Source organism: Dunckerocampus dactyliophorus, chromosome 2, assembly GCF_027744805.1.
Source record: "Dunckerocampus dactyliophorus isolate RoL2022-P2 chromosome 2, RoL_Ddac_1.1, whole genome shotgun sequence".
NCBI classification, from domain to species: Eukaryota; Metazoa; Chordata; class Actinopteri; order Syngnathiformes; family Syngnathidae; genus Dunckerocampus; species Dunckerocampus dactyliophorus.
Window position 1 is genome coordinate 47,436,952 of NC_072820.1, and position 288,358 is coordinate 47,725,309.

Here is a 288,358-nt window from a genome sequence, read left to right on the forward strand (position 1 = left end):
TCTAATTAAGTATTTCTCAATCAGAGAGGAGAAATATGATCTTAGAGGAAAATTAAACCTAAAACATTTATATGCGAGAACAACGCTGAAAACCCACAGCATTTCCGTGTGTGGAATTAAATTATGGAACGGATTGAGTAAAGAACTCAAACAATGTACAGAGATGAGCAAATTCAAAAAACAATACAAGCAGTTGATGTTTGCTAAATACAAGGCAGAAGAGTCCTGATTGTTCTATCAGGTTTGTTATTTTATTTTATTTTTTAATTTTTTTATTTTTTATTTTATTTTTTTTTTATTTAATTAAATTTTATTTTTTATTTATTTATTTTTATTTTTTTTTTTATAATTTTCTTTGTTGTGTTTAAAAAAAAAAGGAAAGGAAAAAAAGAAAGGAAAAAAAAAAGAAAAAAAAAAAGAAAAAGCTTTGTTCTTATTTATTTATTTATTTAGTATTGTCATCATTATTATCATTATTATGAATGTTCTTTCTTTTTTTGGGGGGAGGGCTATCTCACCGTTATCTATTATGTGTTATCCTGACTATCACTGAAAACATGACATGGAATCCAGGAAGTGAACTACATGTACTGTACTAGATGTAGAATGGATGGGGGCTAGGATTAAATAAGCTTTGCTTCTTCCTACTCCTTTTGGACATGTGGAACTGTCAAAGAATGATTCACGAGATGTATTCCATTGTAACCTTCATGTTCAAATAAACTAAACCAAACCAAACCAAACCAATTAATATTAGAGCTCGCCCGCCGGTATTACATGGCGGCAGTGCTGTAATGCCACATTCAGCGCTTATACTACAAATCCCATGATGCTCTGCTATTGTTTTGGCGCGTCAAAACAACGCGACAGAGGCAGACACGCCCCCTCCTCGGTGTCAGTAGCGTCTAAGGTAGCGGTCGTGGATGTATTAAGAAGGTAGTGATCCGTCTCCGTGCACACTCCTTCGGCAAAAACCCCCGGTGGACTCCGTATCCCCGTTCCTCTCAACCAGACCACACTGCGACCTCAAACTACAGCTGTCACTGTGTTACCCTACCAAGAAATGGCAAAAAGAAGGGCAGAAAATAGAACTTTTTTGGACAGATGGGCGACGGAATATCTGTTTACATATGGAAAAGACAAACCTTTTTGTCTTGTTTGTGGAGCCAACGTGTCAGTAACCAAGGAGTACAATATTAGACGACACTATGAAACAAAACACCAGGACAAATACAGTCAAACTTGTCTACAGCGGCCACTAGAGGGAGTCTGCAAAAGTGGCCGCTATAGACAGGTGGCCTCTATAGACAGGTTGGCGTCCAGTTTGAATGTTGACCAGTAGAGGGAAAAAAAAGAAAAAAAGGGGGAAAAAAATAATAATGTTGACCAGTAGAGGGCACTGCGGACTGCGAATAAAAGTTGTACAACACTACTAGGCTTGTTATTATCATGGTTCATGGTTTATGGTTTTAATCCTGAACATGCATGAGTCAAACAGTAGCACATCACATAGTACAATTCACAATTTTGCATGTCCAAAAAGGAGTAGGAAGAAGCAAAGCTTATTTAATCCTACCCCTCATCAGTTTCACATCAGTTGCAATACATTTATTTACCTCTTGTTCTTCCAAGTGTACTTTGTTGGTCTACATGACAATGTAGTGCAATCATAGCCAAGGTTTTTACTTACTAAAAGGAAGCTAGAGGCTTAATAATAACTGATAGAATATATCCACCACCCACAGAACCAAGCTGTGCTCGTAATGTCTTACGCTTGTTTTTTATATTTTACTTTTTATACGGCAGTGTCATTACAGCTTTCGTTCATAAAGTGCATCGGCGACGTGAGTCTTTCCTTCCCCACAACAAGCGGCATTACAGTATTGACCAGTGCACACCAGGAAATAAACGGTGTCATTTCTTACAGGCATTGGCTGGACAGCTATGTAGTGGGGCTTGTTTAACCTTTGCCTTGTGGGCAAGCAGGAAGGAGAGACGATGTTGAGAGATGTGTGTGTGTTCTGAGCTGCTGTCTGGTGGCCGCGTTCAATAAATAAAGTTGGCAGAAGCAACAGGAGAAGTTTCCTTCTTTGCTTCGGAGCTGAATAACACTGACAAGTTAACAGACTAGTAGCGAACGGAAAAGAAGACGGCTTTGTTTGTGTCGAATACAGAAGATGAGGACTTTGATGGATTTGTGGATGAGGATTGATCAAAAATAACTTGAGTACATTCTAAAATACTTCAATTAAGTACAACCAAACTCAGTTTTGCTCCCGCTGCCGCATGCATGCTAGCGTATGTTTTTTTTTTTGTTGTAGCGTTGCTGGGAGCACGTCCTGTTCCCAGCCTACTTTGCGGAAATGTTTTGGTGCAAATGCTCTTAAAGTTACGTTTGACCAGGAAATGGCAAGCTCAAAAGTAGACGGCTTTTTTATGTGGAAAAACTGACAGTTTGTGTGGATCTTGTGAATGATTGTGACTGAGCTAGGACTCAGTAATTAAAGTCTACACATAACGGCTTCTACTTGAGTTGGTAATTTGGCCGCTATATGCAGTCAGATATTGACCAAGGTAGACAAAATGGGTGGCCGCTGGCCGCGTTGGACAGGTGACTGCTATACACAGGGTCTGTAACATGTAAATTTGCTGCGGGGGATTTTTCAGTGGCTGCTATAGGCAGGTGGCCGCTAAGACAGGTTTGACTGTATAAGGACATGGACACGACTGAAAGGAGCCAGAAGGTAAAGGAAATGAAAAGAGCTTTGTTTTCACGGCAGAAAATGTTCACAAAAGCCACAACACAAAGTGAGGCTGCTGTAAAGGCAAGTTATATCGTGGCACAAGAAATCGCCAAATCAGCCCGACCCTTTAATGAGGGAGAGTTTGTAAAAAAAATGCATGATGAAGGTTTGTGACCAAGTGTGCCCAGAGAAGAAGCAAGCCTTTGCAAACGTAAGCCTGAGCATAAACACAATAGCTGAGCGCACATGCGAGCTTGCCACCAATCTACATGTCCAGTTGATGGAGAAGGGAAAAGATTTTGTTTATTTTTCCCTTGCTGTGGATGAGAGCACTGACGTATCTGATACTGCGCAGCTGTGAGCTTTTGGGATTTAAATCCATGCATGGCACAACCACAGGGAAAGAAATCTTTGAGGAGGTATGCAAATGTGTCAGTGAGATAAACCTGCCGTGGGATAAACTTGTGGGATTAACCGCTGATGGTGCGCCAGCGATGAGTGGTAAAAAGAATGGACTGGTGGGCAGGATTCGTGAAAAGATGCTTGAAGAGAACTGTGCGGGTGAACTGTCTGTTTATCACTGCATTTTACATCAGGAATCCTTGTGTGGTAAAGCGCTAAAGATGGAGGATGTTGTGAGCAAAGTAACACAAGTTGTTAACTTCATTAGAGCCAAAGGTCTCAATCATAGGCAGTTTAAGTGTTTTCTGGAAGAGTGTGGTTCAGAACACACAGATGTGCCGTATCACACAGAGGTGAGATAGTTAAGCCGCGAAAAAGTGCTGAACAGATTTTTCGAACTGCGTGAAGAAGTATGTCAAAGCAAACATGACACAGCAGAGCTCCGGGAGCAAAAGCTTCTGTGTGAGCTCGCCTTTCTGTGTGACATCTCAAGCCACCTCGATGCGCTGAACCTACAGCTGCAGGGGCGGGGACGCATCATCACATATGTATTCATCAGTGAGAGCTTTTAAAACTAAGATGAGCCTGTGGGAGAAGCAGATGCTACAAGCGCACTTTGGCCATTTCCCCTGCTGCCAAACCATAAAAACGCAGATCTCTACCGCCGTGTGTGCACAATTTTCTGAAAAGCTCAGTGTGCTCGGCGCTGAGTTTAGCCGGCGATTTGGCAACTTTGATGTCCAGAAACTTAGATTTTAACTGCTTAGTAATCCCTTCGCAGTTGATGTGGAAAAAGCACCAACCAGGCTCCAAATGGACCTGATTGAACTCCAGTGTAATGCAACGCTGAAGTCAAAGTTTGATGCTGTCGGGGCCGCACAGTTTCCACAGTTCTTCCCTGACACGATGCCTCAGCTCCGCACCGAAGTTGCTCAATTGCTCTCCATGTTTGGTAGCACTTACTTATGTGAGCAACTTTTCTCCTCGATGAAGATGACGAAAACGTCTCACAGGAGACGTCTGACTGACGAACACCTTTGTTCGATAATGAAGGTTTCCTCAGCTCAAACCCTGAGCCCCGACATTGATGAACTGGCATCCAAGAAAAGATGCCAGGTGTCTGGCTTGGGCACATCAGAGTAGTGTGTCGCAAAATGAGCAGTAAATACATTTTCTATGCACTTTTTCTTGCTACTCCAAGGCCTGAATGGTTGATTTAGTCATAGTTATGTTTTTTTATTTTCAAATGTATTAGCCTGTGTAAGAAGCTAATTTTGACATTTATCTCAGAAGGTTGCAAACAGAAAGGAGGCATTCAATTTTTATTTAAATTTTATTTAATATGCCATTTATGTTTTTTATATTATTATTATTACTACTATTGTTATTAGTAGTAATATTATTAGCAACTCGATTTTGCACGCTTGTACTTTTAAGTTATATAAGCCTTGCTTGTTCAATATTCATTGTTAAATCAAAACTTGTTTGGTTCCATATTAAAAGGTTCATTTGTTCAACCTTGGCCCGCGGCTTTGTTCAATTAAAAATTTTGGCCCACTGTGAATTTGAGTTTGACACCCCTGCTCTAGAATGTGTTGATGAGTGTCTGTCCACACAATTGGTTTATGTGATGGCACTCCTCTTCTTTTTCCTATAGCTGGTCGTATCTTGTGTGTCTTTCGTGTCGCATTGTCATCATCAGTCGTATCTTTCAATAAGTCATAAAGTGGTCCTGCGATACGGGAAAAATTCGGAATGTACTGCCTGTAGTAGCTCAGTAAGCCCATAACAGTGCGCAACTCTCCTACATTACTTGGCTTCTTGTCTTTCAAAGCTCTGACAGCAATGGTATCAGCCGGATCAATTTTGCTACCTTCAGCTGAAACAATCCTTCCCAAATAGCAAATCTCCCGTTTGAACGCAGCATGTCCTGCACCATTTGCCTTTCGGGTCCACTCAGATGGCTCAAATTGATTGGAGGATCCCTTGGAATACCATCAACATGGTCACTCTGTGCATTAACATGGCTCACTGACACCGGAGTGCAGGTAGGTTTACCTAAAACAGTAGCTGGACCTGTTGAAGGGTGCCCACAAAAGTTTTTCCTGACAGGTCAACATCATGATCAGTGGGGTTTTGCACATCAAGAATGATGTAAGGAAGGACACCACTTTTGAGCTTCACCACCGTCACACAGAACTCAAGACCCTCAGGCCATTGGGGATTTACGTCAGGCTCAAATAGGAGTGTCGTGCCTGTTTTTAATGGCTCCGTCTGCACCTTACAGTCAATCTGGACAGAGGTGTGTTTTGGTATGGTGACACGCTCTTTAGTAGTTTTCACAACATAATCAGTTGACTGCACAGTTGCTACAAGATTGATGAAAGCTGGGACATACTTTTCTGAAACATACATGACTTGTGGCAGGGGGATGGCGTTGTGGGGCAAATCTTTGCTGATACTGGACTGCATCATCCCTTTGTCTTAGCCTTGGGGGAGGCCAGGAGCTTGGTGTGGAGTACTGCAATTGAGGTGGGGGGGTGCCCTCTTGAGATCCCGGATAGGACATAAACTGGACGTGTGCTGAGCTAGGCTGTCGAATAGACTCTGATTTGTGCAACTTCAGTACCAACATTTTTCAATACTGCCATGTCAGAGCGTATTTCTTTAGGTTCACTCAGTACGTCAGGCTGTACTGCGGTAACACTGTCTGGGCTTTGATTTCTTTCTTTTTTGTATGTGGGCACTTCATTAGGCTGAACTGCGTGTACAGTAGCTGATCGTTGGTGGGTAAGCAATTTCTTTTTGTTGTGTCTCTCTGCTTCGTTTGCACAGGCAATGTTTAGTTTCTCAAGAAGCAGCTCATCACTTGTTGTCGTTTGTTGCAAGTACGGTTGCAAATCACTCCGAATGTTGTCATTCTGCAAGCCTGTCAAGACAGTATGGAGGAACATGCTCTGAACAAGTACAGGATGATATTTTAGACCGGATTCAGCTTCCTGCGAGGCAAACAGAATTTTTTGTCTCAAATCTAAGGCACGAATCAAGAATGCCTGTGGGGTTTCCTTTGCACTTTGAACCTCTGAAGTGAGCTGTTTATACAGTTTAGTTGCGCCCTTTTCTTGGTAGTGGGACCTCAAAATCCTCCGTAAGGTAGGAAGAGTGAGGTTAATTTTGCCTTCAAGATAACTGCGCAGTTGTAGGCCTGGTGATATTGCCCTAATCACGGCATTCACTATCTCTATCTCAGGGAAGCCCTGACTGATACCTTGTGCGATCTGGTGTGCTAGGCTTGAAAAAGTCCATTTGTCTTTTTGTCCCGGCTCACCTATCTGGCCTGATATTTTAAATTCTCTGCCCCACTGCACTGACAGACGGGGTGCAGAGTTTGGTTGTGAATAGGGAAAATCTAGTTCAACAACGTTGACATTCTGACCCACTATGTTTTTGGACCCATTGTTTTGTTTTGTGTTTTTCTTGCATTTCTTGCATTAATGTTACTTGCTGTAATCTTTCAATCTCTTTTTTAGCTGTTCTTCTTCTGAATGAATTTCCTGCTCATGCACACTTTCAGCCTGTATTGCACCTGAGTTAGCATGTTCTGGTGCACTGATCTCAGCAAGATGTTGCAATTTTGTACCTCAGACATTCCCTGATCTTCAAGTTCACTTTAACGTCCCTCTCTCTAAATGTCTGGTAATGTGCGAAATAAGAAAAGGTCGGCTTTTACCCGACACCCCCTCAGACCAGCAATAATTAGGAAGTCACAGATTTCAACTAAGGCGTCTCTGTCCAATGTGTACAGTGCACCACCAACTTCTAACTTCAAGTCCTCCAGCTGTGAAGACTCCATCGTAGTTCCTGACCTGTGGACGATGTGATGTGGAATGCTCTCCGCGTACAATCGACAATGCAGCTCTCCTGGCACTGCTGGTTGACCTCAGATGGCGTGCAAGTCTTCTTCTGTGATGACGAACCACCACACGTTATTGTCCACCTGGCTGAAGATGTATTGGGGGGGTTGAATGACCAACGTGGACGTCTATCTGGGACAGCTGGCCCTCGTTTCATTCATCCCAGGGGTCCCTCCAAAATGTAACAACCCTGAAAAGGGGAAAGATATGAATGAGGATGGCCGGACACGATGTCTCCCTCTGGCAGCCTCATCCAGAATGTTATTTCACAAAAACACATGTGTATATCAGGCACACAGTAATTATTTTGTTTTCACAGGTGAACTTATACAGCAAATCAAACAAAATAATAAAACAACAAATGGTGTCCCTTTTTACATGAATGTACTTAAATGACAAAACATTCTTTTGAAGTACACAATTTCAATACAAAGTACTTGGATGTTATTTTTAACATATTACCATACTGGTAATACAGGTCTTAAAGAGCATATACATGTCTACATGAACAAACAAACAAAAAGAAAACTACACAAGTTCGTGCTAAACTCCTCCCGAGCGCCATTTCTGCTCCTACTGACGGCAGCCTGCTAGCTTACATTGCTATGTAGCACCCAAAACGTGGTTCTAAACTCCGTTTTAAAAGTTCCTTAAATGCACCAAACATGCTCAAGATGTTCACATATTGCAGCACTGTATCTAATACATCTAACTGCCCATGACATACCTGAAAAGGGAAAAGATATGAATGAGGATGGCCGGACACGATGTCTCCCTCTGGCAGCCTCCTCCAGAATGGAACAGCGCAGCCAAGAGCTCCCCCTTTTTGCCCTTGCAGACGTAACTAATCAATCCCAGATGAACTGATTACAAGTACATTTTTAACCATGTTAACACATTTTACACATTTTAAATTGTTATTAACCTTTTACAATGTTTATGCAACTTTCATACATTAATATTAGAACAAGGCTGACCTATTATTTAATGAATTAATTATTCACTTTTTAAACCAGCACTTTTCAATACAAACAATCCATCACACTCTGACCATTTTTTGTGGCATTATATAGACAAATGCCAAAAATGGTCCTATCTCACAATGTCAAAGATCCGGATCACCACCAAAATTTTATCAGTTCTCCCATATCCCATTTCCGACACATCCTGAAAATGTAATCCAAATCCATTCAGAACTTTTCAAGTTATTATGGACACAATCAGACAAACAAACAAACAAATAAACAGATAAATGCCAGCGAAAACAACAATAACATTCACTGATACTGTGTGGTGACAACTATGATACAACAACCAAACAAAAAATGTCCACAAGTATGTTTTTTTGACTGTCAGTAAGCACAGGAATGTTTGCCAATTGGAAATAAATGCAGTCTAAGAGCTGGAGAGTGTGGGACATTCATGGGAATTGATGGTGATTTCATTTCATTTGGTTTACAACGATGGTATCCAAGCTTTTTCCACCATACAGAAAATTGGAAACATGGAAGGATGGAGAGAATTTAAGTTCAATGTATGCTAAGCTATACTGTATGAACAAAACTTTGAGGCTTTATGTTTACCCATCCCATTGTCCCATGAATCTCGTACTAAGCTCAGACAGAACAAATGAAGAGCTTCTCATAAGCACTCATTGATTTCTCAGACTTAGATCAATGTTTTGGTTGTTTGCATCTTGCATGTTGACTTTATTGTAACTTTATTGTTTTTTTATTGTTAAGTATTGTTACATTCCAGACATGGTTTGGACCCCAGATGCAGAGACGGACAGCTTGGAGTACAATTTGAGTCTTTTAATGGTATAGCGAAAAAATCCAAGAACAAAAAGCGATGGTGTAGAGCACAAAGTAGAACTGAGAGAGACACCATGAAAAAACGTAACCTAACAAGGACGAGCTGGAGAACAGGGAAAAGGCTGGGCTGAAGCTAAGACAAAATAACACGAGTAGAAAAAGGCAGTCCAAAAGGTAGAGTACAAGTCCACATGCACGTAGCGAGTAGCGAGCAGCGAGCAGCGAGCAGCGAGCAGCGAGCAGCGAGTAGCGAGTAGGAGCTTAGACAGAGAACCAGCGTCCTCCAGCTGTAGGCAGTCAGCTAAAGTAGAGGAAGTAATTAGCCACAGGTGTGCCCAGCCTTCCCGTCTCCAGCCTGCTCCTGGGTAACTGCAAAAACACAGAAAACAGGCCATTAGAAGGCAGGGGCAGCAAACAACATGTGTAGGCCACGAAGGCCTACGAAGTATTACTGTATGCAGAATGAATTCATTGAACATTTGTGCTTGTTGGCTGCAAAGATCCTCTGTTTTATATGAATTACATGTTCTATGAATAATTAAAGTATTCCACTACATGTAATTCAGTTATTTTTTCATGAACTAAATAAAACACACTGTAAAATAAAAACAGCAATTTATTGGTAACTTGAGAGCAATAAAGTTACTATTTCAACAAAATGCAATACCAGAATAAAGCCCTGTTTATTTGTCACTTAAAAATACTACTACTAATAGCGAACACATTTGTAAATAAAATAACTATCAAAACAATAAACAGAGTGCCACACTTTTGACATTTGCATTTCGCAAGTTTAATTTTACAAACGGCCAACAAAACCATTTTAACATCTGTTTCACTGGACATCTCAAGTCCAGTGAAACAGATTAAAGCGACATGTATATGGAACATGCAGTTATCTTTCAAGTTCATAAAACTATATCAGCATTCACAATTTGGCCTTTAAGACCAAGAAAATACATTTGACTGTATCAACGTTTAAATGACAAAAACTCAGACCATTAGTGCAAGGTGTCAATGTAGTATATTCACATGAATTGAGCTCCTAAGGGACCTTTTTGTGTGACAATATATTTGCTCATGCAAAACTGTAGGTAGGTTTGGATTTTTTTCATCTTTAATACAGTTTGTGTTCAGTTGTGTTGTGATTGAGTAATATCTCAATTAGTTTGATGATCTGAAACATTTAAGTGTGACAAACATGCAAAAAAATGTGTATTATTGCCGTGCCATGTTTAGTAAGGAGGTTTTTTAGCTTGATTGCATTATCGCCAGCATGCAATAATAATAGTTACTTGCTAGCGAGATTCGCTGTTAAAACGTATTCATTTTGTTATATATACTAGCACTTGTAATAGTACACAAGCGTCGTTGTAATAAGCAGCACGGTAGCAGTTCATTTATTTATAATGGTGAACCAAGAAAGCTAGCTGTATTGAGCTGTAGCTAGCTGCATGGTGACTGGAATGGAGCCTAAAGGTAAGGTAAGTAGCTACTGTATATTAGGTAGATACTTTATTCATCTCCAAGAGTAACATATTCACTGTCCTGAAAGTCACAAGAAGTCGCCAAATGCCTAATTTGCATTATTGCGTGTAATGGACACAGATGAGAAAGTAGTAACGTCAAAATGTAATGTAAAAAAGTGAGTTTAAAAAATGCTAAATATCAACAATCATGTCTTCATTGAAGGTAAAAGTAACTTTAAATGTTCATGTATCCTTTCATTCATCATTAAATATTAATGTATTTAAATGCATTTCCAATTGCTTTCTGCATGTCAGACTATAAAAACATGTTTTGTGTTTACATTTTTGGCTTTCTGGAACAGACTAATTGTATTTACATTATTACTTATGGGAAAATCTGATTTGATTTAGAGTCCGTTTTGGCGAGAGTCTGACCATCTGAAATGGATTAACGCTAACCAAGGTTCTAGCGTAGTACTAGTTTCAGTACATCCCATGTGGTCGTGTTTCCACCTAAGTGCATAACCTCAGCTGATGATGTGTAAGTCAATGCTTCTGATTTTGAAATGATACAGAATAAAGATGCTGTATCAAAAGCATTGGCTGTGTTGTTGTTACGAGCAGTCAGATGAAGATCCCAATATTCAGAGCCAGACACAATCCAGGTCAAAAATACTATCTTTAATTAGTATTTAAATACAGTACGAGTGGGTGGAATTACTGTATTTAAGGCCTAGGCTACCAGCACTTATTAGTTCGCTGACGAAGCTCTTCGGATGAGGAGCGAAACGTCCAACACCACCTTCACAGAAGTACAGATGACGTCTCAAGAAGCCTTTCCCTCGATGGACAACTCCTGTACGACTGAGAGCCTACACAGACGTATCTTTAATTTAGTTGAGCAGGAACCAAGTAACAAAGGAATTGCAAAAAGCCCAGAGTCCAAACTGAGGTAGAACGGTGCAACTAAGGTAGTAAAACAAAAAGGCACCGTGGAAAAAGGCGAAAACTCACTGACGAGCAGACGGCGTCACAGGAGGCAAGGAGCACGTGGAACAGACTTTGAAATAAACACAGCAATCTGAAGGCCAAGAGCACAGGAGCTAACAAACTGGTGTTTCACAGGCAGCATGCAAACTAGTAGTACAATCCCACATCCTCTTCCTGCAGCCATGTGGCTTAAGAGCCCTTGATGACCAAGTGGCTACAGGTGTGCCTCGTGGCGCCGCCCACTTAGAGAGTGAAGGGATCTACAAGGAAGCACACAGGTCAAAAGGTGACAACACCAAAATGAAACAGAACCCTAACAGTTGTGTTTTTAACAAATGAGAATCTCCCCTGAGCTGCAGAAGAGCAAGCTTTGAGCAGGAACATTTTCCTCTGGCTCCCTTGTTAAAAGATAGTTCGGATTGTTTGACATCCCCATCAGCATTGTAGTGCATTAGCAGTGACTAACCCCCCCCCACTTGGTTCCGTGAGTCCAGTTTTGGTGTGATTTCCGTGACGAGGAACGTCGTTCCACTTAGTCGCTGGGGCCGCTAAAGTAATGAATTTGACTTCTCAAAACAATATGCGTTCAAAAGAGTAATACACAAAAAAATCAGACCTCACAGTCGCTCGGCATTATATTTATCTCCGTATCTCTGCGCTCTGTCGCCTATCCATTCTGTGTATGTGATGAAGATGGCTGCCACGCTCGTAGCTGCTTCCGCAACACAGGCAACACAAGTAAAGAAGATGGTCACGGCGCTTCGCCGCGGAAGAAGATGCGAGCGTCTTCGTCACACAAGAATGACAGGCGACAACAGTGCGCAGGGATACAGCAGGTGTTCTAATTAAATGTTCATTTTAGTATGTTCTAATAAAGTGGTTAAACATTCTAGAAACGTTCTGAATATATATACACACACACACACACAGACCCTTTCCAAAAAATTTGAATGTCATGAAAAAGTTGTTTAATTCCCATAATTCCATTCAAAAAGTTAAACTTTCATAGATTATAGATTCAGGGCCCACAATTTAAACGATTTCAAGTGTTTGTTTATTTTTACGTAATTTGGGCTTCCAGCTCATAAAACACATGAAAACAGGAATTCAAAAAATTAGAATACTGTGAAGAAATCACCATTTACTTCTCAGTTTTTGCAGAAAAAAAAGAAAGAAATTAGAATCACATCAAATCAATCAAGATATGGTACTTTCAAAACAATATGTCAATCTTCAATACTTGGTTGGGAATCCCTTTGCCTTAATCATTGCCTCGATGCGACGTGGCATTGAAGCAATCAGCCTGTGGCATTGAAGCAATCAGCCTGTGGCATTGCCTGGGAGTTATGGAAGCCCAGATTTCCTTGATGCTTGCTGTCAGCTCTTCTTTGTTGTTGGGTCTGGTGCCCCTCATTTTCCTCTTGAGAATACCCCATAGATTCTCAATGGGGTTTAGGTCCGGTGAGTTGGCTGGCCAGTCAAGCACTGTGATGGCATGGGCATCAAACCAGGTTTTGGTGCTTCTGGCGGTATGGGCAGGGGCCAGGTCCTGCTGGAAGATGAAATCTGCATCTCCATACAGATCCTCAGCAGAAGGAATCATGAAGTCCTCTAAAACATTCTGGTAGACTGTTGCGGTGACCTTGGATTTAAGAAAGCAGAGTTTACCAACACCTGCACCGGACATTGCACCCCAAATCATGACGGACTGTGGATATTTCACACTGGACCTCAGGCAGCTTGGGTTCTGTTCCTCACCCGTCTTCCTCCAAATCCTTGGACCTTGATTCCCAAATGAAAGGCACACTTTACTTTCATCGGAAAAGAGGACCTTGGACCACTGGCCAACAGTCCAGTCCTTCTTCTCCTTGGCCCAGTGGAGATGCTTCCTACGTTGGCTCAGGTTCACAAGCGGCTTGACCCGAGGAACCCGACAGTTGTAGCCCATCTCCCGGATGCGTCTGAATGTGGTGGTTTTTGAAGCTGTGACTCCCGCCTCATTCCACTCTTTCTGGATCTCTGCCAGATTCTTGAATCTTCCCTGTTTGATTATCCGCTGAAGCCCACGGTCATCTCTTTTGCTGGTGCATCTTCTCCTGCCACATTTTGCCCTTCCTCTAGACTTTCCATTGATATGCTTGGACACAGCACTCTGTGAACAACCAGCCTCCTTAGCTATGAACTTTTGTGGCTTACCCATCCTATGCAGGGTATCAATGATGGTCTTCTGGCCAGTTGTCATGTCTGCAGTCTTCCCCATATTGAACCCAACTGAGACAATTGAACCAAACTGAAGCAATTTAATGACACCTGGGGAAGCCTGTGCAGGTGATTTGACTTTAGTAGATGATTAGTGTGTGACACTCAGTTTAAAACATTCATGCCCTGCAAAATTTGGGCTGATTTCTTCACAGCATTCTAATTTTTTGAATTCCTGTTTTCGTGGGTTTTATGAGCTGGAAGCCCAAATTACGTAAAAATAAAGAAATAAACACTTCAAATCGTTTAAACTGTGGGCCCTGAATCTATAATCTATGAAAGTTTAACTTTTTGATGGAATTATGGAAATTAAACAACTTTTCCATGACATTCCAATTTTTTGGAAAGGGTCTGTATATATATATATATATATATATATATATATATATATATATATATATATATATATATATATACATATATAATAGAACTCTAAACTCCACATTTACAAACATTCCCAACGAACATTTTGGAAATATGGTCAGAATGTTCAAATAACATTCTTACAAAGTTCATTTGCTGCCTGGGAACCAAGGATCATTTCCAGGGCGCACAGTAGGATGTGTCGTCATCATCTGAGAAATCTTTTAAACCACAAATGAAAAGAAATTGATTTTTGATTTGCACCGAACAAACAACAAGAACAAGATGAAAAGAATGAGACCATTTTGTGTTCATGAGAATGTGGGCTGGAGATGATGTCATCATGTGATTATGTATTCACGTTCATTTCAACTGCACAAAACAGCACTAACGTAGCACTAATAAAATGAGACTATTTTGGTTTCATTCCGAGCATGTCGGGGGCTGGGTGAACTTTGTTGACCTATAAAATAAGCTGTAATAACTCAAAAAAGAAAGCAGCACAAACATTCATTTTAATTGCACCAAACAGCACAAACGCAGCACTAAGAAATAAGACTATTTGACTGGAGCTTTGCGTGGAGTGGGGGGGCCAACTTCAGTCACCAATGTTGCAAGCCAGCACTGTGGTTGGTGGCATATGAAACTACTTGTATCCATATTGGTGCCTTTTATACGTATAACTTCTCCGGGTGAGGCGCCAGGGATGGAGCTGCACAGTTGTTGCTGTATTTAACCACCAGAGTGTGCTGTTACTCTGCCTTGAGCTCATTGCAGCGTTCTTATATCACTGTACACTTTCTATGCTGCTTATTCTCATTAGGGTCGCAGGGTATGCTGGAGCCTATGCCAGCTGAGTTTGGGTGAGAGGCGGGGTACACCCTGGACTGGTGGCCAGCCAATGGCAGGGCACATATAGACAAACAAGCATTCACACTCACATTCATACCTACCTAGAGTCTCCAATGAAGCTAACATGCATGTTTTTGGAATGTGGGAGGAAACCGGAGTACCCGGAGAAAACCCACACACACACGGGGAGAACATGCAAACTCCACACAGGAATGCCAAAACGGAGATTCAAACCCACCGACGGTGTGGCTAACATGCTGACCACTCGGCCACCATTGAACATCTTATCACAAATGTTATTTTCTCTTTATTTAGATACCACACCCACACCAAAGCTTCATGCACGCTACTCCGCACTAACCAGCAAGAGTAAAGACAGTCTGAAGGGACAAGCTGGAGTCCTTCTTCATTGGAGTCGTTGCAAGGTGAGGGACATCTTTTAGCTGTAGCACTAACTGCACACCTTGTTGCCAACATGTGCTGAAAGTTAAATTAAAACACACAAAACTGTATGCAAATTAGCACTATTTATTTTGAATGTTACGAACCCTAGGGTCCTCTTGGGGGTGCTGGTCCCGCCCAGTCTGCAGTTGGCTGATTGGGTTACCTGAAACACCTGTGGCACCCAGGACTTCAGAGGCAATTTGAAGTCCCAGTCTCACCTTGTCCTTCTCTTTGCAGACCGAGGTCATCTTGCTGGTCCTCCTCTCCATTTTGACTTGGTATGGTTGCTTTTGTTTTACACCCTTCTACATACACACTTACATGTATATTGGCACCAGTTTCACACCCTTCTACATACACACTTACATGTATATTGGCACCAGTTTCACACCCTTCTACATACACACTTACATGTATATTGGCACCAGTTTCACACCCTTCTACATACACACTTACATGTATATTGGCACCAGTTTCACACCCTTCTACATACACATTTACATGTATATTGGCACCAGTTTCACACCCTTCTACATACACACATGTATATTGGCACCAGTTTCACACCCTTCTACATACACACTTACATGTATATTGGCACCAGTTTCACACCCTTCTACATACACACTTACATGTATATTGGCACCAGTTTCACACCCTTCTACATACACACATGTATATTGGCACCAGTTTCACACCCTTCTACATACACACTTACATGTATATTGGCACCAGTTCACACTCATTCTACTGATGTTCACTCCCATTCTATTTAGTTAGTATCTCATTTGGTTTTAATTGGTCACATTGGATCTTATTTGGAAAAACCTGAAAGAAAAAAAATATCCCAATCCCAATGATAAGTCATCATTTTATGAGATAAAAAGTCTAAATTATAAGATTAAAAATCATGATTATGAGATTAAAGTTGAAATTATGAGATAAAAAGTCACAATTCTGAAATAAATTAAAAGATTAAAAATCATGATCATTAGATAAAAAGTCAAAATTATGAGATAAAAGTGATAATTATGAGACAAAAAGTCAAAATTTGAGATAAAAAGTCATAATTATGACATAAAGTCATAATTATAAGAAGTCATATTCATGAGATAAAAAAGTCATAGTTATGAGATTAAAAATCAGAGCAATGAGAAGTCCAAATTGTGAGATAAAATTCATAATTATGAAATAAAAATCATAATTATGAGATAGGAAAGTCATGAGATAAGTCATAATTATGAGATAAGTCATAACTATGAGATCAAAAGTCATTTATGAGATAAAAAGTGGAAATTCTGAGATACTGTACAAACTGCACATGTGCCACCTTCACTGCAGCTTTCGTCACATGGCACGCAGCACATGCCGTTCATAATTTGGACTTTTTATCTCATAATTATGACTTATGATATATTTGTTTCTTCCAGTGGTTGAAACGGGCTTCCCTATGTTTGGTTTAGTGTACCTGAATAGAATATGGTTCACTTTCCAGCACTTTTTTAAATTCTCAAGACATTTGCATCCATTTTTTATTTGATCATTATTGGGTGTTGGTGTGTGTTTCGGGGGGGGAAGGAATGTATTCTATTTTGCTGTAGCATAAAATATGTGGAAAAAGTGAAACCCTGTGAATACTTTGAGGATTCACTTTGGGGTTCAAACTCCTTCACTCTAGTTAATAGATTTTCGAGGTTGACTACGGCCTGTTATGAATCCAAAATATTGAAAGACAAGTCAAATGTAGTTTCATGGTCACTCGGTGTCCGTCTTGTTACATTGATGAGACGTCAGCTTATATTATGTTACCGTAACTTGCACTGCACGGAGTCGGCCATGGATGCGTGTGAAGTGGTACCTTCTTACTTTGTCCTTCTTCTCCACTCGGTTTCAAAGCCTTTCTTAAGTCTGGAATAAACAAACTGGAGGCTAACTAGTTAGCTGGGTAGCATGTTATGCTGAAAGCAGCAGCATCGTGTCCGTGCAGAGATCCTGCAGCTGCACAAGGTGGTGTAAACAAAGCTGTCAGTGGAGCAGCAGCGTCCATCATGTTACATGAACGTGTACGTGTGCCAGATGCATGTCAGACTGGTCCAGTACATCAGTCAAGTGACAAACGTCCTCGTGAGGATGGATGATAGGCTGACGTCCATCTTTTTTTTGCATTTGAGATACTGTCATGGCGGGTCTAGCTTTTTTGAAAAGGGGGGTGTGGCCGAGGGGCTGGAAATGGAGCGGAGGGTTGGGGGGCCAGAAAATCTTTAAAATTAGACCTCATTTCCTGCAATCTGGTGAGATCTGAGGCCAATTTTATGTCCTTAATTTCAAGAGTTGTTATTTTTATCCTTGGAATATATCGTTTAAGCCAAAACATTCTGTTTATAAAATGAGCGGTACTAGGAGAAACCCATTTTAGCTCAATTTCCTGAAATATGTTCCAATTTGAAGCAGCTGTAAATTCCGAGGATTTGAGTATAATTTGATGTCACTGGGGATCGCTTTTCTGGTTCATTTAATTGAGTAGACAACAGTGTTCCTTATAGTCATGATGCCAGAACCTTTATTTTGCACCTCCACCTGAATAGCCACGTACAGCACACGTTCAATGTCCAACGTCAATGATCAGCCTGACAGTGGCTCCAGGAATAGCATGCGTCTCGGTTGCATCCTGGCATATGCGTCCACCACGCGCCCAGAATTTAGAACATGTACCTTCACTGGGACTGGGTGACTGGAATCCAGGATGGTTTATCATTTTACTAGCTTTTATTGTGGCAAAAAAAATAAATCGTGGGTGCCTCAAAACGGCCCCTCTAAATCCGCGCCTGACTGCAACAAGGAGCTTTCCCAGTGCTAACATGTGAATTATGTCTTACTATCACTTATGTCTCCTATATCAGGTAATACAAGTGAAAAGGTGACTATAGGGCGGTTATTTCATGTGTGCAGGGCTCTACTAACATTAAAACCATATTGACAAAGTCATAAAAGGTTTTTAACTACCTAAATATTCAATTTATTAATATTGTTAATTTACTTATCACAAGGTGGACCTGCCTTAAACGAGGGACGGCTACTGCGCTTGTGAAATGTGAGGTGTGATGTGACTTTTGTGAGGGGAGATTCTGGCCAAGCTCTTTGAAAACCCCTGCTGGACACAACAGGCCTTCTTCTAAAAGACGGAACCAGACAAACTGTGGGGAAGAGTTGGTGTCATTCGGCTTTTTATTCATGGAAAAGGCAAACATGACCAAATTCACCAGAAAAAACTTTCACGGCCATGCAGAAATTGTAAACAATATAATGATCCACACATTATACTTTATTGAACAACTATCAAAACACAAACGTATCAAACCAGAGAACTAATATGACACATACAAACTTTGAATAATGTACCTCTTGTTTTAGGTTTTATATGCACATTTGTATCCAAAATAATTTTCAACTTACATTATCTTCAAAGAGTGATCCCAATACATGTATCATTTTTATCAAATATATAGCACCATAATAGAAGGTTTCAACCTAACTGAGGGAACAACCACATAAAAAGACCCGTGTTAGTATCCAAGAAGAGATTAATAGTTTGTACATACAAGAATTAAGACATGCATCACTGGGTCAATCCATATGCACACCAGGAAACAAAGACAATGATCAATGGTGGAAATGGACAGCCTCACGTCCTCAATGCAAAGTAGAACAAAGAAGAATTCATAATGCAGTACAGTAGGGGTGTCCAAACTTCTCCCACCGAGGTCCACGTCCAGAAAATGTCATACATTTTATACATTAAAGATGCTAAAACTAATCCAATGTAGGTCCATTTACACTTCTGGTCAAAATGTTAAGACCACAATTTACATTTTGCACTGTTGGATCTTAAGGAGGTTGAAAGAAGGAGAAGAAACATTTTTAGTAAGCAATTTATTGCAAACAAACATTAAAGTGAAATAGGCTGGGGGGGTGGTACCAGAAAGCCCCGTAAAATAGAAATAAAATGTTAAAAAAGGAGTAGCTGCTCCATTCTTGATCATCAGCTGAAAAATTGGTTTGGGCCTGCTTGATGCCAGTGTTTCCAGGAGGCTAGTGGGAATGTTGCTCCAGGTGGTGAAGATGGCTTCATGGAGGACATCCACAGTCTGGAACTTATGTCCATTTTTGTAAACTTCCCTTGCCATCCATCCATCCATCCATCCCCAAATGTTCTCAGTTGGATTTAGATCAGGGGAACACGTAGGATGGTCCAAAAGAGTGAGCTAATTCCTCTGGCAGAAGTCCTTTGTCAGGCGGTCATTGCGAAGTGCAGCGTTGTCTTATTCAAAAAGCCAGTCATTACCACACAGACGAGGGCCTTCTGTCATGAGGGACACCCCCTGCAACATCTCCACATAGCCAGCTGCTGTTTGACGCCCCTGCACAACCTGAAGCTCCATTGTTCCATTGAAGGATCATGATGATGGGCCCCTCCACTGTGCCATGTGGAAAACATCTCAGGTGGGATCTCCTTGTCATGCCAGTAACGTTGGAAGTCATCAGGACCTTCAAGATCATTTTTTCTCATCAGAAAAAAAAAACAACTTTCTTCCACCTTTCAATGTCCCGTGTTTGGTTCTCTCCTGCAAATTACAAATGGGCAATTTTGTGGCCTTGATGAAGGAGACGAGGCCTTTGAAGACGTTTCTTAAAAGCCTTCTCTGGCAGAATGTGTCTGATGGTTATTGGACTGCACTCGGCACCAGTACCAGCCTTCATTTGGGCCGAGGATGGTCCCGTGTCTTGACGGACAGCCAATGGGATCCTCCAGCTCAGGACTGACATTTTTTGGGTCTACCACTTGACTTGTTGTTCCATAAGCCTCAGGATCTCTGAGGAAGTCTCACATGACCGTCTTACTGCGTCCAACCTCAGCAGCGCCGTGAGAGGCCTCGCTGATGCAGCTCAACAATCCCACCGTGTTCAAAGAGAGAAAGCTTTTGTGCCTTTGCCGTTAAGAGATCACCTGACCATCACGTTCAATCCGCATTTTTGCCAAGAGTTTGCCTTTTCAAGGCTGTGCTCTTAAACTTTTGATCATCTGAAAGCCTATTTCTCTTTAATGCTTTTTGCAATACTTTGCTTACTCCAACCCTTTCTTTTCTCTCACTGAAGCTCGACGTACAACCTCCTGAAGATCCAACAGTGCAAAATGTAAATTCTTGCAGTTTTCCAACTGGTCTTAACATTTTGATCAGCAGCGTATGCTAAGCTATCTGAGATGAGTGTCATCTCATTAACACTCAGTTGATTTTATTTTTACATGACAAAGGCCAATAAAAAAAAACAAGATGTGCGCCAAAAATAGCCACACTTCGGACACCCCCGGTTTACAACTTTTTTTCCTTTGAGATGATCAGGCACCCAAGGTCAAACCACTTGATTGCTACAGAGCCCTTTAACCTCTTTTGATGTAATCCAAGGCTAATGAAACACACACAAGTGACGGAAGGTAGGACAGCAAGCATTGCTTGTGCATTACTTAGTGTTTACCTTGGGGGGGGGGGGTAGCAGCAGGTAACAGTCATTTGTTTACCTCTCGTAGTAACAACTTTGTACTTCATGAAGAAATGATGCTTTTCTGATCTGATTGAGTTGTTTCTGGGAGTGAATGATAATATTGGCAAAAACCCTCCAATATAAACCAGAATGGTGCTCAGCAGCGCAAAAGCGCCGCCAAGGTTGAACCGTTAAAAAGCGTAATCAAGCGGCGTAGCTATTTTTATTTGTTAGCAGGTCACTTCTCAGTTTAAAGAGAACACAAGACAGGGGTGTCCAAAGTCTGGACTGCAGGCTTTTTTTTGTTCGCACGTTTATTTAAAAAAAAAAAAAGTCTGTATGCATCAGAACGTTACCAAGGATGATTAGGGATTGAAAACTGGTAAGAAAATAATTCAAAACTTATGAGTTTGACTTTAGGTACACGGTATCTATGGGCTAGCGTTAGCATTTTAGCATCACGTTGACATGTAGCACCTTAGCAAGTGTCCACTGTAGCAAGAGATGTTCACGTCGTCACAATGTAGCTGGCATGCTAGCTGTTAGCATTGTTAGCATTTCCGTTTCAGTCAGCCTAAAAATAGTTTCAAAGCAAAATCCACCAAGTGGCTATGAAAGGCCGAGCTAACGAGCTGGGTTTGCAACAATTTTGAGATAACATTAAAAACAGCCTGCATGAACATAAAAAATATTTTTCAAAATGTGCCTGCATCTGAATATTCAAGAATAAATCGAATAAAATCGTAAATAGCATCATTAGAATTCTAATTGCCTATCACAACAATAAAAATCACATTAGCCAGGAATTCCTTGGTAAGTTTTATTTTTCTTTTCACTGTAGATTAGAAAAACTCTTATTTTGACGTGGTATTCACACCCCTTGGATATTTGTGTGACCATGACCCCCCATTTTATAAAAGCAAGGGAGGGTGGGGGGGAGAGGGGTGAATCGTTTTTATAGGTGCTTGGCTTGAGTGTGATGCCCCCCCCCCCTTTCTGTACAGTTTGGACACCCCTGACGTAAGATATCATGAGCCCACCAAAGACCAGCTAATGCCATCAATTCCTCTCCAAAAAGGACGAAATGGGCAGCTGATGACGTACAGTTCATACAGAGTGACGTCATCTCTAATCATGATTGAAATTGCAACGAGAGAGATTCCACATTTCTAACTGCATGAAAACGTACTTGGACCTCCCGGACACACGCATGCCGCACTCCCGCCAATTTTGTTGCAAATAGGTTGTGTCGCTTTTGCATAATCCTGCAATAAAGCACACCGAGCACCAACGTGCCGCTTCCCACGCCTGTCACATGGGACCATGCACAAAAACAACCCTTTGCTGTCACTTGTAAAATGCCGTCTTTGCCGACCACACTGAAGTGTAAAAAACATAGAAAAATGTTCACAGCAAATATTAAATATCATTCTGGTAAATATCTCTACGTAATCTCAAATTTATACTTTGAATCATGTCAGAAGTACGATACATTTTCTTCATCATTAGAACTTTTTAATAAGCCATTATTTTTGCATATAATGTGCTAAAATGCCTTTGTTTGCATATCGTCACAGGGGTGTTGTTTCAGCTGCACTAGGAGGTAGCAGTTACACACCAATTCTGTTAAATATCAACAATAGATTTGTTATGTTATTCTATAGGTGAGTGCTGTTTTCGTTGGGTAAAAAGCAGCACATGGTATTAAATTGCATCACATGGAACACCTGCTGACACACAGTACGCAATCCCACATGCTGCAAATACTTCGACACTAAAGAAACGACACTTTGATACAATGTGGAGTAGTCAGTGTACAGCTTGTAGCATTCATGTCTAAACAGCTGGCAACACAAGTCAGTATGATGTACAAATTGGGCCCAATTTGCCATTTTTTCTCCCGGGATCATGTGACTCAGGAGCTATCCACATGGAAACAGTGTTGCGTCCACACTATTTTTAGAAACGGCTTCCAGAGTGGCGCTGCTTTATGAAAACAATGACACCACTGACCCGTTGCCGTCACATGACCAGAAGTGAGCTTTGACGACAAGCCAACGTAATATCTGACTCACCCCACTCGTCATTCGCAGAAGTAATTCCCCTGCGTCGTACTTATGTGCATATGTTCTTTCTTCTTCTATGGTTTGGTGTGTCACGTGGTTCCGTCTGCGTGTCTGTTCACAGAGCAGACGGAAGAGCAGGTGTGTTAAATTTGGTGTCATGGTGTCATGACACTCCCACTGGCCACTAGAAGTTCAACATGGCACCTCATGGCTAATAACTCGCTGAGGATCTGTAAAGAATTGTCGCACTACATAAAGATGTCGCAGGGTCAACGTGTCTCGAGTGGGCCTCTAGTGGGCCTCTAGTGTAGGCCTGCCACGGTGATGGTACTCAAGTGTAGTGTACAGGCTAGCCGTGTGAGACATTAGCCTGACACACAAGTTGCATGTATGCTTTAGCAATGTCGGCATTGCTACGCTGCACTGGTTTGTTTATATTTGCAGACCAAACACCTCAATAAGCGTCGACTGTCAGGACGAAGGCTCCGCTGCCCGAGGCACCTACATAGGTAGTTTTTTTTCCCCCAGTTGAGAAAACTGTCCGTCGGCCGTCGGCGTTCATCCACTCACTGTGTTCATTCTGTTTTAAACGGAAATGTTCCCACGCTGCGGCTGTGGCGTTCGCCTCAGAAACCATTGCTTCTGTGCCTTCTTCATGTTAGCTTTGTGAGGCAACATACGCTAACTGCTAAGTCCTCTAAACCCCCCTCACTAGTCGCCCCACCTCCACAAAGAGGCTGAATGACATGAGGGCCCACTCTCTCCGTTCATTCCACTGTAGAAGCAATGCAGAGCGAACCATCTTGTCATGCAGCTTGAGTGGCACAGAGACGAGCAGATGAAACACGCAGACCAGATTTCAATTTAATGATCCACCTGATTTTTTTTTATTATTTTTAATCAGACGATTTATCAATCGTGACAGACCCACTCAATGTGAATGTTTAGTGTGAATATCAGGATTTTCCAACACCGTCTTGACTCCGTTGGGTGTGGCGTCACAGGCTTTTCAGGCCTCCATGAGGACATCATGGACACCTTGCACTCAGTGCCCCACGGATGCTCGATAGGGTTTAGCACCATCACCTTTACCATCTGCTTCTTTCTTGGTGGTGTGTTGGGGGTTGTTATCAGGTCCCATTACCGTGACACTCTCACCGCCATGCAAGACACACCAGTCTGTGTCCTCCTCACCTGGTTGCCACCACGCACGCGTGACGCTACCTGAAGCAAGCGTTCCACTAATCCACGTCGTTGGTCTGCTTTTTTGTGCATCATCTTTACAAGAGGTTTCCTTCTGGACGACGGCCGCCTGTGGTCTCAGCACTGACCACTTCTTTCGTGGAGCATGGCGAGGCATGTCCCGCTTTCAAGCCAAGCTGTTGGCAATCTTCTTTGAGCCTACGATGTAGAACAACGACTCTTTCCACATCCTCAGCAAGTTCTTTGCAATAAGGTGCCATGTTGAACTTGCAGTGATGAGCGAGTGTGAGAGTGATGGCATCAAATTTAACACGCTGGCTCCCCATTCACACCTTGTAACACTGACTCACATGACCCAGGAGATTTGAACAAATGGCAAATTGGCCCCAATTTGTACATCAAACATTTGTTTGCCAGCAATTTAGACATCAATGGCGGTTTGTCAAGTGACTTGGAGGGGACGGCTAATGAACACAGTCATCCAAGCTGTACACTGACTACTTTACTTGCTTGTCCCATGAAAAGACAATCAAATATCTGTTATTTTACTTACTTTTGTGACATACTGTACAGTGCTGTGCAAAAGCCACCATTTTTAAGTTCCAAACTTGTCTTTGTAAAACTATAATTACTTTATAAATAAAACGTGTTTTGTGTTAGGCTTCGTGGCTGTCTGGAACGTATTCATTGGATTGACCTTTTTTTGGGGGGGTTTTCATCGGACAGATGAAAACCGAGGTTCCACTGTAATTTAGTCGATTATTTTTTTCAATGTATTTTTTGTATGATATGCAATATATATATCGTATTACCATTTTGAAATTTTCAAAATGATTACATTTGAATGTTTTTTTCATAATCATTTAAATTCTTATGAATGATGACAAACGTATTTTTTTGTGTCACGTTGTATATTATAAGTCCACACGTTCACAGCACCGAAACAGCGGCCCTTCATCGTCATGCACCCAAAACCTGCCGATCCCCCCCGCATCACGCCCCCAGCCAGCCTTTCCAGAGACGGACCCCACCAAAAAAATGTTCACACAATACTTTTTAAAAATAGTTTTACATACAGAAAACCATTTAAATGTAGATGAAAGGGTTAAATTAACATGTTACATCTGGTGACGTTTACCTCGATTGAGGACTTGACTGGTGACCAAGGTGGCGATGAGACAGCGAGTTACAGTATTTCTTCAATTCAATTGAGTTTCTCACCTTCTTTTCACTTGGGACTTTCTTTGGCTCCACTTTGGCTTGTTTTGCAGCTGTGATCAATAAGAAAAGCAGACCCGGCTGACGTAACTGTGTTAGTTAGAACGACCGAATCAACCCCTCATCACCACCAGACGGGCGATGGAGCCGGCAGACAATGACTTCCGGTTCCGGTTTCCATGCCAAGAGGAAGGTTTTGTGATAAAAATGCGTAAAGACGTGGAATATTGCACGCAAACGGGCAACATTTTGGCCTACATTTTTCACGTCAAGGGAAAAATGCTCGGACCAAGGTTCCACTGTGTTTACCAAGACGATCGCTGGGAAAAAGCTCCTGAAAAGAATAAATGAGACTTTTGCACAGTACTGCATGTCGTTACGCGGCTGAGGTGATTCATAAAGGAGCATCTAAACTTAACGCTGAAACACCAATTTGGAGATATTTATATATTGCTTTTAGAGAGGTTTACACACACAAACAACAAATCTACGGCTGCTCCTCTGACACACACCATGATAGACAGTTCTTATTGATAAAGCTGCTTGGGTGGGTTCCAGCTTGATCAAATGCTCATTCCATATCCCCCCCCCCACACACACACACACACACACACACACGCAGGCCATATCCTGTCCCAAGCCCTGTAAATGTGAGGCCTGCATCAAGAAGGGTATTTGGTCCGAAATACTGAGCCAGATAAAAGATGATGCACGATGACGGACCCTGATGGGGGAAGTGTTTGAAAAGCTTGGTGAAGTAATGATGAGATATCCAGTATGGTGGAATCAGGGCTTATGAACTCATTTCCCAACATTAACGATGGCCTACTTGAATGCATAAGCGCCAGCTACCCACAAACATGAACAACATACAGCTGAGGTCAACACTTCCTCAAATCTAATACAAATATCTTTTCAACAATCTTATAATCAAACTATTTCTACTTTGTTTGATCAAGTTAGTACAAGCCTCGCTAAGGATGATGTAGCCCATTTTTCCAAGCCAGATGCTTCAAGATCTTTCCAACTGGAACCTAACCTTGAGCTCCCTCAATCGGACTGAGATCTGCGAGGACCAATCCAGAACCTTCAAAACGTTTTGGAGCAAGTGATGCATCTTTTGGGTCTGAGTTTTAACCAAGAATGGAGAAAAGTCCAGTTCCGTTTGCAACCACGCCCAGACTTCCTCTGGCAGAATGTCTTTCTTGCAGCACAGAACGTCTACAAACAATGAAATGCGGTCCAGACAGAAGATAGTGGATGACCATTTCCAAGCATTTCATTGTTTGTAGAACGCCTGTGCTTTTGATGATGATGATGATGATGATGATGATGATGATGATGATGATGATGATGTCGCTGCTTATGAGGATTTTGGAGCAACTCTTTTAATCAAGTGGTCGGTGACACCAAGCCTGTTTCTTGGAGTCACTTAAAGGAAAACTGTACTTTTTTTTTTTTTTATTCTAAGAATGCACCATTACGTGCATTCTTAGATGCCCTTTTTATATTTTTAGAATGCACAGAAAAGAGAGAAGTGTGTTCATGTCTCACATAAGGATTTGATGGGCAAAATTCCCAAAATGTTTTCCTTTTTAGTGCCAACTAATTTTTTGGTTTTGACCACAATTTTTACATTTAAAAAAATGTTTACATTTAAAAGTTTGCCCAAATGGGGCAACTTATACACCAACAGATATTCTATTGTATGAATATTGTAAACACTCGGCAGTATCTGAGCTTAGGGAAATGTTCAACAGTTTCAAGGGGGGGGGGGATCATTTTTACTGTTAATTTATGGTACAGCAAATGAACGGATCAGAGCATTTACTTGCTGGTAAACAATGGACATTTCTAACACCAGGAATACAATGCACCCTGCTGCTGTGTGGGTTGATATGAAGATTGTGAGAATATTGCTGACTACAAAAGTGTGGACACACAGCACAGGACTGCAATCTATTTGTGGTGGTGGGTTGGCGTGCTGATGCAAGATGACGCCATGGTCTAATTTGCATAACTGGCCATGACACGTGTACATGTCGTTGTAATGGACGCTGACGGAGGGACAAAACGGGAGTAAAAAAAAAACACACAAATGCATTTCAAAATTAGGGCTGTCAAATTATAAACAATTTTAGTCAGGTTAATCACAGTTTCCAAATTAATCATGATTAAATCACCATTTGCAACTATGTCTGAAATATGCCCATTTTGACTATTTTATTAACAGAACGATAAATGACAGGACAGGATTATATATGTTTTAAGTATATTATAATGTATTTCTAAGCGCCACATCAACTGAAAATGTAAATCAAGCTAAAAGATCTCTGAAAATAAAGTTGCCGAACTGCTTGAAAATGCAAAAAGAAAGAATGGGAGTGAGATTTAATAAAAAAAAAAAATTTTAAAAAGGGTTCGCAATTTATTGCAGACAAGCAAAGTGAACTAGGCTGTTCATCAGCTGATCAAATGTTTAAGAGCACAGCCTTTAATAGGCAAAAATGTAGATTGAATGTGACTTAGTGTTCACACTGTCCTGATCTCTTGATGGCAAAGGCAAAAAAAGCTTCCTCTCTTAACGCGGTGGGATTGCTGGGCTGCATAAGCAAGGCCTCTCACAGCGCGCCATTGCTGCTGAGGTGGGACACAGTATGACAGTCATTTCACATCCTGAGGGTTATGGAACAACAAAGTCAAATGGCAGACCCGGTCCTGAGCCGGAGGATCCCATTGGCTTGTTACTGATGCCAAGTGCAGTCCATTAACCGTCCGACGGCATTTGCGAGAAAAGGTTTTTAAGAAGGAAAAAATGTCATCAAAGGCCTCGCCTCCTTCGCCTCCTTCCGTTTGGAATTTGCAGGAGAGCACCAAACATGGGACATTGAAAGATGGAAGACAGTTTTATTCTCTGATGAGGAAAACAATTTAACCTTAAGGGTCCTGATGGCTTTCAATGGAACAATGGAGCTTCAGGTTGTGCAGGGGCGTCGAACGGCAGCTGGCTGTGTGGAGATGTTGCCTTCATGACAGAAGGCCCTCGTCTGTGCGGTAATGACTGGCTTTTTCAACAGGACAACACTGCCCGCCTGACAAAGGACTAATTCCAGAGGAATTAGCTCACTCTTTTGGACCATCCTGCGTGTTCCCCTGATCTAAACCCAATTTAGAACATTTGGGGATGGATGGCGAGGGAAGTTGGCATGGGAAATGGACATGAGTTCCAGACAGGGATGCCCTCCATGAAGCCATCTCCACCACCTGGAGCAACATTCCTACGAGCCCCCTGGAAACACTGGCATCAAGCATAACCAAACCCATTCTTCAGTTGATTAACAAGAATGGCCTTAGCTTTTTAAGCTATGGTCTTAAACTTTTGATCAGTTGATCAGCCTATTTCACTTTAATGCTTGTTTGCAATAATTTGGTTACTCAAAAAATGTGTTTTGTCTCACTCCCATTTATTCTTTTTGTATTTTGAAGCTGTACTTAGAACCTCAAGATCCAGCAGTGCAAAATGTAAATTCTTGCCATTTTGTCAACTGGTCTTCGAATCTGCATGAGTGTATGTAATATATCTCTGGAAGTCATGGGTGAGGGGTGAGGCATGACATGGAGTAAGTTTGAATGCAGAGCAGGTCAGGTTCCTGTATTTGAGAGACAGGAACGCCCCATCTAATGATGTATGATGATGTGCCATCAGATCAAGTGTGGTCTGAAAATGACTCCCATTCCTGGGTGACCACAGTTCGTCACTGACACCGTGCCGTAATTGGAGGGCTCCAGCGCATAACTGGTGATGTCAATAACAAGGGCGGACCGTACCCTTGGCTGCTTAAACGTTTCCAGAAGCGGGAACGAGTCAAGATTCCCAACTCTTTTGGCCACATGTCAAACTGACCAGGTGGACATCTTGAAAAGACCAATCAGGCTGGAAAAAAACAAGGGACCACCATTGAGCTACGTACTACAGCCCAGTCAAAGCAATCCTCCATAGAAGGCAGACTCACGCGGTCCACATTTACTACACTTCACAGCTGGCCACCAATCTACTGACGTGTCCATGTCAGCATAAAGACATGGCAGGTTGTGGTATCTACAGTATGTCACGCAAGACCAATAACTGGCCATTGGTTCCCATGGGTACAAACATACCAGGTGAGTCAGGAGACATGTTTGATGAACACACCACTTGTGCTTAATGGCTGAATGAAAAAATAAATGTTGGTCTGGAAAACACATGTTTACCGGAAGAAACATTCCATGACAATTCTGATGAATTCTATGCAGCGTTGTACTTGAACAAGTGTATTACCACCAAGATCCTTAACACCTACACCCTGCACTCGTAGTTTAATAGTTATTCACATCCTATATAAATATAACCACTTTCATGTACAATGTTTTCACCACACAGCCACCAAAAGCAAATGTAAAACCTACATTAAGACAAAACCCTACCCAAAAATCAACATAAAAAAACCTAAAAATAATTCAAGTACTATTTCAAATATGTCCTCTGTGAATTCAGAATAAAAAGTAAATATATATAATTGTTCCTATTTGTGCCAGCTTGTATAATCAGACAAATGGTTACAATGAATGTATGTGTTCAGTGGCTAACCTACCTGAAAACAAATCAACACAAAGACCCCGCTCACCCACACAGTCATCACAGTTTATACAGGTCTAAGGTGGCATGGAGTACAAAGGAGCTCCACTTACACGCAAAACGGCAAAAAATTGTTTCACCATTGGTTTTAATGCTCAGACCCTCGATGTGAGAAAGAAGATAAAAGGAAAACGGCCAAACGTTTGTGACCAAGCCTTGGGTGCTTTTCTTGGAAACGACTTCTGAGAATATCTTTTTTCTCCACTGGAAATTTGCGCTTCCGAGTGTCATTTCAGCTTGGAAACAGAACTGTCATTTCCCTGTTTGTCCCGCTCTGACCTTAGGGCTCCTGTTTGATGTAGTAGGTGCCTGAGCCATTGCTCTCCTGGTCAGAGGTGCCCTGTGAAAAGTTGAACTCATCCGCCTCCATCGTTTCCTCCTTCATTCGCAGGAGGGAGTCTACAGACACAAGGAGACAAAGGCAGAAATCACAACAGGTCATGCTGTAATATTCACGTTTCACATGAGAAAATATGCCTTATGATGTGTGGGGGTGTAACGGTACATGTATTGGGAATAAACTTATTGCGGTACGGTACATTGGGTTCCATAGCAGTTTCCCACATGAAGTGAGTGACAGGAAGTGTTTATCACATCACACGCCCACTTAAGGTCCTATGAAATCCGTTTCATTTTTTCCTAAATTCCTTTTTTTTTCCCTTCAAATTGAAATTTTTCCGTTTTAATTTTTTTGAATTCAGTTTTTTTTACCTCTAACACTTATTTTTACCAGCATTGTGTGCGTGCTTTTTTGGTTAGTGACCAAATCACGCAATACGGTGGAGCCTCGGTTAATAACCTCCACGGTTAACATCCCAAATTTTGGTTAAAATTTAGCTTGCGTTCACCAGCTTGTTAAGCGTCCATTTTTTTACGTCGGCATCTTAGATCACGCACCAAAGACAAAATCTCGAGATACTCGCACGTGATCACGCAATGCATTGTGGGCCGCAGGCACCGTTTTAGGACTGCGTTTGTGAAAAAGTGTTTGCCCCCTTCCTGACTTCTTTTTTTTTTTTTTTGCACGTTTGTCACACTTAAATGTTTCAGCTCAAACAAACGTAAATATCAGTCAATGACAACACAGCTCAACACAAAATGCAGTTTTTAAATGAAATCTTTTTTATTTTTATTAACTCATTCACTCCCAGCCACTTTTTCAAAATGTATCCCCTCAGTACCTGCCATTTTAGACAATTTTGACTAATTTTTCAAGGCACACAGAACATTGTGTTCTATGGCTATATAAACACTGAACCAACCAAAAAGTCTAATCTTTGACTTTCATGAGGAAAATAAAGGTTTGCTTCTACCTTTTTCGGTTCTTTAGTAATCAGCAGCAGCACGTGGGTAAGTTTCAAGAAAATATCACTTCTCAACAAAAAAAAGGGCCAAAACCAGCTTTTTTTGTGAAAATATGCACTTCAAGCGCAACCTTCACTACAACACCATTTTTTCCCGTTTGTGACAGCTCAAATACGGTATACACTAAACAACTGCACCACAACACAAACACAAAAAAAAGTTGTTTTACATCAAAATAACAATTTATTTACAAATACAACACCATGCGCTATTTACAATTTTCACATGCGCGTGTGCATGCGTTGCATTTGTTTACAATGCGTAACCTTCTGCACACTACAATCCTCCACGCTCTCTCACTTCCTCCTTGCTGTCAAGCACGTTAACGCATGAAAAGATGCAAGCCGAGCTCTTACCAAATGCACTTCTGCCACGTGGCTGTTTTTACGGCTTTAAACCGCATGAAACGTCACCTCTTTTATTGTGCATCTGCGTCATCACCTCTTTTTGCCCCTTGCACAAAAATTGTTATTTGGTATTGAATGAGTTAAGGGAGAAAAAAAAAAAAATCCAAACCTACATAGCCCTGTGTGAAAAAGCCCCAGACCAAAACAAAAAAAAAAAACAGACCATCACACTACCACCACCATATTTTACTGTTGCTATGATGTTTTTATTCTGAAATGCAGCGTTACTTTTACGGCAGATGTAATGGGACACCCAGCCTCCAAATAGTGCAACGTTTGCTTCGTCAGACCACAAAGTATTTTACCAAAGGTCTTGGGGATCACCAAGATGTTTTCTGCCAAAATTCAGACAAGCCTTAATGTTCTTTTTGTTCAGGAGCGGTTTTTGTCAATCACTTTTTCACACAGCACCATGTAGGTTTGGATTTTTTTCCTCTCTCTCTAAATATTAAAATGTTTCATTTAAAAACTGCATTTTTTGTCCAGTTGTGTTGTCATTGACTAATATTTACATTTCTTTCATGATCTGAAACATTTAAGTGTGACAAACAGCTGCCAGCCTTTTTTTTCTTTTTCATTTTCTATATTAAACCATAAGGTACATGTTTATTGGTTCTAGAATGTTGACATTTAGTTTGATGTATATTTTTTTTTATTTTTGCAAATTGTGGTTGGAGCAGAATAATGTTTATTTTGTGTTATTTGGTTAATTGATGGTTTTGTGGGTATTTTTCCACCCAACAAAACTAGTTCAAAGTGATGTTAAATGTCCAGTTCTCAATTCATTTGTAATTACTTTTGCATCATTTTCTGCATATAAAGCGATAATTATTGTCTATAACATGTGTTTTGTGTTAACATTTTTGGTGTCTGGAACGAATTGGATTATTTTCAATGGGAAAATTTGCTTTGGTTAGAGTCTGTTTTGGTTTGAGTCGGACCTTCTGGAATGGATTAAGTACGTTAACCAAGGCACCGCTGTACATCATTGGCCAATTTGACCCAGTATTTCAGAAATGGATGGAGCCTGGCTAAACCTTCAACAAGCTGTAATGCCCGTGCTTGTGATTAAGGAACATGTAGTCACTGATGCAATTCCAATGGCGTTATCGTAAGACAATGTTTTTTTTTAATTATTATACTATTTTGGCCAACTTTTGCCGGTGTTTTAGGCCACCGTTTTCAACATGTATAGTTCGGGAGTGGGCGGGTTAGTGTTTGGGATGAGATTCCGCCACGATTGAGCAGTCTGCCAGGGAAATGACATAAATTCATTCACATTCGGTAACCGTCCAAGAGATTCCGCGTTTAACAGCAAATTTTGTTTTTATTGGCCAATTTCACGAGTCCGTCCACGATTTTGTTAATGTGGAAATCATTGGGCCCCTACGTACTTGCTATGCAAAGTGCAGCCCAGCCTTTGGCCAGCAGTAGTCAACAGCTAGTAGTGCCAAGCACAATGTGTCACCATTGTTTGGAAAGATGAGGACTGGGTTAAGCTGGAACTACCAATGCTACACTTCATGTCATCCATCCATTCATTTTCTATGGTTCAGGCTCATGGAGAGATAGAAATAGAAATAAGAGTTTATCCCAGCTGACTTTGGGTGAAAGACATGTTACACCCTGGACTGGTCGCCAGTCAAGTGCAGGACACGTTGACAGGCAACCATTCACACTCACATTCACACGCTCGCTGAGTTGGGACTGTAACTGTAACACTGCCTGCAACTCAGCCACAATCAGTGACACTTGAACTTTATACTTACTACAAATTGTTACTGTGGGACTTCCCTGGACTTGGGCCTGTCACGATAACACATTTTTATGGTCAATAATTGTGCTACAAATTACCGTCGATATTGAATATTATTTTTCCATTCATCGTAGTCATGAGAGGTGTCATTCCCATTTGAACCACTAGATGGTACTAGTATAGTGTACGCCGGTGTACCTGTGTGAGCCACATTAGCTTGACACAGAAGTTGCCTGTATGAATGTTTTTGTAATGCAGCGCAACACTGTCTACTCTGTGGGCACGCACCATTTTGAACTGGTTTGTTATATTTGCCGACCCAAAGCCTCAGTATGCGTTGACTGTCGGGACGAAGGCTCCGCTGCCTGAGCACCTCCATCAGTGTTTTTTTCCCCCAGTACGAAAACTGTCCATGTCGGTCGTCTGTGTTAATGTGCTCAGCGTGTTCATTCTGTTTAAAACCGAAATATTCCCACACTGTGGCTGTGGCATTCGCTTTTGTGCTGTCATTCATGTTAGCGTATGCTGGCTCAAGGAGCTAACTGCAGCTAGGGTAATAGGCATATGCCATAGGTAGTAGCGAGCATAGAGTAGCTAGTAGCAAGTAGCCCCGCCTGCACAAAGAGGCTGAATGAGATGAGAGCCCACTCTCTCCATTCATTTCACTATAAAACCAATGCGCACATTCACATGCAGCGTGAACCCTCTTGTCATCAGCCTGTGTGTCACAGATAGACGAGCAGACACGCATACATGCACATGTCAATTTATCCAGGGCGTCCTAATTATCAAACTGTTTTTTTATCATTCGATTAATCAATTTATCGATTATTGTGACGGGCCTAGTTGGACTTGTCCGTATCGTCGTACTTTCATATAAAGAAACCTTGCATGGTACGGTTTATTTGCTAATAAGCTAGACTTGGAATAATACGAGGTTAATATTCGCACAATACAACACGTCCCAACAGGAGTAGGAAGAGCAGGGGTGTCCAAACGTTTTTCCAGCGAGGGCCACATAGTGAAAAATGCCACTTTGCCACTTTGATATTTTGTAAAGCCCCACATGTAGATATGCTAACAAGTTATATACTGTATTTTCCGGTGTATAAGATTCACCCCTGTTTAAGCCGCACTGACTTAATTTATCGAGAAAAACTGATTTATATTCTGCTCCGGAATATAGGATGCACATGTCCACGTCATAAAATTGCCATTTTAGTGACGTGAATGAGTCCGTGAGGACCAGGCAGTTCTTTATTTGACAGGAGCCAACCATGAGCTATGAGAAAGCTCACATGCTTGTCAACCCATTGGACACCACAGGTCATTACTCAGTATAACAGTCCGACCCACGACAGTCCGACCCACGGAGTCATCTTACAAAGAAGGCTCAAATGATCACACTGAACACTCAAAAGCTAGTTAAGAAATATACAAGGCAAGTACCAATACGAGTTTAAAGTAAAAACAACAGCCATTTCAACTTCATCCCATCATGCATTTCGTCCCAGCAAAGCATTTCATTGTTTATTGCTGCTGGGGCGCTGCAATGATGTCAGCCTCCCTCTGGGCTCATCTGGCTCCCTCTGGTGGACAGAAGCAGATATAGTATATGGAACTGCAATATTGCGAGGGACGACTGTGTATTGCAATCTACTCATTTAATTTCTACGACGTTACACTCTTCTGCACACAGCGAGTATGCTACCAGCCCTACCAGCTACCAGAGACTGTATGACTGACAAAAGGGCTCACTCCGTTCATGCAGTTGTTCTATGGCACAAACGTGCCAAGGTGCTGCAACCAATGCACAGAGTGACCCCTTCGTGCCTTTTTGGAGGCTGGAGACGAGGAAAAGAGACACGCATGCACATTGAGGCTGGAAAAATGATCAAGTTCATTGTTTTATTGTGTGATTAATTATTGATTAATTATTTTATCATCCCAGTTGTAGCGCCCATGAGACAGTTTTTTACAGAATGAGAAATCTTGTCACAGTTAAATGTTGCGAGATCTTCTAACACCCCTATTATTATTTTTTATTTGAGTATTGTATTTATTTAAGAATTACCTGCCAGCAGTTTGCATTTTTCAATGTTTCTTTTTAAAAATTATTAAAGGCGTTTACACAAAGCCTAAGCATTTTGTTCCTATACTGTACCCAAAATGAACCGAGCCGTGACCTTCAAACCGAGGTACCTACCGAACCGTCATAATGTCATACCGTTACACCCCAATTATGATTTGCTTCAGATTGGACAAGTCACAGACGCACGAGTCTTGCAATAGACACGAGCTACTTTTACTTGCCAGCCAACACAGAACACAGAAAATATTATGTGAGGAGAGTCAAAAATAAACAGGTCAGTGGTCACACATGCAGCGTATGCTAAAACCAGTCCCAAAGAAACGCCATTTGACCAACAAACGGATGACTAGCTCCTGCAGCGGACATGCCTCAGAGGGCCCATCTCCGTGAACAGTGTGATGTTACCTGAATTGTGGGTTTGGTGGGCGTGGGTTCGGAGTTGGGGCTGAGCTGGCCCCTTGACATAAGGAGGTGGACTCTGCTCTTCATCCCCTGAGAAGCTCCTCCTCCTGCCTGCCTGACTGAAGGGCCGTCGACCGACTGGAATCTTCCTTTCTAAACATCAAGCCAAACTCTGGTCAGCTACCAGGGGCTTATATTATACACAGGATATCAAGGCAACTAACATGTCTCAGGGCTTATTTTCTGTATCATAGGAGACAAAGTGCAAAACATTACATTGTAATCACACGGTCGCCGCCTATTTGAATAAGCCCCTGGTAATCTGGAACCAAGCTGCCAGACCCTAGTCAGCACTACGAGGAACTTAGTCTTGCACAACTACACAATTTGCAAATGTTGTACTTTAGCTCATAATCGCTACCAGATAAGTTAGAGTGAAATCATTAATAAGCAAGGCATTCCCCAAAGGTTTCCCAACCAGTCATAATGCTATTAAACACACAACTTGGCTTAGTAAAAATGTGGCTGCTAGAAAAGTTTAAAATTGACAGACGGAAGCATTGCTCCCCTCCAATGATGGAATTACCAAAGAAAATGGAGTTTCAGTGAAGTTATGTTTAAACGGGGGGGGGCAATCACTTCACAGGGCCATGTAGGTTTGGATTTTCTTCCCTCCTTTAATAATAAAAAGTTTCATTTAAAAACTGCATTTGGTGTTCAGTTGTGTTGTCATTGACTAATTAAGTCTGTTTGATGATCTGAAACATTTAAGTGTGACAAACATGCAAAAAAATACACCATTGTAGTTCTAAATGGGGATTAATCATGATTAATTCATTTTGGCAATTGAGAGATTATCACATCCCTGCCAATGTAAACAAGGAAGTGAGGGCATAGGTGGTCAAGGCAGGGACACATTTACCTGCTTAGAAAGTTGTGTGTGTTTGATCGCTATTCGGGGACAAACTCCATTGACAAAAACTATGCTTATTGGCCAAAATGTGCAGAGAAGTTGTGGGGATTGGACAAAGTTGCGAGGCTGCGCATAATTCGTGAGGTTGGATTGGTTGAATATACATGAATTGACATTGCGTCTGGCAAGTGAGCGCCCCGCAAAGAAGACAAAGGAGACAAACACAGGGAGGTGATCTTTCTTGCAAAAACAAAACACGCAACTGCCGGAAAACCCACACACGCACAGGGAGAACATGCTAACTACACTGGAGCCTCGAACCCACATCTTCCAGATCTCCTGACTGTGTGGCCACAGTTTCATTCAAATCTTGTAGTGTTTTTCATGTCCTTCATGTGTTCTCTGCACAGCAGGGGTGCAACTGCACGGCACCCTCACGCTTCGGTATGGGCCTCAGTATTCTGGTCACGCTTCTCTACAGTAAGGGAACAAAATGCAAAACATAAAACTGCTTAGCTTTTGTCCATACATCCATTTTCTATGCCGCTTATCCTTACTAGGGTCGCGGTCCTATACTGGAGCCTATCCCAGCTGACTTCGGGCGAGGGGCGGGGTACACCCGAAACTGGTCGCCAGCCAATCGCAAAGACATCAATCATGCACCCTCACATTCATACCTATGGACAATTTAGAGTCACCAATTAACATGCATGTTTTTAAATGGGGGAGTAAACCGGAGTACCCAGAGAAGGTGCAAACTCCACACAGAGATGCCCAAGCGAAGAATCGAACCCAGGTCTTCCCTATCTCCTGACTGTGTGGCCAACATGCTAACCACTCGGCCACCGTGCAGCCACGTAGCTTTTGTGTTAAATTATTTTTTAAAATGAAGCATGGAAATGCAAATGCAATCTACTGGCAGGTAATTCTCCAATTATTAAAAATTCTCAAAAAATAAAATGTTGGCGTATAGCATATATAGCATTATAGTATATAGCATTGAAGGCCAATTTGATGTGATGCTAAAAGCAGTGTCGGTCAGTACGCTGTACTAAAAGCTATAGTAAGCTTGTGTTGCGGTGACAAAGCAAATGAGTGTAACACCCAATAATATATCTAATTGTTTTTATCTTTAGAACAAGCCGCGAGCCAATAAAGAACAAGCACTCGGGACACCCCTGGTTTTCAGTGTTTAGGAAGGTGTAAGTTTAAGTTGCTTATTACCTGAAGTGCAGCATCATTCTTATCGCTACTGAACAATGGCGGCACGCTGCTTTCATCTCATGCACTCATCTTTGTCCGTTTATGAAGGTGAAGTATTCAAAAACAGGTGCACTGCACCTCAAGGTCATAACCAGGAGGCAGGGGTGATGACGGTACCCTAGCTGTCCAGAGCCGCCTACGCGCGGGGCACCTCTACTGATGTGCACATAGCCAGGCACCTGTAGTCACCTGGCTCTTCACTTTCACGCCAAATGTCTTGGCTTTTTGTCCACTTTTAGGATAGATTTGACTGTCTCTTGCTAAAATATGTAAACTGTGGGAAATGGGACATTACGCCTCTGGGAGGGCTTTTCACACGCACGCACAGAGAGGATAAACTTCTTCTCTGACATTGCAGCTGGTAAAAATAGCTCTTAAAACACAAACCCAGTACGCATGTGCCACGCAGCAGATGAAGAACTTGCACAACAATGGACTAACACACTGCGTCTCACACACACACACAATAATGACAACGTTTCAATGTACACAACATTGCAGTTAAGGTTGATATTGTCTTGAAAGGAAAACTCCACTTTTTAAAAATGTTGCCTATTATCCACAATTCTTATGCAAACATGAACACACGGTTTCCCTTTTCTGTCCGTTCTAAAGAGAGAAAACCAGTTAGCATTAGGGAGCTAACAAAGTCAGTGCACCAGCATGACTTGGTGGTGTAAATGTGGCGCTTCCCAAGCCATGTTGACAGAAATGGAGTGTTTCTGCTGCACTGAGTGGCATACAGTGTTACCATTGATGGAAAGGCTTCCTGTGTATGGTGAGGAAGACACTGCTCCAAGAGACTGCATCACAAGGATTGTTAGCACTAACAAACCCCACAGGGATAGAAACTTGTTTCAACCTAAACTCAACTAGAAAAGACCAGGTGGACCAGATCTGGTCTCCATCCAGTAAGTCACCATGATATTGGATACATGGAGCACATAGCACATGATATCCTAACACAGTCCATTGAGCCGTGTATAAACAAAACATGGAATGTGGGCTAATACTTACAGATAATTTGGTTGTCTATTTGTAGTTGTTCATATGCTTGTTCTTGTTTCCCAGTCAGCACAGATGAATGTCCTATCGCATTGTTTTGGAGTGGGCGTGTTACCTCTCTGTAGTGGCATGAGGCACTGCATCACTACGCCAGAAAAATAGTTCTTCGTGTTAGCTGCTACAATAACAGTGTTGCTGTATCGTGGTTTACATACAGGTCAGTTGTTGGCATTTTTTGGAGTTTTTTTAGGGCTTTATAGTCAAAATAAGTGTGTCCTGTGTTGGAGATAAAATTCTCCGCAACCTAATAGAGGTCTCATGGACCACTCTGTCAAATAAATTTCACATCCCCGTACGTGTTCACCAATTTATGAGAAGGAATAAGAGTCCCACTCCAATTGACAAGCTTTAGAGCAGTGGTTCTTAACCTTGTTGGAGGTACCGAGCCCCACCAATTACATATGTCCATTCACCGAACCCTTCTTTAGTGGAAAAATAAAATATAATTGTTTTTCAAATTCAAGACATAGGTATATAATTGTTTACTGGTGCACAAAATGACGGAGACAGGACGCTGACTCCCATCATGGTTCGTGATACATGTGAATCCATGCTGTACATATTCGTCCCACCACTTTGTTTTTTTGCGCGACATAGTTAGTATGGATTAAAATATTAAGAACGAAATCACACAACGTGCTACCACATCAGTCACACGTTGACGACTTGATGGTGCGTTTCATTTGTACTCGGAACTGGGAAGTCTGAGTGAGAGTGGCGTGATCTCCAAGTTAAAAGCGTTCCAGTTGCCAAGTCAGAAAAACTTTACACTATATCAATATTTTTTATAAATTATTTACTGATTATTTACCGTTTACATGCAAGGCAGCCATCATTGATTGGTTTTTTTTGTTTTTTTTACCCCTGTCCTGTCCAGCCTTTAAAGCAGATAGAATTGTATACCTAAATGCCGTCAAGTGCTCAACAGATTTACTCTGCCAGAGAGAAGTGTGATATACACTTCCCCTGTCATACAAAATTTATTCGACCTTGATGCTTGTTATAAAGCAAATTTGGAGCGACCGGACCGGAGCAGGAGGGGACAGAGAAGAAGAGAAAAGGAAACGGGGGGGCGGGGGAGAGACAAGAGACAAGGACAACAGCAGCTACAACAACAATTGTGACAGAACAACAGAAACATACAGAACGACATCAGCAAATAAATGTCCGTGACAACTATAAAGACGAACAAGGATAAAGGACAAATCAATATCAACAACCACAATGACAAAGCTGTCAATGACAATCAGACATAATAGCAGTCATGAAATGATGAACTATGACAGTGATCACAATGACAATACTGCATTGAAACAGTCGCACACAATAGCAGTCATGAAATGATGAATTATGATAGTGATCACCATGATAATACCGCATTGAAACAGTCACACATAACTGTAGTAATGAAATGATTATCCATGATAGTGAATAGAATCAAAGTTACTGTAATGCACATCATTGTAAAAAAAAAAAAAATTATACATATACACATACATATACATACATATACATACATACACATACATACACATATATACATACACATATATATATATATATATATATATATATATATATATATATATATATATATATATATATATATACACATACACACATACATATATATAGTCATACTGCTGATATCACCGTCGCTGTAATAAAACCAACAACATAATAACACCCTGGCTAACTCAGTGAGTAATGTGGGGAAGTACGTATGTACTGTGAGTGTGCATATGTACAGGTATCTCTGTATGTGAGGAAGACTTCATATATATATATAAAGGTGCAGGAATGTGTGGGCGTGTGATTGTCACTGAGAGTGCATGAAAGGAAAGGGGCCGCCTTCCACCTCCCAGAGAGCCCCGCCCCAAATAGCAAGGCCGGGCCCCGGCCGCCAGAAGGCCACCAGGCCCATAGGGGCAGGCAGCACAAAGATCAGTGCCCCAAGAGCCAGCCCAGAGAGCCCCCCCCCCCCCCCCCCCCCGCCCCCGGGAAGACCAGTAAGGGGCCGAAGAGAGGTAATCCCAGCCAAGGACAGGGCGCCAGCGGGCCGGAGGACTGCCAACCCCTGAGACCAGCGAGAGATCACACCCCACAAAGGCAGACGGGTACCGGGGGCCACAAACCGGCAGGCCCAGAGACGCCTCCACAGCCGGAAAGAAGCCCGCCCGCGCCGGAAGCGCCAATTCCCGCCCACCGCCACCCCCACCCCCAGGGAGCGGAGCCCGGCCCGCCCCGGGCCAACCCCCGCCCGACCCCCGACACAGGGCCGCCCCGCCAAGGGATGCAGGAGGCACACCCTCCACCCACCCGGCGGAGGCACGGGCGGCAGAGATGTATCGCCCAGCACCTGACCCCACGGAGCAAACCCCTGTATGCCCCCCCCCCCCCCCCCCCAAAATAAATAACTAAAATAAATAAATAAATAAAAGTACACACACGCACGCACATACACACTCCTACGCACCCACACACACGCACATCATTGATTGTTAACTCAGAGGTGGTGTGGATGCTCTGACTTCCAAGTTGAACATTCCGACTTCGGGGGGTGTTTCAGTCGGGCGTTCCCACTAGGAACTCGGAAATTCCGACTTCCAAGTACAAATGGAACGCACCATGAGCGCGCTAAATTCTTTGCAGCACTGATTGTCCAAGGCAAGCAATGTAATGTAACGTGATTATCTGCAGCCTGTGATGGCTAAGCGGCGGCGAGTCATCACGAACTGACACGATGGGTTCGGTGTCTCTTAACCTCTGTGGCAGAGGCTCTGCCGAACCCCTGGGACCGACTCACCGAAACCCTAGGGTTCGATCGAACCCAGGTTAAGAACCACTGCTTTAGAGAATGTATTGAAAATATGTCAGACAATAGTTTCACATTCTTCGAATATCTGGGCTAACTGTCTCTCCTAATGTGGCCTGTGGCTTCCTGGCCTCTGCCTTTTGTAGTTGTCTTCCTCAGACTATCTGCGCCCCAGTAGACAAACATATCTTATCCCTCGCACTCTTCAGTGATGTGTGTGATGACATCAGCTGAGAACTGCATCTTAGCTGACATGGTAGGACTCTCATCAGCATCTTTTTCTCTACAACTTTGTCTTGGGACTTTGTCAGCTGGAGTGAGCTTAACCAGCTGCAGCTCAACACCAGCAAGACAAAGGAGATGATCATTAACTTCCAGAGGAAAACATCTCACTTCACACCGGTGAACATCCAGGGAGCGGACATAGAGTTGGTAGACAGCTACAAATTCCTGGGTGATCACCTTAACAACAAACTGGACTGGTCCGTCAACACCCACGCCCTCTACAAGAAGGACCAGAGTCGCCTCCACCTGCTGAGGAGACTGAGGTCCTTTGGTGTGTGCAGGACTCTTTTACGGACCTTTTATGACTCTGTGGTGGCCTCAGCCATCTTCTATGCTGTGGGCTGCTGGAGAGGGGGCAGCACGGACAGGGACAGGAGCAGGATAAATAGACTGATCAGGCGAGCTAGCTCTGTCCTGGACGGTCCTCTGGACTCCGTGGAGGAAGTGGGGGAGAGAAGGATGTTGGCTAAGCTGACATCCATCATGAACAACACCTCTCACCCGCTACATGACACTGTTGTTTCCCTGAGCAGCTCCTTCAGCACCAGACTGTTACACCCACTGTGTAAGAAGGAGAGGTTCCGCAGGTCCTTCATACCGACCGCTGTCAGGCTCTACAACACCTGCACCACCTGAACCATGTTGTAGACACTATGCTTTCTTTACACTGTTCTCTTTACTTGTCTTGCTGCTGTAACAAGTAAATTTCCCCGCTGTGGGATAAATAAAGTACATACAAAATAGCACATGCACTCCCCGCATAGTAAGTGCTGACTGTGATTACGTGACTGCACTTTATCTTTATGTGCTTCTATAACCTATTTAAATAGATGTTCATCCATTTAGTTAGCAAATTAGTAAAACAGTATTTCTATAATCTACTTGTAATAAACATTTACTCACTCAGCTAAGAAGTTAATAAAACAATACACCTGTTATATGCATTGTTAGCTCACACACGCTATGTTTTTTTTTTTTTAACCTGTTTTCCTATCTTTAGAATGCACAGAAAAGAGAAAGCCATGTCAGGTCATGTTTCATGTAAGGATTGTGGATAAAAAAAAGTGCAGTTTTCCTTTCAGATCTGATATATTTGCATCCACAAGCAATAAGAAAATGCCTAATATTGTTGGTAATAATGCCATGACATCAAAACAAAACCACAGTATTGTTTTTTTCCCACCAAAGACAAAATGCTTGCTTTGATAGTTGAAAACTGAACAGATGAATCGACTGGTCATTACGGATTGCAAAAACAATTGCTCTTATTTAATCCTCAGTGATTACATTTAATAATGTTTTTTCGACTAGTGTTAATACTGACACATTCCTTCATTCCAAAAATATACATTGTGTATTTAACATGGCTGCTTGGTGGACTCATTGCAGTACAATTTATTCTATTTCTTCATACTCCTGTGCTCCTCTTTGGACCACAACTGTTAATGGAAAAAAGGAAAATTTTCAGGTTTTGGGATCTTTGAAAAGGAAATGTCCTAACATTCATAATACATTTGAAGCTCGTTTTTTGTAGGATTGTGTTTTGGTCACAAATATGTCTCGGTTATCGTAATAAACTAGTCGAGTGCCCAAACTAAGCAGCCCCACATTGGTGCCTCAGTTGCTGTGAAGAATTGATGGTTCTTTTACATTAGAGTTGGGACACTATAGACAGATTCCAGTCATAAAGTCCTTTAACTATCCCTTTATGGATATTTGGGTGGTTTATTTGTTCATAGAACGCAGAATGAAAGATAAGCAAATCTGTATCTAACGCCTCCTTTTAAGCACTGAGCTGATTAGGCGTTCAAGCGCACTGTAAATTGATAAATGTTCAAGGAATCTGCAGTTTTTAAAAATGCATTTAGGACGGCTGCAAAAAAGTTGCAGGTGCCAGAACTTTGAAGGTGAGAAATACTATTCAATTCAAGACCTAAATCGTAGCAAAGTAGGAATGTAATGTCTGTTCCAATAGGATTGTAATGTGCAGGTTGATAGTTAAGACAGGTTGTAGGAGGGATGAGAGACACATTAGAAATAGTGAGGCAGGCCAGTGTGTGTAACAATGACTGTACCTGTGGCTGAAGTGTATAATAACCGCCCACTCTTTAAAGTTAAGAGTCGGCCCTTCTGGAACGTATGAATGACGCTAACCAAGGTTCCTGTATAGTACAGTATTTACATCAGCAGAGTTCTCATGTGGTCCCTGCACATGGTAAAGAAAGCTCATCTAAGACCGTTCTTCTTGAGGAGGCTGAATGGTGCTGGTCTGCACTCCCAAATCCTGGTGAACTTCTACAGGTGCACAATAGAGAGCATCCTGTGTGTCAAAGTGTGGTACGCCAGCTGCACAGCACACACCAGGAAACAGTTGCCTCATGTGGCCAAAAGAGCGGAAAATCACAGGCGTTACCCTGCCAGACCTGCATGCTGTGTACACAGAGCGTCTCAAAACATAAGCAGACACGCAACACACCCAGGTCACAACTTGTTCACACCACCATTAAAACCCAGACCGATTTAAACAGCTCCCCAGGGCTGCGGCCTGCGCTGTAGGCTCGACGACGACTGCCAACACCCTGAAAGTGAGCTGCAGCACGGTGGCCAATACCAGACAACGCTTTTACGTCATGCTCCACCAAGGAAGTTGAGTGCACATGCTCAGCGTCATATCCAGAAGTATTTTATTTTTGTTTAATTTACTTTGCTGCCGATATTGATCCGATAACGCGAATCATACATACAGTCATCCCTCGTTTATGGCAGTTAATTGGTTCCAGGCCTGATCGCAATAAGTCCATTTCTGAAAAGTAGGATTCAGTATTAATGAATATTTTGGCAGTCGCTTTTAACATTACTAGAGCTCTCTAGAAATGAAGTAACACCTCTGTGGTCACCTGTACCCTCGTATTACCTAATATAGCGTACATGATAGGCGATAGTAAGACATAATTAAAGCCCGGCCGATTATGACGTACCATTGATTAATCAACATCCTTGCACAAGTTTTAGAAAGCATATTACAGTGTTTTATACAGTGTTTTTTTAGCTGTTATCCAAGCTTTACACTAACTACATTCTATCCAATAGTTTTTTCTTTCGTGTTGTCCTATGAAAAGATATAACGTATTTTCAGAAATGCACTTTTCAGACATGGCAAGCTGAGCCTGATGTAATACAGCTAGCTAATAGTGTTCCAAACGACAATCAGCCGAGGCAGATATGGTAAATCATCGTACAAGACACTAATCAGTACGGTCAGGAATAAATGCTGCATTGTTTAGGTAGACGTTGGTGGACATTTGTTGGAAAAGGGGGCTTTTGTCATGGCTTAGAAAGAGCACTGCTCAAAAAAAAATAGAGGAACACTTCAAAAACACATCTAAACTGGGGGAAAAATGATCTTATATCTTTATCAGGAAAATATCTTTCCTGATAATAAGTGGGTGATGTATTAGTAACAAAATGATGCCACATAGTTTGATAGAAATGAAAATGATCACCCTATAGAGGGGGCAAATCAAAGACACCCCAAAAATGAAAGTGAAAAAATGATGCAGCACACTGGTCCATTTGGTTAAAATGTCATTGTAGCAAAACAAAATGATTCTCAGTAGTTTGTGTGGTCCCCACGTGCTTGTACGCATGCCTGACTACGTCGGGGCATGCTCCTAATGAGACTACGGATGGTGTCCTGGGGGATCTCCTCCCAGATCTGGACCAGGGCATCACTGCGGTACCTGGACCCATGGAGGAGATTCCAGGAGACAGGTAGTTACTCCAGGAGAGCTGGACAGGGCCGTAGAAGGTCCTTCAACCCTCAGCAGGATCGGTATCTGCTCCTTTGTGCAAGGAGGAACAGGATGAGCACTGCCAGAGCCCTACAAAATGACCTCCAGCAGGCCACTGGTGTGAATGTTTCTGACCAAACAATCAGAAACAGGCTCCATGAGGGTGGCCTGAGAGCCCGACGTCCTGTAGTGGGCCCTGTGCTCACTGCCCAGCACCGTAGAGCTCGATTGGCATTTGCCATAGACCACCAGAATTGGCAAATACACCACTGGTGCCCTGTGCTCTTCCCTGATGAGAGCAAGTTCAACCTGAGCACATGCGACAGACGTGAAAGGGTCTGGAGATGCCGTGGAGAACGTTATGCTGCCTGCAACATCATTCAGCATGACCGGTTTGGTGGTGGGTCAGTGATGGTCTGGGGAGGCATATCCCTGGAAGGACGCACAGACCTCTACAGGTTAGATAATGGCACCCTGACTGCTATTAGGTATCGGGATGAAATCCTTGGACCCATTGTCAGAACCTACGCTGGTGCAGTGGGACCTGGGTTCCTCCTGGTCCACGACAATGCCCGACCTCATGTGGCTAGTGTATGCAGGTAGTTCCTGGAGGATGAAGGAATTGATACCATTGACTGGCCCCCACGTTCACCTGACCTAAACCCAATAGAACACCTCTGGGACATTATGTTTAGGTCCATCCGGCGCCGCCAGGTTGCTCCTCAGACTGTCCAGGAGCTCATTGATGCCCTGGTCCAGATCTGGGAGGAGATCCCCCAGGACACCACCTGTAGTCTCATTAGGAGCATGCCCCGACGTTGTCAGGCATGCGTACAAGCACGTGGGGGCCACACAAACTACTGAGAATCATTTTGAGTTGCTACAATGACATTTTAGCTAAATGGACCAGTCTGCTGCATCATTTTTTCACTTTCATTTTTGGGGTGTCTTTGATTTCCCCCCTCATTTCTATCAAATTATGTGGCATCATTTTGTTACTAATACATCACCCACTTATTATCAGGAAAGATATTCAACATCATTTTTCCCCCAGTTTAGATCTGATGTGTTTTCCAAGTGTTCCTCTAATTTTTTTTAGCAGTATATAATATAATACAAAAAACGATTATGGACAAATTGCCCAATTCAATCTGCACTGTGCAAATCATAGGACACTGCCTGAGCACATCATCAACGACAAGCAGGTGAGCAACAGAAGAGGTGTATGACACCCAATCATACGTTAAGGCAGACACCTGATGAAAAGTATGCAAAGTCAGACATTAGATGGCTCTTGTTCAAGAAGATTACTCACTTTTCTTCTGGCCTTTATACTGTTGGGACTTTTTCTTCTGCTTGGGTAGTGACTGAGACATTTCTCTATTACCTGAAAAAACATCATTTATAATATTAGTACTATTGCTACAATACTGTAGATAGTAGTATAATCGTCACTCATAAAACATGACAAACATCACTTTGACAGCTGCAAAAATGCAAAGTTACTGTAAAGTAGTGAACTACATGACTAATGTGATGAAACAAAAAGGAACACATTTTGAGTAATGATTTCAAGGCAATTTAATGATTCATTTGGACTCCAAAATCCTGATGTTGCAAACCCTTATGCAGAAGTCTGCACTCAAGTTCATTTCTACTGCTATTATTTCTATTATAAGTACAATATTCTTTACAGTGTAACAAAAAAATTATTTTTTTAAAAGTACAATGAAAAATATGATTTGCCAATCTTTATTTAACCGCGTCACAAAACAATGCAGGTGCGTTTTGAAATGTCTATTGTCCCACAAACTGACGCTAAACGATACTGTTTCAACATTTTTTGAGACCAACCAAATCACTAGCGTTATGATAATACACTCCTGATCAAAACTTAAGACTAGTTGAAAAATTGCTAGAATTTGCATTTTGCACATTTGGATCTTAATCAGGTTTTAAGTAGAGCTACAATATGCAAAAGCAAGAAGGGGGAATGAGACAAAAAGCATTTTGAAAAAGTAATTTATTGAAAACAACAATTAAACTGAAATAGGCTGTTTATCAGCTGATCAAAAGTTTAAAACCATCGCTCAAAAAATAACAAAAAACTCTTCAAACCAGAACAAAAAATGTTCTCAGTAGGACTCAGCAATGAGTAGCTCCACCGTTCTTGTTCATCACTTCAAAAATGGCTTTGGGCATGCTTGATGCGAGTGTTTCCAGGAGGCTAGTGGGAACATTGCTCCAAGTGGTGAAGATGGCTTCACCAAGGGCATCAACTGTCTGGAACTGATGGCCATTTTTATAAACTTCCCTTGCCATCCATCCCCAAATGTTCTCTATGGGATTTAAATGAGGGGAACATGCAGGATGGTCCAAAAGAGTGATGTTATTCTCCCTGAAGAAGTCCTTGGTCAAGCCAGCATTGTGAACTGCAGCGTTGTCCTGTTGAAGAACCCAGCTGGTACCACACAGACGAGGGCCCTCAGTCATGAGGGATGCCCGCTGCAACACCTGCACGTAAGCGTCCGCCGTTTGACGACCCCGCACCACCTGAAGCTCCAGTGTTCCACTGAATGAAAAATCACCCCAGACCATGATGGACCCCCCCTCCACTGTGCCGGGTAGAAAACATCTCAGGTGGGATCTCCTTGTCATGCCAGTAACGTTGGAAGCCATCTGGACCGTCAAGGTTACATTTTTTCTCATCAGAGAATAAAACTTTGTTCCACCTTTCAATGTCCCATGTTTGATGCTCCGTGGCAACGTCTAAACGGGCACTTTTGTGGCGTTGAAGGAGACGAGGTCTTTGAACTCATTCTTTATTTTTTAAAGCCTTTCCCCGCAGATGGCGTCTGATGGTTATTGCACTGCAGTCGGCACCAGTAAGGGTCTTAATGTGGGAGGAAGACCGCCCTGTGTCTTGATGGGCAGCCAATCGGATCCTCTGGCTCAGTGCAGGTGTGATTTTTTTGGGTCTACCACTTGACTTTTTTGTTCCATAATGCTCAGGATCTTTCAAAAATTGTAGAATGACTGATTTACTGCACCCAACCTCAGCAGCCATGGCACGCTGCAAGAGGCCTTGCTTATGCAGCTCCACAATCCCACCACGTTGAAAAAGAGAAAGCTTCTTAGCTTTACCATCAGGAGGGCATGACAGTGGGAATGCCTGACAGAAAATGAACATTTTGAGCAGATTTTGGCTTTTTGTGGTCTTAAACTTTTGATCAGGTGATAAACAACCTATTTCAGTTTTTTTTTTGTTTAAATTACAAGTTCCAAATGTTTTTTGTCTCACTCCCCCTTCTTGCTTTTGCATATTGTAGCTCTACTTAAAACCTCATTAAGATCCAAATGTGCAAAATGCAAATTCTAGCAATTTCTCAACTGGTCTTAAGATTTTGATCAGGTCTGTGTCTCATAATAATGCAATATTCCCTTTCTTTCTTTCTTTCTTTCACTCTGTCAATTTGTGTAATGGGCGTTTGTGACATGTATTTTCCTCACAGGCCATTCGTACTGCCTGTCAAATGTTTGCAGCACTTCTTGAAATGCTGGCTTTTTAACTGTATTAAAGAGCAGCACTTATTTTGCCATGACTTTCTGTGAATGCACACCATTTTGCGCTGTTCTGTTTGTATTAACTTTGCCGATCAAAGGTCTCAAGTGAGTGTTGACTGTCGATTTGTAGTTATTTTTTCCCAGATAGGAAAACTGGGTCAGGTGGATATGTTTCAGGTGGAAAAGTTCATTTTGTTGCTACAACATCCGTACCACATACTGGCTCGTTCGTGTTGATGGGCTCACCTTTCTCATTACCACACGGGGGCCGTGGCATTTGGCTTTGCAAGCATCTTTACCCCCCCTCGTAACTTCTATTTTACCTTGCATTGCTCCTTACGGGGCTACACTCTTTTGATGTGTGTGCATGCTAGCGGCCCCGACTCTCCCCCCTCACAGACAAAGCGACTGTATGGCTAACAAGAGGTCTCACTCTGTTTACCTTTGTTCTATGAAGCATGTATGTGTGAACCAAAGCACAGAGTGAAATGTCAAGAGACGAGGAAAACAGACACACATGGCAATATATGGAGGCCAGCAAAATGATCTAGTTCATTTTCGTTTGTTATTAATTAATTATTTTATTTATTGTCGCAAGACAGTTTTTTTTTATCACATTTTGATCTTGCGATAACACATACTGTATATGTATACTGTATGTATAATATAATATTTTATATGTGGACGTGACATGCACACCCAGTATTGTGGTATCTGTTGTGAGGCTCATATCGCAGTATGGATTTTAGGCCATATCGCCCCTTCCGAGTTCAGAGTACAGTAGAGTGTATGCAATACGTGCACAGTGACTTAATGAGGGATGCTCCGATCAGGTTTTATGATACTGATCATCCAGGACTGAATTCAGTCAATACCGATCACATGGCTTAACTATACATTTATTTATATGCGTGCTATTGGCCAGGGGTGCCATATAAAGGGGAAAAGTCAGGACAATTCCAAGGCCCCTTGACTGCCACGGGGCCCAAAAAATGTAATGGGTAATTACTAATAAAATTAGTTACCCCCGCAAGATAGGTTTTCGTGGCATGAGTTGGCAAGTAAGTTCCATGTGGCAGACACGATTGTTTTTGTTTTGGCAAGCCTGCGCGCTGTGAAGGAAAGTGGAAGCAGCACGCTCCCCAAGACATTAGTTAGGGCCAAACACTACACAGCACGCAGGCTGGCTGCGTGCTGCAATAGTCCTAGCCACACAATTCGGCTTTTGTCATCTGCGTTGAAAGGCCTTTATAGGCATATGCCGATCACATACGTTTTCACGGTGTCGGTGTCCGATCGATTGGAGCATCCCTGCTTGATACGAGTCCTTTGGGAATCTCTTAAGTTTATGAGACACAGGTTCATAGTAGTTCTTATTTGAAAAATAGAGTTGAAATTGAAATCAAACTCTTACTCTGGGAGGCAGGGGGCTGGAGCTGATAGCCTGTCAGCTGACACCAGCCCACAGGGTAAAGATCAGGTGACTCGCAGTCAACCCACTGGTCATACTCATCCTCCCAGCCATCAAAGTGGATCCGTAGTAGGCGATGTACAATTCTTGTCACTGTAGCGACACACACCAGTCGTGGCTCCATCAGGTCAACAGCCTCCAGCTTCATGCCTTGTCGGAATCCATGGTTAGGAACTTCCTGTCAAGGCCAGAAGAACAGCAAAAGTGAATATCTGTAACAGCTACATGCGTACTGACTTGAGATGACTTTGCATTGTGCAACCAAATATGGACTGCTGTGGCCGCTATGTCCCCTTGCTCAAGAAGACACAAAATGACTATTAACTTGGGAGATTGTAATATGGTCACATGAGACCAAAATTGACCTCTTTGGCATCAAGTGGACATGATGTGTTTGGACACAGAGAAATGGTAAATATGAGTCCAACAACACCGTTCTTACTATCAAGCATGGAGTTGAAAACATTCTGCTCTGGGGCTTCTCTGACCAAAATCCCTCCTGAGATGTTTCTCCAACAAGTACTAAGTCACGTTTTCTCATGGCATTGAATCGATCACAACTGGACTGTTCAGGTTGTCTTAGAGACAATGCGCCTCTCATCTGAACAGGCTTCATCAGTTCATGCTCAATGACTAGGTGGGACACAGGAGAACGCATATAGAACCCACTACTATAAATACCATGGCTGTTATCTGTCTGGATAGAAGACGACCTGTCTTTTTTATTGTTTTCTAGGGAAAAAAATATGGTCTTCTATTGGGATTAATACATCAATACAGTATCTTAACAGACTTACACCTACCTTGTTAAATAGCTTAACAGGAGCAGCTGCTGAACCGGTTTCTCTGAGGTAGTCAAACCATTTAAATGGTAGCTTTGTGTACCCTGGAGGAAACAAGAATATGAAACATTTGCAACCACAATGAAATCATGGTCACAAATCAGAGGTTCTCACTTCTCTTCAACAAACAGTGATAAATGAATCAAAGTGGTAAATACTGCATGACTTTACAGTACCTCGAGGGGGTGTCACATCAATGTTGTTGATTTCACAGAAGCCAACAGGGAAGATGGAGGGCGAGGTGCCATGGTAGCAGAACCAGTCTGATCCATCGACCGCCTCAGAACCATCAATTCCAATCATGAGATACCCATCTGCCAACACCTGAATAGCAAATGGCCAGCGTTATTCAAACCCCTGCAGGATCGGGCCAATTTTCACAAATTCAAACAATTATGCAAGGCCTTGCAACTTTGTCCAATCCCTGCACATGTTGGCCCATCATCATTATTTTCGCCCATTGAGTAGCGCTTAAACATGCACGAGAACGATCCAAACAAGCAAATGTGGCCCTGTGCCGCCCACCCATTGAACGGCCTCACTTCCTTATTTACACTGACAGAGATGAGGACGTGTGATGATCAACAAAAACAGGGGTAAAGTAAGTGCATCGTCTTGGATCATAAAACCTGCTTTCCAACTGCAGAACATACACATAGAACGTCCGTAACAGACAGCGGACAATTAGGGAGCCTTTGGTGGTCTTTGTTTTGCAAACTATGCATGCATTTGTGTCAACTGGTCACATGTGAGAATGGCACCAGATGGAACACAGTCGGTAGCTGTTGGTTAATAGATGCAGGTAAATATTGAATATGACCTTGAGAGGCACATTAGGAGTGTTTTTTACTTCCGATACAAATACTGCTATTGCAGCCTTGAGTGTCAGCCGATACCGGTGTCAATCCGATCCAATATCATCACAAATCATACATATTTTATGACTTAGTAGTGTGGAACGTGTGGAATGTTTAGAAGGCTTGATCAAGTGATATTACTCAAACAGAGAACAATAGTAGGTATGAGGAAAACACACGCTCATGCTTTGCAGGTGTTTCGTATTGCATTGGTTAGTTGGTTGGTTGGGGCGGAGGTTTGTTTTTGGCCTCCACGGTCTTGCTCATGCTATTATTTGTGGTGCTGCTTGGTCCCGAGGTGGACTCGTGCATGTCGGACGGTACTATACTACAGTATTTCACCCCTCAGCTGCTTTTATTAAAGCACAGTAATCCCTTGTTCGTGAGATTAATTGGTTCCAGACTCAACCATGTTTTTTTAACATTAGAGTCATGAAATAACACTCATATAGTCACCTTTACATTGGTATTACCTAATGTAGTAGATACGGTAAGAGATACGGGAGCACAATCGATGGCGGGGTTCAGAGTTGCGTTTTAGCTTGTTGCTATTATTATTATTATTACATAATTTAAAAGGATACACTGCATTTTTGGGGGGGAATTTTGCTCAATGTGAGACATGAACACACGTCTTTCTCATTTCTATGTGTTCTAGGGATATAAAAACAGTTAAAAATCGAATTAATAAACATAATGGGACACACCTATTTCACCTACAAAGTCCGCTATTAAAACACCTCCAAAAAAGTTTTATGGTTTTATATCCATGCTGTAACAGGTACATTCATGATAACATATACTACTTACACTATTTTGCAGTATTTTGGCCATTTTAAACATTACTGGAAGCAGCAGTGACGGCAGCTCCATGATGTAGCAGTACCTTTTGGTAGGGGCCTGAGGCATCGTGAGCACGGCGGTGATGCGCTGCGGGCGAGTGTGTGGTGAAGCTAGTCGCTAGCCGGCTAGCAGCTAGCCAGTGTGGTGTGGCGAGGTGTCACTGTGCCAGCAACGTAGTTCTTCGGTGTAACAATGTTAATAATAATAATAATAACATCTACAATAACAACAACAACATAGAGTGAGAGAGAATACTAGAAATGAAGCTTGGACACACTTTATAGAGTAGTCAGTGTACAGCTGGTATAGAAAGTGTCATGTCTATAGTAATGTCCTTGAGTGTACTTACTGCAATGTTTAGTTAGCTTCAGCATAACTGATTTTTAACTGAGAAAACATTTTTAGTCTTTTGCTTATAGGAATACAGGTGCACATTGTTGGCTGAATGAAGCCTATTTTGCACATTTTCTCTGCCACGTTGGTAAGATGCTTTTCTCTGTCTTTGTTTGTTAAATTTGGACATGAATTACTTATTCTCCAACAAATGTCCCTATTCTAATTTACACAGAGTAAACATCACAGCTATTTATTGCAACTTTCACTTTTTCACACAATTTTATTGCAACACAAAGTGAAAAAAAAACACTGCACTTCCACTGCAATTTTTGGGAAAAACTCCTGCAAACTCAGGCATCTCAAAAAAGGCTCACAAGATCCTGGGGGAGACTGATATTGTGTGTTTCAAAACGTGCTCAGAACTAAAGTCTATTACGCTAATAAAGCATATTTTGCTCTATTTGTTAAAGTCCTGTGCCTTTTGGGGTTAAGGCTACAAAGATTGCTTAAAAGGCGGACATTTTCATAATTAAAAAAAACCCCAAAAAAACACAAAGGTTATTGTGGTGCAGTATTTAAACACATAGTTTTATTAAGCTAAAGTACCTTAAATAGCAAAAACACACTTACCTTTCTTACAGTGGCTACACATATAGCTGAGAGGTTGAGGGGATCAATAGCTTCCAACTTCATGCCATCTTTGAACCAATCCCCACTTTGGTCTACATCTCTAACCTGATGATGATGACACAGGAAGTCCCGCTGTTTAGGTTTACTCTTTAAAACAGCCATCAATCAATCTATAACCATGGTATATTCACATAATGATAATAATAGCACAGTCACTGACATTCAACACAAGAATGGCTTCACCAGAAGAACAGCAAAGTAACTACTATCAATCAATGCGAAGCAAAAACATGTTTTTGGATGTTACCCTTTGAAAGAGCTGTGGCGGAGCATCAACCTGACCTTCAATTTTCTTTGTTACGTCTGAAAAAGAAAGGAATGGAAACAAGTTAGGACTATATGATGCCCACATTTTTTTATTTTTTAATAATTACCTATTTGCCTATTACAGTACCTATTACCAAATATTTCCTATATACCTAACCCCTCCCCCTTTTTATTAATTATTCATTTTTATTAGTAATTACCTATTCTTTGGGCCCCATGGCTGTCAGCGGACCTTGGAATTGTCCTGACCGGGCCAACAGCACTCATCATATAAATTGAAAAATCTACAATTAACCCGTGTGATCGGTATCAGTATTAGCCAGTTTCATTAGTGGATGATCGATATCATAAAACCCTGATTGGAGCATCCCTAGAATGTAGTATTCTACGTTGCCCACTTGGTGTCTGTGTTTGGTGAGACAAAGGGCCAGACGTGATGGCCACAAAAGGCATTTACTGTATTGCAAGTTGAAATGATCTGTATTGCACAATAATAACAAATGATAATCCTAATAACAACACAGGCTACTGTTGGCTAAATAACCTATGACAAGCAAAGACTCAACTCTGAATCTCCGATGTCACTTGCTGTCCTCTACACATCTGTCCACCCGCCATTAAGGTCCGCCATGGAACACATTTACTGTGACACACACGAGCAGGATTTTATTTATGTCTTATTTACCCGTATAATGTCTACTATATCGGGTAATACGACTGGAAAGCCATTTAAAGCCGCCATTACAATACATTGATGAAACAATAGCCATCGCGGGAAATACGCTGTCGGGAATAAAACAAGGCACTGCTAACGTGTGAGCCTGTTATCTTATTTAATGTCTTATAATCTCTGATTATAGCTACTGTATTGGTTAATACAAATGTAAAGGGGTGTAACGTATATGGGTGTTGTTTCATGCCTCGATGGCTCTACTAATGTAGAAGATCGTAAACAGGTTTTCTATGCCATAATTAAAAAATATTTCATTCATTAATATTCAATCCTCCTTCGCAGAAATTCACAAGAGAGTCTGGAAGAATTAACCGCGATAAACGGGGGAAGACTATGCTCTGCTTAATTCCATGCCCAAGAGGGATTGATAACAATGGTGCTCACGCTAAATATTCTCACTTCGAGCACAATTTGGACGTTTATGTTGCTCACTTAGGGGCGTACTCACTCACAATAAATCTATACTCATTCTCTCCAAGTTCTGTTTCTATAGTATTGCCCTTTGAGAATTTACCATAAAACGGTTGCTGAAATGTGAGAGGTACCTCATCATCATGTCTCTCTTCAAACATTCTGTTGCACCTAAAATACCAAAAATAACCTACCAGATCTTTTAAAGCGGTGTCCGATGCTGCGCGACCATCCAATATTATGAATGAGAGGGCTGTACATGTGGCACCAGAAGTCGTCTGATCCATCCTGGCTCTCTTCATAGACTAGCCTGAGGCGACCTCCAATCACTTGTTCCACCAACGCCACACGTGTCCGACAGAGATAGTTTTTATCCACGACCTCCACCCGCATCAGCTTCTTAAAGGGGAACTGTGTGTTCTCATGAACCTACAGTGCAAACGTGGCGGATGGGGAGAAAAATGAAGCATGATCACAACACTCATATGATTGTTTTTTTACACTACTGACAAAAAGATTTTCGACTTTGGGGTTTCAGAATAAGACTAAAATACACTACAGCCATCCCTCGCTACATCGCGGTTTGAACATCCCTCAATCTATAGCGGTTTTTCAAAAATAATTAATAAATGATCAAAGTTGCGTAGTTAAATTTGTATATTTAAGTAAATTGGACGCATTTTTTGCCCAAATTGAAGTATTTTCAAGCATAAAATGGCTAGGTGAACTAAAACATAAATATAAACCTTTCAAATTGTGAATGTAGTGTTCTACATTGGACACTAGGTGTTAGAATTGTTCAGTGAGACAAACACCAGACTTAATCGCCAGGAAAACAGGCTTTTATTGCAAGTTGCAGTGCACAAAAGCTAAAACTCAACTTTGAACCTCCAATGTCACTTCCTGTCTGCCACCTATTCTGCTCCCCTACAAGGTAAACCGTCTAAAAAGTCTTATTTTCTCTTAATTAGATCTACTATATAGTGTTATAGGAGTGTAAAGGTGACTACAGGGTGTTATTTCATATCTAGAGCACTGTTCAAATGCTAAAAAGCATATTTAGAAGGTTGTAAACAGGTTTTCTGCGCTCTGACTACAAAAATATTCCATTTATAAATAAGGACTCCTTACTTTACACTTATCCCGGTCTGGTCAAGAATGCCATTTATCACCATAAACGAGGGATTAGAGTGTCAATTTTAGAGACTGACCTTCTCTCAAATTTTGAACGCACATGTCCAGCTGTTCAGTGTTTCAGTACTTTTTGCCCAACTTGCTGTTGGAAAAGAAGGCGCTAAATGGCACAATTCACAAAAGGTAAGGTATGTAGTCCATTCATCCACCAATACATTTCCTGGTTCAATTAGAAGTGCAATTGTTTAACAATCCTCTTCATCACGCTGTTCACGTTTTGACATCATGAGACTAAGATGACACTGAACAACTGATCAACAGTACCTCACCATTGTGAGGCTCCAGTAGGAAAAGTAGTTGGTGGAGTAAAAAATACATGGAATATTTTTGGTGCAGAATGCTCTTCGGCATTCACACAATTAAATTCTTTTTGTGTGTGTTACTGTCCAAACATTACCGGGTGTAATGTGGGGGTCAAACTAATTCGAGTGTTAAGACTGTCGTTAAGTACAACAGACATGAGGGACTTGCGTGGCAAGTGTTCGTGTGTCTTACCTTGGCATTAAAGTCAGGTGGCAGTGTTTTAGCTCCAGTAAGACGCTTCACAAGGAAAGCTTTCCAGTTGGAATACTTGTGCTGTATGCCTGCAAAAGATATTACATAAATACTCCATCGTACTTCCACCAGCCTGGCAAAAATAACAAAGATGACAAAGGTTTTCATGTAGGGCTGACTTTTTGGAGGTACAAGAGGTTTTCCACTAGAAGCGCACCAGCCCACTGGATGAACCTCAGGGATGCAGAGATTACACCAGAAGTCCTTACTGCTGTCCATGTCAAAACCCTCATAACGCAGGAGAGCCTTGAACCCTACGGAAGGAAAACGCAAATGCCAACAAGCAACATTCAATGTTTGGATTAACATTTTCTTCTTTATTCATTTGAAAATATTATTTACATTTTTAGCTTTTTTTCATTAAATATGATTTTCTAAAAACAAACTGCTTGTTCTGACTGGGGCCACCGCGAGTTGGAGCCAATCTCAGCTGACTCGGTCGCCAGCCAATCACAGGGCGCATATTGACAAACAAACCATTCACACTCACATTCACATCTATTGACAATTTAATTAACCTCACGTGAATGTTTTTGGAGAACATGCAAACTCTACACTGAGATGCCCAAATGGAGATCGAACCTCGACTCCAACATGCAAACCACCAGGCCAACGTACGGCCCTATTGCTGGGTTTCATAGGCTCAAAGAGATGGGGGGCAAATAAGCGTACTCGTAACTAGAAGTCATGTAAAATCAGAGTGAAAATGCCGCATACATGCGCTGTTCTCACAAGTGGTAATTGTTCAAAAATGGATTTCAGAAAACTTAAATGCGAAGACCGTCCATCATAAAAAGGGACAAAAGTTCAAGGAACAACAAGCGAACACATAGAAGGGCGTCTCACCAAAACCAAAATTTAAATATTATTGGAACTTGAAAATGCTTATGTATATATGAAATGCATAAATAATAAATAATTACCTCACAACACCAAAATATAGATTGGTCATTTCCTCATACCGCTTCATCGAAACACCATAAATATATCACCTAGGTTACAAAGCCCGCTCTGTTAAGCACATTAGGGAGACAAATCGTTGTTGACACAAAATCTTCAACAAACTGTAATGACTGTGCTTGCAGCTGTGCTAACTGTGCTTAAGGTACAAGTAGCCACCGATGCAATTCCAATAGTGTTATTATTCATTTTCCATGCCGCTTAATCCTCACTATGGTACTGGGGGTATGCGAGGGGCCTATCCCAGCTGACTCTAGCCAAGAGACGGGGTACACCCTGGACTGATCGCCAGTCAATCGTAGGGCACAAATAGACAACCATTCACATGCACTCCCATGTACGCACGGGGAGAACATGCGAACTCCAAACTCCACACAGAGATGCCCAACGGAGATTCGAACCCAGATCTTCTAGATCTCCTGACGGTGTGGCCAACGTGCTAACCACTTGGCCACCATTGTGTTAGACTCGTCTCTGCTATTCGCAGATGATGTGGTCCTGACGGCCTCACTGGGCTGTGACCTTCAGCATTTACTGGGGAGGTTCACAGCTGAGTGTGAAACTTCTGGGATGAGACTCAGCACCTTCAAAGTCGAGGACGTGGTTCTCAGTCGGAAAAGGGTGGATTGCACCCTCCATGTTGGGAGTGAGGTCCTGCCCCAGGTGGAGGAGTTCAAGTATCTCGGGTTCTTTCTCACGCGTGAGGGAAGGTTGGAGCGTGAGGTTGATGGGCAGATCGGCGCAGCATTTGCAGTAATGTGGTCGCTGCACCGGACCATCGTGGTGAAGAGACAGCTGAGCAGGAAGGCAAAGCTCTCATTTTACCGGTTGGACGTCACCTATGGTCATGAGCTTTGGGTCGTGAGCGAAAGAAAGAGATTGCGGATACAAGCGGCTAAAATTAGTTTCCTGTGTAGGGTGGCTGGTCTCACCCTAAGAGAGGAGCCAGTTGAAGTGGCTCGGGCATCTAGTCCAGATGCCTCCCAGACGCCTCCCTGGTGAGGTGTTCCGGGCATGCCCAACCGGGAGGAGGCCCCGGGGCAGATTTAAAACACGCTGGAGGGATTATGTCTCACAACTGGCCTGGGAACGCCTTGGTGTCCTCCCGGTGGAACTGGAAGAAGTGGCCGGGGACCGGGAAGTCTGGACTTTGCTACTGAGACTGCTGGCCCCGCTACCTGGAGCCGGTTAAGCGGAAGGAAATGGATGGATGGAATTAGATGGAACAGATGTGGCAAATATCCATCATTTTGAAGGCCGGAAGCGTGTTGCGTGTGTTGAGAATGTCCGTAGACGGTTAAGACGAGCTGGGAGCAGGAATAAACGTACCTTGTCTTATTTCACTCAGAACCTGCATGACATCAGCGGGCATCGTAAAACACTTGATTACATTAAAGTGGCAAAACACAACATGATGTAAACACTCATCCAGCCTGAGTCGAGCACACACTCATACTAGCATGCTCTGCTAAAATAAGCTAAGCCTGCTAGCTTTTTTCGCCAACTTTTGCCGGTATTTTAGGTCGCCGTTTCAACATGACATGACACAGAGTTGACATGACACAGGAGGGGCCAGGTTAGTGTTTGTGATGAGATTCCGCCACGATTGAGGGGTCTGCCGGGGAAATACTTCCCCACACGAACGTTCCTTCTCCTTGTGATGATGTAATTTCATTTGCATTATGTCACTTTATGAGAGATTCTGTGTTCAACAGTAAATTCTGTTTTTTTATTGGGCAATTCCACGATTCTATTGACGCGGAAATCATAGGGCCCTGCTAAAACAGCGAGGTGTTCCTCCTCAAAGCATGCCCAGCGACGCTCCGTGGAGTGTGGGGAAATAGTGCTCAGAGATAGTGTGTGAAATCCGGCTAAAAGGGCGAGTGGATACCATCACCCTGAAAGCCAAGGGGGTTAGCTATGGAGCTCACAGGGCAGCAAAATGATGACGGACACATACAAAAATGCATTCATGCAGACTCATTTGGTGTAGGTGTGCATGTTGTAACATGGGATATATAGTATACAGAAAGATTTTTTAAACTTTTAATTAAATTCATGTTTTTTTCTTCAAACAGTGTGTGTAACATGACTAGTTAAACAGTAGCCTACCAGAAAATTAATTAATTGCTGTCGTCCTCCTGTGAACAATTCCCTCGCCACAGCGGACCGATATGATGGTTTTGTTGTCTTGAGTTAATTGCTGTTCATGAGATCCTTGTACTTTGCTTTTAAAATAAGCTGCCTACTGTACTACTTGTTACAATCAGACTGAAATAAACACACGTGTAAATATGTAGCAGTAGTCTTACCTGCTAGCTTAATGATTTCTGCTATCCAGTACACCTTAGTAGAGTGGTTGGTGTCAGAGTTGAGCACTTCAATCCTCACACCCTCCTCTATACCTCCCCAGCATGTCCCCATGGGGGCCTGAAGCACATGGTATTTTTGGACAATTAATGATAGTTGATACATTTTGTACAATTTGGACTCTACAATGAGGTATGGTTCATACTTACATGCTTGAAACAGCTGACTGGAGCACCAGATGTGTTATTGCCACATATATACTGACCCCAGTCAAAGCTTTCAGCAGTAACCACTGAAACAAAACAAAAATGACAGGTTGAAGCTGAAAACATTCAAAATAAGAGCGTGAACCTTGGACGTGTCATGACTGAGCTTACATACCAGCTTTTGATTTGGTCTGGTTCTGTTGACTTGCTTGGTACTGAGCATAAGCTGCCAACTTTGCCATAAGAGGTTGTTTCTGTAAGACTTTAGCCTTTTTTGTTGGTGGTTTGCCCTAGGAAAATCAAACACACATAGGGGTTTGTTTCTTTATGTCTCTATATGTCTATAGTATGTACATGTAGTCGTAATCTGACTTTTTCAGTACTTTAGCCTTGTTTACGCTTGCACGCACTTTGTCCCCGCAGTTGTTGTTAGCAGGTGTGAAGTATGTGTAATCTGTCCGGTGCTGCGTGCCAGCACGCAAAGAACATTTTGAAATATTCAAGCTTTATGGCACGCATGATGTCCGTGAACTAGTCGTGATTGCACTGTGCACGCACCGCCACCAATGTGCAAACAATGCGGACGGTGCCTATCAAAGCATGCCTCTGCGTGTCTCATTCACATGAATGGGTTAACTTTTCCACCACCTCTACGGGGGGAATTCTCAAGTAATTTCTGTAGCATCTTGGATCTTTGTTGTGATTTTCTGTTAATAACTAATCATAATGCCCAAAGCGATGTCTTCTAGTCAGCAATTCCCTCTCCCACACTGTCAGTGTCTCTTTTTTTTCTAGTTTATTGCCTCCTTCCTGCTCTTTGCATATTCCCTACCTGCAGCTGTGAGAAAATATGTATTTTTTTATTGCATGAGCTTCTTCTTTGGAGTTCAACATCTTGTACGTCCTTTGCAAAGAGAGGAATTAATGTAGCTGTTGGGGTGATGCCTGCTGTTGCATTGCGTCACGCGGGACTAAATAATCAAATCAAATCAAATCAAAGTTTATTTGCACAGCACCTTACAACATCCCAATGGTGCCCAGGGTGCTTCACAAGAGTAAAAAACAGCTTATAGCAAATAAGAACAGGTTAAGATAAAATAAGATAATAAGAATAAAAACAACTAAAACAAAATTTAAAAAAATACAGGCACAGAATCACAATTAAAGTACATATAATCATCATGTGTCATAAGCCAATCTGAATAAATGAGATTTTAAAAGATATTTAAAAACTGACAACTCTGTAGTAGATCGTAGTGCGGGTGGAAGGGAGTTCCAAAGTGGGGGGGCAAATGCAGCAAAAGCGCGATCCCCCCATTTTTTGTATTTCATCCTTGCCCTGGAGTGGTGACAGACAGTTAAAAGCCAGTGCACCGGAGGAAAACAGCTATTGCAAACCAAAGCCCTCAGAAGCAGTTAGAAATTCCTCCCTATTTTCATATTTCCTTCTATTATAACCCCCATCTCTCCTCCCCTTGGGTATTTTTTGTCAGCCTCCTCAGGCAAAGATAGCAACACCTGTCCTCGCCTACAAGTTTGAGTGGGAGATCCTTCGATTTGACTGTGTGTGTGTTCAGTATAAATGGATGTGATATATTGTATCTTCTTTCCTGAGGAGGAAGAGCGCACACCTGTACAGATATAACACACTACCCTATTCAGGTGGAAAAATATTTCCTCTAACAAAGACGTGATTCTTGACGTGACTGTACTCAAAGACACAACACATTTGATAAAGAAGTTAGGAAACACTACTGAAATCAATAAATTACTCATGTCAAGACAGTAAGGTGGTGCTGATTGATCTCGTTGTCACATCGTGTCTTTGGGAACAGTCACGTCTTCAGTGAAGGTAAAAGTAGCCATAAATGTTCATTTATCCCTTTCATTCATCATTTATGTGCATTTAGAATTGTTTTATGCATGTAAAACTATAAAACATTTTTAAGCGTCAACTGCTGATGACATCATTGATGGGCAACGCAGCTGATATCCATCAACAGCGTAACCTTTCAAATGCATGTAACAATTTCAAATGCATGTAAGTGATGAATGAAAATAAATGATAAATGAACATTTAATGTCATGTGATGTGATTCATGACGTGATTGTTACCAAAGACACAATGTGGCAGCGGGATCAACCATCACCACCTTCATGTTTTGCCATGAGTTGTTTCTGGAATTTAATAGTGTTTCTCACCTCAATAACCCAAAATGGAGCCAAAGAAAGTTGCACGTGGCAGGATTTTGACAAAGAAGGTGAGAAACATTATTGAATTCAAGAAATAACTCATGACAAAACAGGAAGGTGGTGTCTGCGTGGTGGCTTGCTGCAACATTGTCACATTGTGCCGCTGCAGTGAAGGTAAAAGTAACCTTACATGTTCATTTGTCCCTTTCATTCATCATTTATATGCATTCAAAATTGTTTTATATGTGTTGTGTTTACATTTTTGAGAGTCAACCGCTGATGACATCATAGACGGGGGTGATGTAGCTAACTTCCGGTTGCCTGTTGCCATTTTGATAAGCTAGCTAAAAGATGCTAACAAAGAAGGACTGTCACTACGCAGTCAGTCCCGGAAACGCAATCAGTTCTGCACATGCACGACACCTATGTCACTTCCTCCTTTAGCAAATTTTTATGACATCGGGGTGGACGCTAGCCGAGGTTCCACATCGTTGCAATTTACACAACAGAAACCTTTTAAAAATCAGGAGAGTTAGGGTTGCACTTGTCTGCATCCTTGAATTTTACTCAAAGAAACCTTGGAAACTCATATTATTTCACATTTATTATTTTTATTTATTTTATTGGAGGATGACCTGCCAGTAGTTGTATGTTTCATTTTAAAAATCATGAAATCTGTTTTACAATTTGTTCCCGTGACCTTAAAAGTAGGGGTGCATGATAATTATCGGGCCAATTTGACGCTCCAATGAGGCAAAATTAGCTGTACTGTGCGGGTAAGCAAATCAAGTGCTGCTTTTTTCCCCCTCCTACCTGTGACGTTCGCGGCCTGTCGTAACTTCCCCTGAGCTCACTTGTAAACAAACATTCACTTTCAGAAGAAGACATTTCGCGTGCTAGTTGTACCAAATGCTCTATGATGAGAAGAAAAAAAAACATAGAACACACAAAAAACCTTATCAGCCACCTGAAACACCAGTACTGGCATTTCAAAAGTGCAAAAGGTTTGCCAGAGCCCTCTGTGGCGTCACACCGGCTGCTTTGGAGCATGTGCCCGAATATAGTGCACCTTGCTGGGCCACGCCAGGTGGCTTCTCCCGCTCTATACTCCGGTACTCCTGACCTCCACAGCGGCACACAGTCTGCTCGGAGCATATGTCTGAATATAGTGCACCTTGCTGGGCCACAGCAGGTGGCTTCCCCCGCTCCATACTGTGGTTCACCTGACAGTAGTGATGTGGTAGTCGTAATGTCATGATATTTGGCTAGGACAAATCAACAGGTAGAGTTAGTCAAATCCAAATTTGTTCGAGTCCTTCTTACCTCTAAGCGTGCACAAACTACACTTAAATCTAAATATAAAAAGTACATTTAAAAAAAAGTTATTAGTTCGGTACCAATCAGTCTCGAGAAGTTATTAATATCGGTTTGAAAATAAAGATACTGCGTATCTCTAACTTATTCAATACCAATGACGTATTTATACATTTTTATAAACTCGAAGGCCTGATTCCAAGGATGTATTTATACGTCTTACGTTTTTTTGCGCAAGAGGCAAAAAGGGGTGATGATGCAGTTGCACACTAAAAGATGTTACTTTTAGAACAGAGTAAGCCATAAAAAGGGCCACAAGGTGGCAGAAGTGCATTTGATAAGAGCTCAGCAGGGATCTTTTGCATGTAAAAATGCACTGGACAGCAAAGAGGAAGTGGAAGAGCAGGGAAGAGTGTAGTGTGCAGAAGGTTACGTATTGTAGGGAAATTTTAATGCATGCACGCGTGCACGCACGCACGCTTGCGTGCACACACACATTTTAGCTCCAAATGTGAAAACTGTAAATAGTTCACGGTGTTATATTATATCACGGGGGGGACACATTATATACAGTCGGCCCTCGCTACATTGCGGTTCAAACATCGTTCCCCTCACTCTATCACGGTTTTTCAAACATGAATTAATGAATGATTTTGTGGTTGATTACGGCCTATTATTAGGAAATAAGCATATTTAAGCAAGTTGTGTGTATATTTTTTGCCCAAATTTTCATTTTCAGGCATAACATTGAACTTGAATTGAACTAAAATAGAAATACAGAACTAGAGAAGCACTTTGAGAGCGCAGACCTCCGAAAAGCACCAAAGTTCCACCACATTGTGATTCACACCACAATAATAATCCTACATTTTCTGGATCAGTCGTTGATATTTTGTAGAACCTGTTGGAAACTTGTCATGTTCCCCCCCCCCCAAGTGCGTTGACTATTTTTTGTGGAGTTATATGCACAAATGCCAAAAATGGTCTTATCTCGCAATGTTAAAGTATCCTGTGAAAAGATTCCCGGACCCAGACGGTGCTCATTCCTGAAAATTTCATCCAAATCCATTCTGAACATTTCAAGTTATTTTGAACACAAACAAACAGATAAACGCCGGCAAAGACATAACGCGCTTGCGCTTGGTGGAGGTAATCACTGCAGTTTCTGCTTGGACATCAATAAGTAGCAAGCAGCTGAAAAAACATCCACACGTCACTCGCTGATGCTGGGAACACTGAGGTAGGTTAGATTGTACCTAAAGCACTTACAATAATGCCTTGCACACTACCTCTTCCATATTAGCAATGCCATAGTTGACAGTCTGATTGGCTTCTTGCGATATATTTCTCCAAACGAGAAATCTCATCAGGTTTTAACCTCACGAGATCCCCTAATAATAATAATAATAATAATGACATCATAATCATCTGTTGCGTTCATCATCTTCTTCTTTTCCTTTGGGCTTTTCCCTTCAGGGGTCGCCACAGCAAATCAATTGCCTCCATCTAACCCTGTCTTCTGCATCCTCTTCTCTCATACCAACTACCTTCATGTCCTCTTTCACTACATTGGTCCTCTTTCACTACGTCCATCTGTTGCGTTCATAGCCCACAACAAGACAAAACTCAACTCCAAACCCACTGAACACTGATTTTCACGTTAACAGAATCGCGGACGGAATCGTGAAATTGGCCAATAAAAACGGAATTTACTGTTCAACGCGGAATCTTGCGTGAATGAATGTGAATGAAATGCTGTCATCATGAGAAGGAACGTTTGTGCTCAGTCGTGGCGGAATCTCATCACAAACACTAACCCGCCTGCTCCCGAACTAAACAAAATGGCAACCTGAAATGCCGGCGAAAGTTTGCGTAAACTCCTCTTGCGGAACGTGAATGGAAGCTAGAGAGGTTAGCTGAGTTTAGCAGAGCATGCAAGTGTGTCTGTGTGTGTGTACGCGACTCAGGCTGGATGAGTGTGTTTCACCGTGTTGTGTTTTACCGCTTTCATGTAAGCGAGCGTTTTACAATGCCCGCGGACGATGTGCAGGTTCTGAGTGAAAAAACGACAAGAGGCAAGTTTATTGTTGCACAAAGCTTCAAAATAAGAGCACTGTTTGCCACACCTTGTCCAATTGTGTAAACTGGACAAGACACATCAGTACATCATATTGGCCAATGGTGTACTGCATTGGATTTTTGCATTTATGAATGGAAATTGCATTCACTAACCCAAAAAGCACACGCTTTATGCAGGTGAAATAAGTGTGAAAGGTAAAAACGGAATTCTAAAAAATGTAAAAACGGAAAAAATGGAATGTGGGAAAAACTAAAATTGATTTCATGGGGCCCTACGTATCATATTGTTAGATACCCTGAGATTCCCAGCCCTAATTCACTCTCTTGGGAAACTGGGCCACACGGCAGTACTCTAACTCAATAAGGAGCCCAAACACACCTCCAAGACGACCACTGTCTTGCTAAAGAAGCTGCGAGTACAGGTGATGCACTGGCCGAGCGTGTCTCCAGACCTAAACCCTATTGAGTATCTGTGGAGCATGATGGCGTATAACTTATTTTAAGAGGACTGCACTTTAAATAACTTGAACGTATTCAATGTCATGTCAAGAAAAGGTACAACTAAATATTTGCAGAAATGTGAGGGGCGTACTCACTTTTGTGAGGTGGTGTGTAGGATGAAATGAAACGAACACACAGTAGGAAGCACCTACCTGGAGTCTTGCCAATATGCTTGCTTTTTTGGAATTTGAAGAATAGCTCCTGGAACAAGAAACACTGCAGAAACGCTTTGTTTTGGAATAAAAAGCGTCCCGAACTCCAATCATTCCACACATCTCGCAGGTGGCTGTGAAATAAAAGCACAAGTTGTGTGTTTTGTTTTTTAAACAGTAGCCAGTTGAGTCACGATTTTATCCTCCAACTAACGATTTCACTTGTTGAATAAAACTCTTCTTTTTCCACTTACAATCGTTTTTCTGTTTTGGTTCTCTTCACCTTCTGCTAATCTTAATGTGACTTCATTACTGCAACCATTTTTTAAAATTTTATTTCAGGGGTGTCCAAAGTATGGCATGGGGGCCATTTGCCACATAGCAAGAAAATAATTTGTTTTGTTTTTTTAAACACAGCAAGAAAAAAGAAAGAAAAAAAGGCAAAATATTAACAGAAAAAAGTTATAATCTAACTAGAATAATGTTAATCATTTTAGTAGCATAAAGTTGAAATAAAGAAAAATGTTTTTTTTTATATTTTGAGAACCACACAAGACAAAAGAATAATAATTTTTGTAAGATTTATTTGCAGAAAAAGTCATGATTACAAGAAGAACCTTTACAACAAACAAGTTGAAAGAGTTAGACTTAAAAAAAAAACATTAAAATGGAAATTTTATGTAATTTTATGAGAATAATGTCAAAATATTAAAATAGCAAAAAAGTTGCTGTTTTACAAGAATAATTGAACTTTTTTCTTGAAATATATATATATATATATATATATATATATATATATATATATATATATAGATAGATAGAGCATAGAAAATATAATTATACTAACAAGATATATATATATTTTTTATTAATAATTTTTTTTTCAAGAAAAAAAAAAGCATCTCAGCTTTGTGATATACGCAAGTGAAAAAGGCTATTATTAGTATAAAAAAACTTTGACTCCCCCCCTTTTGGAATATTATGACTGTATTCCCATAATTTTTTGACTTTATTCCCATACTATACGTATTTCCCCAACCGTTTGTTAATGTTAAAACTTTTTAAAAAAGTCTTTTCTCTTTAATATTTCAACTTTATGCTACTCAAATTACATTATTCATCCTCATAATCTTACAACATTCTTCTTGTAAGAATATGACTTTTTTCTCGTGAGAATACACCCGTTTCTGTCTTAATATTTTTTTATGTTATTCTGATAAAATTATAGCTGTTTTTATTTTAATTTCTGCTGTTTTTTTATGTTCCAACCATCGCAACTTCCTTCTTGTAATTATGGCTTTATTACCATAATATTTTGAGTTTTGAGATGCAGTATGTTCTTGAAATACAGATAACTTCTTTGCATAGTGGTACTTGACAAAATATTAAAATGGCCCTGGAATCCTTTCATTTTTCAGTGTGTGGCCCTCGCTGTACAAGGTTTGGACACTCCTGATTGATTGTTGAGTATTTCCTGTGTTTGCCTGTGAATATTCTCAGTCATCCAGGTCATTGTATTCTCAGTTGATTCAATGCCCTGAGAATATTTGCTGTGTATTTCTGTAAGACCAGCTGAGTCTTTCAGTTTAACCTCTTAAAGCTAGTGCTTGAGAGGCTTGCTTCGATTTTTCTGTGTGTGCACAAGATCTACATGGATGCTCTTGGTGTCAAAGTAAAGAGGAAGTGATAATCTTTGCTACCGGCTATGAGTAAACGAAGCTTCTTGTTTAGTGAATGCTTCAAATGGTTCTATTCAGCTCACCTCCCATACATGAAATGGTATTTCTAGGAAGAAAACACAAAAGGAATCACTTGACATTTGATCTTTGTGGTTCAAATCCACTGCGATGGTGCGCAGCGACAAAATGACTTTGAATAATACTTTACAAATAGTTTCAACGATTTGAAAACATGTCGGAATGTACTTTAAGCTCACATAATTCTGCAAAATCAAGGAGTACAAACCCATTCCAGCCTTTCCGTCGGGGTAAGTATAGACCTGGCCATTGTTCTTGATGATGGGAAGACTGGCAGGGATGGACGGCACCACTTCATCCTCACTCTCCTCGGAGCTGGAGCTGCTGGTTGACTCCTCGCTGCAACTATCGTAGCCATCGAACATTCCAAACGAATCTCTCCGCTTACGTTCTGAACGTGGGGTGCGCTCAGCCTTTACAAGAAAAAATTTAAATAAAAAGAATAAGGATAATGTTAACAAAAAATGACCACATTACATGATGACCCGGAAAACGATCTTTTGAGAGAAGGTATTAGTCAACGACAACACAAATGCAGTTTTTAAATCAAACATTGGATTATTAAAAGGGAGAACCTACATGGCCCTGTGTGAAAAAGTGATGCCTGCCCCCCCCCAAAAAACATAACAGAGATTAATTGCGATCTATCAGTCTGGAAAAGGTTATACTGTACAGCTGTGGAAAACATGGAACAGTGGTGAACCTCCCCAGGAGTGGCGGCCAACCAAAATTACGCCAAGGGCGCAGCGACAACTCCAAGAGGTCACAAAAGACCCCACAACAACATCCTAAGAACTGCAGACTTCACTTGCCTCAGTTAAGGTCAGTGTTCATGACTCCACCATAAGAAAGACACTGGGCAAAAATGGCCTGCATGGCAATGGTAATGGTTGAATTTCTTTTTAACATGCTGTGAGAAAGGGTGATGGGTTTGTGTTGTTCTGAACATTCATTTCCCAGGATACGAATGTGAGAAAGGGTGATGGGTTTGGGAAGTATCTTGTTATTGTTATCTGCTGACCTTGCCTACCAGGTGCTTGTTATGTACTGAGGAAGACAGGACACTCATATAACCAAACTAGGTTGCCTGGCGCCTGTTTTGTTAAAAACAGTAACTCTGTGTGCGAATGCCTGAGTTTCGGGGCAGGCCACCCCGTTCTCACGCTCGCACGAACAGACTGGCATAAAGAGGGGTGAGCGAAAACACCTAGACGCAGTCTGCTGCGGGTTGTGATCGAACGCCCAGCCGATTGATGCGAACTCTTCCACGGGTGTTGGCTCTCCACTCTGTTGGCGTAGGTAAGAGGCTTTTTCGCTGCAATCATATATCTTGTGTGTTGATGCTTAAATAAATACGCCCTTCTTTAGGCTAAAATACCTTGATGTGTCTGTGTCATTCTGTGTGCCGACTGAACACGATCCTCTAAAAATATTCTAAAACATTTTTGGCGTTGTCGGCAGGATCCACGTTCAGCTGCATGCAGAATGGCTTTGTGCTGTATAAGAAAAGTGAAAAATACAGATGTCCTCACCATGGAGGAAGTGTTGTCAAGGTGGGTAGCCCCTGACGAGGTGAAAGGGATAGGCGCCATCTTACGACAACGCGGGGGACGCCCTGGGCCGTGGGCTGGCGATATCCCGGTAGCAAGCGCTGAGGTGCTGTTACGAATGTTGAACAAGGTTGAATATAACGAGGAGGCACCCTTGAGGGGAACACAGGAGAGTTTGTGGATCTGTGCAGAGGCATGGAAGGAGCGTAATCTAGCGGTGGCGAAGGCCAACGCTCAGACGGCGCAACAGACCAAGCAGCTGCAGGATAAGGAAAAAGAGTTAAGGCGAATGCAGTGCATAATGGATAAGACAGTTATGTGCCTGTCGCAATTGATTCGTGCCGCCCGAAATCGTTCATCCCGTAAAGTTGATGCGAAGCAAGTTCGCTCCTTTGTGGCCGGGATGAGTGAAGGTTGGGATCCCGAGGGGTGGGATGGGGACATATGGGGAGATGACCCAGACGAGAGGCTGGGACCTCTCACCGATCCGCCCCCGGTTCGAAGTATTTATCCATCATTAAAGCAATTTAAGAAAATGCAACCTGTTACACGACGACATCAGGTGCAAGGCATAGCAGATATGAGGCAGATGGTGGACGCACAGGGGCAGCCTGTGATAGGAGCAAACGGGCGGCCTGTGATGGAGCCTGTGCTTGAGATGCAGGAACAACGGTTGATTAAGGAGGACTTTACACAAGATGAGGTGACTCTGATTTTGTCGAGATATAAACAAAGACCAGGAGAGGCGTTGGACACGTGGCTGCTGCGTCTGGCTGACGATGGGGCCGATGCTATAGCTGTGGATTCGGGAGATTGTGTCAGGTTTTCTGGAATGTCGTCCGACCCGTCGGTCAATACAGAATACAGGATAGTGGGACGGCTGATAGGGGATGGAGAAAGTTTGCCACTGTGTTTATTGTATGCTATGGCCGCCCATGAAGTGTACCCCACGCCTGGGGACTGGCCGCTGTTGACTGGTACCTGGCATACCTTGCGGGATGCAGCGCAGCAGATGGCGCGGCTATGTTTGAGGGAGTCAGTGTCACGGGATTCAGACCCTTTTATTAATGACAAGGAAGTGTCTAAGCGGGTTCGGGACGCTATCATACGTGATTCGCCACCGCAATATAGATCCGCGGTGTTAACAGTGTTGCTAGGAGCACAAGACTTGACGTGTGCTGCTGTGCGAATGAGGTTGATGGAGTTAGCAGGACTTGGGGATTGGGGTATGACGGCTTCTGAGCCAAGTAAGCTCCCCCAAACCCGAGAAGAGCGTAAGCCTTTCGTGAAGAAGAGTGGTAGCGGAGCGACCAGGACTGAGATGTGGAAGGCTTTGATTAAAGCGGGAGTACCAGCAGAGGAAATAGATGGCATCCCAACGAATGCGTTAATGGAGAAGTGTAGGCAGAAGGGCATACAAGTGAGGTGTAATATGGCTCCTAGGGTGGATCTGGGTGTGGCAGACTTGGTCGCTATGCTGAAGGAAGTGGTCAGGCCATCTCCTACGGCGCCACCCCGTTCAAGAGTGGAAGATCAGTCTGATGATGATTCCTCAGATTCGGGAGAGGAAGAAAGGTATGTTGCTGCCGTGAGCAGAAAGCAGACCAAGAAGCAGAGGAAGAAGGAGAAAAGAGATAGGCGAAGGCGTGACAGGGAGGATGTCACGGCAAGCCCAAGTCCTTAAGACTACCTGGTCCGCCACGGATATACGGCCTCATGTAGAATTAGAAATTTATTGGAAGAAATCTGTACAAAAGGTAACAGCGTTGGTGGAAACAGGGGTTGAGGCCTCGTTGATTAGTGGAAATCCGGACAAAATTGAAGGAAAAATCGTGCCCCTAACGGGAATTGGGGGACAAGTAGTGTACGGGAAAAGTATAACACTACCACCAAAAATCGGACAAACGCCCATTAAAAAGTATACCGTTGTAGTCACTCCCATAAAGGAGTGGATAGTGGGAATGGACATTTTGACAGGAATGACTTTGCATTTAAGACACGGGAAGTTTATGTTTGGGGATCTTAGGAAAATAAAGTCTGTTTTGGTGGGAAAAGTGCACATGGCACCATTCCCCATACCTGAAGCGACGACGTTAATCTCCATGAAACAATATAGAATCCGTGGGGGTCAGGAGGAGATTACTAAAACAATAAAAGATAAGGAGAAATTGGGGTAATTTGTAGATTATGGGGGGAACAACCCGTGGTTGTACAAAAAGATGACAAAATTGCACAGTTAATAATTAAACCATGCAATATGACCTCAGTACAGGAGATTACTCCACCTGAGGTTGTTACTTTTAGAAGTACTAGAGGTTTTGGTTCAACAGATAAGGTGGGAGCTAAAGTGTGGGTGAAGCAGCGGGATGGTCCTCCACAACCTGCTGAAATTATAGCACAGGGAAATGATGCTACCGTGAGTGTCATGTATTCAGGACAGGAGAAATGGGTCAATGTACCTGTGTCAAAATGTTACTTAAGGGAAGATTAGAAAGTGTAGGATGCTATGTCCAACTGTGCTTCTTTGTGCAGGTAAATGATCAACTGGAAACGCTTTACTGGAGTGCCAAGGAGGGCTCGACATCGACAAGATGGCTGGGGACCGCGGACCTGGTGGTGCCGGCTCTTTGGTCACGCGCCTCCTTGCTCTTGGTGTCATGGTGGCCCACTATTGGGGAACAACCCAAGAAACGACCCGGAACGAGTGCAGGACCACGTGAGCTGTCCGGCAGGTCAAGCATGTCTGATGGCCAACATCACCAGTGACTGTAACATCTACGTCTGTTACACATGCCTGGCACAAACTCTTCACGTCCGAATGGCCCAAGCTACTCAGAGGACTGTGGTGTCATGGACAATAAAGTTTCCAAATCTCCCAACATGTCATCGACGACGTCGAGAGTGGTATGACACGCTGCTTGGAGGGACTGGAACGGTGTTGGGGGTGTCCAACACCATCGACGGGGAGGTCATGCGTACAGTGCTGTCGACCACTGGACAGTATACATCACGGGCGTTACACCAAGTTGGGGAGTGGTTACCTAACGGGATAGGTACACAATTGAGTAATGTCAATTTATGGACGCATCAGTACAATTGGCAATTGACTATGTTTAACGAAACTTATCGCTCCTTAATGAATCTGACCCAAATTGCCAATTGGACTGCTTGTAATATGCAAATGTTACATGCACACATTCAGAAGGAAAGGTTTATAACTGGAGTTTATACAGGGAATTATCATCAGTGGAGAAATACTTGGAATATTAGTCAAAAACTATGGCTCCAACTATTTCCGGAACAAACTGTTTGCAATAACACCCAATGCAAAGGTTATTGGTATCAATACAATGTAACTCAAGTGAAAACTGTATGCCGATATGAAGTATTTCCGGTAATATCAATACATGGATATCATTATCTGCATGTGAGTGGAGAGTGGTTTGAAGCCGCAACAAATACGACTTATAACACTGATTTATGTGATAAAACTGATCAAGGGATGGTATGTACTTTACAGATGGGTCACGCTATTCCATGTTTAAGTGATAGCCAGGTAACATTATGTGATTGGAGTGTTGAGACACCACGAGACATGCTATGGCAGGTAGGGCCACATTACCTATGCGTAGCTACCATGAGACAACACCCACAGTTACCTTCAGCTCCATTCGTTGGCTGTCTTAATGATGTACACCTGTGGCATTGGAATAATCAAACGTATTATCTCACCAATTACTCCCAGGAGTCCAGATTGTCAGCGATGCAGTGAGAGGTTTTGCGCCACCCCTGGACTGTGTCTCTGGACCGGTTCAAATGCGCATTGGACCGGTCCACAGAATTGAAGGATCTGATACAAAGACATAGGTACAATGTCACGCGGTTGTGGGTGTCCACATTAATAGCCGGGGATGAAGTGAAACATGTAGCGAGGCTAGTGCAGCAGAGTTCCGCCCATCATTGGTGGGATATTTTATCTGGAATGTCTGTAACTGCCAGGAAAACCATACTGCCACCCTTGTTTATTTTGGCGGGATGCTTAATTATATTAACCTTATGTAACGTATTCACTTGCTTGTATGTTAGACGAGCTAAAAGACAGCTTGAGAGAATAATTTTTAATCAGTGGTAGTATTATGCGAATTGCTGTGTGTGAAAGCGATGCCCCTTTTGGGCTTACCAAAATTGAGGTAATTGTGGAAAGCGGGGGACCGGATATTTGTGTTTGGAATTTTCATGTTGCGGGGAATATGATGTGGGGTGAATTTGTCTGTGACACACGGGCGGATTTACTTGAGAGGGTGCAACACGATCTGGTTAATTGGAATAACTGGGAGGGGAACATGATGAATGATGCTATGTTATGGACGGTGGAAGATTTTATGAATTGAGGAAAATGATGTTCAGATCATCAAGAGTGGAATGTGAGAAAGGGTGATGGGTTTGTGTTGTTCTGAACATTCATTTCCCAGGATACGAATGTGAGAAAGGGTGATGGGTTTGGAAAGTATCTTGTTATTGTTATCTGCTGACCTTGCCTACCAGGTGCTTGTTATGTACTGAGGAAGACAGGACACTCATATAACCACACTAGGTTGCCTGGCGCCTGTTTTGTTAAAAACAGTAACTCTGTGTGCGAATGCCTGAGTTTCGGGGCAGGCCACCCCGTTCTCACGCTCGCACGAACAGACTGGCATAAAGAGGGGTGAGCGAAAACACCTAGACGGAGTCTGCTGCGGGTTGTGATCGAACGCCCAGTCGATTGATGCGAACTCTTCCACGGGTGTTGGCTCTCCACCCTGTTGGCGTAGGTAAGAGGCTTTTTCGCTGCAATCATATATCTTGTGTGATGATGCTTAAATAAATACGCCCTTGTTTAGGCTAAAATACCTTGATGTGTCTGTGTCATTCTGTGTGCCGACTGAACACGATCCTCTAAAAATATTCTAAAACACATGCATACAAGTTACATTTGAATACATCACATATTACAGTTCACAGTTCCACATGTCCAAAAGGGAGTAGTAAGAAGCAAAGCTTATTTAATCCTACCCCACATCCGTTTCACATCAATTACAATACATTTGTTCACTTCCTGCATTTTAAATGTACTCTTTGCCAATTTTAAATACATAGGAAGATGATAAGGCAGAATAACTCTGCTTGGCAGAGTTCCAAGACCAAAACCACTGCGGAACAAAAAGAACATGAAGGCTCGTCTCAATTTTGCCAGAAAACATCTTGATGATCCCCAACACCAAGGTTCACCAGTAGCTCTGGTCAATCTTTGGGACTTCGCTGGTCGATCATGAGAATATTGGACAAATAAAAAGTGTTATTACAACAGTGCCCTCCCCTGCCGGAGAACGACCAACAGGCATGCATTTTGACCACTCAACATACCCGTACGCCTCGCCGCCCTACAGGCACACAACCCGACCAGAGGTATCAGCGCACGTACACCAGACCACCTCGCCGCGAGGTTAAGCATGAGAGAGAATGAGTGACACCGCAGCGATACAACAGTAGTTATTGCAAGTTAATATGGCTCCAAATCTGCCTTTGCTACCTCGAAATTAAGGCACAAATATAACTCCATTGACATGCACCACTAAAAAAAACCTTCGAGCTGCGGCTCGTTAGAGTTGTGTTGACCAGTTTCTCTCTCCTCACCATCCCCCGCCCACGACACTGAGCCAAAAAGCCGAGGTGTTGTTTGCTCATAGAGCCCACGCCACAAGCCCGACCCAGACGAATATCCACAAAAGTAGGGGTGGCCAAAGTGCAGCTCGGGGGCCATCCGCAGCCCGTGGCTTATTTGTCATTGCATTACCACAGAGACTAAATAAAATGTAAAACACAGAAAAATTGTAAAAACTATAGCAAAAGCCACAATGAGAGAAAGCTGAAATGTTGACGCCAAGAACCAATAATAACACAAAGCTTTGTATTTAAAAAGGCAAAGCTTTAAATATGCATGACTTTTTAATAAATAAATAGATGTACACACACACTACAGTGTATAAACACACACGCACACATTCATATACACACACACACACACACACACATGTACATACACTCCTGATCAAAATCTTAAGACCAGTTGAAAAATTGCTAGAATTTGAATTTTGCACATTTGGATCTTAATGAGGTTTTAAGTAGAGCTACAATATGCAAAAACAAGAAGGGGGAGTGAGACAAAAACAACAACAACAACTAAACTGAAATAGGCTGTTTATCAGCTGATCAAAAGTTTAAGACCATCACTCAAAAAATAACAAAAAACTCTCCAAACCAGAACAAAAACTGTTCTGAGTAGGACTCAGTAATGAGGAGCTCCACCGTTCTTATTCATCACTTCAAAAATGGCTTTGGGCATGCTTGATGCAAGTGTTTCCAGGAGGCTAGTGGGAACATTGCTCCAAGTGGTGAAGATGGCTTCACCAAGGGCATCAACTGTCTGGAACTGATGGCCATTTTTATAAACTTCCCTTGCCATCCATCCCCAAATGTTCTCTATGGGATTTAAATGAGGGGAACATGCAGGATGGTCCAAAAGAGTGATGTTATTCTCCCTGAAGAAGTCCTTGGTCAAGCCAGCATTGTGAACTGCAGCGTTGTCCTGTTGAAGAACCCAGCTGTTACCACACAGACGAGGGCCCTCAGTCATGAGGGATGCCCGCTGCAACACCTGCACGTAAGCGTCCGCCGTTTGATGACCCCGCACCACCTGAAGCTCCAGTGTTCCACTGAATGAAAAAGCACCCCAGACCATGATGGACCCCCCCTCCACTGTGCCGGGTAGAAAACATCTCAGGTGGGATCTCCTTGTCATGCCAGTAACGTTGGAAGCCATCTGGACCGTCAAGGTTACATTTTTTCTCATCAAAGAATAAAACTTTGTTCCACCTTTCAATGTCCCATGTTTGATGCTCCCTGGCAACGTCTAAACGGGCACTTTTGTGGCGTTGAAGGAGACGAGGTCTTTGAATTTGTTTTTTTAAAGCCTTTTCCCGCAGATGCCGTCTGATGGTTATTGCACTGCAGTCAACACCAGTAAGGGTCTTAATGTGGGTGGAAGACCGCCCTGTGTCTTGATGGACAGCCAATCGGATCCTCCGGCTCAGCGCAGGTGTGATTTTTTTGGGTCTACCACTTGACTTTTTTGTTCCATAATGCTCATCTTTCCAAAAATGTAGAATGACTGATTTCCTGCTCCCAACCTCAGCAGCCATGGCACGCTGTGAGAGGCCTTGCTTATGCAGCTCCACAATCCCACCACGTTGAAAAAGAGAAAGCTTCTTAGCTTTACCATCAGGAGGGCATGACAGTGGGAATGCCTGACAGAAAATGACCATTTTGAGCAGATTTTGGCTTTTTGTGGTCTTAAACTTTTGATCAGCTGATAAACAACCTATTTCAGTTTTTTTTTGTTGTTTTTTGTTTAAATTACAAGTTCCAAATGTTTTTTGTCTCACTCCCCCTTCTTGCTTTTGCATATTGTAGCTCTACTTAAAACTTCATTAAGATCCAAATGTGCAAAATGCAAATTCTAGTAATTTTTCAACTGGTCCTAAGATTTGGATCAGGTCTGTATATGAGAATGGCTTCATAAAGACTACATAAGGACTCATAATAAGTCAAGTTTGACATTAAACCCAAAGAATAGTTATATATGTTCCAGTTGTGGCAGTGGTGTAACTATCTATGCATGTCTGCATAATACGGATAATAAAGATAATACATACTGTACAAAGACGATAAGTAGCATTAGCGTAGTTTGCTAGCAAAAGCATTTAGATAAAATTGAGATTCAGTCGTTTCAGTATTAAAAAAACAAGTTGAGCCAAGTGTGACTGTGTGGTTATTATTACTAGAGCTTTAAAATGGTAAATGCTAGCTTATCGTAGTAATTTGTGGTATATGATGGTCTAGCCGCTAGCTCTCCTAAACAGACAACAACAAAGGATTGTGTAAAGTAAAGCCAACGTAGTCGAAGGCTTGCGGCCTTGAATTTTGCTATTTTACTCACCAGATCCCGTGTGTCTTCCATTAGCCCTTCATATAGATAACGTTGACGTTAGCGGTGCTTTGGAATAAAACAAAAAGTAGCCTTAAACTGTTGAACAAATGAAAACAGCAAAGACGAGAATACTAGCAAACAGGATATCAACAAATTACTCGCTTGTGCGCATGTGCCACTTTAACCTACTTTCGTCTGATTGGTCAATCTTGGACATGTCGTCACTCAACGGAAACACAAACATGTCCTACTCCATTGCTGAACAGGATGTGCCTGCTCAAGATTTTCTCAAGCAAAAACTTAATTTTATGATTGCCAGTTGTACTTTGTGTTATGGTTTTATTCTTGGAATGTGACCTAGTGCGTTTATTTTGGGAAGGTGCTATCCTCGTTGACTGTTACATATATGAAGTTTGGCATACTGTATTTGTAAAGACAGAAATCTAGAAATGTTCATGTTCTTTTTTTGTTAGGTAAATTGTTCATTCGTAAGAGTGGATTCTTCAAAGTAAACACTCACTTCTGTCATTCTGTCATTGGACTAATGATTTAAAACTATTTAAAATTGAACATTTCAAAAGATAAAGTCCTTAAGTAATAGATTTGATTTAGTTTAGACAAACCCGGTTGATGATTCTTTTTAAATGTTATTGTATTTATTGGTCTTTTCATTTTTCTAACTGTATATATATATACTGTAAAAAATAAATTACTGTAAAAAATAATGCATTAACCGTGGTAAGTTGGTTATCCATTAATTGTGTTCCTTTTTTTTATGTAATAAAAGAATGCGCGCATCACGGCAAGGCACGCGGCAGATGGAGGTACAGTGTAGCATCCCCGCTGAGTCTGCTTTAATAACTTCATTCTGACCTGAACACATCAACAGCAGTGCAATTCCAACACCATCCATGTATCTCCAAGTCGCAAACACGTCTGTAGTCCGTTCTAGTATGTTGCATTTAAGTGTGCTCCGACATCCCAGAAAATATACTCAAAACACGTGAATTCAATTTAAATGATGAGGTGTCTTTTACGGCAACCCTTCATTGCTCATATCACCTTTCAAGTGTGATTCAAATGTTCTGCATTTGGTAAATAGATTTTCAAACATGTGCTATCTTTCAGCTTGATTCAAATGTTTACTTCATTTGGAGCTGTTAATACATACAAATATACATAATCCTGTACTGCCATTTATCTTTCTCTTCATACAACACAGTAAAATGGGCATATTTCAGAAATAGTTGCAAATGGTTATTAATCATGATTAATTAGTTTGAAAACCGAAAAAAATCGGAATTATTTTTTTCAACTGTGATGTCCCTTAAATATATATCTTATATACTAGGGATGGCACAAGACCTTGAGATTAAAACGTGACAAGATTTCTCAGAAAAATAAAAAACTGTCTTGCGATAACTAAAACTGTGCATGCGTGTTCCGACAGTCAACACTCACTGATTAAATACAAACGGAACAGCACAAAATGGTGTGTTCACAGAAGTCATGGCAAAAGAAATGCTGCTCTTTAATACCGTTGAAAAGCCAGCATTTCAAGAAATGCTGCAAATGTTTAACATTACCAATCGCCTGTGCGGAAATACGTCACAAACACCAATTCTGCAACTTTACAGAGTGAAATATGGCATATTTAAAAAAATATTGCCTTATTATATATTATTTATAACAGTGGTTTATTTGGTCTCAAAAAAATGTTGACAATGTAGTTGTAGCGTCTTTTGTTGGACAATAAATATTTCAAAACACACCTGCAATGTTTGTGCGGTCTTATTTTTTTCCATTGTAATTTTCTTAAAATTGTTAAAATATCATCTCGTCCTCATGTATCTCATGCATCGTCTCATCTCAAGAGTTGGGTGTCCTGTGACATGCCTATTACACACACAGAGTACAGTATGTCACATAAAACACACAACATTGGTGCACATAAGAACATGAATCCCAGTTATCTAGTGGCGGTCCACTTAGCCTTTTTTTTGTCAAACTTTTGTCATGGACATTTTCCATTGTGCTTCACTTTTGTAATTGTGTTTGTGCTGTTGCCACCGTACAAGAGAGCCCCCTTTTTGGCCACAGGACACATAATAGACTTTGGAGTTATGGTCTTTATTTGCAAAGTGATTTTTGACAGCACAGGCAGTGCAACTTCGCTTATTCATATGTGATATTCTCAAAAAAGAGCTTTAACAGTACACATAATTACACACTGTTCCAGAAAACCCGTTCAAAAGAGGCTTTCTTTAAAAGTAATCTAATGTTTCCCCTTTAAATACACGTGTCACAATTAGCAAAAGTGTCATTGTCATTTCAGTAGGGTTGATTATCATAATATCTACAATCAGTTGACATCCTCTGCTAAAAATGTGTGCTATAAATAAAGTTTTGGAATGGATACAAGGGCAAGTGACAACAAGTAAGTGATCACACAGTGTCATGTTCTCTTCCACCATAAAACATCTTTAAAAAGTCATTAAAATCATCATCAATCATCTTTCACGTTTGATGTCACAATACAGTCTTCATGTGCTGAGTAAAATCATGCAGAGTCAGCAAGAAAAGAGACCCCAGCTTAGACATTTGTAATAAAACCAAGAAAAAGGAGACTTGTTGGCATCCGTTGCTGCTGATGTTTGTGGTGCCAGTCAGTGCTAAGTTGAGTTGTTATGCTGGCCTTCTTCGGCTGCTGGCAGATATTACTTGGACACTGGTAGTTCACCGACGTCGTCAGAATGGAGAGTTCATTCCGAGCTTTGTTTCAAACTGCAGCTTCTGTCTCTTTTGGTAGCGAACTCGCACCCTGAAATGGACAATCATGACAAAAGTCAACATCATATAAAGCAACGCTGCTGCTTTCATAATTTAAGATCATCATTTTGTCCATTATTATTCTTTATTTACAATGCAGTAAACACAAAATAGTGTGGGACGATTGTTACTTTTCATTGTCAATCATTTTCCATTCTGCTTGTCCTCACTAGGGGGTATGCTGGAGCCTATCCCAGCTTACTTCGGCGAGAGGTGGGGTACATCCTGGAGTGGCACATATAGACAAACAACCATTCACACTCACACCCATGGACAATTTAGAGTCGCCACTTAACCTAACATTCATATTTTTTGCAATGTCGGAGGAAAAAGAGAACATGCAAACGCCACACAGACATGGCCAAACGGAGATATGAACCCACATCTTCCAGATTAGCCAACATGCTAGCCACTAGGCCGCCGTGTGTGGCCCAATCGGTCAGTTTACGTTGCGGTCCCTTGTCAAATGAACCCCAGGTGACACATATTCTGCCAAAAACTTCAAAGCTGTGCCAATACACAAGCATGCTTGTCCAGAAGCTCTACAAATGCCAGCACCCCCTCCACACCCAGAGCAGGAAGAGGAGAGGTCAGTGTTTATAAATTTCAACCAAAACAACTGCAAGCAACTGCTGTCAAATCTCTGAATGTGGAATCTGGATTATCTGCAACCAAAGAACCTGTTGTAAAACTCTGCAAAGAATACCGCTGCGAGATCCTCAGCCTGGAGCGCAACACCCTTATCCTCGTGTGGAAGGTATGACCACCCTAGTGAGGATAAGTGGCATAGAAAATAGATGGATGGATGGAAGTCACAGAAAGACCACATGACAAATATAGAAGCCAGATTAGCAAAACATGAACAAGTGAGTGAGTTTCTAAGTGTCCCGAAGAGTCATCAACAACATCAAAGTTGTGACTGTTGTGCTGCAACGAGTGTCACTTCAGTCCACAAAGCACCCCCTCCATTAGAGACGCCTTAGATCAGGGGTCCCCAAACACCGGGCCACGGCCCAGTATCAGACCGTGGGTGGGGCCAAACCGGGCTGCGGGAAATGTTCAGTTGCAATGATAAAAAAAAAATCCTTGAAAAAAAAAAAAAATCATAAATAACTACCGTAAATTCTGGTGTATAAGCCACATCCACTAAATTTAGAGGAAAAAACTAATTTGTTCTTTTATAAGCCACATCGGTGTATAAGCTGCATGTGTCCACGTCATAAAATGGCATATTGTGGTGTGCACGAGCCCGAGGACCAATCAGCTCTTTATTTGACAGCAGCCAATCATGAGTTATGAATAAACTCACTACAATCTTGTCAACCCTTATTTGACAGCAGCCAATCATGAGTTATGAATAAACTCACTACAATCTTGTCAACCCATTGGAAATTGCAGGAAGTCATTCACGGTCTGACTCACGGTTTCAACAACAACATTAAATTGATCACACAGCAACTACCACTCAAACCTTATACCTCAGAAATATAGAAACATGTATCAATACAAGTTTTATATGAAAAAACCCAACATTTTAAAGGGTTACCATAATGCATTTGCATGTGAGAAAACCATTTCATTGGAGGAAAGCATACTTGTAGAAAATGGCTACAATGCTGCTTCTGCCCACCAGTGGGAGCCAGAGGACCAAAAGACAGGGAAAAGGTGTGACAGAGGATGTCTCAGACGTAATGCATTATGTAAAACCTTTAAAATGTTGGATTTTTCTTTATTTCAAAGTCATACTGGGACATGTTTGTATATTTGTATATACGCCTTTCGAGTAAGAAGTTGCTGTGTTGCTGAATTTAGTGCTGTAAGTAAAGTGTTCTTTGAACGATGACACAGTGAGTCAGACTGTTATACTGACCTCCGGTCTTTCACTTGTATAGTGCTTTTCCACCTCCAAGGCACTCAAAGCGCTTTGACACTGTTAGCACATTTACCTACTGATTACGCAGCATCAGGAGCAACTATGGGTTCAGTATCTTGCCCAAGGACACTTCAACACGATCACAGGTGGACAGAGGATCGAATAGACATCCACTCTACCACCTGAGCCATGCCGCCCCTATCAGTAGTAGAAGTAGTTCTGTCGTAAAGGAGATGTCACGAGATCAGAATTGAGCCACACCACTGTATAAACCGCAGAGTTCAAAGTAAAAAAAAAAAAAAGTAGCGGCTTATACACCAGAATTTACGGTACATCAAATTTTATGTAAATAGTAGGGGTGCCACGAGACAACACACAAGATTGAGTCAACAAGAACGAGACAAGATTTTAACTTTACTTTTAAGAAAAGTAAAATGCAAAAAAAAATATGGCAATATATTGCAATCTACCAATCATTCCTGCTATGTTACACTCTTCTGCACTCTGTGTGTATGCTACCGACCCCGCCTCTGCCCACTGTTCACACCGTTGTTGTATGGAACAAACGCGCCAAGGTACTGAAACCAATGCACAGAGTGAACTTTCTTCCTCTCTGTTTGGAGGCGGGAGATGAGGAAAACAGACACGTATGCACATGGCAATATATTAAGGCAAGCAAAATGATCAAGTTCATTTTCATTTATTGTGTGATTACTTAATTTATTCATATCGTCCTAGGCCAGGTGCCCACAAGACAGTTTTTTTTCACAACAACAAATCTTGTTTGTTTTAATCTTGTGAGATCTTGCGATACTCCTGGTAAATAGATATCAATTTTGGAAATATGGGCCATTATTTGATTAAAAAAATAATATACAGTTAGAAATCAAATTTTTTGTATGTTTATGTTTTGCGTCTCAAAACAATATGTGTTCAAAACAGTAATGGTCTTTCACTTGTATAGCGCTTTTCCACCTCCAAGGCACTCAAAGCACTTTACACACAAAAACATCACAAAACCGTTGCCCACAAAAAAAGTCAACCCTCTCAATCGCTCTGTATTTTTCTCTCCGTTCGAATCGAATCGAGTGTTTACATGCGTGGATGAAGACCGCTGTGATGCGAGAGAGTTTGCATCGCAGCTGTCTTCATCCACTCGAGCTGCCCTATCTCGTCTTTGAGCATGAACTGATGAATGACAATGTTAAAAAGCTTGTTTTCTCGTGTGGCAAAGGATTATTTAGTTGTTTGCAAATAACTCAAACAAATAATATTGGTGCCTTTAAAAAAAGTTTCTGAAAAATGTCTAGGACTACAAAGACTTCAATCTAAAATAAAAAATAAATAATCTAAAAAGTTTTCCGTTATCAGTAATGGTCTTGAGAAGCATGAATTTACCAGTGTCTGGAGAAAATATATATATATACTGTATATATATATATATATATATATAGGTCAGTCGTACCATACATGGGCCTACTTCAGACCAACAGCGCGGCACATTCAACTGGTGTGAAATGCTAGCTCTGGCACACGCATATGCAAGGACGCAACGTGGCAAGTCATAGAATGACGGTAATGCAATCATCCCTCAACTAATGGTAACCCAATCAATTCAAATACAAAGACTCAAAGTGAACCCAAAACCACCTGGGACTACATTCACGTTTGTAATAAACACATTTCATTCATGCGATTGCCCCTCGCAACCAATTAATGGTCTTCGAGTGTGATTACCACCTTACATAAGATTTATTGTGTTTCCAAGTGAGCTATGTTATTCTGTGGAAATGACAGAACGTGATAAAAGTATGATCAGGCCATCAGAAACACCTCAGCTCCGTTGCACACATCCCTAGTGACATGACATACACAATGTGCCACGGTTCATACCTTATCTCATGCAGCTTGACTGCCTCATTGACCACCACTACCAGCAGAGGAGACAGACACACCAGCAGCCATCCAAGCAGAGGTATGTCACCCAGTCCAAAGTTCAGGAGGCTGTCCCGGTCACGCCACAACTGGTAATCCACTGTGGCCTGGACTACCTGGCTGAGCAGACTGGAGGAGAGTTAGTTACATCATACAATTAGCACTTTTTTTGTTTTACCCCAAAGATAAAAAAAAAAAAAAACACCATGAAACTATGCAAGCTAATTGTGTCAAACCTGAAAAGAAAAAAAATCTTGCATTTATCATTCTGATTCTGACAGAATATGTCTGAGAGCCCACATACTTAAGAGTGCTCCAATCAATCAACCACCAAGTAATATCGTCCAATTTCCATTAAAAAAACCCGATCAGCGTGCGGTGGCAAACCCTATACACGTGCTTTGGCACGTAGGGTTGCCAACACCCGCATTAGCTGACAAGGGACGCACTTTGTCCTGTATTGCCACGAGAATCAACACTAGTCTGTAAAACCTTAATGGCTTTAGTCTGAAAGCTTGACAGGCTACACCAATCCATGCCAGCGTGTTTCATCACTCCCTTATCAAACCTATTGCTGGTCAACTTTTCTTGCATCTTTCTTTACACCAGTTGCCTAGCTGTTCACTGGCGGAGCTATACACCTAGCTCCTCGTCTTCAGACTCCAAATGCGACTTTTACCACAGTGACATTTTGCTTTTAAAACAAAGCAATGTGGTTAGTTTAGAGGTCGTTTTTGTCCCACGGGGGAAGTGGATGTCACGTGTCACTGAACAACTTTGCTCTCTTGTTGTCCATCCATCCATCCATTTTCTATACCGCTTCTCCTCATTAGGGTCGCAGGGGCATGCTGGAGCCTATCCCAGCTGACTTCGGGCGACAGGCGGGGTACACCCTGGACTAGTCGCCAGCCAATCGCAGGGTATCATGATACTAATTATGTCTTTTCCTCAAAATACTATTTGTGTGTGGTTTAATGAACATAAACACATAGTGTGTCCAGCCTTACTGTATGATGGTGATCCTATCACAGGGGTCTCCTAGTTCACTAGATGATTTTGAGTAGCTCACCAAAGGGTCAAAGAAGGCTTCAACTCTTGGTAGTTTTTTATGATAACTGTTGAATTCAGACTTTATGCCTTTATATATTGACAAATGAGCACAAAATAGCATAAAGATGATGGCCACACTGTTTGAGTGGAGATGTGCTTGGTAAATAAAGTAGTGTATAACTGAAAGGTTGCCAGTCATAAATAAAAAAAACACAAATAGTTGACAGCTCTAATAGTGATGAAAGTTGGACACCTCTGCAACCTGGACACTCAATTTATTCTCTTAAGTTAAGCAGGACAGATTTAGTTAATTTTGTCATCTTGAGCCAAAAAATTTATTACTGGGCTGTTTTCGTATTATGTATTCGTATTAACATGCAAAACATGCATCCAATTAAATTCAGATTTGTGTCAAATCATACAAAAATCGGTTCACAAAAATAAAAGGCAAAAAAACCCAAACATAATAATAATAATAATAATTTTAATAATTCCCTATTTGCCAGCGGCCCTTGGAATTGTCTAACAGCGGCCCTGTCCAATAGCACTCATAAATAAACTGAAAAATGTACAGTTAATCCATGTGATCGGTATCGGAATTGGCAGGGTAAAACCCTGATCGGAGCATCCTAAGAGTGTGTGTATTGACTTGTGAGTCATTTCTATATTCATCACATTCAGGCTACCTACACAACAAAAATATAAACGCAACACTTTTGTTTTTGCTCCCACTGTTGATGAGCTGAACTCAAAGATGTCAAACTTTTCCTATGTACATAAAAGGCCTACTTCTCGCAAATATTGTTCACAAATGTGTCTAAATCCATGTTAGTCAGCATTCACAATTCATGCACCTCACGTCTGGCATATCAAGATGCTGATTAGACAGCATGATTATTGCAAATGTATGTTTGTTCCTCAGAAGAAGAAGGCTCCAACTTACACCACAGGTACAGTGAGACACCACCAGGTGTTGCTGAAAGGACTCTTTCGCCACAAAGGCTGAGAGCGGTGGACGTAGCTTAGAGAGATCACCACTGAAAAAAAAAAAAGGACAATATAAAACCAATCATTGTTATACTGACGATGTACCGCTCAGTGCAATTACCTGTATGTAAGACCAGGAAACCCGTCATGACCTTCTGAGTTAACAGCAGACCATTGGACAGTTCACAAAACCAACGAGGAGCATGGTCTGAAGAGCTAAAGGAACCAGTTCATTCATTAGATACATTTATTATTAAGAAAACTTGAAATGAGCACATTTTCTTTTTGGCCATGTCCACATCAACTGCGGATATTTTCAAAAACACACATTGTCTCCACTCTGGTGTTCCAAAGAAAACACTAGTGGCATTAGATCAGGGGTGTCCAAACGTTTTCCAGCGATGGCCATAGAGTGAAAAATGAACCTTTGCTATAGTGGATATCAACTTTGTTCTTTTCTTTTTCACCCATTTTGCTGGGGGGGGGGGGGGGTCATTTTGTAAATATTTTAACTTTATTCCCATATGACTTCTTCCCCAACCTAAAGTTTTTCGTGGGCCATTTTTGGACTTTGGACACTCCTGCATTAGACATACAATGCTGTGTACATTATCTTTAAAATCATTTACACAGAGCCCTGGAAACAACATGCATTTTTTCCCCATGTCCCGTGCATGTTATGTATAAGTCAATGTCAATATTGCTGTTCTGTTCTGTTGTTAATTAGGTTTAAATGCATGAAATGATGTCACACATTTCTAATGACAATAAGCACAGTTTACCTGTCCGTACACAGACGCTGAAACTGCAATTCAAAATGGCCCGAGTTTTCCAAAAGCTGCTTTTTAAACAAAATCCTACGTTTGTGTGTGGACGAAAGGACACAAGGCAAAGAAATTGTTTTGAAATCCCCGTGCTGGTGTGGACATAGCCTTGGTGTCACTCCTTCACACATTGATAATGATATCATTCATATGTCCATTTCCATGCTGATGACATGGACTCAGGAGGAATTGAGGTTTTAGTTTCGTGCTTTACGATGCCACCACTGGCACCATGGTCCAGTGGTGCCACTGTTAGGTTTGAATTGGTCTGTCCAGGTATACTTTTTTTCCTGTAGTTGTGTTTGTAGTTTTAGGTTTTTCCAACGACGACACTGAATTGGTAGCGGCGTCATAAGCTTGCCTCAGCGCCAAATTGCTCTGGATTTGAATCTCGGCCTGGAGCTCTCTGTGTGGAGTCTGCATGAATGTTGTGTTAATTATAGAGCACGTTGGGAGTAACGGTGTTACTATTTTCTATTCAATTCTATTTTACTATTTTTTGGCACATTTGCAAAAGTGAAACCTTCGCGTTATACAGCTTCATTACACCAGTGAAATATTGAAAGCCTTTATCTTGTGCAGTTTTGATGATTATGGCTTACAGATATGCAAAAAAAAAGAATATTACATAAGATCAATAAAAAAAAAGTATATTTTGAAGAGAATATCACGCTGTCCAGTGTAGTGAGGAATGCACCCATGTTTATATTGGGGAGCAGTCGGCTACAGCATACGCCTGTGACCCTAGTGAGGATAAGCGGCATAGAAAATGGAAGGATGGAAACCAAGCATCCACTGAGCCTCCACATGGCTCAACACAGACGGGGCTAACACTTTTGAGGACAAAAATATACAGATTCTAAAAAGAGAAGACAGATGGTTTGAAAGGGGAGAGAGGAAGGCCATCTACATTAAAGTTGAGAAACCATCTCTGAACACAGGGGGGGTCTATGACAGCATCTCTCAACCACTTACAATGCTGTCCTTTCATCCCTTCCTAAAAGATTCCATCCTCGTTTCAGGCTTGTGCATCACTAACCTTACATCTGAATGGAATGCTAATGAGGGTGATACCACCCAAACAACTGTCGTCGTCCATTTTATCTTAACGACTGTCATTTGACACACAAAAGAGCAAAAACATTTTTGAGGCTTCAGATTAATTCTACCTGCTAGGTGGAGAAAATGGTTTGGTTAATAAACAGGGAATGACAACTCCCAAGTTCTTACCTGGCTGTGAGTATATGCAGGCAAATTCCAGCTGTGTTCTCCAACATGGTTACGTTTGTGCTTCTGAGACAGATCTCTTGTAGTGTGAAGCCAAAGGCCAACAAATAAGCACATACCGTCAGGCCAAACTTCAAAACAAAACAGCCAAGGAAGTAGTTTTGAGTCTGGCCAAAAAGAAGAAAAACCAGCAGCCAATGTGAATTTTTGATCATTACATGTATACTGAAATACAGACACAGTTACAGTTAGAACAGCTCTGTAATGTCGTCATGAAGGAGTGTAAAGGATTCCAGAGGCAACCTGTGAAGCTCTAGTGAACTCCGTGCCCAAAGTAGCAGATGCTGATAAAAAAAAGTTAAAAAAAGGTATCCACTGGGGATGTCCCGATCAATCGGCCACCGTTTAGTATTGGCCGATTTCCGTCAAAAACATGTGATCGGCGTATGCCGATAAATGCCTTTCAAAGCCGTTCTCAAAAACTGAACTGTGCGGCAGCAAATCCTACATGTGTTCTGTGTCACGTAGGGTTGCCAACACCGGCACTGAACTGACAAGAGACGCACTTTGTCCCGTATTGCTGCGTAAATCAAAACCTGTCTGCGGCAGCGACAGTGAGGCAGGCCGAGGTATGTGGATCCCCCAGTTGATGCAGGCATGTGTCAACAACACGCTTCACAAATTCCAAAACATGTTCCAAACGTTCCCCCTCTTTCATGTTACTTTTCCGTTTCGTTTTCACAGCGTTTATTGATTATTGACTAAAAGTCCACTTACATAGATAGAACATCTTCAGGGGTGTCAAACTCGTGCCATGGAGGGCCGAGACACTGCAGGTTTTCTTTCCAGCCAGTCACTAAAGCAGGTGATTTTAATGATCAACACCTTCAGTTTGAGGGAAATAGCTCATCAATTAAATCACCTGCTGAAGAAACTGGTTGGAGAGAAAACCTGCAGCGTCTCGGCCCTCCAGGGCACGAGTTTGACACATGTGATCTAGATGAAGTAGTATGAGGGAATTACAAATCTATAGTATTCTGTTACGAGGCAATTCTTTCTGCAGTTTACATTTTCGAGTTCCAACAATGTTTTAATGTGGCTTCTCAGAGTTTTTTGGTTATTTCCTAAACTTTTTCCCCATTGTGATGGACTCTTAGTAATAGAGTTTCCCGAAATACATATTTCAACAATTTCGACATGCGAAAACGATGCATGTGTGCAGCATTTTTGCTCTTTTCCGCTTATTTGCACCCACCATCTCCTTGAGGCGGGGCCGACAACAACCGGATGTCACATCACGTGAAACGCAGCAATTTAATCCACTTGAGAAAATGCAGAATGTACTTTGAGATCCTACCTTTTTTGGAATGGCATCGAGGTTCTTCCCAGTGGCAACTGTCATGACTGAACTGTCTGGTGGCTTTCCCAGAAGTGACATGCTGTCAAAAACAATATGAAGTGCTGAGTACTAACATAAAAAAAAATACATATATATTGACTGTATTGAAGTACTCTGTGGTTGCACCTTAGCAGTGGGCAGCTGAAACAAGAGAGCCAGAGGATGTCAGTGGTGTTCATGGGAGGAGGGAGCTGAGCTAAACAGGCTAAAAACTGCAGAAACAAGAGATACTTGTTATTTGACTGTACATGAAAAAGGCACTATTGTATAATGTCAACAAGAATTTAATTTTCTCTAATGGAGATTTGATCTTAAATCAGATAGCTAATAATGCATGAGCAAGCTAAATCAGTACGTTAAGTCTCTCCGTCTAACCTGTATGATGACCAGACTGAGCTGACACTGCAGCAAAAACAGGAAGCACTTTCGAATGCCGTACGTTGTGTGTCGTGCCTGCAACAGAGTCACACCCCAACCAATTAAAGAAAAGAACGTAATGCAGTCCCCTAACTTGACTGAGCACGTGTGTGTGTTGAACCTGCTCTATGAGCTTGATCATGCTGACGCTCTCTCCTTGGTGAAAGGTGACAGAGCAGCCAAGACTGTTGAGTTGCCCTGAGAGTCTCAGAGGAGACAGACCTTCTGTGTTACTGTTGAAAGGACTCCAGGTGGCATAACCAAACGTCTCCCGTGAGCACTGAGACGGGTAAATCGGATCCAGAGCAATACTAGGGAGGAAGAGGCCACATTATCCAGTGAAATGTAGACATAAGCTTAAATCCATGCTCTTATAGGACTTGAACATAACTTATAAAGCGTGCACTGTCAAGCTAAATGCTAAGTTCTTCACACACTACCGCTTACTACCAGCTTTATTGAATATTTTGTGATGCAAAAAATAAGGAGCAAGGCTCGTGTGTCCATACTACCTGAGGTCACTTTGTAGAAACAGGCGGCTGTTCCGGAAATTAGCGGCGCTTCCCAAACAGCATGTAACCTCCCTGTTCTCTTGCATGATCTTTATCATCTCACACATGGCTGGAAAAAAAAGTGCTTACTTTTATAATCACAAATGTAAAGTCACCAGTCCGTTTTTAATCAACACAAGCAATTAAATCATTCACACAAACCTGAGTGCAACTCTACCATTTAGTATTTCTATTTATATTAGGGCTAACAAAATTAAAGAGGAAATGGACTTTACGGCACCATTTTTTGACGCACGATTAACGTTCGCACGTCCTGTTTGACCCTTGGCACACACCGTAGCTTGAGGACATGCAGCAGTGTGGCAGTGGATGTGGAGCCACAGGTGGGAACAAATATTGAGCAGAAATGGAGAAAGAAAAGGGTATTTTAAATTGTAAGTTCAGCTTCAAAGCCCTGGCAGATGGCTCTCTCAACAAGACCAAAGTTATTTGGATCTACTGTCGCTGTGAGTTGATGTGTCACAAAGTACATTGAATGCCGGAGAGAAGTGAGAAAGTACTGGAGCAATGCAGGTATGTTCTTATTGTCATTTATACAGTGGTACATTGGCATCCCAACTAACAAGTGTTTTTTTTTTTAGATGTGAGCAGTCTCCCAGCTGATTTTTTTTTTTTGTTGCTTTGAACTGCAAGCTACAATTTGGGTTACGAGCTGCTAGTTACCAGAAAGTATAGCCAAGGACAGCTATTTGGTGCACTGTAAAATCCATTAGTTAACCGTACTTTAAAAGAACATGCAAACCGATTGAAAAAAACCAATTAAATGGAACTTAACAGTTGACCACAATAGATGTTTACAGTTTATTTGGTAAACTCAAGTGAGATGAACTTTAAAAAAAAAAATAAGTGTGTTCTACTTATTTATCTGAGTTGAGAGTGCTACTGGATTTTACAGTGTGGCTTGTGTCAATGTGACAAAGTCAGAAGTGAGCGAGCACACACACAGCACACAATGAGATGGCAGTAAAAGCTCTCATTCATTAGCTTTATTATTTATTTGCTTTATTATTTATTAGCGATTCATGAGCATTTTTGTTTGAACTGCTGCGTTTGTCAAAGGTAGCAGAATAAAAGTTGCATGTTGCAAGACCCGCGGTGTCATACTTCCACGTCGCTGAAGTCGCCAGACTAAGAAAAGTGTGATAAAATGTGTGTAAAAGAGTGTGTGTGTGTGTGTTTTGTAAAAAGGGTGTTTGGAAGTGAATTCTAAGCTATTGCCTGACTTACAGCATGCTTGGGGATGTGATGTGCTCATTTACACATTTGAAAATACTGTAAGAATGCCATTTTTATAGAATTGGCTTCTTTATTTTATAATGTAAGATTAATGTCTCCATAAACAAATGTAACAGTAGAATTGTACTGCATCGAATGGTATTGTTTGTATCTTTGTATCAATGTTTTAATAATGTATCGTTTTTGAATCGCATGGTAACCAGTTTCTAGAGATTTATATCCCTAAACACATCTGATCTGATCATTTGCACATAAACAGACGTTCACGATGTGGTTTGATCAACACGCGCCAGAAGTGTGAACAAAGACCATATATGGATGCTTCTAGTAAACATTCATGAGATATGTGCTGTTTGAGCTTCCTAAACTCAAGCTGAATACAAGAAGGATATGCAAAAACTGTCTTCACAATGTGAACATTGCCTTACTTTGAAAATCTTTAAGAGTAGTGCAATAATTCAATACGGTTTAGAAGACTTACTGTCAGGGGTGCAGTCAGTGAAAAGTGGCACCAACAGAGGCACATTATCAATGTTCTTCAAGTGAGGTCGAACCTGGTGAATGCCACGAGGAAGCTTTGCCTGAAGACATAAAGCAAGAATAACAAATACACTCCTGATAAAAATTTAAAGACCTGTTGAAAAATTGCAACAGTTTACATTTTTTGCACCGTTGGATCTTAAGAAGGTTCTAAGCAGAGCTTCAAAATACAAACAGAAGAAATGGGAGTGAGACAAAAAATGGTTTGGGTAAAATAGAAATGTTAAAAATAAGGTGTCAGTGATGAGCAGCTCCACCGTTCTTGATCATCAGCTGAAAAATGGGTTTGGGCCTGCTTGATGCCAGTGTTTCCAGGAGGCTAGTGGGAATGTTGCTCCAGGTGGTGAAGATGGCTTCATGGAGGACATCCACAGTCTGCAACTTATGTCCATTTTTGTAAACTTCCCTTGCCATCCATTCATCCATCCATCCATCCCCAAATGTTCTCAGTTGGATTTAGATCAGGGGAACACTTAGGATGGTCCAAAAGAGTGAGCTAATTCCTCTGGCAGAAGTCCTTTGTCAGGCGGTCATTGTGAAGTGCAGCGTTGTCTTATTCAAAAAGCCAGTCATTACCACACAGACGAGGGCCTTCTGTCATGAGGGACACCCCCTGCAACATCTCCACATAGCCAGCTGCTGTTTGACGCCCCTGCACAACCTGAAGCTCCATTGTTCCATTGAAGGATCATGATGATGGGCCCCTCCACTGTGCAGTGTGGAAAACATCTCAGGTGGGATCTCCTTGTAATGCCAGTAACGTTGGAAGTCATCAGGACTGTCAAGGTTACATTTTTTTTCTCATCCGAGAATAAAACTTTCTTCCACCTTTAAATGTCCCGTGTTTGGTTCTCTCCTGCAAATTACAAATGGGCAATTTTGTGGTGTTGAAGGCGACGAGGCCTTTGAAGATGTTCTTTGGCAGATGGTGTTTGATGGTTATTGGACTACACTCTGCACCAGTAACAACCTTCATTTGGGCTGAGGATGGTCCTGTGTCTTGATGGACATCCAACAGGATCCCCCGGCTCAGGACCGAAGGATTTTTTTGGGGGTCTACCACTTGACTTTTTTGTTCCATAACATCAGGATATTTAAAGAAGTTTCAAATGACTGTCTTACTGCATCCAACCTCAGCTGCAATGGCGCTGCTTGAGTTCTCGATTATGTGGCTCAACAATCCCACTGTGTTCAAAAACAGAAAGCTTTTTTTGCCTTTACAATCAAGAGATCATGACAGTGTAAATAATTCAATCCACATTTTTCCCCAAGACTTTGCTTTTAAAAGGCTATGCTCTTAAACTTTTGATCAGCTGATGAACAGCCTATTTCACTTTAATGCTTGTGTTTTTGTCTCACTCCCATTTCTTCTTTTTGCATTTTGAAGTTCGACTTAGAATCTCCTTAAGATCCAACAGTGCAAAATGTAATTCCCTCAACTGGTCTTAACATTTTTGATAAGAAGTGTACACAGACTCACACACACACGCACACGCACACCCACACACAGTTGTTACCCTGTTGCAGTCTTCAAGAAAGCTGGGCACATCACTATCTGTTGGCTGAAAGCTGGCCAGATCAGAGTGTGCTTCCTCCTCTGGCAGCAGTGGTCCATCTGCTTCATCTCGTGAATCTATGTCATATTTAATTAGTCGGTTGATAACAGCTAGAAACACACTTTTTGAAGACATGTAGAACAAACAACCTCTGGGGGCCAGCGGGTCGGTGCCTTGTTAATGGGCACCTCTACAGTAGTCTGGAAGCAGACCTAGCATCTGTCCAGTTTTTCTCCACAGTGGTGTGGTTTTGATCAAATTTCACGTGAGCAGTGACAACAGATAAGTAATAATCCTTCACTTTTTTTCCCTCCCAGTCTGATGACACAATCCTTCTGTTTGGACAAGTCAAATTTCACCTTCACCTTTTTGCCCACTCACGACGTGATCCCTAGGAATTAAGTATGCATATAAACTTGATACCAAATTGAAGGGGAAAGTTAAACAAACATGATAAACCGGTATCCAAAGTATTACAAATACACATTGTACACCCAACGATGAAGCTTCATTTTTGAGGGAATCTCCAGTACTCCCGAACACACAGTGACAGGTTTTCAGTGCTGTGCAGTGTGGGGATTGTAACATACCTACAGTAGAAATATGCTTCCAAAACCTTGGCATTTAACTGTGTCAGTATGCTGTTGAGTGTTATTTGCTAAGAACAACCCAGATGACAAAACATTGGTGAACACATGAACAGTACAATACCTTGGTTCAAGTCATCATGAAGAGAACCATGACCTGGGCTGGAAGGAACTGCTTCACAGGGACCATCTCCAATTGAAGTCAGTGAGATATGACAGTTCCAGCCTGTCTCTAAACCCATCTTCTCTGCAAAAACCTGTACAAACAAAACATGGACGTACGTATATAGTATTTGACTAACATGAGAACAGTCGTCCCTTGCTACATTGCGGTTCAAACATCGCTCCCAAACTCTATAAATGATCAGTGTTTCATGGTTGACAATGGCCTATTATTCGTCAAAAAATATTGAAAGTCTACTGCCCGTTTGCAGTAGACAATGAAAAGAGACACGCATGCACGTGGCAATACAGTGAGGTTGGCAAAATGATGCAGTTCATTTTCATTTATTGTGTGATTAATTAATTTATCATCATCATCATCCCAGGCCTAATGCCCACAAGTTTTTTCTTGTGACACCCCTATTGTGTATGTTTTCAACGTTCTGCCCCTGCCCTCACACAGTCCTTCCATGTACAAATTCATCCACCAGAGGGCCTGCTCAAAAACAAATTTCAACAAATACAAAAAGGAAGAGTAGCATTTTTTAAAACAAACATGAATACGAATATTATTGTTATAATTATGGTTATGGCCCTAAAATGTAAGTTTGTCTTGTAGAAAAAAGTAACATTAAAAACATACTTACAACTGACAAAAGGAACAAAAAAAAGGTGCCTTTTGTTTCGTGGAAACAGTTAAATTGAAGCTATAAGAAGCCAGAGCCATTTATGACATTGTTATGTTCAGTTAAGGCAGTGTGCATTTGTTTTCTTATTTCATTTACTTCCACTTTTTTCAGATCTATTCAGGGATGATGATGACGGGACGCACCTGTAGACAATTATTTTCAATCCTTTTCTTTCAGTTGTGGGTTCCTTTTCTAAGCTGAGGCCTTATGCCTTTTTACTCTTGACTCTTTCTGCTAGCCCAGGGATGTCCAAAGTGCAGCCTGGGGCCATTTGTGGTCAACAGTTAGTTTTTTTTATTGGCCTGTAGCACATTGTAGAAATAAAGTTTAAAAAAAAATCAGCAAAAATGAGAAAAATAGAGCAAAAAGGCAAAATGCAAAGAGAAAAAGCTGGAATGTTGATACTGATAACTAAATAAAAGAAAGCTTTGTCTTTACATATATCTATAAGTTTTTTTTTAGCCTTTTTACAAAATAAAAAAATACATAAAAGTATCAAAGTGGCACCGCATCCTTTAATTTTCTGCACGCGGCACTCTGTGGAAAAAGTTTGGACACCCCTGTCCTAGTCCAAGCGACTTCTGGAGGCAAGGTGGGTTAGGTGCCTTGCCCAAGGACAGAACAAGTGACTGGGATGTAGGTAGCTGGGATCCAACCACTATCCTACGGCTTCTGGACAACCTGCTCTGCCTCCTGAACCACTGCCACCCCACCGTATAGGGCCCATTTTAGCACATTTCATGTGTTATGGCTTCTTATGTGTTAAACATACAGTATGTGTAAGTTTTTACTATAAGTAGGATTTGTGAAGCGAGAACAATACAAGAGTGTCATCACCTTACTACGGAGTTCATCCTCCATGGAAAAGTAAACAAAACGAATGCATGCAGTGATCAAGGCATCAATGAGCCTGACGGTATCCAGCCGAGCCTGGAACTGGGATGATACCATTCCCATGAATATCTGTCCGCTCAGGGCTTGAACACAATCTTCACGTTCCACTCCTTCACCAATTCCTTCTGTTGGAAAAAAGGAAAAGTTGTTTCATAACACAAATAATACTTACTTTGTCGATGCTGTTTTTGCAACTAACATGATCTTAAGAGCTTGGCATTCCACCATCATATGGAACACGTTTTTTGGTTTTTTTTTCCAAACAGAGACCGATACCGACAACTTTATGCTTCTCAAGACTGATATTGTACCGATAACTATTCTTAGATCTACTTTTTTCATTTAGATTTAACTAGTTTGTGCACAGCTGGAGGTAAGAAGAACAAATTAGGATTTGACCAACTGTACCTATTGATTTGTCCTAATCAAATATCATGACATTACTACATGTCTGATTACTACGACCACATCACTACTATGAGGGAGCCACCTGCTGTGGCACAGCAATGTGCACTATATTCGGGCACATGCTCCAAGAAGCCAGTGTGCAACTACTGAGGTCAGGAAATCCAGAGTAAAGAGCGGGAGCAAGGTGCACTGTACTCAGGCACACACTCCGAGCAGCCGGTGTGACACCACGGAGGTCTCTGGCAAACCTTTTGCATTTTTCAAATGCTACGGCACTAGCGTTTCAGCTGGGTGATCAGGTTTTTTTCCCCCCCCCTCATCACAGAGCATTTGGTACAACGAGCATGTGAAATGTCTTCCTCGGAAAGTGAATGTTTGTTTACAAGTGATCATCAGAGGAAGTTACGAGAGGCCGTTAACGTTACAGGCAGAAGAAAAAAGGAGCGCTTGATTTGCTCCATTCTCATTGGAGCGCTTTTTTAAAATTATCGGTTATCAGAGCTATTTTTAATGTTATTGGATTTATTGGTATGGCATCATAAATCTCTCATATCGAGCTGATAATTATCGTGCACCCCTAATTTTTTGTCATTTTTCATGGTGCAAAACACGTATTCTGGCTGGGCCCACAAAAAAAAAAAAACACATTTGGCCCATGCTGTTGTCACCACATCTCAAGGACCTACCTGACCCATAAAAAGCTATTTGTATACTATTTGACTCCACGGGAACAAGCTGTTCAAGTGCAAAATAACTCATAACCTAAAAAAAGGTTGCAATATTGTGCTACAACTTCTAAAGGCGCTTGACCAACATTTGGATGTGTTGCATCCGTTCTACATACCATCTGAGCTCCAACTGTTCCTGCAGGAATTGTATTTGATGGGAGTGGTGAAGGAGAGCTCCAGCCCCGAGAATAGACAGGGTCCAGGGGCCAGCTCCACACACTTCCCATTCAATTGGCTGGACAATGAAACTTGCATGGGTTTATAGGCAAAGGCTGAGCAATAACCGGACAGACAGGCACGTTGGTAGAAGTCCAGAATCTTTTTTCTAAAGAAAGAGAGGGGGGGCATATATCAATGTACTTAAACACTTAATAAGGCTCCATGTAAAATGTTGCTTTATGCTGGCTAACTATAAGTCAACCAGTGTACCATTTATCAATTTATTTTGACCTCAGCCACCATATATTATGTGTTACGTGGTCATCATTCAGACATACTGTCAATGTTTATCACCCAAGTAACTGCAAACTACGACTGGTGCAAATGTCAATTCCCACTCACCATAATGTTTAAATATTACTACCAACACACGTTGTACATATACTGTACGTATATATGAATGTGCATGTGCGCGCGCACACAGCAAATTCATGTTGAAAAACACAAAAAAGATTTTCGCACCGGTCAGAGCCTAAGAGTGGATAAATATCAGCTCCATCCCAAAAGTCAGTGCAGGCCTCCAAGATCAAGTCGGCTGTACCATGGGACAGCATCTGGACATTATCTGGGGTGAGAGAGAGGAAAACATGTACTGTACATATGAAAAGATTCAACACAGTAAGCAGTCTTAGTACTAAATGGAAAAATACATGAGAAGAAAGTGGATGAAACAGTCACCGTGGAAATAGCCATGCATATTTTCTGTTTCATTTGCATCCAAATGCGTTACTGTATTTCATTGAAATGAACGTGTTTAATCACACTTTATCTCTAAAATCCAGGCGTCACAATTTTTTGAGTGAGGTGAGCGCTCTCGTTTCTGTGCATTGTAAAGATATAAAAACAGCTAAAAAAGACGCAGCTAATTACTCCACATAATGGGGAAAAAAGTGCAGTTTCCTTTGCATTGAGTACAACGCTCACATTAGCATCGACAGCTCTAGAACGAGCAAGCAGTCAGTACGTTTACAGCAGGAGTGTCCAAAGTATGGCTCAAGAGGCATGTGCGTCCACGGCTGTTTTTTGTAATTGTATGACAACATTAAACAGTTTTTCATATTTTTTTCCATAAAGAAGTCTTCAAGCATGTTTTCAAGCATGAAGGACCCCCTTAAAATTTGCCTCCAAAGCAAAGAGGGGCACAGTGGATGCTGTGGCCTGCCTGCTGCACCTCCTCCTCCTCCAGCACCTGGACTCCCCAGGATCCTTTTTGTGGACTTCAGTTCTGCCTTCAACTACAGAAACACCTGCCGATCCAGAAGCTACACCATCTCAAACCCCCACAAACCCCACGACCCCCACCCACACACATACACAGCATCAGCATTTGGGAACAAGGATGAGGTGAAATAAGAAAGGGAATAATACATCTATCTGTGGCAGTGTCACAGTTCCACTTTTTCATTTCGCAGGACATTAATGTGGTGCGTTCAACAACCATCGAGTAAAGTGTGAAATCCTAACTGTTGATGAAAGACACAATCAAAAAGACAAAGATTTAAACATTGCTGGCTTTCTGATCATCTATTGTGCCACCTACTGTTCTTCCGGGTCAAGCATCACAAAGAGTTTAAACAAGTTTTTAACTGTCCAGGACAAATATGACTGTTTAATATTTTCCATAACGTTGAGCAACAATGATCAGTGAGCAGCACAACAGAAAAAAGTGAAAACAAAAAGGAGGCAAGTTGGGTGGTAACTCACTCGAGGAAGAGTCTCGTACAAAGAGGGAGATCAGGTGGGATAGAGGTGGCTGACGCTTTGTGAAGTAATGCAGACGTCTCGAAGGCAGATCTTTCGCATTTTCTCCAGTTGGCAGCTGATAAAGAGCCAGGTGGCTCTCCTGTTTAAACAGCTCCCTTGCACCGGGAGTGAACCCTGACACACACAGCATAGTGTATAACACACTCATCACACTTTCATGACCCGAACTCAAGAGCTTGGTTAAGAGGGATGAATGAAAAAACTCAACACTGCAGACTCAATTCTTACCTATGAGCCTTGAGAGCTCACAGAGCCCCCAAGGAACGCAAACCGGCTGCACACAGCCATGGCTCTCTTGCACTGCCAGATTGGATAAATGATCAGAGAAGCGGCAAAGCTGCTGGGTAACGCTGGTGTTGCAGAGGTTAAGCATGATGTTGAGGCCCAGTGGCTTGAGTGAAGGCAAGTGACACTGCCATGACAGATCATCAAACTGAATGCTAGCAGGGTTGTGCTGATCTTGAGACAGACTCAACATTTCTAGGTGGTAGTCGCACACAAAATCATCTGCTTCCGTTTCTTGGCAGCCAATTCCAAATTCCTGGAAAGATGGGATAAAAGAAACAAATGATGTTGAGATGTTGACAGAGTAATCCATCTTTACATTACACATTTGTGGCCAATTGCTTTCAATTGTTACCTGAGATTGGTCTTCACCTCCCTCTGTGTCACGACTGTAGCTCACATTGGATCCAGAGTTGTGTTTGGTGCGAGTGTTTCCAGGTTGGCAGGAGCGCTGAAGCCTTAGTGTGTCTGTTGCACGAGTCGTCTCACTGGGGTCAGGTATTTCCCCAAGCTGGGTGGTGAGTTCTGCAGGTTGACATAGAAGAGCTTCCACCTCCAGGGCCTGTTCAGCAGTAACACCGGGGTGGATTAAACAGTTTCACCCTACTTCTCACTGCAAACCTTCTTGTGTGGCAGCAGTGAACTACTTGAACATTCTGAAAATACTAACCTCATCCCTGTCTTCATAGGTCTCCATTCTGCAGTAGGAGTTGACTGACAGGCCATCTATGAGATCTTCCTGGCTGTTGTGTGGTGGTTCCACTCGTCCACTGAAGAACAGCACCGTCTCAGGGCTAGGGTTAGGCCACGACAGGATACCCTGTTTGTCCACACAGCACAAGACCTGCACACAAACAGGTGACAGTGAGTTCTTTTTTCTGTGAGTTCGAAAGATAAAAACAGCTAAAAAGAGGCAGCTCATTAATGCACGTATCGGACACACCTATTTACCTAGAAAGCCTTCTGAAAAAAACTCCAAAAACTGCCAACACCACCACCTCGGCACGCTTTTCCACGGCGGAACATCTTCTGAGTTTTGGACTTTTTGTTTACAGTTATCCCTTGCCACTTTGCGCTTTGAATTTCACGGCTTCTCTCTATCACGTTTTTTCCAAAATATATTAAATCACGCTGTTTTGTGGTTTAATACGTACTATTAGAAAAAATAATGTGCGTATTTAGGCAAATTTGACCTATTTTTGCTTAAGTTGAGCATTTTTAACCATAAAAATGGCTAAATGAAGTAAAATACAAATATTCAAAAAACGCTTTCAAAGAAGTTGTGATGATATGTAGTTTTCTACACCGGGCACGAGGTGTCAGTAATGTCACTTTAATGTTAATGTTTAATGTCAACGACTTTAGCGCCAAAACAACAGGTTTTTATTGCAGGTTTGAATGATCTCACAACACGCACAATAATCCCCAACACGAGCTACTGTTGCAGTCGTAAGAAACTGCAAGCTAAAACTCAACTACGAACCGCGGACGTCCTCCCCTCTCCACAACAGCAAAAAATGCATGCAAAATGCAAGCAAAAAATGTGCCACAACAATATGTAAAGAATGTATTCTATGCGTAGGCTTCAGGGGGGAGGGTTCTCGAGGTAATGTGACTTCCTCTTTCTTCTCCAGTCTCCGGATATAGACTAGTTTTAGTGACAAAAGGGTGCAAAAAAGGGTAAATATGTCAACATTTTAGCAGACATCTAACACACAACTTATGCCTTTCAATGTTATTTTTCACAGCGTAAATAACATTAATATGTGTTTTCGTAACATGAGCACTTTAATGTTTTGGGTTTTTTTCTGTCTCCGTGCTAAAATAAACCTACCATAAAACTGTTCATATCGTTGTAAGGGGGCAAAGGGGATCAAAACATTCCTACTGTAATGTATAACCAGAAAAGAAAAAAAAGACAGTCAAATAGTACTTACAGTGACAGATCCAAGAGTGTGTAAAAGGCTGGATGTGTAGCAAAGAGTCTGAGATGCTCCCTTCAGCACACCAACAAGATGTCTCCACACACAAAGCATCATCTCCTGCACACAGCAACACACAAGCAAACTATTCCCTAAATATCGGATGATACAGATGATAAATATTAACACAATAATGAATAGGGTTGTCATGAAGTCTCAGAAGATTAAAGCGTGATGATATTCCTCCTTTAGAGAAAAGCTGTATTGCGGGAAGAGGGCAGCCAGAAGTCTGTAAACCAGGGGTCACCAACGTTTTTTCTTGCGAGAGTCACTTTTAGAAAATGAAAATGGCCACGTGCTACTCATTTTTGTAGAAATGATTTTCATACCTTATTTCAACCCAAACAGATCAAATATGCTTGTTTTACCAAAACATTCACAAAATGCTGGTATCCACAACTCAGATTTTATGTTTCAGAATACTTTTCTTTCTAGTGTTCTCACATTATTAACTGAAAACCTGAATGAAAAGCAGGCTTGCGGGCACCTCATGCGGTCGTGGGGGCTACCTGGTGCCCGGGGGCACCACATTGGTGACCCCTGCACTATGGCATCACTACTGTGAATGATAATACACGTAATATGGAAGTGGCAGGGTGTGACGCAGGATTGGAAGCGCACATTAAGTGCTTCATGCACACTATAAACCTTGCAATCCTACCTGCACTCGGTGTCAACCGTGTCACTCGCTGATGCTGTGTGTTAAGGTTAGCAATCAAGTTTAAAAAGACTCATGCTTAGTAATGGAATGCTTAATTGAGTGACAATCTACATAAATGTCAAAACAGTGAAAACAGCTTGTGCCACGTGAATTTTAAAAAAGGAACCAAGCACTGCTATCCAAACCCAATTAAGGGACAGTGAGCACATGAAGAATAAGGGAAGTTTTCTCAAGAGGAAGTAGGCCAGGGCAAGCCTAGTGAGTGTAATGAAGACATGTACTGTATTTTGCAGCAAAAAGACAGGAAGAGTTCATACCTGGGAGGAAACCACTTCAGTGTAGCTGCTTAGAGTGTCCTCAGAAAACTTTGCAAGCTAGGAAAAAAGAAAAAAGTCTACTTAAAAGGCAGGGGATAGCGCAATATACAAAAAATAATAATAATATTATGAGAGTTCATTAAAAAACGAAACAAGGTGGTGGCGTTAGGCAAGATCCCATCCAACATCCAAGTGCCTTTGTGTTTTTGTGGTTTATTCCTCACCAGTCCTGCTGGAGATACACGGCTGAACTCGGCAAGGACCCTGGCCTCTCCAAAGGCATTCACCAGTACCCACATGATGGGGAATAGCAGCGGTAAGACAGGCAGCACACCCATCAACTGAAAATAAAATGCTTTACACATTTATGATGTTCACAACACAAATTAATACATTTGTTTTCTAATTACTTCATTATTTTTACATTCTGACTAAGGGTGTAACGGTATTTGTAAATCACATTTTTCGATACAGAACACTCCATTTTGCAAAGAGATGTACCAATTTCCCACACAGTACACAGTAAAAGTAAAAAACAGGAAGTGTTTATGGCGTCCGGTGTCTACTCGGTCAACAAATACAATGCAGCCCAGCCTTTAGCTAGCAGGAGTCATGGCTAGCAATAGTGCCAAGGAGAAGGCAGAACCTGAAAACCCTATTCTGTCGTTAAAGTCTTCTGTTTGGGAGCACTTGGCCTTGCTGGTGAAATTCGTAAACGGACAAAGACAAGACAAGTAGACAAGACTAAAGCAGCCATTGTTTACTAGAGATGGAGAATGGGGCTACAAGCTCAAACTACTGCATTTATGCTGCACTTCAGCCAACAAGAAACTTCGATTTACAAAAAAAAACAAAAAAACAAAACAAAAAAAAAACATATCAGTCACACTGTTGAAATTGGTACCGTTTCATACTTGTCTGCATCACTGAATAAATATTATTTCATGGTATTATATTCTATTTTATGCTTGACAATTTAATTTATTGGAGAATTACCTGCTGGCCTCCTCTTTTGAGCAACCACCTTACCGTGGTGGAGGAATTTACGTGTCCCAATGATCCAAGTTGAGCTAAGTTGTTGGGGCTTTATGACTCTCATAGGGTCATCCATGACAAACAGGTCTTAGGGGAGGGCCTGGGGGTGTGGCTCGATAAGAGCGCCTGGTGGCTGGGCCTACAACCATGGGGCCTAGTCAGGCACAGCCAGAAGAGGTGACATGGGTCCCCGCCCCTCCAATAAGCTCAATCTGAAGAAAGAGTCATATTGGACCTTTTTGGCCAATGGGACTCTAAAAGGCAGTTGAAGGGTGGGCAGAGGTTGCCAAGGTGGTCAATAAGCTCCTCAGTGACGAGGCACCAGGGGTCGACGAGATCCGCCCTTAAGGCTCTGGATGATGTGGTGCTGTCCTGGTTGACATGACTCTACAGCATCGCATGAACATCAGGGCGGTGCCTCTGGATTGGCAGACTAGGGTGGTGGCCCCCCTTTTGAAGAAGGGGGACCAGAGTGTGTGCTCCAACAATTGTGGGATCAAACTCCTCAGCCTTCCTGGTAAGGTTCATTCGGGGGGTACTGGAAGGAGGCTACATCGGATAGATGAATCTCTGATTCAGGTGGAGCAGTGTGATTTTCGTCCTGGTCATGGAACTGTGGATCAGCTATATACTCTCGGCAGGGGCCTTGAGGGTGCATGGGACTTTGCCCAAACCAGTGCACATGTGTTTCGGACTTGGAGAAGGCATCTGACCAGGTACCTTAATGAATCCTAAGGAGGGTACCTCTGGGAGTATGGGGTGCCTTCTGTTACCGTTTCTGTTCATTACTTTTATGGATGGAATTTGTAGGCGCAGTTAGGCCGTTGAGGGGATTCGGTTTGGTGGCTGCAGGATTGGGTCTTTGCTTTTTGCAGATGATGTGGTCCTGCTGGCTTCATCGGGCCATGATCTTCAACTCTCACTGGATCGGCTCACAGTCAAGTGTGAAGGCTCATCTCCGGGTCAAAGATGAGATTCTGCCCCAGGTAGAGGAGTTAAAGTACCTCAGGGTCTTCTTCATGAGTGAGGGAAGGAATGAACGCACGGCCGACAGGCAGATTGGTGCGCCGTCTGCGGTGATGAGGACTCTTCCTGGTGAAAAGGGAACCGAGCCGAAAGGCAAAGCTCTCAATTTACCGGTTGAGCTACGTCCTTACACTCACCTTTGGTCATAAGCTTTGGGTAGTGGCCGAAAGATTGCAGGTACCAGGGGCTGAAATGAGTTTTCACTGTAGGGTGGCAGGGCTCTCCCTTAGAGAGAGAAGCACTGTCATCAGGGAGAAACCCTGCATTGAGAGGAGCCAGATGAGATGGCTTACATAGCTGGTCAGGATGCCTCTCAGGTGACGTGTTCAGGGCTCATCCGACTGAAAGGAGGTCTCAAGGAAGACCCAGAACACGTGGCCCGGGAACGCCTCGGGTTCCTCCGAGAGGAGCTGGACACAGCAGCCGGGGAGAAGGAAGTCTGTGCTTTTCTGTTAGGCTGCTGCACCCGTGACTCAATCCCAGTTAAGCAGAAGAAGATCGATGGATGGATAGATGGATGAATTACCTATTGGCAGTTTGCAGTTTTTTATGTTTCATTTAAAAAATCATTAAAGCTGGTTTACAAAAAAGCTTGGCGGCTTTAGGTTTTGCATTTTGTTGCCTTACTGTCCCCAAAATGAACCAAACAGTGATCTTAAACCCGAGGTACAAACCGTGGCGTACCGTTACACCCCTAATTCTGAGGGACATGACAGAATGAGGAAGTTTGGTGGTTGGAGCACAACTCACATTGCTCCAGAAGCAAGCAAGCTACTTCAACCTGTCACATTTTTCCTTTGCCCAATTATCAATGGAACCAGACAGAAAATTTCTATGCTGGCTTAAAACTTTTTAGCAGTTTTTAACAAAATGATAAAATAAAAAAATACCTGAAGCTGCAAGAAGTTGTAGCTGGTGGGGGTGAGGTTGGGTGCGTCACAAAAGTATCGTACGGAGTTTACCAGCAGAAAGGCCACCTATGTAAACAGATCAATAAGCTTGGCAACAGATATGAAAGATGGGTATGAAACAACAGATGTTTTTTTTTTTTTTTTTTTTTAAAAAGACAAAACCATTCTGTCGATTGAACTCACCAGCACCACAGGACAGACCAGCTTGGTGATGACGGACTGCACTGTAAAACGCTCATTGTCTAGGACTGTGATTGGCCGAGATCCTGCCAACTCCAAACAACTCCTGTGATAATGCAGAAAATATTTGAAAGCAAAGCCCTACTCGCTTTAAATTTACTAACTAACTAACTAACTAACTAACTAACTAAATAAATAAATAAATAGCACGAGTAAGGCTACACCAATTAAATTTTAGATTCCCACTGTGGATTTTAATCCAAGAAATGAGGCTGCAAACAGAGTTTCAGAAATTTGTTTTTCAAGTCGTGTTGTTTCTATTTGAAAGATAATTTGAAAGCTTGACAGAACATTTGTATTGTGATACCACCACAGAAGGGTACCATTTATAGCATCGTGCCTCCATTGGTGGTCTCCCGTCGGACCCAGACAAGACTCTTCTCACCAGTGCCATGATCTCAATCTGCATGGCTTTAATACAGCGTCAAGATTGCAGTTGCCACTAGATGGCAGACACCTTCACCTTCAGAGCTCATCTAAAGCTTGCTTTATGATTCTATATCCAAACGACAAAGTTCATTCTGTTACAATGAAACTACCACAAAAATGATGGCCTGTTCATATCTTTTGTAAAGGGGTAAACTTTCTCTTTAAATTTAGTGGATGTGGCTTAAAATACCTGTGCGTTCTATAGTCCGGAAATAACGGTAACTCTTATCTTGTAGATTTATATGGGATGTGTGTTTTATGTATAGAATGTGGGAGACTGCAAATTGTCTAATAAATGATCTCATCATTGCAACATCATTTATGAATGATCACAAATGTTGAAATAATGACCGTGAGTGTAGTTGAATGTGATAATGTGGAGTATGCAGTGGAATAATTATTGTTTTCTGTTTATGTAGACTGCTGACTGAGATAAGGGATGAGATTAAATACATCCTGGACCTCAGCCTGTTCTAAAGCAGGCCAACTCCACAGAATAAATCTCCATGGTAACTTATGTCAGAACTTATGACACTTTTGTGCAACCGGGTCATGGATAAGTTCAGCCAGGATAACAAAGATATCCCGGTTTAATCCCTTATCCTAGTTTTGTGCAACAGGCCCCAGGTTTTAAAATGATGTCAGCTCACAACACACTGCTCGATGTCTTTCAACAAAACTGAAGCAATACTATTGTTGGTCTAAATACACGACATTTGAATGTGATGCAAACATAACTGTGTTGTGCACATAAGAAAAGAGAGGACACAATTAAGAATGAAGAAATGTGCTGTACACACTAAAGCGCAGGTTTCCTACCTAACGGTGTCTAGAACTGGAGTCCTGACAACTCTGAAGAGACGATGTTGCTGTGGGCTATGGGGTCCTCTTTTCTCATTGGCTAGTGCAGAAGGAGTCGGAGAGGATGGGGGGAACAAATCTCCAGGCTCCAATACAATGTGTTCATCATCCTAAGACAGAAGAAGACTTAAAAGGCTCAAGTATTCAGATTTTCATGGAGTTGTGACGTAACATTCCAGCTCAGACACGTTTCTCTGCCCCTTGACGTGCAAGCTCCCTGAGCGAAGAGCCGCCATTGTTTTTATTTTTATTTGTGATGGAAATGTACACATGGTCATCTGTAATGTGATCGCTCCTCTACAGTTTAATTTTTTGGGGATGTAGGGAATTGGGCTGATAAAGACCAACATGTGACATGTGACCATGTAGAGACAGAAATGACATGCTTTTATGAAAATTACATGAATATATTTAGTTTACAATGACCTGTTCAATGTGAAAAGAGAAAGACGTGTCTCACAAGGATTGTGGATGATGGGCAAATGTTTTTTTTTTTAAAAAGTGCAGTTTTCCTTTAAATGTCTTATTAAATGGCATGCAAATGTCATTTAATATGGCAATACACATCAGCGTATAGGGGGTCAGTTCTAACTATATGCTTTAGCAAAAAAGGTGGGTTTTGAGCTTACTTTTAAAAAGAGGGAGAGTGTCTGCTCTCTGGATTGAGTCGGGGACATGGTTCCATAACAAAAGAGCCTGATAACTAAAGGCTCTAACGCCCCATTGTACTTCTAAAATCTTCTAGAAGTGGTAAATAAGAGTAAATTCTGGGAGCGCAGTGTTCTACTGGGTTGATAGTTACTGTACAATCATTTCACAAGTTAATGTCTTCATTAAAATCATTTTGAAAATGTTCCAAGTAATGTATTTAGTTGTCTTTTTATACACACTGTGTTCCAAATTATTCTGCAAATGATATTTTTCTGTGATTTTGCTGAATGGTCAATATAAATTACAGTCATCATAATTTAAGTCATCAACCTTTAGAGTTGATGAATTACGATGCACATTACTATATGCACAACAGAGCATTTCACTGGTTGTTAACAACCGAAAACGGTCATTTGTTCAGTTTGCTGCATAAGAAGGTCGTCTTTACTGAAAGCAAAAGCTATTTCAATCACTAAGATTTTAACAGGCCAAGTTACATGTTATCATAAGATCCCTTCTTTGATGTAAGAACCTTCACAATTCTTACATTGAACTTGTGAGTTTTTGGAGCGTTTCTGCAAGGTATCAGAATAGCCTCCCACAGCTGCTGTTTTGCTGTGATCTGTCTCCCACCCTCATAGATTTTTTGCTTGACGATGCTCCATAGGTTCTCAATTGGGTTGAGGTCAGGGGAAAAAAGGGGGCTAAACCATGAGTTTCTCTCCTTTTCTGCCCATAACAGCCAATGACAGAGAGGTAGGTATACTTTGCATCATGAGATGGTGCATTGTCATGCATGAAGCTCATTTTGCTACAAAAGGTACAGTTCTTCATTTTGTACCATGGAAGAACGTGGTCAGTCAGAAACTCTACATACTTTTGCTGAGGTCATTTTCACACCTTCAATCACCATAAGGGGCCTACCAGCTCTCTTCCAATGATTCCAAAACATGACTCAGCCACCTCCTTGCTGACATCACAGCCTTGTTAGAAATGCTGGTCATACTCTACTTCATCCAACCGGACCACCCAAGGTTGCACAGCCCTCATCAGTAAACAGGATTGTTTGAAAATTAATCTTCTTGTATTTGTTGGCCAACTGCAACCATTTCTGTTTGCGAGTATTGGTTATGCATGCAAGCCTCTGGAGGATCCGACACCGCCAGGTTCATGGGACTTCAGAGGCACCAGCAATTTAAAATGCCCATTTGCTGCTTGGCAATGGCTTTTTAGCAGGTGCTCTCTTGATTCCATACATTGGCAGAAGCCTTTCTCATTATGTCTTTATCAGCAAAATCCCGGCTATCATCTGAATTAGCCACAAATTTCTTCACCGTCCAAAAGTTGTTGTGAGTTATTAAATGCTTTCATGCCTTGTCCGAGGCATTGCAATATTTGACTATTTTTTTGTCAGCAGAGAGATTTTTTTTTCCCCCTATATTGCTTGAAATCTTTGGCATGCTTAATAATGTGGAACATCATTTTTAAGTACGTCTGTGTAGGCTCTCAGTCGTACAGGAGTTGTCCATCAAGGAAAAGGCTTCTTGAGACGTCATCTGTACTTCTGTGAAGAAGGTGTCGAACGTTTCGCTCCTCATCCAAAGAGCTTCGTCAGCGAACTAATAAGTGCTGGTAGCCTAGGCCTTAAATACAGTAACAGTGGGCGGAATTGGTGTGCCAACACCCTCCTCCTATTGGTTCCTTACACTAAGCCTGGGCGGAGTTGTGGTCTAATCCTCTCCTGCTATTAGCACCTCGATCATTTTTAAGTAGTTTTCTTTTAATTGGGCTCACCTGGCAAACTAATTATGACAGTTGTCCGAGATTGATATCATTAATTCAAAGAGCACCAAAACAATGCCATTAATTAATTTCATTGAAAAACAAAATATTTTATATTTATGATACTAAAATCCTATTTACATAATCATTTGGAACACAGTGTATTGCATATTTTGCAAGCAGCTATGTTGTTACATAAAATGTAGTTTAGTCTAGTAACCAGATGCATGTTTTGATTATTTCTTATTTTGTTTGTAGTAATTTTTTTTTCTCCACTTTTTAATGTTTAATTCAGCATTTGTTTTTGAGCTGTTTGCAAATACTCAGCGGCTGCAGACGGAACTTTTCAGTAGCTACTAAATATGACTAATTGATATTGGTACGATGTTTATGTGAAGAACCCTTTTATAAACACAAAAACACAAAAAAAGTTCCTTATTTTAAATTTAGTAAACTTCTGCTTATTTTGTGTTGAATCGTATTTTGGGTATAATAAGAATGTATGTTCATGTACAGTGCATATCAATGCTCTTATTTCACAGCTCTAATATCGGCCAATATATCGGATATCGCCTTTTTTCAGCTCCCATATCGGCATCCGCGTCCGCTCCAAAAAAAAAACATATCGGTCTGGCTCTGTTAGCTTCCTGATCCTGATCAAGGCTTTTTGAAAAATCTACTATAAAACCGTCTTCCCTGGCTGTGTTTTCTGTTTGGTTTTGTTTCAAGTTCACACGTTTGAGAAATGTACCATGGTCCTAGCTTCTTTTACAACTGCCCATTAAATACTGGCGATGAGGCTGATTTGGCTAACAATCGAGCCTTTGGTCCACGGTCTAGTGAGTGAAAACATAGTTGCTGAAATAACACACGCTAATGATTCTTCAACACTAACCTTTATTCCTCGGAGAGAGGCAAATGCTTCTTGCCCGGGTCTCAGAGCAATGATATCTCCTTCCACCAGCAGACTGACAGGCAGATTGACCAACTGGGAGTCACGGTATGTCCAATGAAGAGACCACGATGGCGACGAGGGTGTGTATAGATCAGGGTAAAGAGATACAGGCCACCGCACTTCACCCACCCAACCGGAAAGATAATCTGCCACAAAAGAATGCAAAGATGAAGGGAAGAGAACTGTCAGTTTTTTCTTTCAGTTCTAGGTAGGGGTGTAACCATTCATTCACTACATGGATGCATCGATTTATATTCCTACGATTCAACTACATTGATCTGGGTTCTCAAGTTTCCATTCACGACGACATATATACATACAGTTTAAAAAGGTAATCAATCGATTGAATCAATACCAGGAAATGAAGCATTGGAGTTAAGCACGGCAGGTTTTATATGGATGTGGTTTTTTTTAGCACTTTTAATGACAAAGACGTTAAACGTTAGTCTGTCAGTGACATCATCGTTTTCCGGGTATGTGGTGGTCATGGGAGTTGTAGTGGACCTGTGAAATACAGTTGTTTCGCCTTTTTTCTTTTTTGGTCAGCTAATTCACTTCATTCAGTACTCATATTTAACTTATCTGTCCTTATTTGAAACTCCTTTTAAGTGACATTTATGGGGACAATATGCAAAGTAAGGACATTTTGTACACCTCTGGACGGTAGTCTACGGTCCAGTAGCAGTGACACTTAGTCCATCCGGCACCGCCAGGTTGCTCCTCACACTGTCCAGGAGCTCATTGATGCCCTGGTCCAGATCTGGGAGGAGATCCCCCAGGACACCATCCGTAGTCTCATTAGGAGCATGCCCCGACGTTGTCAGGCATGCGTACAAGCACGTGGGGGCCACACAAACTACTGAGAATCATTTTGAGTTGCTACAATGACATTTTAACCAAATGGACCAGTGTGCTGCATCATTTTTTCACTTTCATTTTTGGGGTGTCTTTGATTTGCCCCCTCTATAGGGTGATCATTTTCATTTCTATCAAATTATGTGGCATCAATTTGTTACTAATACATCACCCACTTATTATCAGGAAAGATATTCTAGCTCATTTTTCCCCCAGTTTAGATCTGATGTGTTTTCCAAGTGTTCCTCTAATTTTTTTGAGCAGTGTATATATATATATATATATATATATATATATATATATATATGTATATATACACATACATACATACATACATATACATACATACACATATATATATATATACACACACACATACATACATATATATATGTATACATATATATATATATATATATGTATACATACACATATATATATATATATATATATATATGTATACATACATATATATATATATATATATATATATATGTATACATACACATATATATATATATATATATATATATATATATATATACACACATACATACAATTTTTTTTGTCTTCCTACTGTTATTTATTATTACACTGAATATTATATAAGATATGAGATGGAATGCAGGAAGTGAACAATATGTACTGTACTACATGTGGAATAGATGTGGGGTAGGATTAAATAAGCTTTGCTTCTTCCTACTCCTTTTGGACATGTGGAACTGTGAAAGGATGATTCTTGAGATGTATTCCATTGTAACCTTCATGTTCAAATCAACTAAACCAAACCAAACATAAAGAATTTATGTAAAGTTTTTTCATCGTATTACGGAAGAAATTCCATATAACGTGAAGCGTCAAATCGGTGCAAGTTCAGAAATTCGATTTGTTTAGCGCTTGGTGACGCCTTCTGACGCTTCACGCTCTCATTGGCTGATTATCGGGGTACCGCCTCCACTCTCATCTCATTGGCTGACTTATCCAGCGCGTCATGTGAGACATGCTGCTCCCTTCAACCTCTCTTCCTCATCATAGTCGCCCTTAAACTAGTTTGCACGCATTGAAATCTCTTCTTAATGTTTTTACTTTTCTTTGTGTTAAAATGACCGTAGTCATGGGCCCTAAACCAAATGTAAGTGAGAAGAAAAAAAGGGAAAAGTTGTCGATAGAAACCAAACAGGAAATGATCCAGAAATTCTGACGCTTGACGCTCTCATTGGCTGATTATCGGGCACCGCCTACGCTCTCATCTCATTGGCTGACTCATACAGCGCATACGTGAGTTTGTGTGAGAGACAGGCTTGTCCCTTCAACTTCCTTTCCTCTTCGTAGTCGCTCTTAAACCAACTTAAACAATTAAGTTAAGTTACAAATTAAAATTTTGCACACAGCATCATCGTGTAGTGCGTGTGCGTTCGTCTGTGAGACCAGCTGACTCTTAGACTCTTTGAGTCGCGTTTCGACTCAGGCTAGTCCTCCTCCTCCTTCCTGCCTCCACTTGCGCTCCTGATCAAGACATCTCGTGAACAGTGAGATTGTTTTTGTTTTTCAGTTTTATTCGTTTACAGTAATCTCATTTATTACCTTATTTTATATTGGAATGTTACTCTACTATGTTTATGCTAACGTTTTCTTACATTTTCCCACCATATTTGGTGGACTTTGAATATTTTGAAGTGCCAAAGGGGTTAGTTTGGGAAGATCTTGGAACGGATTAGGCTATTTACATGTATTTTACGCTTTGTATAACATAAAAACCCTATAACATAAAGGTTCTCAGAACGGATTATTTACGTTGTAGGGGCGTCTACTGTACCTTACCACAGTTATTTGCTGAGGAATTTGCATAATGTCCCTCACCTTTAGGTGCAAAGTGCAGTTTGGATTACACTATTTAAAGTAAATCGTTAATCATGGCAAGCTATATATACCACCCTCCGTTCATCCTGATTTTGTATCAGAAATATTTTTATTAAATTTTGACAAAGTAAAAAACAAATGCACACAATGTTTGCTGGTAGTTTAGACAGAGAACGAGAGAGAGAGAAAACAACAACAACAACAACAACAAAAAACCCAACACACACACACACACACACACACACACACACACACAAAAAAAAAAAACACCCACAAATTAAGCCACACACAGCCCAAAGAGACAGAGGTCCAAGTTTGGTAGGACAATTAAATGTAAAACAATCAAAGCAAATGCATAAGTGAATTAAGCAATAGATGACAGTAAATAGGCCAGAGAGGGAAAGTTAAAGTTGTGGAAATATACTAAGAAAGGTCCCCATACATTTTGGAATTTTTCTTTGGCGTTACAAATTGAGTAATGAATTTTCTCCAAATTTAGACAACACATGACGTCTCTCAGCCACTGAGCGTGGGTGGGCGGAGCGGCATCCTTCCACCTTAACAGAATTGCCCGTCTGGCCAAGAGGGACGCAAAGGACAAACTTCGTTGTCATGTGGGGGGGTCAAACGCAAGCCGGGTTCACCTGTGATGCCAAACAGTGCTATTAAAGGGTTGGGTTGCAAAGGTAAATTGACAATTACAGAAAGTGTCTGAGAGACTTCCCTCCAATACTTCTCCAGACTAGGACAAGACCAGAACATGTGAATAAGTGTGGCATCCTGCCTCTTACACTTATCACAACGAGGCTCCACCTCTGGATATACTTGTATATGGGCTAGTTTGGATTTTGACATATGGGTCCTGTGTACAACTTTAAATTGTAGCAAGTGATAGCGGGCACAAATAGAGGTTGTATTGATCATTTTAAAGATTGTATGCCACATGTCTTGTATCGCATTTTTAACTTATTTTTTCGACTCACTGATCATTTATTCTTAAGTATGTCAGCGTTATTAATTTTTACCTGATTCCCTTACAAAAAACAACAGGAAACTTCATCTGCACTGTCCAGTATCCAGGTATTTATTTCACAGCCACACAGGTTGAATTTTTGGCTAAAAAGTTATTGAACAGATTTTTTTTTTCAAATTCAAATTCTTTATTTTTTAAAAAAAAGGGACAGTGTACTTTAATCAACATTTCTTTGCAGAAAGTAAATTTACCCGAGTTAGCCGAAAGGCTAATTTTCATCGGCAGTCGTTTGCCAGATGGTAATAGACCCAACAAAACAAAACAACAAAAAAGAAACCATACACAACAGACATGGAAAGAAATACAGTCGGCATTACATATCACCACAGTCCAAGTTATATAATAAAAATAATAAAAAAAAACAAAATGAAAATTAAAATGAAATATGATTTAAAAAGTTACTGAATCGTTTCGGATCGAAGCATTCTAAATGAACAAATATCGTCCTTGAATCATATTGGCAACCACGAATCGTGATACGAATCAAATAGTTATTAAAATGAATCGTTACACCCCTGGTTCTCGGTTTTACAAAACAGTCATACTCCTTAAAATGATTTCATTACAATCTCAATTCATCATTATGATGTCCAAGCAGTTATTTATCAGGATGGAAACACAGTAAATGGGACAAATCTGCATATCACACTTTTTCCACCAATGTGATTTGTGATTTGCGATATACAGTCAAACCTGTCTTAGTGGCCACCTTTATAGAACGGCCACCTGCCTATAGCAGCCACTGAAAAATCTCCCGCAGCAAATTTACATGTTATAGACCCTGTGTATAGCAGTCACCTGTCCAACGCGGCCAGCGGCCACCCATTTTGTCTCCCTTGGTCAATATCTGACTACATATAGCGGCCAAATTACCAACTCAAGTAGAAGCTTCATGCACGAAAAAGTTTCGTTTTTCAATCAATGAAGCCGTCGTGTGTAGACTTTAATTACTGAGTCCTAGCTCAGTCACAATCATTCACAAGATCCACACAAACTGTCAGTTGTTCCACATAAAAAAGCCGTCTACTTCTGAGCTTGCTATTTCCTGGTCAAACATGTAACTTTAAGAGCGTTTGCACCAAAACATTACCGCAAAGTAGGCTGGGAACAGGACGTGCTCCCAGCGACGCTACGATAAAATTAAAAAAAAACATACGCTAGCATGCATGCGGCAGCAGGAGCAAAACTGAGTTTGGTTGTACTTAATTGAAGTATTTTAGAATGTACTCACGTTATTTTTGATCAATCCTCATCCACAAATCCATCAAAGTCCTCATCTTCTGTATTCGACACAAACAAAGCCGTCTTCTTTTCCGTTCGCTACTAGTCTGTTAACTTGTCAGTGTTATTCAGCTCCGAAGCAAAGAAGGAAACTTCTCCTGTTGCTTCTGCCAACTTGATTTATTGAACGCGGCCACCAGACAGCAGCTCAGAACACACACACATCTCTCAGCATCGTCTCTCCTTCCTGCTTGCCCACAAGGCAAAGGTTAAACAAGCCCCACTACATAGCTGTCCCGGCAATGCCTGTAAGAAATGACACCGTTTATTTCCTGGTGTGCACTGGTCAATATTGTAATGCCGCTTGTTGTGGGGAAGAAGAGACTCACGTCGCCGATGCACTTTACGAACGAAAGGAATGACACTGCCGTATAAAAAGTAAAATATAAAAAACAAGCGTAAGACATTACTAGCACAGCTTGGTTCTGTGGGTCGTGGATATATTCTATCAGTTATTATTAAGCCTCTAGCTTCCTTTTAGTAAGTAAAAACCTTGGCTATGATTGCACTACATTGTCATGTAGACCTACAAAGTACACTTGGAAGAACAAGAGGTGAATAAATGTATTGCAACTGATGTGAAACTGATGAGGGGTAGGATTAAATAAGCTTTGCTTCTTCCTACTCCTTTTTCGACATGCAAAATTGTGAATTGTACTATGTGATGTGCTACTGTTTGACTCATGCATGTTCAGGATTAAAACCATGAACCATGATAATAACCTGAACCATGATTTATCCGCAGTGCCCTCTACTGGTCAATATTATTATTATTCCCCCCCCCCTTTATTTCTCTTTTTTTTCCTTTACTGGTCAACATTCAAACTGGATGCCAACCTGTCTATAGAGGCCACCTGTCTATAGCGACCACTTTTGCAGACTCCCTCTAGTGGCCGCTATAGACAAGTTTGACTGTATATATATATTTATCTTTTAAACTTGGTGGGAAAATGGCCGTAGATGTATGCAGACTGAAGAAGTGCCATACTCATATTTCGGCCTTTATTTTTGCAGCTTTCGTAATTTAAAGTAGTAACAAAAGTGTCGTAGACACAACAGGAGCAGTCAGCGATTTCTTACCACATGAGGAAAACAGACCAAGAGGATTATTGATATAACCAAGTCTTTGAAACAGATTTGTGATGCCAAACATTCTCTAAGGTACAAAGCCGTACTGATTTTGTACACGGTACACACTGTTGTATCACATGTCTACTTGGTCAACAAATCCAGTACAACCCAGCTAGCTTTGGCTAGCAGGAGTCATGGCTCAGCGATTGTGCAAAGGAGAAGGCAGTTGGGGAACATAAGGTATAATCCACGTCACAAACGTCTCTTTGTAGATGTCATGACATCAGTCAGTTGACATTAAGGTCCCTTCCTAATTCTCTGTTGCTCCTCCGCTGCAAAGATGAGCGGCACACGGAAGTGCAACTTTCACCTTCATGCTAGATTCCCGGTGTGACGCCAGTGCAAACCTTTTGCACTTTTCAAACGCCGCACCTCATCGCTGAGCATTTGGTACAACGAGCACGCAAAATGTCTTGCTCGGAATGAAAAGTCTGTTTACAAGTGAGCTCAAGCGAAGTTACAATAATTATCAATGTGATATTTAACGTGCACGCCGAATTATATTATTATTAGCCTCACAGCTCATACTCTTGCTGCATTCACACTTGTGGTCCGGATCAAAAGAGGAAAAAAGTCCTTTGGTGTGCATTTTGGTAAATTGTTATTGCTTTCTTGTCATGGGTCAAAAGGCTGCGCAGTAAGAACATGTGCATAAAGTAAAGACATGATTGGGATTTATTACATAATATTATTTATTACAAATATTGTCTTCCGGGTTGAAACAGCTGGTGATTTTTATATTGTGCTAGTCACAATTTTTACCACCTACCAGTCCACAAAGCACTTCGCAGTGAAAACTACATGGACCAAAGACACGGACCAGCGCTAAAATTACAGCACACAGAAATGGTAAATATGCAAGAGCATTAGTAGAGCCCTCTAGACACGAAATAGCACCCCTATATTCAATTTTACACTCCTATTACCTAATATACTAAACATAATAGAAAATATGGCCCCTAAAGCAGGACTTGCATCCCGGCGTACATGCTCCTATGTGCAAAAAGGAGGGAAAAGAGACACGCACATTGCCCGCACGGATTTTCAAACCTGCAGACAGCACGCAAAAAGCCAGTAGGAAGAAAATTGGGATGCAAATTATTTTCTGTGTGCACACAAGAAAACCTTGCACGCAGCCTGGTCGCAAGAGCAAGGCAGAGGAGTAGTGCGTGTGCTGTAAATTTAAAAGTACATTGTGTACATTGCCCGGCCATGCCAGCGGCTCCTCCCGTTGCGGGGGATTCCTCCAACTGTACACTCTGGTTCTCACGGTCACGATAGCCATAGGTGGCGTAGGAAGCCAGTATGCCCATCTTGCAATCAAAGTTAGTGAGTGAAACGTACGACAGCCTTACATGAAGCACGCATGAGTCACACGCCGCATTCACTATCTAAAAAGCTACCAATGGAGGGTGAGTGGCAAGCACGTGGGTGTCACGAATCACTTGCTCCATCAGTACGACACACTTACAACCCCTCTGATAGCCTACTTCCTCAACGTGCTGGCCAACAAATTTCCCAGAAATTGCGGAGCCCATGCATGTGGAAGCACGTACGTCGGGATGCATGTCCCGCTTTAGACATAAATAAGACGTAACTTAAGCCTCGTTTACACTTGCACGCATTTGGGTGGTACGCAATTTTATGTGGCAGTTAGTAAATTGGTGGTAAACAGGTGTGAAGTATGTGTAAACCGTGCAAGGCTGCTTGCCAGTGTGCACTCACACTCACACTCTCCACAATGCTAACTAAATCTTTGCTGCAAACACAGTCAGACGTCACACACGTCACACCCCAAGCCTTGCTCCGGAAAGGCGCACAACAAGTCATAGATATTACACAACATACCATGTCTTCTGAATGCCTTGTATTTGTCTTTTCCTGCATTTATTTTTTTTCCTTGGTTTAGTTTATTTGAACATGAAGGTTCCAATGGAATACATCTCATGAATCATCCTTTCACAGTCCCACATGTCCAAAAGGAGTAGGAAGAAGATAAGCTTATTTAAACCTACCCCCATCCATTCCACATCTAGTACAGTACATATTGTTCACTTCCTGCTTTCCATATCATATTTTTATATAATAATCAGTGTAATAATAAATAACAATTAAAAAAAAGCATGACAGAACAATCATTGTGATAATCAAGACTCTTCTGCCTTGTATTTAGCAAACATCAACTGCTTGTATTGTTTTTTGAATGTGCTCATCTCTGTACATTGTTTGAGTTCCTTACTCAATCCGTTCCATAATTTAATTCCACACATGGAAATGCTGTGGGTTTTCAGCGTAGTTCTCGCATATAAATGTTTTAATTTAATTTTCCATTCCTCAGGCATCTTTTCATGATCCAAGATCCTGTTGAACAACCCAGTCAGAAACTCTACTGCCACCTCTCCTAGACACTTCCAAACCTCTGCAGGTATATCATCAGGACCGACGGCCTTTCCACTCTTCATCCTCTTCAATGCCCTCCTCACTTCATCCTGACTAATCTTTGCTACTTCCTTGTCCACAAAAGTCACCTCTTCTAGTCTTTGTTCTCTCTCATTTTCCACGTTCATCAGCTCTTCAAAGTACTCTTTCCATCACACTACTGGCACTTGTCAATATACTTCCATCCCTATCCTTAATCACCCTAACCTGCTGCACGTCCTTCCCATCTCCGTTTCTCTGTCTTGCCAACCTGTATAGATCAGTCTCTCCCTCCTCACTATCCAACCTAGCATACAAGTCATCATAAGCCCCTTGTTTGGCGTTTGCTACCTCTACTTTCACCGTACGCTGCATCTCCCTGTCCTCCTGTCTACTCTCCTCAGTCAGTCAGACTGGAAGATGATCACTGATGTCACTAATTAACAGGCCACTACTAGTATCATTATCAAAGTCATTGGTAAATATATTATGGATAAGGGTGGCACAGTGGTCTGTTATTCTACTTGGTCTAATGATTTTAGCATATAAACTCAAGCTATAAATTGTGTCTGTGAAGTCATCCATTTCCTTGTGCTTATGTGGATTCAAAAGATCAATATTAAAGTCTCCACATATAAAAATAGTTTTTTGACCTATGTCTGTAAACGTTGTCTTAATCCAATCCTCAAACATTCCAATCTTTGACTTAGGAGTTCTACATACACACAACTTATTAGCACATTTTTGCTTTTTTCTTTACAGATTTCAATGGTTATACATTCTAGATGTTATCAATAACAAATGACATATTCTTTACCATTTTGTAGTTCAGATGTTTGTCCACGTACACAGCCACACCTCCATTTGATTTGTTCCGAATTGTACATATCATTTCATATCCTTCCAGCTCAAAGTCCATTCCTTTGTTGGCATTCGTCCAGGTTTCTGAGATTGCAATTACTTTGAAGGGTTCCTTGAATTGGTTCAAATATTGTTTGATGTTATTGAAGTTTGCATACATGCTTCTGCTGTTTATGTGGATAATGGACAACTTATTGCCGTTATTGAAATTGTTGTTATTTTGCTCCTCCCTATAATAACAACAGTCATTCGTAATGTGAGAAAAAAAAATTGGAATCCGGATCAATGTCTTTTTCCAAATCGTTTTCCAAATTGTTTGTGATCTGTAAAACAAAAAGTGTCCAGTTGTAGATCTTCTTGTGGCACATTAAAGCCGTTTTCCTCCATTTTGGGAGACTTCAATATTTTTCTAGGTCCTTGATGTCTTTGACAACAAGAACTCTGGTCTCTGGTCCTCCATTTACTTTGATGACGATTTAGCAATTTTTTATGCTTAAAATTGCTTGATTTAGGCCTATAATACGTACTATTTGCTTAAATATGCATGTTTTTTATTTTTTTAAATTAATAATTGGCCCGATTCAACCACGGAACAGCGATCATTCATTAAATAATATTTGAAAACTCACAACAGAGTGAGGGCACAATGTAGCAAAGGACGATGGTATTGAACTCCTTCGCAAGCTCAATTTAATAAATTATTGTGTCCACTAGATGCTGTCAAATATCAATTAACAGCCATAAAACACCCCGCACCATATTAAAAGGCAGCACACACGTTATACATGTGCTGACCCAAACAGAACACATAGTAAAAGTTTGGAGGCCACGAATAGGTGGTGGCCGCCTATTGAGGGGTCCTGGGCTACAGTACACATAAGAAGGGAGATCATCTTCATAGCAGATAGAAATAGATTCATTATTTGTATTTTGTATGTGTTTTGAGAGAGAAGTGAACAGGCCTGACTCACCGCTGAGCTGCGTTACGATGCCTTTGAGACGACGGACCATCTCACTCCTTTTGAGCATCTCTTGTCGTCTGACCAGCAGCAGATTCACCAGCAAAAGGATGACGAGAGCAGCAGCATTCACCACTTCACTACCAGAACTGCAAGGATGAAAAAGCATTTGCAGGGAAGCAATTGTATCTGTAAAAACTATGATGTGTAACAGCCTGTATTGCAAGTCATATTTAAGTAAGTTGTATTTATTCTTGACCTAAATTACACATTTGCAAGCATACAAATAGCTAAATGAACCAACTACATGAATGAAATACAAATAAAGGCAGAAGAAGCATTCTAATTGTGAATGTAGTATTCAACATTGGCCATTTGGCATTCATTGTTCGGTGAAACAAGTACCAGAACAGGCATTGTTGCAGGTTTAAATTAATTTCACAACAGTCACAATAATAAAAAAATATTAAATTTAGTAATACTGAATCCTACTTTGCGGAAATTCACTTATCATGGTTGGGTCTGGAACCAATTAACCACGATAAACGAGGGACAACCTTAAACTGATATGAATGACAGCTTAAAAACTGTAATAATTCAATTATGTCAATTGAGCTGTATACTGTATAATAGAGGAAAGAGAAAAGAAAAGGAAAACTTCACTTTTTCGGAATTTTGCCCACCATCCACGTCCTTATGTGAGACAAGAACATGTTTTTCCCTTTTCTGTGCGTTCTAGTTAGCTGCCTCGGGCTGGCAGTTTTTCGCTAACAATGCAGGTAATAGGGATTCACCTATTTCACCGACAAAGCCCTAGTCGTTGTTGACTCTTGTGAAGTCTGCCATGATTAGTGGTAGCAAACACAGAATGCGCTCTCTATGCTGTTGTTGTTGGAAGTAGCGTTAGTTGCTATGTGCTCTGTGAAATCAATGTGCCCAGGAAAACAAAATCTGCCTGTTACTACACCGTTATAGCATGTTACAGCAAATATATAAGGGAATCCCATTACCTGCATTGTTAGTGAAAAACTGCCAGCATGAGGCGGCTATCTAGAATGCACAGTAAAGGGAAAGACAAATGTTCGTGTCTCACAAGAACATTGTGGATGATAGGAAAAATTCCCCTCAAAAGGTGCCTTTTTCTTTTAATAGGGCAATACAAATCTTTTAATTACTGTAAATGGAAAATAAAGCCTTACTTTAGGACCACTGAAATGTGAGGAACCCACCTGCCTTTTGGCTGACTGCCATAGCAACACAAGAGTCCCAGTGCCACCAAAATAGTGAGAGCAGCTCCCGGCCAGTGGAGACAGGAGTGGCGGTTGCCATGGTAAAGGAAGCTACTCACCCAGTGTTCCTGACAACATAAAAGAGCGATACTGGATGTATTGCTGGCTCTGGACTAGCACTGGAACCAGCTTGATGGAAATGTGATATCAGTGGCAATCTAGTTATCTTTAAGATCAATAAGTTCTTGGAGGATGAATAATTTTACTTTGAAAGTTTACCTGTGCAGAGACCCGTTTGCTAGTAGTCTTCTGGTACTGGTCCAACAGGTCGCCAAGCTGATCCCTGAGTCTTCCCAGGGCTTGATGAGTCAACAAGCCCAAAGTAACAGGATCTTCCTCCTACAACACGGCACATGGCTTGAAACTAATCAATCACTGCACATTGATGTTGTCACCACAACATGGTAGAATTATTACACCAGAAGAGTTGGTATCCCAGGGAGCAGTGACTATACTGCAAGTTTCCAAGACCTCCCTGGGTAATCGTTCTTTGACCAATAGTCCAAAAACATTCACTACCCTTCAAAGGTTTGACAACACCCTTAACAAAAGCAAATACCAAAGCCTTGTTAAGTGCTGTTTGCCCTTTGGCATGCACTTGGCTGATCAGGGGTTCAACCAGCAGCACTGACTCAAAACAGAGTACTTCACAAAAAGGGAGTACAGCCCTCAAATTTCGACAAATATATTTATATATATTTTACATCTTTTCAAGGGACAACTCTGAAGGAATGACACTTTGAAACGATGTAAAGTAGTGTACAGCTTGTATGACAGTGTAAATATACTCTCCTCAATATATGCTGGCGTGAAAAAGTGTTTGCTCCCTTCCTGATTTCTAATTGTTTTGCATGTTTGTCACACTTACATGTTTCAGATCAAACAAATTTAAATATCAGTCAATGACAACACAACTGAAAAAATGCAGTTTTTAAATGAAATGTTTTATTATTAAGGGGGAAAAAAATCCAAAGCTACATGGCCCTGTGTGAAAAAGTGCCCCCTAAACCTAATAACTGGTTGGGCCCCCCTTAGCAGCAACACCTGCAATCAAGCGTTTGTGATAACTTGCAATGAGTCTCTTACAGCGCTGTGGAGGAATTGTGGCCCACTCATCTTTGCAGAATTGTTGTCATTCAGACACATTGGAGGGTTTTCCAGCATGAAGCGCCTTTTTAAGGTCATGCCACAGCATCTCAATAGGATTCAGGTCAGGACTTGGACTAGGCCACTCCAAAGTCTCAAAAGTCTTCAACAGATGGCCAGACATTCTCCTTCAGGATTTTTTGATAGACAGCAGAATTCATGGTTCCATTTATCACAGCAAGTCTTCCAAGTCCTGAAGCAGCCCCCCCAGACCATTACACTACCACCACCACATTTCCTGTTGGTATGATTGGTTGATGTTTTTTTTTTTTCTGAAATGTGCTGTTACTTTTACGCCAGATGTAATGGGACACACACCTTCCAGAAAGTTCAACTTTTGTCTAGTCAACCACAGAGTATTTTCCCAAAGGCTTTGGGGATCATCAAGATGTTTTCTGGCAAAATTGAGACGAGCCTTAATGTTCTTTTTGTTCAGCAGTGGTTTTGGTCTTGGAACTCTGCCATGCAGGCTGTTTTTGTCCAGTGTCTTTCTTATGGTGGAATCATGAACACTGACCTTACCTGAGGCAAGTGAAGCCTGCAGTTCTTTGGATGTTATTGTGGGATCTTTTTTGACCTCTTGGATGAGTTGTCGCTGCACTCTTGGGGTCATTTTGGTTGGCCGGCCACTCCTCGGAAGGTTCACCACTGTTCCATTTTTTCGCCACTTGTGGATAATGGCTCTCACTTTGGTTTGCTTGAGTCCCAAAGCTTTTTGTTTTGGGGGTGCGGGAGGGGGTCACTTTTTCACACAAGGCCACTTAGGTTTGCTCCCTTAATAATACATATGTTGTGTTGTCATTGACTAATATTTAAATCTGTTTGATGATCTGAAACATTTAAGTGTTACAAACTTGCAAAAATAAAAATAAAAAGAATCAGGAAGGTGGCAAACACTTTTTCACACTACTCTAACTCAACACACAACCACTAAAGTCTTCCACTATACTTGTCAAACTATAAAAACCTGTTCACATTTTTGGTTAATTGGAATTACATCATTTTTTTAATGGGAAAAATTGATTCAGTTTGCGTCTGTTTCAGTTAGAGCCGAAGGTTCCACCGTATAGTTTGCTTCTTTGCGGCTCTGATGGCAGTACTGTAAGAAGAGTGAGGATGTGACCATTTGACACAACCAGGAAGTGTTCCAAAGGCTAAACCATCCCAATTCAGAGTGCTCATGAAGGACCCAGCCTCCGTGAACCGCACAAACTGGGTCCTTCGGAGGATGCAGACCCTGAATTGAGACACAGCTAAAGTGGCATTTCTTCAGTGTTGTCCCATAAAAAGCTATAATAAAATGTAAAGGGTTTATTCACTTTTGTGCCAGAAGTACCATAGTTTTCCGGAAAAGCTCACCTGCTGCTTATCCTTTGACTCCATAGTAACAGAAGCCACTCCACATGCTCTGTTCCTCAACCAGCCAACACCACCTGTCAGTGCCTGTGAGGTACAAATGTGGACCTGGACCTTTTAGCCTTCAGCGTGTGGATGCTTGACACATTCGGAGGCAGATGGATGGTGCAGCCTTGGTGTCACGCCTGGCGACACCTCCTGTCCCGTCTCCTCTGCCAGTGTGACAGGAAGCACATCCACACCTACATGGGCCAATAAAAAGAGGTCCGCAAAACTGTGATCCACCTATTTTTGGCTCTTTGGTGCTTAATTGTTGCTCCTGTGCTGCATCTGGGTGCACTGCTTAATGTACTGTACACAAAGCGGCCTGTGGAAAAATGACAAATGACACAAATCACAAAACAGAATTGAAATGACATGCACTGTAGCCATGCGAGGTATTGTGGAAATGAGGTAAATATTAAATAGATGATGATTTTTCATGCACACAATATTCCTGTACTAAGCAGAATATCATAAATCTGGTGAAAGCTTTTCAGAAACAAACACCTTTTTAAGATTGGCAATCCCGAAAAAGGTCATTTTGCAGTTATTAAAAAGGTGATCATTACCCCTAGCATATGCCTGTATTTGCCCAAATCTTTGCTCCAAATAAAACCAAAAGAGTCCCATTCGTTTGTGCTGCGTTTCTGCAATTAAAATGATTGTTTGTGCTCTCATACTCCTTCATTTATTTTATTAAAAGACTTCATGTCAGGCTACTACGTAATCAACATGCTCCGAATGAAACCAAAATAGTTTAATTTTTTCCCTCTTTGTTTGTGCTGTTTTGTGTGAATGTACTGTTAGTTATTCAGTTATTAAAATGACAAAAGGTCCCGTAAGTTCACTCAGTCCCCCTGTTTGAGCTGTGTTGTGCAATTAAAATGACCATTTGTGCTATCATACTTTGAGTTATTAAAGATTATACTTGGCGATGATGCCATCAGTGTCCCGACATGCTCAGAATGAAATAGTCTCATTCTTTCATTTTAGTTTGTGCAGTTTTGTGCAAATAAAATTAGCGTTTGTGCATTTATTATGGCTGATATAAGGCGTCAGAAATGCGACAAAAGTACGAGCAAATTGTTTCAATTCACACAATTCCCTTTATTTATCACGGTTTATCACGGTTAATTGTTCCCAGACCAGACCGCTATGAGTGAATTTCTGCAAAGTAGGATTCAATATTAATATACAGTATGTTTGTAGTTAAGAGCATAGAAAACCTGTTTATCACTTTCTAAATACAATTTATACTGTACCATTATTGGAGCCCTGTAGACATGAAATAACACCCTTATAGTCACCTCACTTCTGTTAAGGTTAAATATTACGGTTTCTGAAGAATTCGTAATAACCCGTTTACATGCATAATGTGAAAAAAAGAAAAAAATGCACGGACAACGTCTTGACGCACGGAAAATGTCATTACACAATGTGAGCCATTTCCGCTTCTTCTTCCTGTATCCAAAAACAGCTGCCCGGACACTTTGGATGAAGGTGCGTTTGTACAAACCCTGCTTCACGTAACTTCTCGCTTACTTTCTGATATATTTCGCTGTTGACTGCAACATTCCATCGTCTATGAAAGACATAATGTTCCTGTCTTTGACCACACAAACGAGGTGGCTTGTTTTCCCCTCCCTCCAAAAGTGTGGGGTTTGCATGTCACCATGTTTACAAGTACACTAAGTCCCCAACTTACGAACATCCGACATGCGGACATTCGGAGATACGAACGCAAGCTGACTGGTCTATATTTTCATGTATTTTGCCTTGTAGTACTGTAACTCTATATTTATACTGCTACATGCTTGACCAGTAGAGGGCACTGTGACACTGCTAATGGGACCAACAGGTACAGGAAGACTAGGGGGAGGAGAAGTGAAGAAAAGCTAAGTTTTGTAGTTGTGATACAACCAGGACAGAGCGTGTGATTAAAGTTTATGGAGAGTTAATAGGCCTGCTTAATTCTACACCACCCACAGAACACTACCTCTTTTAGAAGAGTCTAATGACGACGACGATGACGATTTGTCCTTTTTTTCCAATATCTCCTCCTCCAACTCCTCCACAACAACGTAAGTTCGGCCACTCCTCTTCAAAGGTAAATAACATTTATCATTACGTATTATTATATCATTTTTATTATTGTTTTTTTCATTAATTATCCTCGTTTAATATTACTACTGCATCCAAACGCATATTTACATACGCATATACTGTATATGTATACACGTGCATGTAGTACCTACAGTGGTATGAAAAAGGATCTGAACCTTTTGGAATTTCTCACATTTCTGCATAAAATCACCATCAAATGTGATCTGATCTTTGTCAAAATCACACAGATGAAAAAACAGCGTCTGCTTTAACTAAAACCACCCAAACATTTATAGGTTTTCATATTTTAATGAGGATGGCATGCAAACAATGACAGAAGGGGGAGGAATAAGTAACTGAACCCTCTGCCTAAGGAGACTTAAAGAGCAATTGAAACCAATTTTTACCAAACAATTCAAGTCAGGTGTGTGCCCAATCACTGGTGAGTGGTTTAAAGCTGCCCTGCCCACTATAAAACACACAGAATTGGTAAGAATTGTCTTGATGAAAAGCATTGTCTGATGTGCACCATGGCTCGCTCAAAAGAGCTGTCGGAAGACCTGCGATCAAGAATTGTTGATTTGTATAAAGCTGGGAAAGGATACAAAACCATCTCTAAAAGTCTGGATTGCTCAACTGTAATGCACAGGCTAAGGGATCACTGCAGGGACACAAGAGACGACCACCGCTAGCATAGCAAGCGCCCAAGCTAACTACTTAGCCTCTCCAATTCACTTCTTCTAAATTTAAGAAAGTGTTTTACACGGAGTGGGAAGAAGGACAAAGAAAGAAGCCAAAACCTTACCACTTCCACATGGAATGGGAGGACAACTATGACATGCCATGGCTGACTACATGCAGTATCAAGGTCATCTAATCTAGTCATATAAGATTACTGCTGCCAAGCGACCCGAATACAACATACAACCTGTCTGTCAATATTTTCAATCAATCCCGAAACAGCCTTCATTTATTAATTACTTCATTTTCAAAAATCCGCGATAGATTGAGTGAGTTATGTTCAAACCACAATGTAGCAAGGGACGACTGTACTTTCTAGGTGCCGTTTGCCACCAAGTGAGGACAGGCGGCATAGAACAACAACGTTGCGATAAATACTGTAGGTAGCTAAAAGTAATCAACAAAGTAGTTAAGAATATTACTATGGTCGAAAATACAAGATAAATCTGTCGACGGATAACAGCTCTTCTCTTTCCAGGAACAGACAAATCCCCAAAAAATCTAAAACAACTTTGGTTCCATTAGTTCATATTTTGTTAGGTTTTTCTTTCTCCTTTTTCTATATTTTACGGAGCTGGTGGCGGTATCGCAAAAAGCGCGAGGATGTGAACACCTGACGCAAGCAGGAACAGAAGACCCAGAACACCTCGGCCGTGGCTAGGAAGGACCCGTCCTCCGTCGACCGCATAGGATGGGTACTTCGGAGGATGCAGACCCACAATCTGGATACAACTTGTATGATTGTACACCACAGGACACCGTGGACGCGGAATTCAATGTATGAAATGTAATGTCAGCGTAAGGCAGTGTTAACACAGGTTTTGATTGAACAATTAACACCATTACACCATCGCTCTTCAAGAAACTTACCGTTCGTCATTTGCAGATGTCTTTTACGATGATTTTCAAATCAGCTGTCAATTACACAAGGAGAATCCATTTTGCCAGGGATGCGCCATGTTGCTTTCTTCTTCTTCCTGGTTTTTAAGGCTGTTGTTGCACTAGCGCCCCTTCTGTTGGTGTAGTCCATTAGCTTCTTCACCAACGTCAAAGTTGTACTGATGATCCTTCTCTGTGTTATTGTTCCTCAAATCCACCATCATATATATTCAGCTTGACTTTTCATACTCTATGACCGTATTCATTTTTGGACCCTTAATGACTTATTTCAACCATTTGTCTTATTGGGTAAAATTGTCATACAATGCACTGAAAAAACGGGTGAAAATTGACCCCTTGGAAAAATTGTTTTTTTTGTCATCTTTGAGTTCTGCGGGGACCCCCAATGAATGTTTGCGGGGTTTGGGCCACCTCCCGAGCCGAAAAAGTGTTGTTTCAGCAACTTGAAAAAATGTTGATCTTGCGACAGTGCGACACTGAAAAAATGGACGAAAATCGACCCCTCGGAAAAGTTGGGGTTTTTGTCATCTTTAGGTCCTGCCAGGACCCAACAATGAATGTTTGGGGGGTTTGGGCCACTTCCCGGGCCGAAAAAGTGTCGTTTCAGCAACTTGAAAAAAACGGGAGAAAATCGACCCCTCGGAAAAGTTGGGGTTTTTGTCATCTTTGAGTCCTGCCGGGACCCCCGATGAATGTTTGGGGTGTTTGCCCCACCTCCCGAGCCAGAAAAGTGTCATTTCAGCAACTTGAAAAAATGCAATTTTGCGACAGTGCCATGAAAAAACGGCGAAAATCGACCTCTCGGAAATGTTGGTTTTTTTGCCATCTTTCGGTCCTGCCGGGACCCCCCATGAATGTTTGGGGGGTTTGGCCCACCTCCCGAGCCAGAAAAGTGTCATTTCAGCAACTTGAAAAAATGCGATTTTGCAACAGTGCCGTGAAAAAACAGGCGAAAATCGACCCCTCGGAAAAGTTGGCTTTTTTGCCATCTTTGGGTCCTGCCATCAACATCAACTGATTGTTATGGAATCGAAATGGAAACAATTAAAAGGGTCATCAATGACATTGTAGACCCGTTAACATATACTGTATTAGTAACTTACTTATAACTTACTTATTAGTACTTACTTATCGTTTCAGACTGGAAAATTTCCCAGCAAAATGAAAATAGCCAAAGTGGTTCCAATTTTTATAAAAGGAGATAAATATCAATTTACAAACTATCGACCAGTTTCCTTGTTACCTCAATTTTCTAAAATGATCGAGAAGCTATTTAATAACAGGTTGGACACATTTATTAATGAGAATGAATTACTAGCAGGTAGTCAATATGCTTACAGAGCTAACATTTCAACTTCTATGGCACTGATGGAAATCACAGAGGAAATTACTACTGCTGGGGACAATAGAAGATGTGCAGCTGCAGTATTGATGGATCTGACAAAGGCCTTCGATACAATTAATCACAATATTTTAACAACAAAATTAAAAAGGTAGGATTAGTTAAAAGATTAGTTTTGAATTGGGTTAAAAGCTACCTAGCAAATAAGAAGAAATTTGTAAAGATAAGAGAATTAAAGTTAAACTTAAGGTACCAACTTAAAATTGGTATTATTTGCGGATGATACCGCTGCCTTTTGTTGTGGTGAAAGCACACAAGAAGTCATTAAAAAGGTCAAGGATGAAAAGGTCATGTGAAAGTCATGGTTCGACAGAAACAGATTATCCTTGAACTTAAGTAAAAGTAAAGTAATGCTATTTGGAAATAGCAGAAAGGATAAGTACGATCAAATACAAATAAACAGAGTGGACACTGAAAAAGTGAAAGAATAAAAATTCCTGGGGCTCATAATAGATGAAACAATGCGTTGGAAATCTCATATTAAAAATATACAACAAAAGGTGGCGAGAAATATTTCAATATTGAATAAAGCAAAATATGTTCTTGATCAAAAATCACTCCACACTCTGTACTGTTCCTTAGTATTAGCATATCTAACGTATTGTGTGGAGATATGGGGAAATAATTACAAAAGCAATCTTCACTCACTTAACGTACTGCAAAAAAGATGGGTGAGGATAATTCATAATGCCAAGTATAGAGAACATACAAACCCTTTATTTTTTAAATCACATATTAAAATTTGCAGATTTAGTGTTCTTTCAAACCGCTAGAATAATGCATGAAGTTAGTAATAATTTGTTACCCAAAAACCTCAAACACTATTTCTCTATCAGAGAGGAGAAATATCATCTTAGAGGAAAATTAAATTAAAACTTTTATATGCGAGAACAACGCTGAAAACCCACAGCATTTCTGTATGTGGAATTAAATTATGGAACGGATTGAGCAACTGGGTGCTCCCAGAACAACAGCAGCATCACTAACTTCGCGATGACACTACAGTCATTGGCCTGATCACTGGAGGGATTGAAACATCATACAGAAGAGAGGTGGCGGACCTGGTGACTTGAGCAAACCTCACTTTGCCTGTTCCGTGACGGTAGCTCTCTTTTAAAGCAGCTGTATCACCATGGTAACTCAGACTAAACTCATAACCTGTTCCCAACCAGGTTATGTCCTGGCTCTCAGCTTAAAATTGGCGATGAAAGTGCCACTGTTTCACTGTTCAACTAAATCAGAGATGGCAAGATGGCGATCACCATTTATTGAGAACCTATGGAACTTCAAGGGGACATGGAGTAAAATCTCTTTAAAAAGATTGCGTTGCTAGCATTCCTCTTATATTATCCATCTACTGTATAAGCAAGATAGATTTTCAGCCGAGGCAATACGCTAGATATGCTCACTTTTTGACTCAAGCACCAGGAATATATTGCAATATGAAATATGAATAATTAGGCCAATGTGAACAGATATACAGTATATATGTCACAGCAGTCTTTGCGTAAGTACTGAGCCTGTTAGTCTTCTAATATTACCATATTTACTGGAGGAATAAGCACTCTGAGGCATCAATCAACTGGAAGAAATCAATTGTTTATTCTTACAAGGAAAAAATCGTCACTAATTAAAAAGGTGGCCACAAAACGTCAGCACTGCCATCTAGTGGTCACAACGACATATAGCATTTGAAAACAGCACAGACGTACAGTATTTCAAAAATGAAACTTTTTTTTTTAAATGGATAAGTGTTAATATGTATTACTATTAAGGTTCAGCCGCCGCTAGGCCTGGCAGATAACACATTTTGCTGGGCGATAATTGTTGCACGCATTGCAGATCAATTATATTATTGTCAACATTATTTTGAGACCATTCTTTTCATTAATGCAATGATAATATATGGCACACTAATGCAAGTACACCGTATAAAAAGCAACTTTGATTTAATGCAAAATGCGATAGGTGCACAATGAGGTGTTTTACTTCGGAAATCACAGCAGCTGAAACGGGAGTTTCACCGTTTTGTATTATTTATTTCACTCTTTGCCACAAACTTTTTCATGTCACAAAATGATGGTGCACAAACAAGCTGAAATTTACATCAGATTGTGTTTTATTTTATTATTTTATATATATATATATATATATAGCACACGACACGCACAGCTAGCGAGTGGACACTTGCTAGCACCCGCTGTCCCCACTGAGACAAAGAGACTGAATGACCGACACGAGGGTTCACTCACTCTGTTCATTCCACTATAGAAGCAATGCGCCAGGTGTTGAGACAAATGAGTGAATCCTCTTGTCATCCAGCCTGTTTGGTAGCGAGAGAGGAGGAAAACCAACACGTAATGCACATGTCAATATATAAAGGCCAGTAAAATGATCTTCATTATTTATTGATTATTGTGACAGGCCTAGCCGCCACTAATGTTTTGTTCTTTTTTTGGCGCTACCCGTTGCTAGGTGGCGATATACATAGTTTCCCATGCGGTATGCATTAAAAGTGAGTATTCCCAACCGTAGCGGACTTCTACAAGCCGGGTGTGCAAAGTGCGACCCGGGGGCCATTTGCCGATGGTGGATCGTTTTTTGTTTTTTTTTTAATGGGTTTGTGACACATTGTAGAGGAAGAACAAAAAATTGAAAAATTCAACAAAAAGGATAATATGTAATGAAAAAGCAGAAATGTTGATATTAAAACCAATAATAACACAAACATTTATCTTCTAAATTACGTGCAAAAAAATTTGCACCAAAATTCTATACAATCAGACAGCAGTTAAGTCCAAAATTCAAGTACAATAATAAGATAAATAGTCGAGACCTTTCTGTATTTGGAAGTGATGGTGGTGGCCTGGATGGACGACTAAGTGTGCTTCTCCATTATTTTCCTGAGGGAAAGAACATCCCATCTGTGCCAAGCAACTTTACACGTCCTACTTTTTCAGCTTAACATGGTCCCATGTACACCGAATACATGTTGCCTTCCTCATAAGTGGTTCCGTCCACATTATCTGCACATCTGCTGCCCTTACTGCAACAGTAGTTGGGGCTTGTGGTATTCATGAATATTTGCATGACCACCTGGAAGAATGTAAAATGATAAACTTGTTTTTACTTAAAAGTTGGGAGGCTTTTGGCGAGATACACATCAATCATTTAATTGGGGGGGAGCAAAGATCAACAAGAGGTCTGACTGTAGTTATCAGCGATGAACGTAACAGAGTGACGCAATTGTGCCAAGTGATGCTGACAGGAGCAGGTAAAGCCACATGATAGTTAGATGTCAAACAGGTGAATCAAAACCGTGCAATTACTTATGAACGACCTCACTGCTTCACGCCGAATGGTAACACTTTGACCCAAATTCTGTGAGCGGTCATCCTTGTCAGGCATCCATTGCAGGTTAGCCTGATCAGAAGTGAGCAAAACGCCATCAATGTGTCCCAGGCCTGCATTTAACTCGGCTACTACGGCAATTGTTGTACCAATGCTACACCACAAATGTGTTCAAATGAACTGTCCAGTAAGAAAGGACTAATAAGTCGAAGACGTAAAAAACGTATGAGTGACGAAGTTAGCTAACCCGAAACTAGCCTTACCTAGCTTTGGCACAACACATGCCGCTTAAAATGACACATAGCTAGGGCTTGGGTGTTGTTTAAAGTTTGTATTTGAGTAAACAACTACACGACGAGGGCTGGCATCACCTGTACAAGCCGTTCAGTAAAAGGTAACAGCTAACTCATCGTCGTGACGGAAGTCCGGAAAAGTGCTGTCGAAGGTGGGCTAGCACACATGAAGTTGCGGACTACCACGTTGACTCGGATGCGCGCGCAGACGTGGGAGTTAGCGGAGTCAACGGCTGCACCCACAATGCAAAGAAGCAAAAGCCAAAGAGTCAATTGTTAGTTTGTTTTGTTACACAAAGTTGAATAAAGCATGTTTTTGAAGTTAGCGGCAATGCCTAATGGCTTCAACCAATAGATGAATGGCAGCGGTGGGATTCGAACCCACGCCTCCGAAGAGACTGGAGCCTTAATCCAGCGCCTTAGACCGCTCGGCCACGCTACCGTTAAAAATACTTGTATCACGTCATCATATACTAAACTTCTATTTTGGGAGCGATTGCAAAACTTTGTGGAGCTACAGAACACACATCCGGTCAGCTTACCCCCACACAGCGAAAATTGGGTACAAATGCATCATTTAATTTCCATCTTCAGCATCCCTTACTGCTCAGTTGAGCACTATAAAGTGATACTGTTACTATAGGAATGTCATGAGAGGCCTACATTACATTTGAATCACTAGATGGTACTCAAGAATATAGACATAGATGGACCCCGCATCAGGTGGGTTTGTCTACTGCTGCAAAATGTCAGCGTCAACTACGCATATCGGATGTATCAAGGCTGCCCTGTAAAATAATAAAAGTAAATGTACAGTCATGGAAAAAGTTATTACCACCCTTGTTTCTTCAGTTTATTGTTCATTTCAATGCCTGATACAACTAACGGTACCTTTGTTTGGACAGATATAACAATGACAACAAAAATAGCTCATAAGAGTTACATTTTTGGCAGTACAATGCTGTACTGTTCATGTAGTACTTAGGTGATTTTGGTTACTATCAAGAAAACCATGGAATTTGCTAGATATCAGCTCTTAAATTAAACCTTCATTTTTATCATCATTATATTTGTCCAAACAAATGTACTGTGACGAGTGGAGATGGGGTTGGGACCCCAGAAACAGAGGCAGGGAGCTTTAGACGTTGTTCAACGCTTTAATGCAAGTGTGCAGGCAAAATTCCAGAGTAACAGAAAGCGATGGTGCAGAAAAAAGGCAGAACGAGGAATCACCATGAAAATAGTCCAAGAAACACAATAGCAGGAGCTGGCTGGGTAGCTGGGTAACAGCTGGGCTAGCCTGGTTAAAAGTAGAAGCTAGGCGATGACTGGTAGCGTGGTAGGAGTCCACGTTGGGGCAGGTAGCGGTTGTCAGAGCCAAAGAACCAGCAGCGTCCAGCTGTAAGCAGTCAGCTTAAATGGATGGCGAGTAATCAGTTACAGGTGTGCCCAGCGTCCCCGCCTCCAGCCCGCTCAAGGTGTGACTGCAAGGGAAAAACACAGGCCAGGAGAAGGCAGGAACTAGAGCACATAGAGCACGAAGACAGATCACTGACGAACGTGACATGTACCTTTAATTGTACCGGGCATTAAAATGGATCAGTAAACTGAAGAAACTGTCATGATCTGTTGTGCTGCTCTGCTGCCCCCTACTTGTGTCTTGGTTGCAGTGCAAGACCGGCTGGCCTGGGAGGAGCCATGCCTGCACACCTGCGGCTAATTCCGGCCAGCTTCATAGGCAGCACACACCTGTTCTTCGTTGCCAGATTGTTACATGCTACTTGCTAGTCCCATGTTCCTGCCGGCTTCTCGTGTTCTCTGTTTTTGCCAAACCTTCTGGTCATCTTGTGTCTCGTGTTCCTGCCTAGTTATTTCCAACAGTCTTTTTTGGTTTATCCTGTGAGTACCTTTCGCCTGCTTGGTAGTTTCAGCAGTGTAGTTTTTTGTTGCCTTGTACTTCTGTAACCTGCTATCTGTGCGAGCAGCGCTTTTAGTTTGTGTATTTTTCCCGTGGCTTGCCCGGAGGACTATCTATTGCACTTTGGATTTTTGTGTTTTTGTATTCTCCTTGTGAGTCTCTTTTTGTTATTAAAACCTTTTTGCACAGACTCTTTGCTCCACTCTGCTCATTGGGGACCAACACATTGACTGTAGAGCAAATCCTGACAGAAACGAGGGTGGTCTAATCATTTTTTCCATGACTGCATTTACTTTGATAAAGCGCCTTTCTACAAAGAAATGTATGTTAATGCCTCTGGTTTATACATTCACACGCACTAATATAGTTGGGCACCAAAAACTTGAGTTTGGTGCATAACTGGTGCCTAACAGTACAGTACTGGACTGTATATTAGCCTTGACACATCCAATATGGCGGCGATGTTGACGTACAGCTCAGCACTCAGCGAGTATAGGTACCTGTGTGAGCCACATCATCTTGAGAAAAGAAGTTACCTGGATCTATTTTGTCTGCAGCGTTGCCAACTTGGCAATTTGGTCGCTAGATCTAGCAACATTCCAACCCCCTTGACGACATTTTTTCTCAAAAATGACTAGCGACAAATCTAGCAACTTTTTCTGGCGTTGTTGGGGCGTTTTCTATTATTTGGGGACTCAAAAGTTTATATATCTGCAGTCTTTGAAGCAATATTCATGGATTATTTTTTATGTCAAGAGCACCCTTCTAAGAAAGGTGGACAAGAACAGGGTACGACGGGTAATCCAAGCAAAGTAAGAAGACCCTGGAGAAAGGCATTGGCCAGGGGGCAAGAAGTCATCCCGTTTTTTTTTGTTTTTTTTTGTATTTGAAACCATGATACACATTAGTCTTTGGACTGTTTTTGCCAAATACTATTGGGATTGGGCCCTTTTCCCTCAACATCTATGCTGAGGTTAATTGAAGCTGTATTGGCAGGTAGTGACTAGTAGTACAGTAGTACCTCGCATAACATTAAACCTCCTTTTACATAAATTCCACTGAACGTAAAGAATTTGTCAAGCTATTGCTTCGTATTACAGAAGAAATTCCATATAACAAAGCATCAAGTCAGTGCAAGTCTTTTTTTTTTTCAATCAACTTTACTAATGCCTCAAGTCGGTGCAAGTTCAGACTAACACTCGGTGACGCCTTCTGACGCATCACGCTCTCATTGGCTGATTTTTGGGGCACCGCCTACGCTCTCATCTCATTGGCTGAGTTATACAGCACGTACGTAAGTTTGTGTGAGAGACAGGCTTGTCCCTTCAAACTCCCTCATCTTCGTAGTCGCCCTGAAACTAAAACAATTAAGTTAAGTTACAAATTAAAATTTTGCACACAGCATCATCGTGGAGTGCGTGTGCGTTTGTCTGTGAGACCAGCTGACTCTTAGACTCTTTGAGTCGCGTTTCGACTCAAAGAGTCCTCCTCCTCCTTCCTGCCTCCACTTGCGCTCCTGATCAAGACTCGTGAACGGTAAGATTGTTTTTGTTTTTCAGTTTTATTCGTTTACAGTAATCTTATTTATTACCTTATTTTATATTGGAATGTTACTCTACTATGTTTATGCTAATGTTTTCTTATATTTTCCCACCATATTTGATGGACTTTGAATATTTTGAAGTGCCAAAGGGGTGAGTTTGGGAAGATCTTGGAAAGGATTAGGCTATTTACATTTTTTTTACGCTTCGTATAACATAAAAACCCTATGACATAAAGGTTCTCGGAACGGATTATTTACGTTGTAGGGGCGTCTACTGTAATTAGCAACACATGACCATATATTTGACATCATAACTGCTTTGTGTGGTTCTGTGTTTTTATAATCCTTTTGCAGAACTCTGCAATAAACCTTGTATTCTGAGCAATATAAAAGCACTGGCGTGGACAATTCACACACGTTACTGCACATGTCACTTCCTCCATTTGCAAATTTTTACGACAGCGCTTCTGTAATGTCACGTGCTGTGGTCTTTATTCTTTTTTTACATTTATGACATAAATGGTCAATAGCCATACTTCATGCAGTATATGTAATACATTGGGGGATTTTTTTTCTTAATGATTTTTATTAAAATACTTCGCTACCATGACGATTCGGTGGTCTTCCTTCAACAAATGTGACCCTACATAAAAACAAAAGCTAAAATTTGAGTTATGAGCTGGTGGTTACCAGCAGGGATAGCTGAGGTAATTTGGGGGCTTGCGTTAGTGTGAACATGACTGAAGACGAGAATGGATATAAAAAGCATAAGTGCTAGCATTAGCAGCACAACATGAATACAGACCCACCATCCACCAGTATAAGCCTGGACTTTTGTTTTTCAGAGAGGTGCATGCACAAATATGCACATTAGCGCTCAATAAGGTCATCAAATCTTACCTTCATGCATTCCCACATAGTGTCAGCATTTGGGACCAAATATGAGGTGAAAGAAAAAGGGGAAAAATACACTATAATAGTAAATAGTAGTCAAACAAAGTAGGACAAGTCGCTGCTCGCAATAAACATACAAAAACTGTGGGGTTTGTAACTGTATATTATTTTTAAAATAAATGAATGGCCTGTATTTCCAAAATTTATATCATTTACAAATTATTATTTTTTCAAAGTGTTTTTTGACACCATTCTTTTGACATTATTCTCATAAAATTGGAATCTTTTATGCAGCCAAAAATGACAAATTTAGTCGTTTGTTTTCCATATTACGACTTAAATAATGTCTTCGTTTAATATTTAAACTTTATTCTGCTACAATTACATTACATTTCCTCATATTAAGATGTTATTCTAGTAAAATTATTGCTTACAACTATTTGATTACAACTTTTCTCTTAATATTTTAACTTCATTCTTGTAAAATTACTAATAATTCTCAGTTTTTGCTGCTGTTGTTTTTTTTAGTTTTCTTGTTAAATTATATTTTTATAATATGTCTTATACGCTTTGGACACCCCTGGTGTTTTTTGAATGTAAAACTATAATTGTTGTGTGTTAACATTGCAGTCAACTGCTGATGACATCATAGACAGGCGACATCATGACTTCCACCTCCTGTTTCCATGTGCTAGCGCGCTAATAGGCAGCTAACAAGGATGTTGTTCATAAAAAAAAAACTCCACAACACATTAAAAACACAGTCAGACTCATGCAGTGTATTAATAACACTACCAGACGTGCTAAGCAGAAAATGTATGCAAACCAAGGCTAAAATTTGGCGGAAATTTTAACTGAAAAAGCACGCCAACTGAGGTTACACTGTATTATTTCTAGCACCTGTATTGGATGGAAAAATAAAAATAAACCCTAAAAACGCAGCAGCAAAAATGAATGTGTGTACATCAAAAGCAATGCAAACTTTATTTTTCTTTTCACAGTTACATACTGTATAATCTTTTGTTTTGTTTTGTTTTGTTTTTGAAACATCCATTCTTTACCCACCACACTGAGAGAGAACTGCATCCTGAAAGACGAAAGACGCTTCCCTAAGAGGAAATCTTGCACAGAAAACTTGATGAAGATGGAATACTCAACATGCAAACACACGCAAAGCACCGTTAGCTAAAAATTTGTTATAAAAATTATGTAAACGCCACTCATCCAGGCCGTAGAAAACCTGCCCCACCCCTATAAGGCCTTTTTGTGTTCTAAGTGTGCAGCCAGAGATTTACTCCTCCATCATGGCCCACGCCTCCTCGGCTTTCATGTAGTACTGGTTCGCCAGGCGACCCTTCATGGCCTCCGTGGCGGCCTCTGCTGCTTCTGTAAACAGGTCGCCTGTGGGGAGGGAAGGTGCGAGCATTTACGGCAAAGACTTCGTTGGCATGATGACTCGCTTCACGGCTTTGATGGCTTCACCTGCTTTCTGCAGGTCGGCTGTGAGGTTGAAGCCTCCCTCTTGGAACATCTGGGCCTCTCTGGCCAGCAGGAGGTAACGGGGCTCGTCTTGTATGCCGTCAAACTCGCCCCCTTCGTCGTGCTCTGTCATGTTCAACGCGCTGTCGTACCAGTGTATGGCTTCGTCCCAGTCCTGCTTCCTGCGTGGGTGAAAGCACAGAAGGCTGCATTTAGGCGACATTTCAAAATTCAGGTTTTTCGTTGAAAAATGTCACCAAGGTTTTCCTACGCTGACTCGGTTTTCATACAGTATTGCATGTAGCAAACTAGTCAGTTGCTCTGTACTGCATCGTGGAGCAAAATCGAGCGCCCAAACAAAGCAAGCGAGGCGCTGCTGGCTCACCGTCCGTGGAGGCTGGAGTGGAGTCTGGAATGGACTGCTTATACCAGACACAGGAGATTTTAGATGCAGACCGACACAACCCGATACTTTTTTTTTTTTTTGCTGAGTGTTATTGGAGCTGGAGCTAATTGATGTCAGTCACTTTTATTACAAATGTTGATCTGAAATCGGAGGGGAAACTCAACATCAAGCCAGCAGGAGGTGTTTGGAGAGGGACGAGATTTCTGTTACTCCTACCCCCCCCCACAAATAGCAGGTTTGCGTAGTCCTTATATGACTTTTGTTGCACGGAAACAACACGTAGAAACTGAACTTCTCTGACCTGTCTGCGGACAGATTGACCCCTGTATCAAAAGCTCGGGCCACCATGATCATGGAAGATCTGTCACCAGCTTCTGCAGCCTGCAGCAGGTACTTGAATCCTTTCATCCTGTTTCCCGCGTTGTCCTGGTAGCCACACAAACACTCACGTTTAGGTGGATTCAAGGTCAGAGACAATGGGAAGGATGGAGGAGAAGGAGTAGGAAGCACCTCCAGCTCCACGCTCGGCAGGATGTGGTGCGGCAGCTGCAGGCAGCACTGCCCCAAGACAACGATGGCCTCCAGCTCGCCGCACTGGGCGGCTCGCTCCAGGTGAAACATGGCAGAGTCCTGATCCCACTGCTCGTCCTTCTCGCAGAAACGCCCCGCCTCATGGTAGCGCACCATGGCCAGGTGCACCTACACAGGAGAAAAGGTTCCAATTGCCGACTACTAGGCGTGTACAGTAGTAGCGTTTGGAGGGTTTTTATGGTGACTGTTCGGTTCGAGGCCAAAAACACATGTAGCGTTACACCCCCTTATTTTCCCTCGTCTCACCTTCCCCAGGATGGACTGGCCGATGCGCTTCTGCATCAGGGAGCTGAGTCGCTCCACCTCGGTGGCCACGCAGGAGGGTCTGTGCACGTGAGCGCGAGACGAGTGGAAGAAGCTCCACTTCTCCTCCGTCAGCTGCTTGGAAACACACATCAGTGTTCATGAAGTATTCCTTTACAGCAGCTTGTCACCACGACGACCACGCATCAAGCACAGTCTATGCGCAGGGCTGTACTCCTCCACCTGCTACAGGAGGAGGAGGAGGAGGAGGAGGAGGAAGAGGAGGAGTAGATTGCTGCTGGTTTAGATGGGGGTAAATAAAAACAATCACACAACAGGCGGGAAGAGGAGCACACACTCAGATGGGAACACAAGAACACAAGAGGTAGATGGTTGGGTTGCTTTCAGCCAAATGCTGGATATACGCTACATCAGGGGTGTCCAAAGTGTGGCCCGAGGGCCATTTCCTTTTTTGTTATTGGGCTGTGGCACATTCTAAAAATATAGTTTAACAAGAAAACTAAAAAAAAAAAAAAAACTACAGCAAAACTTTAGAAATTAGCAGTAGTCCAAATATTAAGAGAAAAATGTTGTAATCTAAAAAGAAAATCATATATAATATTAAGAGGAAAAATAATGCAATTTTAGTAGCATAAAGTTGAAATATTAAAGAAAAACATTTTTTTTAATAAGCCCAGAAACAAACAAAACAACTAAGTTGTAATTTTAGGAAATGTTCAAAAATTAGGGGATAAAGTCAGAAGTATAATATTATAGTATTCTAATCATCTCATGATATGAAGTCATAATATTATGAGAACAAAATTGACAAAGATTATGAAGAAAGCTAGAAAGAAATACTTGGAATATCATAAAAACACAAGAACAAAAAAAGAGTGTGTTGTTATTAATAATAGGCTTTTTCACCTACGTAACAAAGCTGAGATGTAGTATTTTCTTGAATTACACTCCTGATCCAAATCTTAGGACCAGTTGAAAAATTGCTAGAATTTGCATTTTGCACATTTGGATCTTAATGAGGTTTTAAGTAGAGCTACAATATGCAAAAGCAAAAAGGGGGAGTGAGACAAAAAACATTTGGAACTTGTAATTTAAACAAAAAACAAAAAAAAAACTGAAATAGGTTGTTTATCAGCTGATCAAAAGTTTAAGACCACAGGCTATAAAAGACAAAATCTGCTCCAAATGTTCATTTTCTGTCAGGCATTCCCACTGTCATGCCCTCCAGATGGTAAAGCTAAGAAGCTTTCTCTTTTTCAACGTGGTGGGATTGTGGAGCTGCATAAGCAAGGCCTCTCACAGCGTGCCATGGCTGCTGAGGTTGGGAGCAGGAAATCAGTCATTCTACATTTTTTGAAAGATCCTGAGCATTATGGAACAAAAAAGTCAAGTGGCAGACCCCCCCCAAAAAAACACACCTGCGCTGAGCCGGAGGATCCGATTGGCTGTCTATCAAGACACAGGGCGGTCTTCCTCCCACATTAAGACCCTTACTGGTGCCGACTGCAGTGCAATAACCATCAGACGCCATCTGCGGGAAAAGGGTTTAAAAAACAAATTCAAAGACCTCGTCTCCTCAACGCCACAAAAGTGCCCGTTTAGACGTTGCCAGGGAGCATCAAACATGGGACATTGAAAGGTGGAACAAAGTTTTATTCTCTGATGAGAAAAAATGTAACCTTGACGGTCCAGATGGCTTCCAACGTTACTGGCATGACAAGGAGATCCCACCTGAGATGTTTTCTACCCGGCACAGTGGAGGGGGGTCCATCATGGTCTGAGGTGCTTTTTCATTCAGTGGAACACTGGAGCTTCAAGTGGTGCAGGGTCGTCAAACGGCGGACGCTTACGTGCAGATGTTGCGGCGGGCATCCCTCATGACTGAGGGCCCTCGTCTGTGTGGTAACAGCTGGGTTCTTCAACAGGACAACGCTGCAGTTCACAATGCTGGCTTGACCAAGGACTTCTTCAGGGAGAATAACATCACTCTTTTGGACCATCCTGCATGTTCCCCTCATTTAAATCCCATAGAGAACATTTGGGGATGGATGGCAAGGGAAGTTTATAAAAATGGCCATCAGTTCCAGACAGTTGATGCCCTTGGTGAAGCCATCTTCACCACTTGGAGCAATGTTCCCACTAGCCTCCTGGAAACACTCGCATCAAGCATGCGCAAAGCCATTTTTGAAGTGATGAACAAGAACGGTGGAGCTCCTCATTACTGAGTCCTACTGAGAACAGTTTTTGTTCTGGTTTGAAGAGTTTTCTGTTACTTTTTGAGCAATGCTCTTAAACTTTTGATCAGCTGATAAACAACCAATTACATTTTTTTTTTGTTTAAATTACAAGTTCCAAATGCTTTTTGTCTCACTCCCCCTTCTTGTTTTTGCATATTGTAGCTCTACTTAAAACCTCACTAAGATCCAAATGTGCAACATGCTAATTCTAGCCATTTTTCAACTGGTCCTAAGATTTGGATCAGGAGTGTATGTGTAACTTCTTACATAGCTACATGTGCAAATATCAAAATGCATCCTTTCATTTTTCACTTTGTGGCCCTCGCTGGAAAAAGTTGGGACACCCCTGGACTACATGGACACCTGGAACTTGACGTTTCACTTCCTGTGTGTGTAACGGTGACCCAATGCTTGTGTCCATCTAGTATACTCTGCCTCAGTATAGTTCAGTAATCCCTCGCCATTTTACGCGTCGAATTTCACCACTTCACTCTTTCATGGTTGTTCAAAAACATATGAATTAATAAACCATGCTTTTCCGTGGTTGAATATTGCTTAGACTTTGACATATTGGGTTATAGGAGTGTAAACGTGACTTTAGGGGTGTTATTTCATGTCTATTGGGCTCTAATAATGTTAAAAACCATATTAGAAGGTTGTAAACAGGCTTTCTATGCTCTAAGTACAAACATATTAAATTTACAGTAGAAATAAAGAATCCTTCTTGGCAGAAAATGGGACCAATTAACAGCAACAAACGAGGGATTACTGTATTGTTTGTCAGCACCCACTGAATGCAAGTCTGCAAAGACTCATGCGGGAGCAACCGCCTTCCCCTAGTGAGGGAACAGGAGAAAGGCAGGAGGAGCGTGAGGCAGGAGAAAGGTGACAAACAAAAGTGAGGTTGATCGATCCCGGTGATTGGTGGTAGTGTTAAATGAGTCATTGTGCACACGGGCGTCTCGTAGTTTACCCGTCTGGAACTGTCCTCGTCCGACTCGGAATAATGTCTTTGGAAGTGGTGGCGGGCCTACAGCGTGAGGCGATAAAAACATGCATCATCAAACTACTCCCAGGAGCAGTTCATGTGGACATACAGCAGCAAGACACGCTAAAAAACAAAGAGTTAATCACACCAGGGGTGTCCAACGTGCGGCCTGGGGGCCACTGGCGTCCCGCAGCTTATTTGTTATTAGCAGATGGCACATTTTAAAAATAAAATGAAAGACATTGACCAGAAAAAGGTTAGCGTAGCATAGCATAGCATGCACATGTTTATCTAGCACCACCCAGTGAAAGGTGTGTCATAGCTGCAGTCAAATTAAACTTAATGTTTCTATAAAGCGGAATACACCACTATGGCCTTTATATATAAATGTATACTAAATAATACAAACAACAATACATAAAAATAATATAATAAATAATTACTAGATATGAAAAAATATTACGTTATTCATATATATTTATATTATAAATACAGTATATATATATATAAATATACTATAATAATACACTATATAATACTATATAGTACTATAATACTGTTAACTAACTATAATACCATATAATGCACAATATCTGATTATATACAGTATAATATTACATACAATACTGTATATTAATTACAAAATAATTATAATAAGAGTATATAATAATAATACATATAATAAATAAATGCACATTTTTCTCGAAATTGTATGTTTAATTGAAGTGGGCAGATCGATCCTAATAGTGATATTATCGATACCAAGCTAACAATGTGCTGGATCGATAATAGCGCCACAAGATGGCTTTTCCCACTTCTGTTCTAGTTGACTTTCACAAATAGCAGTGTGTGTTTTTTCTTGTATTGTTCAAATATGTTGTACATATTTTTATAGTGTTTACAAATTCAGATGGTTTCATTGGCAAAAACCCCCCAAAGGATTTGAATGAGAGCCAATAGTAGTTTAGTTGCTTTAGTTATTTTTCACTATTGACTTTATTTGGCTCAAACCACTGTATGTAATAAAAGGCAATAATTCTAGCATTTTGTTGATACTGTTCCACCGTCTTATATTGTTTTGTTAAATATTATTAAATTGTTCACAAATAAGTGTGTCAGTATAAATATCTGTTTTTGTTTGCCAAAAATCTTTGTCCTGTGATTATAATCATGATCAACAAATTCAAGAAAAAAGCATTCCGTGACCTTAAAAGTGCAATTTTAAAGTATCTGTATCGGCAATATGCGTCAGATGTTTATTATTATTATTTATTATTATTATTATTATTATTATGTATCACAAATGAATAAACAACAGTAAAGAATATCAAAATGGCGTCTGTATGCATACATTGTTCTGCATGCGACCCTCAGTGGGAAATGTTTGGACACCCCTACTGGACATTACAAATCCATGTCCATGTCTTGCCTGTCTAATAGTGCAGCCTGTGACTGCCGGTCACATGGGAATGTTTATTTACCCCATCCACGTGGTCGTTGGGGTCCCCCTCGCTCCTCTTCTCGCTGGGGTAGCCACTGTCCCCGCCACTGTCTGATTCCTACGCACATTCATGTAGACGTTTGCGCTCACTGGAATCCACATAATGTGCATAAAAGTTATCAGTGCTCACCCTGTGTTCGCCTGCGTTGTCCAGTCTTTCCTGCTCATACATTCCAGTGAAAGATAAGCCTAAAAGAGAAACATGAGTAGCGTGGTACTGCTGCGTACATGGCGGCTGGGACGGTCGGAATGATCCCAGCAAGAGTCAAACGTGAATAAAAAGACACAGTCTGCATACGTACCTGCGGGTGACCTTCCCATGTATCCGTACGCAACCAGGGGGGAGCAAGGGACCGAGTCCGCATCGCTCATGCTCTCGTCCGCGGACGACGTCTCAGACAGGCGGGTCAGCAGTGGCGGCACCCGGGACCCGGACACGGTGCGGACGCGAGGGGAACCGCACTGTTCCTCGCAGCCCCTCAGCACCGTTTTAGCGGATTTCTACGAGAGAGTGAGACGTCTGCCGGGGGGGATGACGCGGCGGAAGCAAAATGTGCGGACTCGAGTCAAGTCCAGTGGTGTCCAAAGTTTGACCTGGGGGTCATTTGTGTTGACCCACTACTTTTTTTTCTTTTATTTTTTTTTTAATATCATGAAACAGCCTGCGTTAAAACAATTAAGAAGTTACATGAAAAAAGTGGTCTGCTATTTAAAAAAAAAAAAGGCTTAATTTGAGAATAATTTAATGGTTTAATTAATTAATTATTTACATTAATTATTATTTAACAATTTAAATAAAATTGCATATTAAATCAATTTTAAAAAACATGAAAGTCTGTCATCTACAATTATGATTGTCTTGAATTGACTATCAAAAAAAGAAAAAAGCCAGGAATTATTTGTTAATTTTTAAAATTGGAGATTATTATTTATCTGTTATTATTTGACTTTGTCAAAAACAAATACATGAGATCACTGAAAAAAATATTGGCCTACATAATATTTATATAGCGTTTGGGCAATCAGGAAATGAATGAATGAATTAAAATTTTAGATGAAAAAAAATAATTTAGGGAAGAAAATATGGGGGTGATTACCAGCAGTTTGTTGGTGCAGTCCAGCTGCTGCTTCTCGGGCGGTGAGAGGTCAAAAGGTGTCAGGCCCATGCTCTTGCAGATCTTGTTGCACAGGTGGGAATGGAAGAACAGCGCCATGCCTCGCACGCCTAAAAAAACAACACAAAACGTGCCTCAAAGCGCCTTTAAAACAGGGGTGTCCAAAGTGTTTCCAGCGAACCACAGTGTGAACCATTATCCACAAATGGCGAAAACATGGAACAGTGGTGAACCTTCCCAGGAGTGGCCGCCCAACCAAAATGACCCCAAGAGTGCACTCATCCAAGAGGTCACAAAAGACCCCACAACAACAACCAAAGAACTGCAGGCTTCACTTGCCTCACTTGTCTGTCAGTGTTCATGACTCCAGCATAAGAAAGACACTGGACAAAAACGGCCTGCATGGCAGAGTTCCAAGACCAAAACCACTGCTGAACAAAAACAACATTAAGTCTCATCTCAATTTTGTGTGTCCCATTACATCTGACGTAAAAGTAACGCCGCATTTCAGAAGAACAACATCATACCACCAGTAAAATATGGTGGTGGTAGTGTGATGGTCTTGGCCTGTTTGCTGCTTCAGGACCTGGAAGACTTGCTGTGATAAATGGAACCTGAATGAATTCTGCTGTCTACCAAAAAATCCTGAAGGAGAATGTCCGGCCATCTGTTGGTGACCTCAAGCTGAAACCAACTTGGGTGTGCAGCAGGACAATGATCCAAAACACACCAGCAAGTCCACCTCTTAAATTTGTGTAATGGTCTGAAACATTTAAGTTTGACAAACATGCAAAAAGACACTTTTGCACACCGCTGTATTCAAGAAAAAAATGCATCTCAGCTTTCTGATATACTGAAGGTGAAAAAGCCCATTATTAGTATGAACTTCGGACTTTGCTCTTTTTTCCCATTTTTGCTGTTGTTGTTTTCATTTTCCAAATATTTCAACTTTTTTCGTAAAATTTCTTTTCATAATATTATGACATTATTCCCTTAATTTTTAGACTTTGTTCCCATTATGTTATTATGTCCCATTATAACATTTTCCCCGAACCAATTTTCCGACACATACAACTTTAGTTTGGTTCTTTTCTCGAAATATTATGATTTTTAAATAATAATAATAACTTATTTTTTCTTTAATATTTCAACTCTATCCTAATAAAATGACATTACTTTTATTACGTTTTCCAGAAAATATATTTTTTGTTAATATTTTGACTTTATTTGTGTAAAATTACAGCTGTTTTTTTCAATTTGGGCTGGGTTTTTTTCAGTTTTCCATACATTAAAATTTTTTTTGAAATATATATATTTTTAAATGTTCTTTTTGTAACAATTTGACTTTATGACTTTATTTTTCCCCAAACTATTTTTTCAAAAATTACAATGTTTGTTTCTCATTTTATGACTTTTAAAAAATGATGTCTTTTTTTCTTTAATATTTCAACTCTATGATACTAAAATGACGTTATTTGTCCCTCATAATATTACATGTTTATTCTCGGAAAATTACCACTTTTTGTCTCGTTAGCATTCGACTTTTTTTTGTCTTAGAATTTTGACTTGAATACTGCTGATTTTTCCATTTTTGTTTAGTTGTTACTTTTCTTGTCAAATATATTTTTTTTAGAATGTGCTGCAGGTCAATGAAAAAAACAGCCCCGGGCCGCAAATGGCCCCGGGCCACACTTTGGAGAGCCCTGCTTTAAAAGTAAAAAAAAATGCAATATGTACCCAGATTCCCGTCGCCAAAGTCAGTTCCCTTTTCTGTGTGGATCTGCGGGTCGGTGTAAAGGTCGCCTACACCCTGGATGTCGACCACGATCAGCTGGTGGCCCGAACGCTCAAAGGTAAAGTGACTGAACGTCTGATGGAAACAAAGATGACAGATTAGGATTAACAATGTGGAGAGACTGCAGTAATATTTAAGGCTGCGTTGTTGGTACACTACACACTGCTTAGAACACACTTTGGTGGTTTTAACCAAACCAAACATGAATACGTGTGAACACACACTCGTCCCTCATCTGGGCCACAGTGGCTCACCTGTGGCGTCAGCCTGATGTTGTCGTCCCGCACAAAGCCAGAGTTGGAGTTGTACTTGATGTACTTGCCCTCGATGTAATGCTCCAGGTGGAAGAGCGGCTTGCCCGGCCTCTCTGTCATCTCCACCACGCACATCTGCATGATGTCCACCTGGCCGTTCCCACAGCTTCAATGTTAGACGAGCCTCCAAGTCCTGAGCCCAAGTCACCCGCAAAACCCCAAACCCTAGTCTACCTGCTTGGGAGGCTTGTGGCGGTTGAACTCTTCCCCCCAGAGCTTGGCCTCCATCTGCAGCCGGACGTCCTCAAAGTAGACGCTTCTGTCCACCGTCTCCATGTAGCGCTTGGCCACATAGTTGCACGCCGACTTCCAGTTGCCGCTGTGCGAGAAGTTTGACAGCTTCTTCCTGCAAGCAAAGACCACAAGAGTTAAAGCAGGGGTGTCCAAAGTGCTGCAACGGGGGACCATTTGAGGCTTTTATTGACAGGATTCCTTCTGTATAAATTGAATATTTTTGTATTTAGAGCATCGACAACCTCTTTAGCACCTTCTAAATACGATTTTTAACATTATTAGAGCCCTCTAGACATGAAATAACACCCTTGTTGTCATCTTATCACTCCTATTACCCAATATAGTAGACATAATAAGAGAAAAAAAGACATTAGACATAAATAAGACCCATGCTTGTGTGTTTCTGTAAATGTGTTCCGGTGCTAAGGGAGCTGAACAGGGGGCAGACAGGAAGTGACGTTGGGGGTCAGAGTTGAGTTTTAGCTTGACGTGGTTTACGGCCACAACAGTAGCCCGTGTTTTTAATAGGGATTATTGGGCCCGTTGTGACATCCTCAAACCTGCAATAAAACCGATCAAGTCTGGTGCTTGTTGTGTCTCACCAAACATTACTGACACCTAGTGACAGTGTAGAGTACTACATACATATCATCCTCTTTGAATGAGTCTTCTGGTTGCATTATATATACATACACACACACACACACACAGACATATATATATACTGTACATACACATACATACATACTGTACATACACATATATACGTACATACACACACACACAGACATATATATATATATACTGTACATACACATACATACATACATACACATATATACATACATACACATATATACATACACACACACACACACAGACATATATATATACTGTACATATACATACATACATACTGTACATACACATACATACATACATACACATATATACATACACACACACAGACATATATATATATATACTGTACATATACATACATACATACTGTACATACACATACATACATATATACACATATATACATACACACACACACACAGACATATATATATACTGTACATATACATACATAAATACATACACATATATACATACACATATACACATATATGCATATTTTCTGACTCATGATAGGCCATATTCAAACAAAACAAAGCATGATCTATTCATTCATATACTTTTGAAAAAAGTATATTTTGTTGTTGTGGTTTTCCTTTTTACGTACTTTTCTTGTTAAATTATATTTTTAGAATGTTCTGAGGGCCATTAAAAAAACAGCCAAGGGCTGCAAACGGCCCCCGGGCCGCACTTTGGACAACACCGCTGCAGAGGCATGCCGCTTCTATTCTACCTGACCTCAGGAATCCTTCTGAGGGCGGCACTCCAGCGCAGCTTAACTGCAAGCTTTTCATTTGCGTTTGCCACATAGTTCATGATTATACACATTGAAAATCCTTACGAACGCTGCCATGGAGCCAATACAGCACAGAAAGACTTTGCAGCATTTCATTCATTTCATAGCCACTCCGACATTGTGGAAATGTGCCCCCTAGTGGCCGTGTGCAGCCTGGGGGGTGGGGTGGGGCAAGCGTAAGCAACATGATTGGACACTTGGAAGCACATCAGCTGTCTTGCATGTCTGATGTCAGAAGGCTGTCCAAACTTTTTCCTACCACATACTGAAACGTGAAAGGATGCAGCAGGGCCACTTTGCTATTTTGTAAGTCGATATGCTAACAAGTAATCTATATTTTAAAAAAACTCTATCCCAGCTTTGTGGTATTGGTGAAAAAGACGATTATTAGGATCAACTTTGACCTTTTTTTCCCCATTTTTCTTGCTGTTTTTTTTTTAAATTGAAAAATCAACAATTATAAAGTCAAAATATTAAGAGAAAAAAGTTGCAATCTAACGACAAAAACTCTGAATTTTATGATAATCCTATTATGAGGAAAAGTAACGTAAATTTCATAGCAGAAAGATCTATTAAGAACTATTAAAGAAAAAAGACAATAGTCGCAAGATTGTGAGAAACAAACAAAACAACAAATATTGTAATTTTTTTTTTATTAGGTTGTGGAAAAAATTATAATATTACGAGAATAATGTCAAAATATTATGCAAATAAATTTTTAAAAATTACGAGAATAAACTTGAGAAAAAGAGATTTGAAATAGTTGGACATTTTTAAAAAACAACAGAAATGGAAAAAACTGCTGTAATCAGCTTAAATATTCAGAAAGTAAAGTCAAAATATCAAGAAAAATCATATTCTCACAAGAAAAAAGCTGCAATTTGAGTAGAATAGAGTTAAAAAAATTAAAGAGAAAATGTTATTTTTTAAAGTCGTAATAATATGAGAAACAATCAAAACAAAATATAATTATAATTGTTGGAAATTAGGTGGGTGAAAAAGTTATAATATCATGGGAATAAAGTCATAATATCATAATTTACAAAGGTTATTTTGGAATAAAGTTGAAATTTTTGAAAAATGTAAAAAAATAACAATAATAATAACTAATAGTAGGCTTTTTCACCGCCATGACAAAGCTGAGATGCAGTTTTTTTCTTGAAATACATACTGTATACAGTACAGTAACTTCTGAGCATATCTGCATGTGTTGATTTACAAAATATCCACGTGCCAAAGTTGCATTCTTTCACTTTTCACTTTATTCTTGTAAAACGACTACGAATTTGCCCATTTTTGCTACTATTGTTTTTTTTTTGTAGTTTTCTCGTGAAATTATATTTTAAGAATATGCCACAAGCCAATAAAAAAAATCAGTTTTGGTCCACAAACGGGCTCTTTGGACCCACCATTTTATGTCGTTGTCTTATATTTTTGGTAATAGTTGCATGTTTTTGTTCTTTGAGTTGCACACACCATCTGTTCCACTTCTGTTTGACGACGCTGAGCACATCCTTGCAATCAATGCTTGCATCGATCAGGAACAAAGGCGGGTATAGACGCGAGCCATGTAAGGAAGCGCTTGCAATCCTGGGTTACTAGAACGCCCTCCCCACCCCCGCGCATGAGAGCACTCAAGGGAAATCTTTCTACTTACGTTCTGAAGCACTCCCTCATGGCGCCTTTCCCGAACGGCTGCAAGAGGAACAAAAATAGTAAAGACACTGCGACGTCTCTCACAAGTAAAGACACATACGTACCTGTGCCGCCATCTTAATGTGGACCTGGTCCTGGGCCCACTCCCCAGTGATGGCGTTATACCTGCGGTGCATTTATGATCGCTAATTAAAATTCTCACACAAAGGACACAAATAAGAGTAGATTGCAAACAGGCCACAATTCAGTACAAGAGTGTTGTTGATAGCGCACGTCCATAAACACATCACTAAATTCTTATGGTGTCAGTGAGTCACTGAGACACTTACAACTTATTTTACAACGAAAATGATTGATCCCTTGAGGGTCTGCCCTTCGGGAAATTAAGTAAGTAATTCAGCATGCAGCATACAAGACAGCAGCAGCAAGAGCAGCGCGGCATGTACAACAGGTATAAATAAAATACAATAATGAAGTAAGAATTTTTAAAAATGATTGCACATTGTCAAGTTATGTTGGGGCCACTTTGATATTCTTCACCGTTTCATTATTAAACATGGGAATAACAAAATGCGTATCTTCAAAATTAATTACATTTAAAGGAGGAAACACATTTTTAGAATTAGTCTGATGACATTCAATATTTTTTCATAAATTTTTTATACATTATATATTTTTTCAATATTATTTGACTGTTACCATTTTTTTTTAGACTCTAAAGAAAATTTAATTAACTCATGCAATTGCTCCTCCTGCAAGCTGATGAATGATATCAGCATGTGGAGTGAAATCATAAACCGGATTGAGAACTCAAGCAATGTACAAATACGAGACAGTTTAAGGAGAGCAACACGCTGCACGGTGTTTACGAGGCATTTTTCCCATCTATTTCATTTATTTTTTTAATAAGCCATTTTTCAATTGTTACACATTGTCAATTTTTTTTCTCTCCCTCTCTAGAAAATGGTAACACTGTAAGTATCCAAAGAGAAAGGGTAGAATTAACTACTACTCCTTTTGGAATATATTGAATTGTGCAAGTCTAAACATGTGCTGCGGACCAATAAACAAAATGCTTTGGACCGCAAATGGCCCCCCGAGCTGCACTTTTGACATCTCTGCACTGCATTATCCTGTGAGTTCATGTTTGCCCGGTGCGTACATTGCACGAGGTTAGCGCGTGTTTGGCTTGGCAGCGTGTGCGTAGTGAACCTTGTGCAGCAGTTGCAGGTGGAAGCAGACATACAGAGTATTTTAAAAGTATTTTCTAACGTGTTTTTGGCCAACACACAACTTCAGCCTGAGAACACAATGTTCTACGATACTAAAGTGGGCATTAGAAGAGAAGGAGGGTAAATTTAGCACATGAATACCCGCCGCTCCTTCCCTTCTCTCATTGGCTGGCATTCTAGGCCCACTCAGAGAAACCAACTCCTCCTGCATTGTGCGTTTTCCAAAGCTGTTACGTGGCGCTGTGCAGGCTGAGAAGCCAGATGTGATCGACAGAGGGAAGGAAGCACAGTGAGGTATTAAAAAAAAAAAAGTACATTCCTCCTGCAGACACTAGACAGGCGGAGGCAGGTGAAGACAAACGTCAAAGTCAGCAGCGGGGCCACGACGAGAACGGATGGGGGGGGGTCATGCACTGGAACGACCCTAGGAGGCTAAAATGCTATTTTTTTACGTTTTCACATAATATGCTAAATAATTCAACACAGTATTCGTATTAAAATGGACCAAACAAAGACGCCAGCTTTCCCTTTCCCTCCAAACCACACCACATTGCTGTCGTCTCTTATTGTTTGTGGGACTCTACACAGGAAGAGGGTTTGGTGTACGTGCTATTATTGAGCGACACAGCGCTAATAAGCACAACATGGAGCACAATGTACTTATGTCTTTGTCAGCTTTAATATTGATAGCAGACGTGTCCAAAGTGCGGCCCGGCGGCCATTTGCAGCCCTTTTAACAAGAAAACTTAAAAAAAAACAACAACAAGAGAATAAATGCAAAACTCAGCAGTAATTTTACAAGAATAAAGTCAAAATATTAACAGAAAAAAGTTGTAATCTAACGAGAAAAAAGCAGTCATTTTACGAGAATATCGACGTATGGAATATTACGAGGAAAAATAATGTAATTTTAGTACCTTAAAGTTGAAATATTAAAGAAAAACTGCATTTGTTTTAATAAGCTGTAATGTTATGAGAAACAAAACAACAAAGCTGTAATTTTTAAAGAATTAAGTTACAGAAAAAGTTATAATGTCTCGACAAAGTCAAATGATTATGGGAATAAAGTCATAATTACGAAAATAAAAGAAATAGTTGGAATTTTTTTTTAAAACAGCAGAAATTGAAAAAACAGCTATAACTTCACAAGAACAAACTCATACTATTACGAGAATTAACTCCGACTATTATGAGGAAACATAATGCAATTTTACTAGCATACAGTTGAAATAATGGAAAAATATGATTCTAGTTATTTTATTAGTTATTTAAGTTATATTACGGGAATAAATTCAAAATATTATGGAAATAAAGTCATAATATTACGCGAAGAAATTTACACAGATGATTTATGAAAGTTGACAGATTTGGAAAATGTTTTTAAAAAAACAACCAAAAACAAAAAAAGAGCAAAGACCGAAGTTGATACTTTTTAGGCTTTTTTGTTAGCACATTTACATACTGATGATGCAGCATCAGGAGCAACTGGGGGTTCAATATCTTGCCCAAGGATACTTCGACCTGAGCACTGGAGGACGGAGGATCGAACCCACAACCTTCAGGTTGGGGGACGACCACTCTGCCACTATGTGTTGCTTTACAAAATGTTGCATTGTTTCATTTTTCACTATGTTTCACTCTATTATCACTAGCCAGCGTTAGAGATTACTTGCAATAAACGTCTGGCGCTTTTGTGTCTCGCCAAACATTACAGTAACATTACTGACACCTAGTGACCAGTGTAGAATACTACATAACATCTTTTAATGTGTCCCCCGCAAGCCTTATATTTGATTTCATTTTGTCATTTTGGTCTTGAAATTGATTAACTTAGGCAAAAAATATGTCAAATTTGCAAAATATGCATTGTTTTTCAATTATAATAGGCGGTATTCAACCAGGGCCGCACGGTGGTCTAGTGGTTAGCATGTTGGCCAACACAGTAACAGTCTGGAGATCCGGTTTCCTCCCACATCCAACAACATGCAGGTTAGGTTAAGGTTAGGTTAATCGGAGACTCTAAATTGTCCATAGGTATGAATGTGAGTGTGAATGGTTGTTTGTCTATATGTGCCCTGCCATTGGCTGGCCACCAGTCCAGGGTAACCCGCCTGTCGCCCGAAGTCAGCTGGGATAGGCTCCAGCATGCCCTGCGACCCTAATGAGGAGAAGCGGTATAGAGGATGGACGAAACTACATGATTTATTAATATATTTTTGAAAACCGTCATAGAGTGAAGCTGCAAAATTCAAAGCACGAAGTGTCAAGGGCTTTACTGCAGACACTTTGTGAACATGCTGAAAATGGCCCCCGGGCCGCACTTTGGAGATAAGTGATGTAAACAAGCCAGGGTCGACACTATTGCTTGTTTGGACGTCTAATTGAGGAGATTAAAGTTAATCTACCTACACACAGATTAGCACCACTAAATGCGGAATAAGGTTACTCCCACCTGTAGCGTAAGCAGGGTTCTGTCTCTTTGTCCTCCAGGTGAAACTCTGCCCAGGGGTCCGGCATGGCTTTGGCCTTTTTGACGGCATTTTTCCAAGTTTCCTGCCACAACAAGTGCATGCAGTGTTGTAATGGCGGATGATAAAATGACTCGTCAGTTGATGTTGATCTTAGACACACCAATGTAAACTTGTGAGAGTTTGAGGTGTTTGGTTTTAGTTTGTCACTGTGTGCAACGGAGTAGGAACCACAAAGCGACCAGGAAGGGTAATCTCAACAATCTTCAAACAATCATACACAAAAAGAGAACCGAAGCAGCAGAAGTTGGCTTCAGGATGACGGCGTCAAAAACGCAGCGTGAGGTTTTATCGTCATCTGTGGCCGTGTCAGAAAATAGCTTTCTCAGCAGGGGGGTCGTCTATCATGTCAGGAGCATCTCTTAAATCATCCCCTCGTAACCCAATCCCTCACCCACTCCCCTCGCCCTCTGGTGCATCGTGCACGTCTCCCTCGTACTTTCCCGCAAACATCCTGCACAAATTTCGAGCCAAGGGGAATTCAGAATTTAGCTCAACATTGTGTACACTGCACATCTTGGGTGCGTTCACACTTCTAATGCTCTCAGTGAAGCGTCAATAGGACGGCGTGTGCAAATTTTCCAGAAAATAAGGGAACTTTAGGGATAATTCTTGAAGTTTTTCATTTTTGTATGTTTTTTGTTTTATCTATGGCAGAGTTTTGGCAGCTGAGATCCAGCTCATTTTCTATCCTCGATTGCTGATGCGTACATTGTCCGTCACCATAACACATTCAAAACAACAACAAGACGTCTTCTGGTTCACATACACTCACATTTTTTTAACAGCTGAGATGTAACAACTTTTCCTGAAAATGAAGGAAATTTTGGGAAAATAAGGAAAAGTTTAACTTTTTTTTTCCTATAATAGATTTTTTTTGCCAGCAAACTAGAACTTTTTCATTTTTTAAATAAAATAATAAAATAATAAAACTGACATTTAAAAAAAAATCTTTCCACCAGAATTTCTACCAGCCACGACTGGTGAGGCGGACATTGTCCGACAACATTGTACATTGTCCAAAACAAAATGGTTTTTTTTTTTACGTCAAATTTTTTTTACCAGCTGAGATGTCACAAATTTTCCAGAAAATAAGTGAAATTTAGCAAAAAGAAGGGACATTTCTTTAAGTTTTTAATATTTGTGTTTTTCCTATGGTAGATTTTATTATTATACTCAGCTGTAACAATTTTTCCCCAAAAATGAGGGAAAATATTCAAAAATTGTTCATGGTTTTATCTTACAAAAAAAATATTTCCATCACAATTTCTACCAGCCTCAACCTAACTAATTTGATAGAAAATGAGGAAAAATAAGGGGATACTTTTTAAAATTAATACTTTTAAAAAATGATTAAAAAAATAAATAAAAATAATAAAATGTATTTAAAATTTTGTCCAACTTGAATTAAAAAACAAAATCTTTCCACAAGAATTTTTACTAGTAATGCTCCCCTGGCAGGACAGGAGAGGTCTTTTTTTTCCCCATGGACGTTTAAACTGACTGCAGAAAAAATACTGCAAAACCGACAAGTGTGAATGCACCTTTCGGATGATGCAATGAATGTGTTGTTTACCTGACAGAAAGGAGAAATTATCCTGAAAAGGGCACACTAAATCAACAAAAGTGGTGTGCCTGCTAGTTTGGAACTACAAATGTATTCTCACAGGCTTTCTATTAAACTCTGCAGCCAAAATGTATTTGTAAAGGAGGAGTTTGCCATACTCTCCTTTGTCGGCTCGTTAGGATTGTGTAGATGTGCCTAATGAAGTGGGAAATGTAAAACATGCAGATAAATAATAAGTTGCGGAATGAGAATAGCTGGAAAGCAGCCAAAGCAGTGAAGGGAAAGGACAGGTGTTGGCATGGAGGGATGTGAAAAGTCACTGATGGTCGCTAGTAAAGCGGAGGAGGAGGGAAGGTACAATGATTTAATGGCGTAACATACCCGTGCACTCTCTGACAAAACCTTGTACGAACCTTCCGTCACATTGTCCTCGTCGCTCTATGTGGAAAAGGTGAAGAAAGCGCACAGCTTTTCATGAGCACAACACATGACGTTACCACTGCAAACAACAAGGCCACACAACTGTGTGGTCACCATGCAACCCTCCTGCTGCCGTCCGGCGCGACCCGGGCTCACCTTGTACGAGAAGCTGCTTTTGGGTAACGTGTCTGATAGCTGGCAGTTGTTCACCAGGTTCTGCAAGTAATGACAGATTTCCCTGGCGGGGTCGTCCAGGAGGGGGCAGATGAAGTGGACGTCGCTGTCATCGTCGTCGTCCTCATCGGTGAGGGATGACACCCGTTGTTTGGGGGGTGCGTCTCTCGTGGCGCTGCCCTCTTCTTCCATGCTGAACATCAGGTCGTCCTCCATCGTGTCCACTGTGTGTGCAAAAAAGATAGGAGACAGCTGTTTGTATGAAAGTAGGTCAACACTGTTAAGTGAAGTAGTGTGACATCTGCAAGTAAATCTGAGTAGATGTGAGCAGATTCTGCATTTTTTTATGCTAAAATTCAGCTCAGGATGCTCAACAAATGATGCTGTTGTGCTGCTTGGGACAAAGTTAACCATGCATATCATGGATGTACTATATTGAATTGCAGCATGCTGCATGGGGAAACACCCCTAACATCACATTGTTAGCATTAGATTCAGAGGCTGCTATTAAAATGCATGTATTAAACTAACCAAACCTGTATGCTGACAGTTTGTGACAGTCTTAGCAAGAAACCTCAATGCTCTTCAGTTGAACGCGTTGAATAGTTGTTGACTTATTTTCCTTTGTAGAGAACTAGACTGGATCCGTCCCGCCTCTCCAACGAGCCCTGTGGGTCCCGAGGCAAGCAGTTCGATGCAGTTCTATTCAGGGACTGGTTCCACCACACCGACGTGGACCGTCAGCACGTACCACAGCAGTGTTCGATGGCAGCCCCGCCCCGTCCTACTGTCGCCTTTCTGACTATCGGAAATTCCAAAACAAACGTCCACAATAAAATGATCTGATAGAAAGACCTAAATACTCATCAAGATAATACCGACATGTTCATCTAAGATAAAATAAACGTCACTTCAGAAGCCATTTTCAGTGCGACTGTGAACCTTTCTGACGCCCACCAAGGCAAAGAATTTTCATATTGACATCCCCGACGATGCATGTGAAAGCAGCGCCTGCTGATGCGGAAGTTGTCGCACTTGATCTAAGCCTGGTACCAATGCTTAGCAGAGCAGTAGTCGACCGTTAACGGTTAGTTGTCTCCCTTTTCAGACCATGTTTCTCATTAACATTATTCAAAGTCGTCCACAAACGTCAAGGCGCTCCCCCCCTCGACATCGTCACATACAAACTGAGTGTTAGTTTCCCTGTCTCTCCTTCCGGCTACTGTACATTTCGGATCCGCTGATTCGACACATGACATTAAAAACCTGATTTCTACATCATAGCCTGTTCATATCGCTATATAGTTTAAGATCCGAATGTGATATGCTATGTAGTTCACTCAGCATTTTTTTACAGCGTCGTTATTTATCTTCCACTGCAATCTGTTTTTCTAAATTGCGTAATTAGTATCTTAATCGGTGATATTCAGTTGTAGGATGTCAAAAGATGGCAGTTTGAGTTTAAATAGCGAGAGCGAATGTATATATTGGAAAAGGATAATCATAAGTTACCAAATGGTAGCGTGGCCGAGTGGTCTAAGGCGCTGGATTTAGGTTCCAGTCATTTCGATGGCGTGGGTTCGAATCCCACCGCTGCCAGGATATTTAGTTAAAATCGTTTTAATAGTTTGTCAATTACTGTATTGTCATTCTTTCAGTAACAGTACAAAATGTTTACACAACGATTGAGGTGATCCAAAATTGTATTAATATTTTCATTAAGATAAACTGTGTAAACGTTTTGTGGATAAATGGATCCCTTCTAGTCACATTTTTTAATACTTTTTTAAAATGTACTTTTTGTGGAAAAACATGCCCAGTTGTGCTATTTCTCTATGGAAATACTGTATGCTCTTTTTCCACAGAAAACCAATCTCATACACCCAAAGTTGGTGATAATTTATAAATGTGTGATAAGAAAGCATAAAATGTACAGCATAATACAGCATATAGTGTCCTTAATAAGTGTATGTAGCATATGGGCTCAATCATTTTTATGCGTGCCTCCATTATTTGCTACTCACAGTCCGTTTCAGCGTGTAACCCCTGAGCCTGTCACAATAACAAATTTTGCTGTACAATAATTGTCCTCCAAATTATTGTCGTTAAATGATATTGTCAACATTATTTTGAGATCATTTTTGTCATTAATGTAATGATAATATGTGGCATAATAATGCGAGTACACCATATCAAAAGCAATAAACTTTAATTTCTTAAGAGTTTTTAATCTTGTAATTGGAATGTCAAGAGTTTTTAAATAAAATAAAAACAAAAAAAACAATAAAAAATTGAGTCTATTTTATCAAAAAAAAATGCACTTAAATAAAATTGCAAAAATTGCACTTAAATCCCAATCAATCACAATATTTCTGATTTTGAATCAGTGTCACTTTCGTTATTGTCAAAAAAAAAGGCGAAATAACCCGGAAATACTCTGAATTTCACATCAGCTTATTTGCATATACACTTCCTTGATTCACTTTTAGCAGCATGTGTGGGGAATTCGCTGTTTACGCTTAATGGGGTGTAACGTTTTGTCCGAGTTTGGTCAGATGCAGCAAAATGCGTTTGGTACATAATGAGGTGTTATACTCTGGGAATCACTGCAACGTAAATTGCACCATTTTGTATTATGTATTTCATTGTTTTTTCACAAACTTTTTCATGTCACAAAATAACGATACGTAAACGGGCTGAAACTGACATCGTGTTGCACAGTGTCCCCTTGCTCACCTTTCGCTGTTTTGGAGATTTTTTAGTGCTTTTTTTATTGCAGTGTATGAATGCTGATACGGGCCAAACCTGGCCCTTTAAGAAGAATTGCATTGTGGGAAGTTGAGTGTCTATATCTTCCCTCTCTTGTCTGTCTGCACCGCCCATTGTTTTCTGAATCCTGATTGGCTGTAGATAATTGTCAGTCAATCTCCTTTGTGCCATCCTGACATGTATCTTGTGTCATCGCTAGCTTGTAAATGAATCTTCGGTTTGTCTGCAGCAATATGTTTTAACAAGGATACAAAAATGCTACAGTACAGCGGAATGACGCCAGGACATAAAGGCACGGTCACAGGAGTGAAATATGTGTGAGTGACTTAATAATTGATTGTGTTGACCATTAAAGGGGACCTATTATGCGTTTCCTCTTTTTTTACCTATAAATGTTACAATGTTATATTCTCGTGTTAAACGATACCAACGTGTCCGATAATGAGTTTTGCGCATGTGGAGGTGAGCCCTGAATGTGGTTTTGGACGGCTCTGCACACTGTGTTTCACAGTTTTTTTAAACACAAAGTACCACTGACATCAGTGCAACCTGGACTTCCTTATATTGGCATGCCCAGAATCCCCGCTTTGCTCTGTTCACGGTATTAGCACGTCGAGCAATGGCTCCCAGGAAATGTTTGTTGGGGTGTGCCTAAAGAGGCAAGCCTCAGGCAGAAGTGGTTGGAGTTGCTGATTCCCGGCCAGCAAGAGAAAAATATGCTCATCTTTCAACAGCACTTCACACGGGACTGTTTTATGAACATGGGCCAATACGAAGCCGGACTATCTGCCAAACTGTTGCTGAAGTCCGATGCCTTTCCAACGTTACTTGGTCGTGTTGAAGAGTCAGAAGAACAAGCTGTTAGTAACAATTTATCAGTCTAAGTAATCAGACAAAAGGGGTTCGGCAGCTGTCTGGAAGTCCTCGGGAGAGCTTGGGAGTGTAACCAATCACAGCGGAGTGGGCTCGGCGGGGGGCGTACCTGGAGGAGGGCCGGGGATGGAGTAATTACACAGACTGTTTGGGCGGGAAGCAGTAAACACTGCAGGTCGAGGTGCAGAGTCTGGAAGCTCTAGAAAGCTTTCTGTGCGGGTTATTGTGTGTAGCTGCTCTATAGGAGTCCAGAACTCAATACAAAGGCCCGGAAATTAGTATAATAGGTCCCCTTCAAGGTTTATCATTAAAATTTTAAGTATTCGATCGTGTAGCACACGACACATACAGCTAGCAAGAAGTGCACTCGCTAGTTTGTAGCGCGCCTCTCCTCACTGGGACAAAGAGACTGAATGACTGACAGGAGGATTCACTCACTCCTTTCATTCTGTTATAGAACCAATGCGCCCAGGTGTTGAGACAGATGCACAGAGTGAACCCTCTTGTTATCCAGGCCGTTTGGTAGAGAGAGAGGAGAAAAACAAACACGCCTGTCAATCTATCGAGGCCAGCAAAATTATGGAGTTCATTTTATTTATCGTGCAGTTAATTAATTTATCGATTATCTTGACGGGCTTAGTAAATCCTCTGAATAGCAGGGGATCTACTGTATTTACTGTACATTACAAAAGTCTACAAGTTTCTCAGTAGCGCTTGATTTTCAGTTTCAGATCTTCTGCAAAATGTGTCACTGTCCTCTTTGTTTTATCTTCAAGTACTGACGGGCAACAAAGTGCATTTTCTGGATGGCCAGCTGCGTGTCTTCAGCTGATATCCCGAGATGCCAGACGGCTCTTACGGAATTCCCAAAGTGAGGATACATGAGGACTTGCACCCCCTGTCCTAGTGAGTCCTCCTCGCCCTCCATAACCCGGCCCATGCGGCTACAGAACTCCGATGGACTCAGGGTGGGTTCTTGTATTTGGAAACGCAGTATGTTTGTTTCCACGGTGGCCATGTCCACAGCAAACAGAGCAGGGTCGCAGTCCTGCAAAGCTAGGCGAGAGGCAAACACTGTTATTTTGACGTAAATTGCAACAGAAGCCGGATTGTACGGAATTTAAGAAAAAAACACCTTCAGCAAATGTTCTTGCATTGTCATGATCTTCTTGTAGTCTTTCAACCATCTCCAGCAAAGATAGTTTTCCTGCCGCTGCAAGTATGCCGGCCTGACGCATCCCGCCACCCAAGGCTTTACGACACCTCAGCGCCCGGGATATGAAATCTTTGGGGCCGGCCAGCAGGGTTCCCACCGGGGCCCCTAGTCCCTGTTACACAAAGACAAACACTCAATTCTAAATGATGAAAAATGGCCCAGCACACCAAATCTGCAGCAAAATGGTCCCACCTTGGAGAGACACACACTAACGGTGTGTGTGTACTGCAGTATGGTGGACGCTGGCACCCCCAATGCCACTGCAGCGTTCATCACCCGGGCTCCGTCCATGTGAACTGCCAGAGCGTGTTTGTCAGCAAGAGCGCGCACCTTTAAGCACAACATAAAAATCTTTTTGTATAAGAATGTGGCGCCCAATCATAGAATACAGAACACACACACCTCCTGCAGGAAGTGCAGTGGCATAACTCGTCCTCCTTGTATGTTATGCGTGTTCTCCACACAGATGAGGCGTGAGCGCGGGTAGTGCGGGTCCGGGTAGCCGTGGCGGATCTTTGACACCAGCTGGTCCAAGTCAAAGGTACCGTCAGGAAGGGTGGTGGTTGTAGTGGCATGGATGCCGGCCAACTGTATCAATTACATAATTAGCATTAAACATGCCAGTAACTTAATAATTAGCAGTCGATGGTGTTGAACCCACCTGTGCGCTGCCTCCTTGCTCATAAATGTGGAGATGAGACAGGTCGCCCACAATCATCTCATCGCCGCGCTCCCTGCAGTGCACCATCACTGTGGGATCAATGGAGTCCACGTGATCGTTAAAACAAAAGGCTCAAAGTGTCTCATGGTACCTGCAATGAGGTTGCTCATGGTTCCTGACGGGACAAACAGCGCAGCTTCCATCCCAAACATGTCGGCTGCAATCTTCTGCAACTCTGCAAAATCAAAATTTAATTAAAAAAAAAAAACAAAAAATAATCAAATAATGCTTTATATATTTATATATGAATGGCAGTAATATAAGTATATGTTTATAACTGTAGTTGTTTTGAAGGTGTTATTGCAGGGGTGTCCAAAGTGCAGCCCACGGGTGCTTTCTTTTTTTTATTGGCCCGTGGCACATTCTAAAAAAATCTAATATAACAAGAAAACAAAAAAAAAAAAATCCAACAGCAGAAGTGGAAAAGTCAGCAGTACTTTTACAAGAATAACGTCAAAATATTCAAGACAAAAAAGTTGTAATCTGACGAGAAAAAGTCAGAATTTTATGAGAATAACGTAGTAATATAATGAGAAAAAATAATGTCATTTTAGTAGCATAAAATTGAAATATTAAACAAAAACATGTTTTTTTTTTAAATAAATATGACAAAACAATTTACTGATAACTAATAAAGTTGTAATTTTTTGAAAGTAAGGTTGTAGAAAAAGTTATAATGATATGAGAATAAAGTCAAGTATTACAAGAATAAAGTCACAATTAAAAGAAGAAAATTTGCAAGAAGAAATAGTTGGAAAGAAAACTGTAATTTGACATTAAAAAAGTCATATTCTAATGAGAAAAAAGTCACAATTTCACAAGAATAAACTCACAATATTACAGTAAACGGAAATATAATGTCATTTCAGTAGCATAGAGTTTAAATATAAAGAAACGATTTGTTTTGTTTTTTTAAGTCGTAATATTATGAAAAAGTTCTAATATTATCGAAATAAAGTCAACATATTCCGAGAAGAAAATTTTTGAAGATTATTTAAGGAGAAAGTGGAAATATTTGGAAAATTTTGTAAAAAAAAAAAAAAAAAAAACCAGCAAAAATGGGGGGAAAATAGCAAAGTTGATACTAATAATTGGCTTTTTCTCCTTTGTCCAAAGCTGACATGCAGTTATTCGTCTTAGTTTTCTTATTAACTTCTTAGTATTGCTTTACAAAGTACCAAAGTGGCCCTTGCATCCTTTCATTTTTCGCTATGCGGCCCTCGTTGGAAAAGGTTTGGGCACCCCTGAGTTATTGTAGTAGTCATTAGAGTCCGCAAAACCCAACTTATGCACCCTAACCACATTATCAAACAAACAATATTTAATATGAACTGCCTGTAAAACTTATTTTTGTACACTCATAGAAGCTAAAGTGTTCCATGTTGACTCTACCGTTCACCGTCGGGTCTTCCCCCATCACATCGTCTCCGACCTCGGCCTCGGCCATGGCTTGACGCATCGCCGCTCCAGGCTTGGTCACCGTGTCGCTACGGAGGTCCACAACACGGACACGAGCCGCCCGGGCCGGCTCGGCGTCATTGGACGTCCCGCTGTTGTAGTAGCCCCTGGCGGAGTTTCGTAGTGACTTATGCCAGGGGGCGACGAAGGAATCCCCCAAATGAAACCACTTCCGGCAAGTTAGACTTCTTAGGGACATGGCTGGCGCGTAAACATTGATGGCGATTTCAGTTTGTGAGTGAACTTTGGATCGATAAAATCGATAATCATTCACCGCGAGGACGGTTAATGGATGACCGAGCAATGATGCACGCCTGCACGGGTCGCTGTTCACCTCCAGGTGGCGCCACGTCAATGACAGAAAGCAACTAGCAGCGTCAACAAAATAACAAAATACAATATAAGATCATATAATAAGATATAATGTGAAATAATATTACAAGATAATAAAAGACAAGACAAAATATAACATAATATCATACAATAACATACATTTCAATAAAATGCAATACAATACACTATTTCAATATATTACCATACCTCATATCATAAGTATATCATGTAGTAATTCAGTTGTACTTTTACTTAAGCAGATTTTACATGTATTATACTTTGCTACATATTCATTTCTAGTACAACCCCCTTTTCCCTTTTGCAGTACGCCCTCCCCCCTCATTAAAAAGCAACTAAGTAATGTGTTCTGGGTATATTCTTGATTAATTGTTTACTTTTAGACATACTTCTTTCCCTTGTACTTGAGTAAATTTGTCATCAAAGTAACTTAGTCACTGCTTCAGGAAATGATTTTTAGTACTTGTTCCACCTCAGAAGATATTACATAATATCATATATTTTTAATGGTTGAATGTTAGTAACTCCTCCAGGAATGAGCACATGTTGTGTTGCATGTATGTGTTAGCAAAAATGAGAAATTTGCATGAAATCTTGTGAAAGGGTGGAACGTTAGTCTTAATTTTTGGTGCATTTGTGGCTGAAAATGCAGCCCAGAAAGAATGTACCAACGTACCAGAAGGTAGCTACAATCTGATATCATATTGCACTGTACTGTGCGTGAACCAATTATCTATTTAACCATAACAACTCACTGATTAGCTTTCGTTTTCTTTCACTCCCTCATTTGCAACATTACATGATGTATGTGCGTTATTCATAGCACCTGTGAAAATGCATCGGTCTGTGCATGTCTGTCAGCGTGTCGTATGCGTTGATGCCGCGTTGGCATGGAAGTTCTCAAATAAATGCGATGCAGCCGGATGCCTTGCGGGTCAGCGGCCTGTTTTTGGCATATGACCTTTCCATCCATGCACATGGCGCTTTACAGATACTATAAACTACTGCTGGCACTCCTCCATCAACTCTATGCTGCATGCTGAGCTCCAAAGTCAACTGCTTATATCAGGGGTGTCCAAAGTATGGCCCGGGGGCCAGTTGTGGCCTGCAAGCTGTTTTTCATTGGCCTGTGGCACATTCTAAAAATAGAATTTAACAAGAAAACTTCAAAAACAACAGCAACAAAGTCAAAATATTAAGAGTTGTAATATAAAAAGTTGTAATCTAATGAAAAAAAATCATAATTTTAAGAGAATAACATTGCAATATTATGAGGAAAAATAAAGTTGAAATTTTAATGAGATACTTTATTTTTTTTAAGTTGTAATGTGGAAAACAAAACAAAACAAAACCACGAATAAAGTTGTAATTGTTGGACAATTAGATTGCGTAAAAAGTTATAATGTTACAAGAATAATGTAAAAATATAGTGGGAATAAAGTCATAACTACGAGTAGAACATTTACAAGAAGAATTTTGAAACAATTGGAAAATATTAAAAAATGAAGAGAAATTAAAAAAATATATATTTCTTTTCAAGTTGTAATATTAGAAACAAACACAAGTCATAATTCCGAGAATAAAATTTAGAAAGTAAATTGAAATAATTTGGAAAATGAAAAATAAAAAATGAAGTGGAACAAAAAAACTGCTGTATTTTTCTGAGAATAAAATTAAAATATTAAGAGAAAAAACTCGTAATATTATGAGGAATAATAACATAATCAATATTATGAGACACAAACAAAACAAAATAAATTTGTCTCTTTTTGGAAAGTCGGGTTGGGGAAAAAAATTCTTAATATAGGAATAAGACAAAATATTATGGCAATAAAGTCATAATATTACAAGAAGAACATTTACAAAGGTTATTCAAGAACAAAGTTGAAATATTTGGAAAAAGAAAAAGCACAAAAAATGTGAAAAATCAGTATTAATTTTACAAGAATAAAGTCAAAATATTGAGAAAATCTAATCTAACGAAAAAAGTCGTAATTTTACGAGAACAACGTCGTAATATCATGAGGAAAAATAACATCATATAACAGCATAAAGTTGAACTATAAAAGAAAGATGTTTTTTTTCTAAGTCGTAATATTGAAAACAATACAAAACAATGAATAAAGTTGTCATTTTTGGATAATTAGGTTGCGTAAAAAGTTATAATGTTTGGAGGATAATGTCAAAATATAGTGGGAATAAAGTCAAAATTACGAGACCAAAATTAAAGTTTTAAAATTAAGAAGAAAACTTTAATATTTGAAAAAAAGAATGACTTGAAATGAAAAAAACAGCTGTAATTTTACAAGAATACTGGTAAGTCAAAATATTAAGTGAAAAAAGTCATATTCTACCAATTAAAAAAGGCACAATTTTAGAAGAATAAACTAATAATAAAAACTGGTTATGTTTTTCAGTTTAAATTTTATGCGAAACAGACAAAACAAAATTAGGTTGGGCAAAAAGTTATAATATTATAAGAATAAGTAAAAATATTATGGGAATAAAGTCATTGTATTATGAGTAGTAGTAATTTTACAAACTAATGAAAAAAGCTGTAATTTTACGAGAATAACGTTGTAATATAATTAGGAAAAATAACGTCATTTTAGTAGCATAACATTGAAATATTAAAGAGACTCGTAATATGAAAAACACAAAACAGCTAATAATGTTGTAATTCTTGGAAATTTATGTTGCGTTAAACGTTATCATGTTACCAGAATAATGTCAAAATATAGTGGAAGTAATTACGTCATAATTACGAGAAGAAAATTTACAAGAAAAAGCTGATATATTTGAAAAATTAAAAAACGAATGAAGTGAAATTTAAAAAACAACTGCAATTTTAAAATTATTAACAGAAAATTGTTGTTTTTGAACAAGAAAAAAAATGCAATTGTACAAGAATAAACTTGTAATAATGTGAGGAACAATTACATCATTTTAGTAATATACTGTCGTGTGAAAAAGTGTTTTCTCCCTTCCTGATTTGTTTTTTTTTTTTGCATGTTTGTCACACTTAAATGTTTCAGATCATCAAACAAATTTAAATATTAGTCAATGACAACACAACTGAATGTTTGGGAAATACTGATGAGACAAAAGTGAACTTTTTGGAATGTGTGTGTCCCTATGCCGCATTTCAGAAAAAGAACATCATACCAGCAGTAAAATATGGTGGTGGTAGTGTGATGGTCTGGTGCTGTTTTGCTGCTTCAGGACCTGGAAGACTTGCTGTGATAAATGGAACCATGAATTCTGCTGTCTACCAAAAAATCCTGAAGGAGAATGTCCAAACATCTGTTGGTGACCTCAAGCTGAAACCAACTTGGGTTCTGCAGCAGGACAATGATTGAAAACACACCAGCAAGTCCACCTCTGAATGGCTGAAGAAAAACAAAATGAAGACTTTGGAGTGGCCTAGTCAAAGTCCAGACCTGAATCCTATTGAGATGCTCTGGCATGACCTTAAAAAGGCGCTTCATGCTGGAAAAGCCTCCAATGTGGCTGAATGACAACAATTCTGCAAAGATGAGTGGGCCAAAATTCCTCCCCAGCGCTGTAAGAGACTCATTGCAAGTTATCACAAACGCTTGATGGCAGTTGTTGCTGCTAAGGGGGCCCAACCAGTTATTAGGTTTAGGGAGCAATCACTTTTTCACACAGGGCCATCTAGCTTTGGATTTTTTTCTCCCTTAATAATAAAAAGTTTCATTTAAAAACTCCATTTTGTGTTCAGTTGTGTTGTCAGTGACTAACATTTAAATTTGTTTAATGTGATGGTGTGATGTGTGGCAAACATGCAAAAAAAAAAAACAAATCAGAATGGGGGCAAACACTTTTTCACACCACTGTAACTCCTTCTTAGCTACAAAATATCAAAGTAGCAAAGTTGCATCCTTTCATTTTTCACTATGTGGCCCTTGCTGGAAAAAGTTTAGGCTTATATCCTAAACATTTGTAAGGTGACGTGAGATGAATCATTGTGCATTGTACAGATTAACAAACAAGCCTCCCTGCCACCACACACACACACACACACACACACACACACACACACACTTCCCACTCTTGTGTGATTGTAATCACTTGATAAGAGTGGCTGTGTAGTCAACGCTGCTGCCAGTAACAGTTGCTGGTTTTAATGGGCCATAACAGTCAAAGTCATTAGCGCCGCAATGAGGCCGCAGCGGGCGGGAGGATGAACAGCAAGACAAGCGCGTCCTGTAAGCTCACACTTGTGTCTTTGTGCGCCTTGTCCGTCCCATGCCCTGCAGGCATTCCTGGCCCGCTGTGTGCGCAGCGAGAGAGAGGCGTTTTGGAGAAAATATTGAATAAGGGAGAAATGAAGGAGAGGCAGAAATATTGACTCCTTCTGGGAAGGAGCGAGATGGCAAAGCCTTTCCAATAACCATAAAGCCGCTGGGCTGAAAATAGACAAGCGAATAAAGCAACGTGTTCATCCCGTAGAATGAGACCCCCACACCCCTTCTTCCAATGTAAGGAGGGACCAGAACAAAGCTGTGTTACATCTCAACTGGCACACTTATGCACTCACAAGACAAAGGGGCAAAATGGTGAGTGCGCTGTGCTGGATACTCAATTTGCGCACTTGCACACTTACACTTAGCATCTTGAGTGCATACGTGCATTCCAGTGAGAAGTACAAACACACACCCCACCCCCCCAAATGGGGAGCTATGTGCAGCAATGGACTTATAACCACACTCGATCGCTGCCATTTAACAGCAGAAGGGGAGGGACTGTGGTTGCAATTCACAATTACAAAGGAGAGAACAAGAACAGAAAGCGGATAAATAACGTGATCATTTACAGTAAGTATCCAACATTGCACCACACTCTCATAATTCCTAAAGAACTAAGTATGCAGTGTACATAGTATACTTATTAAGTACCGTAATCCCTCGTTTATTGCAGTTAATTGGTTCCAGACCCGACCGTGATAAGTGAATTTCTGCCAAGTAGGATTCCTTATTTAGAAATTGAATATTTCTGCAGTTAGACCATAGAAAACCTGTTTACGACCTTCTAAATACAGTCTTGAACATTATTAGAGCCCTCTAGACATGACATAACACCCCTATAGTCACGTTTACACTCATATTACCCAATATATACCAAGAAGTGGCCTGCTAGCACAAAGATGCAAGATGAACAAACACAGATATTCATGTTCTGTGTTTGTTTGCACTCTGCTGCCGCCTCTGTTTTGTCCTTGCAGCGTCATGGCTGCACTGATGAGTAATCAGGGACACCTGTGATCAATCTTCAGCTCCCCATATATACCTCTGCCTGGCCACTACCTAGTCGCCAGTTATTCCCTTACCAACCCTGCTTCCTGTTCCTCATTCCTTGGCTCCCAACTGGTCCCCTTAGCTTGCGTATTTTCCTGCCATTGTGATTTTGCTACTGCCACTTACCTGTTCTGCACTTTTTTCCTGCAGCTTCTTTTGTTCTGTGAGTACCTTTTTCCTGCCTTGCAGTGTTTTTTGTTCTTGTAATTTTTGGCTCTAGCTCTGTGTTCCTTAGTTATCTTTTGGTAGTTATTTTTGTATTTTTTGTCATTATTACTTTGTGTAATAAATTGTATTTTTTACTGGCGCTGTGTCTGTCTGCATAACAGGTTCCAACTTTTTGGCGCAAGCCACTCCGTGACAAGATACAGGTTATTTTTGTTCAAATTTGTCACACTGGAAGCATTCCCCCCACCCCATGATCAAAAATGGTACAGTCCTGTCACCGTATGTCATCATCCATCTACCAGGAAGTGGCATTGAGTACAGTATCATCGCGGTTAATTGGTTCCAGATCCGACTGTGCTGTGAATTTCCTCCAAAAATGTAATATTTTTGTAGTTACAGCATTGGTCCCTCACTCTATCGCAGTTCTTCAAAAACAAATTAATAAAGGATCGCTTTTTTGTGGTAGACTACGGCCTTTTTAGTAAAAAAAAAATGCATATTTAAGCAAATACTAAGTATTTTTCGCCCAAATTGAGCATTTACAAGCATAAAAATGGGTAAATTAACTGAAATACAAATGCTGTATAAGTCATTAAGACCACAACGTGTGAATGTAGTATTCTACATTGGCCACTAGGCGTCACAAATTGTTCGGTGAGAGAGGCACCGGACTTGATCGCCAGAACACCAGGCTTTTATTGCAGGTTTAAATGATCTTACTGTTACAGGGTACTGTTACTCTGAACCGCCGATGTCACTTCCTGTCCACCAGTGATTCTGCTCCCACCACAAGGTAACTGTCTTAAATGGCTTATTCTCTCTTATTATGTCTACAATTGTGGGCAAAAGGACTGTTACAGTGACTATAGGGGTGTTATTTCATGTCTAGAGGGCTCTAATGTTAAAAAGAGTATTTAGAAAGTCGTAAACAGGTTTTCTATGTCATAAGTACAAAAATATTCAATTTATAAAGAAGGAATCCTACGTCTCGGAAATTCACTTATCGTGGTCATGTCTGGAACCAATTAACCGCCATAAAGGAAGGATTACTGTAATTGTCATCTTGGCTATGTAGCGGAAGTGGAGGGACTACCAAACAAAACAAAAAGCGACAGCATTAAAAAAAAGAGAAAATGTCCTAACAAATCGAGGAAGTGGGGGTGGAAAAAAAAGTAGATATTTTATCAGTCATTCCTAATGTTGGAGATAATGCTCCATGGAGTGGTTGCAATTCACCATTAAAAAGGAGAGAAGAAGCGGGTAAATACTGTGATCGTTATTTCCGGTAAAAGCGGATTTGGGACAGCACTACGCTGTCAAAATGTACACAGTGTGCTTATTGAAGTGCACTGACGGAAGTATTCCATTTGAGACGCAGCACTGACGTGTTTATGGGAGGACTTCCCTCCAAAGTGCACAAACACACAGAGGTGCTCTTTGCTCAGGGGCAGTGTGTAAGGTGTCGACATCACAGCGCTGGAGAGCATGTGTTTTACATTGTAGACCAGCCCCACCTCCTCGTCCTCCTCATTCATGTGTCACGAGTTCCCTTTCACACAGCAGAGCGAGGGCAATTCTTTTTGGTTTAAATCTCCCACCCTCCGACCACCCCAATAAAAGTTGAACTGCAGGAGAGGGCCTCATTCAAAAACCGCCGGCATTCATCTGCTCCAGCAAAACAAAACAAAAAGAGAAATTTTCGCACCGTTTTTTTGGAAGCGGGATTCTCCTCCTTCGTGTGTGTGTGTGTGTGTGTGTGTGTGTGTACGCTGTTGCCACACGGTGCAAGCAAATGTTATCTTGAGCATTGTGAATGTGTGCTTTCATGATCGGGCCCTGTGTGGCTAAGCAGATGCCAGAGCAGGGGTGTCTAAAGTTTGTCTAGCGAGAGCCCCATAGTGGAAAATGAAAGGTTGCAACTTTGCCGCTTTGATATTTTGTAAAGCAACACATGTGCTGTAGATATGCTAAGCAGTTATATTTATATTTAAGTATATATTTCATTTCAGCTTTATGATATACAGTAGGTGAAAAAGAACATTATTAGTACAAACTTCAGTTTTTGCTCTTTTCCCCATTTTTGCTGTTGTTTTTTTTTTTTTATTTTCCAAATATTTCATCTTTCTTCTCAAATAATCTTTGTACATTTTCGTAAACTATTATGACTATTATTCACATAATATTTGGACTTTATTGCCATGACATTACAACTTTTTCCCAACCTAATTTTCCCAAAAATTACAATTTTATTTTGTTTTGTTTGTTTCTCATAAAATTACAACTTTAAACAAAAAAAAAATGTTCTTTAATATTTCAACTTTATATCGCTATCATAATTCTATTCAATATGGCAATAAAGATAATTACACATAATTCCCCAATAGTTGTGTACGTAACCTGAGTACTGGTGATATGACACATTCATTAGGAGACACAGTTCATGTATTACATCCAGTTAGCATTTGCTACCGATATACAAAAATTGAAAATGATTATGCAAAAGACAATGCAGCCGAAGTCAAGGCAACACATTCAAAAGGTTTCAGCAATAGACACATTTTCCATTTCATCATGAAATAATAGTTTAAGAAGCGGACGTGGAGAAAACACTGATTTCTGTAGTGGAGTTCATGACGCCAAGCCAAGCCATCAAACAATACACTTTTTTTTTTGTAGGTAACTATCCGCTACAAGTGAACAGATAACTTCTTACAGATATTAGCATCTTACCACTGAGTTTACACCTAATCGGAATAATAAAGATGAAAGTTGCGTCTCCGTGTGTGGCTTCAAACGCGTGGGGGGGGACAAGAGCGAATCAGGAGGGGAGCTTAATATCAGCTGACTGATGTCATATGACATCTGCAAAGTGACGTTTACGCGATCGACCCAACCTACCTCGCGATCTACGTAATGGGCACCCCTGACGTAGATCCTGGTCATTCGTCAGTGATTGGTTGGTTACTCTTCATTGGTCAGTCTACATGCCAATCAGTACAGAAAAGGGACTTTCCCAGTCTGTGATGACCTCTCTCGGCCCCACTTGCTTTGGAATGTAGAAATGCAACCCCACAGTCTAGATGTCAGTCATTAAATGCAGCAACGGTCAATTGGTCACTTACTCTACACTCACTGAATTCCCAGCCTTCTCCAAGCTTTTGCACTGTGATTTTTTCACCTTCCCACCTTCTTCTGATTTCTACTATCTAACCCACAGTTATTGGTCAGTCTGCCAATCAATACATGCAGCAGCACTGATGGATTGCTAACTCTTTAGCAATACCCAGCCTGTCAGCAGCACTGCTTCCGGTACGTTTATGTGTATGTTAACATGGTTTTTGTCCAATCAGATTTCAGCTTCTGTGTGTTGCCACATCAATGTAATCTGCCCAGGGCCTTCAGAATCAGGAGTGCTGGCCCATGCCACTTAAACTCTTGTTTCATTTTTATTTTAAAACTTCAGATTCGCCTCACAAGGCACAGCAGGCATACAGTAACGTCAGCATCCATCCTCTGATTGGTTGATGTCTGAAAGCCTATGTAACACTCAAAGTTACCAGTGAGTGATTTACTGGCATAGTCAGAAGACAGAAGAGATGAATTCCGCAGAACTTCCAGTGAAGCGTTTTCACTGGAAGTACTTAGCAATCAACGACAGACTCCCTTTGAAGACCGCGTGAGGATTCTCCATGCGAGACGAGTGTGCAACTTCGGGGAAGTCGTCCCTGGGAGCCCGTGAGCCAAGGTTAACCTGACCTTCAAACAAGTGACGGCTCAGCTTCCTCGCAGCAGCGTAATCTCGCACCGTCAACGTCCTCATTGCAACTCTTCCTTCTTCTTTTGGGCCTCGTTCCTTCACCCGACCTTCACTTCACCCTTTGTGTCACCTCATGACCTTCTGTTCACTCCTCCTTCTTTACCCTTCTTCATTCATCTTACCCACCTCCTCCTCCCCCCTGCACTCTCTCGGGGAAGTCATGTGACTTCTCTGAAGCTGAACCCTATAAACCAGCAGTACTTGGGGGGCTCAGTGTCCATACCACGATCTGATTGGCTCTCACTTTCTCTCGCTCTCTTTCTCACACACACACACACACACACACACACACACACAGAGGACCCCCTGTTTTCTTCTAACGGGAACAAGTGTGGTCCCTCACGGTAATGCACAAGAATGGGGGAGGGGTCATCAGTATGCGAGGATAGCACATTTTTGCCGTAAAGAACGCGGCTGCCTGGTAAGTGCTATTTGCTTCAGTCCGGAAGCTCAAGGCTGCGGCATTCCCAGCACCTCGGCCCCCGTTTCATCCACATGGATATCAGACCCAGTTAAAGTTCAGCTGGAATGATTGATTGGTCCGCATTTGGGAAAGCAAAGCCAACACAAATTGCATAACACGGACATTCCAAACCCTCCAGCACCAGCATCCCGACAGTGAAGAGGTTATTCCCGCCTCATGTTTTGTCGCATGTTCGCGTTTGTTTGTTCAGGATTGTGCAAAAACGACACAACCCATTCCATGAAACACCGGGGGGGGGCACGTTTGTCGGAACCTTTGGTGTAAATCTGGATAAAAATGCGGACATTACACACTAGGATGCAAATGGTCCATCAAAGATACATTTTTTTGTTCCAGTTTTGTCGCCACTCGAGTCACAATGGAATCATTCCTCCTGGTGCAGTCCTGTCATCCTTTATCAGCCAGGAAGTGGCCTGCTGGCACAAAGTTACATGGACAAACACACATACAGCTCATTTTTGTTCAAACTTGTCAAAAATGGTACAGTCCTGTCACCTTACGTCATTCAAGATTCAAGATTGAAGAGTTTTATTGTCATATGCACAGTGAAACAGGTGGTTCTGCTATGCAATGAAATTCTTGTTCTGTTCATTCTCCCAGAAAAAGAAAGAAAGAAAAACACAAGACCCGACTGAAAATTGAATATTTTTGTAGTTAGAGCGCAGAAAACCTGTCTAGGATTTTCTAAATACATTTTCAAGATTCAAGATTCAAGAGTTTTATTGTCATATGCATAGTAAAACAGGCAGTTATACTATGCCATGAAATTCTTATTGTGTTCATTCTCCCAAGAAAAGAAAGAAAACACAAGAAAAAGAATAAGAACATAAGAAACATAAATACCATCATAAGAAACATAAATACCAATAAATTAAGCAACAACAACAACAGAAGAGACATTAATACAGATAAATAATACAAATAAATGAGTAAATAAATAAGTAAATAAATAAAAGTGCTATGAGTGTGTGTGAGTGCTTCGTTGAGAAGCCTGATGGCCTGTGGGTAAAAGCTGTTTGCCAGCCTTGTGGTCCTGGACTTCAAACTCCTGTAGCGTCTGCCTGACGGTAGGAGTGTGAATAATGAGTGTTGTGGATGTGTGCTGTCCTTGATGAGGTTGTGTGTTCTTCGTAGGACTCTAGTTTTATAAATGTCTTGCAGTGAGGGGAGGGCTGCCCCAACAATGTTCTGTGAGGTCTTGATCACCCGCTGGAGTGCCTTCCTATCACGTGTTGTACAGTTACCGTACCAAACAGTGATGGAGGCGGTAAGGACACTTTCCATAGTGCATCTGTAGAAGCAACTCAGGATTGTGGTGGACATGCCAAATTTCCTCAGTCTTCTCAGGAAGTACAGTCTCCTTTGGGACTTCTTCAGAATTTGTTGGGTGTTGTGAGACCAGGTGAGGTCCTCGCTGATGTGTGTGCCAAGGAACTTGAAGGTTTTCACCCTCTCCACCTCAGTCTCATCAATAAACAGGGGTCTATGCGGCTCCTTTTCCCTTGTTCTTGGGTCGATGATCATCTCTTTGGTCTTATCTGTATTGAGAAGGAGATTGTTATCACGACACCAAGCTATGAGGTCCGCCACCTCTCTTCTGTATGACGTTTCAACGCCACCAGTGATCAGGCCGATGATTGTAGTGTCATCTGCAAATTTAATGATGCTGGTGTTGTTCTGGGAGGCCACACAATCGTAGGTGAAGAGCGTGTAGAGGAGCGGACTCAGCACACACCCCTGTGGGGTCCCAGTGCTCACAGTTCTTGAGCTGGATGTGCGATTGTGGACTCTGACTGACTGGGGCCTGCCTGTTAGAAAGTTAAACACCCAGTTACACAGGGAGGGTGACAGGCCAAGTGTGAGGAGCTTATTTTTTAAACATTAGCGCCCTCTAGATATGAAATCACAACTCTATAGTCACCATTTCACTCCTTTATATTAGAGACATAATAAGAGAAAATAAGACATTGTGTAGGCTTACACATGTTAGCACTAGGAAAAGTCCTTGTTATTGTTCCTTTTATTACTTCCACTTCTATCCCTATCCCTTCTATCCCTGTGTTTTAGCTAGCTACTCGTCTTAGTATATTGAATGTACATTTATAGATAGTAATTGCATTTTTTTGTATGTTACAATTGCCGCTCGCATACATGCACTGCAAAGAATGCTTCAGTGGAACAAGAAAAGTAAGCCTTGGTACGGAGTTTTCTTTATTGGTCTTGCGGTGGACCGGTGTAGAATACTATATATCATCACAACGTCTTTGAATGCGTCTTCTAAATGCCTTATTTTACTTCATTTAGACATTTCTATGCTTAAAAATGCTTCATTTAGGCAAAAAATATATAACATTTGCTTAAAATCGCATATTTTTGGACTAATAATAAGCCTTGTTCAACCACGAAAAAGCATGATTTATTCATATATTTTTGAAAAACTAGAGAGAAACGCAAAGAGGTATTTAGGGGGCACTTTGACAGATTTTGTGTATTAAAGATGCTAAAAACAATCCAATGTACTGTAAGTCAATATTACGCTTAGTTAGCTAAACAAAACATTTTTAGCTTTGTGTTATTAATATAGCTCATTGACAATGAATATGTTTTCTTTTTACAATATGCTGAGCGCCAATACTTACTTACTGTCTTACTTTATCTTCTATCAACTAGGAAGTACCAGGACGCCTCCCTGGGGAGGTGTTCAAGGCACGTTCGACCGGTAGAAGGCCTCGGGGAAGACACAGGACACGTTGGAGAGACTATGTCTCTCAACTGGCCTGGGAACCCCTCGGGAGGAGCTGGACGAAGAGGGAAGTCTTGGCTTCCCTGCTTAGACCGCTGCCCCCGCGACCCGACCTCGGATCAGTGGTAGAAGATGGATGGATGGCTAGAAACTAAGAAGTGGCCTGTACAAGCAAACAAGTGGGAAAACAAGAGATTTACATTTGTTTTGTCACAACAGTCCGACTACTGTTCCAATTTGTACATTTTACCTTTGACCTCTATGAATCTTATCAAAGTATCCACTGATAGCAGTGACAAACTACAATACACACTGATACACACAGATATACGCAGTTCCCAGTGCTGCAACGAATGCAGTTTTCCTGGCATTAGCACGCAGAAACACGGGCGCGAGTCATGTGAGGTGGGAACTAGAACTCGAGGTCTATATACAGTAAGAATGAAAGATGGAAGTTGGCTTGGGGGCACCGTACCCAAGCCAACTGGTGTTAGCGAGCAGATGACAAACATAGATAATGTGTCATCACGTGCACTTTACTGCCAGATCCATTTGTTTGTTATTCACATAGTAAAATACTCCTGATATATTTAGTCAGTCAACACTCGAGAAACATGCATGCTACCATTCATGCAGAGCGTACACGTTAATGCACACATTCCTGGATTGGAGTGTGTGTGTGTGTGTGTGTGTTTAGTAGATTTTTGTAGGGTTTTGGTGTTAGTCCATGCACTTACAGTCACAGTTACAGTTACAGTCACTTACAGAAACTATCAGGTTTCCTCAAGCTGTATGTGGAACCTGAAAATGGCATTTGTCAGTTCATTCATCATTCATTCAATTTAAAAAATGAAATATGCAGATGGTTAAGATACTTTTTTTTATTGGTCAATGCTTCATCTCTAATAAAATGTGATAAATCACATAAGAATAAAAAACAAACCAATTAACACACCACGCTTAACAAATTAACAACTTAGTTATTATTATTAAAGTGGATTATTTCAAATTGTTTATGCATGTTTTCTAAAATTATATTTACTGTATTTATATATATATTTTTTAAAAACAATCATTATTTACATTGACACAGTTTCATTTTGGGCCGCACGGTGGACTAGTGATTAGCACGTTGGCCAACACAGTAACAGCCTGGAGATCGGGAAGACCTGGGTTCGATTCTCCCTTGGGCATTTCTGTGTGGAGTTTGCATGTGGGTTTTCTTCGGGTACTCTGGCTTCCTCCCACATTCCAAAATCATGCATGTTAGGTTCATTGGTGACTCTAAATTGTCCATAGGTATGAATGTGAGTGTGAATGGTTGTTTGTCTATATGTGCCCTGCGATTGGCTGGCGACCAGTACTGGGTGTACCCCGCCTGTTGCCCAAAGTCAGCTGGGATAGGCTCCAGCATGCCCCTGTGACCCTAATGAGGAGAAGCGGTATAGAAGATGGATGGACAGTTTCATTTTTATTGACATTTTTTTATGTCAGTTTTTCCTTCCTCGGTTGCACAGATATCAACATGTATCGACACGATATCGTGACACGTGCAGGGACGATATGGGTCAGTGCTTCATTGATCTCACAGGGGGTGCTCCTCAAATGAAAAGGGATTTAAAAACCATGAAACGTAAGAATAAAAAAATAAAAGAATTAATACATGGATTTTTTTAAAGTCTGTTTTTTATATTTAAAAATACATATATTTAGTTATATTTTGGGTGAAAAAAAGCATTACCCACAGAGACATGGTTTAATTTTTTATGACATTTTTAAGTGAGTTTTTCTTTTCTCGGTTGCACAATTTTGATTTGCACAAATTTAAAAACGTATGTTTTTATGTAAATGTTAAGTGATTCCTCCCCCCCTTTTTTAGGTATGTTTATTCTTTGATTATATTGTGACATTAGATTAGGTTTAGAAATAATCATTCATATGCACAATATTTAGTTTTCCTTCCCCTTTTGCACAAATATGGACACGGTTTTCTTGCCATGTGTCAATTATCGCACAGTATTGTGGTACCGTCGTGCCGCGTGCAGGATGATATGGATCAGTGCTTCATTGATCCTACGGTGGTGGCTCCTCAAATTAAAAAAAAAACATGCTTGTAAGAAGAAAAACACATTATATAGAAGATTTATCATTCAAAAAACTAAAGAAGCAGAAAAAACATATAAGATGTCTAAAAATAAGTTCAACATCTTGAGTGTGTAAGAAAGAATATTACAGTCAATTAATACACAAGAATACAAACAATATGAGAGCAACATGGGGCATTCTAAACAGTATTATACGGAATGGTGCTAAGAAAGCTGACTTCCCTCACTATTTTACAGAGGGAAATATTAGCTATGATAATATGAACGAGGTAGCCAAAAGGCTCAATACCTACTTTGAAAATATTGGACCAAAATTGGAAGAAAAGATACCAAAATCCTTGTCAGCAGAGGAAAGGAATGAAACTACAGACAGGAATCCCAACTCCATGTTCCTCACTGACGTAACAAAAAAGGAAGTCATTGACATTGTTAATAAATGTAAAGCAAAAACATCAACCGACTGTAACGGAAGAGGAATGGAAATGATAAAAAGAGTTATTAATGAGATGGCAGGACCGCTGATGTACATCAGTAATTTATCATTCCAGACTGGTCAATTCCCTCACAAAATGAAAACAGCTAAAGTAGTTCCAATTTTCAAAAATGGAGACAAACATCAATTTACAAACTACCGACCAGTCTCCTTGTTACCCCAATTTTCCAAAATCATTGAAAAACTGTTCAACAATTAGGTTGGACTAATGTATTAATAAGGATGAGTTACTAGCAGACAGTCAATACGGATACAGAACTAACATTTCAACTTCCATGGCACTAATTGAAATTACAGAGGAAATCACCAATGCTATAGATCACAGAAAGTGTGCAGCTGCAGTATTTATGGATTTAACAAAAGCCTTCGACACAATTAATCATGAGGATATCACTAAACTAGAAAGGTATGGAATCAGAGGGTCAGTCTTGAATTGGGTTAAAAGCTTTAGCAGACAGGAGGCAATATGTGAAGCTAGGAGAATATACATCTGCGAGCTTGAAGGTATATCGTGCGGCGTACCCCAAGGGTCAATACTGGGACCAAAACTATTCAATCTACAGATAAACGACATCTGTAAAGTCACGAAGGACTTGAAATTGGTATGATTTGCAGACGATATAGGCGCATTCTGCTGTGGAGATCGCACACAGGAACTCATGGAAAAAATCACAGAGGAATTAACTATACTAAAAAGATGGTTCGATCATAATAGACTATCCCTAAACCTAAGTAAAACTAAAATAATGCTATTGGTAAGTGCAAAAAGGATTCACACGCGCAAATACAAATTGAAGGCACAGACATTTCTCGGGGTCACACTAGATAATAATATGAACTGGAAATCTCACATTAAAATATCCAACATAAAGTGGCTAGAAACACCTCAATACTGAATCAAGCAAAATTCGTTCTAGACCAAAAATCACTCCATACTCTACTGCTGTCTGGTGTTAGCATATCTAAGTTATTGTGTGGAGATATGGGGAAACCACGATACTATAAAAGTACACTACACTCATTAACTACGCTCCAGAAAAGGTCAGTTAGGATGATCCTGATGCCGCTTACAGGGAACATACAAACCCTTTATTCCTAATTTCACAATTATTAACATTTCTGATCTGGTAAACTATCAATCAGCTAAAATGATGCATAAAGCAAACTATAACATGTTACCCAAAAACATAAAAAAAACTTCTTCCCAACAAAAGAGGAGAAATATGATCTTAGGGACAAATGAAAGCTAAAACGCTTCTATGCACGGACTACACTAAAAACCTTTAGCATTTCTGTATGTGGAATCAAGTTGTAGAACGGATTAAGTAAGGAACGCAAACAATGCACTAAAATGAGCCATTTCAAGAAGCAGTACAAGTACAGTCAAACCTGTCTATAGCAAAACGGCAAAAGTGGCCGCTATGGACAGGTGGCCATTATAGACAGGTTGGCGGCCATTTTGAATTTGTGCACGCACATATTAACATGTCTGTGATTAGAAGCTTGTTGTGTTTGCCGATACACATAATTATACTATTACATGTTGACCAATAGAGGGCACTGTGGGACTGCGGATAAAAGTTGTAAAGAACTACTAGCTTAATAAACTGCTGTTAATAAAGTGATTAATGTGCATTGACGAAGTGAGGCTCTCCTTCCCCACAAGGAGCATTACTGTATTGACCAGTGCACATTGTCTTACACCAGGAAATAAACGATGTCACTGCCTGCAACACGCTCCAAAGAAGACGGCTTTTTTTTTACAGTATGTCGAACAACTGACAGTTTGTGTGGATCTTGTGAATGATTGTGACTGAGCTAGGACTCAGTAATTAAAGTCTACACACGACGGCTTTGTTGCTTAAAAAATGTGCATGAAACTTCTGCTTGAGTCATCATTTTGGCCGCTATATGCGGTCAGATATTGACCAAGGGATACAAAATGGGTGGCCGCTGGCCGCGTTAGACAGGTGACCGCTATACACAGGGTCTATAACACGTAAATTTTCCTCAAATAAAAAAAACAATGAATGTTCTATGCCGCTTCTCCTCATTAAGGTTGCAGGGTATGTTGAAGCCTATCCCAGCTGACTTTGGGCGACAGGCGGGGTACATCCTGGACTGGTCGCCAGCCAATCGCAGCAAATTTTTGTCATGTTTTTAATTTTAATTTTTAAAATTATATTTAGTTCTATTTTGGGGGAAAAAATTATTATTGACATAGACATGGTTTAATTTTAGATATTTTTCTGTGAATTATTCCTTCCTCAGTTGCACATACCGTCAATTGTCCCTCATTTATAGCGGTTAACTGGTTCAACGTTAATAAATGGAATATTTATGTAGTTAGAGCTCTTTATGACTTTTTAAATGCGGTTTTGAACATTATTAGAGCCCTGTAGACGTATATATAATATTATAACATATCCTATGACACTCCTATAGTCACCTTTACACTCCTATGATTCATTGTTTACACCACATTGCAACTCCTTATGCTGCAGGGACTCGAGACAGCTGCTAGCTAGCAAGCTAACCAGCCACGGCTGACTTCATGCAGTGTTAAGGTAACGTAATGTAAGGTAACGTCTCAATGTTTTGTGTTATTACTGCCGCCTAGTGGCCAGAATACAACATATCACTTGTATTTCAATATTGATTAATAATAGTAATAGTAGTCTACCACCAAACAGCCATCGTTTATTAATGAATTCATTTCTGAAAAACTGCGATATCGCAAGACAGTGACTGTATATCGACATATCAGCGGTATGTCAGGCATGTTTCGATTATCGCATGGTATCGTGATACCGTCGTAACACATGCGGGGATGATATGGGTCAGTGCATCATGGGTCATCCAGGGGGCGGACCTGTGATAAAATGGGATGAACCATGAAGCATGAGAATAAAAAAACAACCAATTAATACACCAGTTTCAACAAAGCTAACAACTTACATTTTCATGGAAATCATTTTTAAGTGGATTTTTTTTTATATTAATTTTGTTATATTTAGTTACATTTTTTTTTTTTAAATCACAGACATCATTTTAAACGGGGCTTTTTACTTCCTCAGTTAATTACATGTACCGACATGATATTGCTGGTTTTCTTGCCATGTATTGATCATCGCACAGTATCGTGATCCCGTGAAGACACGCATGGACGATATTGTGCTAATACGCCGTGTTGTCGGTCAGTTGGTGTTGTGTCGAGCAAAAAGAGAGTGAAGGCTGTGCATAATAAAAAGAAATGTTGCGGTTTAGGAGTGCGGCGGGTGCAGTGACCACAGTGAGCTGCGGGTCAAAGCTTGGCGGGCTTCACAGTCACGTGCATCCAACAATATGTGCACGCTCGCCATATGTTTTTTATTGATCCACGTCCTTATTATACAGCCCCACCCCCCAGGCCCCCTTTGTGTTGCCTCACTACTTTCTCTGCACACACTGATGCCGGTGAAGGAATGATGGAATGCTGGAGGGTAAATCTCTGGTTTCCTGGAAGCGGCTCTGGCTTTATCAGAAGCGGCTGTGACAATACTCGCGCTGATGGGCCAAGCAAACGTCTTTCCTATAAGCGCTGATCGGCCAACAAAAAAGCCTTCCTGGAAGAAACAATCAGCAAAGCCTCTTCCTGGAAGGGCGCCGTTGGGCCGCTCGTTGCAGGGCACGCTCCTAATAACCCTTCTGCACAATCTTTTCCCTTTCTTTTCAAACAATGCACTAAAATGAGCGATTTCAACAAACAGTACAAGCAGTTGATGTTTATAAAGTCCAAGGAAGAAGACACCTGAATATCTAACCAGTCTTGCACTGACGACAAACTCTTCATTTTCGGTGGGTACATTGTCTGTACTCACTCACCATCAAACTGAGTCTCTGTCAACTATTTCATCAGCTTTTATCAATTTCTTGCCATGATAAAGTCGGTTGTACATTGAACCAATGTATTGCAACTGATGAGAGGTAGGATTAAATAAGCTTTGCTTATTTCCTACTCCTTTGAAAACAGGAAAAACAATTGGAAAACTCTAATTGTGTTATGTGATGAGCTCCACTGTAACTTCTGTGCATGCTCAAGATGAATTAAACCATTATCATTTCTTTAAACGCTACACACTCGCATTCAATTGGGAGTACAGCAGGACCCAAGTAGGTCAGATGCCGCTCGACCGCCATAAGAAATACGATGGTGATAGAAATCATTTGTTCAAACTGTACTGTACAAGCTAGCCATTTTCGTAACATTGTAACTTAATTACCTGTCATACCAAGTGTAAAAAAAAACGACTAAATCCCCTAAACTTGAACAACAGTGGTGATTTGCTTCACACGTCTCCTTTTTTTTTTTTTTTTTTTTTTACATTCTTAGGTGTCATACAATTGTAAAAAGAAGCTAACCACTGTTAATAGATAAAAGGCAAAAACAAAAAAAGTCTGACTTAAATATAAAGGCCCTGTCACACCTTGACGTGCTTCAGCGTGCTCTTAACATACAAAACTTACCCATACCTTATTTGACGTACGCCAGCGTATTGGCCAAATTTTTCATACATTGGCATACGCTGGCTAAATCGTCAAGGTGTGACAGGCATTGGGCATAAGTTATGAACGCCAGCAACACGCTATGCATTCGTTGATATAAGTTGTCTATATTGCAAAAAAAAACATTGGCAGTTCAACGTATGCCATCTAAATGATCACGTCAGGCATGCGCTGGCTAAATCGTCAAGGTGTGACAGGGCCCTAAAACAGCAAAAACTCTAAACTTGAGTGTCAGACGATTTGTGCAATAGTTCTGCTTAATTATAAAAACAACAAAACCCTTGATTTATGTAGCATATGTTCTTCACAAATCTAATTGTTACATTCTTGGCTGCCATGCAAGTGTAAAAAGAAGCGAACCACTGTTAAACGTAAAAGGCAGAAACAATGAAATAGTCTAACTTCAATGTTAAACTGCAAAACCCCCTAAACTTGAGTGCCAAAGGCCATTTGCGTCATTGTTATGCTTCACGTGCCTCATTTTTTAAACGTTTTTGGCTGTCATACAAGTGTGAAAAGAAGTTAACCACTGCTAGTAATAAAAGGCAAAAACAACAAAACAGTCTAGCTTCAATGAAATAAGGAGAAAACCCTCAAACGTTATTGACGTAGGCGTAAGGATGCATACCTAATTTTTAAAACATTTTTGGCTGTCATACAAGTGTAAAAAGAAGTTAACCGCTGTGAAAAGTAAACAGTAGAAATAATAAAACAGTCTAACGTCAATGTCAAACAGCAAAACTCTAAAGTTGAATGTCGAAGGTGATTTGCTTCATGGTTATGCTTCACGTAGCTCATTTCCATTTTTGTCATGCAAGTGTAAAAAGAAGTTAACCACTGTCAATATGAATAGACAAATACAATAAAACAGACAGTTTGGGCATGCTTGATGCAAGTGTTTCCAGGAGGCTAGTGGGAACAGCGTCACCAAGGGCATCAACTGTCTGGAACTGATGGCCATTTTTATAAACTTCCCTTGCCATCCATCCCCAAATGTTCTCTATGGGATTTAAATGAGGGGAACATGCAGGATGGTCCAAAAGAGTGATGTTATTCTCCCTGAAGAAGTCCTTGGTCAAGCCAGCATTGTGAACTGCAGCGTTGTCCTGTTGAAGAACCCAGCTGTTACCACACAGACGAGGGCCCTCAGTCATGAGGGATGCCCGCTGCAACATCTGCACGTAAGCGGTCGCCGTTTGACGACCCTGCACCACCTGAAGCTCCAGTGTTCCACTGAATGAAAAAGCACCCCAGACCATGATGGACCCCCCTCCACTGTGCCGGGTAGAAAACATCTCAGGTGGGATCTCCTTGTCATGCCAGTAACGTTGGAAGCCATCTGGACCGTCAAGGTTACATTTTTTCTCATCAGAGAATAAAACTTTGTTCCACCTTTCAATGTCCCATGTTTGATGCTCCCTGGCAACGTCTAAACGGGCACTTTTGTGGCGTTGAAGGAGACGAGGTCTTTGAATTTGTTTTTTAAAGCATTTTCCCAAAGATGGCGTCCGATGGTTATTGCGCTGCAGTCGGCACCAGTAAGGGTCTTAATGTGGGAGGAAGACCGCCCTGTGTCTTGATGGACAGCCAATCGGATCCTCCGGCTCAGCGCAGGTGTGATTTTTTTGGGTCTACCACTTGACTTTTTTGTTCCATAATGCTCAGGAAAAAATGTAGAATGACTGATTTACTGCTCCCAACCTCAGCAGCCATGGCACGCTGTGAGAGGCCTTGCTTATGCAGCTCCACAATCCCACCACGTTGAAAAAGAGAAAGCTTCTTAGCTTTACCATCAGGAGGGCATGACAGTGGGAATGCCTGACAGAAAATGAACATTTTGAGCAGATTTGGGCTTTTTATAGCCTGTGGTCTTAAACTTTTGATCAGCTGATAAACAACCTATTTCAGTTTATTTTTTGCTGTTGTTTAAAGTAAATAACTTTGATACCGAGTGACACGACGTGAATGGTCATACGCGTATGGAATGTGCACAAAACGTCCAGGCGGATTTTTCCAGATTTCCGAATGTGAAGTAAAGAGGAGCGCTATGAGAGGATTTCAGTGTCAGTGTTGTAATAATTATTAAGAGGAAGAAAAAAAACAGTTGTTGGGGTGTGTTGTTTGGCCCGTCACGATGTTGACAACTGTCAAGCAGTCCCACCATCCCCCCACAAAATGAAATGTATCATGCTGGAAAAACTTTTAGTTGGGCGTGTAAAGAGAAAGAGGGCGAAGGACGCGGGCAGAATATTCCAGCTGACTTATGGGGAACCTGAGTCACAGCAAGCCGAGCCTGGATGCTTCGGACAACACGTGTGTCTCGCTACACTCCTCACCGCTAACACTGTTCTTTTATACAAAATACACACACACACACACACACACATACAGTGTCATTCATCGGACATGTCCCATATCACCTGTGGAGATTTTCGATCTATGAGCCACGCCTGTGCTTTGATGTTTTCAGCAAACGTAGCTAGAACCTGGAACCTTCATTAATCCATTCCAGAAATTCCGACTCTAACCGAAACGAACTCTAACCAAATCAGTTTTTCCCATAAGAAACGTACTGTGGAACCTCGGTGAGCGTCCGCTCTGGTTAATGTGTGTTTTTCGGTTAACGTTGAAAATTTACGCCAAAGTTGAGCCTTGTTTTATGTACATTTTCTGGTTTGCGCACTTCTTTGTTAATACATTGTGTGAGAAGCTAGCTTGCTACGTAGGCCATCTATGATATCACCCGTTGACTCAAAAAAATGTTACCACAAAACAGGTTTTTATAGTTTTACCTGCATAAAAAAATATACACATAACATATAAATGACGAATGAAAAGAATAAATGAACATTCTTACCTTCATTGAAGACATAATTGTTGATGCGACTGTTCATCTGACTGACTGTTCATTGAGCCGTGACCTTCAACTCTGAGCTGGATCGGTTCGCAACAGAGTGAACCCTCTTCCTGCCTGTTTGGAGGCAGGAGACAAGGAAAACACGCATGCACATGGCAATTTGGCAACACTGAGGCCAAACATTTCAGTTCAATTCAATTGTTTTCTCACCTTATTTATGAAAACGTTGACACTTGAAACTCTCTGTGGCTCCATTTTGGGTTATTGAGGTGATAAACACAATTTAATAAAAAAAAAAAAAAAAGTCATGGCAAAACAAGAATGTGGTGTCCGTGTGGTGTCTCGCTGCCACATTGTGTCTTTGGGAACACTCGCATCAAGAATCACGTTTTCAGTGAAGGTTAAAGTAACCATAAATGTTGATTTCTATCATCCATTCATTATTCATATGGGCTTGTAATCGTTCAAAACTATAATTGTAAAAATATAAAAACATTTTTGGCTTTCTGGAATGGATTCATTGGATTTACATTAGTTCTTATGAGGAAATTTGATTCAGTTAGCGTCCGTTTTAGTTAAGAGTCTGACCTTCTGGAATGAATGAATGACACTAACCAAGGTTCACCTGTCAATCCAATTAATCAGTTCCAGAAAGTCAAAAATGTTAACACAAAACACGTTTATATAGTTTTACAGTTATAGTTTGACATAACTATGCATATAATCCATATAAATGAGGAATGAAAGGGATTAATGAACATTTAAGCATACTTTTATTTTCTTTGAAGGCGTAATGAGATCAACCACTTGGTGTCTTTGGGAACAGTCAGCTGTTCTTAGAATAGCTTCTTTCACATATTAATCACTTCTTTCACACATTCATCAGATGAGCCGCAACAGTCAATCGACATTTATTCGCATGTGAGGAACAGTCAGCTGTTCCCAAAGACACCAAGTGGTAATGAGGTCAACCACTTTCCTGTTTTGCCATGACTTATTTCTTGAATTCAGTAATGTTTATCACCTCAGTAACCCAAAATGGAGCTAAAGAAAGTTGCAAGTGCGAGTATTTTCACATAGATGATTTAAAAAATAACACATGACAAGAGAGGAAGACGGTTGCTCTCATTACCACTTGGTGTCTTTGGGAACAGTCATGTCTTTGATTAAGGTAAAAGTAACCTGAAATGTTCATTTATGTTTTTCATTCCTCATTTATACGCATTTAGAATTGTAAAACTATAAGCGGCATAGAAAATGGATTGGATGGATAAAAACGTGTTTTGTGTTGACATTTTTGACAGTCAACCACTCATGACATCATAGACGGGTGACGTAACGTAGCTCATCTCTGGTTCCAGTTGCCATTATGCTAGCTAGATAAAAAAAAAAAAAAAAAACAGGACTCATGCAGTGTCTTAACCATGACAAGATGATGTTAACCAAAAAAACATGTTAACCAGGGGGCGACTGCATCAGCCAACGTATCACCACACTAAACTCGTAATGCTACACAAAACTTCCAGGTCGCTACAGCGTCATATTGCCTGTGGAGAGGAGTTTATTTCAGCCTAATAATGATAATGTAGCAACCTATAAGTTATGTGCAAATTTAGTTTTTTCTGTGCTTTCCGACTGTCTGTGAAGCCATGAACGCTGAAAAAACGGTAGACAGCTACATGCTGATATTCTTTTGGCATGGTTGCATATTCAAGCAAAAAGATCTCTGGTATGTGTATCGGAACTGAAAAAATTGTGGATGGGTGCACCCCTAATTTCTAAGCACTAAAATCAGAAAACACACGATTTCCTTGTTATTGGCTGTGCCAAAATAGTGTGTGTGTGTGTGTGTGTGTGTGTGAGAGAAAGAGAGAAGCAGCGCCATGTTTATTAATCGGGCTAGTGTGTGCCAGTAAGGACTATAATAACGTCATTTCTCCAAAGTCTTTGTGCGCGTTTGAAGAAATGTTTCTCTCTGCACTTGAAGTCCCTCATCTCACTGTCTCTCTCACACACACACACACACTTGCTCTTTACACACTAACACCAGGCAAGCCGTAAAAACTCAACTCAATTAAAGTGCCTCTTTCCTGGAAGCTAGTCACACACACACACACACACACTAGGTATGCAGGGAGAGGGAACCGTGTGCGAGTGTGGGTGCATGTGTGTGTGACGACTTTTTAAACCTTCAGAAAACCTGCAACCTTCTTATGTGCAACACCACAGATCGTAAATCTCTTGCGCGTGGATGCTTTCACCTATTTGACCTCTCACACACACAGTATATACAAGTATACACGTACGTACACACACACACACACACACACACACACACACACACACACACACAGTCCCTCAGCCCCTGGGGCAGGATGTATAAAACCCCGCTGCATTCCTTTCCAGTTAGGTCCAGCCCAGAGTGAGCCTTCAGCACAGTAAGGCCTGTGTCCAAGTGTGTAACTGCTCTTCTGGTAATCCCTTTGTTACCCCCCCCCCACATACACACACACCCTCACCCCTCCCTTCCTCTCCTATAGGTCCGCCTGTATGGAATGCACTGTAGCCCAGGAGAAAACAACAAGTGCTGACAGTAATTGTAACCCTCGTGAACCGCGGCTCTGCCCCGGCGAGGAAATCCCAATTTGCGGCTCACACAATGCCGTTCGCGACATGCTACGCTAACTAACTTGCAGCAGCCAAGAAGGAACACACAGGGCAAACAAAGGCATTGGCTTTTGTAAAAATAGTGCTCTTTAATATAAATTATTGAAATATTTTAGAAATATAAATATGTGCAACGTTCATTTTTTTCCTCCTCCATTTATTCTTGTCATGTGTTTTTTTGTTGTTTTTTTACAGCTTGTGTTGTGCCAGACTAGTGGCCTGCCTCCTGCAGTGAGTAAAAAGAGTCTTTATAAAAGACAAAGAATTCACATACAAACAAACACACGTCAGTCCACGCCGTGTTCCGGAGCGACAAAAACATGTGACTTTAGTGTTTTGTTTTTAAAAGGTCAGAAGGCCTCTGGGCTCCAATATGGATCACAGGTTAGCACTGTTAGAGGTTTCCATCAAATCTGACTGCTGCTTTATATATACACATTTTATATATATATATATATAAAATGTATATACAGAATATAAACAAACAAAGAAGTCCCTTTTTTTCTTTTTGGGAAGACGTTCTGTCAAGAGGTACAGCTGGAAGGAAATATACACCACACAGGCACCATAGGATTTTTTTCGGGAGGGGTTGGGGAGTATGTCTAACATGGGACGTACAACCTGTGTCGTCTTTTTTTTTTTTTTTTTTTTTAAATCTTACCAAATAAACTGATTTGAAATGCGGCGATTAACACTGAAGGTCTAGTTTGGGTTTTTTTTGAGCGGTAAAATTATTGAAATGTATGAGTGCCGCCACGCTGATTCATGTACTCGCCTCTTAATACTTCATATGGCGTCTCAACTCCGAACTTGGCGTATTAATAAACCAATGCGTATGTATGTATGTGTGTGTACACGTGTTTGTGTGTGTGAGACTTAGCAGTGTCGTGCAATGAAATGAATGTATCTCATCCGGAGCGAAAATTGGGAGCTACGTACATTTTCATTTAACAGCATTTGAGATGAGAACCAGTAAAAAATAATTTGGGGGTGGGGCATTTTGATACAGTTAGTGCATTAAAGATGCTCAAAGCAATCCAATGTCGTCAGTATCCACATCTTAGCTAGGTGATGTGGTGTCATATCTAATAATATATGTCATTAATAATTCATTGTATTTTTAAAATATGCCAATTAAAAAAAAAAGAGCTCCAGGCCAAAAATAGCCCCTGTGCCTCACTTTGGACACCCCCACATTAAGACTTCACGGCATTTTGGCTCCGGCGCACGCCAGACCATCATTTCCTGACCCCGCCCCATTGCGGCGGCACCACGCCCACCTCTAATGTCCTTTTTCCTAATCCCATTTCCCGCTCTTCTGGCCAGACCCCCACCCCCCATGATCATCATCACCTCATGGAGCGTTATTGCGCTGTTTGCTTTGGTCCCGTGTGAAAGACGGAAGCGGCCCAGCGGGGGGCGGAGTGGGGGGCGGGGTGGGGGGGCGGGTGTAGACATTGAAGTCTCCCCGCCCCCTCATCTCTAAGCACGTCGTCGCTTCGTCTTCTACGAGGCTCTGGTCTGCGTCCGAGTCAGTCGTAGGAGAGTTGACCCTTGACCTCTGGCTTCAGCTGAAGGTCACTTGACCTCCCAGCCCCCCCAAAAAACACTGACCTCACACTGGTGGCTGAGGTCAAGTCTGGGTCTCCCACTGAGAACTGGTCCATAGTGTCCACGTCCTGGGAATCTTCCTGTCAGTCATATGGGGGCGTCATACTCCTCCAGGAAGTCTCTGAGCGTGTGCGGGAGCTGCTGGACCTGCTGTGACCCTCCCAGGCCTTGATTGTTCAGGGTCCTCCTGCACATGTGCTGCAGGGACGACAGAGAGTTGAGGAGGGGTCGCCGCAGCTCCAGGGGGATCCGCTCCCCGCCAGTGTGGATCAGGTAAACACCGTGGCCTTTCAGTTCACCGCCCTCCGGCCCCTTCCCCATGTAGTGCGCAATGAGTTTGAGCACACAGTCGAACTGGGGGGGTGCCTGGGTGCACTGGGAGTCGGGCTGCAGGAAGAAGCCACTCCCCTCGCTGTGAATGCGCAGGTTCTTGGTCCCGCGGCTCGTCTGGACGGAGAGCGTGAAGAAGTGGTGATTGTCCGAGGAGTCTCGGATGAGAAAAGTCCCAGGGGGCTCAGAGCGGAGCAGGGAGCTGGCCTCCCGCCCCCCCACAGCGCCCCAGTAGAAGCCACTTTCCTGGAGCTTACCCAACGCACGCATCACCTGCAACAGGTGAACGCTTTTTTAACTTAACTTTTTTCCGCCAAAAAGTTTGGTTTGAAAAAAAAGAAAAGAGACTGACCTGCTGGTAGTGTGCGTGCGAACTGAAAGGCTTGAAGTGATGCGGGGTGATGTCGGACCGCTGAACCCTGCCCTCGGAGGGGGTCGCACCGCTCATGGCGCGAGGCTCGCGTCCATGAGGGGCCACCATGACGCCACCGCCCCCCGCCTCCGCCTGCCGGGGAGGCAGGGGGTCTGAAGCAGACACTCCAAGGTGGACTGGCGGAAAGGTGCAGGACACCGACGGGGAGCGAGGGGTGGGTGGCGGGCTCACACACCGGGGCCAGGGCCCGGGGGCAGGGGAGTCCGATGCATCCAGAGAGGGGCTGGGAGAGAGCACCTAGACACAGCTGTACAGAGGAGGTTACTGATGGATGCGGCAGGGAGAACCATTCATGCGCACAGATCACTGACAGCCTCAATGGAGCTCGTTTTACACGCAAACGGCACTTGTGGCTACGGTGACAAATGCATGAATGGCGGCATCTAGCGCAGCTTAAATTAGACATCGCAATGCAATGTGCAGACCAGACAGCAACTGGATCCTGATTGCTTTCAATTGCCTTCGATCGTTTCTGCGCCGCAACAGGGGGATTGAAAAATAGGGTGACACAGAGAACCCATCCTCTATCCACCTCCACAACTTGTGCATCAAGCGTGCTGGCCACAGTGGCCCCTTTCTCCGGTTACACTTGGAGAGGGGGCCCCGTGTTGAGCCTGGAGGAGGAGGGGGTTAACTTTGCCGGCTAGCAAAAACAACTCCATAGCGAGCTAGCATTAAAAAAGACGTCCATGCTAAAATAAACGCGCATTCTACTTTGCGCACGAGCCGTCAACTTACCTTGCGGATTGACACAGCCCCGCGCCGCAGCTCGCCACGAAAAGAGACGCTCGGCAAACTACCCGAGAGTAGTGCTAGATGGAGGATTATTAGCTCAGGCATTAAAATCCCCTCGGCGAAGTATTCTCCACCAAAAAAAAAAAAAAGTCTGTGAGGTCGCCTTCCTGGCCGAAGGAGCTCGGCGGCTGTGCCGTCTGCAAGTGGAGGTAGCCGGACCGTATGTATGCGTGTGCGTGCGTGCGTGTGCGTGTGTGTGTGTGTGTGTGTGTGTTGGAAGGTTACCGGAGGTTGTTTCCAGTGAGTAAAGCCGATCGTAAGGCCCCGCCCCCTTCAGTCCTTCCAGTAAACTCGCACGGGGCCGCGCGCGCGCACGGGCTGGCGCACGGGCACGTGTGCTCGGGCAGACTGCCAAGAAATAGTCACGTGACCACTGCAGGCCTACTTCCTGGTAATGCGCACACACGTCAAAGGTTTGACATATTGTTTTTTTGTGTGAAAAAAGGCAGGCTTTTTTCAATAAATGTTCTATGTTGGGTAGCTGAAATTAATTGTCTTACATCTTTACATAAAGTGTGCTTTCATCACATTCAAATTGCTAATGGTAGCCGTTGAATTTATTTCCAACAAGCTTAACAAGATCACATTAAAGAACATCACGTCCTTATGCTTGCACAATTCCGAAAAGGAGCCTGAAGAAGCGGAGCTTATTTTTACTGATCGTTTGTTCGCTTCCTGTGTTTAACGTGTTCCCATATTCTAATAGGTAACTGACTGAATCCTTGAATACTGAATTAATTAGAGTACATAATAAATAATATTCTATATACCCTTTAACACCATACACTTTTACTATTTATTTAAACTCTATCATTGTGGATTGGAGTGCTGTAAAGTACCCGAAGAGTCCAAAAACATTTCTACTATCAATTGTTTCATCTTGTTGATGTCAATGTGCATCTATTATCAAATGCACAAGTTACACCTTACACCTGTACAAAGACCACAAATTATATGTGTGGGTGTTACACACATTTAATGAGTGTTTGGTCGGAAATAAAGCTTGTATAAACTAAATTTACTGCACGACAGGAAATGTCACACCTTTGATAATAAAAAGGTGTAACCTTTCAAAAGCAAGGTTACGTTTTTTTATATGCTACATGGAAGGTTCATACGTTGTATTTGTATATTAGTGTACCTGAAGTGTATTTGTATGGTATTTGAGCAATATTTGTGTGACATTTGCATAAGGTACACGTCAGTGTGCACGATGACAGCTAGATCCTGTAGAAGTTATACTAGTTCCAGTCGAAGTACAGTTAGAAGTTATACTCACTGCAAGGCTGCAGGACTCCAGTCGGTTTCCACCTCAAGCGCTGTGTCTCGTCCTCGAGTAAATAAAGTTTTTTTCAAACGGACTCTGCTTCAGCAATGGCGGCCCCCATGTCGTGGAGGAGGCTGGTGTACTTCGTGTACTCACCGGCCTTGGCCGGGGTTTTCACGCGAATATCCGACCGGCTCTTCCGTGCGCGGGACAAAGGAGGCGGGTAAGTGACGCGGTTCGAATAAGACACTGAACTGAGGACGGAATCCAACCTGTCTGCCTCTAAGATAGGCATCCCGTTGACAGAGTCAGTAGCCTCCGAATGCTAGCACGTTTTCTATTTTTTATAAATAACGCGTTTACCGCCAAGATCGATGGGACAGACGACTCGCGAGCCACAAAATTGTGCTTTTAGCTTTAAACGCTCAGAGGAAAAGTAATTAAAAGGCTAAAGTTGGAGAATGTATTCCCGTAAATGAAGCGCGTTGCTATACGTCACTGCGGAAGTTTGTTATGAAAGAACACGAGTCGTCATTTCAGCTACACCGGAGCAGGAGTTTTACCTTACACGACGTAGAACGGCAGACTATCGGAAAGGTTAACGATGGGGCTAGTTCATTTTGCCTGTCCTCGATAACCATCGGTATGCATGCTCTGCGCTGATTGGTTGTTAGGTTCTGAGATGGGATTGGCTGTTTCACAGTTAGTCCCGCCCAGACTACCTTTAGCTATACTGTTGATTACTACTAAAATAGGATGTTTTGAAGATTAAGACAGTATGCATTTGGGGACGTTGAAAAATATTTTTTGTAGTAATATAGTTAATGGACGATACCAGGTTATAATAGCAGCTGTAACCTTGGATGAAATTTAGTATTTATTACAAAGATAGGAAACATTTGTGTTTAAAAACATCCTTATAATCTAGTTTAGGGGTCACCAACTTTTATCGTTGTTGTACAGCAAACGCACAGCAGCATCCAAATGTTTGTCTGATTGTGGCATATTGTTTTATGGCGTTTGTGTGTTTTTGGTTTTGGGTCATTTCTGCATTTGGAGCTTTTGGATGTTGCTGTGCGTTTGGAGATGACCTGTTGGAGACCTCTGACCTGGTTTCTCGCCAACTTTTTGGAGGCAGAGGTCACAATGGAAAATGTTTTGCCAGTTTTGCTGTGGCAGAAGCACATCTGCAAGCGTGTCATATCAAGCCAAGCCAAGCTAGCACCTGTTGGACGTACAAGGAAACAGAGAGGGTTATTGTCTTCCTGCTATGTAGCCTAGTGTTTGTAGCATCAAAGCAATTGCAACTCAGTCATTTAGTCACAAAGAAAATAGAACAGACAGCTTGCTGACATGTTAGTATTTCATTAAAACTAATAATCTTCCGTAATGATCCATACTTACGGGATGCTAACAGGCTGTTTGTATGTTTGGGACAGCATTGCATGGAGCATGACCCTCAAGGTTGTCATCTTATCCCTGTGCTACTATTCAAATTTCCATCCTGCAGCTCCTCTGTGCTGCTTCTGGCACCCCTGCTGGCCAAAGCCCAGCCGGCACACGAGCATGTCTCCAGCCCGGCTGGGTCAGCCGGGGCTCAGGGCGTGCACAACCTCAACGGCCACTTCCGATGGATGGCGGAGCACGCGCCGGCCTTCCGAGTGAATGGTGCCCGCATCCACGTCCTCACCTCGCCCGACCAGTTCTACCAGACGCTAAAGGTCAGCTTTGTGCAGATGCAAAACAGCAGTTGTGACAGATAAACCTCTCGTCCACACCTTTCTACTCACCTTAGAAAGACATGCATAATTGAAATGTTACTTAATTACTGGTAATTACAAATTACCACTTCCTCCTCACTGAATAAGACATTAAAAAATACAGAATGAACCTTTTAAAGGCCCCAGCTGCTCCGAGAGCATGTGACAGCCTGGAAACACAGCTGCCGTCATTTGTGGGAATCACGCTCACATCCCCCCCTTCATACTTAAAATTCATTGTTTCTCTCCCACTTTCCCATCAGACACGTGTGAGGACTGCAAAGAGACGAGTGGTGTTGGCCTCGTTGTATCTGGGAACGGGTCAGCTGGAACAAGACCTGGTGAGAGACGTGGTGTGTGTGTGTGTCTGTGTGTGTGTGTGTTTTCTAGAGAGTGAGACATCTTGACTTTGGGCAGGTGAGAGCAACATCAGCCCAAAACACCAGCTCAGGCCAAAGAGCTGGTCAGAAATGCCAGAAAAAGTGAGTCATTCATCTTCAAGAGAAGAATAAAAATGTTCCCCAAGCCAACAAAAAGGAATGACTGCAAAGTGTTGAGGTTTTACGTCTTTAAGGACAGCAGTGTTGGCGGGTGATAGCATGCCTGCAAGCCCAACATACACAGCGTGAAAAACCACAGTCTGGACTCACATTCAGCCCCCCCCCCCGATGTTTTTATTATAAAAACACAAATCTTAACTGTATGAGCTGCAGAGAAGCTGAGTCACACGTTGAAAAGCCTGCGAATGAGCTCCCGTCGCTGCCAAAATCTTAAAGGATGAGTCATAGGCGCTCCATGCGGAAGATAGCCAAGATGTTTTTGATGTTGTTTTCTCTGAGTTTGATCGGGATTCGATGCACGAAAAGGAGGTCAGAGAGTAAGGGTGTGACCTCCCTGGGAACACACAACCACTGTGGGGACGAGATGCTATGGTACAATAAACTGAATATTATATCCAATGTTGTTGTCCCTCGCTACATTGCGGTTTGAACATCACTCTCATCGTTGTTTTGTTGTTGACTATGGCCTATTATTACAAAAATATTGAAAGACCAGTCATATGTAGTATTCTACACTGGTCACTAGGTGTCAGTAATGTTACATTGATGAGACATTACCTTACATTGCATTACCTTAACTTGCAATGCATTGAGTCAGTCATGGATGTAGAGTTCTCCCATTCCATGTGGAAGTGGTAAGTTTTTGGCTTCTTTGTCCTTCCCCACTCATTTTCAAAATTAAGAATAAATAAATAGGAGGCTAACTAATTATCTAGGTGGCTTACTATGCTTAAAGCGGCGACCGTCTCTTGCAGACATCCCGTAGCCTGCGCATAAAAGTAGTGCACTGTGGTGTAAACAAAGACGGAGTTTCAGTAGTGCAGCAGTGTCAGTTATTTTACAGATGTACGTATACGTACGCCAAATGCATGTCAGACTGGCTGCCGTGCATATCAAGCGACAAACGCCATAGAGAGGATGAAGGATAGGCTGATTTGAGAACAAGGAACTTTCCATGTGAGTTATGTCTTATTATCGCTTATCATGTCTAGATATTAGGTAATAGGAGTGCAAAGGTGACTCTAGTGGGGTTATTTAATGTCTACGAGGGGCCTAATAATGTTAAAAACAGTATTTAGAAGGTCATGCACAGGTTTTCTGTGCTCTTAACTACAAAAATATTGAATTTATTAATAGTGAATCCTACATTGTGGAAATTCACTCAGAACCAATTATCTGTGATAAATGAGGGACGACTGTACTTTTTTTTTTTTTAAGCCTTTGTCAGTGTCAACAGACTCACGTTACCTGTACTGCAGCAAGCCACTAAAATCAGTCTTGCACGGGTCCACATTTAAAAATCCAGAAAAGCCACACCCATCAGTAATCAAGGGTTTCATTTACAAAGGTTGCGTACGCACAAAACCGAGTACGAGTACTGTTCCTATGACGGCGATGTAAGTTGAGTTTCAGCGTAAGTCGGAACTTACACCTAAATTATAGATAGATGAGGACCTAAATTACTCACACTGTACACAGAACAGACAAAGGACAGTAAAAGAAATTACATCCATCCATCCATCCATCCATCTTCTTTCCGCTGATGTGCGGTTGGGTCGCAGCAGCAGCCTAAGCAGGGAAGCCCAGACTTCCCTCCCCCTGTCTACTCCCTCCTCCTGCTCCTCCCAGCGGATCCCACAGCGTTCCCAGGCCAGTTGCTAGACATAGTCTCTCCATCGCGTCGTGAGTCTTCCGCAAGGCCTCCTACCGGTCAGACGTGCCCGCCTCCAGGGAGTAGTCCTGACCAGATGCCCGAGCCACCTCACCTGGCTCCTCTCAATGCAGAGGAGCAGCAATTATACTCATTTCTGACAGCGCTTCCCACTCATGAGAAAACTAATTTCGGCCGCTGGTAGCAGTGATCTTGTCCTATTTTTCTCACTGCGGTTGTCTTGCACACTGGAAGGGCGTTGCAAAGGAGGGAGAGACAGGCCTATTGGGAGGAGAGAATGCAATAACAAGATCATTACGCCGCTTTGTTATTACTGTCCCTTTCATAGGAGCAGATCCTTTCACATGTTTTAATATACCACCTTATCTTTCATGATGGTCACGGTGTTTGAGCGGCTTGGACCACACATGCAGCCAACGCTGCTCGGCATTTCTCCACCTTCTGAGCATTTTGCCATGTCTAATTTCACTTCACTTTTCACAAAAACCTTTCTATTCTTTGATGCATTGCAAGGGAAAAAAGTTATCTAGTGATGTCCTTGCTCGGTGTTGCTCAAGGCAAGACTACGTCTGCTCCAAAGAGGAGGTGAACTATTCTCTTCGGTGACATATTTTGGCACCAGATGCTCAACCCTTGTCAAGTCATTGTAAAGGAAAGCTGGTTGGATGTCAAGAATGACAAAAAGTTGCCACGTTGTGGACTGCTGTGGCCTATTGCGCAACTGTGCACAACGTACAGTAGCTTGGCGTGCTCTTAAAAGAACAACAGTTTTGATAGACGCAATTACTGTCAGCTGCCAAGTATCAGTGAGTAACATGCCTTTTTGTGGTGCCAGGAAAGGTTGCACGTACAGGGAGGGATTCAGGTAGTGAGCATAGAAAATATCAGCGCACGTATTGTTTGACTATTTGTGCGGATGGCTTATCTTATATCTTCGCTTATCTCATACCGGCGCGGCAGATTCTGATCTTTTAATAATAGCACACATGCTGGTCGCACTAATTAAAGAGATGTCATGTTAGTTGAAAGATGTTTCCAACAGGTAGTTACTCCAATCAGCCTTGTATGTGTGGGCGTGATCAGCTACCAACACGAGGGTGCCAAAGCAGTACAGTACAGTTTGACATGTGAAACAGGGTACCTGCTGTAAACCAGCACCTTCTCATGTAAACCCAGACCTGCAACTGGGGTGGCACCATTCTGCAACAAAATTACAGATTCCAATTTTCTAACACAGAAATTACGTTGTGATCGTTCTCTGGGGCGTCTCTTTCTGCTGTTGTTCATGGCAGGTCCCGGAAGGACATTTAAATGGGCCACTTTTTTGATAGAAAGACAGAAAAATAACCTTATCAAGTCAAAAACATGCAGCGTTAAGCATGCAAATTACTTTAAAAATGTAATTTGTTATAATTACACTACCGATCAAAGGTTTTAAAACACTCCCAATTTCTCTAGAGGAAACACGTACATTTTTAAGTGTTAAGATGGTCTGTTTCTGTTCCATTGTTAACCATTTTTGTAGCGACAAATTACCTTCTCCAATACAATGCTGTTCAACTGATGTTCACGAGGGTGTAGTACTTTGTACCACAGTGTGTTCCGAACACTGTTTTTATGCAGACAGAGGAGGTGCACTCCTGATCAAAATCTTAAGCCTATTATTAGTTAAACAATATGCATATTTAAGCAAATGTTACTTAAAAAAAAAAAAATCAAGCCTAAAAATGGCTAAATGAACTAAAATACAAGTACAGTATAAGGCATTCAGAAGACTCATTCAAAGACGTTGTGAAGCTATGTAGTATTCTACACTGGTCACTAGGTGTCAGTAGTGTTACTGTAAAGTTTGAAGAGACACATAAGCACCAGACTTGATGGCCGGAACAACAGGCTTTTATTTCAGGTTTGAATTGCTTATAACAGGCACCATAATCCCAGGCTACTGTTGCGCACATAAGCTGAAACTCCACTCCGAACACCCAATGTCACTCCCGCTCAGCTCCCCTAACAGGGGAACACGTTTACAACAACACACACGAGCACAAGTCTTATTTATGTCTTATTTTCTGTTATTATGTCTATATATTGGGTAATAGAAGTCTGTAGGTGAGGGCTCTAATAATGTTAAAAAAACATATTTAGTAGGTCATAAATAGGTTTTCTATGCTATAACTACAAAAATATTCAATTCATAAATAAGGAATCCTACTTTGCGGAAATTCACTTATCACGGGCGGGTCTGGAACCAGGGAACCGCGATGCACAAGACATTAGTGTATTGCATTACTTTTTTGAAAAAAGCTTCAAATGCAGTATTAACGAATTTTGATTTAGCCTTGTTTTGGCTGTGATTCATGAGATCAGGCTGAGGGCGGAGCCTGTGACTTGCAATTCTCTACCAAAACTCTGGGGGGGGGGGGCAGGGTTTTCCTGAGATTGGGCAACTACAGTACAAGTCTTGTTGACTACAGAACTACAGAACAGTGGCGACATCTGTCTTGTCGATATTGATATCAGCGCATAGTCACGTGCCACGTGTCAGGAATGAAACCTAGGGATGCTCCGATCATACTTTTATGCTGCCGATTCCGATACTGATCATCCATGAGTGAGATCGGCCGATACTGATCACATGTATTAACTGTAAATTTTTCAATTTATTTATTTTATTGCCTTTATTTTTGTATTATTTGACACAAGCCTGAATTTGATTTGATGCATGTTTTGGAGTAACACGAATACAAAGGAAATAAACTGCTCAATCATTTATTTTTTTACCTCTAGATAACAAAAATAACAGAATAAAATAATACAAATAAATATTGTTATTGAATAGAAATGTGTCCTGCTTATCTTCAAAGAGAATAAGCAGTGTCCAGGCTGCTGGGGTGTCCAGCTTTCATCACTGGTAGAGCTGTCAACTATCCATCCATTTTTTTTTTTTTTTTCTATACCGCTTCATCCTCATTAGGGTTGCGGGGGCATGCTGGAGCCTATCCCAGCTGACTTCGGGCGACAGGCGGGGTACACCCTGGACTGGTCGGAGCTGTCAACTATTTGTGTTTTATTTATGACGGCCAACATTTCCATTGTACGCTACTTTATTTACCAAGCACATCTCCACTCCAACCTTTATGCTAGTTTGTGCTCATTTGTCATGATATCAAGGCATGAAGTCTGAATTGCACACATAACTCGGAAGAGTTGAAGCAAATATCTTTATTGTATATTATTTCTGTTGATTAAACAATCACACACAAATACATGACATCATTGGTATAAAGACAACAAGATAGTAAAGTGAGTCTGAAGATGAGAAGGTAAGCGGATCACTCCGGCTAGCTGGTTAGCTGCGGTCAGTGACAGCAAAGCATGTAAAGAAAGATGCAAGAGAAGTCGAAGCAGTGATTGGCTTTGAAAGGCATAAGCCGATCACGTGTGTTTTACAGAAATCGGCCGATACTAATCGGTGGCCGATCGATCGGAGCATCGCTAAGAAAACAATAATGGTAGTAAACAGGAGCTTATGAATGATAATAGCAAGAGAGCCTCGCTGGTGGTGCTGGCCATCAGCAGGTAGAACCAGGGCAGCAGAGCCAACTCGCCCTGGCTGGTGAGACTTGGTGGGGAATCGTTGGCATTTAGAATTTAGATCAACATTGCAATTTGCTTTGTGCAGCCACACCTGCACCTGTTGCGTTTTGACTGCTTTTTGAAATTGTTGTTGCTGCAGGTGGACTGCATGCAGGAAGCTTTGCAAAGCTCACAAGAAAACAGCCACGCCCCCGACCTTAAAGTCTCAGTGTTGCTGGACTACACGCGAGGTTCACGAGGTCAGCCCCCCCTCACCCCCCGTGCCCACAAAAGGCCGATCATCCTCGACTCCCCGTTTTTTTTTTCTTTGCAGGGCAGGTGAACTCGAGGAGCATGCTGCTGCCTCTGCTGCAGCGCTTCACCTCACAGATGCGCGTGTCTCTGTACCACACCCCGGACCTGAGAGGCCTGCTGAGGCTGCTGGTGCCGCAGCGCTTCAACGAGACCATCGGCGTGCAGCACATCAAGGTCTACCTGTTTGACGACAGCCTCGTCATCAGCGGGTGGGTCATTAAAGGCTTCTAATCCATTCTTGGAAAGGGTTCAGAGCCCAAAAAAAACAAAAACAAATGCAGAAATGTGGGGATTTCCTATCCGGTGCTGTGCCTTTCACAGAATTGGCAGCTCCGTAGATAACGTAAACAAACAGGAGCGCATGCTAAACTAATTGCAGTCCACATACCCGTCAACGATTTGCCTGGGAAACATTTAATAGTTCATAGGCCTCATCCATCTTCTAAGCAATGGATTCATCTACAATATGCAAAGGTTCAACGAAAGGCCAAAAATGACCCCAGGCCCGCACTTTGGACACCCCTGCCATATGGGAAGTGCTCTTCCTCACCACATCTTTTGGACCTTCTTGTGTATTTTTCAGGGCCAACCTGAGCGACTCCTACTTCACCAACAGACAGGACCGCTACGTCCTGCTGGAGAACTGCCGCGAGCTGGCCGACTTCTTCTCGGAGCTGGTGGACGCTGTCGGAGACGCTTCCCTGCAGCTTCAGCCCGACGACTCTGTCACCGTGCAGGAGGGCATGGTGCACCCGTACAAAGGTATACTGTAGGCATATTACAGTCATAATTGGTTTGTGCAGCCCACACATACACTGACACTCACCATCCACACTGTTCGGTCTTATTATGGTAGCTGCGGTTGCAGCGGTGTACTGCATCATACAGAGAGGCTAATATTTATGTGGCGTGTCCTTACGCAACCACAATAATAAACATATTGCCCAATGCATTTCTCTAAACTAACGCGAGTATTGTAGCAGGTGTACCGAAGTGTATGTCCACGCACGCGCTTACATGGCGTAGACTTCCAGGATGTCAGTTTGAGGGGTGAATGACATCATGTCTGCCAGACTGCGGAAACAAACACCAAGAATAGAGTCGTGATGTAACAGTGATTCTGCAAGATGATATGCCCTCGGACACACACATGGGCACCAGCACGCACACACACACACACACACACACACACGTTTGCATGTTAATTCATCAATACGCACTTGACATAAAATAATAACAGAGTTTGTCATAGTATTTGCGTAGTACTTGGTAGTAGTAGGCTGTCACAGTAGTAGTCAGTCGGGCCATACAAACATGTCATCATTGGACGTGTATAGATTTAGTAATGAGTTATGTTATGTTATGCTGGACATACATTGTGTATATTATACACCAGCCATCACCACGTAGCGGACCTCGGTCCAGATACGGACCCATGACTCGGGTGGGCATCGAGTCTTGAGCATCGATGGGAACGTTCCGATTCTCCCGGGGTCGTTGAAATGATTTTATTGATTCCTACATTTGATGCTCGCTGACCGGAAGAAATAGCCGCGAACACCAACGAGGAAGAAGCCGGCTGGCACCAGCGAAGAAGAAACAGCTAAAAAGTTCACTTCATAAAAAAGAGCGGTCGGTTGCATCACAATGATGTCATGCAAAGGCGGGTGTGCGGTCAACATGATTATTGTTCACACATTCATGCTGTAGAAATACCACAGTTCCTCTGGGCAGTCAGACGCAGGGAAGTCAAAGAAGAATTGAGGTCTGTCTCGTGCCAATGTCAGCCAGGGTTGCAGTGTGCTAGCGGACGTGGAAGTTGGGTGTAAATAAAGGATGGGAGCTACGGCTACGGAAAGCTTATTCATTTGCGCAGTAAGTCTGTGTTAGCAACAGTCATGGGGCCTTCTCAACTCACACAACACACTTCCGGCCTTCAAAATAAGAGCGGTTTTGGCTATATGTTGTTTACAATTTGCTTACACCAGCAGTTCTCAATCATCTTCTGTCATGCCAGAAATGTTTTCATGATCCCCCGATTTGAATACTGTTGAGAACCAGATCAAATCTATTTATTTATTTATTTGCACTGTGCAAGACAATGGAGAGCAGTGAAGCATACAAGCAGATTGAAGAGTCACATGCATGCTGAGTACGACAAATTCATACATGGCAGGTCTACACTCACATTGAAAGTCCTCCCTGCCCCTCACAGTTGGCCCCCCCACCCCGTTTGCATTTTCCCAATATTTGATCTTTCTTCTAGTAAATTGTCTTCTCGTAATTATGACTTTATTCACATAATATTTCGACTATTCCTGTCTTTTTCCCCAACCTAATTTTCCAAAAATGTACAACTCTGTTTTGTTTTTCTCATATAACCTTTTTTTTTAATAACGTATTTTTCCTTAATATTGAAGGTCTACGCTACTATCCATCCATCCATCCACTTTCCGCTTATCCTAATTCGAGTAGTGGGGTATGCTGGAGTCTATGCCGGCTGAGTTTGGGTGAGAGGCGGGGTACACCCTGGACTGGTGGCCAGCCAGTGGCAGGGCTCATATAGACAAACACTCACATTCATACCTATGGACAAGTTAGAGTCTCCAATGAAGCTAACATGCATGTTTTTGGAATGTGGGAGGAAACCGGAGTACCCGGAGAAAACCCCCACACACACGGGGAGAACATGCAAACTCCACACAGGAATGCCCAACGGAGAATCGATCCCAGATCTTCCCGACCTCCAGACTGTGACTGTGTGCTAACCACCGCGCGGCCTCTATGCTACTAAAATGACAAAAATAACTTTCCTCATATTACAAGTTGATTTTCATAAAGTTACAGCTTTTTGAGCAACAACTTAAAAAAAAAATAATCTTTTTTTTTTAACAATTCAACTTTATGCTATTAAAATGATACTGTATGTATTATGAATCATGATTTCAAATATTTTTCCTCTGTTATTCTTAGAAAATGATGACTTGACTTTATTCTTGTAAAATTACTGATTTGATGTGACCTTTTTACCTCTTGTGAAGTTCTATTTTTAGAATGTGCCACAGGGCCGCACTCTGGACACCCCAGCTGTGTATAGTCGACTTCAGGGACACTGTGATACGACCTGAATGGATGCCTCAACTGCAACATCACTCAGCAGGACGCCTCCCTGTCTCACTTGTTGTTGTCTGGTCTCCATGGCAACCAGGTGACAGACAGGACTTCTCCGCTGCGGCGAGCAAGCGCATCATGGAGGTCATCGAGGCCGCCCGTGCGCGCCAGCAGATGCTCTTCCAACTCTCTGAGGAAGGGGAGAGGGCAAGTGAGGAGGAGGAGGAGGAGGAGGAGGAGGAGGACACCTGGGTGTTCCCCCTGGTCCAGATGAAGCCTCTTGGCATCCAGGTGGACGAGCAGGTCACACAGGTGCGCGAGAGCAGCAACTGGCACACTACAAACATGTGACTCATAGAATAAAACATGACTAACGCTTGGAGGAATATTTTAGCCCTTATTAGTCACATTTTCTGGGCACGAAGTCAGAAAAACAATCACAAGTGAAGTGGAATGTAAACGAGTAGAGCAACACTGCAAGCTTTGTCTCTAAAACGCCAAGAACTCACATGTTGATCCACCAATAGTCCTAACAGGATCACATCCATGGCCTCACATCAAACCCGTCTTAATCATCCACCTCACATGCGTCTCCCTCGACCCTCCAGCGCCTGCTGACCGAAGCGGCTCCAGACTCCACCGTCTTCCTAACGTCGGGCTACTTCAACCTGACGCGGGCGTACATGCGCCTGGTGCTCGGCGCCGGCGCCAGCTACCGCATCCTCACTGCCTCCCCGGAGGTCAACGGCTTCTTCGGGGCCAAGGGCGTCGCCGGCGCCATCCCCGACGCGTACACGCACATCGCCAGGCAGTTCTACGACCAGGTGTGTCGACTGGGTCAGCAGGAGAGGGTCCACCTGCACGAGTACCACAGGTCAAGGTGGACCTTCCATGCCAAAGGTGCCTCTTTCTCACTTGTTGATGCCGTTGCTGTGTACTGTGCTGTGCGTGACGGAGAAAACATTTCCCGTTGGCGTGCAGGTCTATGGTACTACCTCCAGGGGCAGGATCGCCCTTGCCTAACGCTGGTAGGCTCCCCAAATTTTGGCTACCGCTCAGTTCACCGCGACCTGGAGGCCCAGATTGCCATCGTAACAGAAAACAAACAACTGCAGGGCCAGCTACAAGAGGTTTGTTTTTCTTTTTACAGGTGGAGTTGATGGTGATGCGTCTCAAATGGCTGTTTAGTTCTTTTCTCTGACGTTACAGGAGCAGGAGATCTTGTACCAGCGCTCCTCGGAGGTGTGCAGGTCTACGTTCGAGCAGTCGGGCCGTCACGTCAAGCTCTGGGTGCAGCTGGTCACCCCTTTCATCAAGAACTTCTTCTGAGGTAGCGCACACTGGAGAAAAACACAACTAATTACATTTTTAAATGCATTTTAGAACAATCAACAAGCAATCTTAATCGAAGTGCACTGAAAAAGTTGTTGTTGGCAGGATGCAGTACCGCCCTAGTGGATGATTGCTGACTACTTAATACAGGACTGACCAAAAACAAAAAATCATTTTATGAGAATAGAATGGTAAAAACTGTCATTTTAATAGCCTCAAGTTGAAATATTCAAGAAAATAGACATGTTTTTAAAGTTTATGTCTATGAGAAACAAACCAACCAATAGTTATCATTTTTGGACAGTTAGGTTGCGGAAAAAGTTCAAATGTGAGAATAAAGTCATAATTACTTGAGGAAAATGTACAAAAAGAAAGGTGAACTAGTTGGACATTGAAAAAAAACAGCAGGAATGTAAAAAAAAAATGTAATTTTATGAGAATAAAGTCAAAACGAGGAAAAAAACTCATTCTAAGGAGAAAAAGTTGCAACTTTAAGAGAATAAATTTGTAATATTTTGAGGAAAAATGTCATTTTAGTAGCATAGAGTTGAAATATTAAAGACAAATACATGCTAACACTATGAGGAAAAAACATGATATAATCAAGTTGTCATTTTTTGCGAGGTTAGGTTGGTGGAAAAGTGATATTGTAGGATAAAGTCATAATATTATGAGAGGAAAGTTAACGAAGATTATTTCACAAGGAAGTTGAAATATTTGAAAAATTCAAACAAAACCACAAAAATGGTAAAAAAGAGCAAAGAGAGAAGTTGATACTACTAAAATGCCTTTTCACCTACAGTGTAAGACAAAGCTGAGATTCTTGAAATAGACAGGATACAACTTCTTAGCCCATCTATATGAAAGTGACCCCTGACTTAATACATCAGTGTTTGGCATACAAGCGTACTTTTGTTACCTGCAAAGCAAATCATCATCAGAAATTGATCACAAGGTGAGATTTCAACGGTGACCACGTTTTGGAGGAAAAACTCATTTCAAAAACTGTTGCAAGCACTTTTTTTTTTTTTTTTTAAATAAAGCAGGATTTGCTGTTTTGAAATTGGTGCACAATCGCTAGAACCCAAGCTCTGTTGTGACCACAGAAACGTCCACAGTCATTGTGGTCGGTCCTGAGCCGGCGGCCTCGTCGTCCTCGTCTTCCCAGCATCCCAAATGGCCCCGATCCACTGACTCACTCCTCGCTCTGACTCACTTTGATTTTTGTATTTTTTATTCATAAGACCACAATGTGGCTGGCGAGGTGAAGCTGGAGACTCACCTCTGCTGTGTGGATTGGGTTTGCATGACAACTGAGAATGTGACAGAGGGTTTAAAAACCATACAAATATTTTTTAAAGTTCATTCCGTGCACTCACTCGTATTTTTTACTGCACATTTTTTGACAGTTGGTCAGATCCTGTAGCCTTTCAAAAACAGCAGGCCTACTTCCACCCAGCACATACAATCCATAAGCTTTTTGGCAGGAAACAATGAACATCATGTGCACCAAGTAGCTTGTCTGATAACGCTTCTATTTCTGACCTGAGGAAAGGAGCCATTTTTGACATCTGCCTTCAGCGCTTACCTTATCGGTCTTGACAGGAAAAAACAAAAAGCATTCAAAACAATAGCGCCCCCCCCCCCAACACACACACACACACACACACACACAAACCATGTAAAGATCACTACCATCAGTTGGTTTCTATTGTTAGAAAGTTGTGATATGATCTTGGACCTCAACCAGGCTTGCGTGAGGGTCTGCAGGTGCTGCGTAGGAGGGAACCGTCCCGAGTGCAGCCTGGAGATGTCTGCCCTCTAGTGGGGAAAAGTGAAACATTTATAAAAGTTCTTTATCCAAGTTCAGACTTGCTGTATTTTTTTCTGTGCAGGAGATGAGAAGCTTCTGTCCTGCTGCACTTTGGCTTGCTGGCAGTCTGAATACTGAACTTGACACACACACACACACACACACACACAATGTTACTTACCTGTCACACGGAAGCATCTTCTGCCTCTGAGGATGCTGCAGTGCGTGTGAAAAAGACTTCAAGGCTGACTGGTGAGATTGTGAGCTGGAAGTAACTACCTGAGTCCCAGAATGTCATTTTACGAGTCGACCTACTTGCTGTCACATGTGAACTAATATCTTTGTAAATTAAAAATGTTGTGAGTGTTTCCTTAACACTTTTGTTTTAAAACTCAAACTAAACCACAGAGGAGGTTAGTGAAGGGTTCACACCAAAAAATGCAAATTTACAGCTTGTCTTCTACACTCCAACCCATGGGGGGCAGCATAGCGACTTAATTTAGCAGTCTTTATTGCTGGGGTTGTCATTTGCAGAGCTCTTGTTTTGGACCAGGTGTACCTAAAGATGTGTCCGGTAGCTGTAAGTCACGCTGGCGTCAAGCGAGACAAAAGCCAACAGAAGAGCTTTGACTGTTTGTAAACTTTTAATGAGACACACAAAACAATAAATAATGACAAATAAATATCAACAGAAAAGCTTCATTGCCACTAAATGTGCTTTAAATGCATGGAGGAAAAAAAAAACCAATTCTGCGGTTAACGAACGCTCACGTTTAGCATTTGAATTTCCAGCCTCTGACTTGAATTCTACTTGTGTCGTCTTTTACCAGATGTCAGCTTCTCACCTGGAGAAGCAACAAACCCTGAGGAAGTGGTTCTCTTAACATTGGTGGTGGTGGTGGGGGTTAACAAAAAAACAACAAAAAACAGGAAATGTAGTTGATTTTGCAGCTGGGAAATGAAAGTGCTGCTGTCGCTAAAATGTGTAATAGTTGTCAGACTGTGGTTCTTTTACATCTCAACTTCAGGTCCATTTTTCCAGCTGCAGCAATCAGTCAAACCTGTTAGCACGCTCTACACGCCCTTCATGGAGGAAACCTTCTTCTTGCGGGCGGCCAACATCTCGTAGAAGGGGTCCTTGCTAATGGCGGCTCTGCAGGTGCAGGAGAGGACGCTTTATCAGAACATGTTTCAGTTACGTTTATTAATGAATGAATCATGATTAATCACCATTTGCAACTATGTCTGAAATATGCCTGCTTTCCACTGTACAGAAAGATAAATGACAGGACAGGATTAGATATTTTTAACATACAGTTTGTTTATGAACAGCTCCAAATGAACTGAAACGTTTATATCAAGCTAATAACATACGACATTATGTATGCTAGGCTATATGCATTTTCAAATGGAGTACAGTAAGAACAGTAAAACTATGAGATACCAACAGTTAAATTGGGCCATCTTAGCCATTGTTTGTACAAAATAGATTGCTTGAATGAACTTTACTCGTCGTTACTCACCGACATCCACCTGCTTTTGCTGTGTTCGTGTTCGGAGTTCTGAGTGTCCATGAATGTGAGACGTGTTTGCGTGTTGGAGGTACACTAATCCCTCGCTTATGGCAGGTAATTGGTTCCAGACCCGAACATGATAAGTGAATTTTCGCGAAGTAGGATTCCTTATTTACAAATGAAATATTTTCATAGTTATGGCACACTAAACCTGTTAACAGTTTTCTAAATATGTTTTTTTAACATTGTCAGAGCCCTCGAGACATGAAATAACACCCCTATAGTCACCTTTACGTTCGTCTTTCCTCTCAATATTCTTTTCACTCTCTTGCTATATCGTGGTTTTTCAGACAACATATTGAAATACCAGTGGTATGTAGTATTCTGGTCACTAGGCAGCAGTAATGACTTTAGCTTACATGACATTACCTTAATGTCATGAAGTCAGCCATGGCATGACTCACATGGTCGACAAAAAAAAGTTCTCCCATTCCATGTGGAAGTGGTTAAGTTTTTGGCTTCTCATGTTGAGAAGAAATTAATTCAAGGCTAACTGGTTAGCTCGCTAGCTAGCTGCCATCTCGAGTCCCTGCAGCATAAGAGTGGGTGTTATTTCATGTCTACAGGGCCCTAGTCATGCTAAAACTTTATTTAGAAAGTCATAAAAGGGTTTTCTATGCTCTAACCACAAAAATAAAATCCTATATCGCGGAAATTCATTTATCATGGTCCGATCTGGAACAAACTAACCGCTATAAACGAGGGGCGACTGTAGAGTAGACATAATCAGACTATTATAAAGCTATTATTATTGTGGCTGATGTGAGATCAGCCATCAAGTCTGGTGCTTGTCTCACCGTAGAATTACTGACACTTGGTGACCAATGTAGAATAATAGCATGCGGTAGTCAACAACGAAACAGTGATTATGAATTTTTGAAAAACCGTGATAGACTGAACCGCGATGTAGCGCGTGACAACTGAACATGTGTGGTGTTGGAATGATGTCTTATGGGAGACAAAGTAAAGAAATAAGCCTGTGCCTCCCATCATGTATTCATTATGGTAAAAATGTTAAGGTAATTCATTAAATTAGTTATTTTTGATAGCCTTAATTGAAATAAAGGCGAGTAGGATCTATCAACGTTGCTAAAGTGTGGTGTTATGTCATCTTATATCCACAATAAGGTGGCTTATTTAAATGGACAGGGGGGGCTCACTTGATGCTGTTGATCCACTCGTCCTTCTCCTCGGCGGTGGGGGCAGAGATTCTGTAAAAGGTGTGGTTGCCCTCCACCACGCGGCCGTCCGCCTCCGTCTTGCAGGCCTTGATCACCTGATCTCTGTGGTCCGGGATGAAGAGCTCGAAGCAGTTCTTGGGTGAGAGAGAGGAGGGGAGCGGAGGAGGAAAGAGCGTAACTCGCGTGGCCCCTTTGCGGAAACGGTGCGTGGCACTTGACGGGTTCAGAGTGTTTTACCGGTTTCTTGGAGTCGTCCACTTCTCTGATGCTCAGGTTTTCCAGAGGGATAATCCCTCTGGGTTCTTTGTCCTGAGAAAGAGTGAGAATACACGTGTACAATTTGTGTCGAACCTCAGTGGACCGCTGCTGACATACTTACAGTTGTAAATTCAAAGTAATAAAGGCAGTTGTCTGTGAGAATAAACCACCGCCTCTTCCAGGTCTTCACTCGGCCACCTGCGGACAAATGACAGGTCATCCCTCACCGTGAGGACGATGATCGATGCTTAGTGTTAAAGCAGGTGAACAAAGGCAAAGGTTAAAGCTGCAGGGTTCAGAGGTCGTGTGCAGGAGTCCAGCCAAAGTGTTTTTTGATCAAAAGCGCAGCTTAGAAGGGAATTCGCGCACGTGGCATGTGAGCTATTATGCTAACGTGCAGACAGCAAGTGCCAGGAAGCCAAGCGGTGCGTTAAAGCCGACGGTACGTACCTCCTGGTTTCATAAACAGGACACATAAGGAAAAGAAGAAAACAGTCAAGTCTTACATACTGACATTGTTATCGTGGAATATAACCCGTCTTGCCACTAGATGGCAGTCAAACGACGGGGACTGAAATCCACATACCGAGTTTGAGCAGCCAGCCCTCTCGGTCAGGATTGAAGAAGGTGTGCGTGAGGTCGTTGCCGTCATCCTCTGGGATCTTGAAGGGCTCATTCTTGATGCTTTCGAACAGGTTCTGCACAGAAAGCCAAACAAAGCGGCGTCAAAGTCAACTCCCGGAGGCGTCCCGCAGCCAGTTCGAGAACATCTCTCACCCGGAGAAGCTCCTCTGGCAGGTCTCCTCCGTCGTTAATCCCTCGGTTCATCGCTGTAAATCTCTGAACGGAGGGTTTGTCCTTCACATTGGGGTTGTGCAAGCTGGTGTTCAGCATGATGACGGCGAAGGACAGCACGTAACACGTGTCTGGGGGACAAACAACAACTGTCTTTAAACGCGTTTGTTGAAGAGTTAGGCGCTGGGGCTCTCGTCTGGACATGCACCGGTGCTCTGGAACACTCCGGGGTTGCAGTGGCAGTAGCGCTGGGCGAACGCCTCCATCATGCGGTCGATCTTCTGGGCTTCGCCTGGCAGACGGAAGCTCCACAGGAACTGCCTGAGCGCCTGGACCAGGTTCAAGTCGGTGAACTCGTGCAGCTGCAGGAAGGCGTGCAGCACCTCGATGTTGAAGTCGTCTCTGCCAACGCAAGCGGAGAGAAAAGACGCGCGTTTGGCGACCAACACAGATGATGTGATGAGCGGGATGGAGACAGATTAACGGATGATCTTTTAATCTCATGTATGCGGTATGAGCTGCATTGATCAGGCTCAATGTGTCCTCCATGCATCAGATTATCGGCACAACGCTGACCTCTCTCCCAGGTACTCGCCGATGGCCGTCTTGTTCAGGCCCTCGCCCTTGTAGAGGAACCGTGCGATGTCTTCGCTGGTATTTTTAAGCAGGGAGCTGTCAATCAGGAATCGGATCCCCTGGAGACAACATGCATACGCCCGGTCATTACCAAGTAAATATTTACATGAAATATGGTCAAATAAAACCAAGCAGAATGAAGGCGTACTATTCTCACCTTTTTGGGGTCCATGTTGAACTTCTTTCGGCCTATGGCCATCTGTTTGTTCCTCTGCATGGTTTTCCTGGACACAAAAATCCAGATGAACATGAATATTGAGGAACATATTTTATGGCATGAATATGCACTTCTACATCAACCAGGAAGTAGCCTGAACGCACTATTTGCAGTACATGCTCCAATTCACGCCTGTATTCAAGTCTATAGTCGCCGGGTGTGTGGTCTACAAAAGCACAGAAATGCCAGGCTCTGTAAGTGTAAGAGCTCCAGGTCACAAAACATTGGCATGAACAGCCGTGGCTGTAGGTAACCCCCGGATATACCGTAAATTCCAGACTGTTGAGTAAAGAGGAAAAAGGTTTGTACATAAATAAGCTGCACATGTCCACCTTGTAACAAGATATTTACATAGGAAGACACTACAAACCTTGCAATCCTACCTTCCACTTGTTAGCTCCGATGAGTGAGACCTCTTTTTTTAATCCAAGCAGAAGCTGCAGTAATTCTACACTTAATCAAATGTGATCAAAACACGCTGCATCAGACTTCAAAGTATTAGCATCCACTTCCTGAATCTGCACTCTAAGCATCATGGGAACTGTGGTTCCTTTAGCCATAAATTAGCCACATCACTGTGTAAGACGCAGGGTTCAAAGCGTGTGGAAAAAAGTAGTGGCTTATAGTCTGGAATCTACGCTAGTTATTTTAGAAGCGCCACAAGACGGCAGTAGCTGCGTTTCAAGCGTCATGCAGCCTTCTGTCACTCTACCCACCTCTGCATGCACTTTAAAGGGTTGACTGCACTACTCAGTATTTAGGGAGGTGTCCCGACACAAGTTTTTCACTTCCGTTCCAATACAGCCTGAAGTATCGGCCCACACTCATATTGAACCGATATCAACACAAATCACACATACTTTTGTTTATTTTGTACTGTTAGAAAAGCCTTGATCAAGTGTAGTTTTATTCATGTGAAACTGTACTCAATTATTCAATTCAATTCAATGATATTCATATAGCGTTTAAACCCGACTTTAGCCACCACTGACAGGGGCTGGTCATCTCTTCTGTTATAGCTAATGACTTTTTCACATCACCGCTTCAAATGCACAATGAGGTTGGTCGTATTAAACTTCCCCGGTTGGGTGTCACCACGGGAAACTTGTACATGACAAGTTTTGCACTCCGCTGCAATGTCTTTTTACTGCCACACGGCTGACGTCACTCTTGCTCCTTGCTACTTTGTTAGCACGCTAGCAAACACAAGATTCAACACTCTTAATGCACAAAATAATCATCAAACTTACTTATTTGTTCATATAATGCACACAGAGAAATGAACAACTTCATGCTCTGTTCTTGCGTCGTGAGGCGTTCAGGCGCACTCATAACTGTTGACTGTTAGGCGCTAATTGCTTTACATTCACATATCCCCTACTACAGTTGGGGTACCCCTGGGGGTACGTGTAGCCCACTTTGGGAACCTAGGATTGAGAGCATTTACGGTAATTTGCTGTGAAATCATCCACAAATGTTTGCTTAGCGATACTTTCTTACCTTTCTTCACTCAGGCCCAGGTTTTCAATCTCATTGGTCACTTCGGCTATCTCATCCTTCAGCCTCTGAGAGCATAAAGAAAAGGAGAAAAGTAAAAAAATAAATAAATACTGATTGCTAATCACGTTTGTCCATGTGTGATGTTTGAGCTTTGATCCCAACACGCATTGTCTGCGGTCGGGACGAGTCAGAAGATGACCCAGTAAAAACGTCCAAAGTAAAGATGATATTCTCCCGCCCACATTCTTCCTCTCACCACAACTCCTCTCTGGGAGCTGGAGCACCTGCTCGCGAGTCAGCCAGGCGCCCTTAGTTCCCCTCTACCCAATCCTCATGTCCTCATGTCCTGACCCAGATTCACCAGCTACCCCACAGCCCCCTCCACCAGTCCCAGACTGTGTGAGTGTCACGCTGGATGAACTGGGAAGACCCTGGTGTGCCGAGTGAAGAATGAAAGGGTTTAAAAAAAAAAAAAAAAAAAAAACAGGAGAGGGAGAGAACAGAAACGCTAGCAGACACGAGGACAAAAATGGGACGAGGAATGCGCCTCAGATTAGAAACATGATCATCCGACCGAGTGGGCTCAGACACACGCCTCGACCCAACTACATAACTCCAGTCTGGACTGCCCACATGAGTTTCCATGGTTACGACCCCCCCTTCTTTCGACACCGACATCGTCGTCCGTCTCCATTTACTGGAATATTTGATGGCTCGTTGCTTGTAAGTCCCTGAGGGCAAGTCGGAGAGGCGCTTACAGCAGACAAGTCAAGATGAAGATCGGCGATAAGCACACCAATTAATGGTGTCTTTGTGTTTGTTTGTGAAGCTTATCCTGCGGAATGGAAACAAAAGACATGTTGTTCCACTTTTCAGTTTTTCACCAATGACGGGTTAACAGTTAAATCAGTTTATGTGCTTTCTGCTGTGGTTCCACGCTGTGTAGTACCACCTGCGCACCACCAGGGGGCACAAGCCTGCAAGCGCAGTAAAAAAAACAAACATTCTGACTCACTTCTATGAATGTCTTCATTTTGGAAAGATGCTTTGGATAAATGTACGCTTCCAACTTTGTGGGAACAGTTGGGGGAAGGCCCTTCTCTGTTCCCAGCGCACAAAGCAAGATCCACGAAGGTTAGCTTGGATGAGTTTGGTGTGGAAGAAGCCTACTAAATCTACCCAGACTCATCCATTTTTACACCTAGCTTACCCAGTTTTCGCCAAAATTTTGCCTGGGGTTCCGTACAGTATTGCACATACCAAACTCGTCCGTTTGCCCTGTAAAAGTCGAGTGGCCAGATGAAGCACGCTAAGCATTGCTGACACACTGTCTGTGCCTGTTTTTCTTCAGTGGGACTGCTAAATAACCAAAGAAAGTTGCAAGTGCCAGCAATTTAATAAACAAGCTGAGAATTCCATCTCGCCAGGACGTACAGGATGTCCACATCCATGAGAAACTCCATTCATTGGTCATTTATAATAATTTAGCTTTTTTTCTCAAAAAAATGTATTTTTTGTTAATATTTTTGGGTGTCTGGAACAAATTCTTTGGATTTACATTTCCTTATGGGAAAAAACACCTCGGTTTTTGTACATTTCAGCTTTCGTTGAACTTTTGGAACCCATTAACGAAAACCGAGGTACGTTTGCCATGAGGCATAGAAGAACACCCTTTCTTAACTGCCCACTTGAGAATCCTCTCAGAAAAGCATGAAACTGTGTGTGTGTGTGTGTTTACTTGTATGTCCTGCAGTAGCTCCTGTTTTCTGCGGCGGATGCTCTCCAGCTCCTGTCTCTCTTCTGGGCTGAGGTCATCAGGCACTGTAGGCGAACAAGAATGTGTACATAAATACAACACACTCATACACACACACACAAAAGGAGACCTGAGACTCCCACTGGTCTAGGGTCACTTTGGCAACACTATTTTTGTATCTATTACATCCAGTCAGCCTCAAGTTCCAAAAAGAAAGACGCAACAATATTTCACAAATAATCAGAGACTCAAAGCCGTGCACAGCAAGCATTATCTGATCATCTCAGAAATCCGTTTTCAGGCTTCACTTGCTAACAACAAGTTGATTGACTGTGAGGGTAACTTTGCCTCGTGATCCAGCTCAGCCTCTTGACTTCATGTCTATGTGGAAGTAGCATGGGGATTTCAAAGTAAAAGGTGTACTTCTCAACTTGAAACACCCACCAAAATGTACAGTATGTAGCATTACAGCCCACCTACAAAAAAAGGGCACGCCACCCAGACAGAAGTACTTAACTCGGCTTGACGTGAATAACTACACATCATTCCCGCCAACGCTAACACTTGCATCTTTCCGTCGATAAAGTCAATTTAAAATGAGTACGCAATCACACACACACACATGCATACAGCGATGTGAAAAGATGTTTGCACCCTTCCTGATTTTTTTTTTTTTTTTGCATGTTTGTCAAATGTTTCAGATATCAAAAATAAATGTAAATATTAGTCAATGACAACACAACTGAACACTAAATGCAGTTTTTAAATGAAACTTTTTATTATTAAAGGAGAAAAAAAATCCAAAAGCTACATGGCCCTAAGTGATTGCCCCCTAAACCTAATAACTGGTTGGGCCCCCCTCAGCAGCAACACCTGCCATCAAGCGTTTGTGATAACTTGTAATGAGTCTCTTACAGCGCTGTGGAGGAATTTTGGCCCACTCATCTTTGCAGAATTGTTGTCATTCAGCCACATTGGAGGCTTTTCCAGCATGAAGCACCTTTTTAAGGTCATGCCACAGCATCTCAATAGGATTCAGGTCAGGACTTGGACTAGGCCACTCCAAAGTCTTCATTTTGTTTTTCTTCATCCATTCAGAGGTGGACTTGCTGGTGTGTTTTGGATCATTGTCCTGCTGCAGAACCCAAGTTGCTTTCAGCTTGAGGTCACCAACAGATGGTTGGACATTCTCCTTCACGATTTTTTGGTAGACAGCAGAATTCATGGTTCCATTTATCACAGCAAGTCTTCCAGGTCCTGAAGCAGCAAAACAGCGCCAGACCATCACACTACCACCACCATATTTTACTGTTGGTATGATGTTGTTCTTCTGAAATGCGGCGTTACTTTTACGTCAGATGTAATGGGACACACACCTTCCAAAAAGTTCAACTTTTGTCTCGTCAACCACAGAATATTTTCCCAAAGGTCTTGGGGATCATCAAGATGTTTTCTGGCAAAATTGAGACGAGCCTTCTTTTTGGTCAGCAGTGGTTTTGGTCTTGGAACTCATGTAGGCTGTTTCTGCCCAGTGTTTTCTTATGGTGGAGTCATGAACACTGACCTTAACTGAGGCAAGTGAGGCCTGCAGTTCTTTGGATGTTGTTGTGGGGTCTTTTGTGACCTCTTGGAAGAGTCGTCGCTGCACTCCTGGGAAGGTTCACCACTGTTACTGTAAGTTTTCACCATTGGTGGGTAATGGCTCTCATTGTGGTTCGCTGGTGACCCGAAGGTTTAGAAATGGCTTTATAACCTTTTCCAGACTGTTAGATCACAATTCATCTCAGTTATGTTTTAAAAGGGGTCACGCACTTTTGCACACAGGGCCATGTAGGTTTGGATTTTTTTTCTCCCTTAATAAAAAGTTTCATTTAAAAACTGCATTTTGTGTTCCGTTGTGTTGCATTGACTAATATTTAAATTTGGTTGAACTGAAACATTCAAGTGTGACAAACACGCAAAAAAAAATAAGAAGGAAGGCAAACACTTTTCCACACCGCTGTACATACACTGCCAGAACCAATGGCAAATGCCTCACTGGAGGTCACAAAGTGTGCTTGTTTGCGTTGACGGGTAACGGGATACTTTGTCATGCCGACCAGCTGCTCTGAATGAGTGACATTTGCGTACTCATGCACACACCTATTGCATATTTTCTTTTATAGATACATTGAAACTCAATTAGCATTTGACATGACTTATAACATCACACAGGTTGTTTTTTCTTACCAATATAAGGGGTCCCAGTGCAGCATTAAAGTCTCACTAACCCAAATGTACACACCACTTGTTTTTTTTAGTTATTTATGAAGCCAGTAAGAGTATGTCCCTTATCGGTGAGTAGTCCAGTTGCGTCCGAAACCTCCAGTTAGAACACTACTACTCACCAGACGCGCATGGGAGAGAGGACTGAGACCGATGTGCAACCGCTCGAGAGAGGGCATTACCCCTCCCCCTAACAACTCCCCTCCCCCCGTCTATCCCAACTCCTCCCTCCCCGGCTGAGCAGAGTTTAGATTAGATACATTAGGCAGGATATGCCAAGAATTTTGTTGATCGGGCTACAGCTTAAAACAAAGGAGGTACAGTAATCCCTCGTTTATCACGCTTAATTGGTTCCAGACCCGAACGTGAAGTGAATTTCTGCAAGGTAGGATTCTTTATTTAGAAATTGAAATATTTTGTAGTAAGAGCATATAAAACTTGGTTACGACCGTCTCAATACGGTTTTAATATTATCTGAGCCCTCTCGACATGAAATAACACCCCTATAGTCACCTTTACACTCCTATTAGCCAATATAGTAGACATAATATGGGACAATAAGACATACGTAAGACGTAATATGGACTCACACATGTTAGCAGTGGGAGAGCCACACTGAGTACTTCCTGCAATGGCTATTGTCTCATCAATGTAACATTACGGACACCTAGTGACCAGTGTAAAATACTACATATCAAAAACATGTATTTCAATGAGTCTTCTGAATGCCTTATATTTGTGTTTTAGTTCACTGAGCCATTTTTATGCTTGAAAATGCTTGATTTAGGCCTTACATATGTATATATATTTTTTACGAATAATAGGCCGTAGTCAACCACAAAACACCACTAATTTAATAATTATATTTTCAAAATTTTGAGTGAAGCCGTGAAATTGGAAGCACGAAGTGGCGAGGGACGACCGTATAACGCAGGGGTGTCCCAAGTTTTTCCAGCGAGGGCCACATACAGAAAATGAAAGGATGCAAGGGCCATTTCATAACATCCATTGATCCATTTACTATGCCGCTTGTCCTCATGTGGGGGTATGCTTAAGCCTATCCCGGTTGAGTCTGGGCGAGAGGCGGGGTACACCCTGGACTGGTGGCCAGCCAATGGCAGGGCACATATAGACAAACAAGCATTCACACTCACATTCATACCTATGGACTATTTAGAGTCAACAATTAACCTAACCTGCATATTTTTGGAATGTGAAACGCACGCACGGGGAGAACATGCAAACTCCACACAGAGATTCCCAAACGGAGATTCAAACCCAAATCTTCACGATCTCCTGACTGTGTGGCCAACATGCAACACTACGCCACCGTGCGGCCCCAGATCATAACATAATCTTCATAAAATGTATTTTCGGAATAAGACTTTCCCATAAAATTTTGCCTTTATTTCCATAATGTAATAACTTTTTCCCCCAACCTAATTTGCCCCAAATTTTGTTTGTTTCTGGTAATATTACTACATTTTTTAAATATATATTTCTACTGGCTAACATTATTTTTCCTCAAAACATTAAGAGTTTATTCTTGTAAAAAAAATTCTTGTTACAATATGAGCTTTTCCTCTTAATATTTTGACTTTATTCTCGTAACATGGCAGCTATTGTTGGGGTTTTTTCCCCAGCTATCTCTACTTTCTTCTTGTAAAATATCTTCTCGTTATTACGAGTTTATTCCCATGATATGTGGACTTTATTCTTGCAACATAATTTTCCAAAAATTACAACTTTGTTTTTTCATAATATTACCACTTTAAAAAAAAACATCTTTTCTCTTTAATATTTCAAATTCAAGCTGCTAAAATGACAGCATTTTTCCTCATAATTTTACATTATTCTCGTAAAATTAAATTTTTTTTCTTAATATTTTGACTTTATTCTTTTAAAATTACTGCTAATGTTCTTTTTTTGTTTTCTTGTTAAGTTAGACTTTTAGAATGTGCTGCAGGCCAAAAATGACGGCGACATAAAAACCTAATAAACAAAGGAAAGGTAACCTGATGACCATCCCTGGTGTGACAGCAACGGACGTACTGTACATGCTCATGCCCGCAAATTAAACTCGCAACGCCCACGCGGTCTGGTTCCATTAAACCACACGGGGGTGGGGTCAGGGTGACAGCTGACCCAGGCCCCCAGGCCAAAACAGTTTAGTCGGGGGAAGAAAAGAAAATGATGTGTTTAGACTTGTTTGGGGCGTTTGGTCGTCTGGCACCAGTCATAATGCAAGAATTGTGCCTTCCACAGCAGCTGGCGCCGAGGACGACGAGCTCGGCACAACGTGATATAATCTTGAGGTTATGGTGAACTCCCCAGAGACTGGACGAGTCCAACGTGTACTAGACTGCAGAAACGTGGCCGGAGAGTTAGACTGTGGCGACTTAGACGTCTGAAAACTGTTTTAAGAACGGGTCACAACATTAGGTACACCTGTACCATCACAAACTACCCATGCAACGTTAAGATTTTTGGTGGTTATGCAGGATGGTTAACATTTCCTGTCTGCAAGCAGAAGAATGCACAAAATCTGATAGTTTCGGGTAATTTATTCTTTGAAACTCGGTAAGAGTTAATATTTGAACACATACATTGCTGGATTAGTGCGCTCCACGTCACGACAAAGAGTATATATACTAGAGGAAAATGTAATTTAGTCAGTAGGGTGTTACAGTTCATGATGTCAACAATCACTACACGTCACTAACCAGAATAGTCTTTGACTGCGTTAAAAAGGTCTGTCACGTTGGGATTCTTAACGTGAATAATTGGTTGTGTTTCTTTTCACACACACATGAGAACCGTGGCAGGCTAATAAATGAGCACACAACCTCATCAAGTGTGGCCTCGGTCCAAGTTGACGAATAATGGCTCGCTTGTGTGCCGATAAATAAAGACCCAGACTATTTCTGACTTACACAACTATCATTAATGCCAAAGCACGTGCACAAACGCACAGGAACAACATGCTTTAAAGACATGAATGACGTGTTCCCGTTGATGTTTAGCTGCAGCTAACATGCTTAGTTAGCTAAGTTAGCCAAGTTAACAGAAGCCCGGAAACTTACCAACTCCGTCTTCCGACTTCAACACCATGTTTTGCTTCACCGCTCAACGACCCACACGCACAAAAGAGGCGAAATAAAGAACTTAAGAAAGTTTAAAGGGCAAAGAAAGTGTTTTATAACAGCACTCGGCTGGCGTAAACCTGACAACTGGGGCAAGACCGCAGTCAGCCGGCGGTGAGGCTCATTTGAGTGGGCGTGGCTTCGGATGCCGCAGCCAATCAGAGGGCGGCTTCTAACCACAAACGCTGACCATGAGATGCGTAAGTAAGATCAAATGATGTCTTTTGTAAGATGATGAAACTACAAGTATGTGCTCACATGCTTAACTCTTATGATTTATTTATGTGTGCGGATGTGGGTGCAGCTTAATAAAGTCACCAAAATGGTGCAACAGCCTCTGTGATTGTGTAAATACAAAACCATCCATTCATTTTCTATTGTCCTCATCGGCGTCACGAGTGAAGCTGGAGCCTACCCCAGCTGACTTTTAGGGCGAGGGGTACACTCTGGACTGGTTGCCAGTCAATCGTAGGCCACATATAAACTATCATTCACTCTCACATTGATACCTATAGACAGTTTAGATCAGGGGTGTCAAAATGCAGCCTAGGTGGCAATTTGCCCCTCGCCTCTGTTTTTATTGGCCCTCCGCACATTCTCAAAGTATAATTTAACAGGAAAACCTAAAAAAAACCAGCAAAAACTGAAAACTAAGCAGTAATTTTACATAAATAAATATCAAAATATTAAGAGAAAAAAGTCGTAATTTGACGAGAATAACATTGGAATATTATGAGGAAAAATACCATAGTTTTAGTAGCATAAAGTTGAAATATTAAAGAATAAAGAAGTTATCTTTAAAAAGTGGTAATATTATGAAAAACAAAATGACAAATACAGTTGCAATTTTTGGAGATATAGGCTTCCAAAAAGTTGTAACTTTACAAGAATGAAAATATGGGAATAAAGTCATAATTACGAGAAAAATATTTACAAGAAGAAAGTTGAAATAGTTGGAAAAGTTTGAAAAACAACAACAGCAGAAATGGAAAAAAAACAGCTGTAATTTTACCAGAATAAATTCAAAATATTAAGAGGTTGTACTGTAATGAGAAAAAAAGTCACAATTTTACTGAGAATAAACTTGTAATATTAAGAGGTAAATGTCTTTTTTGTAGCATAAAGTTGAAGTATTCAAAAGAACATATTTTGTTTTTTTAAAAGTCGTAATATTACGAGAAATAAACAAAACTAAATGTAATATTATATATATTGTAATATTCCGCATATTAGGTTGGGGAAAATGTTACAATATTATGAGTATAAAGTCTATATATTATGGGGATAAAGTCGTAATTACAAAAGGAAAAAGTACAAGAAGAAACTTGAAATAGTTCGAAATGTAAAAAAACAACAACAGAAATGGAAAAAACAGCTGTCATTTTACAAGAATAAAGTCAAAATATTAAGAGTAAAAATTTTATTCTAACAAGAAAAAAGTTGCACTTTTTCAAGAAAAACTCATAATATTATGAGGAAAAATAATGTAATTTTAGGAGCATAGAAGTGAAATATTCAAAAGAATATGTTTTTTTAAAAGTTGTAATATTACGAGAAACAAACAAAATGAAATAAAGTTGTAATTTTCAGAATATTAGGTTGGGAAAACATTACAATATTATGAGAATAAAGTCATTTACGTTTACAGGAAGAAAGTTGAAATAGTTGGGGGGAAAAAACAACAGCAAAAATGAAAAAAAATGTCATGACAATAAAGTCAAAATATTAAGAGAAAAAAAGCCACACTCTAATAAGAAAAAAAGTTGCAAATTTATGAGCGTAAACTCATAATATTATGAGGAAAAATAATGTCATTTTAGTAGCGTAGAGTTGAAATATTCCAAAAAATCTATGTTATGTTTTTTAAAAGTCATATTGTTACAAGAAACAAAAACACAAATTAAAGGGTTTTTTTAGGAATATTAAGTTGGGGGAAAATTCATAATATTATGGGAATAAAGTCATCATATCACAAAAAGAAAATTGACAAAGATTATTTATGAAGGTAGTTCTGGGAAATGAAACAACAAAACAAATGGGACAAAAAAGAGCAAAGACCAAAGTTCATCCTAATAGTTGAGATGGAGTTTTTACTGAAATACATTCAAGTATAACTTCTAAAGCATCCTAAATATCAAAGTGGCAAAGTTGCATATTTAGAATGTGGCCCTCGGTGGGAAAGATTTGGACACCTGTGATTTAGAACCTCCAATCAACCTCACACGTAACATGGAGGAAACCCACGCAAGCACAGAGAAAACATGCAAACACCACATGCTAACGTGCTAACCACGAGGCCACCGTGCGGCTCAAAACTGTGCAATGTTATTTGGAATTTTGACTGCAGCTGTTGTGTGAGATCTCGCTCGATTGTGCCGGGAAGGAAAGAGACGGAAGCGCGGCAGCACGTGTTCTTGAATCAGGGGTTTTATTTAGCGTTTGGACACACCAATAACAGGATATGGCGAGGATGGGTAAGGAAGAGGCGCTGCAGCTCTCTGATGACCTTTTTTCCTGAATCAGATAAGCCCCAACTACGTAGTACTTTGTGCTTCTGGAAAATAACACAATCCAAAAATCGTCCAAGAGTTTTTGTGGCGGCGCTCTAAAGGAAGGCTGAGCAGTGGGCCGCCGTGGAGATGAAATCACTCCAGCCCCCACTTGAGAGGAGGATCCATTCCGGGCCCGAGAGGGTGAGGAACGTGCGTCATGTTCTCACATCGAGCCCACCGTGTCACGCACGAGCACGCTCACAGGTTTTTGCCTGACTCATGTGTGTACGCACAAAAAAATGCCAAGTAGGAGAAAAAAAAGCACACTCAGTCGCCACGGCAACTGGTCGTGGCAGTCTGGCTCGCTCCGTGTTGTTGCGCTGATATTTACATGACGGCTAGAGCCTCGGTAACAAACACACTGACTGGCGATATTCACTCAAAATGTTTCTATGTTTTTTTTACGCTTCTATTTCTTTATTTTTATGCATTACTGATCTTTTCAGCACTTTTTTTCCCTTTTCTGTCTTAAGTGCATAAGCCACGGGTGTCCAAAGTGCAGTGCAGGGGCCATTTTCGGCTCCTTTTTATTGGCCCTCAGCATGTTCCAAAAATAAAACGTCTTTATTATTAATGAGATGTAGAATTTGCTTTGTCACGTTAAGATGCTTTTTTCAGCTATCTGAACACAAATTAACCTTAGCATCTTTAATGCACAAAATCTATTAAAGTGGCCCCCCTGCATCCTTCCAAGAGGCGAGACATTCAATTCAAAGTTTTCCTGCTGTCACTTCTTGTGTAAAAGCAAAAGTACAACACATGACTAGTTGATGATACAGTAAATGATCACAGACCTGTACTAGTAGCAGGAGCAGCAGCCTCCAAAGCTCGCACCGTCGGACACAAAAACGCCTGAAAGCTGGAAGCACACAGCTCACTGACGGTCCCCATCACGCAGTTGCTGCCTAAGAAGAGTTCGAGGCTGACATCACCGTCAGGACAACAAAAAGCAGCTCATGAATTTGTCTCATATCCATCTGCTGACAGCTTTGGGATGGACTCTTCTACCTTACAAGAGCATCTTCTTCTTCTCGCTCTTTTACTCTTTCTCTCTCTCTCCTCCCTCGCCGCTCACCCACTTGACCTGCAGACTCCCGTGCCCAGCCTCCTCACGCACACGCACACAAAGAGACACACAATACGACATTTTGAACAGTTGCTGAAGTATTCTTGGAAGTGATGACAAATGGGCACGCACATGCACATAAACAGCATATTTCTCCCACACACGCACACGCACACACACACACACGCACACACACACACACACACACACACACACACACACACACACACACACACACACACACACACACACATAAACAGCCTATTTGCATTTCACACCTATGGAGGAATTTACTCGTATGTGGCAAAATGTGTCAACAAAAATAAAAATAAAAATAAAAATAAAAATAAAAATAAAAATAAAAATAAAAATAAAAATAAAAATAAAAATAAAATGGATTTACAATTTTTAAACAGCAATAAATATGCATTTCATTTAATATGCAAATGGTAAGTCACTGTGTTCTATAGGGTAAAATAAAAATTAATAAAAATAAACGAATAAATCAATGCATTTAATTTAATATGCAAATGTAAAGTAACTGTTCTATCAGGTAAAATAAAAATAAATATAAATGGAAAAAATACAAAAAAAATCAATAAAAAAAATTCAATACAATACAAAAAAATCTACAAAAAATTCAAATCAAATAATAAATAAAAATCAAACCAAAAGTGGCGCAAGATTTCCCAAATTGAGGGTCAGTACAAAGAGATTGTGTGGCAGTTTAACTGGGCCGTTAAATGCTTATTATTTAAACACTTTAGTCAACATTTTGTGTTTTTGAAATGAATTTATATGCATATGTGGAGCCAATATATTATTTATTTGTGCTAATTTGCGCTGGAGATTCACGGGAGGGTGTGATTTTCTATGTTGCTTATCCAAATTAATGTCACGGGGGTATGCTGGAGCCTATCCCATCTGACTTCGGGTACACCCTGGACTGGTCGCCAGCCAATCACAGGACACATATAGACAAACAAGCATTCACGGCCACATTCATACCTATGGACAATTTAGAGTCACCAATTAACCTAACATGCATGTTTTTAGAACGTGTGGGGAGAAAACCCACGCACGCACGGGGAGAACATGCAAACTCCACACAGAGATGCCCAGCGGAGGTTCAAACCCAGGTCTTCACAATCTCCTCACTGGGTGGCCAACATGCTAACCACTTGGCCACGGTGCGATGACATAGGAATCATAAAAACAAAATGAACTCAAATGACAAAATAAATGTACGTGTTTCTGTGTCGTACGGGCGTTCACTTTCAGTACACTCGCACTCCATCACCTCTCTGCTCCAATAATAAATCCCTCCTCTGTGTAGCGCTGACCTCTTTCTCTTCGGTGAAACTCACTCGTGAACTTTCCTGCCACAAGACGTTCCACCTCTTCCTCTCTCAGCATGTGTCACTCCTGCAGCTGGAAAATAGACATCTTTTATTTTGGTTTATTTGCTTCGCACGTCGTGCCTTTCAAACTGCAATGTAAAGTGTGTGTGTGTGTGTGTGTGTGTAGGTGGTGAGATTCATTTGCATTTGCTACAGACAACAAACCAACGTTGTGATTCATCACGAAAGTCGGTGTTGATGAACGAGCCTAAAAAATGTTTTGTTTTCTTAAACTATTCTTCAGTGCACACTGGCAATGAAGCACTGCATATCATGGGGTCAAGGGGTCAAGTGGCAGCATGGATTTACTCAGTTATGTGCCGCTGTGGGAAATGTTTGGGTTTCTTTCCTTAAGGATGCACAGTTTAAACAATGCACTAGACTATGTAGCATGTTGCCATGACTACCCAAAAAGCTGAAATCAATACAAACTGACTGAATGCTAATGTATTTTTTTTTAAGTAACAGGGGAGCTAAAATGTCTCCAGGGCTAAAAGACAAGGTTAAAAGCAACATGAAGACTGGAAAAAATGCCAAAAATGATCACAATCTTTTCATGAGGGCCTTCATCATCGCATGTCTCACAATTATTCGGCAAATATCTCCTAAGACTAACATTACAAAGAATGAGGATATTGTTAGCATTATTTTTAAGGATGCATTGTAACGAAAACAGTCTGTAAGCTTGCTGTAATTGTGACAGGAGACGATGTGTCTGCTATTGGCCACTAGGGGGCGCCAAAACGCAGGAATCGCTTCACTCTCATACAAGTGGTCCCAGTTTTATTGACACAAAAAATAAGTAGTTTTACTGTCTAATTAGAACAGAAATGTAATTTATGACACTAAAGTCACAAGCTGGATTTGAACACGAATATAAAATCACAAGATAAACACATTCCAGCTGAATGTTTGTGCTTTTGAAGGGTATTCACGCTTAGGGCCAAAGTCAATAGCAGATGTTTTAGGTCAGTTGAGGAGCCTCAGCAGATTGGCATGCAAACACACCCTCGCTCAACTTTAAAAGAAAAAATGCCTCCATAAACGTGAAGTCAAGGCCGCAGAGGATGGCTGCTCTCGCTGCTTTTGGCGTTATGTTAAAATGGGCACAGATGACAAAACCTGGTCTGGGCTCAACGGCACATTTTTCTCATGCTTTCCAACCTGAGTCAAGCGGAGCGCTTCCATTTCTCTGCCTCTGCTTCCTCGTGTACAATAAACAACCTCGGTAGGAAGGTTAAACGCTTATTGATAGCACAACAACAGTTAGCAACAAGCTTAAATGTAACATTTGAAATATTCAAAATCATATTTGTTTTATTCCCGTTGTTGTTGTGTTCATTTAGTTCATTCTTTGAAACGCCCTCCGATTAGCATGCTGTTATTAGCATGGCGTTTTGACTTTGGCTAACAGGTAGTACGATACAGGTACAGTACTATAGTTATAAAACCATGAAAACGTGTTTTGTGTTAACATTTGAGTCAACCGCTGAGGACGTCACTTCCGGTTTCCATTTTGTTCACTAGCTAATAGGATGCGAACATGCAGCAACGTTTTCTAATTATATATATATAGCTACAGATGGACTTATGCAGTGTATTAATAACACACGGTGCGCACCATATTGTATGCTAACCGGAGCATACACACATTGTGGTGTACATTTTCGACATTAAGCAAAAAATATGCCAACCATGGCGGACGCTAACAGAGGTTCCACTGTGTAGTGTTCAAAATCTAAATAAACGCTATATATGCTATGACTTTAATGCTAAAAGATGGAGCATTTTGATTGTAAGTAAAAAGAAGTTTTAAAAAGGACAAAAAAACGCACACACAATTATCCTTTGAAAGTTTGTTTTTATTTGATAATACTGAATAATTCGGTCCTTTAGCTGGACTTAAAGCATCAAACACATGCACCATTCGTCGATTCACACAAGGTACAATTCCTTTCTCCCTCTCCTACCCCCACCCCCAAAAAAGATTTATTCTCTCTCACGGGACTCCAGCGCAAGAGGACCTTCTGGCCAGCTCAACACGTTATTTTTAAAAGACAAAAACAGCCAAAACACATACCAAGAAAAAAAAAAAAGACATTACACTGGGAAAAATAAGTAATGAAAAACTGTGTTTAAATTATGCCTCTAATATATATATATATATGTATAAAAAAAACATTCACTTGCCAATTTATCAGGTACGCCTTGACAAAAACCACCGTGGTACTACAAGACTGAAAGTGTAATTCACCAACTTGACCACTAGGTAGAGCAGCTGCACTCTAACGGAACACATATTTTTGTAGCGCTGTTGGCCTGTTCTTTTCTGGTCGAAACGTTAGGGACACGTTAGAAACACTACGACCACCTTGGTTTTCGCCGTGTGCGGTACCTTCTCAAATCTGGAAAGTGCCTTTATGCCGTTGTGTTAATATTTGGCTATAGCGGGAGTTTGAATAAAGCAGCGCCGTAAACGTACTTTGTAAAGCGTCTGTGTATAACTTGAAGGGGCGGGGGGGGGAAGACGTCACAAAAGCCGACAAGAACAGGACGAGGTGGCAGCCAAAATGCTCGTTTGCGTGTACAAACAGGTAATAACAAAGACACTGAAATAACGACATGTAATAGTTGTTTTCTCACACGTTTAGTCTCGAGATCATCCCTCTTGTTTGTTTTACTACGCCTGGCAACAATATGAAGTACTTAGCATCAGTGTTTAGGCTTTTCTGTTGCTTCAAAAGTGCAAATCTAGTTCTAACGCAGTAAATAATACAAAACAATAATAATGGTCAAGTAACAACTTTTTTAAAAAGTGTATGCATTGCATGATTAGAATGTGTTTTACCTCACAACTGTGTTAAATACACTTACAATTCTTAAGTAGAGGAGAGAAAATAAGGGTTTTAAGCTTCCAAAGGTGTTAAAAATCTCCATTAGTGAGCACAACAGTGCAGTTATTTAAAGAAAAGCCTCAATGATCTACTGGAACCGGTCAAGATATGTAATAAAAGGTATTGTCTCACTATTACGCTCTCAATAAAGCACATATTTAAGAGAAAAAACGGCTCTAGTTTGCAGATACTGTACCTTAATTCATGGACAACGAGAGCAAGCAAATATTACACACACACACACACACACACACACACACACACAGCATAGACTGGTCCAGTGAGGTCTGTTACAGGCGGCTTGTTAATAAAATGATCGCTAAAATAAACAAAAAACAAGAGAGAGGGGAAAAAAACAGAGTGTGATAATCATTTCATAACAAAAAAAAAGGCATCTTGGAATTTCGGCTTTGGATAAAAAGGAGAATGAGGTCATCTGTGATGGATGGGCGACGACTTAAAGAGGTGTTTTTTTTTTTTTTTTTTTTTAAACGAGGGAGGGGGAGCTTTACAGGAAGTGCTGTTGTCTCCTCCTGACGCCAGCCTCAGGAGGAAGTTACATCATCACTTGACCAGTCTATGTCTCATGATGTTTTGTTTTTTTATATAACACATAGAGATGCTGTCTAACAATCTAACAACCTCTCAGGCTCCACCACCACCACCACCAAGTACCTTCATTTGGGTTTTTTTGGACTGAAATGGACAAGAGGCTAGAGATTATTCTAACAACAGCACATTTTTCGCCTCTAAATGAAAAAAATTGCCTGTTTTTGATAGGATTAGTTGACATTTATGTTCAGGCAGAGCAAAGGGCTGCTTTTTTTTTTTTTTTTTTTAGGGGTCCTCGGCATCCAGGAACTCCTTCTTGGGCGGGGCGACACCACGGTACCAGGAGCAGGAACCGTCGGCCCGCTTGACGCACGCGTAGTGGTTGGCCTGGCGACCATGTACTTGCTTCTCGATCATCAGGTCCGTCCACAAACACTCCTCGGGGGCAGAGATCTCGCAGGGCAGCGAGGGACAGCGCACAATCTGAAGCACCAAATGGTAATTCAATCCAGATTATTTCTTTCAAATGATTCTTTCTTTCTCTATATCTATATATATATATATATATATATATACACACACACACACACACACACACACACACACACTAGAATTTGCATTTTGCACATTTGGATCTTAATGAGGTTTTAAGTAGAGCTACAATATGCAAAAACAAGAAGGGGGAGTGAGGCAAAAAAAATGTGGAGCTTGTAATTTAAACAACAACAAATATGAAATAGGCTGTTTATCAGCTGATCAAATGTTTAAGACCATCGCTCATGAGGGATGCCTGCTGCAACACCTGCACGTAAGTGTCCGCCGTTTGACGACCCTGCACCACCTGAAGCTTCGGCGTTCCACTGAATGAAGAAGCACCCCAGACCATGATGGACCCCCCCTCCACTGTGCCGGGTAGAAAACATCTCAGGTGGGATCTCCTTGTCATGCCAGTAACGTTGGAAGCCATCTGGACCGTCAAGGTTACATTTTTTCTCATCAGAGAATAAAACTTTGTTCCACCTTTCAATGTCCCATGTTTGATGCTCCCTGGCAACGTCTAAACGGGCACTTTTGTGGCGTTGAAGGAGGCGAGGTCCTTGAATTTGTTTTTTAAAGCCTTTTCCCAAAGATGGCGTCCGATGGTTATTGCGCTGCAGTCGGCACCAGTAAGGGTCTTAATGTGGGAGGAAGACCGCCCTGTGTCTTGATGGACAGCCAATCGGATCATCCGGCTCTACCACTTGACTTTTTTGTTCCATAATGCTCAGGATCTTTCAAAAAAATGTAGAATGACTGATTTCCTGCTCCCAACCTCAGCAGCCATGGCACGCTGTGAGAGGCCTTGCTTATGCAGCTCCACAATCCCACCACGTTGAAAAAGAGAAAGCTTCTTAGCTTTACCATCAGGAGGGCATGACAGTGGGAATGCCTGACAGAAAATGAACATTTGGAGCAGATTTGGGCTTTTATAGCCTGTGGTCTTAAACTTTTGATCAGCGGATAAACAACCTATTTCAGTTTTTTTTGTTGTTGTTTTGTTGTTTAAAGTTCCAAATGTATTTTGTCTCACTCCCCCTTCTTGTTTTTGCATATTGTAGCTCTACTTAAAACCTCATTAAGATCCAAATGTGCAAAATGAAAACTGTATAAATTTTTCAACTGGTCTTAAGATTTTGATCAGGAGTGTGTGTGTGTGTGTGTGTGTGTGTGTGTGTGTGTGTGTGTGTGTACACACACACACACACACACACACACACACACACACACACACACACACACACATACATATATACATATATCTGTACACTGCTCAAAAAAAGGGGAACACCCAATTGACACTCAGTCAAAAGTTCCGTTATTCAAACTGTCCACTTAGGAAGCAACACAGATTGGCAATCACTTTCACAATGTGTTGAGCAAATGACAATAGATAACAAACAGGTGGGGTGTTTTTCCACTTCAATTTTGAGCGTGACTCCAAGCCCAGACCTTCATGGGTTAATACATTTGGTTTGCTTTGATCATTTTGGTGTGACTTTGTTGCCAGCACATTCTACTCTGTAAGGACAAAAGTATTTCATAAGAATATTTCATTCATTCAGATCTAGGATGTGTTATTTTAGTGTTCCCTTTATTTTTTTGAGCAGTGTATATATTGAGCAGTGTATATATATATATATATATATATATATATATATATATATATATATATATATATATATATATATATATATATATATATATATATATATATGCACACACACACACACATACACCTACACACGCCCAACTTGGAAGTCAATATAGAACGTTTTTCTTATTGTTTGTACTCACATCAAATAAACATTTTTTGGGGGAAAAAAATCAATTTTTTAATGTAATCTTTATATAATAATTTATTTAATTATTTTTTTAAAAAATATATATAATAGAAAAAATAAATGTTGCTCTCATGTCATGTATTTTCTAAATGAATGGTCAGTAATATTTACAGTAAAAGTAGGTTTGCTCTTTTGTCAAATTACATTTTAAACTTAATACATCAAAAATGTGTATTTATGCAATACTTACTTATATAATAAGAAATGTACAGTCAAATATAAAAAAATATTTAAAGAAATAAACCAAATAAGTTCTGCTTTCATGTCAAAATATTTGGAATATCTAAAAAATGTTTTTTAAATGTGTATGTGTAATACTTGTGTATGGATGTGTATATATATATACACACACACACATCCTTTGTATAATTGTATTATCTTACATAATTATGGCAGAATAAAAGAAAGCCTTTGTTGCTCCTATGTCAAGGTATATTTTCAAAATAAATGAATTAAATGTTCAGTCACAATAAATGTACAGTAGAATGACAAAATAAAGTTTTGCTCTTGTGTCATATTACATTTTTGAAGAATATCTCAAAAGGAGAAAAAAAGTGTTTTTATGTAATACTTTATAGAATAAATACAATATTATTTTACACATTATAGTAAAATTAAAAAACTTTGTTGCTCTCATGTCCAAATGTATTTTCAAAGTACATTAATCAAATAAATAGGGGTGTAACGATTCCTTTTAATCACGATTCCATTCGTGGTTGCAGATACGATTCAAGGACGATATTGGTCCATTTAGAACGATACCATCCGAAACCATGCAGTAACTTTAAATGGATTCAGTAACTTTTTATCCAAAAATTCCACCAGCGTGACTGTGAAATAAATCCCTGGCTCCTGGAGAGTGCAGGTGAAGTTTCCTAGATTCCCATTCATCACATTATCCTAATTACAAAACTACAAAGATATGGAATCAGAGGATTCATCTTGAACTGGGTTAAAAGCTACTTAGCAGACGGGAGGCAATATGTGAAGCTAGGAGAAGATCCATCTGCCAGCCTAAATATATCATGCAGTACCCCAGGGGTCAATACTGGGACCAAAACTGTTGAATTTATATATAAATGACATCTGTAAAGTCACTAGTATTATTTGCAGACGATACAACCGCATTCTGTTCTGGAGAAAGCACAGATGAATTAACTATACTAAAAAGGTGGTTTGATAAAAAGTCAAGTAATGCTGTTTGGTCAGTGCAAAAAGGATACGTATGCGCAAGTACAAACTGATGGCATAGACATTGACAGGGTGAATGAAAATACATTTCTCAGGTCATATTACAGTAAGTATAAACCTCGACAAGGGCTGGGCGATATTTTATAAATATCAATATTTACTTTAAGCACGATATCAAACCAACCATATATCGTTGATATCGATAGAGACTGGATTTGCACTGTATCTCCCTCATCCCGGCATGCAGGAGGAGGGAGGAGAGGCGCAGCAGAAGCCCGGCTGCTCTCGTCGAAGCGCCAACGTCTGAGGTGGAAGAATAAGTCAGCAATGGATAAGCGGTAGCTCAGTAATGGGGAGGTACTTCGAATTCAGAGCATTAAAAATGTTTTTCACCACCTTAAAACCTGGCAAACTCCAATGCGAGGAATGTGTGACGCTGCGCGTTGCCTGCCGCGCTCCTGTTGCGTTCCTCGTGAAAGGAAAAGCAAAGCGGTGCGCTGTTATAAAGAGATGTCCTACCACATTGCTAAGATATGTCCACGTTGCAGCAGCGGGGAAAAAACGGCTTTAAAAACCTGCTGAAAACGATGGACTCGCGTTGTCCAGTGAGCTTGGCAGCCCCAAGTATTTACCACGACAAGCTCTGCCATAAATGTACAAGGAAGTAAGACCGACAGTTGCTAAGCCTGACGCACTTGACAGGTTGGTGTTCCTGGCACAAAATAAGGACATGCTTGTGTCTTCTAAAAAGGTTTACCTAAAAAATACTACTGTTCAATTTTAAGTATTTTTAAGTTGCTGCCATTTAAAAATGTCCTCTTAAACTGGGCACTCCTTCATATTTTGTTACTAGCTGAGGATTTAAGCATACAGTAGCGAAAGGTTTGTTATAAAAAAAAAAAAAAGATTATATTTGCCTCTTTCTATATTTACTTCAAAAAGGGAGTGGCCAACTTTATTTTAGCGGCTATTTTTAGATTTTTTTTTTTTTAGATTTTTTTTATGTGCATCTTGCAAAGATTTAAAATGTCAAAAAAACATCCTCATGTTAAGTATTTATTTGAATAAAACAAGTTGACACACATATTTGGCTTTGATTTTGTCTAAACTCACTTGGCTTAAAAAATGCGGGTATATACTGCATATCGTACATCAGTATTCAACCTGAATATATCGCCCGGCCCTAACCTTGATGTCATTGCACTCTACTGTTATCGTTAGTGCCTTATCACTTTAGGCAAAGGCAAAATGTACATTTGGAATACAGGAGGTGAACCAATGTATTGCAACTGACGTGAAACTGATGGGGGTTGGATTCAATAAGCTTTGCTTCTTCCTACTCCTGTTTGGACATGCGGAACTGTGACTCGTGCCATGTGACGTGCTCCAGTGTAACTTGGATGCATGCTCAAGATCAATTAAACAATTACCATGGCCATTGTTTTTTGTAAGGGATTATTAATAATAATGCTGACATACTTAAGAATAAATGATCAATGAGTACAAAAAATGAGTTAGAAATGGATACAAAATCAGGATGAACAGAGGGTGGTATAGCTTGCCATGACGAATGATTTACTTTAAATAGTGCAGTCCAAACCTGCACTTTGCACCCAAAGGTGAGGGACATCAGCAAATGAATGTGGTATGGTATCTTCATTTAGGTGTTGAAGCTTTCTCACCCGCATGGAAGCAGGGGCTTTTTTTGTGCTGATAATCGTCCTGATCAGAGCAGCCATTTGAAAGAACGTTGCAGCAACTAGCAAGAATACACAAATGACAGAAGTCCCGCAGCGCATATATGTGTTTTGACCTGGACACGCCGCTCTGGATGATAACGTCACTACGTGTCACTGCTACTGGACCGTAAACTGCCGTCTAGAGGCGTACAAAACGTCCTTACTTTGCATATTGTCCCCATAAATGTCACTTAAAAGGAGTTTGAAATGAGGCCAGATGAGTTAAATATGAATTCTGAATGAAGTGATACCTGGAAGATGACGTCACCAACAGGCAGACTGAATCATTAAAAGTGCTAAAAAAGCAAACCCACACACATACTGTATAAAGCCTGCCACGCTTAAATCCAATGCTTCATTTCCTAGTATCGAGTCAATCGATTGATTACATTTTAAGCCATGTTAGATACACTGTATGCCGTCCGGAACGGAAACTTGCTAAACATTGATCGATGTAGTTGGATCACAGGAATATAAATCCATGCGTCGATGTTGTGGATGAATCGTTGCACCCCCACATAAATGATCAGGAATAATAAATGTACAGTAAAATAGAAAAACGATTAAAAAAACAAGTTGCTCTCATGTCAAATGTACATTTTTTGAAGTAAAATAAAGAAGTAATTTATATAATTTAATAATAATAATAATAATTATGAACATTATAGTAAAAAAAAAACATTTGCTGCTCTCATGTCAAAATATATTTAAAAATAAATGTAATAGATGTTCAGTAATACTACATTTACAGTAAAATATAAAAACTTGCTCTTATGTCAAATGAGATCATAAACCCAGATTATATTATAATAAAATCTATATTTTATATTACAGTAAAAGATAAATGTTTTCAAAATAAATACATGTAATAAGTGTTCTGTAGTAATACATCTCCAATCAAATGAAAATATAAAAAATAAAATAAATCAATTATTTACTCTTATTTCAAATATTAAAAAAAATTACTTACTAAATAAACTGTGCTCTCGTCAAAAACATCTTAAAAAAACGAACAGTCGCAATAAATTCTGTCTGCTCTCGTGTGTGGTGGCAGATGTGGAAAAGGTGCAAATTGGAGGTTATGATGGTGTTGAGTCTGGTCCCAGGGCTCCTTCTACCGTCCTCAGCTCTTACCTTGCACTCGCAGCCCATCTGGTAGCGCTGGCTGAGACTCTTCTTCTGAGTGGCGCTCAGGGAGTCCCAGGGCATGATGTAATCACACAGCGTCACGTGCATTTGACCGCCGGCGTCGGCCTTGCCTGCAAAGAACAGCGGAACGTCCATCAAACGGCTGATGTTTTTTTTTTTTTTGTTTCGTTTTGTTTTTAAGGAACAACGACGCGGTGTAGCAAGTCATGGATTATGCCGGCAGGGAGGAGCAGACGGGAAGCGACGTGCAGTCTACCACAAGTTGAAAACCTGCTGAGACTGACAACAGCGGTTAACCCTCGCGGCTGCAGGGAGGACGAGTCATGCTTGGTCAAAGACGCTCTCATGCTTCCAAACACGAAGTACATTTGCATTGAAGATTTCACTTTCAGCACATGGAGGCTAGTACCGAGGAGTACGGTGGCCTTCAAAGGTCAAAAAGCAATGCACACAGCCCTACGGTTGTACTCTACAAGCACAGTAATGAACTGACAGTAAACCCTCCTTTATCGGGTTTAATTGGTTCCAGACCGGCTCGTGATAAGTGCATTTCCACCAAGTAGGATTCGGTATTTAGAAATGGAATATTTTCGTAGTTAGGGCATAGAAAACCCGTCTAACACCTTCTAAGAGTCCTGTAGACATGAACTAACACCCCATAGTCACCTTTACACTCCTATTACCCAAGAAAATAGACATAATAAAAGAAAATAAGACAATTAAGACAATAAAACTCGTGTTCCGGATGTGTGGAGGACAAGAAGTGACGTGGGGGGTTTAGAGTTAAGTTTTAGCTTGTCATGGGTTGCGGCTGCAAGATTTGCCCGTGTTATTATTATGCTTTTTATTACTATAATGTTCTTATTACTGTGCCTGTTGAGCTCACTTAAACCTGCAATAAAAGCCTGTTGTCTCACCCAACAGTTACTGCCACCTAATGACCAATGTAGCATACTACGTTCATAATTTCAATGCGTCTTCTGAACGCCGTATATTTGTATTTGAGTTCATTTAGCCATTTTTATACACGAAAATGATGAATTTAGGCAAATAGGTCCAATTTGCCTAAATATGCATAAAAAAAACATAACTAATAGGCCGTATTCAACCACGAAACAGCATAATGTATGAATTATTCATGTTTGAAAAACCGTGATAGAGTGAAGCCACAGAATTCGAAGCGCAACATGGCGAGGGATGACTGCGTTGTATTACAAATGTGTCAAAACAGTGTTTTAAAATTCAAAAAGAGGACTCACCAGAAATCAAGTACTCCTTCTTGCCGCTAGCATCCAGGGTGACGCCACATACGGCCGACATGGGAGCGGTGAAAATGGAGTCGATGTCCTGATTCGGTCCCTTGAACATCTGGAAAAAAAGTTGAAAAGTTGAACACTGAAGTTGTAAAGAAGCGGTAATATAAGACGCTTCTCAGTTGTGGCTACCTTGATCTGCTTGACATCATACTGGATCCTCTTGATGGGGTTCCCGTAGATGTCATTCCCAGAATCCACCTCTCTCTCGCCCACCACCTTTGCTCGGATCACTGAAACACACGAGCGCATTTTTGTTTTTAACTCGTTTTTACTTGACTCAGCCACCTGACGCCCAACCGTATTGTCTTTTCCAACCGCCAAGTAGCTGGAATCAGGACTTCTCAGGCCATTGTGAGGACAGCAGCTGTATAAAGTCTGACGAGCTTCCAAAAGTGCACCAAAATGAGCCTCGGCAGCCTTTATAAGCCAATGAAAAAGCTCGCTGGACGGTTTTCACGGTTCAAACGTGTCTTAGAAGAAGAGGCCGCCTGTGGAGTTCAGACACTTCCTGTTTCCAAAAAAGTACGAGCGGACCCACATTTTTTTTTGCAGCACAATGCCTAAAGAAGGCTTTATATTCTACTGCAGTCTATTTAAAGAATCTGGCCTGAAAGCTGATCCAAGGAGAGTGCGTGTCCAGCTTAAGCAATGCTTACGACATTTATTCTCAGTGGAAAATTTGAGCAAGAGTGCAGGGAAGGAAAAAACACACAACTTCAGTTAATGCTTGAGTAGACAAGCACTTTTTCCAGTCTTAATTTTGGGTCGGTACTACATGCATTACTGCACAATTAATCCCTCGTGAGCGAGCTAGCGAGGTCTCCGCCCCACACAGCAGAGAAAGGACAGGGAGTGTCAGCAGGAACAGGAAGTCAGACACGCCTGAGTGAGATTCCTCCAAATGCAGCACTGGGTTTTGTTACATCGGCATCCTCAAGCACATTTTTTTGAAAAAGGAAATCTCCTTGATAGCCTGGGGCACATGACTCTCTGCCCCACACAGCAGAGAAAGAACAGGGAGAGCTGGCAGGAACAGGAAGTCAGACATGGGCGAGTGAAATTACTCCAAATTCAGCACTAGGTTTTGTTACAAGGACGACATCAAGCCCATTTTTAAAATACCCATGCTTTCCTCGATCACTTGGGGCAGGGGACTCTTTGCCCCACAAAGCCGAGAATGGACAGAGAGAGTTCGCAGGAAGAAAAAAGTCAGACATGCCAACTGCAGAGCTGGATTTTGTTACATTGGCATTCTCACACCCATTTTTTAAAAAATGTTTCTTTGATAACCCTGGGGCAGAGGACTCTTTGCCCCACAAAGCAAAGAATGGACAGGGAGTGTCCACAGGAACAGGAAGTCAGACATGCCATGCATGAGTAGGTAGACTAGGTTTTGGTACATTGACATCCTCACACCTATTTCAAAAAATGACTGATAGGCTGGGGCAAATGACATACTGCCCCACACAGCAGTAAATGGCCAGAGAGAGTGAGATTACACCACAGTTTTGTCACAATGGTGCACCCAAGCCCAATTAAAAAAAAAAAACATCACTATAAGTCATTCTTTGACAACTTGGCTCAGAGGGTTGTGCCCCACAAAGCAAAGAATGGACAGGGACAGTCGGCCAGAACAGAAAGTCAGAGAACCAAGACGCAAATAACTAAGCTCTAAAAGGCAGAAAATCACCACATTGGCTTATTGCCCCCCCCCCATGTCTCAGCTATTTATGCAGAACAGCGCCGTTGTAAAAAAGCCGGCATTTTCCAGCTCTGCTGTGTGAAAGGGGCTACTGTTCGGGAAAAAAACATTTTTGAGCTCACCAATTGGCCCAAACCCTGTAAACATTTAAGCGAGTCAAACTACGACAGTGGATGTTTGTGGTGTTCTACAGTATTGATCATTATGTATTGATCCTGTAAGAAATGGGCTAGCATGTGACTTCTTCGAGAAAGGACTCAACAGCGTTCAACTTGGAATATGGGGCGCAAACCTCAGCATTTCTAGGCGCACTCTGCAAACACTCAGCACGCACGCACGCACAACCAACCACACACACACACACACACACGTCGTTATACCTGGCTGGCGCTCTCGCCTGCATTCCTCTCCGCTCCCCCCCGCTCTCGTTTCCTGACCTCATTCCGAGCCACAATCTAACGAGCAGAGAGGATCTGCAGCAGGGAGCAAACCCGACGGGAACTTTTAACCATGAAACGTTAGAAAATGATACAGATCCGATCCGTCGGCGCTCATGTGATCCCAATCACAACCAAACCGCCAAGTGACCCACATTCTAGATCACCGTAGCGCTCAGGATGCTGCATAATGACTCACACACGGTGGTTTGGGAGAACTTTTCCATGCACACCCCTCTCCCTCTCTCTCACCCCCAACCCCTTCCATCATTTAACCCCCCCACCGCATGATGTTTCCTTTTTCATGCGTGGAGCTCCAGACATGAGATCCTCATTATGGGAGCGAGCCAATGACATCAGCGCACAGTAAAAGTTAAATGTCAGCTGTAATTTCACTCGCGTCAGCCGGATTTTGCCTGCACACCACACTTACTACTGTGTGTGTGTGTGTGTGTGTGTGTGTGTGTCTGTGTGACGAAACCTTTATTTTGAAATCCTCTGTTGCAGCACTTCCGTAATTGCTTCAGCCCCTTCAGAGTTGAAGGGTAAAAAGTTCCCCTTTGTGGGCTGAAAGAAGGATGTTTGTGTCTGTGGCGGGGACGTGACTGCCGGTTTGACATGGAGCATCAATTAGTATGTACACACACACACACACACACACACACACACGTGCGTGCATGCAGCTGTTTACAGTATGGAGGTCATTGCCACTGCACAATCACTTCTGACAGTGTCACTCTGTTATTGCAATAAGTGCACGCTTGCGGCTGGAAAAACAACAAAAACATCCCCCGTCTGTCTCCGCCCGTCTCGCTGTGTCATGCACAACCCAAAAAAAACACATTTTAGACTTCCTGAAAAAGCTTGCAGGACAACAACCTGCTCACTTTTCTTCTTCCTCCTTCTCCGGAGAGAACACACTGTCTACTGACTTGTGAAAGCTTAAACACACACAGACACACACACCTCCTCTGTGGTGCCACCCCGTCTCTCAAGGCAAAGTCACATCGTCGATCATTTGAAGATAAATTACTACTGCAAAAATGTACAAGTCTGTACAAGTCAAAAAGGTACCAGTCTGTGGGCGCGGCCGACTTTCAGGTGCAATAAGAATTTTTAAAAAAGACACTTAAAAAAATAATTTTGTCAATAACCATGCAATTTTATGTAGATCCATACCAATTTTGGAAGTAAGGGCTATTTTATAAAAAAAACAAACAAACAAAAGAGCATAAAGTTCGAAATCCCACAGATTTTGCTGTTTATGTTGTTTTGTGTCATTGAACCCTTCGCACTTTGTTCAACGGGCCTTGAAGGCACCATAGTTGTGCTCTGTGACGTTGCACAGACCACCTCATGTGTGTTCCCACACGCTGATGCTGTGTAGGAATGCAGAAAGATAAGGTTGGATGACATTACTCAGTGCCAATGTGCTTATTTGTTACATACGACACCGTTATCATCGAAAAACCGGTCCGCCAGAGGTTTGTGGGAACATGAGCCGGTCCAAAAAGGTTGGGGACCACTGCTTTGGTGTTTTTAAGGACCTGCTGCAAAAAAAAAAAAAAAAAAAAAAGTTAGCCAAAGATGCTCTATGAGACAGAGTGCGATGCTGTATTAAGGACATACTGTGAAAGGGCTCGTCAAAGACCCTCTATAGGTCACCCCTGCTGTTTTTCAGGACCCATTGCAACCAAACAAACAAAAAACACCAGTTTGAGCACATACTGTAAAAACGAGTCAAATAAAAAATCCTCTATGTGACAGGAAACCTCTGCTGTTTTTAAAAGACCTACTGCAAAAAAAAACGAGTCCAAGATCCTCTACATGACAGGAGTGCGCTGCGTTTTTGGAGGACACGCTGTGAAAAGGTTAGTCAGAGCTATGCTGCTTTTAAGGACTTACTGTAAAAACAAGAGTTAAAGATCCTCCGTGTGACGAGAGACCTCTGCTGTTTTTACGGTTCCCCTGCAAAAATGCTAATCAAAGATCCTCTACATGACAGGAGTGCTCTGCTATTTTTGAGGACATACTTCAAAATGGCTAGCCAAAGATCCTCTCAATTTGAGAAGAGCACTATTTTGTTTTTAGGCACCTGCTGCTAAAATGAGTCGCTCCCAAGTTTTGAACGGCACTTGGACGTCACCGATGAGCAGGATGTGGCGGGCGGGTCAAGCCATGCACGCCCTTATTGTGAAATCTCTGCTTTCCGTAAAGCTGCTAAAATGTTCCCATTCGTGTCAAACTCAGCCATTCTGACAAAAAAAACAAAACAAAAAGGAATGGCAACTTGGAAGTCCCATTTGGACTTTTATTGCTTTTCTCCTCGCTGAAACGCCCCGGATGTCATCCAGATGTCATGCGAGCCACAGCCCCTCCGTGCCTGCATGCATGCATGCAAAGGCTAAACGGCCATGGGGTTTTTTTTTTTGGGAAGTGGTGAAAGTGCGTCCCTGTGTTACACCGAGCCAAAGTTGGGGGGGAAAACCCCGGCAGCATTCCTGTAATTCCTAACTGCACCACCCCTCACATGAAGAAAAAGAAGAGCCGGGGAAGGACTGGAAATTAAAAAAAAAAAAAAAAGAAAAGAGGAGGAGGAGAAAGGAAAGTTTGCAGTGTGACATATTCTGTGGTTGTGATTCGATTCCCACACCCACCTTGCAGTAGGAGAGACGTCTCTGCCCCCCCCCCCCCCCCCCCCCCTTTTTCTGGTGCCACGTTGCCCTGTGGAACCCTGCAGCGCGGCGTCTAGAGGCCTTGTAAACGCTCCCTCTCGCTTCCCAAGTGTGCGTATGGCAGACGGACTTTCTAGCAGAGTCCATCGGCTTAATTTAAGAAATGACTGAAGAGAGGGAGAAGTGGAATACGGTAAATAGACAGGTGTGCCTTTCCAAAGCACGTCCCATGACCTGCGAGTACAATTTAAGGGGGGAAATGAATTTAAAAAATTTTGGAGTACAGCTGTAACATGAAATGTACAGAAAGTGAAGCGCTGTGAATACTTATGTGCATGTGATTTCTTAGTTCTTTATTATTAACACATTTACAAAAAAATAATTAAATGTCATGGTGCAGTATTGTGTGTAGAATTTCAAGAGGAAAAGTTAATTTAATCAATGTTGGGACAGGCTGTAACAAGTACGTAAAAAGCAAAGCACTGGGAATACTTACGCATTTGTGATTTAAAATAATATTTTAAAAACATTTAAAATGTATTTAAAAAATGTGATTATGTAGTATTGTGTGTAGAATTTTAAGGGGAAAAAAATTAATATCATCAATTTTGGTATATAGCTGTAACAGAAAATGTGCAAAAAGTGAAGCGCTGTGAAACTTATGTGCATGTGATTTCCTTATTTTTGATACATTTGCAATAATTAAAAAAAAGCAGTATTTTGTGTAGAATAGCGCTTGAATACTCTTCCGCCACCCCACTGGCCATCTAGACATTTCAGGTATCAACTTGTTGCCACCCCATGTGAGTAATGGTCTCACCTTGGCCACCCCAATGAAACATTTTGTACTTGACGGTGGTTTTACATGAACCTGGTAAGCTACGAGCCCATTCAAGGATGGTGGATAAAGGCAGACATTTATATTTAATGCAGAGTAGGGGTCTAATTGAAGGAATATGCCAGTCAGGCTTGTGACTGCCACATGCCACATTTTCATTGGCAAATGGGGAAAGTTATGATTATGCCCACTGAGATCTGCCTAGCAACAAGTGGCCTTGATGCCATAACCATAACCATATTTTGGTTCAGTTATTCAGTTATTTAGGTTTTTTCTAACAATGAATCCGTAATTGCAATATTGCAGTTCTCCTGTGTACAAAGTTGCAAAAGTTACTTGCATTACAGATGCGGGAGTGGTCTGCGGGAGAGTGCGTGCTGCATGCATATTGCACAATATGCATGCACTGAGCAGTGGCCTTGACTAGCACAACACTACCCTAATAAGTCTCTCCGGTTGGGGTCCAACCCGCACTGGAGGCGGGCGACAGACAGCTTGGCGTTGCAGCAAAACAAACATCAGTGTACTCACCAATGTCGGCGTTGCAGAACGCCTGTTGCGGGTGCACAGGAGCACAGCTGCACGCCTCCGCCAGCTCCTGCGCCCGCCAGGCGAGCAGCAGCGCCAGCGTGCACAGGATGCCGTTGACGCTCAGCGGCATTGTCGCAGACACGGCGAGACGATGCCTTGTTTTTGTCCGCCCTCTTTGCTTGCGTTGACCGCGCAGTTCCAGCAGTCCAAGCAGATCCCCGACGACGGGAAGCTGATGCTCTTCACCGGGTTGTTTGTTTGATGTATTTTTCTCGGCCGAGTTGGCGCTATGTCAACGGACGGTAGGAACGACTTGGCTGAAAGCAGGACAGTAAGTCAGAGTGTTCTTCAATTCCAGCTGCGCTCTGTCTGGCAGGAGTGTTTTTGTCGTCAAACGCTGTGCTCCCTTTTATACAGAGCTGCTCTGGCCACGCCCCCTTAAGGCGACGGAAAATGAAAAGGATCTAAATACCTCGATTGTCTAAATGACCACAATTTGTGTAGATATGCCAAAAAAACATGCTCTTGTCCGTCGTATCGGTATTGGTTCCGCTAATGTAATGGGTTTACCAGTTTCTGTTTAGTCAACAGAAGAAAGTAAACCTTTTATTTGATGGTTGAGTAGTGTTAAAAATATTTATTTCTATTTAGCAATAGCGTGTAATAACCGCTCATATTACTTCCGGTTACGATTTCTTCTGCAGTGTTTACTAGTTAGGCATTTAATTGCGCCCTCTGCTGGCTGCTGCTTTGTATTAAAATTGATCATGACCACATCGCTGTTACTTTGGGATAAAATAATTAGAAACGTAGTAATTTAAATTTAAAAATAATTTAAAAATATATGTACATGTCTAACTCACACAATATTATATATGTTAATAATAGTTTGTATTTTTTTAAATACCATTTTACTATTTAAACAAATTTAGCTCGTTTTCCATTCTATTCCTATTTGTCTCGGCTAGATTAATGTGGCGTGATACCTTAAAATAAGTTAAATTAACCAAAATAAATACAGCAACAAAATGTAATTCAACAATGTGTAGGTTTTTATTCCATCTTATGCTGAAGATTGTGATGTGATTTTACTTCAGTGAGGCCAACTTTGAAGCCGAATCATGCAAAAACCACAATCAGTTGACCTCCATCCACTCTGCCACCAGAAGGCAGCATCCTCCCTCCTTCCTTGCACTATTGCTCCCATATTTGGAAAAAAAAAGAAAAAAAAAGAGTAAGAGTAGTGTTGTTTGTCCACTCACAACCTTACTTTATCCATGCATAGAGGTCAGTTTGAGGGGTTGAGTGCATCCCAGGAGCCTTGTCGCCAAAGCAACGCTCTCCAAGGCACGTAAACACTTTCTTTATTGTTTTTTCTTTTTTAAAAAAGGCTCAGAACATGTTTGTGTTCAGTTCTGACTGAGTCCCGTGATGAAGCAAGGAAATCAAAGAAAGTTCCTGAGAAGAGATCATTTGGTTTGTGAAGAGAGAAATAAAAAGAGGAATAATTAATTTAGAGAAAAATACAGAATTAAAAAGCACGTACCACATTACTGTGCTGTATAGTTTGTTGAAGCACCTCTTGAAAGATAATCACCAAGAAAATGAACATAAATGGCATAAGTGTATCCATTCAGTCCTGTTAAGGCCTCAGAGGCCTTTGTTGAAGTAGACGCATTGCACGGCATCGCCGTACTTGGAGACGATGGAGTCACGGAGTTCCGGTTCCAGTTTTGATACGGCAATGGAGCTGCGAGGAAGAGGAGAAAGGAGCGGGACGCGGTCAGGACTGGCTTTTATTGTTCAAGTGACTGCTAGAGAACATTTACTTTTACTTCCTTTTGTTTTTTTCAAGTTAGTTTAGGCACCAAACTAGTTAGGCAATAAGTACTTGCGCCCTCTGCTGGCTGCCGCTATGTATTGAAGTCCTTTATGCCTGCCCATTGCTGTGGCAACATAACTTGCTGATATGATCAATACATTTTATTTATTTTTAAAAATCAATATCTTATGTTTTAGAATAGTTTGTAATTATTAAAAATATACATATTATGAACATCTACAGTGCATTTATACAGTTATGGTCCAACAATAAAGATTTCATTCAATTAAAAAAATAAAATAAAAATTGTTACCATTTCTGTGGAAAAAGCGAGCAGGCTGCCGGCACCATGAAGACCAAACTGTGAAGAGAGTTCAAAGCTGCGTTCATCCTTGAGACTTCCGCATACAAATCCCTCCTCATCCCGCCAGATGTTGTACTTACAAGACGCCCACCATCATCACTTGAATGGGCCCGTGGAGGTACGTGATTCTCTGTGAAGGAAAGAAAAGACGTTTTCAAGGGCTCTTTCTCAGGAAAACAGAAAACAAGAAGAAGGCGCTAACCTGCATGAATTTGTATTTTTCCAGCCGCTGCATGATGATGGGGAGGATGACTGGAAAACAAAGAAGTGAACATTAAAATAAAAGAGCCATTCATAAGACCACCCCCATACATACTCATTCCCGGTGCAGCCATGGTGATCCTGGAGATGACCACCTGTGTGATGCCTTTCACCGCCGCTTTCTACACAGGAGGGAATAAAAGTTAGACGAAGCAGCGAGGAGGGTTTTAAAAAAGAAACACAGTGATGTGAAAAAGTGTTTGCCTTCTTCCTGATATCTTATTTTTCTCACACTTAAATGTTTCTGATCATAAAAACAATTAGTCAACGACAACACATCTGAACACAAAATGCAATTTTTATTATTAAAGGAGAAAAAAATCAAAACCTATATGGCCCTGTGTGAAAAAGTGATTCCCCCCCAAAAAACATAATTTATCTGAGATTAATTGAAATCTATCAGTGTGGAAAAGGCTGTAAAGCCATTTCTAAAGCTTCGGGACTCCAGCAAACCACAGTGAGAGCCATTATCCACAAATGGCCAAAACAGTGGTGTACCTTCCCAGGAGTGGCCGGCCAACCAAAATGACCCCAAGTGCGCAGCGACGACTCATCCCAGAGGTCACAAATGACCCCACAACAGCATCCAAAGAAGTGCAGGGCTCACTTGCCTCAGTTAAGGTCAGTGTTCATGACTCCACCATAAGAAAAACACGGGGCAAAAACGGCCTGCATGGCAGAGTTCCAAGACCGCTGAACAAAAACAACATTAAGGCTGGTCTCAATTTTGCCAAAAACAATCTTGATGATCCCCAACGCCTTCGGGAAAATACTCAGTCACTTGCTTTGATAAATGGCACCATGAATTCTGTTTCTGTTGTTTCTCCCTTAATTCACTCAATCCCAAAAATGTATTTATACATCTTTTAAGTTTTTTTGCGCAAGAGGCAAAAAGAGGTGATGATGCAAGCGCACACTAAAAGATGTCACTGTTAGAGCAGTTTTAAGGCATAAAAAGGTGGCAGGATTGCATTTGATAAGATATTTTGGATGGATCTTTTGCATGTAAAAACACACAAGAGCAAGGAGGAAGTGGAAGAGCATGGAGGAGTGTAGCTTGCACAAGGTTACGCATTGTAGGGAAATTTTAACACACGCACACACATAGTTTAGTTCCAAATATAAAAATTGGCGTTATAGTTGTAAAATGTTATTTTGATGTAAAACAACCCTTTTTCGTGTTGTTTATGTTGGTATAGTTGTTTAGATATTTCAGCTGTCACAAAAGCAAAAAAAAATTGTGACAAAGTAAAAATTATGCTTGAAATGTGACTGTTCACAAAAAGCTGTTTTTTTCTCCCTTTTTTTTAGTCAGGAACTAATATTTTCCTGAAATTTACAGACGCTCTACTGCTGACTACTAAACAGCAGAAAAAGGTAGAAAAAAAAAACTTTTTTTTTGGATGAAAGACGGGAGTCTAATCACTCTTTTGGTAGGTTCCATGTTTATACAGCCATACAACACGATATTCTGTGTGCCTTGAAAAATTAGTCAAAATAGTCTAAAACGGACGGTACTAAAGGGGTTGTCTTTTGAAAAATGGCTGGGATTGAATGAGTTAATAAATAAAGTTTCATTTAAAAACTGCGTTTTGTGTTCAGTTGTGTTGTCATTGACTAATATTTACATTTGTTTGACGATCTGAAACATTGAAGTGTGACAAACATGCACCGCTGTATATTTACAAAAGGCCTCACCTGTGAGTGGCCGAGTTTGTTCCCATTTTCATCGGTTACAGCGATGCCGTTCAGGATTTCCCTGAAGAAAACAAAGAAAAAGAATACTGCAGTCCTTCCCAATGTCCCCACGTCTGTCAAGCGTTACAAATTGGACGCACTTTTACAGAAACTGTGCTCAGATTTGCGCAGAACCAAAAAGCTAACTGGAATACGTCTAGTATTATGTTTCTACATGTTGCACAAATTCTGAGAGGTCCTAACAATTTATGTGTAAGCAGCTATTTGACTGAAATGTGAATGGTTGTTTGTCTACATGTGCCCTGCGGGACAGAGGAAATACGACATATTAGACATAAATACGAATGTAGACTCACATGTTAGCTATTCCTTATTTGTTTCTGGATAACATACTTCCTGCGGTGGCTATTGTCTCATCAATGTCTTATAAGGGCAGCTTTACAGTACAATACAAGTTTGGCTTTACCCAATATAGTAGACACAATAGGAGTAAATAAGACATTTAAGACAAATAAAACTGCTGCTCGTGTGTGTCACAGTAAATGTGTTCCCCAGGGAGCCTTAGTGGCGGGCGGACAGGAAGTGAAGACAGGAAGTGACACCAGGTTCAGAGCTGAGTTTTAGCTTGTGGTTATGACATTATTATTCTGCCTCATGTGAGATCATTTAAACCTGCAGTAAAAGCCTGTTCTGGCGATCACGTCTGATACACTTCTCATTGAACAATTACTGACACCTTGTGGCCCATGTAGCATACTACATTCACAATTAGAATGCTTCTTCTTCCTTGTCTTTGTATTTTAAGTTCATTTAGTTAGCTAGCCATTTTTATGCTTAATAATGCTTCATTTAGGCCAAGAATAAGTACTAAGTAATTTGCTTAAATACGCATTTCCTTACTAAGAGGCCATATTCATAACAGCAATCTTTTATTTATGAATTAATTTTTTGGAAAATCAGCGATAGAGTGGTCATGCCGGGGGTGGCATGGCTCAGGTGGTAGAGTGGTCGTCGCCCGAACTGTTGATAGATAAGATACTTTCTTAATCTCCAAGAGAAATTCACGATCGATCCTCCGTCCACCCGTGATCGTGTCCAAGTGTCCTTTGGCAAGATATTGAAGCCCCGGTTGCTCCTGATGCTGCGTCATCAGTAGGTAAATGGGCTCGCAGTGTCAAAGCGCTATGAGTGCCTTGGAGGTGGAAACGCGCTATGCAAGTGAAAGGCCATTTACCATTTTGAGTGTGGGTGCAATATTTGAACTGCGATAAATGAGGGACAACTGTATAGGGGATCCCCACACTTTGGTGTATTAGCATTCATGGCACTGCAAATGTGTGGATTTTTGGTCAAAACATTATTTTCATCTGAAAATATGTTTTCATCTGAAAAAAACTCTCATTCGCCATATGTGGATAATTCATAAATGTGTGATAATACGGGTAAACAGTAGAGTATACATGCACCACACGTTAAAAAAAAAAAGACCACAATTTTTCCACTGATGATGTTTTGTTGGGCAGTCCTAGAACACACCATAGTTGTATGCATGTTTGGCTGTGGGAACATTTAGCTTGGACAAGTCAACCCGCCCTCAAAACCTGTAGCGAGGTGAACGCAAGTTCATATGTACTGTCTATACACTCCTGATCAAAATCTCAAGACCAGTTGAAAAATTGCTACAATTTGCATTTTGCACATTTGGATCTTAATGAGGTTTTAAGTAGAGCTACAATATGCAAAAACAAGAAGGGGGAGTGAGACAAAAAAACATTTGGAACTTGTAATTTAAACAAAAACAAAAAAATAAACTGAAATAGGTTGTTTAGCAGCTGATCAAAAGTTTAAGACCACAGGCTATAAAAGCCCAAATCTGCTCCAAATGTTCATTTTCTGTCAGGCATTCCCACTGTCATGCCCTCCTGATGGTAAAGCTAAGAAGCTTTCTCTTTTTCAACGTGGTGGGATTGTGGAGCTGCATAAGCAAGGCCTCTCACAGCGTGCCATGGCTGCTGAGGTTGGGAGCAGGAAATCAGTCATTCTACATTTTTTGAAAGATCCTGAGCATTATGGAACAAAAAAGTCAAGTGGTAGAGCCGGATGATCCGATTGGCTGTCCATCAAGACACAGGGCGGTCTTCCACCCACATTAAGACCCTTACTGGTGCCGACTGCAGCGCAATAACCATCAGACGCCATCTGCGGGAAAAGGGTTTAAAAAACAAATTCAAAGACCTCGTCTCCTTCAACGCCACAAAAGTGCTGGTTTAGACGTTGCCAGGGAGCATCAAACATGGGACATTGAAAGGTGGAACAAAGTTTTATTCTCTGATGAGAAAAAATGTAACCTTGACGGTCCAGATGGCTTCCAACGTTACTGGCATGACAAGGAGATCCCACCTGAGATGTTTTCTACCCGGCACAGTGGGTCCATCATGGTCTGGGTGGTGCAGGGTCGTCAAACGGCGGCCGCTTACGTGCAGATGTTGCAGCGGGCATCCCTCATGACTGAGGGCCCTCGTCTGTGTGGTAACAGCTGGGTTCTTCAACAGGACAACGCTGCAGTTCACAATGCTGGCTTGACCAAGGACTTCTTCAGGGAGAATAACATCACTCTTTTGGACCATCCTGCATGTTCCCCTCATTTAAATCCCATAGAGAACATTTGGGGATGGATGGCAAGGGAAGTTTATAAAAATGGCCATCAGTTCCAGACAGTTGATGCCCTTGGTGAAGCCATCTTCACCACTTGGAGAAATGCATCTGTGTAGGCTCTCAGTCGTACAGGAGTTGTCCACTGAGGGAAAGGCTTCTTGAGACGTCATCTGTACTTCTGTGAAGAAGGTGTCGGACGTTTCGCTCCTCATCTGCCCTTATCAGCTGGTAAGATGGTGATGCTCTCATCTTTCTGCAGAGCCGCTAATGCTTTCCTCTCACCTATTCCATCCACTGTAAAGATGAGGAATGCAAAGAGCACTACATTGGGGAAACTAAGCAAATGCTCCAAAAAAGGCTTTATCAACATCGCAGGGACAATTCGAGTGGTCCTCAATCAGCAGTACATCTACACCTTAAAACAACCAATCACTCTTTTGAGGACAGCGTGGTAAAGATTTTGGCCAAAGAAAACAGATGGTTTGAAAGAGGAGTAAAGGAAACTATTTTTGTCAAACAACAGAACCCATCATTGAATCGGAATGGTGGTTTGAGTTTAATTTGGACCCTGTGTTCAGCAGGTTACTGAGACCAAAACCCACAGCTCTTAGTCTTGCAAATGAGGTGAAGCCAGGGCCGAGCCAGAACAATAGATGCTAACGAGCCAGTATCAGAGTCGTTCATACCCTACTCAGGGAGCAACACTTCCCTTTTATCGGAGGTGCTAATAGCAGGAGAGGATTATACCACTACTCCGCCCAGGCTTAGTGTAACGAACCAATAGGAGGAGGGTGTTGGCACACCAATTCCGCCCACTCTTACTGTATTTAAGGCCTAGGCTACCAGCACTTATTAGTTCGCTGACGAAGCTCTTCGGATGAGGAGCGAAACGTCCGACACCTTCTTCACCGAAGTACAGATGACGTCTCAAGAAGCCTTTCCCTCCACTTGGAGCAATGTTCCCACTAGCCTCCTGGAAACACTCGCATCAAGCATGCCCAAATCCATTTTGGAAGTGATGAACAAGAACGGTGGAGCTCCTCATTACTGAATCCTACTGAGAACATTTTTTGTTCTGGTTTGGAGAGTTTTTTGTTATTTTTTTGAGCGATAGTCTTAAACTTTTGATCAGTTGATAAAACAGCCTGTTTCAGTTTAATTGTTGTTTTCAATGAATTACTTTTTTAAAGTGCTTTTTGTCTCACTCCCCCTTCTTGCTTTTGCATATTGTAGCTCTACTTAAAACCTCATTAAGATCCAAATGTGCAAAATGCAAATTCTAGCAATTTTTCAACTGGTCTTAATCAGAAGTGTATGTACATACATACACACACAGGCAAGCAATGTGGATTACGCTTGGAGAAACGCCTAGCGCTAGCCTCTACAAGGCTAAAGACTACACCGTGCCTCTGACTTTGTCAAGAATCGTTCATTTTCACGGGCTCCTGAATTACTCTAGATTTTCCGCGATTTGCTGGTGGCCCAAGAGCGTAACCCCGATAGCTATAACCTACTGACATTCTGCATGGTACATTCCTGAGAATAAATGTGAATTATATTCAAAAATAGCTATAACAAAAAGGCTTGGGTGTCCAAAGTGTGGCCCCAGGGCCATTTCTGGCCCACAACATTTTTTTATTTTTTTACTGGCCCTGGGGATATTTTTAAAATGACATCAATTCATTATTTGCTATGACACTAACTTGCTTTGTCAGCTTTAGCACAAAGCTAAGATGTGGAAGGTGTGTTAGCATATAATGACCTACACGGGATTGTGCACAAAGTGTACGATACAAAGCACAATGTTGTCTAGAAGGACTCACTGTTGCCTCATCATGGGAATGTTGACACAGTTGGCCGCTGCCACGGCTGCAAAAGGCACCCATCGTGCGACCAGAGGGGGCGCTCTCTGCGGGAGGGAGGGAGCGGAACACCAGCGTGATTTGGATGAAGGCTGCACAGAGCCGCTTTTGAGTGAGTGGCGGTACCTTTGTGTAGAGGTTCAGCCCGACTGCCGTGGCTAAAGCCGTGCTGGTCGCCGTCACGTAGGCGACGCCGATCTGCCTGAGACACACAACACACGCTTACAGGATGAGGATGATGATGACGATGATGGATGTAATGACAGCGAGTCCCACGTTCTTACTTGGGGGTGATGCTGGATGCGGCGTTGCGGTTGGTGTAGTTGACCAGAGCGTTGAAGGACTGGTTGACCCACTGCCAAAACACCACCGCCGGAACTGTCCTGGAAGGACAACACGCATTCTTAAAAAAAAAAAGAAAAAAAATACACTTTGATGTGTTTCGACCTCTTGTCCACATGCAAATATCATTTTTTCTCCTTAAAAACTGAGCTTTTGTTTGTGTGTGGACAGGTAAAACTGAGCTTGTTGGGTTGTGCAACATGCGATATCTCATTATTTCAACAAGGGGTGTCCACATAGTGAAAAATGAAAGGATGCAACTTTACCACTTTGATATTTTGTAAAGCAACACATGTAGATACGCTAACAAGTTATGTACAGTATAGTTCAAGAAAAAACTGCATCTCAGCTTTGTCATATACTGAAAATGAATATGAATACTGAATATGAAAAAGCATATTATTAACGCAACCAATCCCAGCTATTTTTCAAGACAACCCCTTAAGTAGAGGCCATTTTAGACGATTTTGACTGATCTTTCAAGGAACACAGAATATTGTGTTCTTCGGCTATATAAACATGGAACCTACCAAAAGAAAGATTAGCCTCCCGTCTTTCATCCGAAAAAATTGTTTCCACCTTTTTCCGTTCTTTAGTAATCAGCAGTAGAACATACGTACATTTCAGGAAAATATCAGTTCCCGACTAGAAAAAGGAGGAAAAACAGCTTTTTGTGAAAAGAGACATTTCAAGCATAACTTTCACTTTGACACAAATATTTGTTGCTTTTGTGACAGCTCAAATATCCAAACAACTATACCAACATAAACAATACAAAAGAGGGGTTCTTTTACATCAAAATAAGAATTTATTTAAAAATATAACACCATGAACTATTTACAATTTTCACATTTGGAACTAAACTGTGTGTATGTGTGCACGCATGTGCGTGTGCATGCGTTAAAATTTTCCCTACAATGTATAACCTTCTGCCCGACACACTCCCCCCACGCTCTCTCACTTCCTCCTTCCTGTCATGTGTGATGATCTGTTCAGATTATCCCTGCCGAGCTCTTATCAAATGCACTTCTACCACCTTGTGGCCGTTTTAATGACTGCCCTGAAGTCAAATGCATCACTGGAAAGTTGCATCATCACCTCTTTTTGCCTCTCGTGTAAAAAAACGTAAAAAATGTGTAAAAACGTTGAGATCGGGTGTTCAGTATTATAAAAATGTATAAATAAATCTTTGCTTTGCTTTTTTCTCTTTGCCGTTTTTTCTCCAACTTTCTTCTTAAATAATCTTCGTAAAATTTTCTTCTCTTAATATTATGACTTTATTCCCATAATACTATAACTTTTCCCCCAACCTAATTTCCAAATAAATACATTTTTGTTTTGTTGGTTACCCATACAACTTTTACAAAAAACATTTTTTCTTGAATATTTCAACGCTATGCTACTATCCATCCATCCATCCATCCATCCGGTCTCTCCAACGTGTTCTGGGTCCACCGACCGGTCGGACGTGCCCTGAACATGTCCCCAGGGAGGTGTCCGGGAGACATCCTGACCAGATGCCGAAGCCACCTCATCTGGCTCCTCTCAATGTGATGGAGCAGCGGTTCTACTCCAAGTTTCTCCTGGATGACAGTGCTTCTCACCTTATCCCAGCCACCCTACTCATTTCGAAAACTCATTTCGGCCGCTTGTACCCGTGATCTTGTTTTTTCGGTCACTAACTAAATCTCATGACCATAGGTGAGGGTAGGAACGTAGATCGACCAGTAAATTGAGAGCTTTACTTTTCGGCTCAGCTCCGTCTTCACCACAACGGACCGATGCAGAGTCCGCATCACTGCAGACACCACACCAATCTGCCTGTCGATCTCACGTTCCATCCTTCCCTCACTTGTGAACAAGTGATACTTAAAACACCTCCACATCTCATCCCCCGACCCGCAGTTGGCACTCTGTCATGGACTCGGACTTGAAGGTAGCGATTCTCATCCCGGTCTGACCATGGCCCGATGAAGCCAGCAGGACCACCCTGGCTGCCCCCCGAAATTCTGTCCATAAAAGCAATGAACAGAATTGTTGACAAAGGGCAGCAGCACTGGCGGAGTCCAACCCTCACTGGAAATGGGTCCAACTTATTGCCCGAAATGCGACCCTATCTCTTGGCACCGGTCAGTATGCCTGCAGGCCCAATGGGTCCACCTCAGATGACATAAAGGCTGTTTCTCCATCATTCCTTGTCCCATCTGGAAAACAAAGACTTCTACATCACGATGCTTTTTGTGGACTACAGCTCCGCTTTCAACATGGTCATCCCCCACAAACTGTCTACACTTGGTTTGCACCCCACCCTGTACGACTGGCTCCTGGACTTTCTGACTGGCAGACCCCAGTCTGTCAGGATTGGTAGCAGGACATCAGCCAGCAGCACCACCAACATAGGAACTCCACAGGGATGTGTCCTTAGCCCCATCCTCTACACGCTGTTCAAGCAAGAGTGCATCGCCTCCCACAAGGACAAAATCATCCTGAAGTTTACCGACGACACTGCAGTGACAGGACGCATCACTGCGGGGGACGAAGTGGCCTACAGGATGGAGGTGGCGAGTCTGGTGGCATGGTGCGAGGACAACTACATCACCCTCAACACGGACAAGACAAAGGAGATGATAGTGGACATTAGGGGTGGGAAGCTCAGGGTTCCTCACGATACGATACGCGATACAAGGCTCACGATAACGATTATCTCACGATATGACGATATAGCGATTATCGATATATTGGTCAGGAAATCAACCTACGATAATCTGCGATGCGACTATTAAAGAGAAAAACATATTTTAAAAGGAGAAAAAAAAACATGTTTATTTGGCACCATCACTTTAACACTTAGTGCAGTATTTCTGTAAACAAATGTCTTTTTAAATCGAGGAAAAGGCTTCTTGAGACGTCATCTGTACTTCTGTGAAGAAGGTGTCGGACGTTTCGCTCCTCATCCGAAGAGCTTCGTCAGCGAACTAATAAGTGCTGGTAGCCTAGGCCTTAAATACAGTAAGAGTGGGCGGAATTGGTGTGCCAACACCCTCCTCCTATTGGTTCGTTACACTAAGCCTGGGCGGAGTAGTGGTATAATCCTATCCTGTTATTAACACCTCCGATAAAAGGGAAGTGTCGCTCCCTGAATAGGGTATGAACGACTCTGATACTGGCTTGTTAGCATCTATTGTTCTGGCTCGGCCCTGTCTTCACCTCATTTGCAAGACTAAGAGCTGTGGGTTTTGGTCTCAGTAACCTGCTGAACACAGGGTCCAAATTAAACCTCAAACCACCATTCCGATTCAATGATGGGTTCTGTTGTTTGACAAAAATAGCTTCCTTTACTCCTCTTTCAAACCATCTGTTTTCTTTGGCCAAAATCTTTACCTCGCTGTCCTGAAAAGAGTGATTGGTAGCTTTCAGGTGTAGATGTACTGCTGATTGAGGACCACTAGCATTGTCCCTGCGATGTTGATAAAGCCTTTTTTGGAGCATTTGCTTAGTTTCCCCAATGTAGTGCTCTTTGCATTCCTCATCTTTACAGTGGATGGAATAGACCACATTGCTCTGTTTCTGGTTTGGAGCCTTGTCTTTAGGATGCACTAATTTTTGTCTCAGGGTATTTACTGGTTTGAAATAGGTAGGAATTTTGTGTTGCCATAAGATCCTCTGGAGTTTTTCGGAGACCCCCGCTACATAAGGGACTACCACTCCTCTCCTTTTTGCTTCTGTGGGCTTTTGGGTTTCTTTCCCTACTCTCTTCTTTTGGCATTTGTTAAAAGCCCACCGTGGGTACCCACAGGTTGAGAGCGCTCTCTGAACATGTTGTGTCTCCTTTTTCTTTCCCTCAGCACTAGTTGGTATTTGTTCCGCTCTATGTTGGAGGGTCCTAATAACCCCTAGTTTATGTTGTAGTGGATGGTTTGATTCAAAAAGCAGGTATTGGTCAGTGTGTGTGGCCTTTCTAAAGACCTCTGTAAGTAGCTGTCTGTCCTCTCCTATAATTACATAAACTAGGGGTTATTAGGACCCTCCAACATAGAGCGGAACAAATACCAACTAGTGCTGAGGGAAAGAAAAAGGAGACACAACATGTTCAGAGAGCGCTCTCAGCCTGTGGGTACCCACGGTGGGCTTTTAACAAATGCCAAAAGAAGAGAGTAGGGAAAGAAACCCAAAAGCCCACAGAAGCAAAAAGGAGAGGAGTGGTAGTCCCTTATGTAGCAGGGGTCTCCGAAAAACTCCAGAGGATCTTATGGCAACACAAAATTCCTACCTATTTCAAACCAGTAAATACCCTGAGACAAAAATTAGTGCATCCTAAAGACAAGGCTCCAAACCAGAAACAGAGCAATGTGGTCTATTCCATCCACTGTAAAGATGAGGAATGCAAAGAGCACTACATTGGGGAAACTAAGCAAATGCTCCAAAAAAGGCTTTATCAACATCGCAGGGACAATGCTAGTGGTCCTCAATCAGCAATACATCTACACCTGAAAGCTACCAATCACTCTTTTCAGGACAGCGAGGTAAAGATTTTGGCCAAAGAAAACAGATGGTTTGAAAGAGGAGTAAAGGAAGCTATTTTTGTCAAACAACAGAACCCATCATTGAATCGGAATGGTGGTTTGAGGTTTAATTTGGACCCTGTGTTCAGCAGGTTACTGAGACCAAAACCCACAGCTCTTAGTCTTGCAAATGAGGTGAAGACAGGGCCGAGCCAGAACAATAGATGCTAACAAGCCAGTATCAGAGTCGTTCATACCCTATTCAGGGAGCGACACTTCCCTTTTATCGGAGGTGTTAATAACAGGATAGGATTATACCACTACTCCGCCCAGGCTTAGTGTAACGAACCAATAGGAGGAGGGTGTTGGCACACCAATTCCGCCCACTCTTACTGTATTTAAGGCCTAGGCTACCAGCACTTATTAGTTCGCTGACGAAGCTCTTCGGATGAGGAGCGAAACGTCCGACACCTTCTTCACAGAAGTACAGATGACGTCTCAAGAAGCCTTTTCCTCGATGGACAACTCCTGTACGACTGAGAGCCTACACAGACGAAATGTCTTTTTAAAGACACTTTTTTTATTGCAATATTCCTGTAAACAAATGAGTGTCTTTCTAACACAGTCACTATTGTAATGCAGCATTTCAGTAACAAACCTACAGCTTATTTTAGAAACAGTGACACCATTTCTGTGCAACACTGCTGTAAAGTGCAAATTTACTGCAAGGCATCTACCTGCACATTTTGAGGGAACCAACAAAATTTGATAAACAAGCTTTTGGTGAAATGTTTACGACTTGGTATTTCGTAGCGTGGCTCCAAAGTGCGCGTCATAAAGCGAAACCCATCATTCTCGACAACACTGTAACAGCCGCAGGCTTTTTGGCTTGCTAGCTCTGGGTGATGGCGCTGCAAGCCGCTGCGCATATTCGTTGTGTTTCCAGTACAGAACAGTTTCCAGAACAGAATAAGATTTTCATTGCATGGTATAACTGCTGTTTTACCATGCACATGACAATAAAACTCTCTTGAATCTTGAATCTTGAAGTACACTTAACTTTTGTGAAACAGTTCTTGCATGTAGCAAAGTCCTTCTCCAGCTTTGTTCCACCATCAGTGCATTTCAAAACCCGAAATGCATCCACACTTTTGACTTGTAGGCTGCCGGTGCATCTGTCAACTTCTGTTTTTCGCTCATGTCCGCCCTGTTCTCTCCTGTTGTGCGTTACTTCGCTTGTCAACTTCCGCTGACTTTCCAGCCGCTCCCGCGAGGCGGGCCCCTAGCGGACCGCCATGGAATTGCGCAAAAGGAACTAATGAGTGAGGCAGTTTACTGTATATCAAACCTATGTAAATCTAAATTATCGACACTTGGTGGGCGCATATTGATACTCGATCGGGAGATAAAATATCGCCATATCAAGATATTATCACGCTCCTAGTGGTCATGAGGAAGGAGAGGAGGCCTTATTAGCCACTATTCAGCCGGGAGCTTGAAGTGGAGTGGGTGAGCAGCTTTAAGTACCTCGGGGTCCACATTACTGAAGACTTCACATGGACACAACACCACACAGCTGGTCAACAAGGCTCAATAGCGGCTGTACTTTCTGAGGAGGCTGAGAAAGTTTGGAATGTCGACAAAGATCCTCAGCAACTTCTACAGCTGCACTGTGGACAGCATCTTGACCAACAGCATCACTGTGTGGTACGGCAGCACTACAGCCATGGACCGCAAACACCTGCAGAGAGTGGTTCAGACTGCTCAGAGGATCATTAGGACTCCACTGCCCTCTGCAGAGCATCTACCACAGCAGAGCTGCCTCCATCATCAGGGACGCCACCCACCCACAGCATGGACTGTTCACACTTCTGCCACTTCTTCCTGACGGAGGGACAGGAGTGTAAAAGGCAGGACAACCCGTCTAAAGAACTTGTTCTACCCCACTGCCATCAGACTCTTAAACACTTGATCAGAACATTACACTACAGACACTTTAATACCAGCCTGAACACTTGAAATACTCTTTGCACAGCACACAACTCTTTCATTTGTAGATACCATTTTTATGCCTCAATATTTATCTTGTTTATTTTACTTTTGTCTTATCTGTTTTTACACTATTGTTTACTATTCTTAAATTACGTATACTTTTTTTTATGCTGGTATTCTGAGTGGACAGCAAAATAAGAATTTCATTGCACAGGGAAACGTGTTTCTTTAGTGTGCACATGACAATAAACACTTTGACTCTTGAATTCAGGGAGCGGACAGCCTGAATTACCGTATTTTCACAACCATAAGGTGCACTTAAGTCTTAAATTTTGTCCAAAATGGGCGGGGGCGCCTTATAATGCGGCATGCCGTATGTGTGTACCGAGTTCCAAAGTGTTGCTGTGTGACTTTTATGAGCGCTCCGCTCGACTTTGGGAGCGTCTCCTGCCGACACGGTGCTTGTATAGAGGAAAGGTGGACGTGACTGAGGACGCTAGTTATATAGTTATATGAGGACGTAGGTAAGTATATTTAATGAAACGGCGCCATCTATCCATCCTGGCAAGGACTACCGTGGCACAGAAACATCCAGCGGATTACAAGGAAAGCTGGTCATCTTCCGCTCTTAGTGCAGTAAAAACATTGCAGACAAACACATCCAACCCAACTACATCACCAACATAGACGACGTGCTGCTCACTTTCAACATCCCGGTGAACCACACTGTAGAGAAGAAGGGGACTAGGACGGTAGCGATACACACAACGGGGCACGAGAAGTCGGCTTTTACTGTTGTGCTTGGTTGCCATGGTAATGGACAGAAACTGCTGCTTGTGGTGATTTAAGAGGAAGATGCTGCCTAAAGAAATGTTTCCAGCCGGACCAATCAAAGGGGCTGGAAGGATGAGGAGAAAATGGCTGAGTGGCTGAGTGACGTGTACAGAAAGAGACCGGATGTTTTTTCCCCACGCGTCACCACAGCCGCTGTGAAAAAGCAAGTGCAGCAAATGAACTTGGATCTGGACATCAGAGAGGCTTGACGAAGGAACTCCAACCGCTGGACATCGGTGTAAACACGGCGTTTAAAGTGAAGTTGCGAGCGGCGTGGGAGCGATGGATGACAGCTAGCCAACACAGCTTCACTAACACTGGGAGGCAGTGCCGGTCAAGTTACGCCACAATTTTGTGAATGGATTGTGGGTGCTTGTGCTAATGTGTCTGATGCAGTGTTGTTCGAGCCTTCGCAAAAGCCAGCATCTTTTCTGAGGCGCCGCATGGCAACGAGACTGACTGACAATGACGAGAGGGAACCTGGCGTGTTCGATGGAGAGCTTGCCCTGCTGTTCATTTGGGATACAGAAGATGAGGATTTTGATTGGTTTGTGGATGAGGATGAATAAAAAATAACGTGAGTACTTTGTTAAATACTTCAATAAAGTCAACCCAACTCAGTTTTGCTCCCGCTGCCTTTTTAAAAACATACAATAGCATGCACGCTAGCGTATTGCAGCGTCGCTGGGAGCACTTCCTGTTCCCCAGCGTGCTTTGCGGTCGTATTTTGGTGCAAATGCTCTTAAAGTTGCATGTTTGAGCTACATAGTTGTTGGTTATTGCACACACACACACACACACACACACACACACACACTCTGTGTGGTTTTTCAGCACTACCTTGTGCTTTATACAGTAGCTGATGTAATGTGAATTACCACACACACACACACACACACACACACACACACACAGATAGACAGGGAGCGAGAGAGAAACTTGGAGTAGAAGCGCTACACACACACACACACATATATACACACACACACACACATATACATATATATACACACACACACATACATAGATATACACACATACATATATATACACACATACATACTGTAGATATACACACACACACACACATATATATATATATATACACACATATACATATACACACACACACACACACACACACACATATACATATATATATACATACATACATATATACATATATATACACATATATATACATATATATACACACACATATATATACATATATATACATATATATATATATATACATATATATACATACATATATATATATATACATACATATATTATATATATATACACACACACACACACACACACACACACACACACACACACACTGACCCTTTCCAAAAAATTGGAATGTCATGGAAAAGTTGTTTAATTTCCATAATTCCATCAAAAAGTTAAACTTTCATAGATTATAGATTCAGGGCCCACAATTGAAACAATTTCAAGTATTTATTTGTTTATTTTTACATAATTTGGGCTTCCAGCTCATTAAACCCACAAAAACAGGAATTAAAAAAATTAGAATACTGTGAAGAAATCAGCCCAAATTTTGCAGGGCATGAATGTTTTAAACTGAGTGTCACACATGAATCATCTACTAAAGTCAAATCACCTGCACAGGCTTCCCCAGGTGTCATTAAATTGCTTCGGTTTGGTTCAATTGTCTCAGTTGGGTTCAATATGGGGAAGACTGCAGACATGACAACTGGCCAGAAGACCATCATTGATACCCTCCATAGGATGGGTAAGCCACAAACGTTCATAGCTAAGGAGGCTGGTTGTTCACAGAGTGCTGTGTCCAAGTATATCAATGGAAAGTCTAGAGGAAGGGCAAAATGTGGCAGGAGAAGATGCACCAGCAAAAGAGATGACCGTGGGCTTCAGCGGATTATCAAACAGGGAAGATTCAAGAATCTGGCAGAGATCCAGAAAGAGTGGAATGAGGCGGGAGTCACAGCTTCAAAAACCACCACATTCAGACGCATCCGGGAGATGGGCTACAACTGTCGGGTTCCTCGGGTCAAGCCGCTTGTGAACATGAGCCAACGTAGGAAGCGTCTCCACTGGGCCAAGGAGAAGAAGGACTGGACTGTTGGCCAGTGGTCCAAGGTCCTCTTTTCCGATGAAAGTAAAGTGTGCCTTTCATTTGGGAACCAAGGTCCAAGGATTTGGAGGAAGACGGGTGAGGAACAGAACCCAAGCTGCCTGAGGTCCAGTGTGAAATATCCACAGTCCGTCATGATTTGGGGTGCAATGTCCGGTGCAGGTGTTGGTAAACTCTGCTTTCTTAAATCCAAGGTCACCGCAACAGTCTACCAGAATGTTTTAGAGGACTTCATGATTCCTTCTGCTGAGGATCTGTATGGAGATGCAGATTTCATCTTCCAGCAGGACCTGACCCCTGCCCATACCGCCAGAAGCACCAAAACCTGGTTTGATGCCCATGCTATCACAGTGCTTGACTGGCCAGCCAACTCACCGGACCTAAACCCTATTGAGAATCTATGGGGTATTCTCAAGAGGAAAATGAGGGGCACCAGACCCAACAACAAAGAAGAGCTGACAGCAAGCATCAAGGAAATCTGGGCTTCCATAACTCCCAGGCAATGCCACAGGCTGATTGCTTCAATGCCACGCCGCATCGAGGCAATGATTAAGGCAAAGGGATTCCCAACCAAGTATTGAAGATTGACATATTGTTTTGAAAGTACCATATCTTGATTGATTTGATGTGATCCTAATTTCTTTCTTTTTTTTTCCTGCAAAAACTGAGAAGTAAATGGTGATTTCTTCACAGTATTCTAATTTTTTGAATTCCTGTTTTTGTGGGTTTTACGTAAAAATAAAGAAATAAACACTTCAAATCGTTTAAATTGTGGGCCCTGAATCTATAATCTATGAAAGTTTAACTTTTTGAATGGAATTATGGAAATTAAACAACTTTTTCATGACATTCTAATTTTTTTGGAAAGGGTCTGTATATATATCGTAATCTTAATGCAATATATAAAATAAGAACATGAAAGTTTTCAATCCAAATAATAATCAGCAAATTCATGTATTTTAAACAAAACCTTTAACTAAAAATAAATTACATCTCTCCAAAAATAACAAATCAAGGCAAAAGAAACACAAATGTATTCTTCTATAAAATATGTAATACATTAATTATCTACTCAGAGATGGGAGGGGTAGCCAACAAAACTACTCATTTAAGAGTATTGTTACTTTAAAACAATTTTACTCGAGAAAAAGATGTGTCATGTTACACATATCAGTATCGGTTGATATCGGAATCCGAAATTTGGAAATGAGGTCCTGCACCAGGTGGAGGAGTTCAAGCATCTCGGGGTCTTGTTCACGAGTTTGGGAAGGTTGGAGTGTGAAGTCGACAGACTGATTGGCGCAGAGTCTGCAGTAATGCGGTCGCTGTATCTCACCGTCGTGGTGAAGAGAGCTGAGCCGGAAGGCAAAGCTATCAATTTTGCCAGTCGATCTATGTTCCCACCCTAACCTAAGGTCATGAGCTTTGGATCGTGATGAAAAGAACGAGATTGCGGATACAAGCGGCTGAAATGAGTTTCCTTTGCAGGACTCGCCCTAGAGATAGGGTGAGGAGCTCAGTCATCCGGGAGGGGCTCAGAGTTGAGCTGCTGCTCCTTCACATTGAGAGGAGCAAGCTGAGGTAGCTCTGGAATCTAGTCCGGATACCTCCCAGACGCCTCCCTGGTGAGGTGTTCCGGGCATGCCCAGCCGGGAGAAGGACCCGGGGCAGATCTACGACACGCTGGAGGGATTATGTCTCACAGCTGGCCTGGGAACGCCTTGGGGTCTTCTCAGTGGAACTAAAAGAGGAGGCCGGAGACCGCAAAGTCTGGGCTTCCCTACTAAGACGGCTTCCTCTGCTACCCGGACCCGGGTAAGCGGAAGAAAACAGATAGATATCCATATACGATATACTGTATATCCCGATATATTTCCACTAAGGGAATTTAGACAAAGTCAAAGTCAACTATGCGTGCAAAGTTGTTTCATTAAAATTAAAACAAATATTATGAAATATTATGAAATAGTCCATTCTCATTTTTAACTCCATTAACTCATTTTAAATAAATATTACACATTAAGTATTATAATATTTTTATATTATAATATTGTCCCTCTCCCGCCCCTCTCTTCACACTCGGGTGAGAGAGTTGTCAACTGATCACCACCTGGTGGTAAGTTGACTCCGATTGTGGGGGAGAATGCTAGTCAGACCTGGCAGGCCTGAACGTATTGTGAGGGTCTGCTGGGAACGACTGGCAGAGTCCCCTGTCAGAAGGAGTTTCAACTCCCACCTCCAGGAGAGCTTCGACCATGTTCCGAGGGAGGTGGCGGACATTGAGTCTGAATGCGCCATGTTCCGTGCCTCTTTTGTCGAGGCAGCTGATCGGAGCTGTGGCCGTAAGGTGGTCGGTGCCTGTTGTGGCGGTAATCCCAGAACCCGTTGGTGGACACCAGTGGTGAGGGATGCCGTCAAGATGAAGAAGGAGTCCTATCGGGCCTTTTTGGCTCATGGGACTCCGGAAGCAGCTGACAGGTATCGGCAGGCCAAGCGGTCTGCGGCTCTGGCAGTCGCTGAGGCAAAAACTCGGACATGGGAGGAGTTCGGAGAAGCCATGGAGAACAACTTCCGGACGGCTTCGAAGAGATTCTGAACCACCATTTGGCGTCTCAGGAGGGGTAAGCAGTGCACAATCAACACCGTGGGATGGTGTGCTGCTGACCTCGACTCGGGATGTTGTGGATCGGTGGAAAGAATACTTCGAAGACCTCCTCAATCCCATCGACACGTCTTCCTATGAGGAAGGATAGAGCCTGGGGACTCCACGGTGGGCTCTCCTATCTCTGGGGCTGAGGATGCTGAGCTTGTCAAAAAGCTCCTCAGTGGCAGGGCTGCGGGGGTGGATGAGATCCGCCCGGAGTTCCTAAAGGCCATGAATGCTGTAGGAATGTCTTGGTTGACACGACTCTGCAGCATCACGTGGTCATCGGGGGCAGTACCTCTGGATTGGCAGACCGGGGTGGTGGTCCCCCTTTTTAATTTCCATTTCCAGTGAGGGTTGGACTCCGCCAGGGCTGCCCTTTGTCACCAATTCTGTTCATTATTTTTATGGACAGCATTTCTAGGCACAGCCTGCAGGATTGAGTCTCTGCTTTTTGCAGATGTGGTCCTGCTGGCTTCATCAAGCCGTGAACTTCAATTTCCACTGGATCGGTTCGCAGCCGAGTGTGAAGCGGCCGGGATGAGAATCAGCACCTCCAAGTCCGAGTCCATGGTTCTCGCCCGGAAAAGGATGGAATGCTATCTCCGGGTCGGGGATGAGATTCTGCCCCAAGTGGAGGAGTTTAGGTACCTCGGGGTCTTGTTCATGAGTGAGGGAAGGATGGAACGTGAGATCGACAAGCGAACTGGTGCTGCGTCTGCAGCGATGCGGACTCTACATCGGTCTGTTGTGGTGAAGAGAAAGCTAAGCCAAAAGGAAAAGCTCTCAATTTACCGATCGATCTCGATCTACGTTCCTACCCTCACCTTTGGTCATGAGCTTTAGGTAATGACCGAAAGGACAAGATCGCGGGTACAAGTGGCCGAAATGAGTTTTCTCCATAGGGTGGCTGGGCTCTCCCTTAGAGATAAGGTGAGAAGCACTGTCATCCGGGAGAGACTAGGAGTAGAACCGCTACTCCTCCACATTGAGAGGAGCCAGATGAGGTGGCTGGGGAATCTGGTAAGGATGCCTCCCGGACACCTCCGTGGGGAGGTACTCAGGGCAAGTCTGACCGGTAGAAGGCCTCGGGGAAGACCCAGGACACGTTGGAGAGACTATGTTTCCCAACTGGCTTGGGAACGACTCGGGATCCGCCGGGAGGAGCTGGACGAAGTGGCCGGCGAGAGGAAAATCTGGGCCTCCTTGCTTAGGCCGTTGCCCCCGCGACCCGATCTCTGATAAGCGGTAGAAGATGGATGGATGGATGGAATATTGTGTTTTTTTTTAGAAAGTAGAACATTGTAGGAGAGACAAAAAAAGTGAGTAAAAACACCTTAATTACGTTTAGAACTACAAATAAACTTGATTCTTAGTTTGTTGATTTAAATTTGGCCATCAAAATAAAATAATTGTAATGCTTTATCTCGGCCAGCACCTCTCAAAGTCTAGACAAACGTAATTACATTTGGACTCGCCTCCAGCCTCTACCTTTTCTCTTGTAGTTCCAACTACCGGTACTTGTTTATTTATCACACAACGTTCTTGCATCACATGTTCTGACACATTGACAGGTAAGTGACCGAGTCCGAATGAGACTTGAGTGTAATGAGTAGTCATTTACTGAAGATTAAGAAACATTTACATTTTAGATCCAGCGCTGTAAAACAGGGCGAGGTCCACCCCCACCCCGTAGCATTGCGCCTTGAGGGGGCTGAGGGCTGCACGGATGGCTTGTGACGCCTTTGGGGGCGGGGTGGATGTCGCAGGGAAACCCGCTGCTGCTCAGTGACAAAACACAAACTGCACAACAATATTACTTTCACTTTTAAGTCCCCAAATACCAGAAAAAACTCTGACAACGCCAGAAAAAGTAGCTAGATTTGTCGCCAAGAGCTTCTGCTGCGATCCCCCTTCTCCTTTATGCATGGAGGGGGGAGAAGCAGGAGCCCCGCTTAGAGCGCTGACACACGCAGCAGAGTGAAGCGTGAGACATCTGTGTCAAGATACAACAGAACAGCGCAAATGCAGTCTTTATTGATATGAACGATATGTTTGTTTTTGATATCGTGCTTAAAAGAAATAGCGATATTTTTAAAATATCGATATATCCCCCAGCCCTAATCTATATAAAGCCTGTTGTGCTTAAATGCAATGCTTTATTTCCAACTATCGATTCAATCGATTACCATTTTAAACGATGTTAGATCGATATATATGCCGCCCAGAATGGAAACTTGCTCTTAACACAAATTGATGCAGTTGGATCGTAGGAATATAAATCAATGCATCAATGTAGTGAATGAATCGTTACACCACTATTTGCAAACCAAAATTGGGTCATTGTTTAATTTTTATTTACTCTACGGCATCTTACTGATCGTCAGTCAAGCAAAAAGTCTCTGGATTGATGGTCATTATATGCAATAGATTATATATTTTTGTGCATTTGGGTCCTGAATTGAAATAGTTTGGGTACAGAGTGACATTTTCTTTGAGGTACCTGTAAAACTGGAGCATGGCGCCGGTGATGGCCATGCCTCCTGGAACCTGGAAGGACATACGTCCGATGAGGTTCATGCGGTCCCCCGTGTCGGGGTGGAAGGCGGAGTCGTAAAGCTTCTTGGCGTAGTAGAGCTGCTCCTCAGTAGTGCCCGGTGGGACGGAACCCGCCCTGTAACGCAGAACGTGCACTTGAACGCCCCATCATGTAGAACTGCGTGACACTGGCCTCCCGTTCTTACCTGCAGCTCTCCACTAAGGCTTTGGCCTCGTCCAGGCGCGAGTCAGGCAGGAGCGCCGTCCGCCAGTCGGTGACGTTGAAGAAGTGCCTCAGCCGGCCCGTGAACGTGGACTGGTCCCATCGTGGTGCGTCTATGTCGAACGTCGAGCTCAGCGCCATGGTGGTTCCTGGCAGGCATTCACAGGTGGCAGGTTAATGCACGGCGGCTGGCGTTGCAGACCTGGGAAAAGCAGAAATACCAAAACAATAGTACTGAGCGTGCAAAGCATGACATAATACACACTTTTAGCATTTGGATGGTGCAAAGGTCTGTATAAGCTGCATTACAGACTTTTACAGAAATCATTGACCCACTCCAGGTGAAAGGTTGTGTAGCAGAGTCTACAGTAATACCCAACCTTCGCTCCACAACTAATTATTCACATGCGGTGTTAGGTATTGACAGCAGCTGTTTCTGCAGAGTTTTAGAGGCCCGGCCTGAACTGGATTGCTCTGGATCCGTTTGGTTTGAATGTGAACCCTGCAGGAGCCAAAAGTCACAGTGGCCTAGGCTTGCATCTAATGTGTGACATAACGTGAGTTTTACTAACATGCTTGGAAGTGATATGGCCTACAGGACATTCCCTTGGAAGAAAGTAGGTTTTGTAGTGGAAGGAGGAGACAGTGGATTTAAGTATGACTTGCAAAGGCCTGCAAAATTATTTTGCATGCAAAAAAACGCATTTAAGTCGTTTTTGGTGGCATGCCTGCGAACTAATAGCAAACAAAAGCATGGATAAGGAAGTTGCAACTAGTTGACACTCCAGTACGTTCAACCAATGCACGCAAATTCAGCGATAAATGGGTCTGGAATATGATTTACAGCACTAAATACAGAGCTGAATAAAGAGGGAAATATTTCTGACAAAAGAAGCACCTTAGTGTGCAAAAGAGGCTTGACAAACTGGCTCTACAGGCCGGAGAACATCTGGATGAGCTCCACTTTGCTCCCAACTGTTTTATGCAGCCTTCACCCCGGCTAACGCGCATTTTTTATTACATTCGCAGACAATCCCAGACGTAGTTAAAGTGCATTTGAGAGACTGAGAATGGGGTTGTGTGTGTGAATGGGAAACATGTCAGTAGAGTGATGCAACTTCGTGTGTCGTGTTACTCGGGCGCCATGTGACGTCAAGCCCTAAGCGATGAGGTAAAGAAAAACAGCAACAACAAACAGCCAGAAATTCACACTTAAGGCATCTGATTGAAGACGCAATGCTCACCTTTACGAGGGACCGTCCGGCGCTTACGAGAAGAAGCTGGCAGGTAATCAAATGCGCTATTGGTGGCAATAGTAGACTTGTGCATGTGGCAAGCTCTCCGCCAATGGCGTGCCGGGGCAGCTCCCCGTGACGGCCAGATCGCACAGGTCCTAAACACCGCTTAGTTCCATAACAATGATGTTCGGCTAGTAGCTATAAGCTAATTTGTAACGTACATCGACTTGACGACACGCTTTGGCTCAAGTTGGCGCTTAAAAATCAAACCAGTTAACAAATATGTCTACATATAAACGTATTTCAGAAAGACATGCGTACAAGACAAATTACCTACTTATCTACAGTAGGGCAGTGCATGCTTTTCCTCTTTTTCTTCTGGTCTCAATGAGTTCGCAGTAAGCGAATTGAGCTCGCCTTCGCCACCTGTGGATGGGAGTAAGCACAACTGATATTTACTGGACTCGTTTATTACTGTTTACCATCCAATATGGCATCGATGTTTACACTTTAATCGACTTTTTAATATACACATCAACATAGAGACTTGCCTCTATCAAATTGAAAGCACTTCCGCAGCAGTGGAGGTGGAGAGAGTGCTAAAATGAGAAATTACTTTTCCAAACTCAAAACTCGAGTAAAAGTACGGGGCCAAAAAGCTACCGATTGTAATGTTTGACTCAGCATACAAAAATTATTCAATTACAGTCACTTAAGTAAATGGTTATGGTTTATTTGTAGTGATGGTAAGTTCGGATCGTTTCAGAGAATCAGCTCTTTTGGCTCAGTTCACTAAAAAGAGCCGGCTCTTTCGGCTCCCAAGTGGGTCCTGAGATTATTTTTGTTGTCTCAAATGGATTTATTACAAAATTATGTGTATTGTGTAAAATAAATACATTAATTAAAAAAATACATGATATAAAATGTTTATTATTCAAACGGATTAATTTAAACCTCAATGAACAGTACAATAAAATCACAATAGCTATAAAAATATTATAATATAATGTTACAGTATAAAATACAATAACAAAGACCCATCTAAATAGACAAATTAGGTCAAAATAGGTCAAACCTAAACCAAACAAATTGGCTCTAAGAGCACCACAACGTGTTTGACCCCTCCCCTCCACCTGCTCAGTGTGAACACAGAGATGCAGCCACACGTCTCGACCAATGACATTCGAATTTAACAGAAAAAAAGACGGGGAAAAAACTAATGGGATCCCAATTGGCTCCCAACGACGCAAACCAGCTCCTGTCGTTAATTTAAAAGAGCCAGCTACAGCCGATTCGTTCGCGACCGACACATCAGTATTTGCCCGAGCATCGAGCAATAGCGGCGCAAAGACCCTCTTGAAACGGCTATGTTTATTAATACTATATTATTCCACGACTTACATCACATTTTTAGGGCATTAACATGCACAAAACCTCATCAATATTTCAGGGTGTCATCCATTTTTATCTGAAAGGGCCATTTTGGGCAAAAAACAGGTGTCATACTTGGACGAACTAGTCTTAGGGACGTTGACCAAATGAGCCCAAATGAAAATCACATATATTCGACAGTTGTGCATTGATATATTGTGAACTAAGGATGTGGGCGGGGCATGGCGGCAAACTTTGATGGTCAATCTGATAATTTGCCACAAAACTGTCAACGTTCATAACTTGGATCCACAAGGTCAGCTCTTCATCATAATTTCTTTGTTCATTCAATATGATGGAGACGACACCTTCAACCGGGTTGAATGCTGGTGTTGAGCCCCGCCTGCCCTGCAACTGCGGGCTGCGAGGACGATTCCAATGCTGCTCACAGCTTTAATTTGTTTCAAACATGCTCGGCAAGGTACATCGAGGAATACACTAGGTCCCCAACTTACGAACACAATTGGTTCCAGACGATAGTTCACAAGTCAATTTGTTCGTAAGTCCAACAAAAGGTAATTTACCAATTACAGTCAAACTTGTCTATAGCGGCCACTAGAGGGAGTCTGCAAAAGTGGCCGCTATAGACAGGTGGCCTCTATAAACACGTTGGCGTCCAGTTTGAATGTTGACCAGTAGAGGAAAAAAAAGAAAAAAAAGGGGGAAAAAATAATAATGTTGACCAGTAGAGGGCACTGTGTGACTGTGGATAAAAGTTGTACAGCACTACTAGGCTTGTTATTATCCACGACCCACAGAACAAAGCTGTGCTAGTAATGTCTTACGCTTGTTTTTAATATTTTACTTTTTCTACGGCAGAGTGACATTACAGCTTTAATTCATCAGGAAGTGACGGGAAGTGACGGTGGGCGTCCTGAGCAGGAGAGCTAGGCTCAGTGCTAGCTGTGAGTTTCGAGAGAGTTGGGAAGTGTGTTTATGTTGGCGTGGATGTAAAGTCCTGCAGTGTTCTCCGCTGTTAATAAAGCCATTAAAGTGCATCGGCGACGTGAGTCTCTCCTTCCCCACAACAAGCGGCATTACAGTATTGACAAGTGCACATTGTCTCACACCAGGAAATAAACGGTGTCACTTGTTACAGGCATTGCCTGGACAGCTATGTAGTGGGGCTTTGCAAGGCCTTTGCCTTGTGGGCAAGCAGGAAGGAGAGACAAGACGTGTGTGTGCTCTGAAGTGCTCTCTGGTGGCCGCGTTCAATAAATAAAGTTGGCAGAAGCAACAGGAGAAGTTTCCTTCTTTGCTGGAGTCAGGTCGCCCTTACTACTGTTCGGAGCTGAATAACACTGACAAGTTAACAGACTGTAGTAGCGATCGCCAAAGAAGACGGCTTTTTTTCGTGTCGAATACAGAAGATGAGGACTTTGATGGATTTGTGGATGAGGATTGATGAAAAATAACGTGAGTACATTCTAAAATACTTCAATTAAGTACAACCGAACTCAGTTTTGCTCCCGCTGCCTTTTTAACATGCAGTATTGTATTGTAGCGTCACTGGGAGCACGTCCTGTTCCCAGCCTAATTTGCGGTAATGTTTTGGTGCAAATGTTCTTAAGGTTACATGTTTGACCAGGAAATAGCAAGCTCAAAAGAAGACAGCTTTTTATGTGGAACAACTGACAGTTTGTGTGGATCTTGTGAATGATTGTGACTGAGCTAGGACTCAGTAATTAAAGTCTACACACGACGTTTCATTGATTGAAAAACGAAACTTTTTCGTGCATGAAGCTTCTACTTGAGTCGGTAATTTGGCCGCTATATGCGGTCAGATATTGACCAAGGGAGACAAAATGGGTGGCCGCTGGCCGCGTTAGACAGGTGACTGCTATACACAGGGTCCATAACATGTAAATTTGCTGCGGGGGATTTTTCAGTGGCCGCTATAGGCAGGTGGCCGTTCTATAAAGGTGGCCGCTAAGACAGGTTTGACTGTATATAGGTACTACATGTACGTGTATACATATATGCGTATGTATGTAAATATGAATTTGGATGCAGTAGTAATATTAAAAGAGGATAATTAATGAAAAAAAACAATAATAATAAAAGTGATACAATAATACGTAATGATAAATGTTATTTACCTTTGAAGAGGAGTGGTCGAGCATACGTCGTTGGTGGTAGTGGTGGAGGAGGAGGAGGAGATATTGCAAAAAAGGACAAATCGTCGTTAGACTCTTCTAAAAGAGGTAGTGTTCTGTGGGTGGTGTAGAATAAGCAGGCCTAGTAACTCTTTATAACTTTATTTACCAGCTCTGCTGGGTTGTATCATACAACTACAATTTAGCCTTCCTCTCTCGTCTTCCTCTCCTGTTGGTCCCATTAGCAGTGTCACAGTGCCCTCTACTGGTCAAGCCTGTAGCAGTATAAATATGGAGTTACTACAAGGCAAAATACATGAAAATATAGAACAGTCAGCTTGTGCTCGTATCTCCGAATGTTCGCAAGTCGGACGTTCGTAAGTCGAGAACCTAGTGTATTACGTTTACTCTTGCACAATTCAACACCTACGGAAAGCAGTGCAGTTGATTTAATCCTACCTTTTCTCCATATTTCAGCAATTAGGGATCTAGTCATCCCTTGTTGATCACGGTTAATTGGTTACAGATCAGTGAATTTCTGTGAAAAAGGATTCAATATTAATAAATTGCATATTTTCACAATTAGAACATCGAAAACCTCTTTTCTACCTTCTAAAGAAGGTTTTTACCATTATTAGAGCCCTGTAGACATGAACTAATACCCCTGTAGTCATTTTACGCTCCTATTATTATTTGTTTACACCACATTGCTCAATTGTAATGTGCAGGCTACGGGATCGCTGCAGGGACACAAGAGACAGCCATGGTTTTAACCATTAGCAAACTAGCGAGCTAACTAGTTAGCCTCCAATGTATTTACTGTACACATGATACAAATATACTGAATACACTTCTGTCCCCCAATGGGGGCATGACAGGAACATTACTGATGCCTAGTGGCCAGAATACTACATGTATATTTGCCTTTCAGTATTGCTTGACTAATAATACGCCATAGCAAACGACGAAACAGCAATAATTTATTAATGAATACATTTTTGAAAGGACGAGATAATCCAGCCGCAATATTGTGAGGGAATGACTGTAGTTTGTTAACTTCCTGTGTTTAACTGTTACCATTTTCTAATAGGAAAATAAAAAATGAAAATGTGTAACAGTTGATAGAGGACTTATACAAATAAAAATACATTTTAAAATTTTATATAAATCATATATCAGTAAATAATAATAACAACTCATATAAATACAATTAGTTCAATATTACAACATCTTATTTACATAAATAAATGGACTGTGATTCAAATGTAAAGCCAATCGTAAAAAAGAACAAAACAATGAACTTATAAATTAGCTGCTAAAAATAAATACTCCTCCCCTCCTCCCCCTCCTCTGCGTGCGTGACTGTGCGTATGACGTAATCGCCCTTAGTAACCCTCCGTGGCTGGCGTCTTCACGACACAAGACAACAAGATGGTGAGTCTTTTTTTCTTTTTTTTGCCATTCACCCTCATACAAAGCAGCTAATCTAAGCTAACTATCGGTGCTCTGAAGAGAAACGATGTACATTTCATTCCCAGGTGCTGCTAACGCAAAGCCTGGCGTTTGTTTAAGAAAACCGAGCTGCCTTCTTGTTGGGTTCCGTTGTCAGGGTAGATTAGCTTAGCTTAGCTTAGTTTAGCTTAGCTAGCTCGCGTTGCCGTTATTCGAGCCATCACCTCTTAGAACTTATCTTAAAGACATAAATAAATACATTGAATAAATTACATTGAGGGCAAATGGAATGTCAGCCATTACTAATCGACTAGATGTGTGCGTAAGAGTGAATTAAATATGCTGCATGCATGCATGCATGCAAGGATGGATGCATGGTTGGTTGGTTGGATGGATGGATGGATGGATGGATGGATGGATGGATGGACTGAGCAACAATGGCAGCCCTGAATAAAAAAACAGTGCTGTGACATGTTTTTTTTTGTGTGCGTGTGCAGGGATTGCTGTCAATCCTCCGCAAGCTGAAAAGCACACCGGACCAGGAGGTACGGATACTGCTGCTCGGGCTGGACAATGGCGGCAAGACCACCCTGCTCAAGCAGCTGGCCTCCGAGGACATCAGCCACATCACCCCCACCCAGGTGCAACAGGAAGAAGGCGACCCGGCCGGGGGTGTATAGCGGGTTCATGTGGTTGACACACATACTTTGCATGTGCTCTCCTCAAGGGGTTCAACATCAAGAGTGTCCAGTCTCAGGGCTTCAAGCTCAATGTTTGGGACATCGGGGGCCAGAGGAAGATCAGGCCGTACTGGAGGAACTACTTTGAAAACACTGACATGCTCGTAAGTGGTGTGCGAACCGTAACATGCTTAACGTAACTGATTTTTTTCTCTGTTTGATTGCAGATTTACGTCATTGACAGCGCCGACAGGAAGAGGTTTGAGGAGACGGGTCAGGTAAGTCGACCCCATGAGTTGTTGGAACGGCATTTTTCACATATCATCAACGTGACAAAACATGCCCACATGGAGCCACGCCCCACAAAAACACTACTTTTATGGCTTCCTTGTTTGTTACACACTAAAATAGCAACATTAACGCCAGAAACATACAATAGTAGTCAGTAAGATTTTTTCAAGACCCAAACGTTCTGAAATGCATCACATCTTGCCATCACAGTGACATTACACACAAAGCAGGGGTGTTTACGGAGGGTCGCATGCTGAAAAAAATCAAAAGATGCAGCAGAAAATGCAAAACCCATGTAGAAATCCAAAGACGTTTTTTATATTTCAATAAAAAAAATCGCATGCATCTCAGTTTTGTGTTCGGTGACCAAGCATATTTTTAGTAGGAACTTTTACGCCTTATGTGACACTTTTTTGCTTTTTTTATTTTTTCACAAATCTTGCAACTTTCTTCTCTTACATTTTTTAAACATTATGTCTTCATTCTCCTTATATTTTGACTTTATTACTGGAAAAATAATAACTTTTCGCCAGCCTAATTTTCCAAAAATTACAACTTTCTTTGTTTTGTTTGTTTCTCAAAATATCACAACTTTTTCTGAAATGACATATTTTAGTCTTTAATATTTAATATTAATATTACTTTTTTCTTTTCCTCTTACTATTTCATCTTTATTTTTGTAAAATTACTGCTCTTTTTCCCCCAATATTTGCTGTTGTTTTTTTTTCATTTTCTGGTCTCAGTTTTAGAATGTGCCAATAAAAAAAACGCCGCGGGCTGTAAATGATGCCCGTGGTTGGACTTTGGCCATCCCTGACATAACGTACTGACCAAGACCGCAAAAGACATTACTGAATGATGCACCAAAAAGCCAAGACAATGTGCACCTACCTGATTGCTGAACAATGAATAAATCAGGTTCGACGTTGTCGTGTAATTTGCATAGTTAGACAAAAAGTGAGCAAAAACTTGAAATGCAAAACAAATATGTTTAGAACTACAAACTTTTTCTGTTGCTTCTTTTTTGTGTGTGTGTGTGTGTGTTTTTTTTTAAATGTCACAAGCAAGACTGGTAGTACGGGTAGTTTTAAAAGTGCCTATTTTTTACTGCGTAGGTTTTTGTCCTTAAAAGTGGCTTCAGACTTCATTGTTTGTGTGTGGATGGGTAAAACTGAGCTTTGTTTTGTGTCACAACAAATGTTTGACATTAGCTCATGTTTTTCAAGCTTATTTAGCAACAGAACACAAAGTTCTTAACTTTTACAGATGCTGGTGTCATTCCGTGCTGCAGTAGACGCACATAAGTGCACCTTAACGCGCACGGGCAATTAAAAAAACATACGTGATGTTTCCTGCTCTCCATGTTTGTGCTGATTTTAAAGATTGTCAACACGTCATTGTGCAGTAATCCCTCGCCACTTGGCAATTCAAATTTCCAAATTGGGCCAAATAGAGTGCAGTACTTGGTTGCCACCAGCAGAGGTGATGTTCATTCTCAGCCTCAACAAGTTGTACACACACACACACACACACACACTTCCCTCGATCACGTTTTTTTTTTTTTAAACTATTAATATATCATGCTGTTGCCAAATCCATGGTCATGCCAAATTACGGCCTATCATTAGTCCAAAAGTAAGCACCTTTAAGCAAATTCTATGGGGGTTTTTTGCCTAAATTGAGCATTTTCAAGCATAAAAATGGCTAAAAGGAGTAAAATACAAGTATAAAGCATTCAGAAGACTCATTCAGACGTTGGGAGGATCTGTCGTATTCTACACTGGTGTCCGTAATGTTTCATTGGTTAAGACAACAGCCACCTCAGGAAGTACTATACAGAAACCAGAAGTCAAAAGAGGAACAACAAAGAACTCTCCCAATACTAACATGTGTGAGTCTATATTATGTCTTATTTTCTGTTATGTGTACTATGTTGGATAATAGGAGTGTAAAGGTGACTATAGGGGTGTTATTTCATGTCTACAGGGCTGTAATGATGTCTGTTGTAGACAGGTTTTATATGAAAATATTTCATCTAATATCTCACAATATTCTGTGATTGGCTAGCAACCAGTCCAGGGTGTACCCTGCCTCTTGCCAAAAGTCAGCTAAGATAGGCTCCAGCATACCCCTGCCACCCTAGTGAGGACAAGTGGCATAGAAAATAAATGAATTAATCTCACAATATTGATGCAAAAATGTTTTACAATGCTCAACCAAGTTCAGTAGTGGTTGCTTTTTCGGGCTTCTGATTGACCAAAATGCGCAGGACGGTTGGTGAATGTGTTTTTATGTGAACATTTTCATTTTTTTCTAACACCGTAGTGGGGGGAAATGTTCGTTTTTGAAAATATCTGTGTTTGTGTGGACATGGCCTTAGATTGGGAGGGAGGCCCACAGCAGGACCCGCTGCTCATCGAACGTTCTTTCACGTTTGAGTCTCCAAAAATGTCTAATAAGACCAAAAAAAAAACGGCTACTTTAAAAAAAAAAAAAAATTAAATAAGGCAATCTAGAGAAGTCTGAATACTAGCTAAATAGAGAGACAAAGTGGTGAGGTGTGTTAAGAAGCTGAGTTACGATGCCGTCTACCATATGGAGTTGGAACGACAAGCTGCAAAAACATTGACATGAATGTACAGTTGTGCCTCGGTTAACATCCGCCCCGGTTTTGCTAAAAGAATGATCAAAAAGTCAGGAAAATATGCACGTGATTGGTGATCAATAAATCTATCACCATCCCATGTCACTTCCTGACTGGGTCTTGGGCATGAAAACCAAGTACTTGACTGATAAATTGTGTGAAATGGCTTTTCATTCCTCTTGAAGCAATTGTGGGCCGAATAGAGTGCAGTACTTGGTTGCCACCAGCAGAGGTGCTGTTCATTCTCAGCCTCAACAAGTTGTACACACGCACACACACACACACACACACACACACACACACACACACACAAACAATTTGATTAATTGATGAGGAAAAGGATCGCTGATGATGTGTTTCCAGGAGCTGGCCGAGTTATTGGACGAGCAGAAGCTGAGCGGCGTCCCGGTGCTCATCTTCGCCAACAAGCAGGACCTGCTGACGGCCGCCCCCGCCGCCGAGATCGCTGAGGGCCTCAACCTGCACACCATCCGCGACCGCATCTGGCAGATACAGTCCTGCTCCGCCCTCACCGGTGAGGGCATCCAGGTACTGCCTACTACTCATCCGGCTACGTTACGTGCTATACTATACTATTGGTCATTGTCTTCCCTCTCCTTGCAGGAGGGCATGAACTGGGTGTGCAAGAGCGTCAACTCCAAGAAAAAGTAGTTTTTTTTGTTTTGTTTTTTTTAGTGGAACAGCAGCAGCAGCAGCACATGACAACATAGACACACACAGACGCACCCTCCTGAGCCTTAATACAATGGGATACACTTGTGAATGTACACACACATACTACTAATTCAACACAGAGTTTTTAAGCTAACGGCTGCATCTCCCGGGTGTTTTTTACGCTAGTTTTCGTCACGCCATCACCATCATGGACCCTTCTAACATACCAGCAGCACTAACTGTCTTTGGAATCCCACTATGAGGTCAAAGTGTGTCGTTTAAAAAAAAAAAAAAGGCTCTGCTTGAAGTGAGGTATATTTTTGTAAGTGTGTTATTTATGGTAGAGCGCTTTCACACATACCCCCCCCTTAACAGTCATACTGTACATGTTATGTATAAATTATGAATTAGAAGAATGGCATTTTTAATCCACTGTAAATAGCGTGAGCCTGCTGTGCTTTCATTGTGACAGTGATGCACATTTTGGAGTCTGGAATGTTTGCATATCTTAAGGTTAATGCTTTTTTTTGGGGGGGGGGACTGACAGCATTTCCTTTTGATATTCTCCATAGTCATCTGTCCAGAATTGAAGGTACCGTATGTGAATAAAAACCCAAGCAGAACGGAACGTTTGCAGAGTTTTAATGCTCAACGGTGCGTGGGAGCAGGTGTCAGCGGCAGCCCCCGTGTCAAGAGGTCTCTGTGGGCGACAGCTGCCGGGCCTCGGGTTCACTAGAAGCGAGGAAAGGCACACAAAAAATGCATCATATCCACGGCGGTGCTTTGTTTCGCATTATGCAGGTCAAATGTAGACTAGAGTGTAGGAAGGGCCGTTCATCCGCCTCATCTTTCTCTCACAAAGATTCTCTTTGTGTCGTCCTCACGCACTCATCAACATGCTAAATGCTGATCCAAGTGCTGTGAGAAGTAGAACTAAACGTTATTTACGCTGCCTTACGTGTTGCAGCACAAACTCACTTGATGAGATGCAGCTGCTGGAAGCTTAGCTAATGGGTAGTTTTGAGCAAAAAGTCATTTCCTCATTTCATTTAGTCCAAAACATCACAGCTCTTTGCTGTCATTTTTCATGCTATTTTTATGCTAAGCTAACATGAGTTATGTCAAAAGCAGAACAAATTGATTTCCTTTTGGTTCCGACAGTGAGAGACAGAGTAAAAAGAAAATTTCTCAAAATATGCAGAAAGAAATCAATTTTTCAAGGTATGGGGGACACCTCCAATTGTTACGTACTGTAACAGTAAACTTTAAAAACTGCTGCATGTTAGAAAAAAACTCAATCCATTACTATTAAATAAATCATTTAGAATAAAAATGTATGTGGCTGTAATACTACTCTTCGCCTCAAGGGGCAACAGAGAGCACTGTGTTGCCTTGCTCCCCTTCACATGAGACAACAAACAGGCTGACCAAGTCAATCACCCATTGTCCTACCCCACCCACAATCATTTCCTTTACGGCTGTCAGGTTGACAATACAAACTTGAGAGGTGGGCGGCGACCATATTATCTGCACGTCCTCCGTTGCATCAAGCAGCTGCACAACAGCTGTGTGCACATGCGTGGGAGAATGTCAGGAGAGTGGGAAAAAATTGTGTGTGTGCCGCATATGTTTCTGGGTGGGGACATAGGTGGGACCAAAAATGAAGGTTTTTTTTTTGTTAAAAGGTGTGTTTGAAAGCACATCCAGTGCACTCATTTTAATTGGGATATCGATGCAAGCCATCAAAGGTGATGTAATTATCTGTCAGGACGGGGCAATGTTGTTTATAAGTCGTAGGAAGACTACAAAATAAATGACTGGAAAATAGAAATTGAGCCGCGTGATTGAGATGGCCTTGTTATACCACTTTACGCCACACGGGGCGATAGTGAGTCACCGACAGAAAAATCACATGCTGTAAAAAATATGCTATGTATAATAAACATATATAAATATATATGCATGTAATTATTTTACACACATTTAAAAGGTAAAAATAATTGGGTTTGAGTAAAGGCAACACAAATATTTTAAAATCCACAATAGAATAATGAAGAATAAGAAGGTAAAATAAATGATTGGATTTCAGTAAAGGCAATAAAATTTTTTAAAAAATAAAAGAAACAAATGTTTTCCTGTTTTCCAGTAAAGGCAATAAAAATATTTAAATAATGCAAAAATGATGAGGTAGAAATGAATACAGGCAAAAAAATTATAAAATTAAATAAGGTAAGAGATAACTGGTCTTTACTAAAGGCCATAAAAATGACAAAAATTATTAAGTAGACAAAAAAAAAATAATGTCATATTATATTTTGTCCCTTGTGTACTAAAGTAGCTAAAGTACAGTGGAACCTTGGTTAACATCATTCATTCATTCATTCATTCATTCATTCATTCATTCCAGAAGGTCTGACTTCTTCCCCCCATCCTATTAATCCATGCCAGACAGCCAAAAATGTTCGCATAAAACCTGTTTTTAGTTTTACAGTTATCGTTATAAATACATAGAAATGAGGAATTAAATGGATAAATGAATATTTAAGGTTACTTTTGCCTTCATTGAAGCTTGATGTGAGTGTTCCCTAAGACGCAACGTGGCAGTGAGATCAACCACCGCCATCTTCCTGTTTTGCCACGAGTTATTGTGTTTCTCATCTCAGTAACCCAAAACAGAGCCAAAGAAAGTTTCAAGTGCCAGCATTTTCATAAAGAAGATGGAAATGAATTGAGGAAAAAACTCTTGACAAAACATGAAGATGGGGTCCATGTTGGGGACACTCACGTCATAAATCACGTCTTCAATCGTGATGTGTCGGTCGCGAACGAATCACCTCGAAGAGCAGGCGACAGAAGCTTTTTTCTGTTAAAGGCGAATGTCATTATTCAAGATGAGCTGGGGGAGGGGCGAGGTTAAACACGCTGTGGTGCTCTTCGAGACGATTCATTCGTGAGAAATTGGCATGAAGAGATCTGACCTATTTTGCCCTAATTTTTCTATTGAGATGGGTGTTTGTTTTTGTATTTTATAATGTAACATTCCAGGTTTCCCTCGTTTATCGCGCGGGATAGGTTCCCAAAATAGCCCGCAATAAGTGAAATCCGCAAAGTAGCCAACTTAAGTTTTTTACAATTATTATATAGATTTTAAGGCTGTAAACCCCCTCACCATACACTTTATACACTTTTCTCAGACAGGCAATAACATTTTCTCAAATGTCTCTCTTGTTCAAACACTCTCAAAAAAGTTCAAACCTACGTTTGAATTTTACTGATCAACCAACAGGTCGGACTCAAGAAATTATCACTTACTCGTATTTCACCCCTGTGGCCGTGCCTTTTTGTTCTGGTGCCGTTCTGCTGTACTGTAGCGTTTCTGTATCCTTATTAAAATATATTGTTGCAGTACTCCTCCTTCGAACTGAAGATTAATTTACAGGCTAGCAAGCAAGCAAGAAAGCTAGCTATGACCACTGATCTGTACTAATAAATCTAGATAGCTCATACGTTGCACGCGCCCGTGCAAGCCGCTGAAGCCACAGAGAGGCCATCTTACCACTCACATCTCGTACGTAGTAGATTACATTGGCACAGCGTACATAGTGTACAAAGCAGATGAAGAGGCTCGCAGAACATCTATATTTTACATTAAAAAGCGGGGAGATTCTCCCATTCCTTCAAGTAACGCAACCTTCGTCCCTTAAAAACCATTTGATACGTTATTCTCTATCTTTTGGCTATATTAAATGTACTTTTACCCTTCCAATTCTCATTGCCTTTGGGACAAAATTCTACTCTGCACCCTGACTCAGCACTCCCCTATAGCAATGATAGTTTTACTCCTCTAGAAAGAGATTTTCATTTTAACTACAAATCCATGGTCATGATCCTTTACTGTTTTTTCTTACTTTCATACAATTCACTTTGCTCTCGTCTGTACAAAATATGAATCATAAAAGAGAGTGACTTTGGACATGTTTTAAAATCATTTAACATTTTTCTGATTTTTTTGTTTGTGTTATGAAATAGAAATAACCTCTTTTCTGATATAGAAATATATTTGAACAAAAACCACAGGAATAATATGTAATATAAAATGTAATAATATATAAACATTGTCTCCATATGGGGGTTCATTTGAAATTCGGGTAAACAACAAAAAAAACTATTTTTTTTATATTTGCAAGCAACCGCAAATTATTTAGTAGTCTAGTCGCGGTTGTTTGTTTACATGTCCCCCACAGCCCCCTATGTAAAGCCGTTATGACTCAGGTATGGTATGATATCGACAGAATTTTTTTAAATGATCATACCCGAGTCCTTATGACTAAGCTCAAGCACACCTGTTGTGCGAGGTTAGTCTGAGGACTAACCTTGCATTTAGTGTGAGTGGGTAACAAACTAACAGACTTAACAACTCACAAGTTCTCTCATAAGTCATTGTCGACAAGTGTTTCTTGTGAGTGGTAATATGGCGGCCGCGTGGCTTCACAAGTCATTGACCAATGGCCTATCCAGATTTATTAGTACAGATCAGTGGCTATGACACAGGAGACACCAGGAGGGCGGCACCAAGGAGATTGACAATGGTCTACAGCCAATCAGGACGCAGAAAACAATGGGCGGTCCAGACAAAGAGAGATACACTCAAGTTCCCACAATGCAATTATTCTTAAAAGGCCAGATACTGCTTGTAACAGCGTTCATATGTTGTAATTGAAAAAAAAGCCCCCCAAAAATCCGCAAAACCGCGAATCCGCAAAAGCAAAGCAATAGAGCGAGGTAACACTGTACATTATAATTTTGTAGCTGTTCATTGATTTTAAATCAATCCATTGAAATAAACATTTGATATCATGTATTTTCGACATTAGTGTTTTACACAATACACATAATTTCGTAATAAATTAAGGCAACAAAAGCTGAGGAGCCGACGCTCTAAAAAATAGCCATCACTAGTCTTCAATGACAGTAAAAAATAACCTTAAATGTTCATTTATCCTTTTCATTCGTCATTTACAACGGCATATAAAACTAGCTATACAGAAACAGGAAGTAACGCTAATGACATCATTGACGGCAACGTAGCTGACTTCAGGTTGTTAGCAAGCCAGCTTCTCCGTTACAAGCTAAGGACATTTTGTGATTAAAACAAATATAAGAACACAGTTGGACGCACGCAGTGTATTAATAACACGACAATATGTACATACTGTAAAATGGATGTCGACAAAGGCAAGATTTTGGCGTAAATTCGTGACGTTAACTGAAAAAACACACTGAGGTTTCATTGTAACAGAAATAGCTCTCTTACGGTGTAACTCAAAATGGAGCATCATTATGTTTGCAGAGGCGGAATTTCCTAATCTAAAAGAGACCTTGTATCTATACAGTACTTACCATTACACGATGTAAAACGCAGCAAACACGTGGAGCACAAAAACACAAACACTTACGATTCCGTTAGCTTCTTTCAAGCAGTGATGTGCAGCTCGATACTGAAATAACGGTACTTCAGATACCAGCTCTTCATGCTGTAACATCGATCCTTGCGATATTTCAGTCACTTGAGGTAGTTTGAAACGTTTGTCTGTTGAAAGAATGACCAATCGTAAACGGAACCATGTCTGAATTGTGATTATTCTTAGTAGTTCTTAATATTTAAAGTTTGATTTTTTTCTTTTGTTTAAAATACCATTTTCATTTTGGTGGTTCTGTTTTTCTGTTGTTGCATATTATCTATAAGGTTTTAAATAAATGAAAAAAATCATTTAATTCATTAAATCTCCATCCATCCATTTTCTATACCGCTTCATCCTCATGAGGGTCGCGGGGGCATGCTGGAGCCTATCCCAGCTGACTTCGGGCGACAGGCGGGGTACACCATGGACTGGTCGCCAACCATTCACACTCACATTCATACCTATGGACAATTTAGAGTCACCAATTAACCTCACCTGCATGTTTTTGGGAATGTGGGAGGAATCCGGAGTACCCGGAGAAAACCCATGCGCACACGGGGAGAACATGCAAACTCCCCACAGAAATGCCCAAGAGAGAATCGAACCCAGATCTTCAGGCTGTTCCTGTATTGGCCAACGTGCTAAGCACTAGACCACCGTGCCTTGTATGTCTTGTATTCTTAATGCTATAATAAGAAACAAACTACTTTGCAAAATTTATACATTAGATGTGTTTGCACAAAAGTATCGGTATCGCTGATACCAGTTTGAGCTGAATTTTACTCAGCATCAAATCAGTGGTATCGCACATACAGCACTACTTCCCAGAATAAAAACCATCAGGCAGTAAAGTTGACAGCGGGGCCCGTTTAAATTTTATTTGGAATTCCCCTCCAAAATCACGTCTGTCATTTTTCCATTTCACAAAATATTTACAAAAAAAGATACTTTCAAGTTGTTTTTTTGTCCTTTTTTTTTTTAAGTCGACTTCATTAATGGCTTCTATTTAGAATGGCCACCATTGCTTGCAGTCCAGTCTTTTACAAATAGTCATGAAAAAAAAAACTACCACCTTTTTTCTTTTTAAAACTGCATACAGTTTTTTTAAAATCCTATTCTTCCGAGTGCTTAAAAAAATCTCTTCCTTTGCACGCTTACAGCTGCAAACGGGAAGCCAAGAGCTCGTGTGCTTATTGAGAGGAAGTGACATCGTTGCCCTGAAGGAAGTACATTAACAGCATCGTCCGCTCCTCTTGGCGACGCTTGATTGGTTTGGTCTGTCTGCTGCTGCTCTCGTCTTTGTCACTTTTACCGTCCATGAGTCTCTGAAGACGAGCGTGGGGGGAAAAACATGTAGCAAAAAACATGAACGTATGTCAAATTAACGGGGGAAAAAAATTGTCTGTTCAGAAGATTTTGGGAAACATGGAGAGAGAGAGAGAGAGAGAGAGAGAGAGAGGGGAAAAAAAGATACCAAAGCGTCCAGTTCTCCCTCCCCCTCCCACACACGCATTGTGGGTGTTTCCTGTGGAAGAGCCATCCTTCCCTGATTCTGAGAAATGACACGAGGTGACGACACGGTCAAATAAAGGATGACGTCATGACAACTTAAGGCAACGCACCTCGGTACAGCTGGAGACGCTAAACTTGGGGGGGTCTGCTTTTTGTCCCTTTCCTTGGAGGGGGCATGGAGGATTTTGCCATGAAAGTCCCTTTTCATCTCCCAAGCGCTATAAATAAAAATACATTGACCCACTTTGGCCCCGCCCCCCCCAATCTCACTCCCTCCTTGCTTTTAACGCGTAAAATGCCAAGCAGTGCGGGAGGGAACGCGTTGGGATCTATAGAAGTTTTTTTGTTTGCTTAAAACGTACATAACACACTTCGTACAAGACTTAGTGAAAAGAAAAAAAGAAAAACACATCGACCCTGCCCCCGAATGTGTATATATGTTGAAGACGTGTGTGTGTGTGTACATTAGTTTAAACGTGTGTAGGCTATAACGGCTTAATAGGAGTCCATTGTTTTTTGAATGTGTGTTATCTATGTTTGTGTTTGTGTGTGTGCGCGCGCGCGCGCGCGAGTGACGACTGTGTTAACTGGTGACATAGTGCTTTGTGGAGGGCTGCCCGTAGAGCCCATAGAAGTCAGCGTGTCTGTGCGACTGCGAGGCGTCTATCCAGTCCCTCACTGCCAGCCCCTGCATGGACGGCCCCCCAGGGGCCAGACCGGGGGGCGGCGGGTAGTCCTGGGCGCTGACCCATGGGAAGGAGCCTGAGCGCGAGTACGGCGGGTGTCCGCGGTGGCCCGACACGGAGGCGACCCCAGAACAGTAGCAATTATCCATGGTGCACACC

At 41.5% G+C, this 288,358-nt stretch overlaps 11 protein-coding genes and 2 non-coding genes across 27 annotated transcripts in view; 3 read left to right on the top strand and 10 right to left on the bottom strand.

Annotated features, from left to right (window-relative positions):
- Positions 1-16,410: 16,410 nt before the first annotated feature.
- Positions 16,411-79,088, bottom strand: mbtd1 (mbt domain containing 1). 5 transcript variants are annotated; one of them, XM_054758478.1, is made up of 17 exons: positions 78,926-79,088; positions 69,549-69,753; positions 67,584-67,717; positions 61,520-61,634; positions 61,348-61,430; positions 61,141-61,258; positions 57,988-58,122; positions 57,809-57,897; positions 56,314-56,548; positions 54,956-55,011; positions 54,649-54,753; positions 52,159-52,306; positions 51,944-52,026; positions 51,084-51,318; positions 47,421-47,492; positions 35,977-36,126; positions 16,411-30,350 (listed from the first exon to the last, which is right to left on the bottom strand). In XM_054758478.1, exons 1-17 carry the CDS (start codon positions 78,944-78,946, stop codon positions 30,232-30,234), a joined length of 2,103 nt encoding a protein of 700 aa, XP_054614453.1. In that variant the 5' UTR covers positions 78,947-79,088; the 3' UTR covers positions 16,411-30,231. The 5 variants fall into 5 exon arrangements, with proteins under 5 accessions (XP_054614453.1, XP_054614464.1, XP_054614493.1 ...); XM_054758489.1 differs by lacking the exon at positions 35,977-36,126 and having other exon boundaries at positions 16,412-30,350; XM_054758518.1 differs by lacking the exons at positions 16,411-30,350; positions 35,977-36,126 and adding an exon at positions 36,154-37,361.
- Positions 79,089-80,088: 1,000 nt separating this feature from the next.
- On the bottom strand, positions 80,089-130,040 carry tmem94 (transmembrane protein 94). Its single transcript, XM_054767379.1, has 32 exons — positions 129,893-130,040; positions 126,140-126,503; positions 123,854-123,973; positions 123,575-123,702; positions 122,358-122,494; positions 111,888-112,093; positions 108,518-108,669; positions 107,213-107,315; positions 107,009-107,095; positions 104,282-104,398; positions 104,058-104,114; positions 103,035-103,139; positions 101,768-101,941; positions 101,453-101,659; positions 101,041-101,353; positions 100,753-100,926; positions 99,511-99,613; positions 98,946-99,154; positions 97,637-97,818; positions 96,073-96,205; positions 95,323-95,438; positions 93,747-93,846; positions 91,970-92,078; positions 91,579-91,768; positions 91,416-91,493; positions 91,167-91,252; positions 90,999-91,080; positions 89,645-89,808; positions 87,712-87,806; positions 87,547-87,640; positions 85,512-85,682; positions 80,089-81,737 (listed from the first exon to the last, which is right to left on the bottom strand). The coding sequence occupies exons 2-32, from the start codon at positions 126,161-126,163 to the stop codon at positions 81,665-81,667; spliced, it is 4,089 nt and encodes a 1,362-aa protein (XP_054623354.1). The 5' UTR covers positions 126,164-126,503; positions 129,893-130,040; the 3' UTR covers positions 80,089-81,664.
- Positions 130,041-135,328: 5,288 nt separating this feature from the next.
- On the bottom strand, positions 135,329-135,410 carry trnal-aag (transfer RNA leucine (anticodon AAG)). The gene has a single exon. It is a non-coding gene; the product is annotated as a tRNA-Leu (tRNA).
- Positions 135,411-140,288: 4,878 nt separating this feature from the next.
- eef2k (eukaryotic elongation factor 2 kinase) lies at positions 140,289-160,630 on the bottom strand. Of its 4 annotated transcripts, none has more exons than XM_054768702.1 (19): positions 159,837-160,630; positions 159,245-159,486; positions 159,050-159,106; positions 157,026-157,126; positions 153,446-153,506; positions 153,343-153,380; positions 150,188-150,359; positions 149,954-150,103; positions 149,642-149,774; positions 147,887-148,014; positions 147,092-147,290; positions 146,920-146,978; positions 146,770-146,847; positions 145,274-145,330; positions 142,046-142,177; positions 141,719-141,907; positions 141,510-141,634; positions 140,806-140,984; positions 140,289-140,724 (listed from the first exon to the last, which is right to left on the bottom strand). In XM_054768702.1, exons 2-19 carry the CDS (start codon positions 159,476-159,478, stop codon positions 140,615-140,617), a joined length of 2,202 nt encoding a protein of 733 aa, XP_054624677.1. In that variant the 5' UTR covers positions 159,479-159,486; positions 159,837-160,630; the 3' UTR covers positions 140,289-140,614. The 4 variants fall into 4 exon arrangements, with proteins under 4 accessions (XP_054624677.1, XP_054624676.1, XP_054624678.1 ...); XM_054768701.1 differs by having other exon boundaries at positions 159,799-160,628; XM_054768703.1 differs by lacking the exon at positions 145,274-145,330 and having other exon boundaries at positions 159,799-160,628.
- A 149-nt stretch (positions 160,631-160,779) lies between these two features.
- Positions 160,780-160,861, top strand: trnal-uag (transfer RNA leucine (anticodon UAG)). The gene has a single exon. It is a non-coding gene; the product is annotated as a tRNA-Leu (tRNA).
- Positions 160,862-161,533: 672 nt separating this feature from the next.
- tha1 (threonine aldolase 1) lies at positions 161,534-166,570 on the bottom strand. The gene is made up of 7 exons (XM_054767212.1): positions 166,234-166,570; positions 164,933-165,016; positions 164,782-164,870; positions 164,523-164,708; positions 164,313-164,450; positions 164,040-164,232; positions 161,534-163,960 (listed from the first exon to the last, which is right to left on the bottom strand). Exons 1-7 carry the CDS (start codon positions 166,496-166,498, stop codon positions 163,653-163,655), a joined length of 1,263 nt encoding a protein of 420 aa, XP_054623187.1. The 5' UTR covers positions 166,499-166,570; the 3' UTR covers positions 161,534-163,652.
- Positions 166,571-192,450: 25,880 nt separating this feature from the next.
- Positions 192,451-196,941, bottom strand: socs3b (suppressor of cytokine signaling 3b). Of its 2 annotated transcripts, none has more exons than XM_054766711.1 (3): positions 196,296-196,941; positions 194,141-194,468; positions 192,451-194,061 (listed from the first exon to the last, which is right to left on the bottom strand). In XM_054766711.1, exons 2-3 carry the CDS (start codon positions 194,267-194,269, stop codon positions 193,546-193,548), a joined length of 645 nt encoding a protein of 214 aa, XP_054622686.1. In that variant the 5' UTR covers positions 194,270-194,468; positions 196,296-196,941; the 3' UTR covers positions 192,451-193,545. The 2 variants fall into 2 exon arrangements, with proteins under 2 accessions (XP_054622686.1, XP_054622685.1); XM_054766710.1 differs by having other exon boundaries at positions 194,960-196,941.
- On the top strand, positions 196,304-211,871 carry LOC129176560 (CDP-diacylglycerol--glycerol-3-phosphate 3-phosphatidyltransferase, mitochondrial). Its single transcript, XM_054766705.1, has 11 exons — positions 196,304-196,506; positions 197,794-198,004; positions 198,307-198,384; positions 204,012-204,111; positions 204,186-204,375; positions 204,750-204,928; positions 207,375-207,589; positions 207,886-208,177; positions 208,259-208,407; positions 208,487-208,607; positions 210,505-211,871. Exons 1-10 carry the CDS (start codon positions 196,391-196,393, stop codon positions 208,604-208,606), a joined length of 1,650 nt encoding a protein of 549 aa, XP_054622680.1. The 5' UTR covers positions 196,304-196,390; the 3' UTR covers position 208,607; positions 210,505-211,871.
- On the bottom strand, positions 211,031-227,368 carry cyth1b (cytohesin 1b). Of its 4 annotated transcripts, XM_054766706.1 has the most exons (13): positions 227,308-227,368; positions 227,094-227,204; positions 218,322-218,404; positions 216,584-216,648; positions 215,024-215,090; positions 214,807-214,925; positions 214,439-214,632; positions 214,213-214,361; positions 214,021-214,133; positions 213,557-213,635; positions 213,415-213,486; positions 213,157-213,311; positions 211,031-211,575 (listed from the first exon to the last, which is right to left on the bottom strand). In XM_054766706.1, the coding sequence occupies exons 2-13, from the start codon at positions 227,188-227,190 to the stop codon at positions 211,497-211,499; spliced, it is 1,272 nt and encodes a 423-aa protein (XP_054622681.1). In that variant the 5' UTR covers positions 227,191-227,204; positions 227,308-227,368; the 3' UTR covers positions 211,031-211,496. The 4 variants fall into 4 exon arrangements, with proteins under 4 accessions (XP_054622681.1, XP_054622682.1, XP_054622683.1 ...); XM_054766707.1 differs by having other exon boundaries at positions 213,557-213,633; positions 214,022-214,133; positions 227,094-227,341; XM_054766708.1 differs by lacking the exons at positions 227,094-227,204; positions 227,308-227,368 and adding an exon at positions 223,688-223,861 and having other exon boundaries at positions 211,032-211,575; positions 213,557-213,633; positions 214,022-214,133.
- Positions 227,369-232,445: 5,077 nt separating this feature from the next.
- timp2a (TIMP metallopeptidase inhibitor 2a) lies at positions 232,446-246,589 on the bottom strand. Its single transcript, XM_054768300.1, has 5 exons — positions 246,171-246,589; positions 240,117-240,217; positions 239,931-240,039; positions 238,657-238,781; positions 232,446-232,694 (listed from the first exon to the last, which is right to left on the bottom strand). Exons 1-5 carry the CDS (start codon positions 246,298-246,300, stop codon positions 232,497-232,499), a joined length of 663 nt encoding a protein of 220 aa, XP_054624275.1. The 5' UTR covers positions 246,301-246,589; the 3' UTR covers positions 232,446-232,496.
- Positions 246,590-247,209: 620 nt separating this feature from the next.
- Positions 247,210-275,042, bottom strand: sfxn2 (sideroflexin 2). 3 transcript variants are annotated; one of them, XR_008566712.1, is made up of 13 exons: positions 271,277-271,579; positions 270,016-270,234; positions 269,775-269,945; positions 255,117-255,215; positions 254,959-255,034; positions 254,794-254,879; positions 250,316-250,376; positions 248,673-248,739; positions 248,559-248,608; positions 248,437-248,486; positions 248,306-248,353; positions 247,717-247,920; positions 247,210-247,628 (listed from the first exon to the last, which is right to left on the bottom strand). XR_008566712.1 is itself a non-coding variant. In XM_054759156.1 (13 exons), the coding sequence occupies exons 3-13, from the start codon at positions 270,171-270,173 to the stop codon at positions 247,821-247,823; spliced, it is 966 nt and encodes a 321-aa protein (XP_054615131.1). In that variant the 5' UTR covers positions 270,174-270,234; positions 271,608-271,696; positions 274,967-275,042; the 3' UTR covers positions 247,210-247,820. The 3 variants fall into 3 exon arrangements, 2 of the variants coding, with proteins under 2 accessions (XP_054615131.1, XP_054615121.1); XM_054759156.1 differs by lacking the exon at positions 271,277-271,579 and adding exons at positions 271,608-271,696; positions 274,967-275,042 and having other exon boundaries at positions 247,210-247,920; XM_054759146.1 differs by having other exon boundaries at positions 247,210-247,920.
- A 1,127-nt stretch (positions 275,043-276,169) lies between these two features.
- On the top strand, positions 276,170-282,736 carry arl3b (ADP ribosylation factor like GTPase 3b). Its single transcript, XM_054759170.1, has 6 exons — positions 276,170-276,231; positions 276,747-276,890; positions 276,977-277,093; positions 277,157-277,207; positions 280,228-280,413; positions 280,489-282,736. Exons 1-6 carry the CDS (start codon positions 276,229-276,231, stop codon positions 280,534-280,536), a joined length of 549 nt encoding a protein of 182 aa, XP_054615145.1. The 5' UTR covers positions 276,170-276,228; the 3' UTR covers positions 280,537-282,736.
- trim8b (tripartite motif containing 8b) overlaps positions 280,817-288,358 on the bottom strand; it is an 18,726-nt gene continuing 11,184 nt past the window's right edge. Inside the window, exon 5 of one of the 2 annotated variants that reach the window (XM_054759125.1) lies at positions 280,817-288,358. This exon is cut by the window's right edge and continues 454 nt beyond it. In XM_054759125.1, the coding sequence (XP_054615100.1) occupies positions 288,097-288,358 (262 nt within the window). In that variant the 3' untranslated portion in view covers positions 280,817-288,096. The other variant, XM_054759133.1, reaches the window with a different exon arrangement.

Excerpts from the sequence above, each read along its gene's own strand:
- mbtd1 (XM_054758478.1), bottom strand. The coding sequence starts at position 78,946 with ATGGAAGACACACGGGATCTG. Across the intron at positions 55,012-56,313 it reads ACACCGCTTTAAAAGATCTG|ACGTAACAAAGAAAATTGAA; the intron begins GTAGGTTATTTT and ends TTTCTTTTTCAG. Across the intron at positions 36,127-47,420 it reads GTATAAAGGCCAGAAGAAAA|AAAGGAAGATTCCAGTCGGT; the intron begins GTGAGTAATCTT and ends CTTGATGTTTAG.
- tmem94 (XM_054767379.1), bottom strand. The coding sequence starts at position 126,163 with ATGGAGTCAAAGGATAAGCAGCAG. Across the intron at positions 123,974-126,139 it reads AGTCAAAGGATAAGCAGCAG|GAGGAAGATCCTGTTACTTT; the intron begins GTGAGCTTTTCC and ends GCCGTGTTGTAG. Across the intron at positions 101,942-103,034 it reads ACACTCTTGGATCTGTCACT|GTCTTGTGCTGTGTGGACAA; the intron begins GTAAGTACTATT and ends GTTTGTGTGCAG.
- eef2k (XM_054768702.1), bottom strand. The coding sequence starts at position 159,478 with ATGGAGGACGACCTGATGTTCAGCATGGAAGAAGAGGGCAGCGCCACG. Across the intron at positions 159,107-159,244 it reads AAAGCAGCTTCTCGTACAAG|AGCGACGAGGACAATGTGAC; the intron begins GTGAGCCCGGGT and ends TTTTCCACATAG. Across the intron at positions 150,360-153,342 it reads ATGAGGGAGTGCTTCAGAAC|GAAGAAGCTGTCAAACTTCT; the intron begins GTAAGTAGAAAG and ends CTTTGCTTGCAG.
- tha1 (XM_054767212.1), bottom strand. The coding sequence starts at position 166,498 with ATGTCCCTAAGAAGTCTAACTTGCCGGAAGTGGTTTCATTTGGGGGAT. Across the intron at positions 164,451-164,522 it reads CACTGCACTTCCTGCAGGAG|GTGCGCGCTCTTGCTGACAA; the intron begins GTGTGTGTGTTC and ends TTGTGCTTAAAG. Across the intron at positions 163,961-164,039 it reads TGCAAGAACATTTGCTGAAG|CTTTGCAGGACTGCGACCCT; the intron begins GTGTTTTTTTCT and ends CCTCTCGCCTAG.
- socs3b (XM_054766711.1), bottom strand. The coding sequence starts at position 194,269 with ATGGTGGCCCCTCATGGACGCGAGCCTCGCGCCATGAGCGGTGCGACC. Across the intron at positions 194,062-194,140 it reads CGCACGCACACTACCAGCAG|GTGATGCGTGCGTTGGGTAA; the intron begins GTCAGTCTCTTT and ends CACCTGTTGCAG.
- LOC129176560 (XM_054766705.1), top strand. The coding sequence starts at position 196,391 with ATGGCGGCCCCCATGTCGTGGAGGAGGCTGGTGTACTTCGTGTACTCA. Across the intron at positions 196,507-197,793 it reads GCGCGGGACAAAGGAGGCGG|CTCCTCTGTGCTGCTTCTGG; the intron begins GTAAGTGACGCG and ends TCCATCCTGCAG. Across the intron at positions 204,376-204,749 it reads GACAGCCTCGTCATCAGCGG|GGCCAACCTGAGCGACTCCT; the intron begins GTGGGTCATTAA and ends TGTATTTTTCAG.
- cyth1b (XM_054766706.1), bottom strand. The coding sequence starts at position 227,190 with ATGGGGACCGTCAGTGAGCTGTGTGCTTCCAGCTTTCAGGCGTTTTTG. Across the intron at positions 214,633-214,806 it reads GGCGAGTACCTGGGAGAGAG|AGACGACTTCAACATCGAGG; the intron begins GTCAGCGTTGTG and ends TTGCGTTGGCAG. Across the intron at positions 213,636-214,020 it reads GGCTGGCTGCTCAAACTCGG|AGGTGGCCGAGTGAAGACCT; the intron begins TATGTGGATTTC and ends TCATTTGTCCGC.
- timp2a (XM_054768300.1), bottom strand. The coding sequence starts at position 246,300 with ATGCCGCTGAGCGTCAACGGCATCCTGTGCACGCTGGCGCTGCTGCTC. Across the intron at positions 238,782-239,930 it reads GAAGGAGTACTTGATTTCTG|GCAAGGCCGACGCCGGCGGT; the intron begins GTGAGTCCTCTT and ends TGTTCTTTGCAG. Across the intron at positions 232,695-238,656 it reads AGATGGGCTGCGAGTGCAAG|ATTGTGCGCTGTCCCTCGCT; the intron begins GTAAGAGCTGAG and ends TTGGTGCTTCAG.
- sfxn2 (XM_054759156.1), bottom strand. The coding sequence starts at position 270,173 with ATGGCGCTGAGCTCGACGTTCGACATAGACGCACCACGATGGGACCAG. Across the intron at positions 254,880-254,958 it reads GGCTGAACCTCTACACAAAG|AGAGCGCCCCCTCTGGTCGC; the intron begins GTACCGCCACTC and ends TCCCTCCCGCAG. Across the intron at positions 248,740-250,315 it reads ACAAACTCGGCCACTCACAG|AAAGCGGCGGTGAAAGGCAT; the intron begins GTGAGGCCTTTT and ends CCTCCTGTGTAG.
- arl3b (XM_054759170.1), top strand. Across the intron at positions 277,094-277,156 it reads TTGAAAACACTGACATGCTC|ATTTACGTCATTGACAGCGC; the intron begins GTAAGTGGTGTG and ends GTTTGATTGCAG. Across the intron at positions 277,208-280,227 it reads GGTTTGAGGAGACGGGTCAG|GAGCTGGCCGAGTTATTGGA; the intron begins GTAAGTCGACCC and ends ATGTGTTTCCAG.